General features: G+C 47.3%; 8 protein-coding genes across 14 annotated transcripts; 2 read left to right on the forward strand and 6 right to left on the reverse strand.

Moving 5' to 3' along the window:
• Positions 1-16797: 16797 nt before the first annotated feature.
• Positions 16798-28112, reverse strand: LSG1 (large 60S subunit nuclear export GTPase 1). The gene is made up of 14 exons (XM_058031339.1): positions 28027-28112; positions 27826-27943; positions 27468-27588; positions 26813-26899; positions 25862-25948; positions 23760-23820; positions 22886-23062; positions 22296-22721; positions 21897-21998; positions 20946-21089; positions 20525-20648; positions 19841-19920; positions 19032-19205; positions 16798-17737 (listed from the first exon to the last, which is right to left on the reverse strand). Exons 1-14 carry the CDS (start codon positions 28105-28107, stop codon positions 17558-17560), a joined length of 1962 nt encoding a protein of 653 aa, XP_057887322.1. The 5' UTR covers positions 28108-28112; the 3' UTR covers positions 16798-17557.
• An 8326-nt stretch (positions 28113-36438) lies between these two features.
• Positions 36439-38523, forward strand: FAM43A (family with sequence similarity 43 member A). The gene has a single exon (XM_058031338.1). The coding sequence runs from the start codon at positions 36478-36480 to the stop codon at positions 37564-37566; it is 1089 nt and encodes a 362-aa protein (XP_057887321.1). The 5' UTR covers positions 36439-36477; the 3' UTR covers positions 37567-38523.
• A 49915-nt stretch (positions 38524-88438) lies between these two features.
• Positions 88439-128750, reverse strand: XXYLT1 (xyloside xylosyltransferase 1). 4 transcript variants are annotated; one of them, XM_058031462.1, is made up of 4 exons: positions 128709-128750; positions 114811-114958; positions 101791-101923; positions 88439-89587 (listed from the first exon to the last, which is right to left on the reverse strand). In XM_058031462.1, the coding sequence occupies exons 1-4, from the start codon at positions 128748-128750 to the stop codon at positions 89191-89193; spliced, it is 720 nt and encodes a 239-aa protein (XP_057887445.1). In that variant the 3' UTR covers positions 88439-89190. The 4 variants fall into 4 exon arrangements, with proteins under 4 accessions (XP_057887445.1, XP_057887442.1, XP_057887444.1 ...); XM_058031459.1 differs by lacking the exon at positions 128709-128750 and adding an exon at positions 120486-120881; XM_058031461.1 differs by lacking the exon at positions 128709-128750 and adding an exon at positions 117725-118000.
• Positions 120977-184249, reverse strand: ACAP2 (ArfGAP with coiled-coil, ankyrin repeat and PH domains 2). 2 transcript variants are annotated; one of them, XM_058031457.1, is made up of 24 exons: positions 184132-184249; positions 167291-167348; positions 164714-164833; positions 164012-164065; positions 160447-160505; positions 159758-159941; positions 157516-157560; positions 156356-156451; positions 151960-152034; positions 145276-145388; positions 138667-138718; positions 137325-137425; positions 136010-136115; positions 135356-135564; positions 135070-135139; positions 133733-133827; positions 132258-132442; positions 131818-131922; positions 131342-131434; positions 129938-130125; positions 129501-129610; positions 129013-129123; positions 128709-128770; positions 120977-124788 (listed from the first exon to the last, which is right to left on the reverse strand). In XM_058031457.1, the coding sequence occupies exons 1-24, from the start codon at positions 184182-184184 to the stop codon at positions 124685-124687; spliced, it is 2448 nt and encodes an 815-aa protein (XP_057887440.1). In that variant the 5' UTR covers positions 184185-184249; the 3' UTR covers positions 120977-124684. The 2 variants fall into 2 exon arrangements, with proteins under 2 accessions (XP_057887440.1, XP_057887441.1); XM_058031458.1 differs by lacking the exon at positions 131818-131922.
• Positions 184250-188300: 4051 nt separating this feature from the next.
• Positions 188301-201135, reverse strand: PPP1R2 (protein phosphatase 1 regulatory inhibitor subunit 2). 2 transcript variants are annotated; one of them, XM_058031064.1, is made up of 7 exons: positions 200955-201135; positions 196212-196319; positions 195710-195787; positions 195288-195391; positions 193929-194108; positions 191001-191051; positions 189660-189748 (listed from the first exon to the last, which is right to left on the reverse strand). In XM_058031064.1, the coding sequence occupies exons 1-6, from the start codon at positions 201098-201100 to the stop codon at positions 191047-191049; spliced, it is 621 nt and encodes a 206-aa protein (XP_057887047.1). In that variant the 5' UTR covers positions 201101-201135; the 3' UTR covers positions 189660-189748; positions 191001-191046. The 2 variants fall into 2 exon arrangements, with proteins under 2 accessions (XP_057887046.1, XP_057887047.1); XM_058031063.1 differs by lacking the exon at positions 191001-191051 and having other exon boundaries at positions 188301-189748.
• A 1863-nt stretch (positions 201136-202998) lies between these two features.
• On the reverse strand, positions 202999-208672 carry APOD (apolipoprotein D). Its single transcript, XM_058031257.1, has 5 exons — positions 208556-208672; positions 207507-207660; positions 207145-207266; positions 205350-205438; positions 202999-204170 (listed from the first exon to the last, which is right to left on the reverse strand). Exons 2-5 carry the CDS (start codon positions 207627-207629, stop codon positions 203935-203937), a joined length of 570 nt encoding a protein of 189 aa, XP_057887240.1. The 5' UTR covers positions 207630-207660; positions 208556-208672; the 3' UTR covers positions 202999-203934.
• An 8660-nt stretch (positions 208673-217332) lies between these two features.
• On the reverse strand, positions 217333-234486 carry LOC131087304 (D-beta-hydroxybutyrate dehydrogenase, mitochondrial-like). 2 transcript variants are annotated; one of them, XM_058030822.1, is made up of 5 exons: positions 234368-234486; positions 230344-230454; positions 224804-224945; positions 220993-221145; positions 217333-219480 (listed from the first exon to the last, which is right to left on the reverse strand). In XM_058030822.1, exons 1-5 carry the CDS (start codon positions 234464-234466, stop codon positions 218999-219001), a joined length of 987 nt encoding a protein of 328 aa, XP_057886805.1. In that variant the 5' UTR covers positions 234467-234486; the 3' UTR covers positions 217333-218998. The 2 variants fall into 2 exon arrangements, with proteins under 2 accessions (XP_057886805.1, XP_057886806.1); XM_058030823.1 differs by lacking the exon at positions 220993-221145.
• Positions 234487-234497: 11 nt separating this feature from the next.
• On the forward strand, positions 234498-248089 carry BDH1 (3-hydroxybutyrate dehydrogenase 1). Its single transcript, XM_058030821.1, has 7 exons — positions 234498-234591; positions 235767-235898; positions 238930-239002; positions 240468-240578; positions 242828-242969; positions 244472-244624; positions 246259-248089. The coding sequence occupies exons 2-7, from the start codon at positions 235816-235818 to the stop codon at positions 246726-246728; spliced, it is 1032 nt and encodes a 343-aa protein (XP_057886804.1). The 5' UTR covers positions 234498-234591; positions 235767-235815; the 3' UTR covers positions 246729-248089.
• Positions 248090-256245: the final 8156 nt, after the last annotated feature.

Consider the following 256245-nt stretch of genomic DNA (forward strand, 5'->3'; position numbering starts at 1 on the left):
TGTCCCTGCTCACCCAGGACACACCAGCTACTGGGTTTGTGTAATGACTCAGCAGTTACTTCCCCTGGTTCTCTGGAAATTCAGTGACACAATATTTACTGAGAAATCAGTACTAAGAGTTTCTGATCTTCTCAGGCAGAGAAGACGGGTATGAACCAGTGGTTTTCATTAACTCTGGTTACATGTGAAAGACCATGTGAAATACCTTCAATATGGTGATACTAATCTGCCAATTTTTTAAACAAAGAACAGAAAACTTATTGTGTAATTTCGGGATTTTTTTATTGAATTGCAATTTTTGTTGTCCAACGTCCAACCTAAATCACTGCTCGAATTTTATTTGTGCCTCAAGAAAATGCCACTGGTGATCAATTGTATTGGCCAACTGACTTACCCTAACTAGTTACCCCTTTTGCAAACTGCTAAACTACTCATTGCTATCAGCTGGCAAAATTTCCATCAATATATGTCTTTATTGTTGCCTAGTCTTCCCTTTTGAGCAAGATGTTTTGTTTTAAAACCAGAAAAGCCTAGTTTGGTGCCACTGAAATGTGCATATTTGAGTTACCTAACAACACATTGATGAAGGACTCCCCCAAGTTCCATTTGGATCACACTGAGGTATTTCCTCAGGCTCACTTTTTCTCATAACCTCTTTTAGCCTTGCAAACTTGCTAGCAGAGTCATAGGACTGTGGGGAGATTGAAGCGGGTGCCCTTCTGCCTGGGTGTTGGAAGAACAGAGGTAAAACACATTAGTACAAATAACTTTCTAGGTCATACAGACCTAGAAACTGCCATGATGAGGAGAAGCCAAGGAGATTTTGTTTTTGGATCAAGTACTGACTGGTAAAAAGAGCCTATCATATGACTCAGAGGAAAAATATTATGAAATTATTAGTGCTATTAAACAGAAGCTCTTACTCTATCATTCCCTATTAGTAAAAGGAGTTAAAAGGTTTGCTTTGATATATACATTTCTATGTTCTTCATAAAAATTCCTTTAGTAATTTTCAATTAAAGATTAATTCCTCATCACGTTTTTCAACCCATTGTATAGTCTAATGTATTATCTTTATCCCCATTAGAAGGCTTCCTTTAACACCTAATTGCTTTTCTTTTTCAGTCACTGGCAAATTTGAACTCGTTTATTGCTTCACAAACCTCAAACCATGCAGGCTTTTATTAACTCAGAAATTAATTTTGTGGTTGGCACACTCCCTGCTTTCCAGCTCTCTTGGCATCACTCTGGTTTGTACTGCTGCAAGTGCCTGGCAGCCTCAGCTCTCCTGCAGCATTCCTGGCTGCAGCTTCCCTAGGGAAGAGAGGGCTCACAGGGCATCACAAGTTATTTCTAGGCAGAAATCACAGCATTCAGTGCTTTTAAAACATCAGGTGTTTAACCTGGTAGAAAACATAAAGTAAATTACAAGAGAAATTACAAGAAAAACAATTTTTCTCCATTCTGTTCACCTTGGAGGGATTGGTTAGCAGGAGGAAATGAGCCAGAGAATACAATCCAGCATTGTCAGTGCTTCTGGAAATGTTATGGCCATTCACAGACAGTGTAATTCCTCCAGACTTTGCTCAGTGGGAGGAGGGAAGCAGCTTGGGGCTGGAGGACAGGAGTGGTAACCCCTGCAGCCTTTCTTACCGGGCTGCCCATGACGATTTTGATTGCATTGTTACACATATTCCACCTGAAACCTTAACTGGGTACAATACCCACTTTTAATAATAAAACTTACAAGTCCTTTACAACTTTCTGTGACCAGAACATTTCTCACACATGCATTTCTCAATTGCTCCCTCCCATCACCTTTCCCCCAGTGTCGAGGGCGTTTGCTGTTTTCCGTGGCTGGCTTTGCCCCACTGAGCTCTGCACTCTCTCCCAGGTGAGGCACAAATGAGCTGAACAATCCTTATTAAGTGTACAGCATTTAGTGAGTCTCAGACTGACTAATCACATTTTATGTGCTTTCCCAGTCTGACTGCACCCACTGTTATCGGTAGCTGTGAATCCTCCAGGGCAGAGATCAGCACTGCTACCTGCTGTATATTACCTCGCTGAAAGGGGCCAAGGATTTTATGTGCTTTGGCAATAAACAGAATAAATATCATTATGCCTTAAGAACATTTGTGAAGTTTTTCTCCTTTGCACATGGTTTCTAAATCAGGCAGGACAAAAACCTATCTGGGGATCACATTTGTGTATGAAATCTATCTTGTGCCAAAACTAAGATATCCAAGTAGCAGAGAAAATAAATCAGAACCTACTGTTTATTTATTCAGTCTCTTTACTGTGTATATATTAGCATGTTCCACCCTGCCTTTTCTGGTAGGGCTGTATAAATATGTGCCTTAGCTCAGAGGAGGTTATGGGACCCACCTCTGCAGTGTAGCAGCAGCCAGCTGGCCACATCTGGTCCCAGATGCTGCAAGCACACCTCTGCTAGCCCTGCACCAACAAGCCCTCCCTGAGAACAGCTGTGGGGCCTCCTGTGGGACATATTTGGCCCTGTTTGTTTGATTTTCCTGGCAAGGGTGTTACACAGGGGATAAAATCCCCATAGCCCACTCTCTCTAATCCCCATACATCCTTAGGCAAACAACAAGAGGCTCATAAGAAAAGGGGCTGAGAAAGGACACAGCTCTGTGCCTTGGCTGTGTGTGTGGACATGACACTCCTCTACTACCTTTATGTGTTTTCTCTGACCTCAGCTGCTTGCAGGCTCTGCCAGCTTAGATTTCCAAGTTCAGTAGGTTGGCAACAGCAGTGACATCCCTCTGGGCTCTTGGACATGGGCATGGGATCTGCATGGGAACATGACTCTTGAACTGAGTGCCAGAGCTCATGAACACAGTCAGGTACATGGTAACTCATTAAATGGAGGCTAGCAATTATAGTTTCACTCTTCAAAATTATTCACATGCAGTTGAAAGCCACAAGTCCTTAAAAGCTTCCTTTGAAAGCTCTTAAACTACTCTGGCAAGCCTGAGTTGTTGAACAATTTATCACTTCTCTGCCAGATGAGCTTGTGAAACCACTTTAAGAGGAAATTGTACAAAGTGCCCAAGACTGTCAGAGATGAAGTTTCTTTTCTCTTGTGCCACCCAATCCATTTTCCCCCATTTCCCAGACATCCAGTTCTTCATGGTTTAAAATAGCCTGGCTGGTTATTTCCACTACAATAGCAGCCTATCTAATAAGTTGCATGTCTTCAACAGCAGTCAGAGGCAAAGGAGAATTCATTGCTCCATTTACTTGAAAAAGATCTTAAAACGTCACTTTCTATAGTAGATGAAAAAAATAATACAGTGCTTTCCTATTCCTCTTGCTAGCCCCATGACTGCCTGGGAAGCAGTAAAAGAGGTCACTCCTGTCTCCAGATTACTTCTCAGGTCCTTTGAGGACTATTCCCTCCACAGAATTTACCTTCTCCTCTCCTCTCCTGGTTCCCTGCTGCCACAAAGCTGTAACAGAATCACTGTGGAGCTACTTGGCACATCCTTTTTGTTGGTACTTGTCCCTTTCCCTCTCCCTTCTATTTTTAAAATAAGGCAGAAGTCTTTCAGTCAGTGGGACTGCCAGCCTTTGCCTAGCTCACATCATACCCAAGGAAGTGGGATCTGAGTGCTGTTAGCTGCTTTCACACCTCCACCACAGCATTTCAGAAAGCTGCCCTGCAGCACATGCACAGAAGCTCCCTGAGGGATTGTCCCCACCAAAGACACCACTTTCCTGATGGCTTGCACAGGGTTTGTCCCATCCAGCCTGGGCTGAAATCCTGGGGCACCACATCAGCACTGGGGCTGGTAACAGCAGGGCAAAGGCTGCCACACTGTGACAGAGGCTGAGTTTGGTAGCAGCTGTCCCAGCCACAGGGAAAAGTTGCCAAGGGGACCCAGGAGGTACCTGCAACGCTGCTGACTTCACTGGGAAGTATCCCAGTAAATGGAGGGGAGTTCCACCCTGACCAATGGACAGCATAAACCCCATAGCAGGTAACCTATTTACAGCTAAATTACCCCAGGACTGCTAAGAAAAATAAAGCAACTAGCTAAACAGAGCTAAAAGACCCTACATACAAACCTTGAACATGAGACTCTTGAGAAACCATCACTTCTACCCAGCAAAATACAACAGGCAAAGGAAAGAGTCTGTGCTTTTATTATTTAGCCGCAAGTATTTTACTGTGAAATGAATCTGCTGATCACTGCCCATCCAGCACAGAGGACAGATTCAAGCTCTCTGGCAACTCTCCTAGCTGAAGAAGGTGATACCCTCTCCAGCTGAAGAATGCACACACACTACTAATGGATCTCATCATCTCAATGTTTTGATTTCACATTAGAATTGCTTGAAAATAGGACCTTTAATACCTCTATTGTTATACATTTCTCTCTCAAAGTATGTTCAAAGGTCTTAATCAGACTCGTTTCCTTAATTTCAAGCATATCTCTGAAAACTTATTATCCCAGGCTGATGGCATCAAAGAGTGAATTAGGAAGATAGCCAAGTGAATAAAACCAAAGATATTTCCTTTCAGTTACTGTGCAGCCTTCACAGGCTGCAGAGCATTAGAGCTGCTGAAATACCACTGTCACATTCTTCAGGATCTGTGAATTGGTGCCATGCTCTTACAACCTGGCATGAAGAGGGGACACAATTCCTGTTACACTTTGCCCAACAAAGCTGTGCTGGGATGAGCAGCTTAAATGTGTGGCACTGGAAAAATGTCTTTGAACTATTGCTGTTTGGGTTCCCACTTTTTGAGATATATTTATCACAGCAAAGTTACCCTACTAAACAAAACAAAACAAAACAAAAAAAAAGCAAACCAAACCCTGGACTTGATTTTATAGCCTATGAAACCCTTGATTTCACCTTCTGTGGCTTTTTCTTTGCCTCTCCAAAATAGTGTTTGGGCCAAATGGCAAAACTGGAATTGCTGCTGGCTCTTGGATATATGGCCAAAATTAAGAAGTTACTGGCCAATAATGTTAACCATAATGCTCACACAGTGCTTTTGTGATTGCTATGTTCTTCATCATCACTTGCAGAGAAGCAGCAGATCTTGCAGCTGTTCTGGGCCAGGCTGGAGCTCCACACAGGCCCCTGTCCCAGCCATCTCTGATGGCAGTAAGGAGCTGAAGTGCTCTGAACTCCAGGTGAGAAGACACCTTGCACACCCTGCCACCAGGCAGCCAAACACAAATCTCTCTGTTACAGCCATGCCACCAGGGACTGCAACAGGGGCAGGAACAGGGGCATTTCACATCCACTTCTCCAGGACTTCACCACAGATCCCAAACCAAGATGCCCCCATGCTGCCAGGTTAAGGGACAACTCATAACCCTTGCTGTACTTTGAAATGGACACAATTTTACATGGTCCAGGGCAGATCAAGCAGTTATTGCTGAACTGACTTCTGCATCCTTGTTCTCACAGCAGCTCCTGGGAAAGTGCTTGGCAGACTGGCAGTCGGCGCTGTTACAACAAAGCAGAGGGCTGGGAAGCCTTTCTTCTGCTTTGTGCTCTCCAAAGCTCTGCTTTGAGAGAGGACAGGAACCAAAGCCTGTGTGCAGCTCCTCTCCCTGGCATGGCGCCTCAGAGAATGAAGCAGGTTACGCTGTCTGGGCATTTGACCCACCATCAGTCATCCTCAATAACTTTTTCATCTCTGTTATTTCAACTAAATGGGCAAAGTCCCTGAGTTTATGATGATCTGAGACACTGTGCTCCTGCAATGCCCTCTGATGCCCTGGTGTCTCCCCAGACTGGCAGCATTGCTGCCATCAGGACTGGCATTCCCTGCCCACATGGCCCGGCACCAGCTGGAACAGAGCAGGAGCTAAATGTGCTGGTGGACAAAGAACATCTTATGCAAGGGCTGCAGAAGGTCAGCTCACCTTCAAGACACTGGAAAGCAAAGCAGGGGAGCATTCACAGTGTGGGAGCCCAGTTTCCCTGCACGGGGGAGGCTGATGGGCAGTGCCAGGCAGGGTGAGCAGCAGGCAGAACTGCACAGCCAGGGAGCCCCCAGGCTACAGCCAGCCCCATGCACAAACCAGCTTTGCAAAGCACGAGGCCAGAACATCATTTACACCACATTAGAACATCATTTTGCTTTTCTGAAACTACTGACTTTAGAAGTTACCTGTGTTTCCCTTGCCCTCTGCCCTCCAAACCACACTGCTCAGGCTCCCTCCATCTCTCCAGTCCTGCCTTGGCAAGAGCCAGGCCTGGAGCAGTGCTCTGAAGAAGCTGGGAAGGACAGTCAGCTGCTGGCAGGAGCCAGGCTTTGCATGCACAGCCATGGCAGTACCTGACAGACCTTGCAGTGCTGCAGTCTGATAGAGATGGGCAGTTCTGGGATTCTCCATCCCCTGCTCTTGCCAGAAGATGTTTTACCAATGCGCTCTCTTCAGCTCTGCAGCGTGGCAGCTCCAAAGCCACGACTTTGAAGTAGCAGCTAATGCTGAAAGAGAACTGCTGGATCCTTTCCACCTTTCCTTGCCCTCTGGGGTCCTTCTCTATCCATGAGGTTTTAGAGAAGAAAGGTCTAATTATTTTTGCAGCTCGTAATTACTTTTGCAGCTCCACCCTAACAAGCAAGCTCTTCTGCTTCCCCAGGCCAGGTCATGCTCTGACAAACACCTGGCTGCTTTAATTGCTCCAAACAGTGCTTGGGGCTCTGCAGACAGCCCGGGCTGAGCTGAGCGTGCTGTGGGTGCTCCTGGTGCCTGGGAAACCCAGAGGGAGGATGGTTCAAGGAAGATGAGTGCAGGTCCCCTTTGGCACACAGCTGTGCACAGGAACTCACCGTGTGCACTGCAGCTTCTTGCAGCCCTCCCTAGAAGCAGCATGGCACCTCCCAGGGCACTGTGTCCCTAGAAAAGGTTCTTGAGGCCCTTGATGGCTTCATCCAAGACTGCCTGACTCCCAGGAATTGGCTGGATCCTCCTTCCCTACTCCCCACAGCTACAAAGCTACAAAACTGGCAGAGATGATCACCAACAGAGGTGTGTCTCCTCACAGTCTACAGCAGCTGAACTCCAGTCACCCCACAGAGCAGAGGATACCCAGCAAACACTGAAACCACCAGACATGCCCAAACCTGACCTGGTGCCAGCCTGTCCCTGGCCAGGCTGGTGACCTTGGCTGAGCACATCACCCCCAACACACCTCTTGGAGAGGGGGGCCCTGAGCAGGCAGATGCATCTGCAGCCCCTCAGGAAAAGCCTCCTCTAAAGCTGCACCCGCTCAGAGCATTCCCACCCTGGCCATTGTTTGGGAACGACTGGAAAATGTCAGCAGGGCACTGGGTGCGGGTGGGGGGTCAGGAAAAAGGAAAAAGAGATGATTAGATTTTTTTTTCAAATCAGCCAATAAATTATATTAACTTTTCCATTGACCTTTTGTGGGGTCACATTATCAGACTGGTGAATGTGGTTCATGAAGATAGGATTATGCTCGGATTTCAAACTGTGCAGAAAGTGCATCCCAAGCAACATGCCAAAATGGAAACGTCAGCTCTGCCAGATGGGTGTGCTTCTATTATCCTCCTGAGGAAAGCCAGATCCACCACCTACAAATACTGTACATGTTATTAAAAGGGTCTGGTTCCCAGGGAGGCTGGAACTGTGCAAGGTCTGCCTTTGCCAATGGTGCCTTTTACTCCTTTCCCCTGACACTGTGGTGGCACTGGAGCAGCCTGTGGAGGGACTGGCTTGCCACAGGCAGCCAAGATCACTTTCCCCCCCTGCTCGGCCAGCTTGCCTTGGATCAGAGAGATGGGAGAGGGCAGCTTGCCTTGGCCAGGGCATGAACACCGGCCTGGCATCCTGCTGCCACCTTTGGGGTGGGATAATGTTCAAAGCATGGGGCCAGGGGAAGAGGGTGTGAGTGTGCAGCTACATGTGCTGGGTGCCTGCAAGGGAGGCACTGCTGCCCAGTCTCTGACAGGGCTTAGCAGGTGATGGCAGAGCTGCAGCACTGGGCCACATCTTATCAGCACCTATCATGGAGGCAGCAGCAACAGCTCCTTCTGCAGCTATAGCATCTTCCAGGAGTGTCCCAGGAGCAGGGAGTGTGCCAGCCCACAGGGGCAGTGACCCTGCTGCTGTCCTAGTCCCTGGGGCTTAGGGAGTTGCCCTGTCCCTTGGCTGCAGCCCCATACAGAAGCCTCCTCCCGGCTCCTGCCAGCCCAGCATGGCCAAAATTAGCTTCCCCTGCGTGTGTGCCGGGTAGAAGAGCCACAATTGTATCTCAGAAAAGCATTATTGTATTCCTCAAGCCCTATCTTATCAGGGAAAGGAAAACGGGACTTTGACAAATTGCCTCTGCAGCGGCCGGGTGAGCACATGGTTTTCAGTAATCGCCCCCCCTGTGGTCGCCAGTGGCCACTATTGTTCCCAGCCCTGGCTGAGCCCTGTGGAGCCTGGGCAGCCATGACCCTCCCAAAGGAAAAGAGCAGTGGGCCTGGCCACCCTCACCTTGGCTGCACCCAGAACATTGTGTTTGCAGGTGGGCATGCAGCTGAAGTCAGATTGATCCCTTTATCAGGAGCCTTCAAGTGCTGATAAGGTGACATTGCCTGCCTGGAGCAGGGACTTGAACTCTTTTGCAAGGGGAGATGGTTATCAGCAGTCTCTGGCAGGGCTGTGCTGGCTCTGGAGCCTCACAGCTGGAAGCAGAGCTGAGCTCTGAGCCTGGGACAGATAGGAAGGGTTTGTTTTGCTTTGCACAATGGCTGCTCAGATCGTGTCCAACAGTGGAGCAGAGAGCACAGCAGGGCACTTCAAAGGCACTCAGCCCAGTGCTGTCACCGCATGGGGACCCAGCGTGGCCAGTGGCCATCCTGCCCCTGGGACACTCAGCCTGACCCCAGGGACAGCCTGGCCCCTGCAATACCTGTTGCAACAGGAGACACATTGTTCCCAGTCCCAGGGCAAAGAGGATCATCACCTGGAGAGCTTATGCCATCTCAGCAGGAAGTCTAAGAGCCACCCACGAACCCATCCCTGCCTGCAAAGCATCCATGCAGGGAGGAGAGCAGGGCACTCTGTGACCTCTGTGCTCCTTGCTGCTGCAAGGCCACCTGGGGCCCCTCCCCAGCAGGGTCATGAGGCCCAAAAGCCTCTTCAGTGGCTCCACAAACCACATTCCCTGGCAGAGCAGGGAGCAGCAGGTGCTTGGCTCACATCTGCTGCAAGCCCAGGGCAAGAGAAGACCACAGGGTGACTGATGGCCATGGGACAGCCAGCATGACCCTGCAGTGATGTCCCACAGGGGACCCCTGCCCAACCCACTGAGCTCACCTGGGAGGGGAACAGCACTGGGACCACGATGGAAGCTGCAGCCAACCTCACTGTGGTGCAATGCACTGGGCAGCTCTTCATGCCCCTAAGCACAGCTGTGGCTGCTGCTGGGGTGATCTCCATCAGAGGTGCTGGTGCCAGTGGTATCTCCCCAAATACCCCAGCAGAAGCAGCCAGTGACAGCTACTGGGAGCAGGCAGAAGTTACAGCAAACCATGTTGCACAGCTATACAACACCTACCTGGTGTTTTGGTGCTTTGTGCCCTTTTTTGCTTTGCTGCTGGCTCCTGCTTCCCAGGGCTGGATGAAGGGAGACACTGACAGTGCTGCAAGTGTCACAGCCATCCCAGCAAAGCTGCTGCTGTCTCCTGCATGCCCCCCTATGCCAACAGCTCAGCTCTCTGCTGACTCCAGGTGAACTGAATACAAGATCTGAAAGTGCCGAGGCCACTGATCTCCACTTGCTGCACCTCAGGGCAGAGGACAAGTGCAGCTACTGGAAAATTGCAAACCACACGAGGGTGTGATGTGCTCCAGCACCTCCTGCACAGCTCCTCCCTTCACCAGATCCCTGAAATGTCCCTTGCCTCAGCCTGACTATACGCCAGTGTGCACTTTCATGGCTCCCACCCTGGGACCCCCACAAGAAGGAACCAGGCACTGCTTGCTGGGCACAGCACCCATGCCACTGCTTTCTGAGGAGCAGCTGTCCATGATGGAACACCAAGGCAGCCCTTGGGACCCACCTCTGGGGCCAGCACAGAGCAGGGCAGCACAGGGTGACCTCCTGCAGCCACCCTGCCACTCCCAGTGCCACAGCCTGGGCCCTTCCTGAGCCCAAGGGCCAGCCCTGGCCTGCCTCCCTGAACTCCTCTCATCACTCATCCCAGTCCTGCTGCCCAAAATAGCCTGCAATGATTTCCGCAGTTAATCTGGCCCTGCTCTGAGCCTGCAGGCTGTAATCTGAATTTGGCTCTAGCCAGCTCCATTTCAGACTTCTCTGTCCCCTTACTCTGAGACACAGCAGAGGCACTCCTCCTTTCCTTTTCTCTGCTGTCCCAAGGGTACCCATCCCATCACATCCCCTCTTTGGGACAGGACAGTGCTGCAGAGGCTCACCTCTATCCTTACTGAGATGCCACCTGTGCCCCTTGCACCTCTTCTCGTGGCCTGTTTAGCTGTAGGCACTGGGGAAGACATTAGATTGTCATCCAGCCCTTTCCCAACCCGCTCCCACTCAGCACTGCTCCCATGACAGCCTCCTCTTTGGCAGCCCCTAATCCTGCTCCCACTCCTGCCCACATGGAGACCACTCTGTCCCTGTCCCCCCATTCTGAAAAATAACCTATAACACATAGAACATGTCACTCTGTCCCTCAGCCACTCAGCAATGCTTGCAACAGCTGCCAGCAGCTTTGGGATGTTCACATACCCAAGAGAAATGTATCACTAGCAAATGTTGTGGCCTCATTTTTCTCAGCTCTTCCAAAGTGTTTAAAGTAAGATTTAAAGCGAGACACCAAGCTGTGTGATGCAACTGACACCCTTGAAGGATGGGATGCCATCCAGAGGGACCTGCACAAGCCCTAGAACTGGGTCCATGGGAACTTCATGAGGTTGAACAAAGGCAAATGCAAGGTCCTGCACCTGGGTTGAGGCAAGCCCTGATATCAATACAGAACAGACTGAGAGCAGCCCTGCCAAGGACTTGGGGGTGCTGGTGGATGGGGGGCAGGATATGGGCCAGCAATGTGCACTGGCAGCTCAGAAAGCCAAATGTGTCCTGGGCTGCATCTAAAGCACCATGGGCAACAAGTGAGGGAGGGGATTCTGCCCCTCTGCTGTGGTGAGACCCCACCTGCAGCACTGCACCCAGCCATGAGGTCCTCAGCATAAGAAGGACATGGAGCAGGGCCAGAGGAGGCCACAGAGATTATCAGAGTGCTGGAGCACTTCTCCTATGAGGAAAGGCTGAGAAAGTTGTGGCTGCTCAGCCTGGAGAGTAGAAGGCTTGGGGCTGACCTTAGATTTGCCTTTCAGTACTTGAAAGGGACCTACCAGAAAGATGAGGAAAAACATTTTAGTAAGGCCTGTTGTGATATGGCAAGGGGTAATGGATTTAAGATGAAGGAGGATTCATTTAGATTTAATATAGAAATTCTTTACAATGAGGGGAAACACTGGAACAGGTTACCCAGAGAGGTGGTTGTTGCCTCATCCCAAGAAACATTCAAAGCAGGGTTACATGGAGCACTGAACAACCTGATCTAATTGAAGACGCTCCTTGCAGGGGTGATGGACTAGATGGTCATTGAAGGTCCCCTTCAACCCAAACTATCCTACAACTTCCCTTGTAGGAGTGTAAATGAAGGACACAGATGCTCCCGTGGGATGGAGCAGGAGCAGGCCAGGCCAAGGCTCACTGAAGCACTGGGAGCACCCTGTGCCCACTGCACAGCCAGTGACAGCCAGAGCCAGTGGCTGGGAGATCCCAGCTCACACAGACATCCTCCTGAGCTTCAGAGAGCAGTCGAGGTGCCACCCCAGCGTCTGCAGCAGGGACTTTTGTTTCACTTGAGGTTATCTTATCGCCATAGGAAAGGCAATACAGCAGAAGAATTTCCTTTCCTTTATGTTTCCAGCCTTTCCATTGTCTGGCGTCTGGGTTTCTGAGCCTTGCCACTCACCAATGTGCTCAGGCCTTTGGAAATATGAATGCAGGCCCTTCTTATCAGCAAGAGCTCTGCTGAGCTCTTTTTGCTGCTGCAGGCAAACCAGGCAGGGTCTGGTGGCCCCAGGCCCCATCCTCACCCCATTCATGAGCTGTGCATTTTCCACTGCCCAAGGCAGGTGCCAGCTCAGCAGTTCATTCAGAGGGATGGCAGTGCCAGGCAGCAGAGCTCGATGAGAATTGACCAAGGCATTGAAACACTACAGTTTTTCATTTCTTTCTTCCTTACATGCAGACAATGAATCATGGGTCAGCCCCCCACACTCAGCCTGCTGGAGGGGTTCCCATCTCACTGGTCCATGGTTTTGGTGCTAAAGTTAGGAGCCAGGGATCACCAGGAAATGTGAGCCACAGTGAGGACTGTCCCTTTCTCCTGCCTTGCTGAGTGCATCAGCTGCCTTCAATTCCATTGGGCTGGCTTGTAAGCTTAAATGCAGGGGGAAACAACAGCACAATCACAAGAGGAGACTGATGGGTTTGAATCCAGCTGTGAGGCTGCACCTCTCCCAAAGCCCCAGATCCAGAGAAGGAAGCCATCAGTGGTGAGAAAGGGGGACCCCATGCCACATCTCAGCAGGACAAGCATGAAAGATGCTGGGAACTGTCCCTGCTCCACCAGGCAGTGCTTCAGGCACAACATGGCATGGCAGCCTGTGGTGGCACCCCAGAGCTTCTCACCTTCCCCCAGAGAGCCCCAAAGAAATACCTTCTGCTGCTTACTGCTCATTTGGCTGAGGAGCTTGGATGTCCTGGAGGGGCTGCAGCTTGTCTGAAGGTGCCTGGGCACAGCACAGAGCAAGGCCAAACAGCAGGGCTGGGCTGGCTCCATTGCACCATCACATCCTCAAAGTCCCACTGTGAAGAGAAAGGGGCAGGCAGGGCCCCAGATGGGTGCTGGGGAGCCCCAGGCACCTCCCTGGACCTGCACTGCCTCCTTCCAGAAAGGGGAACTGGCTGCATTTGAAACTATAAAGTTTTTGGTTCTCCCTTTCTCCATGGCAAAGCAGAATAGTGCTGGTTTCCATTTTTCTCACACATTTCACTTTCTATCCAGTGTGAGGAGAGGGCTCAGGAGCACACAGAGTGGCCAAGCAAGATGTGGTGTCAAGAGTAAGGGACTCCCTTTGCCCTGAGACCACACAGCAGTGATTCCTGAGCATCCCCCTGCACTGCCCTGAGCACAGCCAGTTCTGAGAAGCTCCAAGCAGAGACACTCTTGCTGAAAACCCTATGAAATCCCAGACGAGCCTGCACTGGTCTATCAGTGCTGACCAAAACAAAGGGGCTCTGTAGATGCTTCCTTTGCTCTGGGCAGGCAGAGAAAGCCTGGCTGGACTGCAGACCTTCCCTCATGGATGATGTTTCTGGTTCTTTGCCTCAGCTCCCAAGTGATGAAGGGCTGGTGACATTTCCAGAAGGGCAAACCCAAGTGTGCTCCACCCAGCACATGCAGTCCTCCTGCCCTGACACCACCCATGGGACAGACCCTTTCCCACAGCCACAGCAAGAAAGAACACTGGGCCAGAGTTCCTCTGACTCAGTAGCGGTTTCTTTTCCTCTTGTCCTCACCATGACCTCTCTTTGGGTCTCAAGATGTCCTGGGCACCTCAGGCCTTTAGCTTGGAGAGATTATTTTCTGGAGAGCTGCTCCCTACTCCTCTCCCAGCTGCCCCAGGATATTTTTCCTCAATATATTTTTTTTTTTCCTTCTGCAGCAAAAAAATGAAAAAAACTCAGTAAAAAAGCTGGACTAGAGCCATGACACAGGGAAGGGGGACAGCACAATACTGCTCCTCACACAAATGGGGTAAAAGATCCTGCAGGGGCCAGGCAATGGCCTGAAGCTCCTCACAGGAGGTAGGAGCTGTGACCAGAGAGGAAAAAAAGAAAGGTTGCTTCTTACTTTAAAGCAACAGTGTCTCAGGAGAATTAGAAAAGAGTTGCTTCACTTTTATAGGAACAGCTTGAAAGGCCCTGGACTCAGCTGCTGCCTTGCCATGGCCAGAGCCACACTCCCCATTGGGGTCCCCCTGGCCACCACCCTGCCCAGGGGGCTGGGAAGGGCAGCTCTGAGCCGCTCTGCAGGGCTGGGTGGGGTGGGAGCCCCCGGGAGCCACAGCTCTGCTGGGATCCTGAACTGGAGCAGGACCCAGCACTGCTGCTGGGGCACCAGGGCTGCTCCTCTGCCTGGGAAAGGCCGGCCCCTAACGGCAGCACAGGGCGAGTTCAGCCTCCTCCAGACACAACCAGGAGCTCTGGGCCACGTGGAGACTGCAGACAGCCAGCGAGATGCCACATGGCCATCCCTTGCAGCAGGGTCCCTGGTGCAAAAAGCCATCATCCCTTTGATCCTTGGCCTGAGACCTTGGGAAGAGATCAGACACCTGACCCTGACAGCCCCACAGTCTGCATGGGGTGACAGGCAGAGGAAATGTTTGTGTAGTGCTGGCTCTGCCAAGCTGAGGGGAAGAAGCTCCTACATCACTTGCCACCAACTGCAGTTAGAAGAGCCACAGCACCCACAGCAGAGTGGCTTAGGGATTTACATCCTGGCATCCCTACCCCTCAACTGCTCACCCATGATGCTTCAGGTTTCAGGAAGACAGTAAAACTACTCTTCCTCAAAACAAGACTGCAAAACACTTTTTTTTGTAGTAGCTAGGTGGCCTTGATGGCAGCTCAGTCACACAATGACAAGTCCTGTGTGTGAAGCAGAGCCCCAGTTCTCTGGACATCCAAGGCAGAGCTGGTGATTCCACCCCAGGCTGCCAGTGCTGCCCCACAGGTGTGGCACCCAGCACAGACCCACCCATGATCTCTGGGGACACCATGTGCTGTGGGACAGACTGCAGGCTCGAGTGAGACCCCCTGAACCTGGCAGCAGAGACCTGCAGGGAGAGCTGTAGGTCTCAAGGCAAGTGCAACATACCATCAAAGGCCAGTTCAGCTCCAAAACTTATTCCCAAACCAGTTCTGCATTTCTGCTGCAGGTATCAGTGCAGGAGGGAACAGCATCAGCCAGGAAAACAAACTGCTTGCATTATAAAGCAAAGCTGCCTGAAAGGGGAGACAGAGCACTGGGTGCTGGGGATCCCAGAGAAGAGACTGGAACCAGTTGCAGCCTGCACACTCCCTCTACACACACAAGGCACTTGAAGAAAACAGCACTCCAAAATGGAAAATGGCCTTCTCCAGCCAGCAGTGGAGCAGCAGAAGCTCATTCACAGGTGGCCAGGGCAGAGCACACTGTGTCCTTTGTGCTGGCTCTGACAAGTGAGCAGTGCCCACATGGCCTCATGCCTGCCAGCTGCTGCCATGTGCTGTACTGAGCTGTCAGCAAGGCCCAGCTGGCACTGCCCAGTGAGGGATGTGGTTCAGCCACACATCAAACCACCACAGGAAAGCATTAATTTGCCTCTTACCTTTTCTGCCCACTGCTCAGTAACAGCATGAAATATTATCAGGTCTTTACATCCTTCTTCTGTTGAGGCAGGAGTCCTTTAGCACAGCAAGGAGCAGTTTGCTTTTAACACCTGAGCACACACTACTTGCTTGGTCATATTTACATTATCCTCCATTCACTCAGGCAAACACTGCAAGTTGCTTGGCAGGTCTCATGGCAAAAGCTTTATGCAAGCAACAAGCAGTCACCCCCAGTCTCAGGCCCTGGGGACTTCTGTCACTCACCAGATTTGGGAGGGTCTACATCAGGACACAGCCTGTCCAGCAAGGTGGCAAGGTCATGGAGACCCAGCCAACAGGAAAGGGCAGACAACGCAATAGAAGAGAACTTGGGTACATGCAACATGGGCTAACAATTCAAAATGTTTCTAAAGCAGAAAAACAGAATAGAAAAAAATGTTTTACATCTTCAATAAAAGATACTCAGTTTGACAGGTAGTAGCTTCACACAAAACAGGACAAAAACTAAGGAGTGTTTCTGAGCAATCAAGTTCCTAAAGCACTGTAGGGGACAAAAGCAGGTATCTTTCCTGCAAGGAGGGTGGAGAAGGCAGATCTGAGTGACTTGGCTAAGGCACAACCTTTTCAGGAAACAAAGGCAAAGATCACCTTCTCCAGGAGAACTACATTAAACACTCTCTCCTGAGAATCTACTTTCCACTACAGAACACTGATTTAAAACACCATTGACCATATTAACTCAGGGTAATTACACTTCACCTTTACACATGGCAGGGAACTGTCTTCCCTCCAGTGATGTAATCAGGAACTTGAGAGCAGGCACTCCAGGGGAAGCAGGAGCTGAGGTGAGAGCTCTGCTGTCACTGAACCCTCTGCAAACTACCTGTACAGGACACACACAGAGGGTCACAAAGCCAAAACTGCCTTGGTTTGCTGTGGCTTTGCTCAGCAGTTGCTTTCATCTCTCCCTCCACATTTAAAGCCTGGAAAGTTCAGAATTACAAGACAGCAATCCCTTTTTATAGCATCAAGAGACCAGCATCATGTGTTATTCCTTCCACCACCTAAAACCAAAGCATGACTCGTCTTCGTGAGCCTTTCCAGTCCTATCATTACTCCCTGTGCTGAACAAGGAACGAAGAGCTCTGACCAAGGGCACAAACATTTTCTCAGTAGGGCAGCTGAGAAGTAAATCTCACTTTAATCTGACCCCAGGTAAGTAAAGTCTTTTTAGCATCAAATACTCAGGTACTCAATTAAAATCCGCTAACAGACAATTCTCTGACTTAGGGCAATGAGACAGATCATGACACACATACAGGTAGTAAAATCTCAAGTATATTTAAGGACAAATTAGCACCAAATTCTTAGGCAGTCATATAGAGCCAATTTTTTAAAATACCAGTGGGAAGTCACACGAAAACAACTGATACCAGCTCAGTGTAAAGGATATAAAAGCAACATTTTCCTTGCATGGTGTGCTGTGCTCTGCTCAAGCTGGGAAATAGGGAGTGGTTACAGATTCTACAGAATAGGACTGAGAATAGCAGAGAAGGAAGAGGGCAATAAAGATCATTCTACCTCATTTGTCAACACACTAAAGCATTTTGTCAAATCAACAAACAAGCCTTAAAGAGCAGGAGAAGAAAAAAAAAAAAAAAGAAAAAGAGCAATAGTGTCTCAAAATGTAACAAACATCACTCATTGAAATCCAACTGTTTAAAGATTTTACTCAGTTTTACCAGGGCTTGCTTTGATTGCAACAGCTATAAAATACATCCTTTATGGAAGGAAAAAACATTCCTGCACAGCTCCATCTGCTCCCATTGAAAGGATGTTTCAGCAGCAGTCAAATGTCTGGGCTGGATTCCAGATAACACCAACAGCCAGGTCTCTTTTGTTCACAGAAGGGATGAACTCCAGCCACCAGAGCCCACTCTCATCCCCTGCCAAGCCAATCCACTGCAGAGAGCTCCCAGGTGAGCTAGCGTTGCCCACTTATCTGTTTTTTTCCCCCTCAATCAAGGCCTGTGAGACAGTGCAGTCCCTGCCCTGAAAAGGCAAGATACTGGTGCCACAGCTAAGCCTCCAGGTGCTTGGTGATCCTGCGGATTTTCTCCTTCTTGTTCCTGTTCCCGTGTTTTTTCCAGGGCTTTCCCACCGCGTTGGCAGGGCTGGGTGCAGCCGCAGGCACGAGGCCGCTCCCCGGCCGGTAGCCCATGGCAGCCCGGACCCCTTTCATCAGGGCACGAACGTTCTCCTGGAAAAGGAGACACAACCCCAGTGACCAAGGAGCAGCTCCTCAACCACTGCAGCATGTCAGTGAAACCAGACACAGGCAAGCTCGAACGCAGCAGCCCCTGCTCCAGAGCTGCAGGGAGGTCAGGGCAGGCAGCCAAAGCTGCCAAGCTGTGCCGGGTCCCCAGCGTCTGCCGCTGACGTGACACCGTGTCCCAGCCAGCATCAGCTCCAGCACCAGGATGGATCCTCACAGCCTCTGCTCTCTGCACAATAAATTGTCTTCACAAATAAATCTGGCGCCCAGGAAAGCCACAGACCAAAATAAGTTGCTCAAGTCTGGAGCGTGGGCAGTGCTGACGGGGCTCACAGCTTGTGCCAGCACTTTGGGCAGACAGAGCAACAGTCTGGTAATCCCAAAAATGCTTTTCAGGTCACAGTTTTCTAAAATAGCTCACAGTTTTCTAAAATAGCTCACTTTTTTTTTTTTTTTTTTTGAAAAGAGCCTGAGTTCTTGTTTTCAAAATGCATGATTATCTTAGCTGTGCTAAATAAATGGTGTTCACATCCAGCTAACCACACAGATGGAACGTGCCATCTATGACCCATCCTGTCCACAGCCAAAAACCTCTTCTAATCCCTGTCAGGTACGCAGATCTGGTCAGTTATGGATTTCATATTTCACTGTAAGTCACTAATACACTTTTTCAGTAGTGGAGGCAAAACAGATGCCTGTTGGATCTGACAAGAATCATACAGGTTAAGAAAAATTCCCATTTTCTACCGAATTTTGAGATTTCTTGACTGGATTTTAAATCACTTTGTATGCTTTTCATCTGATTTCAGGTTCTGAGTCAAAACCTCAGTGTAATACTAAATTATCTTAAAAAAGCTTATCACAGCCTCTAAATACATCAGCTCAGGAAAGGAAAGTCACTTTGAAGGACCTGTTAGTTCAAAACCATGTTCTGGGTCAGTTGTCAAGTCATTCCTCCTTGTCTTTCTTCCCAGTCACCCTCCTGTTTGCTCAAGATTGATGTCTGATTCCTAACAACCAGGGTCACCCTGCTGACCTCTGAAAAATCATCTGTGCACACCTCATTAGCAATCTTTCTGTCACTGAGGACATCCTCAGTGATTTAGGAGATAATAAAAAGAACAGAGAGCTCTTGGGTAGAAATTGCATGCAGATCCCACAGCACTAAACACCATTAACACAACCCAGCACACCTCCATCCTCAAAGGTGGTTTTCCCCCTGTAACTACAGATGAGTGCTGCAGCAAAAATTTCTAGAATAATGTTTTCCAGAATTTACCTGATGGAAAAAAGTTTTGTCCACCACATTTTCAATTTGTTTTGCTTTGGTATTTTTCTCAGGCTTCACCTGTCCAGTTGCCTGCACAGTTGTACTGTCAGGGCATCTTTGATGTTGGTGCTGAAAATCATTTGGATCAATACCAGGAGGTGGGTGGCAATATAACAGCTTCCCCTGTGAAAGCAAGGGGACTCAATTGTTACAAAAGAAACTCAGAGAGGAAAGAAAACAACTCCAAACCTAAGAAGGGCCTGAAGTTTAGGGGCTCACACTAGCAGACTATCAGTACACTTTATTTCTTCTCCCAGACAATAACTGGCTTGACTCCTAAGATAAAGCACTGTTCCACCTCTACATCAAAGCACCATTTGCAGCTGCAGTGCCCAGCTGCAAACAACACAGAGCAAAACTCTCAGGAGCACCAGAGGATCCTATTAACAAATTATCAACAATAAGTTGCTGAGAGGTGCTAAAGAGGCATGCAGTATTACAACACTCACAGCAACAGTCCTTCGTGCCAAATATTGGTCCAGCTGTACATTATGGGTTCATTTCTTGAGTATCTGCTAGCTACTTTGGAGATATGATTATTTAGCTGGCACCATATTTTTAAGCAATCACCTTTCTAAGATTAGGCAGCTTGAGAAATTTAATTTATTCTTTTAAAACACAAAAGCAGCCCAATTTCAAGAGTCTTTTGATACATGGTGATTTTATCCAGAGAAACAGAATTGACTTTATTGTACTCCAGTGCAAACTTTAAATCACCTCTAAGAAGAGAAGAAAACCCAGATGTAGGAAGCACTTACATTAACATAATCTTTTAACACATATCGAGCTGATCTCGGCTGGTCTGGCTGTCCATGAGATGTCATAAAGCCCCTCATATCTAGAAGAGAAATCCAAAGTATATTCTTTGTAAGTACAAGAGAATGTTAATGTGTTCTCCTCTGCTGCCTAGCCACCCATTTGTATTCTTCCTCAAAAATACTCCCTTAGAAAGAGGCTTCTCTTGGGGAAAGCAGGGGAAAAAAAGGGAAGAACTTTGGTGACTAAAAGTACTGCAGAAGCATCTTGACCTGAAAGAAATTGTAAGAGCTGACATCTTCCTACTAGCAGAAAACTGCTAGGGTTTTATTTTTGTTTTGAAGAGAATGAGAATTCACTGCATTCTTCAAAGTCTAATTCAGACACAGATGCTAGGAGGTATCTGAAAGGGTAAGAGCACCACACTACAGACTGGCAGGGCATTTCACCAATATCTTCCACACTATCACTACATCTGTCAGATGAGACTGGCAAAGCACCACTCCAGCTCCCACAGGACATGAGGCATTAACAAAGACCATTCCTGAGAGGAGGGCAAGTCCTATCAAAGAGGTCCAATGCACAACAAACCCAAGCTGGGCCTAACTTTACCATGTTCTCCTAAGGCCATGTTCAGGACCATGCACACAGTGGAGGTGACAGGTTTTAAAAGGATCATCACTCACATCCATATGCTGTTAGCAGCTCTTCAGCTGTTGGCTTTCGATCTGGGTCCTCATCTTCCCTTGGCCTTATGATATTTATTCCATAGGTTGCTTCCAAAATGTTGCGTGGGATATGCTGGCAAACATAAGCTAGTGAAGGAAACTACTTGTGTAGCTGTAAATCACAAAGTGATCTTGCCCATGTCACTCTAAGAGCACACACAAAAGAATGACTTTTGGATTTTGTTGCAAACCAGAAAAATAACACAAGTCTGACAACACTAAGTTGAAATGAGATAGGGAAAGACCAACACAGCAGGGCTGTGTTATCCAGTATGTCCCACCTCCCTCAAAGCATGAGCACATGTGCTGCTGGCTGGAACATGGCATACTCCAGACCCAACCCCTACATGCACTCTTACAAACCCCATGCAAAGGATATTAGAGAAACAGGTGGAACATGGTCCCTCATCTGATCTATAGGCAGAATTCCAGAACAAATCATTTCTGCCTTGGTAGAGACGAAAGATGGCATCACCAGACCAGGGCAATCACAAAGGCACAGGCCAGGCTCCACATACAGGGTCTACATGACAAATAACCCATTAGTTCACTATGGCAACTCAGTGTCCAGGGAGGGGAAAAAAAAATAAATCAAATGCACAGATGAAACATGGATGCAAATGACAATAAGCACAAATTCTACTAACACAGACATCTGCCCTGCTGGTCCCAGCTAATGAATTAAACAGATCAGATGTAGAAGACAGCAACATTTTTCAAAGTTGCTAAATAAGGTGTCCAGATGGGGGCAGCAAGATCTTCAGTTCTCCAGTCTGATGGCAGAGGAGAAAGCACTCCAGAAACCTTTAAGTGTATTGGACCTTCTGAAAGAGCTAGGAGTTTGAAAAGCACAAATTCCACAATGGTCCCACTACAGCATTGGAGCTGCTACCTCAAAATCAAAGTTTGACCAATATGAAAATATCAGCAAAACTACATTTATTCACAGCAATGATGTTGACAAGGATAGTTTGAAGCCTTGGCCTTAAGCTACTTGGAGGAACACTCATGTAAAAAGGTTCTCACCTCATAACTGGTACTGGAAAAAAAGGGACAAGGTAACTAAATAAAATCAGGAGATGGAAAACATGCCCCATTGCACTGCAGCTCTCATGAGTGACTCAAAATCGAGCACAAGTTTAGAAGCAAGAACTAAAGTTTCAAAATTACACACATCAAGACCACCCCTCTCCAACCTACTCTGCTGGCCACAGTTCAGGCTGGCAGAGTTCTCAGTGAGTGCATGCAGCTGTAACTAGGTCATAATGAAGCTCTCTTCCACTGGTGAAAAAGAAATGCTAAAAAGACTGATGTTATTTGTTAGCAGTACCTGGAAGTGCTTTGTACGGCCTGGTGTAGCAGACACTGACACCTTCTTATTTCCAAGGATTGTGTTGATGGTTGAACTTTTGCCAACATTAGGGTAACCCACCTAGATGACAAAGAAGTGAAATGTTATTAGGCAGGGTGATACCAAAAGACTGACAGAGCTCTGACACAAAAGCTCTTTAATAAAATGTTCTAAAAAAAAAAAAACTAGGGCAAGCAGGGGGGCACGCTGAGCTCTAGGAGCTTCAGTATTAATCTTTGCACAAAACCCACAGTGGTTTGTGCTTGCCAGTTTTTATACCCTTATAGGAAGCCAGACTACAGGATGAATTTTTACCATGGAGGGAACATGGAATTAGAATTTAGATTAAGTTCCATTTAAGCACAAAGTCCAACTTACCAGCCCAACATTTACTTCCCCATCCTTCACCCTTGGTCCATTGTGCATAGTTTTGAATATCTCCAGCAGCTCATCTCTCTGTACCAGATGGCTGAAGTTCCTGACATTCCTGTTCTGCTCCTGCACTCTGTGCTGCACTGCAGCATCATCAGTCCTGCTTTCCATCCTCTGTGGACCAACAGCATTTATGCTGTCACCAGCTTCATCTTCAGAACAGGTTTGCCAGTCCTCCTCTTCATCATCTTCACAGTCTTCATATTCATCACTGCTGTTATCATCACTCCCCAGGGCCTGGGTTGCACTCTGCCAAGTGCTGCCTGTGGATGCTCTTTCTGCACTTCCTTGTGCTGTGCTGTCATCTTCCTGACTGGAGGCTCCATCCTCAGAACCGCTGGGGTGCTCCACTCCCCCCTCAGAGCCCAGGTCCTGTGGGAACAGCACTTCAGAGGTGAAATGCAAAGACAACCCCAAGCCTTGCTGCTGGCTCAGGGAGCTGTCATCAGCCACATCCCAAGAGCTGACAACCCAGTGCTTATCTATTCCCAGCTGCAGCCAGCACAGACCCAGTGTGAACTGGTCGCCTGCAGTACCTTTGATTCTCCACACAAGCGCTCACACTCTGCCAGAGCTGACCAGAACACCACCTTGACACCCTCCTTCTCAAAGAACTGTGCCCAAGCAGCACGCTGCTCCTCACTCAGCAAATCTGCTTTGTTGATCAGGATCATGTTCTCCTTGTCATTACTGACTTCCTTAACATAACTTTCCTAAAGAAAACAAGAGAAGGATCAGTTTGCACTCTGGTTTCGACTCCTTCCACCCCAAGAAAACACAAGATCACCAACACAAATTACTCCATGCAGCTCCACACGAGTGTAGCCAAGCTTACCATCCCTAGGTTGGTGGAAGTGCTGTTCAGCAGACAGCCACAAGAACAAATTGGAGCATGCAACTACCAAAATACAGCTTGCTGCTGGCCATGTGTGCAAACACCTCGTCTGCTTAGAGCTGTGACAAGATATTAATCAGCACCCTGCAGCAGAGCTCCTAAGATAACTATTTGAGCAATTTCATGTCTCCCTGATGCAGTGTTCTATAGCCTATCATTACAAACTTGTCACTTGAATAATTTTTGATCCTTTGGAATCCTCACCCACTTTTATTCCACTATGCTTTTACATAAGACAATTCCTTTAGGTGAGGACACTTCTAATGGGTAATGAGGAATAAAATAGGATCTGCAATGTAACATCTGCAGAAGAGCCTCTAAATCCACCACATTCTGTGTGAAATACCAAAAGAAAAAAAAATTCATGCCAGAATACTTTTATCAATTAATAAGATATCCACTCAAGCACAACAGCAAAACAGCTTCAAGGTGGCTGAATGCATTGAGCAAAAAATGTATCACACAAACCTTAAGACATAAAATGAAGACAACATTCAAGAAAGTGGTTTGCTTACCAGATCCTGACATCTAAACAGAAGGGGGTTTCTGGCATCTACTATCTGGACTACAATATCACTGCAAAAGTAAAGGAAAGCCCCATGAAGTACTCATTCTTACACTGCCCCAAAGAAAGCAGTAAGACACTGCAAATTATTGATTTTTAGGTTTTCCTTGGGATTTTAATAGTTTCAACTGTATTATCCTACTAAATCTCTTTACTGAACAACAGAGCATCTCAGCAGCCCACCTGCCCAACAGAGCCATGCTTGTGCTACAAGCCAGCACTGCCATACAGTGCTTCCTCCTCACTTGGCTCATTCTCCTGCACAATTGTACAGCCAGCAAGGGAGAAGAAAACATCTCAGTTTTGCCAACCCATCTACCCTTCAGAAATGCTCAGCAGGCAAGAACCACAGTAGTGGTACTCTATCTTTGAGAATGGTACTAAAAACTGTGGTAACACAACTTTGTTTCTGTCTATTCACATCCTCAACTGTGGCAGGGTGGTTACAGAGAGAAAGAAGAGGTGGTTTTCCTACACAGTGAGATATTTTGAAACATTGTTGTCCTCCTTGCATAGAACAAGATGTACAAAGCCTCCCACAAACGACATACAGATTTTAAGTGTTTGCTATTGGATATTTTCAAAAGTTCCTCTGTGCTCTTTTTGTCACAAAAAGCATAAAACAATGAAAAAATACCCTTAGACTTCAGTAAAATATGCTGTTCCCCCATGCAAGCAAGGCCTTGCAAGATGCTTCTAGGAAACACCTTCCAAGCCCAGAGACCAGGTTGCCACCACATACATGAGCAGGACTCATTAGTTCCACACACTAATTAAACGCAATGGCTTCAGGTCCCAAAGGCATTCATGCTTCTTTTGTCAAAAGGAGGGGAAAATTTAACTACAGCCTCTTCCACTACAACTTCTCCAGGCAAGTAATTTAAAATACTGCCAGGTATTATCACATGCTAATTCCATTTGTTTGACAGGGATTTCTGTCAAATCAGGACAACTTCAGAACACCACAGATCAAATGGAAGAATTTCAAGCTTCATTAGGCAGTTTGTTATGTGTTTAAAAAATAAAAACGGTAATCCCCCCAAGGGAATAATTTAATAAGCCCATGGGTACAAAGAGGACTGCACAGTTACAGACATTCAAAGATCAATATGAGGGAGAGCTGACACCACCATATTGGGATGGGATACAGAGAAGTTACTGAACCACACTGCTGGGAACTAGTTGGAAGCAAATACATGGAAAAAACTGATAACAGATCAAATTATCTGGAAAGGTTAAAGGACTGAGTGACTTTTCCATTCACTTCTGAGACAGCATCCTCACTCTACATGAAATAAAAAGCTGGGAGCAGAAAGGCATTAATGACATATTCCAGTCACCCCAAAACACCCTGTGCACTCACAGTGTACATCATGATACCCTAGAGTGGATGCTCCTGACCAGCACTCTCCCAGCCAAGGGCCCAGCAGCACTCAGTACAAAGGCCCTTCTGTGAAGGGACCAGCTCACCATGACCTCACTGGTGAAGTATTTTTCAATTTTAGGAAAGTGAAATGAGATGATCTTAAACCTAATTACTAGTGAAATTAAATGCCCCAGTCAGATTAATGTAGCAGATACCAGTCTTATTGTATTACAGCTCAGCAGAGCAAACAAAGCTATTCCTGTGGTATGACAGCCTGTTGTCTTCTGTGCACTGCTGCAACTTCTCTGTGTGGCAAAGACACAAGGACCAAGAGGCTCCTTCTTTCCCAACATTACTTAGTCCTTGTCTCCTGCTCCTGAACATCAGCTGCTGTAGTTTGGTTGGGAAGGAAGGGGTTAATCTTGGCAAGAGATCTCAAAGGCATTTTGTGACACAGACCTCCAACACAGAGGAAGGCCAAGAGACTCACAGTGAACCACTGCACATCACACTGTTGAGAGCTAGCAGACATCACAAAAACAAAATCACTGCAGTACTGATAATAAAACATTACTAACTTAATAATTTTTCCTGTGCTGAGACACTTGAAGCTTGTCTCAAAAGCAGCAATTCATGAAAATACATTCAGCATCCCTTTTTAAAAAGTGGATAGTAAAATACTTTACCTTCTTTCAATGACTCTCCAAAGCTGACGCCAAAATTCCAAGTTTCTTTCAAATGGGGTCAGAATTAACTTTTTCTCTTCCTCAAGGCTAAGGCAAAACAGAAAAAATAATGTCACATTTGGCCCGTGGCAGGCTGTAAGCTCACACCCAGTCCCTCCCTAGATCCAGAAGGCTTTAGTTTTGCACAGGGTAATCAAACCAAACCCATACAGAGGTACTATTTCTGATGTTTTTTCAAACAGATCAAGCCTTCAGGTACACTGCTGTCAGTGGCACTGGTTTAGTGGTGACACAATGGCTTCTGATCTTGTCAATGCAAAAGTGGTGAAAGATGGAAAGAACAAGAACTCATCAAGAGTCTGCCTGTGAAATTAGAGAGCCATGATAACAAGTGACAGAAGTTATCCCAAGTGCCAGCAGTTTTTTCTTAATTGAGTACCCCTTGGAAAAAAACCTGAAATTTGGGGATGGTACCTGAAATACCTCTATACAACCTTTAGCCTGGTGTTACCACCACCTGAACAACTTTACTCAGGGTAAGCATGGGCTTGCAGGGTGTGAACAGATACCAGCCAAGTCTCCAAGCCAGCAGATGCAGTGCCAGACCAGCACAGGCTGCTGGATGCAGCAGGCTGGCAGCGTGGCCTTCTATTCAGAGCAGCACTATTGCTCCAAAAAGACACATCCAGTAACCCTCTACTTCACAGGTGAATTAAGAACATCAAATGCCATCCTGAATTCATTTAAAAGAACATGCACACACAAGACAGCTTTGCAGAGCTGAGCACAAAGACATGGTGGACTGTGGCTGGGATGTCAGCCTTCCAGGACAAGTACAGAGAGCTGAGTAGATGTTACTTTTGTTGGTCCAACAAGGATAAGTACAACTCACTGTTTCCCGTGTCACTAAATGCCACCAGCTACTTACCCAGCCACAAGCAGCATACTCACTGGGCAAGCTGTCGCCTCCACTCAAGAAAGCTCTCTCTCTCTGCTTGCTTCAAGTCCTCAGCACTGGTTGTCCTATCCCAGTGTGGCCTATAACAAGCACATTTTGGAGTGAGTGGTCAGAAATAGCAGTCAGTGCAGCTACATTACTTTAGTAAACAGAACATAAAAACCACACATTTGGTTATGTTGAAGTAATGCTTCAGATGTGCACGCATCTGTTTTCAGCAGCTTTAAGTACACCTTCTTTCCTTGTTCCTTCCAAACTCCATTAGCAGAGAGCATGTACACCAGATACCATAAAGCTGTTTTCTTGAGCTAAGTTTTGTAGGGTTGTTAGGATGGGGCTCAATCTCTCTGTTCACCATTCACAAAGCTCTGAAAGAGCTTACCAGGCAGCCTGGATGCACCTGCCTCAGCAGTGCCAAGCTCTGGGAAGGAAACCCACACCATCAGGCAGAGTGGCTGGCACTGGCAGCACTCACATGGCAGACTGGCACTGTACTGTAGGTTACAACCTGCTCATGTGTTAGTTAGTGGCTTCTCCAAAAGCAGGGTATTGCCAACCTGAGGGCCGTCGTCAGACTTGCAGCCCAGAGGGATCAGCCCCGGAGCCCCAGTGAGGCAAGGGGCGCCCAGGCAGCCCTGCAGGACTCACCTCCGTGGGATGCGCAGGAACTCCTGGTTCTCCTGCTGCAGCTGCCGAACGCGCTGGGCCTCCTGCGCTGAGAGCAGGCCCGTGCAGCTCTGGGCAGACACGATCTGGGCATTCAGACGCTCTAAAGGACAGACAGTCATCCAAAGCCACCTGTCCCCAGTGCTGCTAGCCCTGCCACCCATCCTGTCCCTGCTGACCCCAGCCCTGGCTCACGGCCTCACAAACTACCCCAGTTCCCCGGGCCAGACCCACTGCCAGCTCCCACTGGCACCCACTCAGCCCAGAACCTGGGTGCCGCCCTGCCCCGGGGTCCCCTCCTCGGCCCCAGATCTGCCCCAGGCCCGTCCCAGCTGCTCACCGGCCACGAAGCGGGTGCCGGCCAGCTCGGCCGTGGCCAGGAACTCCTCCAGCGGGCTCTGCTCGGGCGCCGACCGCAGCTCCGGGCCGCGCTCGGCCACCACCTCGCTGGCGTGGAGCTGCGGGGACAGGACACCGCCGTCAGCCCGGGCCGCCCCGGCCACCCCGACCTCTCTCCCGCCGCCCCGGCCCCCCGGCGTACCCATGAGGAGGCGCCGCGCCGCTCCAGCCCGCGCTGCCGCTGCAGGGAGCGCCCGAGCCCATCGCTCCGCTTCTTGCCCATGTGCCGCCGCCGCCGCCCCGCCGACGGAAGGGGCGGGGGGACCGCCGCGTTCTACCGCCCCTTCCGCCCCCTTCCACCGCCCCTTCCGCCGCCCCTTCCGCCGCCCGGAGCCTCCGCCGCGTGCCCGGCGTCCGCCACCAGGCGGTGCCACCGCACCGGCACCGGCCCTCGCCGCCCCGCCAGGGCCGTAGGACACAGCCTGAACCTGCCCTAGGGGAGGTTTAGGTTGGACATTAGGAAGAATTTCTTAACTGAAAGGGTGATTAGGCGTTGGAGTGGACTGCGCAGTGTGTTGGTAGAGTCACCGTCCCTGGAGTGGCTTAAGAATGTGGCACTTAGTGCCATGGTCTAGTTGATATGGTGTTGGACTCGATATCAGAGGTCTTTTTCCAACCCAATTGGTTCTATGATCATCCATCCATCCATCCATCCATCCATCCATCCATCCATCCATCCATCCATCCATCCATCCATCCATCCATCTTTCTATCCCTCGCATCCTATAGTGCTCAGTATGGACACACATCTCTCTGGGTCTCCCCTGCTCAGGCTCAGCTGTAACCCCCTCCCTCCCATAGCAGCCACCAGCCCCACCAGTAATGAGCCTGGGGGCACGGTTCACTCGCACCCCAAGGTCGGTGCTGCAGCTGGAGGCCCTGGCACTGGGGTGGCACGCAGGGCTGCCAGCCCCAGCCGAGCCTGTGGCAGTGCCACCAGCAGTGGGGCCAGTTTCTCTTGCTGGTTCGGCCTGGTGCAGATGTTATCAAACCACATCGTGCAAAACCCTGCCCAGCAGCCAGCCATGGGGCAGGGGTTTGTGTCTGCCTCTGGGGAAAGCCACGAGCTCCTGTGGCTGAAGCTGACCCTGCGCCCTGTAACACAGCCAGGCCAGTGCAGGTTTCCCTTCCCTAGTGTCCACCATCCAAATACAGCAAACACTGCATGTGAGGAATGATGATGGCAAAGTGGGATCCTGGATGCAGATGTGAGAAGTACACTATGAGGTTCCTGGCAAAATCTAGACAGAGTCTGGGCATCTTTGCCAGATCGAGGAAATTGCATGGCCAGCCAGGGAATCACTGAATGGATTTTGGCAGCAGCCATTGTGACTGGTCTGGGTCAAGATGGGAGAGCAGGTTAAATTAATAAACAACTTGACCTGTACTTGCTCACTGAACTGAATTATGAAGCATTTCTCCTTTATGGTTGTTGGGTTAAGGCCAGACAATTTTCACTACAATTCTGTAATATGTATCAGTTGTAACTGGAGAATAACCTGTCTAATTCCTGGAAATCAGAAGCAGAAAAAGCTTAACTTCAGGAGTTTGTCACCAATAGCATGGCAGTATGCACAACCCCCAGGCAGGAGCAGTCTTTTCTCTCTTCTCTATTCTCTTTTCTTTATTTTTTTCTTTTCTCTTTCTCCATGATAAACGCCCATTAGGAAGACACAACTTTTATTTTCTTCTTTTCAAAGCCAGTAACTGCATGGCATAAATTTCCCAAGGACGTCTGATCCTTTGCCATGCTCATCCCAGGCTCTGCCGCCACCACCAGCCTGGTCTGGCCCCTCCTTTGCTTCCTAAAGGCAAATAAGAGAGATGAAAGGGGACTCAGCAGTCGCCTTTTCATTTAGGTGAGGTGCTTCAATGGAAGGCTGGTGGGCTGCAGACAGCAGGCAGACATTTAGTAAAATAATTTCTAATTGAGTAATCTTTAATAAAACCATCTCAAGTCTTTATGTGGGCACTGAAGCAGTAATATAAGTGCTCATTATTGTCTTTCTTTTGTACTTCAGTTAAAAGTTACCTTCCCTCTACAATGCATAATCACCAGCCAGAGCAGCCAGCCAGCCTGGCTGATCCCCACGCCTCAGGTCTGGCAGCACTTCTAACCCCACAGCTGAGGCACGTGCAGTGCCATTCCCAGGCTGCCTAACCACAGGCAAAATGCTCTAATAATCCCATTGGCACGGCCCTGGCAGCACAGCCCCAGCACCACCAGGGTCTGGAGACTGTCAGTACAGAGTGCAGAGGTCAGTGGATCTCCATGGGACACTTGCACCTCTGTTCAGTGGCATGAACTGGAAACAAGGACAGGCAGAAGTGCTGGTGCAGTGGGAAAAGGAGGCCTGCTCCACCACCTGCAACCCATCCTGGGGCAGGGAGGTTTGAGGATAACCTGAAGAACAAAGACCTCTGCATTTAGATTGGGATGTTTTTCCCCAACATTGCCCTTTTCCCCCCACCTTTCCCCATTTCTAGACTGAAATGCTTCAGGGAACAGTTAATTGCAGGTATTTTCTACTACCTTTGTGGGACCTACTTAAGCAATGCCCAAATTGCCCTCATTGTTGCAACAGATACATTTCTGGGCACTTCATAAGCACCAAGGAATTATTTCTGTCTGGTGATGCCAGCAGCACTGCAAAGACTGCTTTGAGCAGAGCAGTGCTGAAGGAGAAATAGACTGGGTCATCCAAGTGACAAAAGCATCAGAGCTGGAGTAGTAATTGCCTATTTCTAATTGCCATGTTTCTCATCCCTCTCCCAGTGCTCTGCTGTGCCTATCTGAGCAAGACAGGCTGCTGCTGGTCTCACCTGAACCCGACAGCCTGCTGCTCCTAGAAGACATTTATGCTTGCATTTCACACAGTGAAAAGGGAAACTGAGGTACAGATGCAGTCACAAGAGCTGCACAGAGGCAGCTTGGCACCAGACTGTACGTGCCAAGAGCACAGCCAGGCAAGGAGAGCTTGGAGGAGAGGGGCACGCTGCTGTCAAGTGTGATAAAACTGTTGATTTGCAGCCCATTCCCATATGATGGAGTAGCTACCACTGCATGCAAAATGAACACAATTTTTGCTGTGGAGCTTTGTTTGTACAACTCATCTCTTTGACAGAGATGGGATGGACTGAGGTGTTGTCCTGGGAGAGAAAGCACCTCTGTGCATCACAAAACTTCTCACCACTCCTTTGAAAAGCACTGAGTGCCCAGCACTGTTGGCTCTTTGGAAAGTGGCCTCAGCTTTGGGAATTCTCACAAAACCATTGCATAGACAAAGTAAAATCTGCTGTCCTTCTGGCACATTGTAATCATTGTCTTGGGCTTCTCTCCCAACTTCTTCTGCCTTGGAGCCAAACCACTGCTCCAGTTTTTGATGCATATCCTGAAAATTATTTAGCAGCAGCAGCTCTTTTTCAAAAGCTTGTGATAACAGTGCGTTTTTGCCTAAAGGAAACATCGTTCTTTCTGGATGCAATTTTTCCTCCATGTTCCTTTAAGGCAGCACTGGGAGATCTCAGGACTGTGTCCCTAAAATATTCATGTGATGGCTATTCATTATTCATGTAGGTTCACAATGCTCAATTCAGCAGCGCTGCCAGCCTCAGCCTGACAAGCAGACCCATTAAGAAACCCTCCCCACAGCAGCCCTGAAAGAACACCAAGACAATTTTGCTCTGTGCACAACTGCAGCTGCTTGAGCCCTCTTCTTTCCAGCTGTACTCAGAAATGGACAGGTACTGTAGAAGAGTGGGAGCTTGTTCCACAAGATTCCTATCTCTTGGTGAAGGTCTTGCTCCTCTTTAGAAAGAGCAGCATGCTGAGGAAACTCTGAAGCAGGGCTGCCTGGCCAATGTTGAGCCCTGAAAAGGCACCAACCCCACTGAGGCCCTCGTGTGAGATTTTAGACTCCGTTTCTTCCACCAGCCCTATGAAGATAAAATCACCTCCTTGCCTGGCAGGGTGGGGGCAAGTTAATTAGAGAGAACTGTCTGCCTCTTTGAAGGCACAAAGCACCAGATGGGAAACCCATGGGATTTCTCCAGCTCCCATTGTGTCAGGTCTCACCACACTGCCCACTGCTGCCCCTCACCATGGTGGCAGCCCCCAGGAAGGAGCACTGAGCGGAGGTTGCTGCCCAGCACCACCTCTGTGCCCCAGCCTGGCACCACGGTATGAGGACGGATGTCCAGCACCAGCCCAGCCAGCAAGCTGCCCCTGAGGGTGCCTGACACCCAAGGGAGGGCTCTGCTCCGTTGGACACCGGCTGCCCTGCTAATTATAGCAGGCAGTGCAGGAAGCGCCGGGGCGGCCTGTGCAGGAAGCGGGGTGTGCCGCTCTCGGCGGCTGAAAAACAACCGCAGCAGAGGTGTGCCTGCACCACCATGGCCCGCCGAGCAGCACAGCCCCTGATCCAGGGTACTGCCGCTCTTTGGCACCCTGAGCAGCGCTGGCATCACCCGTGGTGCCCCAAGGGGATCCAGGCCTGCCTATGCATAGATCTCCCAGTTTTCATGTGGCCCCTGCATCACCTGTGCTCCCAGCCCCGAGCCCCCAAGCCCTGCCAGGGCACATCCGCTCCAAGATGGGATGCTGCCCGCTTTCAGAGAGGCTGGAGGGCAGCAGAGGTGGCATGTGGCACCCATTAAAGGCTGTTAAGGGTCCTTCCCCCTGAGCAGGTCATGCTGTCCCCTGCCCTGCTAACTTGTCCCCGCTGTCCCCACTCCTGGTGACAGGCAGCCATCCGCAGGCAGCCATCTGCACAGTTATCCTGCTGCTGGCCAGACCTGGCTGATGCTGGTAGGTCTGGGGACCATGGCGCCCTGTCTGTCACCACTGATGGCCTTTGAGGCTCAGGAGCCGCTCAGTCTTTCCACTTCATGGAAAAACCTGACAGTTCAGCATTTCCTTTGTCCCCGTTTGGAACAAAGAGTCAAAACTTTGACATGTTGCATAGTTATAGAGACACTGAAATACTTTGTTTTGGAACATACTGAGATGCCAGTTTGCAGTGTTTCACTTTGACTGTGTCACTTCAGCTGCTGCGACACAAGAAGTTCTATTGCTACCCGGGGGGAGAAAACCTGACACATTTTCATACACTGACAAAATCAGTACATTCCCATGAATTATTTTGATCTTGTCATAACAACTTTCCCCAGCACCTTTTCCCACCATTCTCCCCAACCAGAGATCCACATCAGCTCCAATTCGCGCTGCTGGGCACAAAAGCCATCCCTGAAGTGGGGTTGCTCCCTGCAGGGTTTCTCAAGGGTCAGACAGACCCTTGCATCTCTCCACACTGCACAGGGCAGCCAGCATGGGCAGCCTGGCAGCTCTCTCCAGCAGAGGTATTGGACAGCTGCCTGCCTGGCTGTGCCTCAGGGACACCGTGCACCCCAGAACCTGCAGGCCCATGGTGGCGTGTGACCACGGGCTCCAGTGCAGACTGCAGTGCCAGGGCAGGAGAGGGACGGAGTGTGGCAGGGAGTGGGGTCTGCGTGGGCCAAGTGCAGCACTCACTGTGCTGCCGGCTCTGCGCCCCAGGGCAGAGATGGTATCTTACAGATTTTCCCACGCCTTGCTCTGCATTTCCATGCGTGCACGAAGGCAGGTGATGCTCGGTAGCTGTTGGAGTATTGCATAAACAGCAGGCTGCTGCACTCCCCTGGGGCTACAGCGCCGTGCAGATAAGCCCCCAGCATGCAAGCCCTACACATCACGGTGCTTGCAGGCCAGCAGGGAGCCTCGTGCTCCTTGGCAAGCAGGCAGCACGCCCTGGCCACACAGGGCAGGCTCCCCTCTCACTGTGCCTCAGCTTCTCCTCCCGGCAATGAAATACAGACATCCAACACCACAGGAACAGCCTCCAGCATGGAGCAGGTGTCCCGGACTTAACTGGTCTGCTCCCTGCTGCCAGACTTCACCCAAAGGCACAGCTCCTCAGGCCAGCACAGAACTCAGAGCATTTTATGTTGGAATGGCTGTCACAGACCACCATGATTTGTAACTTGCTCTATCAGCTGCTGAAGCATGTGGCAATCATCCGTGCCCAGAAGTGAAGCAGCTGCCACATAGCAGGAAGGAGTTGGTCCTCAATTGACTGGGCCCATTAACGAAGCACAGAAAGCTACAATGGTCTGGCACACAGACTGGCAAGCAAGCATGGTGAGGAACTGAGCTGAGACAGATTCCATTCTCGAGGACTGTGACCTTAAGACACCTTACTTGCTGCTACACTTCAAATGGTACAGAGGCAGGTATTCTGGGGTCCTGCTGCTTCCCAGCCACCACCTGGAGACCCTAGAGGGTGTCTGAGATGTGATAAATAAATCTCTAGAACCTGAGAATGCAATGCAGAAATGGCAATGCTGCTGCCTTGGGACTGGGGAGGCCATGAGGAGGGCAAAGGGCTCAGATCTCCTCCTCACCTTACACACCACTGGGGTTTGCAGACAAATATGCCCAAGGGCTGCTGGAGAGCCATGGGGCTCAGAAGCCTGCATGAGCCATGCTGTGAAAATGTGAAGTCTCTGTTCCTGAACACAGATCACTTTAATCAGGACGGCAGAGCCCAGCATGACTCTGCAAACAGCTCTGTGGGCATCATTATCAGAAGTGTCTGCGTACCAGCACCAGCCCCCCCAGCTCTAACATCCCTCCAGAAGCAGCACTGCAGGATTGTATGTGGGTGTCCTTGATTGCTCCATCCCACCTGGAGCAAACACCTGCCTGCTGAGCCACCAGCCAAAGGCTCAGAACAGGTTCCTCTGCCCAGAGCTGGAGGCAGGCAGGTTTTGGCAAAGCAACTCCCTCGTATGGAGAGACTGGCATGCCCACACACCTCTGAGGAGCAGACAGGGCTGCTCTCTCTTGGCCCTGCAGCTCACAGGCACTGCTTGGAGTGAGGACAGGGCAGGCGTTGGTCTGAGGAGCTGTGGCTCAGCAGGACACCTTGAGGGAGGAGGCAGATCTTCGGGAGTGCCACACCATGCGTGGGTGTCAGATGTCAACCCAAGCCATTGGATTTATTTTATGTGCACAGCAGCATCTTCTGTTTTCACCTTGCAAGACAAAGAAGACAAAAGTACATTGAATGCTACTTGGAGATGAATCAGCTGAACAAATCAGTCTTTCTCTCTGTGCCATGCAGTGGGATGGTCCTGCAGGCTGGCAGGAGCTGTCTGCCACATGCTGCAGCACAGCCCACAGCCCCTCCTGCCCCCCAACACCTACAGCACCATGGGGGCTCCCCAAGAGTGGTTGACACCCAGCCTGAATCAGGACTCAGAGCAGAAACCCGCAGCTGCTGCTGGGCACTGCAGTCAGGGCAGACCTCAGCCCCTCACCTGCCCTCCTGTGAGGGGCATTTTGGAAAGATAAGCGAATGGGCTTAATAGTTTGATGCTGGTCACTGTGGTTACTTGCAATTCCCAAATAATCTGCTAGATGGCATTATGTAATAATAGTAATAATAATAGTAATAACATACTGGTTTAATTGATTCAAACTCTAGAAATTACTCGTGTAATAATTTATGCAGGTGCTTACATATTTTACTCCAGGAGTAGGTACTGCCCTCCTTTTGTCGAGCATTTATCCAAACCCCGATGAAGTGCCATTATCTGCAATGCTGGAATTTCTATTCTTTTTGGCAAGGATCTGACACATGACACAAGAAGCTATAGTAACAACACAGAGACCAACTTTCTCATTATGTCTGTGAGTGTACCCAGCAACCCCAACAAGAAATTACAAGACAGCTTCTTGTTCTTCAGCTGCTGCACACAAATAAAGAGCAAAGGATTACTCATACATAATAACTAGTATTTGCTGCAGGCCCTTCAGGTCTCAGAGCCGGACTAACCAAACCGAAGGAAAGATCATGTTGCAAGAGCGGGATTTGTCCATGGCACACCCTGGTCGTGCAGGCAGCTGAGGTTGGGGCCGTAAGATCTCCCGGAGCCTGGGGTCCGGCAGCGGTCCAGGGATTTTTACCAGTTTAAGGGGATTTGGGGCAGACGATCCCCCGCGGTGCCCTCTCCATTCTCCCGTGCTGACGGAAGCTGCCGGAGAGCGCTGTGGCGCCCACCCTCCGTACGTGGCCGTAGCGAGCGCGGCGGGGCGGCACGGGGCCCACGGGGGTCCCGCTCTCCCGGTCCCGCGGCGGCACCGGCGGCCGTCCCCCGCTGGAGGCCGCGCTCCGCTGCGAGCGGGGAGGGGACAGGGGCCGTCCGGCCGGGCTGGCACCGCCCCGTGCCCGCCCCGCGGCGCGGCGGGGCCGGGGCTGGGGCTGGGGCCGGGGCCGGGGCGCCGCGGCGGGCGGCGCAGAGCGGCGGCGGCGGGCGGGCGGCGAGCAGCGAGCCGCCGGCTCGGCGGGCCCGGGCAGCGGGCGCTCCGCCCTCGGTGCGCGGGGCCTCCCCTCTCCGCGCCCGCGGAGCGCGGCGCCCGCCTATATCTACGGCCGCGGCGGCCCGGCGCCCGCAAGGATGTGAGGCGGGCGGGCAGCCCAGCCGCCGCCGCCGTGGCATGCCCCCCCGCGCCCGGAGCCGTCGGCGCGGCGCCTAGCCGCGGCTCCGCGGGGCCATGCTGCCCTGGAAGCGGAGCAAGGTGGAGCTGGCGGCGGGCGAGGCGCGGCGGCAGAGCAAGCCCAAGGGGTACGCGGTGAGCGTGCACTACTCGGCCCTCACCTCGCTGGCCCGCGCCTGCCCCGAGAGCGCCCTGCACCGCGTGGGCAGCATGTTCCGCTCCAAGCGGCGGAAATTTCGCGTTACCAGCGAAGACCCCACGTACACTGTGCTCTACCTGGGCAACGCCACCACCATCCAGTCCAAAGGTGAGGGCTGCACCGACCTGGCCGTCTGCAAGATTTGGAGCAAGAGCGAGGCGGGCCGGCAGGGCACCAAGATGAAGCTGACCATCAGCGCGCAGGGCATCCGCATGGCCCACGCCGAGGACAAGGGGCTGCGCCGGCCCGGCCACCTCTACCTGCTGCACCGGGTCACCTACTGCGTGGCCGACCCGCGCCTGCCCCGTGTTTTCGCCTGGATCTACCGCCACGAGCTGAAACACAAGGCGGTGATGCTGCGCTGCCACGCCGTGCTGGTCTCCAAGCCCGAGAAGGCGAAGGCCATGGCCCTGTTGCTGTACCAGACTTCGGCCACGGCACTGGCCGAGTTCCGCCGGCTGAAGAAGCGGGACGACGCGCGGCACCAGCAGCAGCAGCTGGTGGGCGAGCAGAGCATCCCGCTGGTGCCGCTGCGCAAGCTGCTCAATGGGCAGTGCTGCTACAAGCCGCCGGTAGAGCGGAGCCGCAGCGCGCCCAAGCTGGGCTCCATCACGGAGGACCTACTGGGCGAGGAGCAGGAAGAGCGGGCCATGCACTGCGATTGCGAAGACATCCTGGAGGCGCTGGGCGAGCCCGAGGGCGAGCTGCTGCGCCCCAGCACCGGCCGCGGCGAGAGCCCAGAGCTGGGCCAGCTCCTCCGCGACCTGGGCGAGCTCAGCCTGGGCAACGATCTGCGCTCGCTGCGCGCCGACCTGCGCGTCCGCCGCCTGCTTTCTGGGGAAAGCACGGGCAGCGAGTCCTCCCTGGAGAGCGGCGGCACGGACGGGGCCGCCCCGCCCGGCAGCGACGCCGAGCAGCCGCCCCCCGGCGACCCCGAGACCGGCTGAGCACTCGAGCCCGTACGGGCGTGCGCGGTGCCGCCGGGGCGCACCGGGTTCCCTCCGGGAATGCACGGTCCCGCAGGGGCGCACCGAGTTCCTTCTGACCCCTCCGGGAGTTCCCGGTCCCTGCCGGGAGTGCACGGCCCCAGCGGGGCGCACCGGGTTCCCTCCGGGAGTGCACGGTCCCTTCCGGGCGTGAGCGGCGCCGCAGGGGCGCACCGGGTTCCCTCCGGGAATGAGCGGCCCCGCCGGGGCGCACCGGGTTCCTTCCGGCCTCTCCTGGAATGCACGGTCCCTTCCGGGCGTGCACGGCCCCAGCGGGGCGCACCGGAACCCTCCGGCCCCGCCGAAGCCCCTCGGGGAGTTCGCGGTCCCCCCGGTTCCCCGCGGTGCCCCCGCGTCCCGCAGAGCATCCCGGGGAGCGGCCGCCCCTCCCGTGCCGGTGGCCGCGGGAGCCGGACCCCAACTCGCTGCGGCCCGAGGAGGGGAGGCGGCCGCGGGCTGTTTACCTCCGGCTCAGCCCTTGAAGATCTGCCAAATTCCTGGAATAGCTTTCCCCGGGGAGGGCGGCGGGAGGGAGGTGTTGCGCCTTGTTTACAGTCAGAAATCTCATATCCGAGAGGCCCCCCCCCGCCGTTTTCTCCATTAAAGTCACTCCATCGTGCTGTCGTGTCTAAGAGGTTTGCACTGTTGTGAAGTTGGGGTTTTTTTTTTTTTGTTTTTTTTTTTTTTTTTTTTTTTATTGTTTTTAAGTTAGACTTTTTTTTTTTGGGCCCCGGTCCTGTCCCCGGTCTCAATGCTCTAGATCTTTTGCTGTGCAAAAGAAGACTACTTGTGGCTGTTCACCTGTACATAGGGAAATGTATGCAAATACATTTTGTTATTTTTAAGAACACCACCATTGCGATCTCCTCTGTTTGCACATATGTGAAGAAAATAAAGATGATGGTAACTTAAATGGGGTCACTGTGGCAATTTGGCCTCTGTGTGTGGATTCCTGTAAGGAGCTGGGTGGGGGAGGGATCCCTTGGGAAGTGTTGTAGGTGCAGGAGAGCGCTGCACAAAAAAAAGTTGTTACAAGCATAAAACGTGATTCCCAAGCTCGCTGGAAATGTTACACTGCAGGGAAACACACTGGGTACTTAAGGACTCTTAAAAGACACAGGGATGAGGTTTCCTCTCATTAGCCTCTAACGATGGGCAGGAAAGTGCGACAAACCTCTCGAGAAACATCTGTCAGGGCGCTCCGGCTGGATTCTAGTCTGGAGAAACACAACTGCGGGGCCCTGGCACTGCCCTGAGGGAAGGTGCCCCTTGCCTGGGCACTGGGGATGCTGCACAGCGCTAATGCCAACGGCATCCAGGTGCTGCAGCTGGTCCCTCGCTGCTCACAGTGCCAGAGACAATTTTTAACCTCATGCAGGGTAAGCAGTGAAGTTGATTAGCCACAGGACTGCCGTAGTATTTTTAGCTGTAAATCTGTTTGTAAGTGGCAGGCTCCCAGGGCAGGAGAGATGTTCCGGTTTCATTTGTCCCCAAGTGGAGGTATCAATTAAGAGATAATTAATCTGGCATTTCTGATGTCTAAATGTTTTCCACTGTGCCTGTGCTGCAATCGCTGGAGTCGCAGGAATGTCAATGAAAAGCCCAACCAGCTGCCAGGGCCAGGCCACACTCCTTGTGTAAGGAGCCCGCCTCAGAACTTGTAAATACCTCATTAAAATCCATTGCAAAATCTGTCACCACACCAGCGAGACCATTGTCTCAGTATGAGTTAGTCAGAGGAGGAAGGCACAGTGGTGTGGCTTTCATGGGAGGGGATAATGGGGAGAGGGGGGAATCCTCTCAGAGTGGGCACCTTCTTGCCCAGGCACCTTCTTGCCTTGTGATGGGCAGAGATGCAGCAGGCGGGCACTGCTGGGTTTGAGCACGCTCAGGCTGGCTCTGCAATGACACACCTTGCTAAAGAAATATTGGGTCTTGCTGCTTTTTCTCAGATAAAGCTCCCTTCGCCTTTCCTAGGGAGGGAAGGGGCATGAAGAGGAAATGAAACACCACGGAGAGCTTATTCCAAAGTGTTGATTCCAAGATGGGGCTTGCCAGAAGTGCCCTGGGCTGAGGCGAGTGCCCCAGGTCTATGCCCAGAGCTCTCTGTCACTGCCTGCTCTGCTCTGTCCCCGGGCAGAGGGAGCAGGCAGTGCTTGGAGCAGGGAGCAGAACGGCACCTGGGGAGCAGAGAGGGCAGAGAGGGAGTCACGGGGGTTAGTTAACTCACCCTGGGTATTGAATGACCGGTGGTGTTTGCTTTACATCCTCAGTGTGTGCTTAAAGGTGCTTAATGGCCTAGCTTAGTCAATGACTTTCCTCTCTCCAGAAGAGCCATCATGTCTGCAGCAGTGAGAAAAGGTTTTTATCGCATGCCAGAGCTAAAAGCACAATTCCCTGAGCAGCAGTAGCAGCAGCCAGGGCCTGAAGCATTTCCCCTTGAAGCCGTTAGCAGGGCTACTGTGCAGTTTCCTTAGAGGCCTGCATAGATCGTTAGCTGTGGAGTCCAAATCCTTTTGTGCCTGGGATATTTTGGTACTAGAACCGTAGAAAAAAAAGTCATACGTATGTCTGCAGTGCTGGTGTGAGGTTATTCATGTGTGCTTGGCTGCCCTGCCCTCCCCATAGCAGCATGTCTGGGCTTGCAAATGAAAGCAAGTGCATGAGAGGAGAAAAAGGTCATTTTATTTTCTGCAGAGCAAATTTGAAGGAACATCTTCCTAGAAAACGGAGAGGAGGAGAGAGCTAGACCTTCTCTCCAACAGATGTGAGGAAAAGGCTGAGCTGCTGCTGTTTTTTCCTTTTAAACAAGTGGCTGCTTGCAAAACTGAAAAGCCTACTGCTGGCTGATGGGCTGGTGTGGGGAGGTGCAGCAGGGCTTTGGGAAAGGCCTACTCCCATACATAGAGGAAAAATTGTTCTATGGTCTCTGCTGTGTGTCAGGGCTGATGCCAGCCTCTGTGCCAGGGCTGCTGCCCACTGACAGTGTCCCAGAGCTCGGGCTGTCAGCAGAGACACGTTCCCTGTCGATGGACTGCATCCCTCAGGTCAGCCTTGCAGCTGGGCATGGTGAATCAGCCCCTGACGCAGCGGGGGCGGGAGGGCTGTGCAAGGAGCAGCACAGACTGAAACTGCTCCCCAAGAGCCAGCAGCTCCATGCCACTACTGCTTTCCCAAGGACAGGCAGGCAAAGGGAGAGCAAAGGCAGCCTGATAGCTCTGCCACTAGGTTTGAACTGTGGGGGAAGAAATAAAATGTGGAAACAAGAGTTTGCAGAATGACATGCATTGCTATCTGCCCCTGGTGCAAATCACTGCCCAGGCCAAGTGGGCCAGCCAAGAGGTTTCCAGCACAGCAAGGTTGAACGCTGAGCTTCACACATCTCTGACCTAGCAGGCAGCGTGTGATGAACTGGCCAGAAAATACCTATAACAAACAGCACTAGGAAAGGCAATGATCCTGCTCTGAGCCTGACACGTGGAGCTGATGCTTTGGCAAGTCAGCTTAGGTGCTGCACCAGGTGCCTGAGGTTCTCCAAGTGTGTTATGGCTAAATAGAGCTTGTTATTATTCCAGGCAACAATGATTGTCCCCAGAATATGCAGAGATTAAGGGGAAAAGAGCCCTTTTTGATAATACTATTTATTGATTCTGTGTTTGCTGGTCTCCTACAGATTTTCTCCTGAAAATAAGGCTGAGGAGGAACCATACAAATGTGTTGGCAGGATCCCATGTACAACTTCTTGTTTTTCTCTGCCCTTAGCATGCCCTTCTCCCATCTTTAGGTCTTCCTCATCCACAACAGGAAAAAATATCATGTGCAACCAGAAAAATTAGCCAGTGGTCAAGTGGTATGAGCCAAGTCATAAAATGACTTTTAGCCCAGAGTGTAGTACTGATTTAGATCCAGAATTATTTGCAGTTTAGTTTGGAGATGTGCCTTGCATGGGGCACATCCAGTTTTCCTGAACAGGGGGGACGATGTGGGAACTGTTGTCTTTGGACTCCTGGATGTGAAATCTTATTGAATAGCACCAGGTCAGTGGTGAAAAACTCTTCCTTTTGGGGGCTACAGGCAGTACTCAGTATCAAATACAACCCTGGGACAGTTCCAAGTCACCTTCAGCACACACACTGTGACTCTCAGAGAAGCAGGAAGGCGTCAGGATTTCCTCCTTGGCGGTGTGTTGGAGAAGAGCATCTGACCTGTCCTACTGCTGTTAGTCATTCCCAAGGCATCACAACTGTCCCATTGCCCAATTATTGGCCATCACACCAAACCCTCTATTATTCAGTGGGGAAAGGCTCCCCAGTTTCAGCCTGCATGGAAGGCACAGGGCAGACAACCTACTGTCAAACTGTCCTAGGGGTTGTAGGTGACAGCACTGCACAGCCACAGCTTTCTTGGGTGAGGGTGGGCAGGATCCCACTGATGATGAAAAAACCTGGTGTGCTGCTAGAAGGGTGCAGTGCCAGCCAGCTATGCCTCACCTCCTGCTTCTCGTGGAGCTGGGAAGAAAAAAACCCTTAATTTCCAAGGTCAGCAGCAGCCCCAGCTCCCGCAGAGCTCATGTGCTGTGAAGGCGTCTCCCCCTCCTCACCCCAGCCGCTGGTAGCAGCAGGGGCTGTTTTCCTCAGCAGCTGGAAGGAGATGATGTGCAAGGACAGGAATGTGAGGGCAGGCAGCCAGGGCAGTGCAGGGACAGCGTGGGGTCCCAGAGGCCAGGCCAGGTCGGTTCATCCGCGGGGCTCAAAGAGCCCCATGGAGGAACTGAGCTGACCCGGCCTCTGAGGTTCTGCTTCTCTCCACATCCCCATCACCCACCCCAGACAAGGTGACACCTCCAGCTTGCTGCCTGGTGCCTTGTAGGGGCCTGAATCTTGGTTAATGCCTGGCAAGGTGCATGAGCTGGAGGAGGGGGGAGCAGAACTGTCCTCTGCTACAGCCCAGCAGGAAATCAAAGCCATGCATTCAGAAAACCATGACATTCCCCCTTGCCAGTGGGGGCTCTGCCTGGTGGGAGGGCTGAGCGCTATGAAAACACTCAGAGAAACAGTTATATAATGAAGGACAAGGTCCCAATCCAGCTCTTGGCTTGACAAGGTGGCTCTGCAAGCAGCTGAGCTCCAGGCTGTATCTGCCCAGCACCCTCCAAGATCCAGCCCTGGTCACTGCAGTCTGTGCTGCTGTTGAGGGATGGAGGTGGGAGAAAGGCTGCAGAATGCATTTTCCCAAGTTGGGAAATGTTCTGCATGCTCAGACTTGGTAAGCCAGAGCACGGCTCCCATCTGTGGGCTTAAATCAAGCCCCTTTGATGGTAGGAACTGGGCAAGGTCAGGGAGAAGACAGCCCAGGACTGATGAAGGTCAGGGTCTGCTAGCTGCAGGCATCTCGGCTTTCATGCCACTGCCCAGATTTCTTGGACCCAGTGGTGGCACACTGTGGTATACATCATCTGCCCCTATGCCCCAAAATAGGGGCATATGTCCTCAAACACATGTTCTCTGCTCTGTGGGAAGGACCCTGGAGAACTGGTCCCAGTAAAGAGCTTTGCCTCCTCCCTTACTCTCCTGCTTCTCAATGGAGGGCAGCTGGGCAGCCTGCCTCCTGCAGCTGGTCCTGCTGCCACCCCACAAAGAGGAGTGACATGCTCGGTGTCACATGCTGCTGTGGCCCAGGCGAGCAGGGGGGACACAAGGCAGAGGCTCCGGGATGGGATTCATCCCTCCTCCCACGGCACTGCGAGGCTGCACGAGGTCTGCTCGGATGCATGAACAAGCTGGACTGTGACATTAATTAGAGCTGACAGTGTTCCTGGAGGGAGTGGCAGAGCAGCAGCACCAAAGCTGCTGCTGCTGGCTCTGTGTGCAGAGCCAGGCTCTGCACCAGGCTGGCCTGGCCGAGCCATGGCCTTTGAATCTTGCCACACTGGGGTCTGTGCTCACTTCAGCTCCAAAGATCACGGTGGGAGGTGCACCCTCAGCCCCAAGGGACAGGAGAGGCAGTGCCTGAATCCATCTGCCCAGCATTGCTCTGCTCCTTCCAGCCAGCCCTAACTGCAGCTGCGCACTGCCTTTCCCAGTCCTGCACACTTCCCTCTGGCTCTCCCCTCCTATTGTGGCTCTTTGCCCCCAAAGTGCTCTGCCCTCAGCACCACTGTTTCTCACAAGCTCTTTTCCCATCCCAATTTCCTGATGAGTAACAGCTGCCACTTGCTGCTGTTTCACAAATGCCATTGAGGATTGCCTGCGCTGGAACACAGGGCAGGCAACCCACAGTAGTAAAGGTTCTTCCTCCACTGGGCAGGGAATGGTTAAAGGAATTAGGATGAAAAGTTGATATAAATAATTTGGTAGCTCCTGTAGGAAGATTGCAATTTAGCTTAATTATCATAATTACATTTTCAATCTCCCTGCTAATACTTATGAAACAATAGAGTCAAGTGTGAATGCAGCTGCCTGCATTTCCTACCAGTAACTTCTCATTCTGCTGCTTAAAACAATTCCATGGGGACACTGAACCAGGGGGCAGGGAGGACAGGTAGGAATATGGTATTTCCCCAGCACCTTGGTTTTGGCCTCATTCCCCTGTGCCTGCCACAGGGATTCTTCAGCTCCAGGATCAGCAATATGATTGTCTGAAACTAGCCCACTTTGGTGTGAAAACATCATCTCTTCTGCTGGAAGTGAAGGAAAATAGTATGGAGATATTTCTTTCTGAGCAGGGAGACCTGCACTTGCTCTGCCCAATCTGTGGTTGATGACTCCCAGGGGCAGCTCCATCCATGCTTGTGGTGGCCCAGGAGATGAGACCAGTGCAAGCAGAGAGCCAGGCCTGGGCAGCTACTGGCAGGAATGTTCATTTACAGCAGCTCATCAATGCTGAGTGTTAGTGATGACTTCTGAACATGGCCAACACCATGTTTGCCCTGCAGCCTGCTCCTGCCTTTTCTCACCTGGGAAGAAATGGATGCCTATCTCAGCAGCAGAGGCAGGTGCACCTGAGGAGCACCCAGGGCCACGGGAAATGCTTCCCCATCCCAGCATCTGCCTTCATTTGAGATGTAGCACACAATACACAGAGCACTGCCCTTGGCTCAGCAGCAGCAACTCCACCCCATGTCCCAGGGTCCCCCCAGGCATCCCCAGTACCTTCACACATCCAGCTCTGATCAGAGCAGGACCAGGGCAGCTGTATGAGTTCAGGCTCCCTCAGGGCAATCTGCCACTATCCCTGTCATCCTTTGGTGACACTGCGTCCTGTCCTGCCACAGTGCTCCGGCAAGTTATGGCTTGGGAACTGAGCTGCTTATCTTTAGTGCTGCTCTGATCTAATTTTACTTTCTTAAGCAACGTCCAGGCTTTAGAGAGTGTTTTGTAATGCCAAGGCTCTGCATGGCAAGGAGGGGAGTCCCTGCACTAATACAGCAGCTATCCCACATGTACTGGTGCAGCAGTTACCCCCGCACACCAGTACAGGTTATCCCCCACACCAGTACAGCAGTTACCCCACACCAGTACAGGTTATCCCCGCACACCAGTACAGGTTATCCCCCATACCAGTACAGGTTATCCCCCACACCAGTACAGCAGTTACCCCACACCAGTACAGCAGTTATCCCACACCAGTACAGCAGTTATCTCACACCAGTACAGCAGTTACCCCCACACCAGTACAGCAGTTATTGCACACCAGTACAGCAGTTATCCCACACCAGTACAGCAGTTATCCCCACACCAGTACAGCAGTTACCCCCACACCAGTACAGCAGTTATCTCACACCAGTACAGTAGTTATCTCACACCAGTACAGCAGTTACCCCCACACCAGTACAGCAGTTATCCCACACCAGTACAGCAGTTATCCCACACCAGTACAGCAGTTACCCCAGTTACCCCCACACCAGTACAGCAGTTACCCCCACACCAGTACAGGTTATCCCCCACACCAGTACAGCAGTTATCCCACACCAGTACAGCAGTTACCCCCACACCAGTACAGCAGTTATCCCACACCAGTACAGCAGTTACCCCCACACCAGTACAGCAGTTACCCTACACACCAGTACAGCAGTTATCCCCCACACCAGTACAGCAGTTACCCCCACACCAGTACAGCAGTTATCCCCGCACACCAGTACAGCAGTTATCCCACACCAGTACAGCAGTTACCCCAGTTACCCCCACACCAGTACAGCAGTTACCCCCACACCAGTACAGCAGTTATCCCACACCAGTACAGCAGTTACCCCCACACCAGTACTGCAGTTATTCCCCGTGCATGACTTTGTTGCTAAAACCCCCTGACTGCAGTGCTGGCTCAGCAATTTTCCAGCAGAGCATACAGCATGGTAGAGCTGTGCAGGAGACCTCATGTCCACCAGGATCTACTGGAGCTGGAAGTCACTGTGAGATCTGCCTTCTCTCTGGATTCCCAGTGCAATCCCATAAAGACCTTTTGGTTACTGCTGCTTTGAAGTAAGCTGAACCCCTGCCTCTGCTGTTATCAAAGAGAGAACCAGCAAGGAAATCAGACCCTCCAGGCTGCCACCAGAGAGGCAGAGGAGCAAGGACCACTACAGGCAAAGGGTATTGCAAGGGCTGGTGTGCAGCAATAGTAAGACCCACAGCCCTTATTGCACCTCTAGGCTAACCTAGGGGTGAGGTTCATCAGCTAGGACATTGATTTTCATTACTTCTGCTGCCCAGTCTGGGCTTCCAGGACCTGGGATGTGACCTGAGCTCAGGTGCACTCCATGGCTGTGCAGCCTCCCTGTGAAAGCAGTTTCCTGTACACTTGCACTCACGCTGCCCCGTGGCACCTCTGAAAGTAAAGCTCTGCAGAAGGCTATTTCAGGACCCAGCATGACTCTCCCTGATGTCAGGACCAATTAGTTATATCCTGCAAAGGAAAAAAAGTCTACTAAAGCCAGCTCTGGTGGACAATGACATTAAGAACTTCCAGGTGCTCATCTGGGTTCCCCAAGCAAACCAGGAGCTAAACATAGCCCTGGGAAAGTGACAGGAGGAGGTGACTGCTGCCCTCTGCACTGAGGTCTCCTAGGGCAGCCATCTCCTGCGTGGGCCATCTCTCCTCTTTAGTGCCCTGACCTTCCCCTGCTCTGGCCCTGTGCAGAGCATGGCTCCTGCACCAGGGCCATGGCTGAGATCAGTCTGAGCTCATCTTGGTGGGCTTGGTTCATGCTTTATCCCACTCAACCAGACCATTAAATCACTTTAAATTTCCAAGGAGGAAATTTTTTCCTCCTCATTTGGAGGAAAAAGAGGAAAAATAATTAGTCAAAATAGTGAGAGACAGAGAATTTTAGGCATTTCATGTTCTCATTGTCCTCCCCCACAATGGTATTATCCTTCTCTAAATAGATGCTGAGCTGAAGACATAACAACACCCTACTTCCCCCAAATAGCTCGAGTGAAACAAATGCAGGAAGTTGGAAGGGGTTGGAGCTGTGGCCAGGCAGGAGCCTGGGCACCCCCATGGGTTCCTTGGGGCCACAGGGGCTTCACAGGACTGGCAGCTGAGCTGCAGTGAGCCAAGACCCAGAGTCTTGCCCTCATGAAAGAGGGGCTGCTGCCCTTGCACTGCAAAAGAGCTGATATGGGAGGTCCTGGCCCTCAGTCCCCATGTCTGGTCCTGGTGCTGTCCCACTCCCTAGGAAAACACCAGCAGGGCAGCCCTGAAGCATGGCTCCACAGCAGCCTCCACAGCCCATCACAGCTGGCTCCTGAAAGCTGCTGCTGGTGGGCTGGCCTGTCTGCCCCTGGCACAGCACAGCCCTGGGAGCACCTGCCAGCCAGAGCAGCCCCGGTGCCAGCACCTGCCATGGTGTGATGGGAAGGAACTTGGTGTCCCTGGCTGGGTGCACCGGTGCCTGCTGCAGTGTGGGGAGCCCTGCTGCTCCCACGGTGCCATGCATGGGCTGATGGGGACACTACAGTCCTGAGCAGCTGCCACAGTAAGGTGCTTCCTATGGGGGCTTGAGGTGACCCTGTCACAGCTTTGTGCTGTGGGGACAGCACTCCCTGCCCTCTTCCCAAAGCCGAGGTGACATTCTCTCCCCCAGGCAAGTGCCAAGCCTCACCAAGTACCTGGGGCTGTGTTGGGACCCCAGCAGGAGCTGTTTTATCAGGACCAGGGGTATCACAGGCGAGGGCAAAGCCCCTGGCAAGAGTCACACTGGTTTGTCCCTGGGGAAGAGGCAGCCCCTCCGGACAGCACCTGCCTGCAGTCCCTCTGAGCCTTGAGCAGGTTCAGCTCTAGAGCAAGGCACAGTCGCTGCTGCGACTGAAGATGTTCGACTGAAGTCACAGTACTTCAGCAACTTTCCACAATTGTCTTTAATGGCAGAACCATCAGTAAGGCACTCGAGGTGCAGTTAGACCTTCCCTCCCTGAGGAATGCTGTTAACTGAAACAAAAGCACAGAGGCAAGGAAATTGCTCGATGAAGTAGTTTGGTAATTGTGAAAAAGAAGAACTTGTTTTCTTTGTCTTGCAACAGCAAATTGCACAACATGACCTGCAGTGGCTTTCAGGAGGTTTTCAGGAGGAGGTTGTGGGGTGATTTAAAATCCACACTGTGAGGAGGGGAATGATTCTGAGCCTGCTCTGGACTGTATGGTGTCCATAGGGAACGCGGCAGTGGCTGATTGAGGTGGCAGTGATTGTGTTTGGTTTCCAATTCAGGTGCCCTGCCTGGGCATGGATGAGCTCTCCTCTCCTCTCCTGTTTGGGGTCCAGCTCAGAGAGGACCTGGCTCAGCCTCAGGGCTTGCCTGTGTTCCCAGGGTAAAGTGAGCTAAGGCTCACTGATGCATTAGGCAAGAGGAGCTTTTATGAGCTCATTTTGCTCTGTTGTTCTAAGAACCATTATGGTGATGATGACTTTTAGCCCTGTAACATAAAAATACTCTTTGTCAAGGTGAAGAGATGCTCTGCAAGTCAGCCCAAGATGGAAGGAGAAGAAAAGTCACTAGGAGAGGTCAGTTAGGATTAATTACTTGTCCTGCTGTTATCCCTATGTACCCCAGGCCCAGACATGAGCTGGATGTGCCAAGTGCAGGACAAAAAAATAGAGGACAAAAATAGGTAGTGCTGAGAGGAACCAGCAGCAGATACCAGAAATAGCCCAGGCCAGGAGAGTAAGCCAAATCTGAGGTCCCTCTCCTCCTTCTCTTCTGATTCTTTCCCTCCTCAGGTGCTGCTGCCTCATCCTGGCTTTGTCATTCAGATGCAAACAGGAATGCTCCGGCATGAGGCAGAGGCCGCTGACACCTTACATTTAATTCAATTCACAGAAGTCTACCGGGGGCTAGGAGGAAAACAAAAAAATAATCCCACAAAAATCTTCCATCTCTGTTTTGTCCCAGTTCTAAATGGTACAATCTGTGCTTTGTTCTCAGCTATTGTTGCAAAATTGAACCACTTTCAGCCTCTCACCTTACTGAACTGCAGGCTGCCTCCACGCAGAGCTGCTGAGTGCAGCACGGAATGAAAGCCCTCGCTTGGCCTAGAAACCTGGAATGTGTGAACATCGTTAAAATGCACACAAGGAGCTGGGCTTTGAAGTGGAGTGAAGCCAAAAGCCAGCGAGCCCCCAGAGGATGCTGTGTGGCTGTTCCCAAGGCAGGAGCACACCTCCAGCTGGGAGACACGCTGTACCTGACAGTCCCGTAATGCCTCCCGGTAACAGCCCTGGCCTAGAAATAGCTCAGTGCTGGATGATGCTCTCAAGAGACTGATGAATGTTGCTGGCTCTCTGCAGCATCCCAGCAGCTGCCTCCTGCCTTCCCTTGGCTCACCAGCACCAGGCCCTTCCTTGAGGACCTGCAGCACCCTTGTCTGATGAGCACTGAGTTTTGCTCAGCTGGGATGGAGTTAAAACATCTTTGGTTCTGCAGACATTGCAGGCACATTAGCCTCCCCTGGGGCTCTGCCTGCCTGAGCAAATCCAGCATGCAGAGCTGCCAGGATAGTGTTTCCCTTTCTTTTTGGAGACGTGACCCTGGGAAGAGAATGAGCTCTGTCACCTCCTCCAGCTGGGAGAATGCCAGTGCTCAGCAGTGCCAGCTGGTCACTCCCTGGTATCACCATGTCCTGCTCAGCCATGGGCTGCACACTCCCCTGGATTCTGTGGGGCCAGGGATGCTGCAACAATGAGACCTGAGGCCACTCCAGCCTCTACATACCCTGGGACTGTGGCCACTCTGAGCTGGCTGGAGGATGCTGTCCCCCAAGTCATCCCAGATCCTCCTACATCCAGTGGCAGCTGGCTCCTGGAGAAGCCCTGGCCCCAGCCAGGAGGATATGGGACAGCAAAGGTAACTGCAATCTGCCCAGTTCTTCCTGCCATGCAGCCAGATCCACGCTCTTGCCTGCTGTGCAGGATCTCTGTGCAAAGCTGAACAGCTGCTGCACTTCATTTCCCAAGTGGCCACTGAACAAAGTGAGCCCTTGCCCATGTGAGCAGTGCTCACCAGCAGTTCTGCACAGCACAGTGACCTGCAGCGCTGGAGGGTCAAAGGTGAGAAAGCCATTCTCCCATCCATCCATCCATCCATCCATCCATCCATCCATCCATCCATCCATCCATCCATCCATCCATCCTCTCTCTCTGCAGAGAAGGCAGGGATGCTCCTCCTCTCACCAGGTAATGTAGGGAGGATAATTCACTTATGAAGTAATTTAGTGTAATTCTTAGTTATTAATACTGTGCTTTATATTTTTTTAGGTTCTGTGTGATTGCTCCCCTGCTCTGACTCATGCTGTTCCAGGCAGTAACAGCTGTGCACTGTATTAGCACTGCCTGCAAGATGCATGAGCTCCTCAGCTCCTGCCTAGCCTGGCTGAGGGGATCCCCTCCCCTTCTTTCCACACCAGCCCCTGACCTGCCCCTGCAGTGCAGCAGGGACAGCCTGATCTCTGTAACCTGCTCCAGCTCATGGCCCTGGGCTCCTACAGCAGCACTGATTTCTCTGCAGTCACTCTAAAGGGGAAAAAAAAGCTCCCTGGTATGTTTTATCTGTGTCCATCTTAAGCACTGAAGAAAGGTGTTATTGCAGCCCAGCAGAAGGGTTATTTTTTTCTTTTTACATTATTGAAATGACAGTTATATGTGCAAAGCCATAAGCTGTATCTGATGCCCATCTGCTCTTGTTCCCCCACAGAACCTTTCAAACAGTGTCCCAGAGCAGCATCCTGGGGCCTGATTTGCACCCAGGGATCTCCAGAGGCCCCAAGCCTCCTCCCTCCTTGGTTTGCTGTCCACAAGGCCCAGTGCACTGCTCCCAGAGGCTGGGCAGACAAAGGCTGTGTGTGAGCAGCCTGGGTTCTGACCCAGACTCCAGCTCCATGACAGGGCTCCCAGCCTCAGCCCCCCATGCCAAGAGTGCATTGAGTGGCCTCAATCCAACCCCTCCCTCAAGGACAGGGCATTTGCTCAGTCACAGCTCTCATATCCTCCTACAGGTGAAGTATCCCATCCTGTGGGGCCTGGGAGTGTGTTAGTTACACAGCAGCTCTCATCATCTGACATCTGCAGTGAGATGACAACATTTCCAGAGTCCAGCACGGCACGTTTGCCTCACTGCTAGGGCTGCCTCAGTTTCCCTTCTAGGTGGCTAAGCCAAGAGCTGGCAGCCACATTGCTCTGTGCTCCCTCCAGGGGAGTGCAGCAATGACCCTGCCCTTCATTCACGTTCCCTTTGGCTCCTGGATTCCATTGCCCTGCCTGTGGGTTGGGGAACCTGACCCTGTGCAGAGCCAGCAGCACGTGCAGGGCTGTGTGGCAGGCATCTGACAGTGAGGCCAGTGCCACCCTGCACTGGCACCCTCTGCCAGCCCTCCCCTTGGCAGGGCCTGGAGGCAGGGGATGCTCTGCCTGGGGCTGGCATGTCTGGCAGTTCTAGGTAGCTGTCCAGAGGGTCTGCTGGGCAGCCAGGTTCCATCAGTTATTTATAAGCTCTGGGAGGGAAGCAGTGATAAATAATACATTGGCACTCTCACATTCTGCGTGCATGCGTCTACAGATAAATATTTCATTCTCGAGGAATACACACAGATGCCTGTTGATAAATAAAAATTGGAAAACGTTCTATTGGATGGTGTTAAATATGACTCTCCCCTTGCATCTGAAGAACATGGTGTACCTGGAGTACAGCACGAAGATGCTAATTTCCCTCAGCAGAGGCTGCCTGAAATGTATCACTGCAGCACACTGGGCACGGTGCCTAGTGTAGCACACACACCCCAGAAACACACAGCCTTGGCTTTTCCTTCCACACCATTATTTTAACATCACTTTTATAACAACACTATTCAAACAGCTTTTCCAATTATCCCTTGCACCGACTGGGCTCAGGACACAGCAGTCAGCCTTCTAAATATTAGCAGAGAGACCCAGAAGGCAGCACTTCCCTCTTGTAAGTGTCATTGGAATTTGCAGTGTGCTCAGGCATGACTGGCGATACCAAGCTTGTTACTGCTGTTTAATTAGGCAGGTGGCTTCTCCCATTGGAAAAACGTGAGATTCTGAGTGGCATGTGAGAAAACCCATGGGTCCCACTGGCCCTGCCAGCAGCCTGGAGCTGCCTTGTGCTGCTTCCTACAGCTCTTGGGGTCCCAAGGCGCTGCTGGGCTTGAAGGCAGCTGGAGGGAGATGCAGCCCTCTCTCCAGAGCACCTGCCCTCAGTGCTTGCTGCTTGGAAAGACCACAGCCCACAGCCCAGGGCCAGCACTCACATGCAGCTTTGGCCTCTGCCAGCCCAGCACCAAGGGCAGGTGAAGGAGTTGTTTTTCCCTAAATATGTTTTCTAGAGCAGGTCACTCTTGGCTGTGTCTCTGAATGCAGTGCTGAAGTGGATTTAGCAGGGTCATTGTTCAACTTGGCTTTCACAGAGGTCGTGGGGCTGCAGATGCACGGGCAGAAGTCTCTGGCACAGCCTGGGCAAGCAGCACACACCATGCCTGGCTGGTTCACCAGGAACGCCTATGCAACATACTGACATATTTGGAATTTTTCCAATGGCTGGAGTTGGCTGCACTGACTTGTGTTTTTTTATGAGTAACCCTGTTTTGTGCCCTGTTATCACAGCTGGGTGCTGTGCCATGCTGGCTCTGATCCCAGCAGTGTGCAGGAAGCTCCCAGCATCCATTATACCATGCTTTGTGCCACCACCCAGAGCAACAAGGAGGGATTTCCCACCTGGAAATCCCAGGGACTGGGCCAGGCTGCAGCAGCAGAGCTTGGCGGGGAGACTTTGATCATCAGCCAGGGCTTGTCCCCACAGCGGCCCAAGCAGGGATGCAACACATCAAAGGGCAAGGAGGAATAGCTCCTGCTGAGCACAGCAAGGCTCTGTGCCACCAGAGACTGCCCCAGGCCCCTGGGAAAGGGCCAGGGAACTGCTGCCCCAGGGAGGGGAGGCTCCAGGAGCTGCCAGGCAGATCCAGGCTCATGGAGAAAAAATAGGGAAGAGGGCCCAAGGAAGGAAACAGAGCAAGGAGGCAGTGGTGGTAATGCCAGTCAGGGGCAGGGGGTGTGCCTCCAAGAGTATGACTTGTGCTTTCTGGAGCCATGAGGCACCAAGTCACCAGGGTTTGTCTTTAGCAACCCTTCTCATCCTCATCCTCATCCTCATCCTCAGCTGAGCTCCATCACTAACAAAGGTGTCCATCCAGCTGACAATGAAATTGTAGCCATGTTCCTTCTCAGCATTCCCTGATGGGCATTTTATGCCAAGCTCCCCCAGGAAACTGCTCTGCCAGCCAGAGGAGTTGGAGCACATGAAGCTCCATAGGGAGCAGGGAAGCCCTGCAGGGTGCAGGACTATTCCAAGAGGTGCTGCAACTCAGGTTTTGGAAACTGGACTGCCAAGAGGACACACCTGACAGTGCACTGGGGGATGCAGAAGGCACCCCAAACCTGCCAAGAACCTGTGGATGTGGTGGTGCAGGATTGCACCTTGCAAAACATGACTTGGCAGGCAGTGGGGAGAAGTGCTTTGATGTCGTGTCAGCCAGGTGGAATTTCAGCCCCATCCACTCTTCCTTAGGGAGATCTGCATCCCTGGGTGGAGGCTTTCAGACAGGAGGGCACCAATTGATACTAACAGGGGCTGCACTGCCTGTTCCCTCAGAGCATGGACTGCCATCCCTGCTCATGCTGTATCTTTATCTCCCGACACCTTCTCCCACTTGCCAGGTGGCATCACTGCCAACTGCCAGGAGAGGTTCATTTTGCCCATCCTCCTCTTTGGCAAAGATTTTTTGTGTGGTAGCACCTTTTGCTTTTCCCCCACCTGGTACTTGCATGAATCATGCAGAGAGATCATTGTGTTAAGCCTAGGCAATCTGAAGCCACAGTACACGTAACTAATGGAGGAAGTGTGGGAATTTTATTTCTAGTCTGATCTAATCCCTATGCTGCAGGTCCCCACTTCTTCCAGCTCCATTAGGAAATTCCCATGCTGAGTAATATGGCAATGAATCGACTCAGAAGGAAGATACATTGCACCCAAGCCTCATCTCATCCTACTTTACTATTGGTTTATCACACTGAATAAGCTGGAGTAATTGTGCAGAAAATGGCTCCATCCACATCATGCCCATCACACATGAGGATTTTCTGCTCTGAGTAACTTGCTGTCTGTCACCAGTGGCCAGCCCCACTTCTGGCAGCAGTTTCCTGGGGACACCAGGCAGTGTAAGGCTGCTGTGGGGCCAGGGGCTTCACCCCCCTCACAGTGGGACAGAGCAGGACACAGGGGCAGTTCCATTGCTGGGCTGCCCCAAGGCTGAGGTCAAGGTGGGAAGTGCACCTGCAGATCTGGACCAGAGGTGCCCATGGCCGGCCAGGCCATGTTGGTGCTCTCCTCTTTACTGCTGGTTTGGGGAGTGATGCCTTCACAGTGGTGGGGCAGGGGCAAACCCAGCATCTCCCCAGCAATATGTGCCTCCCCTGGGTGCTGGCTGCAGGCAGGGCAGGCTCTGAGCAGTGCCCAAGCCTGGGGCTTTGTTTCCCACAGACACTGACCCCACATCCCCTGCTGGTCCTGGCAGGGGAATGCTGGGATGGCAGGGACAGGCACAAGCAGGTCACAAGGACGAGTGACTGAAATGCCCTACATAACAGCATGTGGGAGAAAATCCTCCACCCCAAGGACTCTTGAACTGCCTGTGACAACCAGAAAGGGAATAAAAATAGTGCCTATTGTTGTGTGCAGGCAGCAGGCTGCAGCAGGGTTGTGTAATGGTACCAGCCAGCACGGGCTGCCTCTCCCAGACATAGCAGGGCTATGTGGGTCAGCTGGGCACAGCTCAAAATGGGGCCAGGTGGCAGTGGTCCTGGTGGACAGGAGGGATGACCCAGCCTCTGTCCTAATGCCCAGCTGCACTTCCAAAGCTCCACTCTGGGGCTGCTGCCAGCAGCTGGCACAATTCTCTGCTGTGTTCCCCCAGCCTGCCCTTTCCTGGAGCAGACCAGGTCCTGCAGCTCTCCTCTAGCCCTACCCAGCATGCCAGCTCTCCTCTGGGTGCTATCCACTTCCCCAGCCTCCTCCTGAGTTAAATATCCCAAAGCCAGCCAGGAGCAGCCTCACCCCTGCCCAGTGAAGGAGACACCCCCACTGTGTCCTGCCCACACAAGGGATACATTTCCCCCTAATCCTGGTCTGCAAAACTGTGACATTAACAAGGGGAAGAGCTTCCCAGCAGCCAGCATGGCATCAGCAGGGGCCAGGCCAGCTGGACCTGCAGCCATGCTCCTGTCCTCACCCTGTGCACAGTCAGGTTCTGCAGCTGCTGTGCTTTGCCAATTGGCTCACAAATTGCTTTCCAACACCATGGTCCTGTCAAGTGTTTTAGCAAAGTCAAGATTTTGCTTTTTTATGGATTAAACACAGGTTGGTTGACAGCAGCAGGAGCTGGTCTCTGGCCAGAGGTGTGGCTGCAGGGTAAGTGGGGCAGGGAAGTGCCTTTCACAGACACCAGCTGGAGCTCGGGGCTGCCTGCCCATTAGAGATCGTGTCCAGCACTCCAAAATCACTTGCAGACATGGCTCAGCACTGCCAAGTGCTACCTGCTAAGCTGTTAGTGGGTTCTGATGTACCACTTGTCTTAACCTGATCAGAACCCCCTGGCTGTCAGTGGGCTTGGCTGGGAGTCTGACAGGGTCCAGGACAGGGAGCAGAGCAGGTCAGTGTGACTGTCTGATCCACCCAGCACCAGCCTGACCTGCACTGGGGACTCAGGGGGATGAGCACACACATCTGCAAGGCAAGGGCAGGTGGTCTCCCCCAGTCCCTGCAACCTGAGACCCCATCTGAGCCCTCTGCTCTCCTCAGTGGCAGCAGAAAGCAAAAAGGACAGGTGATAAAGGCAGAGACACCAGACATTCAGCCCAGCAGTAACCCCCACCTCATTGTTTCATGACAAAACTTTTCATTCTGCCCCAGGCACAACTTTTCTTTTGAAGTGCCCGAGCAAGGTGTTCTCATCTTGCTGTAAATCTTCCCTGTACTCACGAGCACTTGAAGTTTGTCCCTACTAAATCCCTGTGTGGCTCTCTCCTTCCATCTGGGGAACATGCAAATACCTTTAGAGTTGATAAGTCCTTTCTATGCCAACTTTCAGGTTTATTTATACAGCAAAATATGGGTTCATTATAATGTAAATGAGGAATCCTTGGGAAGCAGTCAAAGCAAGCAGGGAGGTTTGTTTGCACCATTTCATGTCAGGGATGAAAGGATCAGCTGGCAGGAGCCTACAAATGCCACCTACAAGTGCCACCTTCTTTTGCCACTTTCATATGGAAAAAGAGCTGGAGCTAAATGGGGCTCCTGTCCATGCTGGCTCTGGTAGATAACCTTCCTTCCCATGGCTCCTGGCCATTGTCTGATCTGCCAGTGCCACCAGAACAGATTCCCATGAGGTGCAGCACTGCCCACAGCAGACACCAGCATACTGTCTGGCCAGCTCAGCAGCTGCTGGGCTCTGTTCAGCCCTGCACCCAGCAGCCACCCAGCCCATTGCCCAACACCTAATGCTGCTCAAGCCCCACACTCAGGTCTGTCTTCTCATGCTGCTCCTGTGGCTCTATGGCCACTAAAGCAGCAAAGCCTTCTGAGCAGGTCACTGGTGGCCAGGATGGCAAGGGGCTGAGGGTTGTTGGTGCCCTGCCTGTGCATGCAGCAAGAGGAGAAGGACGGCAGGTGCAGCAGTGCCAGTGTAAGACCTCGCATAGATCATGGTCCATGCCAAGCAGTCAGCACAAACAGCAGAACACTGCCTGTCCCCGGGGAAGAGATGGGGACCATGACCACCATTCCCCAGTGTGCAAGTGCCCAAGTCCCCTCTGGGCACTCCAAGAGTGTGTGGGGCATGGGGACAACATCCCCTCCCCAAAGGCACTGCAGCCACAGGGACGTGCTGCAGGGGTGGCAGCTGGTGTTGGTAAAGCAGGTTGGCCAGTAAAGCAGGTTGCTGGCTCCAGCTGGGAAAGCAGGATGCTGTCCTGGGCAGGGAGGCAGGGCTGTGCCTGCAGCCCCAGGCACCCATGGAACACTGAGGAAACGGGACCTTTGCCCACCCTCTTTGTGAGCAGAAAGATGGGGCAGGATCCATGGAGATTCACCAGCTGCAGGCCTTGTGTGCTGTAGAGGGCTGGATATCTGCAGCTCAAGAGGAAAGCCTCTGGCACAGCTTAATCCGGCTGAAACAACTGTGTTTAGGTAGAGTGGCTAGGTGCAAATAGCACCTAACACAGAATATCTAAACACAGTTTGGATTATGAGGGGGTTTAGTTGGATGAATATTTCTAGATCAATTGCAGATTCGCTTGATAACACTGGCAGCCTAAATGGGTTTGAACTATCATTTGTATGGGGAGCAGAGAGCTCAGTGCCTGGTGACAGTGCTCCTGGCCCAGCTCTCAGGGGATGCCCTGTTCACATCCCCAGACAAAATGGGCTGATTTTCCCAGGGATCCAACTGTCCCTGCTAGGGTGCCCACATAAGAAGGCTCCTACCCAGGCAGCACCAAATATTTAGCTGAAAAGGTTCTTGGGACACATGTGTTCCCCTTCCCTAAAGGGGTTCATTCCCTGCAAATCCCTGGCACGAGCTTGACCTACTCTAAGTGCCTCCCTATAGGAAGATGCCGACATTGCAGAAATAGTCAACCTATTTTTAAAGGTTAGGAATGCTCCTAGCAAATCCTCCCCTGAGTTTCCTTCCCCCCAGCTTTTTCTCACCCTCTGCCTCTCCCCTGAGATAGCAATCAATGATACCGCAGGTTTAATTAATGTTTTTGACTTTCAGCACAGGGATGTGATTCCTCCTCTGTGCTTTTGCCAGGAGTGGTCTTATCCTGCCAAACAGGCAGGTAATCTGGGCAGGCAAGACTGGCTTCATACCTGCAGCTCTAACAGGGTTCTGCCTTTGGGATTTGTGGTAGTGCTGGCAAGGCAGCACCAGGCAGTGCTGGCAAGTGCTTGCACCAGGCATCTAGCTGTTGCTAGAAAAGCTGTGAGCTGAGGCAGAGTAATGCCAGGCTCTACACAGGGAGAGGAGGAAGAGAAGGCACAAGGGCAACCAGGCTGAGTTTCTGCCCAAAAGGATGCCCTGATGCAGGGAGGACAGCAGACAGGAAGCTGGCATGGTCACAGTCACAGAACCAGTGCATTTAACTAAATAAACCTTGCTTTAAAGAAAAAGCAGCATCAGCACTGGCCTTGCAAACCTCAAGCCCTGGCAGCGACTTCTCCCCACAGCAAGGAGGGACAAGCTGTTCCACAGGAGCCCAGCCCATCACTGCTGCAGCCCCTCAGCCCCCACTGCCAGTCTGTGCCATGATGCAGCACTGGTGTCAGCATGGGGACACCCAGAGAGTGCTGAGAGCAGCTGGCACATTGCTGCTGTCCAGAGCTGCTCTGGGGCCCTTCTAGTTTTGTCTGAGATACTCAGACTATATAAAATTAGATTTAGCCTTAGTGCTAAAAAAGAAGTGCTAATACCATTCAGCTGAGGGCTAAAGATGGGGCCACACCTATTTATAACCCTGTCATTTCACTCTGGAGTGGCATTTCAAGCCAGCCTGCTCCAGCACAGCTGAAGACTCTGTTACTCGAGAGCCACCTTTAGCCGTGACTGTTTCATGCAGGGTGGCAAGAACACTCCCTGCAGGTGCTCACTTCTCATTACAGGGATGCCTTTTCTCCCAGGGTGTTTAGTCAGTGCTGTGCAGCACAGAAATGCCATTAGAGCTGAGGCAATCCCTGCTGGTCAGCATGGTCTGGAAGATGGTCAGGCAGCCCTGGGAGCAAGGCAGCAGTGAAGGCAGGAGGGAGCTCAGGGCATGGGCTGCACTCAGCAGGCACAGGTTGGTCCAGCACTAACAGAGGCTTTCAGTCCCCAGGGATGTCAGTGTCAAGCTGGGAAGGCAATCTGTGCCAGCAACAGCAGGGAAAGGGAAGGAGGCCTGGACAATTCCAGTGTCATGGGTCTCCTGTTCTCATGCAATGCATGTTGCAGGTGGGGAAGGGAAAGTTCACTGCCACTGCTCCCCTCCCAGTGGCACCCACCCCTCTCAGGTGGAACAGGGAGACAGGGGATAAGAGGAGGTGATGATCCTGTTTTTCCTGGTCCTGCCTGCATTCTCATGTCATTGTACTTCTGAGAGTCCCAGAAAAAAAAAAAACAAAAAACAAACTCCTATGGTTCATGTGAGGATTAAGTCTATTAATCAGCTATTAAAGTAAAGTTTTGAGTTAAAAGCTTGCCAGAAAGGTGCCAACTGCATACAAAGCAGGAGTTACCCAGTTCACATTTGGCTGAGCAGGAGTACAAAACATACCCCTTGCAGTGAAACAAAAAAGCCACAAGTGGATAACATACCCTGAGAGCAGAGCTTTGCCTCTTCCCAGGCATAAATCTTCCATGAGTGGGCTGTGATGTTCTCTGCTGTGCCTGTTATCTGCTGTGTGAAGCTCCCTGCAAACATTCCAGCTCTGCAGGCAGCTTGAGTGCTGCCTCTGGGATGAGCAGGCAGCACCCTGACTTGCCTCTTTTACTGTCAGCATGCCCAGGGTCCCTGGGCTAGCACAGCCTCATGAAGCAGGACATCAGCTGTCCACCAGGCTGCCTCCCTGCTGAGCCAAGGACGATTTTGCTTATTCTGCCTCAAAGCATGTCCCATGAACACGACAAACACCTTATGCCTCTACAGCAGCTACACCTCTGCCCCAGACACCCTCCACTGCTGCAATGCCCACAAAACTCCCAATGGATTGCTCTCAGCTGCTTCCTGCCCCCCAAACCTGCTGGGTGGGGGGCTGCTGGTGCCCTGGGCAGTCTGTGCATGGTGAGTGAGTGCTGGGCACCTGCTGCAGCCCTGCCAGGTACAGAGACCCCCACAGTGCCTGCTCCTGCTGCTCCTGGGGCCCCAAAAAGAGCCATGCCAGCAGCTGTGCCTGGAAGGGGAGGAGATGACCAGCCAGGCACCCATGGTTGCACAGCCCCCAGTTTCCTTAGGAAACCAGCACAACCCCAGCCCTACTTCTGCCTGAACAGGTGAAAGCAGGGATGGGGCTTGCTGGAGGAGACAAAGAGCAGTGCCAGAGAAATTCACTTGGTCCCCTAAGGAGAGGACAGTCCTGCTGTGGCAGCAAAGCCAAGCTCTGCAGGCTTGCAGTGGCATTGTGGATGCACCCAAAGAATGGCTGTCCTGCACTGCAACCCCTGCCTGCAAGGAAGGGGCTGGCTGCTCTTCCCAAAAGCAGCCATAAATGTTGGGTTGTGCCAAGAGCTCTGCTGCTCATTTACCCATCCCTGGTGCTGCTGGTGGCTGCACTGGAGCACTGAGCACAATGTGTGCTGTCCACCAGCCAGCCTCACACTTCTGATGAGCAAAGAGCAGGAGGGATGGCAGCTTTCCCCATGTCCCCTGTGTAGAGGTGCTGGGAACCATCAGCCTGACTGGGAGACTGCAGGAGGGGCTGCAGGGTGGCTGGGAGAATTTGTTAATTGGTGGTTGTCAGATGCTGCAGTTTGTGTGAAACTTGGGACAGAGACATGCTCATTTTCAGGCACCCCTGCCTGGGCCATCGATGCACACCAATCTCAGCCTTGCTGCTGCTTGAGAGGCTGCTTGAGCAGGGAGCCCAGCCTGGCTCTGCCTGTTTCCTGTTGCCCACTGAAGCATTTCCCTGGCAGCAGTGATGCTGCCCTGGCAGGGGCACGGCCAGAGCAGTTGACAGCAGACAAGAGTCAGAGATGCTGGGGGCTCTTCAGTCTCCAGGCTGGGTCCCTGCATGCATCAGGCCAATGCAAACCTTCAAGGGTATCCCTGACCCTTGCTTCTGGTGCTCCCTGCTCTTCCTGAGGACCTTCACGTACCCCAAAGGCAAGCTGATGGACAGCTCCATCCACCCCCTTGCTCTCCAGCCATCACAGAGTGGCTCTGGCTAGCTCCAGCCTCCCCATTCAGTCTGGCAGGGGGGCAGCAGAGCCGTGCCACCGAGCACAAATCCCATTAAACGCTCCACAGCGCTGAGCTGCAGCTCCAAGCTCTGAGCCTCCCAAAGGACATAAGGCTGCTTAGGACACCCTAAGCTCTTCATGCAGATGAGTACTTGAGGCCATCAAAGAAGTCTTAAAAGCTTAAGGCAGGTAAATGTTTAAACTGCTGTAAGCCCTCAGTGTCACAGCCGGGCCAGAGGGAAGTCCCCAGCTAAAAGCCATCTCTGCATAGTCACCCTCTGCCACAGCACAGCAGCACTCAAGGGCCACCAAGCCCTCCCTTCCTCAGCTGCATTGCCCCCCCAAGTCCATCCTTCTGTCCCTGCCATCCTCCCCCAGCCACATCCTCACAGCAAAGGCTCAGGCTGCCATGTCTCTCCCACCATATTTATTTCTGTCTAGACAGTGGTAGTTTTGATATGCAGCCCTCCAAATCCCAGCTGTGCATTCTGCTACCTCTCATCAGGAGAGTAATGAAATGAATGCTTTTTCGTGGGCAGTTGCATACTTAATTCAAGCTTCTACCCCTGAAAAGCCTGAATGAAATTGCATGGAGTATAGCTGGTGCCCCAGGAGTGTTTTCATAAATAAATCTGGAGGTTTCAGTGGGATCTTTAATACACACTAAACAGGAGTCTGTCACAAACTTGTCCTCTTGCAGAGACACAGCAGAATATCTTTTATCCACAACAGCAGATCAATGCACACAGATTTTCCTCAAGTGGTTGGTTTCTTGGTGTCACTAATGACTTGTTCCTTCTGGTTGCAAAGAACTGTAGTTGCACTAATGGGATACCACAAATTACTTCACTTGCTTCCAAGATGCTGAAGCTGCCCTTAAGCTTAATACTGCAAGTTATTGCAGGTATCTGTGCTTCTTTCCTCTGAGTACCATGAGAAAAGCCTTGCTGCTCCTCTCCTTCCCAGCTCTTGTGTTCCTACATGTTTATTCTCAGTGTGGGAACAAACTCAGCTTTTCAATTTGAACTGTGCATTTGCCCCGGAGAACCCTGGATGTGGAATGCTCACCAGCTGAGCTTCCATCCTGCACCTGCAGCCATTTCCCTCCCCAGGCTCTGTTAACTCAGGAAGTGCCACCAATGTAGCATTTCCAAGCATACTCCCACACAGCAGGAACACTGTGCCCCTGCTCAGAGCTGCCTGCCTTGGAGCAGGACTTACTTTCAAACTACTTCTTCATGTTTAGGAATATTTATTGTGCTTTGTTAATCACCAGACTTGATGGTCCTAGAGGTCTTGTCCATCCTAAATTATTTTATTCCTACATCATCAACCTTCAGTTTGCTGTTTAACTGTGCTGGGATACACACCACCTGCAGCACAATGCATTGCAAAATCAAAGCAAATCAATGTTTTCTTTTAACACAAGAAACATCACATCCAGCCAAGAGGTTTGACACCTGCACACATCCTTTTCAGCATCCTCCCCAGCCCAAGCCACTTTCCCACCTTCCCACCTTCTTCCCATCTAGTGCACAGCACTGCTGCTCCTCCTGTGGCCAGTCTGGTCCCAGTCTAAAATGACCCCATAAAGGACATCTTGTGACCTTCCCAGCTTTTGCAAGGAGATGACACAAGGATCAGTTGTGACCAGTGCTACAACCAGCACCATTCCCTCTGCAGTTCAGTCGTGTCCCCAGCGCTGCGCTCTGAGAGGGAGGGATGGATGGATGGATGGATGGATGGATGGATGGATGGATGGATGGATGGATGGATGGATGGATCATCACTTTTAGCCCTGTGACAGGTATGGGAATCTATTGTTGGGTCTTTCATAGGTTTTATCTCAATGCAGAGCCATAAAGAAAGTGGAAAATGCAGCCAAGCACTTTGATGTGGATCAACACAGAGAGTTCCCAGTGTTCAGGCAGTCACCTCAGACTCCACAGGTCACCAGAGGATGTTTTCTTCTCCCAGCTAAGGGCAGAGACCTCTGAGAAAACCCTGCTCCAGCCCCAGGAACCTGACATGCATGAAAATATATTTGGAGGGAGGGGAGAATTTCCATATGAAAGAAGGGATTGACTTGAGAAGAAGCAGGGAGACTGCAGCATGACACTAACATGAAAAGCACATTCATGAATATGGGCTGGGTAAGAGAGCCCAGAAACACTCATTTCCACATTTGCAAATGCAGATTTATTTTGCATGCAGAACAAATGCTGAAGGGGCTCCAGGTCCTCCCAGCAGAAACCTGCAGCAGCATGCTTGGGATGCTCCTGGGCTGCTGCACCAAGCTCAGACCCTGTGGACAAGGATACACATGCAGGTCTCATCCTAAAAGGCACTGCATATCACAAATCCCACTGCTGGGATAGGAATGAGGAATCTTCAACACACTACTTGCAACACCACCTATTCCTCTTCTTCCCCTGTGTAAAACTCTGCTCCCTAACTCACAGTCAGAGTCTAGGAGACCCCAGACCCCCAGCACAGCAAATACTGGGATATTTATTTCATTAAGGCTGGGGTTCCCTTTCTGTTGAAGGATTCTCACATGTACTTCTCAGTTTCTTTAAAAAAATCCAAGCCCAGTCCAGCAAATTGAATCTTTTACCATGGTGCTAATTTTCATACAATTTCTAAACTTAAAAAAGCAAGATATTAAGATGCTATAACTATACCATTACATCATGAGACAGGAAAACAGTGAGAGAACTTATTTAAAAAAAAAAAAAAGCTCAGGCTTACTCAGCTCTTAATGTAGCCCAAGTGATCACTCTGGCATCCTTGGAATGAGAATTTTGAATTAAGGGTGATGATAGCCTTAAATAATAACCTCCATACTGTCTACAAGGCTTTTATTCTATTAACTCCAGCATCTCAAGCAGGATGATAAATTCACTCACTAATGTTCAAATAGCACTTTTTCTTATAGCTTGTATTTTATTTCTTTTTGGCAGATACCATCTCTGCAATCCAGCCTGTGCTAGTGCTGACAGTACTTGCAAGAAGCCTTTCTATTCAACTGACTTTTAATGACTGAGCAGCTTTGCTGCTGGGCAAGTTTTGGTCCCTGGGATAAAAATAAATGGGACATGCCTTTATTTCTAACTACTCTGTGCTTTGCCAGTTCTTTTTTTGCACAGAAATATCACCTGAGTCCCCAGGACATGAAGGAGCACATTCACAACCCCAGCCCTCTGGTCTCTGCTGCCTGGTTCAGCTTCATTTCTCTTCTCTAGGCTCACACACCTTCATAAATTTTAGAAGTTCAAGATTCCCTGAACTATCATTTATATCCCACACCTGGTCTGTCACTGAGTTTGTGTCAGGATTGCTGCAAGTGTGACAAGGACCCTGCCACTGCTGTGGGAATGCAGTGATTCAAACAAAGCCTTGCCTAAATATCATGTCTATGGACAAGGCAGGCAGCAGCAAATAACTTTTTTGATTTATACTCGGGACACAGGTACAATAAAAAATTCAGTAAATAACATGAAATGCCAGCTGAGTATGGCTGAGGCTCTCAGGGAATTTTCCTCTTCAGAAAAGCTGACTATTCAACAATCTGACATTTAAAGTATCCTAAATTTCTTAAACTGGACTCATAACTGGAAAATGCAATGGTGGCTGTCACATCTGTAGTGACAAAGGGGAAAATCCAAGTTCTGACTCCCCTGGACCCTTCCCCTGCCTGGTATTTTTCCATGGCCTGGTTACCCTTTGGACACATCCCAAGTTCCTTCCTGTGGTGGTCTCTGAAATTCATTTAAATCAGGAAATTACTCTGCCTGTTTTTCTCCACAGACTACATGTGTCCAGGCTGACAAAGCACAGCAGGATGGATGTCAACCATGATTTAACCCTTCATATCCATGGCCAGGCCCTTCTGAAGGCTGCCTTTCCTCACTTTCACAGTGGAAAGTGTGCCACAGCTTCTGGAAAGGATCATTTCATTTACCCTTGACTGGATCATCCTTGAGTCCAATTCCTCATGCTCAGGAGTGCTCAGAGCCCCTGGGATTCAGGTGTTTGATGTAAGAACCAGCTTGGCTGCACAGTGCTGGCACTTGGCTGCCATTGGCACTGCAGGTGTGCAGGCACTGTCAGGACCCATGGCAGTGAGGCCAGCACCCCTGGTGCCACAGGCTGGGCATGAGGGAAGGAGCCACAGGGCTGTGCAGAGGCTCAAAGAGATCAGAGGTTTGCAGGTGTTGCTACAGGATGGGACGTGCCAGGGGCTGTTCTGCAGCCAAGTTTGGGGCAGCTGAGCAGGTCCCATCTCCCCCAGAGACGCGTGAGCCACAAGTGCCTTCAGTGATTAAATCAGCTCCTGACAGCTCCATCAGCCTTTCTGGAGCATCAGCTCCATGGGGAGGACCAGGGACTTTCCAAGTCTGGAGCACTCCTGGCACAAATGCCTCTGCAATGACCTGGCAGAGATGCCACCTGAGCTCTTGCAGTGAGCACTGGCAGGTGAGGAGGCCAGGCCTGCTTAAGAAGGTCCCTTCTGCTTTTTTAAAGGACTTTCCCAATCCCCATGTGGGAAGAGATCACACCCACAGTGGGGCATGGCAGCTGTGGCAGATAGCCAGGCACAGATTTGAGATTGACTGTAGCCTTTAAATTCATATTGGGAATGATTTGGAGACCCCAGGTCCTCGTGCAGTGATGATTCATCTGGCAAGGTCATGTAGGAAACCTCCTAACCTGGAAGCTTTATTCCAAGCAGGCAAAGAGATGGTGCCCAGTCTGACCAGCAGCAAACTGCCCAGGCTGCTGCATCCTGCCTGGCACAGCTTTCTGCAGAGGACCAGGGTCAGGAGGAGGGAACTTAGAGAGATGGGCTACACCAGGGATAAACCAGGCAAGGTTCCTGTATCCTCCAGCTCCAACAGCCAAGCAGAGCCTGCTGCTAGAAGACAAGAAGTTGGAAAAGATGATTAATAGAGGCTTGGGAACAAAGTTGACTTGATTTCTTTTGAAATGGAGAGCAGTTCCCAGACAGCAGCTGGCATGAGCCTGCACAGCTTCCAGTGGGAAGGGAGATAAACGCCTGCCTGGACACAGTCCAACCCAGTGTGAAAGGACACATTAAGGAAGCAAACAAACCTGTTGCTCTCAGTCCCAAGGTGCTGAGATGGGCTTGTAAAACAGCTGGGGCAGGGGCCACCCCAGAGCATGCTGCCCTGGGCCATTACACCAGGAGGCAGTGCCAGGCAATGTGGCAGGGTCACAGCCACTTACACACCCACCCCTGTGTGAGCAGAGCAGGGGCCAGCAGGAGATAAACCCTGCCATCAAAGGCAGCTGGACCAGGAGATGTGGGGAGCTGGTTTACAGCCCCTGGAAAAAGTTCCAGAAGTTGGCCAGAATGGATATCAGAGCTGCTGGTTGTTTCAAAGCCTACATTGCACTCACCCTGTAAATCAAACAGGAAGATGCAGCAAACTCATCAGAGTGAGATTAAATTGATTTCTTACTGGTGTTCTGCCAATGCCATGGAGCTTTGCTTCATCTCACTCATTTCCAGGAGTTTTAATTAAAAGCTTTTTGCCTGCACTGTTTGTGATGTGGGTAAACAAAGCACCAACTCCTGGCCAGAGTGACAGGGAAAGCAAGACTGAGCATCTGTGCTGCACAGCACCTTCTGCTAAATGGGGATAGATTGGGATAAGTACTGCAAACCCATGTGAGGGTGGGGCTCCAGTCCCCCTCACCCAGGAGGATTAAAAAAGACCTGCTGGTCTCCACTGAACTGCTCCAGCTTGCAGCTGTGGCAGGTAGTCCAGCCACAAACCACATAAGGGAAGGGAATTTTATTCTTTTAATTAGAAACAAGACCCAGCTCTTGAGTAGTCTGCAACACCTAAAGGGCTTTCTGCAAAGAAAATGTTTTATTTCCAGGGAGATGGCTCACTTATGATGGCTGTAAAACCCATTAATGAGAGGATAAGGGTTTGAGAGCTGTTATAAAATCCACTGGCTCATTTCTTGCTGTATTGTTGCTTACGATTCAATTTTCACACAGGATCATTTGTTTAGCAGATGTTAATGCAGCAAAGGTGAGTTAACTGCACCCAGCACTCACTCACTCCCAAGGCACAGTCACATGCTCCCAAAAAGCTGTCTGCAGGACTCCTCTGCCAGGATGGGGCCAGCACACAGCCTGTCCCCACCACAAGCACTGGTGCACTGGTCCCAGTGCTGCTTGCTGGTCCCTTAGCAGTTCCTGGGTCACAGCAGGCAGCTGTCCCTCTCCAGCCCACCTCCAGCCAGGGGTGCTCAGATGCCTGCCTGTTCTGGGCAGTTCTGCAGAGTCCCAGCATCATTTTCTGGGCTTTGCTCCGCATCTTCACAGTGCTCAGAGTACCCTGCAAAAGCCAGCCCATGAGGACAGGTCCCTTCTTGGCAGCTACTTTCTGATACAGGGCAGCCTGGCCTATTTTATCACAGCAAATGGGAATGGGAAGAATGGGGCACTTACCCAACCTAATGCTAATCCCTCTTTCATAGGGACAATAAAAAAAATACATCCATTCCCATAGGAACACCACTCAGCTTTGCAACATTGAACAGAGAGTCTCTTAAGGCAGACAGCTTCTCCTGAAGCTGGTTCTGTATAGTTTAATTAAACTCTACAGATTCACCCCCCAGCTTTAACAGGAAGGCAGAAAAACCCCACAGCAGAAGCTCCAGAAAAGTCACACCAGGGCAGAGACATGGCCCCCAGTGGGTAGGAGATGTCTGGAGCAGAGGGGCTGCTGGCAAGGCCAGTCCTGTGCACTTTCTGTCACCAATGCCCTCACAATGCTGAGCTGTGAGAGCAGCCTGTGCTGGCTGCTGCCTGCACTGAATTGCACTGCACTGTCTCCATTTATTTGATTTGTATCGCCTGAAGGAAAATGCTTTTGCTGTCTTCATGCACTCTAAGCATTTGGCTTCAAAATAAAAGCTCTGGGGACCTGTCATCACATGCTTTCCTTCCCAGAAAGAAAAGGCAAGTTCCAGTCTTTTTGAGCTGAATTGCAGAAAAGTGCTCAAGCCCACCACTGCTGCTCTGCCTTGCTCAGGGATGACCTTGTAAAGGTTATTTTTGAAAGCTGCTGCCTCCTCCTGCTGCAGTCTGACATTGGAACTGTCACATCCTGCCTTCCTGCTGTACCTGTGGGACTTCAACAGCCTTTGGAGGAGTCAGAAAAGTAGCAGCATGGCTCAGGTTCTTCCCCCTGAGCAAATGCTCTCAGGACGTGATCCTACATACCCACAGGCACGAGTGCCCCTGCTCTTCCACTGGCATCACAGGGATGCCCATGTGCATGGCACAGCCCTGGGCCTCGGTGGGATGGGAACAGGTCATGTCTGCTGGGTCTTTCCCCTCTGCATCCGGCGAGCTCTGGCAGGATTTCCTCCTCTCCAGACATGCAGAGGCCATGGGGGAGGCATGTGATGGTGTGTGTACTGTGTGCTGCGCTCAGTGCTGCTCCTCCTGCCCCATACACACATGCATGGCCCAGACCTCAGCTCCCAGGGACACTGGCATGGGTGTTAATGGCCTGGGTGAGTCCAAAATGAAAGCCCAGATCAGAGTTGCTGGGAAAGAATTTCTCTGCTCTTGGGAATAAGGAGAGGAAATTAGTATCTCCCAGTGCAGATACTCATTCCTTTCTCACCTCAGACACTTTTGTGCAGTACACCTTCTGTGGTCCATTACACAGACACACACATCATGGGGGATGTCACTGCTGGCAGGGACACCAGACAGCTGCAGTGTGCTCTGGGCTCTGCTTTCTTCCAGACACCTTCACACAGCTTCCTGGCACCTCTAGTGCTACCCAGGCACCCACCCACAGGAGCACAGCTTCCCTGCCAGCCCACCACCAGCCAGGCAGCTCATTCCTTGCTCTAAGAGGAACAAAAAGAAATATTTAAATTATTTAATTTGCAATTGACTCCAGTCCCTCAGATCAAAACATTCAGTATAGAGTGGCCAAAAAATCTGAACCACTGTTTTGCTCTAAAATATTTTGCTTGCTCCAACAACAGTGGTACTGCAGCAGCACTCACTCCTCCTGTCTCTCACTTTATCTTTGCCTCTCCTCCCTCCCCCTCCTGTTTTTCCCATCTGTGTTTGGAGCAGAGGAAGCGGAGATGAAACACAGGCTGCTGACTCTTCCTGCAGCTCTGGATTGCCCAAACCAATCGACTTTGTTCAGTCTCTGCCTTTCCCTGCCCACTTCTGACAAGCCCTGCAAAGATCACAATGTATTTACTCTTCTCCCAGCACAGTGAGGAAGATGAAGCACGAGTGCTCAGTGTACTGGTACAGAAATTACAAACAAAGGCTCTGCAAATGCAGTGGTCAGAGGATTCAGAAAGCTCTGACCTGACCCAGCACAGAGCCTTGGTTAAACGATTTGCTGAGAGCTGCCAAGAGGCTGTGCAAGCATCAAGCAATGTGCTGCTGGCTGCACAAACTACCTGCTTATTCCCTTTGTTAGGGTTTACACACACACACACCATGCCTCTGAAGGAATAAAAAATGGGTCTTGAAAGCTCCTACCGATTCTGCAGTGAACTGTGGCATTAAGGATGTGGAGGGAGGTGACCCCACCAGCTCACGGTTCATTCAGCAGCAGCTCGTGGGTGTTGCTCACCAGAGAGTGGAGCCATCTCTGGCAGCTCCCTGCCCTACTTCTCTTTCAGAAATACATAATTGTGACATTGTGTTACATAATTTATCATGTTACATCGAGATTGGGGCTGTCCTTGTGCAGTTTATTCTTGTGGGTATTTGAGCTGCCAGGAAGGAGAGACAAGAAGTGCAACCCCACAAACAGCCTCTACTTTAGAGAAAGCTTTTAGAGTTTGGAACAGTCTGAGACACCCCCTATCCTTGAGCACACAGTCAAAAGGAGTTACACAAGCAGAGCTTGGTCTGACCTGTGAGATGGCTTCTCCCTGGCACACTGCTCTAACTTCAGGGCGTTGGAAAGGACCCCAGTACATCAGCAGAGCTCTCCCCAGACAGCCTACTCTTTTTCCAGCACTTCCTTCCATGCTGACCAAAGGCCCAAGGAAAAGGCAGCTGTGAGTGGGTGAAATCCTCCCCACCACTGGCAACCTCAGTGGCAGCACCTGCAAGGTGGGCTGTAGAGCCAAGCCAGCCAGTGTTTGCTGGACAAGCACCCTCCCAGAGCAGGGTTGCACACTCACAGCCACAGGCAGGCTAAACTGGCCAGAAAACATCTGTGCAGAGCAGCAGGAACTGTGGTACAAGGGCTCATCTCCCTGAAGGTGCTAATGCAAGCAGAGGCTCCAGGTGCCAGCACCCCCATGGTGGCTCCACGCCTCCCACAGGACAAGCTTCTTGTGTGCTGTGTTTCCTCCTCCTCCCCTCACAGGAGGATGAGGTTCAGCCTGTCCTGGGACAGGCACTGCCTGGAGCCCTGTCTTTGCACTCCCAGTGCAGCCTGAGCTGCAGCTCCCTGTCCTTGACATGAGGGATTTCACTGGTGTCCAACACTCCACCCTGGCAGCTGCCTCTCTCATCCCACCAGGGGCAGGATGGGCAGCTCCAGCCTCCATCCTCCCCCATTCCAGAGTGGGAGGAGGGTGTCACCTGCTCAGGTGATGAGTTTTGTGGGCACAGCAGCAATTCCTGCACCAACCCAGCCAGCTCTTTAACCTGGAAATGAGTCTATGGAATTATGTCCAGGAATTATGACACTGCCCCATCCCTGGGGCCTCCAGCCTTCACCCAGCTACAGCACCATCAGGAAGAGGATACTGACCATGCCTGGCCAGAGCAGAGGTGCTGTGGACAGTCACTGCTCATGATACTTCTCCCAGTGCCACAGTGGTGGCCTGTGTGGCCCTCCTCCCAAGAGCCCAACAGCCAAGGCACAGTTAAGCACCTCATTGTCCAGAGAGAGGTTTGGAAAACAGAGCTGTTGTCCTTCTTTTCTGGAGGAGACCACAGCTTGTCCTGCCTGACAGGCTGGGTTGATGCCTTGCAATCCACTTTCCTCAAGGGTTTTTAATGCCATCTGACATGAGTTAAAAACACTGCATACAAACAGATGCTCTGACCAAGTCTGAAGGGCAACAGAGAATTAGAGATGCCATTTGGCTATTACAAGCAGCTCCAAGGGGATCAGCTCTTGGTGTTGCATAATTGAATACTTTAACCAATTAACTAAATAACTAGAAAAGTCTTTCCTGGTAAGACAAGCAGATGACACAAGCTGGTGGTGCCAGAAACAGCAAGGAGCACATGCTGCTAGTGCCAGTGATCTGAGTCACCCACGGAACAGCCCCAAATACACCTTGAAACTGTGAGCACAAGGGCAGGCAGGGACCTGAGGGCACAAGTGCTGTGAAGGATGAAACTCTGTACAGGGAAGCAATGGCTGAGGACGTGACCTAGGGACCACAGCTGATGGAACAAACCAGGCTGCCCTGCAGTGATGAGGCCATTGACAAATCACTGTTCTGTGCTAGACACAGCACCCAGAGAAAAATAAAATAAAGGTTAGAAAAGGTCTCTGGAGGTCTCTGGTCCAGCCTTCTGGTCCCATCAAGACTGTTGCAAACACTGCATCAAGACATTTGAGTTTTGGAGGTCTCCAAGAACAGAGACATTACCCAGCACCTCTCCTCCAGTGACCCCTCCAGTAATCTGGCCCAAGCCCACGAGGCTTCAGAGTGAAGGGGATGAAGGATCAGATGTTCCAGGTGTAGTTGGTGTACACAGACAGGTCAGAGGAAGAAATGCATGTTCCATCACTGCTTGAAGAGACCAAACAGCACCTCATGGCTAAAATGTAACACCTAACAAAAGTCACTTGAACAGCATTAGCAGTTTTTCTACAGTGAGATAGAGCAGACACTGACAATCTTACTGCAAACTGGAGGAACAAACTGTTGCTGCAGATCTCAAGCATAAGCAAAAGCCCCATCTCCAGCATGAGCAGAGGGGTATTTGTACCTCCCTGCATCAGCCTAAACACCTGCAACCACCTAAACAGCCTCACCACAAGCATCTGGGTGCATGAAGTCATTGGATAGCCAGTAACAAAAGCCAGTTCAGGTGTGCTTGCCAAAGGACTGGGCTGGGTGCCAGGAGAGTTGTCAACCTTATGCAGCTGTCCTTCCAGGGTGGCAGCTGATATGCACCTGTGAGGAGCCCCTGTACCAGCTGAATCAGCCTTCCATACCTCTGTTAAGCCTTTTTGTGCTGCTCATACCTACAGTCACCTGTCATTGCATCTTCCCAGGGTGTGGGTGCAGGGCAGGGGGTGGGGAGCAGCTCCCTGTGCTCTGGGATGTTTTCCTTCCTGTGGCCATCTTCCTGTTTCCTTCCCCCTTCTTGTGACTGAGTCAGCCCCAGTGCAATCCCAGAGTGATGACAGCAAACCAGGCACACGAGCTCTCACACAGGGCCCACATCCCTGAGGAAATGTCCCAGGGCTGGGATGGCTGGGGACACCTTTTGGGGTGTGGGGCAGCAAGCTGGGAGACAAGTGATGCTGGACACACAGCTCGGGGGCTCCCACACAAATTGGTCCCCACTCTGTGGATGTGCAGCCCTTGGGTTGCAGCAAGCTCTGCTTCTGCATGTGGCTCTGCTCAGGAAGTGGAAAGAGGCATTAGGGATGTAGAGCAACCCATGCATTTGTTGGGGTGAGGGGGGTCAGGCAGGGCAGGTGTGAGGGGCTGCAGCAGGGTCACGGCCCAGGGGTGCTTACATTTAGCCCAGCTGGAGACCTCATCATTCCCAGACACCTAAAATAGCTGCCACTCAGCTCTTGGGTGATCCACAGGCAGAACTACGTCCCAGCCATGCAGTGACCTCCTTCAAAGAGTGTACAATTAAAAAGCAAGTTTGTAATTTGATAATTTGTAGACAGGAAATTAATTGCTAGCTGTATCTTGCCTGCCTGCTGTGATGACTGGGGCACCTGCTGGCTCGGGAGCCCTTGGGAAGGGTAATTACTGGGGAGGGATCCTCAGGACTGCAGCACAGGAATGGGAGATGCTGCTCACCTGACAGCCTCAGCCTTGGCCATGCACACCTGTGCATCCAGCAGTGTTACAGATATTCGGGGTACAGCATCCATTCCCTGCAGCAGGGCAGGACCCTTCCTCCATACCAAATGTGGGAGAGTCCCCTGCTCTGCCACATCCCCTGTGGGCAATCACCAACCTGCTCCAGCTGTGCTTCTTTTGGGGAAAGAGGGAGCTGTACACATCTTCAAAAGCAGGTTTTTTTGTATTTTCTTATTACTGTTGGAACCAAACATGTTTTCTTGTAAGAGCCATCAGCAGAGCCAATGTGCTCTAGGGAGAGGTGCATGGAGGGACTCCATCCCTGCAGAGCACAGCAGTGAGGAGCCACTCACCTCATGGGGCTGCTCCTTTGGAGCATCCTCTTGCAGGGTGCTCACGTTTCCACTCCAGGAAAGCCCCCTCCCTGTGCTTTGGGTGTTGGCTCCTGTACTGTAAATCATGCGTGGGGGTAGCACAAAAGGCTTATCTGCCCCTCCTGTGATGAAAGGCAGCCACTGCACCCACCCTGCAGGGACCTGCCCAGCCACCCACCTCCACCTCCACCTCCACCTCTGCTCTGCCTTGGTGCAATGGCTGGAGAGCCCAAGGGGAGCAGCACCTGCTGATCCATGCTCACACAGAGCAGGACAGCACCACAGCCCACTGCAGCAGCCAGAGGGGTGGAAATCTGGAAATCATTGCCCAGAACAGTGTGTGCAAATAGACACCCCAGAGCAGAGGCCAAGAACTGCCCCAGCACATGTCAGCCTATCCCCCAAAACTGTGGCCAGAACAAGATACAGCTCTGCACATCTCAGGGTAAAGGCAATTGCAAAAATAAAGATCAGAATAAAAGGCATAAGTGTGACAAGCTGCATGAGCATCACGGGACTGTTGAAGGAAGCAGTGAGCACAAGGAGAAATCTCTGCCCAGACCAGAAAGGCAGAGGGTGACAAATCATGTAGGCAGCAACCCAGAAAAGGAGAGGTATTTGATAAATATTTCTGTTCAGCGTTTGGGAGGCAAAAGCCAAACAATACAGCATGCTATAAAATGAAATATAATCACAATAAAACACTTTCCATCCTACGAGGGCTTCAGGAAGATGTTAAACAATAGCTACCGGGGTTAGATATTTAAATCGGCAGGGCTGACACATCGCTGAGCGCATAAAGGAGCTGGGAAAGGAGCACCTAATTAGCTCCTGCGGGTCCCTGGGACTTCCCCCGGGGTCCCAGCGCTGGCACACTGCCCGTACCTCCATGGAGTAAACAGGATGTCCCAAACCGCTCCAGCTGACATCAGTCCTGTGCCGAGGGCCGGAATGGCCCTGACCGGATCTGGTTGATAAAGGTTTGAAACGGGGAATTATCATTAGTGTCAATTAGCACCATTTTATGAAAAAGAGATCTTGGCATATCTCTGTTCTTGCGATTGTCCCTATCAGTCAGGCTGGTGACGGCGCTGATGTAAGGCTTGCGTAAGGCTTTTGGCAGCACCGGCTGCCGGGAGCGAACGCGGAGTTTCTGCGCTGGGGCTCGGCGGAGCGCCCCAGCCCTGCCGCAAGCACCGCCCCGCCCTCGGGCAGGTGTTTCCGGGGGCCTCCGGTGGGGATTCATTCTCCGCCCTCCAGCATGTAACACCTCCTCGGTTTTCCAGCCAAGGCAGGAGCTGCCCAGGCTCTGGTGAAGCCATCCTGCCACAGGTACCAGGAGCAGGGTGCACTGACAGCACCAGGGCAAGGGCGCTGGGCCCTGGGTGGCTGGGGGACAATCCCCCCTATAAAAAGGTGCCTCTGGTAGGGAAGGGACTGGTCAGAGCTGTCCAGGAGGGATCTGCAGCCTTCCTGGGAGCCAAGCCCAGTGTGGGGGCAGCATCTCAGGGGACAGGGAAACTGGAAAAAGCCCAAAGAGGAAGCCAAGGACCAGTGAAGGGATCAACAGACTTTTAATGGAGTGAGATTCCTGGGACACCATCAATGCGGGCCAGAAAAAGAGGTTAAAGGGCTAACTTGATCCCAGCTTATTAAAGCTCTTTTTGATGTGATTAAATGTTTGGCAGTGCCTCTGTTTGGCAGACAAGAATGAGAGAAGGCTGTGGTTAGAAATAAGGCAGGGATTCAGTGTGTGAGCACCTTCTGAAACACCCTGACAAAGCCTGGGTGAGTTCCCCATCCCTGGCAATGCTGTGACCAAGGTGTGGGTAGGCTCAGTGTGACACAGCCCTGCAGCTGTGGACAAAATCTGGACAAACAGAGCAGCCCCCTGCCATGGGCCTTGTCCTTGTGCCAGCCCTGCTTGGTGGGATGCACCAGGGCAGGCAGAGGGAGAAGCTGTTGATGGGCTTTCATAACTATTGACATAACAACAGTGTCAGGGAGGGATCTGGATTTACAGCTGGCCTCTCCCTGCCTGGCTAAGCCCTGTCCTTCATCATTTACCTGGAACAACAAATCATGCTCTCCGTGGGCTTGTCACTTACTGGCTTTTGATAGACACCTCTCCTAGGCAATTCCAGTGAAGGTGACTGGTTCCTCCATTTTAGAAGACAGTTTGCTGCTGACAAGAAGCAGTGAAGAAAGCTTGGCTGATTAATATACTGTCTTTTTTGACATGCATGCTAGAAATAGAGGAGTGGATAAAAAGGTGATGATAAGCAGTGTGATAACAGACCCATGAGGGAAATGAACATATACTTCAAACTGGAGGCAGCAGAGCACAGCCCAAGTGATAATTAAAGATGGACTCTGCAATCTGTCCTTGTGTGGAGGCCACTGGCTTCCCTGTAATTTGGAGTGTAATTGGAGTAATTACTCAGAGCTCACCCTAAGGAGCATGGTGGAACATCATTTTGGGTTGTTTCTCTCGCTGGTGATGTGACAGCTCCTTGTAAATCACTCTGAAGTACCTGGGTGTGATGCTGAAGGAACTGGAATAGGCTGTGCTGGGCCCTGTGTCCAGCTTGTGAGAGCAGAGCAAGAGTCCTTCAGCAGCAGAGGCAGTGCTCAGAAATTAATTGCTGGGCAATTATTTAATTCATACTCCTCCTCAGTTCTCCCAATAAGCACTGCTTGGCAGGCTGGGCTGCCTGTAATCCCTTCTCCACATTCAGAGCTGCATCTAATCCCTTCCAGCAGGCAGCTGCCTTTCCTGTTTTCCCCCATCCCAGCCTCAGCACAGCCCTCTGCCAGTGGCTGCCTCTGCCCTGGTGGTTCAGTGCAGCTGCAAACCATCCCTCAGTGGTGCAGCAATGGTCACTCACTTCAGTGAAGGTGTCACAAGCATGCCATGGTTTGGTTATCATGGCAATCCCAGACACTGATCCATGGGCTGCTGCTGGCACTGACCAGTCCCAGACAAGCTCCATGGCTGCAGTGAGTCTGCAGCATCCCCTGCATCCCTGTCCCACAAAGACAGGGCACTGGAGCTGGCAAACCTCCCCAGCATCCCCCCAGTGAGCCAGCTGGGGCTGAGGCACCTCCCAGCTGTGAGCCACAGGCTGACAGGCAAAGCAAAGAGGGGGAAGCCAACACCCACCAGGGAACACAGGACTTTTCTTTGCCACCTTGGGAATATCAGCTGAGCAATGGGTTTTGCAGAGGACACTGAGCAGTGTGTGGCTACAAGGTGCCAACAACATGAAGCCATTGGGACAGCAAAGCAGGGCCAGATGGAGCTGTCCTGTCTCAGCATGTCCATCTCCAGCAAAGCCTAGAGCAGCACTGACAGGCATGGTGTGGGGGAGCAGGAGGGTGCTTTGAGTATTTTGAAAGTCAAAGGGCAGACGGCTTTGTGCTTCATGAGCAACAGGGAATAGACTGGCCCCCAGCCCAGTTTCTGTGGCTCTTTTTTCCACTGGAGGAGCTCTGGAAATCAGACTGTGGCATTAGGCTAGACTGGCCATGGCTGTTTATTGCTTCTCAGAAGCCATGTAGCAATCCTGCTCCCCAGAGTGTGAGCTGTGAGAAGCAGGTGTGCTGCAGACCATGGGGCCTCCTTCCCTAGGGCCACTGCTCTCAGGGAGCTCAGGAATCACACCCAGCAGGGAGGGAGCCCACTCTGCAAGGTGCCCCTTGGCTGGAGCTCCTGGTGCTTCCCAGCACCGGATCAAGAGCACAGTCATTTTTCCTGGCTGTGGCAGGGCTCTGCCAGGAGGTGTTGATTAGCTTGGCAGGTTGCTAATTGCCAGGAAGGGCCCAGCACAGAGGTCAGGGTGGCTGCTCTCTGGGAAGAGGGAGGTCAGGACACCTTGGTTAAGTGCGTGGATGCTTGGGGAGAAGGGGTTGCACCAGTGCCAGGGCTGGAAAAGCCCTGCTGCTGAAGCATGGCTCTTTTAAACTCCACTGGCTTTGAAAAAACACAGCCAAATGTCCATCTGTGTCTCACTTTGAACCAGCACCTCACATGCTGGAGGAAAACAAAGTCCACAATATCCTAAAAAGCTCCTCCAAGGTGCACTAAGACAGCTGAGCAACAACTGTGTGGTAAGCTTCTCCTTGCCCTGTGCTTAGTAACGACCAGCACCTCCCTCCTCAGTTTTAATGTCTTTCTTTTTAGTTATTTTTTCCCCAAATCACCTGCAGCTCTATTCTGAGGCTCCTGCCTCAGCTTATCCCAGCAAAACATGGAGCAAACATCCATGCTCCTGGTCTGCAGCACAGCCCCCTGTGCCTGTGCACCAGGAAAAGCACCTTGTCACTCTCCAGTGGGACACAGGATTCAGAGGCTGGAGAGGGTGGCATGAAGAACCTCACATACCCACACACCCATGTACAAACCCACACTCACATGCACTTGCCCTCCCTCAGATACTGGTTCCCCTCAGCCAAATGTTCCATCACCCAGACAAAAGGGACACCTGACATTTCTGGCCAGGTATTGAATGAAGCCAGTCTGTGAGATGGTGAGGGTGTTCAAAGGCTTTTGTTTATGATGTCTGCCAAAGATAAGCTTCCATGAAAGATGAAAGATGCCCTTTGGAAGCAAGAGTAAGGCAGGTAGGAGTGCCAGACTTAAATTACTGTGAAAGCTGACACTACCTTTTAACATTCAATGTGCAAAAAGCCTGTGTCCCACCATATCTTGAAAGAGGCCTCTTGGATTATGAGCATGACCAATAATGACTGGAGGTAATTCCTGCCTCCTCCTGGCAAGTGCATAAGCTGACAGCAGAAATTGTCTTCCACACTATTGCTTTTCCCTTGGAGGCAGAGGTTCACAAGGTGTGAATACAAATCCATGCAGAAAGCCCAACTGCTGTTCTCCTAATGTGGAATAAGCAGTGGAGAAGAGGAGCCCTGGCTACAGCAGGGTCTGGGAGCAAGGAATGGCCAAAGTTTAGGGCTTTCACCTGGGCAGGCAGAACAAAGTATCACTTCTTGATCTATTTTACATTTTGATTTATACTCACAGACTCTCGATGCAAAGCCTTCTGTGCAGCACACATGGGAAATGTTTCTTCAGGGATGAAATGTTTACTGGATTTATTACAATCAGCAGCAGGTTTTGTTTCCTCTCAGGCTCTCAAGGCTTTAAATACAACACTGTTGGTAGGTATTTCACCTGGCATCAATCTGAAAGAAGAAAAATATCTGAGACCTGCAAGATTAACTGTCCTTTCTGTGAGAAACATTTATCACTGTTCATTCTGCTCTCCTCTATCTTTATTTCTATCAAATGCCTGTGACCAAAGATCTTTGCCCTATCTGAAAGCATTTCTTCCCCATCAAACACTGATCATGCAATGCTCTCCCACACATACAAATTTCATGTGGCTAGAAAATTACAGTTTCCAGATCAGCCAGGGAAGCACTTTTGCTGTCCCACTGTACTCTGTGGAACATGATGTGCTGTTGGCCTAGAGGGGAGGATGTGGGGCCTTTAATAAGGGGTGATGCTTCCCTCCATCCTCATCCACAGAGCCCTGAGAAGCCCAGCTCCAGGAGAAGGAGTCTCCAGTCCTGAGGACCTCCCCAGCATGTTCTCATCCTGGTTTGCAGCATTCCCCAGGCCAGGAGGGCATCATGGACCTTCCCAGGTGATGTTCCTGGGAACCAGGGCCCACCCACTCCCTTTGCTAACAGCTCAGAGAGGTCCCACAGGCTTGGCACTGGCACCAGAGGGCTGGGAATGAGTTAAGAGTCCTGAGATCAAATTTTCTCCTAAACCAGTAAAACACCCTCTGGTTGTTTGCAAGGGCTATGGGACAGCTGTGACCCACAACTCTGTCTGGCAGGGGGATATTGCAGAGGGACAGGAAGCAATCCCACAGCCTTCCCCACTCTATTCCAGCCACATGCAAAAGAATGAAAATGTGGGGACCCCTCTGCTGTAATTTGCTTTGTTTGACCAAGGACAAAACTGGTGCAAGCAGAGGAACTGCAGGAGAGCCATCCCAAACAGCACCAGGGACCTTGCACTGTGTGAGGAGCTGGGCTGGGAAGCCCAAACCTTGCACACAAGCCCAGCACAAACACTGCAGGCAGTTTTCCTGCTACACTGAACAGGGAAATGTAATGGCAAAGATCCATGTTTATCCAGAACTATGGAAAAAATATTTATCTGTCTCCACCAAATCCCCCTCTGCCATCCCTCCCCCTAAATTGTCACAGAGGTTTATCCAGGGGCTGGAAGGTAACAGGAAGCCTGCTTTTGTATCAGTGCTGGGTATGGCTGTCAGCTCCCTGAAGGTTGTAGGAGACACCAGAGATGAGCAGCAGACAGAAGTTATGTGCATTGGATACAACACCTTGGATCTTCTTTCATCCAGAAAATAAACTATTAAAGATTTGCTTGAAAGGGGCATTTTCCCTGCCATTGATACTTCCAGCTATAGAAAGAACAACATATTTCCAATGCTTGCGTCTTACAGCAGTTTGCAAGGAGAAAAAAACATTGCCTGATTATTTCCAAGGCAGCAATGAAACTGAATTAACAATATTTGATAATATAAAAAGTAAAATACAAGTAAATAGTTTGAAGTTCAGCAATATTTGCAGCTGATAATGATAATGTTGAACTGGTGAGATGCTATCCTAATGACACAGTCACAGGAAATGAGGAGGAATATTTGCTTCCAGCTGATTGCTGAGCCCATATACTGTGTAACACCACAAAGCACGTTCTGAATAAATCATCATTTGATCTTGAAGGTTATGCAACAAAACTTTTCAATTGCCTTTTCTCATTATCAAAAGAATTTTGGGGAGAATTCGTTTTTTCAGCTCTGGGAGCAGGGAGAAGCAGAGGTGTGCCTGACAAGGCAGGTATCTGTGTGCTTTGCCACCTGCAACAACCTGGGCACAATTCCCTGCTCAGACATTTCCTCCTGTGGAAGGGCGGGGAGGGTGGGACTGGGCAGAGAAGCTGCCAATGCTGGGATCCCACTGGTGCTGCTGCCCAGCCCCTGCTGGGCACACTCCAGAGGCTGGGCAGGGGGAAGCAGAGCAGCCTTTGGCATCACCCCTAGCCAGACACCCATTCACCCACAGAGCTCCACAGAGCTCCAAAGCCAGCGGGGCAGGTGCAGCTCCTGTGCCCCTGCCCCAGGGGGGCTCACGGGGCTGTGGGGCAGCAGCTCCTCCCTTCAGTGCCCACTGCAGCCCCCCAGCCCTGTGTGTGCCACCTTGGCACTGGGTCACTCCTGTGCACATGAGCTCCTCATCATCTGCCCATTTATCTTTTCCAGCACAATCCACAATTTCAGCATAAATCAGCTCTTTCTCCTGGCTTTGCAGCTCTGTTTGTACCATACAAAGCAGGTGTCCAGGGCAAAGGCTCCCCTCTCCTGGGCCAGCACCTGCATCCTCCCCTGCCAAGCTGAGCCTCTTGGCTCTGTACATGACTCAGCTTTCCCCACAATGCACCATAGGCAATTTTTTACAAGGATGGTTAAAAATACCACAGTTTGATCTTCTTTATGCAAAAGACTGTGACATCTAAGGGAGAAATTAGAAAAAAGCAGGCAAATTTGGCTCTTAACTAAAACTGGACAGCAGCAGAGCACAGCACTCTGCTAGGGGCCTCCTTCACAGCATTGTGCTGCTCCCAGGGAGCTTCTGCGTGTGAAATGAATGGGCTCAGCTGCTCTCCCCACTTCTGGAATTTGGAGAAATTAGTATGCACCTTACTGTGTTATACAGTCTGAGCCCAGATGGTGTGTAGAAGGAGCCCTGAGAGCTCGGTGCATGCCCATGTGATGGGCAGTGTGCTCTGGGCAGCCTGGTGGCAGTGCTGGGACCCCAGGGTGTCACTGACATCCCAGTGGCCTCCCACAGCTGACAGCTGCAGGGGGTGTCTGCAGTGTGGGCCCCATGGGACAAATGCCTTCCCTGGGCCTGTGTGGGTCAGCCACAAGCCCTGCTGCTGGCCACAGCACTGATTTAGCTCTGGTCAGGTCCACCCTGCTCTGGCAGCACCAGAAGTTGCTATTCTACAAGCAACTATAAAGGGCTCGAGCACTAGGACAGTATCAATTGTGGTTTTCTGACAATGGTTCCACAAAAAGCAAAGTTATTTTCAGAAGGGTAAAAGCAGCCCAGACCATTATATTTAATTCATGTCCGCCCACAGCCCTCTGCTCTGCTGAGCACAGTGGCACTTCAGACTCCATGTCCTGCCCTAGATGTGACTTTGGGGACAGGGTGACTTCACTTTCTAGTGTTGCTGCTCCTCCAGGAGGAACTCTGGCTGCAGGAGGTCTCCCCCACCATGCCCTGCCACCCTCCCATGCCACTCTGGGCACCCATGTGCACCCTGCCTGGTGCAGCCACAGGCATGTCCCCAGCATCCTGCCCCACATCCTGCCCAGTGAGCCTGCACAGGATGCTCTGGGCTCCTGCTGAGCTGCCCACACCAGCAGAGCAGGGTGGGCATCGCTCCCTGTGAGGGATATGGAAGTGAAACTGGGAAAAAGACACTCATCACCTCTGGACACCTGGCTCCAGGTCAGCCTCCCACACCCTCTTGTCTGTGTCTTTGGGATTGGGAGCTGAAAGGATAGCCAGAAAATCTTGAAATACTTCTAGGCCCCATGTTGGACAGTGGTTTCTGAGCCTTTGCTTCTTTTTCACTCCTAGAATCAGGCAGTGTGGTCCCTTTGCAGAGAGGCTTGGCTGAGCACAGGCTGCAGAAACTCCTGGGCAGGAGGAGCTGCAGAACTGCAGACACCAGTAACTTCATATTGGAGACCAGAGAGTCATTTTTCAGGATTTGTACATGATGCTACCAGCCCAAATCCACCTGACACATTTATTCATTAAGAACCCGGTACTGTGTTTTTATGACAAATGTATGACTGCCTTGGCACTCACTATTCAGCCCAGCATTATATAAAATCTTCCCTTATTATGATTATTTGATAATCCAGCCTATTACACACAGCTCTTCAGGGAAGGAGAGGATGAAACACTGTGAATTTTATATCCTCTTTGTTATTTGCTGGTAAAACTTCACCAGAGCAATGACTGGTGAAAGAAATTTAGTGGCATCTGCTGAAAAATATTTGAGGTTTAAAAGTAAATGACTCATGATAGGGTATTTCATTACATTTGCTTTAATAATGCTGACTTCTTCTATTTCCTATTTTTGCAACATTGGCTGCTTTGAAAATGTGAAACACTGAGGTGTGTCAGCACAGGCAGGTTTGCTGGCCTCCAGTTTCTCTTCCACCACGTGGAATTTTCTTCTAGATCTGTTCCTGCATCTTTTCCAGGTGAAATCTTTTTGACCTGGAAAATTTATTATCTGGTGAATCTTATGCCAGTTTTCCTATCCTTTTGCCTAACTTGGGAATCAAGCTGCTAACTTGGGGTTGCCAGCCTTCTTATTTGACACTGGCACAGTGTTGGCATCCTCCCTCCCTTCTGCACAGGTGTTCCAGTGAATTCCCATTATGTAACTGGAACACACTCCAGCCCTGCTGCACTCCAGGCACTGCTCTTTCCCTTATGCAGAGTGCAGTGGTTTACAATGCCATGACATCTTTATGTCTATTCCAATTACTGAACAAAAATTGTTACTGGACACCTTTGCTTTTCTGTAGCACCAAGAGTTGCCCAAACTGCTGAGCACAGATGCTGCAGAGTTGCAAGATTTCCTTTGTTCCCAGGAGAGGGTGTGAACGTGGCTGATCCTCCTCAGCTGCACCACCCTGGTCCATAACCTGAAGCTGCTTTAATCCCTGGTGATTCCCCAGGGCTGATGCCCAGCATCTGCCCCAGCTGCAGGGGGCTGATGGAGCACAGGCCAAGGGTGGTTCAAGGCCAGAGCTGTGGCTCAGGGGTGCAGCCTGGCTCTGCAGGATGCAGTCAGGCAGAGCACAGCCTGGCATTGGGCCATGCAGCCCACCTGCCTGCTCTGCACCAGTGCTTCCCCTGCCTGTGCCCACAGAGCAGCTGCTGAAGTGGGTGCTCCTGGTGAGCCCACTGAGGGCTTGGCATGAGCAGCAAGCAGGGAGATCCCAGCCTGCTCTCCCTCCCAGCATGGTGCTTGGCTTCAGCAAGGAGGGGAACTGGGGGACGTGCTGCATCCCAGATCACCTTCCTGCTCACCTCAGCTCTTCTCTGTCCCCTTGGGTTATGCCCTTCTAAATGTGCACTACCCAGCATCTACCAGTGATGATTTTTCTTCCCATTTTATTACCTACTGCTCCATATCAGCCACATTTTCTTCACACAGGCTCCACATTTCCCTCTCCTGAACAGCTCAGCATCAGTGGCAGGTTCTGCCATGTCACCATTATACCCTATTTTCCAGATAATGGTTTCTATTGCAGGACCATAGGACCTGTCAGGTCAGCTGAGCATCCTTTACCTGGCCAGCTCCCCATTCCACAGCTGAGGGGCCCAATCTCACATGCCATTCCTTTTTTTCCCTACTGCTGCTGGTGTTTTTAAGAATTCTGTATAAAAATCCCTTCTCCCTTGAGCTCAGCTGATTATGTTGGAAGGAGATGTCTTTGCTGTGTTCCCAAGGTAGCCAGAGAAGTCCTCCAGCACAGAAAAGAAATGAGTTTGAAAGGAAAAAGCATGTAGGGAAAAAAATGCACCTATTTTTCCCTGACACATTGCCTAGAGCCCCATGTGCCACAGGGCATCCAGAAGTGATTTATTCCCTAAACTGATCCTGTCCTTAGGACCTGAAGGTATCTGTTTATCCTGACCAGCTCCAAGGAGGGGATGTGTTGTGACAAAGGCCACAAACATTTCATCAGCTGCAAAATGCACTAAGAGCAAGAGGTCTGTAGGTGGTAAATGGAGACAGTTCATGCAGTGCCTTCTGAGAACAGGGCTCTGCTGGCAGCCTGTGGCTTGCACAGCTTCAGGATTGTCCCCAGCAGGGTCACAAATTGCTGCTAAACGATGGCTGACCAGGAGCAGGAGGAGAAGCTGGCACTGGAGCTGTGCTGGAGAAGACTGACACCAGGACAAGCACCCTGCCAGGGCTGCATGGTGCCAAATCCATCAGGAATGAGCCAGGAGAAAGAGCTCAAAGGTGCCCATCTGTTCTGAGGGGAGTTGGAACCCCAGGGCATCGTTTTCTACCTGCCACAACAGCAAAATCTGCCCCACAAAAAACCACATCTGGCTCTCAGGAACACCCCACAAATGGCTGAGCAATGGTGGGCAATGCCAAAGCTTCCTGCACGTCCAGACCTGTGGCTCAGGCTCTGCTTTGTTACAGCTTTTTCTTCAGGTAGGCAAACTGTCTAAATTAACACTGAGACTTTTGGTACAATGCAGCTAATGCCTATGAAATACCTCAGGAAGGTAATTTGCTCCGAGTGCTTCCCTGGTTAGCAGCTGATTAGTGAATAAATAATTTCCAGAGGAGAACTGGACAAAGCAAACCCTGCTGGCAATGAAAAGGCTACAGGACCGGGCAGCAATTTCTTTGCAATTAGCAATGAAATCTGCAGAGGCTTGTGATGGTCAGAAATAGAGCTACTGAAAACCTGGCTGAAATATCTACAGGTGCTGGGGAATGTGTCCCTCAAGGCTCTGCAAAGCTTTTGAGGAAACGCTCCCAAAACATTGCAGCACGCTAATAAAATCTGCATTAAAAGGAAATGCAGGCAGTTGCTGACCCGTGTCCCAGGCTTACTGCTCTTTTCTTTTTTGCCTTTTTCTGTGTCCCTCAGGACAGATTTCACGCTGCCCATGGCTCTGTTGAAGGCAGAGGGGTGGTTCTGGCGCCTGCCTGCTCTGCTGCTGCCAGGCATTTCTCAGCAAAGGCAAAATAATAGGTTGGCTTTTTATTTTTTTGGTTTGTAAAGTCAGGAACTCCATCTTAGCGCTGCAGCCCGTTGTTAGGCTTTGTGTTATTCTTGGCACGCTGACCGAAGTGCGCTCAGTTTGAATAGCAGAGCTGAAAAGTAAATACTGTATCCTCTGGGATCCGTGGAGAGGGAGGGCGGGGATATTCCTTAATGGAGCACCCCAGCGCCTGTTTGGGTTAGGCTCACACTAATTGCTCCCTAGGTGAGTTTATACTAACAATTGATTATTTCAAATGGGAAAGAAGTACAAATGAGTAAGAGAATAAACACTGATGGTGTTACGAAACACAGGAGAGGAGAGCAAAAATCTCATGCAGCTCCAGGACAGGGCTGGAAGCAAAGCTGGGCAGAAAATCATAAATACTGTTTTCTGTACACGTAACTTCTCATGAATGCTGAGTGACATAGAAATTGAATTTCCCCCTAAAGCTTAAGCTAAAGAGATATTTTCCAAAGCCCAGTCTTCTACAAAGGAGACCCCCTTGCTCTCCCATCTCCTTTTCCACCCTGGAAAAACATGGGGATCTTGACATGAGCAGCACTTAGCTGTGAGCCAGCAGGTGAGAAGACAAGGAGCAGGAATCTGTCATGGAGGAGCTCTGGGCTGAGTAACCTGAGGATAAAGCCCACCATATCCTTGCAGAGACCCTGCCGGGCCCACTGCAGCCCTCCCATGGGCTCCAACACTTTGTGCCCCATCCCTTGCCACCAGCCAGTGCAGGTGGGACTGCTCTCCCGCTCCCCACAGCTGTGTCCCCCCACTGCTGTGTGTCACAGCAGTGTGCCCACACTTGCCACTCACCAAGGGCTGCCTTTAGCCTGCTGCATGTCCAGAAGCGCTCCAGCCAGACCATGAGCAGGCTCTGGAGTCTGCAGATGTCCTTTGCTAGGCAGGGGAACAGTGATGGCCCAAGGACACGGTGCCAGCCCTCTGGAGGTGAGGAGCTGCCTGTCAGTCCTGTGCTGCTGCTGCTGCAGGGTCACCACAGCAAATCCCCAGTGCCCAGGGGCAAACTGGTGCTGTTTGATGGTTTTGGGGCATATTTCACCATGATTGTACTGGCAGCTGCTAAGTGCTGGCTGTCCTGGCCTTGGGGCAGCATCACAGAGGATGCTCAGGTCAGAATGTGTGGGCCTGGAGCAACACCTGTCTGAGGATGGGCTGCAGCAGGAGAGTGCAAGAGGGCCAAGAAGGGTTGGGAAGGAGAGTCCCCATTCTTCAGGAACTGAGGGAAATGCAGCTGACTGGGCACGTAGTGCGGGAATCTGTGCCTGTGGGGATGAGGGCTCCTGGGCAGGCGGTGCCCTAAGGGACACACAGCAAGCTCTGCTCCTGCCCTACAGCACAGCCGGGGGCAGCACCCTCCCAAAGGCTGCACGAGTCAGCCCAGGCTGCCACGGCCTCTCTGAGCTGAGCTCATTAGCGCCTGCAATCAGCAGGGCATGAAGGGGAGATAATTACACAGCGAGCACGGCTAGGCTACGTGCGGGCTCTATAAATAGCACGGTGCGGCCCTCGCTGCCCGCCGCGCTCCCTCAGGGCCCGGGGCCGGCGGCGCTGTGAGGGGAGCTGGGCCTCGGGGCTCTCTCTGCTGCCTGGGAAAAAACCAATAAAGCTCAATTAAACGTTTCATTTAACTACGCTTTTCCTAGCTGAAAAAAACCCGCAGTGAGTTCCCCAGTGGACTCTGATTTTGAACCAAAAAAAAAAAAAAAAGGAATTGATTTTTGGAAAAACTCCTAAGCAAAAGGTTTCAGCCTGGGGCGATAGTGGCCACATGCAGGTGTTCCCCCACAAACACTCTGGGACTCCACAGTGAGGGAGAAGCGCTCCTAACCCTACAGAGAGCATCCCCTGGCTGCAGGTAGAGAGCACAATGCCTGGCCCAGCTGCAGGGATGGCAGTGGGGCAGGGAGGGCACCTGGCCCCACACAGCCCTGTCTCCCAAGGTGTCACCCTGCAGCACCCATCATGGTCCTTTGGGCCAGCCCTGACACCCACAGCCACCCCCGAGCTGCTCAGTACCCAGTAAAAGCCATGTTTGCTCATCACCCCACCCCTCCCCAGTGCTGGTGACACAAGCAGCCTGGCCTGTATTTCCAGCATGGCCCTTTCCAAACTGATGGCAAGGTCCTGCCCTGGCATGTGAAACCCCATGTCACTGGTGCCCCTAGTGTGCCCTGACCAGTAAACACCAGTAATGCTCCTCATCCTTCAGGGTGCATGACTTGGCTGCAAAACAAGGTGATCCAACCTCACCACGCAAGGCAAGGCAGCATGGTTTAATCACCTCTTTGCTGTTCCTTCCCTGGGGATGAGAAAATACTTGAAGACAAGGTTTTGTGCTATTTGGAAATGGATTGATTCAACACATCAGAGAGGGCAGGGCTCAGGATGCAGCCCATACCACAGCCTGTTGTCTCTGCATATCAGTTTGAGGGAGGAGAGCCTTTTCCCCAGTGAGTTCATTCATGGGCACGGGGGAAGGAGCCCAGGACACTCCTGCCACATATATGGTGTGTTCTGTTATCAGGCTAAGACACAATCACCTCCCCACGCCTCTCTTGCACATGCACATTACACAGATGCACACACAGAGTGTGAAACAAGCTGGGCTGGGCTGGAGGTGGTTAATGTTAATGAGCCATGGGCTGGAGATGGTTAGTGAGCTGTGCACGTCCCTGACACAGACCTGTGCAGCCAGCCAGGCTCACTGAGGCAGCATTTATTCAAGGAACAGCATGCTCAGCCTGAAGCTCACTCATTCATAGCACAGGCAGCTCCCAGCTCCCTCCAAACCAACCCTGGCTATGGTGGTGATGATCTTTAAAAATCCAGCTTGTTTATTTGCATTACTCACATGGGACAGATGTGGGATAAGCTATGTGGGCCACCACACTCAACTGCCCAGCAGATACACATCAGCTACTTTTTACACATGATAAGTGCAGGAAACCTCCTGTTGCACAGGACTTCAGTTGTGCCGCAGAAAAACAGCCAAGCGTATCTGATATCTGCAGCTTTATTCTTGTATAAAAGGTTAAAGGCAAAACTAGAAAAATGAAACTATTGCTACACAGTCACTGAACACTTCTAGGACAACATAGGGCAGTAAAGCTTTTATTGCTCAGAAGAACCGACAGAAGGCTTTAAAGCTTATCTAGCAGTCAATTTTTGTTTGTAAGTAACCCAATTTAAAGCAGCTTTTCAGTCTTTAAAGCCCTCTCACCTTTCTGGAATGCTTCAAAAGGAAGATGACCTGAGGACAGTGTCTGCTCTCCAGAGGGACCAGACCAACTCTCTGCATGAGGTGCAGAAATGGGCCACCAAGGAATGACAAATGAAACCCAGCTGCCCACTGGGCACCCCTGCTGACCATCAGACAAGGCAAAGCTGCACAGCACCCAGGGAGCTGGGCCCTGCCCAGTGCAAAAGCAGCGGTCTCTGATGGTCCCTAGGCAGTTCCCATGCCCCAGCAGTTGAGGCACAGATGGGCACCAGATGGGCACCATGGACTTGGCCAAGCAGAGTCAGGAGCCGAGCCCTGGATACAGTGGCTGTGGAGGTCCTGTTCCAACAACTGAACTGCCCTTCCTCTTGGAGGGTGAGGCTACAGGCAGTGGGATATTGAATGCTCTTGGGATCCCTAGATTCCCCTGGGTTATGCTGGATCAGAGCTGGTCACCCTTCCTGAGGGACTGTTAGTGCAGCCACTATGGCCCTGCTGCAGTCAGAGCTGCCCCTGGGGACAGTGGGTGCCTCAGTCTTCAGGGATGGGGGTGTTGCAGTTGCCATGGTAAATTCTGACCTGCCCCTCACACCGGAAGTACTGGTCAAACACATCACTGTATCCATGGTCCCTCCACCACGTGCACAGCTGCCGGTTCCACGTGCAGTCAAGCACATGGAAAAGCTCTGGATGCTCCATCCCCACCATAGTGAAGAAATCCTGGTCCCCAAGGTGGCCCTTGAAGTGGTACTTCTCTGTCAGCTTCTGCACCATGGTGGGCTCCAGCAGCTGGTTGTAGAGCTTGGATTGCCTCATGGCTTCCAGGTTCAGGAGCAGGACACCACTGTTGAAGCCTGGCAGCCCATCAGGAGGGGGCTCCCCCACTTTGGTTTGGGGGTTCTCACGGCGATACTGCCAGAAGGTGTGCCTGGAAAGAGAGGAAGAACAGGCACAGGGATGTCAGGGAGGGCAGCCTGAAGAGCAGCCACCTCAAGTCTGGGCAGGTCTGGATCACAGCAAGGATCTACCACCCACCCAAGGGATCTCACCATGCTTGTCTTCTGTCTGGAGACACCCAGCCTCTCAGAACAGCCAGTGCTTCACAGGCCTCCTTTCTCTCCATCCCCCTGCACAGGATATTGACCAGACTTCAAACCACACTGCTTTACCATCTCCCAAAGCCTCCTTTGTTTGTACCAGCATCATTCTAGTGAATCAAGTGGACACAGGATCGTGTGACTGCTCACACGGCTGTGCAGAGAGACAAAACCACATCCCCAGTGCCTTGGGTGAACCACCACAAGTGTCCTAATTTCAATTACTAAGCAAGCAGCCCAGAAATTTCTTTGGCTCCTTCCTCAGTCCTGTGTCAGAGAACATACCTCACCATCCTGGCTACTTGCAGGAATTGAATTAATCCCATGCTATTCCCCAAGCAGCTGGATCTGCCCTCCAAAACTGCTCCCATTCAGTCTGAAAGTCTTCTTCCCTCAAACAGCATCCTCTGCTGCAAAGCTGAGCACCTGACAGCAGTCTGAGCCTGTTGTGTCAGAGGAGGGCAGCAGGAACCCATGACCCCACCACTGTCTCACAGCCCAGGACTGCCAGCACTGTCCTCTCCTTCCAGCCCTCACACTTAACATGAAGTTACAGAAGGAACTTTTACACCTTGCTGTGAAAATGTCAAGGAGAAACACTGTTAGAAAGAATAAGGCAAGCCTGCCACTGGATCCTCTTCAAACCTGTCAGACACCACCCAAGTCTCCATGCAGCTCAAGGCAACAAGAACTGGGTAGATTTAACACCCAAATGTTTAAAGTGGTCCCATGCTTGGAAGCTGAAGCTGAACTCCCTCAGATGTAAGAACGTGCAGGGACATTTGCCCCTGGGACAGCTCCAGAGGCAATGCTCTCCACTGTAAACATTTAAATTTAAATTTTTCTTCTAAGAAGCCATGTTGAGCTCCCACAGGCTCTTGCTCAGGCATCAGACTATCAAATCCATCCTTCTGGCCTGTGATCTGGGTCGCAGCACAGTGAGACTGGCCAAGGTGACAGTCAGGATAACACCATTACCAGCAGAATTATTCCAGCAGAAATGGTATCTATTTTTTTTTCCTATTTTTTTTTTCTCAGCAGAAATGTGGATCTGTTAATGATGTCAACTGTGAATATCTTTTTTACTTCCTGATCTGGAGAACCACAAGCATCAAGCAGCATCACTTCCTTAAAACTTTCCATTAAAGCACAGATATTTCCCACTTCATTAAAGGTCTTTACACCACTCTATTCCACCTGATTCAGAACAGAAAGGGTTTTTCCCAGTGCCACTTTTCCATGGAAGGAGGGCTCAGTCTTGAAGCAGTCCTAGGGAAGGGGAGTGGAGGACAGGCTGCCTCATCAGAGCTCATGGGCAGCAGTGCTCATTGGATCTATAGGGTGGGGAAAGGATAAAGGGCTCTGCCTCTGCAAAGAGCAGCTGTGTCTTGAGGACAGGCAAAGACAACTCATGGATGGGTTGCTCCTTAGAAAAGGGAGGCAAAACACTCTCCATGCAGCATCACAGGGAAGCTCACCCTGCGAAGCCCAGCCATGCACCAATCAGCCTTCTGAAGTGTTCAGATCCAGGGAGTGGCTCAAGCCCACCTCTGCATCCTCTGCTCTCTGCTTCTCCCAGGCAGTGCCAAGAAAGCCATCCCCCTGCCCAGACCATTATGTTGGAAGCTGACAGGAGGGAGAGTGTGAGCAGTGCCACAGAGGGGAGCACATTTCCAGCTCCACAGCAGTGAAGCTGATTCCTTTCACATTCTTACCTCCAAACACATGCTGCTCAAGCTAAGGGACAAGATTACAGCCACTGCAAGCAGCCAGGACAAAAAAATTGCACCCAGGCCCTTGGCATTGCCAGGCCATGGTGGGGCTAAAGCAAATCTGTATAACATCACTCAGTTTTTCAGCAGTGCTGCTCCCCAGATGACTTGTGGATGGCTGATAATGTGCCCTTTTCTACAGGAAGAGGAGATAGCCTGACAAGCAGCAATTGTTCAGCCCTTCCTCCCAGCACTGGCTGTGACAGGGCTGTCCTCCCCCATCCATGTGCGGGGTGTGGGGCTGGCAGAGAGGGCAGGGCCATCCGCAGGCAGCGATGCTGAGGTGACATCCAGGATGTGATGAGCTGCAGGTGGCTCTGCAGTGCCCATGGTTTGGGATCCTGCTCACAGCTGAGCACAACAGCCTTGCCACTGCTGAGTTCAGGCCAACCAAGGGAAAGGTATCCTGGCAGGGCCACTGGCAGCAGCTGTTTAGACAGGATTTTTCTTGGCTTTTGTCTTTCAAGCAGGTTTTGGTCTCTGTCCTGCCAGGACAGAGAAGAGCATGGCTGAAAGGCACCTCCACCCAGTTAGAAGTGGAAGGAGTGACGATTATAAGAGCATTGTTTTCTTCAGAGGAGATGGGGCTGGAAAAGAACAACAACCAGCCAAACACCTGACACAGCCTGTACCCACTCCACTCTGTCCTGCCTCACATCCCCCCTTGGCACTCACCTCAAATTTTGGCAAAACATAGAGGCAAAACTCCAGGGGCTGGAAGAGCTTGCTGCCAGGATGTGCCCTCGAGATAATCATCAAGGAACTGAACCCCAGCTGGAGGCAATGGAAATGTCTCCCTGACCCAAGCCCCTGGAGTGGCTGGGACCTCCCTGGGAACAGGCAGCTCAGGCAGGGCAGTGTGCCCTCCTCTCTGTGCCCCCAGCAGCAAAAGCCTGGGCAGGAAGGCAGCCCCACCAGGATGCAATGGAGCAGGAAGCTGTTAGCCAGGAGAAAGGGAGGAGAAAGGAAGAGGAGGCATTTGGGGCTTTTGTTAACTGCTCTAACCCATCTAGATGGGAGGGGACAGAGGTGACCTGTGGCCCCAGACCCCGTGCCATGGTGCAGGGGAGCCGTGCGGGGCCTGCCGCTAGCGCCCGCCTGCAGCCCCAGCAGGCTTTGCTTTGAGGAGCTGTTTATAAACAGAGGCAGTGTGTGCTAGGAAACATCTGGAGAAGAGCATTTCCAAGCATTCAAACGGCAGGCCCAGGCAGCCCAGATAAAAAATGCTGCTTCCAGCAGGACTTCCCTTGCTGGCCCAGCACAGGGCGCCGCGGCCGCGCCTCCCCTGCCTCGCAGCCCGGCGGTCACGAGCCCCAGCTCACAAAGCTGCCATCACACCCTTCCAAACACCTTCACTGGGGACAGCTGCCAGGCCAGGAGGGACCACTCCAACACCAGCTGTACTCTGCAGGGCCTTCTCCACAGCAAGGGACAAACAAGCGGAGGAAAAACTTTGTTCAAATCTGTGAACTTCCACTCATTTACTTCAGCTCTGGGTTATGAGACAACTTAATGGGATAAGATGGAAACCTCTGGTAAAGCAGCTGGGTGCCTGAGCTGGCAGGAAAGGCAAGATGCAGGGGTTACTGCCAGCTGGGAGACCAGCAGCAAGCTCAAAGCACTTGCCCCACAAGCAGTAGACTGGGCTTGTGTGCCTGTCCCCATCTGATGTTCAAGAGGCTACAACCCTGCCACACCAGCTGTGCAGCTGCCACTTGGCTTGCTGCTGAGGATGTGCACCTTCCCCATGAATCCACATCTCCAGGAATGCCTCCTCCCACAGGCATATGGGGAATCAAGGAACCAAGTCAAAATGACATGAAGTGAAATGAGATGCCAGGCCAAACCCAGGGTGCCTGTGGTTAGAAGATGCTCCTGGAAGGTTGCAGGGTGCAGTCAGTGTGCACTGCATGAGCCTATGCAGCTGCATGACCTCTCCCTCACCAAAGGGAAAACAAACCAACAGTCATGGAACAAAGCCACAAAAATAGGGAATTTGCAAGAGTCTGGATGTAATAAGCATCCCAGAAAGAGTCAGCTCCTTGTGGAGCTCACTGATTTGCTCCTACCTCTCGCCAAGCGCTGCCAGAGTTTGGGCAGCTGTCGGGGAGAGCAGGATGGGCAGCAGCAGCAGGCCAGCACCTTGAGGATGCCCTTTGTCAGCAAGCCTCTCTCACAGGGGTCAGGGGACCTTGAGCCCCATTCTTGAGCCAGGCATGAGGCTCCTGGAGCAGAAGGGAAGCACGTGCTGCCAGCCATCCCTCTCTGAGCCACTCCGACAGCAGCCCTGCCAGCCCAAACGCCAACTAAAACAAGCGCACGCTCTCGTACCTCCAAATATGCTGTTCAGTTCCTGAGCCAGAACACGGATGGCTGCCGGCGTTATCCCCAGCTGCAGGCACTTACCCAGCTGGCAAACACTACTGCTGCTGTGCAATGAGCAGTGAGGCACAAGTGCACCTTGCTCCCTGCTCTGTGTGCTGCCAGGACTCCCCCAGGGTGGCAGGAGGACACAGCACCTGGCTGTGGTCCCACCAAGCAATCCCTGGCTGAGCTGCCCACCTGGTGGTGCCTGGGACCTGCGGGGCCCCACAGGGCTGCTCAAAGAGGCAGATGGGAAGGGAACCCCCATGTGAAGTATGCAGCGTCCTGATGGGGACAGGGGATGTGCTTGAAATGGGAGAGAGCAAAGGGGAGAACCCTGATAGCAGCTTCGTTCCTGCCTGGAGGGGAGGGTGTGGGCAGTGGGGAGGGGAGAGTGATGGGAATGATGGCCTGGTCCATTCAGGGGGTGATGGTGGCTTTCCCACTTCATCCTTAGCACAAAGTAAGAGCACAGCCAAGAAACCTCCCTGCACCCTTCTCCTCTTGGCTAATCCTCACTGGGGCAAGCAGCTGTCAGATCCTTACCATCACTGTGTTCAGCTGAGATTACCCTGCAGGAAAAGGCCAGCTCCCCTTCCTCCCTCTCCTCCCACCTCCAGAAGACATTGCAGCAATGAAGCAATGGAGGTGAGCCCTTCCAAGTTTTTGCCACACAAAGGGAGGCAACCACCCGGGGCAGCATCCAACCCAGCTCCCTCCTCCTGCCCTGGCAGCTGGACCTCGGCCTGGTGAGCTCAGCGGCTTCACAACAAAGCAGCCCTTGTTGCTAATTGCTTATTTTCCATGTGCAATTGCTAAACCCCTTAAAGAGCCAGGGCAGCAGGTTCAGTACCAGCCCATGCCACAGCACCTGAGCTGAGGCTGAACAGCTTGTGCAATCCAGGAAATCCCAGCTCCACGCTTCTCAGGAGCATCATGTACCCAGTGATGTGCAGTGGCATCACCAACACAGCAATACCCCTTGCCCTGCAGGGGAAAATGTCAACCTGGGGCAAAACAATGCCAATTTCCATCCTGGGGCAAAACAATGCCAATTTCCATCCTGGGACAAAGGGCAGGATGTGCTGGTGTGCACAGCAGGACCACCTTACCCTTCTCTGATGGGTTCAGGGTAAAGGTCCAGCTCAGGCAAGACCTCCAGCCACCCCATGGAAAATACTGATGAAGCAACAGACTGAGCTCTTCAATGAGGACATCAGTAATTCCTTAATAAAAGTCTCACGTAATGCACAAATTATGTCTGTACAGTGCTGGTCCCTACCACAGCCCAGCCAACATGCCAAACTTTTAAAAGGCCTGTATTTAGAGCAGCAAATTGATTCTCACTGATGACATTTCTGTATGGACTTAGTCCAAAAGTGGGAACTCTTAAATGGATGACAAATGACAACTTGTGAACACAACTTGTGAACAAAACCTTTCTTTGGGACAGATTTTCAAGGGTGGCCCTTCCTCGCCATCAAACATTTGTACACCCCATGCCAGTGCTAAAATCATCCTCCAAATACAGGTGGGACCATAAATCCCTGTCTGGGTCACAGCAGTTTCCTTCCATCTATAGAGCAAACAGCACTGGTGGCAGTGCAGAGCAATGACCTGTGCGTGTCAGACCATCTTCTATCAGTACCAGTACAGGAAGGGGGGCAACCCATCCACAGGGACACTGTAGAGCACTGTGGCCCTAATTATTGCTAAAAGAGCAGATTTCTATTAACAACTGTGAATAAATTCTGCTCTGGCAGTGTTCTCTTGCGTGCCTTGGAAGCACAGGCTGCCTTCTCTGGGACACCCTTGCCTGCCAATGGAACTCTTGGGAACAGGGGAGATGCTTCACAGAAGCTCTCCCTTCACAGAAGCTCACCTGCTGCTTAATATAATTACTATTTGTGCTAATCAATGCACAGTTGTGTTTGTCAGATTTCATCCAATTTATACATTGTTTTTAAATGGCATTTCAAGTTTGAATCATAGTGGGAATAAATTGGACAGATCTCACATATTAATGATATTCACAGCTGTAAACAACACAACCCTTTACCTTGTTGGATAATTTTTTAAATCAGAGGTAAAACTGAATTCTTCAAATTAATTCTTCTTCCAGTTCCTTGCAGGTTCTGTTTGTTCTGTAATTTTGGCTGCTTCTTGTCAGCCACTGCCAAACCAATTCCTAGAACCGTTTTCCCCATGCATCGAACAGCAGCACTTGTTACAAATCAAGTCAAAGTCTTGAAATGGTTTAAAATCCAAAGTGCACAGGGTTTGGGGCTTGCAGGACTGTGGGCAGGCAGCATTGACATCACAATGGCACAAATGGCAGGCATAAATTCTCCTGCCTTTACTCCTGAGGGGCCTGGGGAACAGAACCTTTTGTGGAAGCCAGCTCCCTGCTTCCTCAGGGCAAAAGCCCTTGGGAAAAAGTGAAGTCTCCAAGTCAGGGCCACCTGCCTGCATGAAAAGTCCACAAAACCAGGAAAACTCAGACAGGAGGACCTGCCTGCTGGAGATGGTTATCTCCAGTTCTGGAAAGCTCCATTGCAGGCAGCAGCCCACCTGCAGTGTTACATCTTACAACCACCACTGCTGCCTCCGCCAGGGAAAATCCAGCTGCTCCTTGCTCGCAGCTGTCAGCCGTACTTTGGGGTTTTTTTAGATCCCAAGAGAAGGTACAGAATGTACCGTCTCAGCCCAGACTCTCTGACAGCCTGGTCTGGTTATGGATTTAGCATTAGCCTGCTTCCAGCCCAGGATAACTCCTTTCCTCTTCCAACATCTGACAAAGTGACTTAGCGCCAGTGCCGCTGAGCTCCCACAAACACCCAGCACTGCAAGCGCCGCGGCCGGAGCTGCAGCCCTGCTTCCACCCACTAATGGGCTTCTCTGGCTTATTTCAGCAGCTCTCAAACAAACAAAACACATGTCACTGAGCACACAGCACACTTACAGCAGCTCCCACATGATCACAAGCAGAAACAAAGCCTTTCCTTTCTACAAAATAATGTCCTGTTTGAGTTCTTCCCAGGTTTTAGGCAGAGGCAAAGGCGAATGGCCTTGCAGCCACACAGGGACCCAAGTGTCAGCCCTTTGTAGTCTGTAGCTGCCCCTTTGATGTAGATATCCTTTCCTACTGGACAAACATCATTTCCAACACTGTGGATTCCCAAGATGCCTCAAGCTTTAATTAGCTTCTTGACACAGGGCACAGTAGTAAAGATCTCACCAAATAGCAGAAGTGGAAGCCGCAGCCACCCTTCCAGCCCCAGCTGTGTGCATTCCTGGACCTGTGAAGCTCTGGGATTTCTCCTGAGGCCCACCTTCACAGCAGGTATCTTCCTTCTACCTGGAAGGGGTAAAAGCACTCATCTGAGGATCTGTGGGTTAAGTCCTCCCTGTTGCCAGCAGACCATTCCTCCCAAGGAGACCTCCAAAGGGAGCATGATGGGGGCAGTTCTGAGGGCCCCAGGTGGTGCTGGCACACTGTGGGCACCCAGAGGCCACTGCCACTGGCAGTGCCAGCAGCAGCAGTGCTTAGGCAGAGAAGAGGCTGGGATGGGAATGGGAGCAGGGAGCACGGCCTGGCACACGGGGTCAGGCTGAGGCTGCTGAGGGCAGCTGTGCAATCAGTACCACTGCTCTGCTTCCTCTCACGTGCCACCAGTGTGACCCGACCGGTCTAGAACCAGGAAACACAGGAAGAATGGGGCTTAAGCTCTGCCTTCGGTAATCTGAGAGCTTTCAGGACATTTTGGGGAGTGCCACAGTATTTCCTCACCCTGATCCTCTCAACCACAGGGCTGTTTTGAAATGAGGAATCCTATCCCTTTGGCACCTGGCAGCACTGAGTTCATGCGTCTGGGAACAGGTGCTGAGCCAAGCCAGGCTGGCAGGGAGGAACAGGTAGGTCTGGGCTGCACTGGTGTGAGGATGCCATTGTCATGCCCTGATGGAGACCCTGCTATGCCCCAGGTGCAGCCCCAGTGCTCACACCTGCCAGCAGGCTAAGGGGCAGCAGGCCATGCTTCCATCACCAGCCATGGCACAGCTGCACTGCTGAGAGCACGGCTGAGCTGCTCTGCAGGGTCAGGCATGTACCCACACACCCCCAAGGACAGTGCCCTGCTGCCCATCTGGTCGCTCCCATGCAGGCTGCATCTGCAAAGTTTCTCTGCAGGTTTCTTAGCAGGGCTCAAGAGCACCAGAGAGCCTGGACGTCTCAATTTGACCAAGATGTGGCACGGAAGGCTCAGTGCAACATAAATACTTATACAGACCATTATCACTCACTCTATGTAGCCTGGTGAGCAGGATTGGCCAGCACAAATGAGCAGCTGAAATGCTGCAGGGGACAACAGGACTTTTAATTAAGGTTATGACTCTGAAGAAGCACCTCCTTGCATGGAAAACCTTTTGGATGATGCAAACTTTAGATGCAGAGTCTAATCTTTACATCAAAATCACTTCTACTGAAGCCACAGCTCCTGATCTTAGCCACAATGTGAACCCTCTGCAGGCAGACACGTGAGCAGGCATAAGCCAGCCTGGGAAGAGGCTCTTCTGCAGGCCAATATTCAAACAGCAGCCTGGCAGGACAAATCCAGTGCTGCCATAGAAAGCTCAGAGGCATCTAGGAGCCTACTGCACAGTACCAGTGTCCTCAACAACCTCACCACAGTGGCACCTTCTTGTGGGATGAAGTTCTGCCTGTAGCCCCGTCCACAGAGGTGTTGACTGTAGCCCATGTCCCACACTGGATCCAACAGCCACAGGAAGGACAACATGCCTGACCCACGGACAGGGTGCCTCTTTTCCCTGCTGCGGCTGGAGAGACGGAAACCTGATGTGATGCTGGTGGCCTCGGACCTCAGATCACTTCCTGCACATGACATGGGCTCCTGCCACCTCCCCCTCTGCATCCAGGACTCCCTGCCAGACACTGCAGAGCAATCCATGTCCAGCTTCAGCAGGAGCTACTGCTCTCCACAGGCCACTCCAGTTCACCCTGAGTGGCCCCAAAGGACACCAGACACAGACTGGAACAGTTAAATCCCAGCACTGGCCTAGCAGGAGGGCCGGGAGATCCTGTTGCTCAGAGAAATGTGTTTGTCCAAGACAAACAGTGGCCGGGCATTGTTTCAGCATGAGTCAAGCGAGTGGAAACACTCCCGTGCCATCCTGTTTTGCTGTCTGGAGGTTTCCCCTACCTTCAGGATATGCAGACAGGCTCCGGGATGTTTCCGATTCGCTGTTCTCTTACTCCTCCATTTCCTGGAATGTCTGTCTGTGCCCAGCACTGCTCATTGCACCAGTGCAGCAGCCTGAGCCTTCTGCAGCCCCAACCTGTGCCTACAAAGTGCAGCCCATAGCCAGGCAGCCAATGGGCAGCTGATAGAGATGGTGGATTGATCTCCATCCATCTTTCCCATTGCTACACAGCAGGAAAGGTGGCACCCAGACCCTTTCTGGCCACTGCCTTACCCTGCCCCAGGGAACCGAGTCCACAGCTCCACGAGCAAGCTCAGGACAGCTCTGCTAATTCACCCCAAGTCCTCTGATGCTTTGGGGCAATGCTAGTGCTGCAGAGAGCTGTGTGAAATGGTGAAGAAAACATAAGTGGCAACACAGAGACCCCACAATCACCCTGTAATCCTCCTCCCTCCCCACAACCCTTTCCCCAGCTGAGGCTTCCAGCCTGCACACATGGCAAACAATGCGGCTGGAGCTGACACCTGTTGTTTCACACCTACAATATGTTTTTTATCTTTCTGAAAGTACAAAAATAGTAAAGAATTTTTATTTTACAAAGACATCCATGCTTTGTCAGCTCATGTTTGAGTCTGGAAACCCTTTTAGCAGTGAGGTGTGAGCCCCACAGGGTGCAGGGCTTGGCAGGAGGGCAGGCTGGAGTTTGCACAGCTCGCCCCACAACGGGTGATCTGGCGACAAGAAGGATCAAGAACTTGTTTTCACATGAAGATCAAAACAACACAAGAAGAAAAGCACAACATAGCCCAAAGTGACCCAGAATGTCAAAACTGCAACAACAGAAAGTTCAGCCCAAAAATGCAGCCTGTGAGGGCTATTATTGCTTGGCATGTTTGTCCCCACCACGGGCGGCAGGAGGGGGAGAACACAGCTATGGCTTGGGTCAGGTATTCAGTGCTCAGCCCATGATCCCCTGCCATGCTGAAAGGCTCTCCAGTGGAGCCCCTCAAACCTTAATTCAGTCCTTTCCAGGCACACCCAGTCCCACAAACCACATCCAGGCAGCAGATCACCATCCCCACTCCCTAGTTATGCACTGAAATAATGAAAAACCCTGCAGAGACAAAAACAAAGTGATTCCACCCTTCACTAATTGCAGACAAACAAGTTCTTGATTTACCCTGTTCCAGCACCACTAACGACAGGGATCAGCCCTGCTGGGCCCACCGAGGCCACAGCCTCACAGCCTGCAGCCACTCTTGGCTGGGGCTCTTCCCTCCATCCCCTTTTAAGCTCTAACAATTGCATATGATTAACTGGGGCTGGATTTACCATTCTGGGCACCAAAATCCTGTCAGGACACCCAAAGCAGATACAGGAGCCCTCTACTCTCCAAGCATGGTGTCACCCTGTGGAGACAAGACCTCAGCATCGGTGTTCCTCTAGTGCCAGCTCTTCCTGCCAAGAGTATACAAATCAGGAGAGAGGCAACACCTATGCCACAGACAGAGAGATGTCTTTTTCCAGCTCAGAAATAGTGGTGACTTCTGTAGTTCGAGCAATCACACTCTGTCATATGGTTTAGGCTTCCAGGAAGCAATTGGTAGTGACTTACAACCATCAATCCCCTGTTGATGAACTTCTGTCTCTACCCTCTTCTCATCTGGATGCACAAGCAGCAAGAAAGGCTGGTCCAGATCTTTGCAGCTCAGCCTGTGCCCAAGAGTGCTGCTGGTCATGTTCTAAGAGGCTCAGCAGGGAAGTAGGATTCCAGCAGGGAAGGAAAAGACATACAGACCTCTTAGGGTTTTTTATCTTTCTCCAAGAACTTTTCCATTAGGATTAGCAAATCTAGCCAAGCCATCTCAGATGCTCAAACTCAGCTCGACTGAGATTCAATAGGGCATCTTGGGATAATTACCTGATCTACCCTGGATTAAAAGAAAACCTGAGGTCCATCCTTAGAACAACAGCTAAACAAAACCAATTTCTCTAAGCACATGGAAACATCCCTGTGTCCCTGAATCCCACCAGTGGAGTGATTTGCATTATTTCCTATGAGTGGGAAGGACTGAGCCACCTCTTTGTGAGTGGTTTCCAGCACAGTTGGCAGTGGCTGTGGACCAAGGGTCTGAAGAGCAAGGGACCATGAGGCCACCTTCATGCTTGCAAGCCCAGGTGAGCAAGAGCTGCCCATTCAGCCTTCCCTGGGGGAAGCAGCAAGTGCACTCCAGGGACCCAGAACCTCACTGCTGCCCAAACTCAATCCCTACTCTCTGCAATACTCTCAGCCAAAACTTCAGCGCGCCAACACGCAAACAACTACAGCACCTCAGCAGGCATGGCTGGGCAAACATGATGTACATGGTGTACTCTAGATGTACTGGAGTCCAGGCATGGATTTGGCACTGATGATCAAGAATTTGCCTCTGAAAGTCTTGTGATGGTGTGTGAGAACAAGCAAACAAACCACAGCAACACTGTATGGTTTGCTCATATCAATTTACAAGTTTCAGATTAAGGCCCCCTGCAGGGATGGTGGACTGGTCTCCACCATCTCCATCCATCTCCACAAACCACTGCTCTCTGGGTTTTTTTCCAAAGAGCAACCTGAGTTGAAGAGAAGCCACCAGCCACCTGCTGCCCACTCCCTGCTCCCCCCAGGGAGGGGGCTGTACCTGTACACTGGCTGCATTTCTCTGGCAATCCCAATGACTGCTCCCTCTGGGAAGTTGTCAAACTCATCAAACAGCTCTCGGATGTTGGTCTTGTACTTCAGGTCCAAGTCTACCTGGATGATCCGTGTTATTTCTGAAACCACAAAGAGGAAAAGTCAGCAATGTAAGACAAAAGTGTAACCTGTGATTACCACCAGCTACTGGAGGAGCTGAACCCAATGAGGATTTGGTGCAGTCTACTCCATGGGCAACTCACATCTAACACAATCCAGCTGCAACCTCTGCATGAAGCAAACAAACTTCAACCATCACGAATCATTTACCACTGTGTGTTTACTTCAGAAATCATTTCTGGTGACCCCCTGCCTCTATCCACTCCCTCCTTCCTTCCAGAAGACTGGTTTTCCATATAACTGATAAAAGTAAGAGGTAGCTTCAACCTAGCCTTTCTCCATTTCTGGAAGTGCTTCTGTAGTGCCAGCCCTGCAAAATTCCATGTTTACTTTCAGCTACCAACTCCATGAATGTTTCCCACCTCCATCCCAGACAGCATCCATCCTGGCCCAACATATCAAAGCAATTCCCATCATGGACAGCATCAGTTCACCACATGACACTTCCAGTGTCACCTGCACCAACCCATTAGCTCCCAGCAGCTTGCCATGGGCTTCCCTGAGGAAGAGGCCACAGAGGTGACAGCCCTGTGCCTGCACAGAACTGCTGGTGATCTGCAGCAGCCTGGAACACTGTTACTGCTGGTGGTACCCTCTCAGAGGCAAGGGGGGGTTCTAAAGACATGGAAACATCTTCCACTTGCAGTGAAACATCAAGAGCAAGGAAAGGCTGGAGGACATCATTCTCCAGGCTGGGCCTGAAGTACTTAACAGGGTCAGGCCCCTGCTCAAATTTGTCCCAGTCTCCTCTGCAGCACGAGAAAGACTGAAAGATGGAGATGCTGCTTGTGCAGGAGATGTGCCTTGACAAGACTGCTCATTCCAGGTGGATCTGGGGATGCTGCATGGATTGCAGCAGGCCAAGTGCAACGCAGCAAGTGCAGACACTACAAGAGATCAAGCCATTAGATGGGATCATCCAGCAACAAGCAAAGCCATGGTCATCTTCTGGCCAGGCCAGCTCAGCTCAGCCCTTCTCAGGGACTGTGAGTGGAGCCATCCCCAGGGTATTATGTAATGCCCCCTCTACTTATATGTGTTATAAAAGCCAGCCAATTGGCCAGGTTGCTTAGCACTCAGCAGTAATTGGATTGTAAGGCTGTGTCAGTCTTTTGGTCCCACTCATCATGCACAGGTGCCCTTACAGCTCCCTGCAGGCTAGACCTGCCTGTCACCACCACTTCCAGAGCAATTAGCAAAGCAAGCCTTCATCCTTCCTCCTGCCCAGTACCTGCAAGCAGGAGGACAAGCCCTGCCTGCCCTCACCTTCTGCTGTGCCTATGGGCAGGGCTTCCCATCAGCCTGGTGTTGCTGGGGCAGTGCACCCATGGTTCCTGATACCTTCACCTTGTTGTGCTTGGGACAGGCTGCTGGCTACTCCTGGCTGCTGAGAGCAGGAGGCAATGGCTCTGTTTTCAGCCCCCAAAGCCACCAAGGGACTAGAGACCCAGAGGCACTGAGAGCAGCCAGGCACCAGCAATTATCCCCCAGCACAGGAGTGCAGCTTTGCATTTTCCAAAGTGTTCATTTCTTGGTGTTTGTGTTTCAAGCAGATGCTGGGCTGTACAGCAGCTCTGAATTTTTTGCAGATCTTGCACTAATCTAGGACTCTTGGCAATTGGTCATACCTACCACATTGTCCTCGTTTGAGAGCAAAAAGGCCCTGTGAGGTTAAGCAAGAAATATACTGCTTACACTGCAAAGCACCCAAGCAGAAACATAAATCAAGGAGAAACAGTATCTGAGCTACAACTCGGGCTGTATCTCAATTTATTTTTTTAACATCCATCATGCTCTATCTGCTAAAGCGAAAGGCCATGCTCCCTTCAGCTGTCAGTATGGCAATCCTCAGGCCTACCTAGTGTTTACCATCACCATAATCCTCTGTTTGCAGAGATTTAAACCCCAGGCACAGTAAATCACCACAGGCTAAAGCAGGTCTTGACCTGAAAGCAATTTCCCCCAGCCTTCCGAACTGCCTCAAAAATGGCCAATGCAACTGAAGCATATGAATCAGCAGAGCAGAGGATTTCTGCAGTGAGGAACAAGACAAGTATCCCACATGCACCCAACCTCCCCAGGGGCTCAAACCTCAGTGGGGCAAACCCCCAAATCCAAAACATTACCACACTTGAGAATACCCAGACTGGTCACAAAACTCCAGGACAAGAAGACCTTGGACTTACAGCACAATCTCAGCTCCAGAGAAATGTGGGGAGCCTGAGCCCTACAAGAGACTGGGAAGAGGGGATAGGATTCCCAAGGGCATCCCAGCACCACTCCCCCTGGTGCACAGCAGCCTCATCAGGTTTCAATTAAATCAACTGTGAGCCACGTCATCCGATTGTTCTGTAAAATTACAGCTGAACACAACTGCAGTTTATCACAGTGGAGAACGAAAGCTGAGCTTGGAGGAAGCTCCAATCCCAACCCTGCCTGCCCCAGCACCTCAGTGGGTGAAAGCTCTGGAGGGTCCCTGTAGCCCAGCCAGCTGTCCCCAGAAGCCCCAGCTGAGCACAGCTGCAGTGCCAGGCAGGGATGGCAGTGCCACAGGAGGCCAGCATGGAGACACACAGTTTATTTACACACACCCTGGCTTCTCCATCCTGCCCTTCCTTAGAGGCTTCCCATGTTTGGCTCACCCCAGCACACTGGTCCATGCTGTGCACTGTGCTTCCCACAGAGAATACTCACCAAGAAATTAGACCCAGAAAGCACCAAGTACTTTTTTTCCTTTGATTTTTTTAAATTTTAAATTTTTTTTGTTAAAGCAAGCATGAACTGCAACACTGAGATGTAAGTGAGCATGGGTGACACGAAGCATCACTTTGCCAGATGCAGCTTGCATGCACAGATTAATGGCTGAGATGATTTCTCTGCCTGGGCCTGGCAAGGGGCCAGGCACTAACATTTCTGATGTGTCATGCTCTCTTACCCTTCCACCGAGCCTTTGTCCTGGCTGCCATGTGGGGGCGGAGGGATCGCGTGCTCTCTTAGGCACAAGCTGCTCACAGGGATCCAGCTGGAAATGTGGGAAAAGGCTGAGTGTTCTGCCCAGCAGGGAGTTTTCTAACTTTGCCACACTGTGTAGAACCCTCCTCTCTGTTCAGCTCCAGCTCCTCCAGCCACGGCATGGAGAGGGGAGCTGTGCAATTCAGAGATGGTCTCCATTAGCCGTGACAGCTTTATAGGACAGGGTGGCCCCATTTAAAGCTTGTAATCTTTTACTGCTGCCTTGTATCAGCAGCTACAGCAGGGCTGTGCTCCAGGCTCGGCTCAAAACCTCCCCAGCCCCGCCCAGAGGTTCACATGCCTCATCCCACCACAGCCTCATCCAGTGAGGGGGCAGAGGCAGGCAGAGGTCATGTCCCTGTGCCCTGCTGCCCCACATTCTCTGCCAGCACCCAGCACACAGATAGGCACCCCTTTGGTGTACTGAGGGGCACAGCAGCTTGTCTAGATGCTCTGAAAGGCACCCAGGAGCCCCTGTGGTAGCAGGCAGCTTCTGCAGCAAGTCTAACAGCCCTTCCCAGGAAGAATGGACCCCAAAAACTGCCCCAGGGCACAGCAGGGATAGAGCAGGTATGCAGTGGGCCAGGCCACCCCACCACTGGAATGACACTTAGGAGCAAACTTGGTCTAGATGAGCAATCTGATTTACCAAGTGACACACCTGTCCATGGCAGGGGGGCTGGACACAGATGAACTTCAGAGTCCCTTCCAACCCAAACCATTGTCAGACTCTATGAAATTGCTCTTCCCAGAAATGTCAGGCAGGATCATGAATGGCAGCAGGGGGCACAGGGAGGAGGTGAGCTGCTTTGGTGGACCTAGCCAGAGCTCTGGTGATGTCATGCAGCTTCATGCCAACGAGGAGAGACTCCTCCAACACAGAATCATGAAATTATTTAGACTGGAAAAGACCTTTAAGATCATCGAGGCCAACGGTTAACCTGGCACATATCAGGTGGGAGCACCTTGACCTCCCCTGCATCACAGCAGTGACTTTTGGGACCAGAGGTGCTTCAAGAGGTCAGATCAACAGGGGCATTGCTGGGATTGCTGCCCCAGCTGTGACCCAGGCACACCACTTTGCCTTTTCCCACAGAGCCAGCACCTCCCAGTCCTGCAAACTCCATCCTTCAGGAGGCAGTGCAGGGTGGTGGCCTGGACAGGGCTGGGACAGGGGGCTGCTGGAGGCAGAGCAGCTCAGTGAATCTTCTGCAGGGCCAGCAGCAGCTGCAGCCAGCACGGGTGACACAGTGCAGCCAAGTGACAGGAGTGTCCCCTGCTGGCTGCAGCTCTGGGTGTTGCAGAGCTGCAGTGGGCTGTGGCAAAGGGCCAGGGGGTGGCTGTTCGTTTTACCACTTGACTGGACCACCAGAAGGAAGAGAGCCAAGCAACCAAAGCTCTCTGAGTTGGAGTCAGAAGGGCTGGGGATCACTGGTCTACAAATGCTGGGCACACCTGGACAGCTGCCCCTCCACCTCTCTGAATCACTTTGAGCAATGTTTTTTTAGTCAGGTTTTTTAGCTGTGCCCATCATGGCAGGAGAAGATCCCAAGGGAAGAAGGAGTTGTGAAGGACCAGCAGTGACTTTTAGATGGCTGCCTTGGGCCACAAACGTCCTGGAGCAGGGCAGCAGCCGGCAGCTGCAGCGGGCAGCGTGCCTGAGGAGCAACACGTGGATCCACAAAGCTGCCTGTGCTGGCTGTGAAACCACAACCCTCCGCCCTCACTGCTCTGAGAGATGTGTGGCCAAGAAAAACTCCACTCCCCCAGCCAGCACCATGGCCAAGCATGGATGCAGAGTGGGTGACAGGCTCCAGAGGTCCTCGTGCAACCCAGAGGGTACTGCCCAGCAGCAGCAGCCAGCTGTCCCCAAAAGCCTCAGCTGCAGCAGGGCACGAGAACAGCTGCAGTGCCAGGCAGGGATGCCAGCACCTCAACAAGCCCAGTATGGAGGCACACAGTTTATTTACACAAACATGCTGGGTTCTCCATCCTGCCCTTCATTAGAGGCTCCCTGGGTTTGGCTCACCCCTGCACTGGCAGCTGCCCCTGGCTGCTCTCCCTGCTGCTGTCAGCAGCTTCCTCTCTGGCTGTGTGCTCCCCTGGCCAGGCCTTGTTTTCTCCACACACAGCCTCCCCTCTGTGCCCAGCATTAATCACTGCTGCCTGCCCAGCTGACCTCGGCAGCACCAGAGAGCCTCGCCCAGAGGAAGCAGCCAAGGCAGGGGCAAACAGGCACGTGTGCAAGCACAACACACTCCTCAGAGCCTGCTGCCACCGAGCTGGCAGCTGGGGGGCTGCAGTCCCCCTTCCCAGGACATGGTGCTGCTCCAGAGCCCACCCTCCCCAGAGAAGATGATGCTACAAAGCCCTGCACCAGCACAGCTTGCCAAGGTGCAGAGCAGCTTACCTTCCAGCTGTGTGCCTCAACACAGGTCCTGCTGTCTGCCATGCAGCCAAGGGTCCCCTCCATGCCTTGGGACAGCCCAGCAGCCTCCTCCCCATCAAACAGCCTCCTCCCTGCACACAGAGCTCCAGGGAAGTGCAGGGGTGATGTGCCCCAGCAGCCTGGCTGCTAACCAGCTTTCTGCAGCACTGATTAGGCACCAGCAGCGCAGAGCAGTGGCTGAAGCACAGCAGCTAATAAGCCTATCAGCTAATTAAAAAATTAGGCTGTCTGCCAGAGATAGATGACAAATCATTGCTACCACCCACGCAGGGCAGGCACCTGGGTGAGCTCAGGGGTCTGCAGCAGCAGCAATGTTCCCAGGTACCGACAGCAGCATCACTTGGATTGCCTTGCTCCACACCCCACAGCCATCTCCTGAGGGAAGGGGACGACTCTGCAGGAGATGGATGTGTTCTGTTCCAGGAAATTAATTGTCCTGTGCATCCAAGTGTCCCCTTGTAATCCATCAAGGTCTGAGGGACTCATATTTAGCAGTACTCAACACCTTGGCTCTTACCTGGACTCAAAGGCAGCAACATGGCTAAGCATGCAATAGGTTTCAGGATGGAGGTGGAGATGCTGTTTGCCTTGTATTAATACATGCTACTGCTGGGGGAGGAGTGTGAAAACACTTTTTGGAGCTGGAGGAAGAGCAGCAGGAAATCTTTTAATCAGACAAAATAAGGTTTGATTCCAGGTTGCTATAAATTACAAAAGAGTGGATGGAAAGCTGTAAAGTAATGAGCAGGTGAGATGGAAAGGGAAACCAAAAAGAGACACAGGAAAATAAATTTTCTGGGCTCAGATCCCAGTGAACTGCACACACTGGGGGAAAGGGCTGCAGGCAGATTTTGTCCTTGTTTCTTCCTGCTAAACTCTAATGAGCTATGGCAGAGCAGAGAGAGGCTGTGGGGGAAAGCAGCCCTGGCATCAACACAGGGTGACCCCCAGCAGCTTCCAGTCCTTTGGGAATGGGGCAGCTGCTCTGGATGGGGACACAGGAGGGCAGCACCCACCACAGCACTGGGTGATGAGACCCTGCGCTCCGTGGGAGCGGGGGGAGCAGCCAGCCCTGGCCTGACAGATCTAGGACATCCAAAAATAATCGATGGTGACACTGCAGCAAGGGGCAGGCAGTGGAAATGATGAGAAGTGACACTGCCCCGGGGGCTGCAGGCCACGTCAGCCCCAGAGGCAGCAGTGCCACAGGGAAGGGGTCTGTGCTGTGATGTAGCACTCAGGAGACTTCCAGGCACTTGCTGAGCAGCAGCCACGTCCCCCTCATCACAGCAGCCCTTCCTGGTGCCTCCTGCACACCAGGGCTGGAGCCAAGGAGCTCTCCTGCCAGGACAGGCATGTCCCACAGGCATAATCCCACAGATGGGACTAGCAGCTCCTCTCAGCAGATGTGGACTCCTCTACAAGGCCACAGCCTCCAGTGTTTACCTGGGGTGGGCTTACTCAGAGGTCTGCTCTTGCCTGCTCCTGAAAAGCATCATGAAAACAGCTCTCTCAGCACAACAGGCTCACCCCAGCAAGGAACAATGGCTGGCACAGCCATCCCTATTGCTCGCAAAATGATCACTCCAGCGTCTTCCCTTCCCATCACAGGACCTGACATAAGTGCTTGCAGCTCAGAGACAGGCTGGGAAGGGAGTCTGGCTGTTTTTCACGTCCTTGTGGCACAAAGCAGGGAGGGAGGTTATGAGAGCACATCAGAAACTATTAACGCTCCCTCCATCCCTGTAAAGATGGAAACATTTTTGCCAGAAACCAAATCCTTCAGCTACTGCAGCATCCCTTGGGAGCTGTGGGGCCAACTCCCATGACTCTGCCACAGACCCCAATTTTCTGTGCCTTTTCCCAACATCTCCCCGTTGGTAGCACACAATCAAGCCTGAAGCATGTGGGATGTGGGCACTCTCCTCCCAGCCCTCTCCCTCCCAAGAGCTGCATCTCTGCACTCCCTGATGTGGGGGGGCTCAGCAGTGGTGGCAGTGCTCAGCCAGCGGGAAAGGATCAGCAGTGACGCACTTTCAAATGCTCACTTATTACAATTATTACAGAGATTTGCTGAGTTCTGTGGGCAGCTGCCCTCTGCACCAGGAATTGCTCTGCAGCTGACAGGAGGAAGAAGGGGGAGTGATGCCTCCCCACCTCCCTCCACCTCAGAGACCTCTGATGCCCTGTGTGACACAGGATGTGTGCAGTGCAGCTCTGCACGTGGGTGCTGTTGAGGGGACACACCACACGTGGCACCCCACAGGCAAACAGAGTCCAACCTGGGCAATCCCATGCTGTGGATTGAAACAGTGCAGAGGCAACGTTGAATCCTCATGCACACATCCCTACAAAAGCAATCAACAATGTGTTCAGGATGCTGCCTGTGGGATAGCATTCCTTTCCAGAAGGCCACTAGCAGAAGACAGTTACTGGTTGAGGCATTATTCCAGTACCCAGAGTGCTTTCCTGGTACCTCTGTGCTTAACCCTTCCCCCAGCTGCCAGGCTCTCCACCTCCACAGCCAGAGCAGGAGTGCTCCAGGTGCCCGGCCTCGGCACAGGCAAAGTGCCCTGAGAAAGCACAGCTCAGTGCCTGCTCCAACACGTCTCCTGGCTGGCCTTTGCCTTCCCTCCAGCTCTGCTTGGTGGGAAAAGCATAAGCTGATGTTCACAGAGGCCTCTGTCTCCAGGCTGGTAATCCCAGAGCAGACAAAGGCTGATATCAGTTTCGTGGGAGACCAAGCCACAGCCAGCAGCTGGATCCTGCTGCAGGCAGCACCAAACCCCAAGCGACTGGGGCTTGGTCATTGTCAGGCTGCTTGGACAAACATCATGATAATCTGGTCTGTGCTTAACAATCAGTACAGCTGTTGATAATGAGCTGGAGAAATTGCCCTGTTCAGAGTCTGAAGCCAGGGAGACCACTGGACTTCCCATGGATCCTGATGTGTCACAGGTGCTGTCTGGACACTGGCTATGCAGCCAAAGACACAGCTCCCTGCTGGCAGTCCCTTCCCCAGACACAGAGCTGCTTATTCACCCCCAGGAGCCACCCCTGCTTCCCCCAGCACCCACATCTGTGTCCTCCTGACATGCTCCAGGACACACTGGGCTTGCTGTCCAACACACAGCAGCTGGCTGTGATTCCCTCATCCAGGAGGCAGCCCAGCACCTACAGCATCCTGCAGAAAGGAGCTCTACAGATCACCACACTCTGTTTTGAACATGCTTTTCACCAATTTTGATGTCTCCCATTGCCTATAAAAACTTCTGCCTTGTATGGTTCATGGTTTCATGGACCACACCATAACCCCCCTGGCCAGCCCCCTCCCAGACTGGAGGGTCCCAGTCAGCCAGGCTTGTCCCACACAGAAGCCAAGGCCCTCTTTAAATCTCTTTCATTTTTTACCAAATGTTGATATGCCATAAATTTTGGCAATACATAACAATTAGTTCCACTCTGTTCTCCTTCCTCATAGCTCCACACCTTTATTTAGTCCCACAGAGACTTACCCTCTTCTCCCACTGCTGCCTAGTCTCCCTCCAAGCCCCCTGGGAACAGCCTCACCACCAGCAGAACAAGCTCCTGAGTTTTCAGGCAGCAAGTACCCAGGTGCATCCTCAGCACCTGGAAGATGCAGAATGCTGCATGAGGGTTAAACTCACACCCTGCAGAGCCCAGGGGGCTTGTGCTCATGTTCCCACCCTTTATCACAGCTTCTGCCTTCAGGCTGGGCTGGACAGTAAGAGAGAAACCCTGAGAATGCCCCCACATGCTGCCAAGGGGAAGAGATCACTACACCCAGAGATGCTGCTACTCCCCAAGGAGACAGCCAGCTTCAGCAGCCAGGAAACTCTGCTACCTCCAATTTGTCAAATACCATCTCCAGTCAAGTTCTGCTAAACACCCTCACTCCATGGGAGTGAAGCACAGTACTGTCAGCCAGGATTCTGAGCCTCCCCTGAACTGATGGGACTCCACTCCTCTAAGTTGGCAGAGATAAGCCACAAAGCTGCTTCTGTGTCATGTCTCATTTTCCCTCTGCTTCTTATTCTCCCACAGGGTCATCCTGCTGCAGCACCATCAGCAACACCAATGGAATTGAACACCAAATGGTGTTTTCAAAGCTCTACCCAGCTGCTGGGTGCTGCTGGCTCTCCCTTGGCCCACCAGCTCCTTAGGAAGAACACTTGTTAAATAAATTTTTCTTGGAAACAACCTTGGGCCAAGAATGGGCACCAAGAATTCCCTGGGGAGCTCCCAGCTTTCCCAGGCTGCCCTTCTCTCACATCAACTCCTCCTCCCCTCCCTTGTGGCAGGTACCAGGAGTCTGTCCCCAGACCTGGCCTGCCAGACAGACCTGCCCAGACATTACTTCATGTACCCACAGAAGGGTGATAAAAAGCTTGCTGGGCTGCCTCATTTACACAACAAAAATGACAAGTGATAGAGGGATCAAAGCCAGTCAGGAAGGAAGTGGTCCCCTCTGGACGGGCCCACTGAAAAGGAAAGTGAAAAGATCTGGGTCCTTGTTCTCCCTCCTCCTCTTTGCATTGCTCTGTGAGTCTCAAGGCCATTTCATGCTGACATTGTCCTCATCCTGGCAGCTCCTTCTAAGCTTGAACCTGCTTGTCCTCTCTGTGCAACTTTCCCCTCACTTCCCCCTTCCATCAGAACCATTCTGATGGACCAAGCACTGCTCCAGCTCCCTGGGCCTGGCCACACCACATTAAATGGGGATTTATGAGCCTCGAGCACAGACAAGAGTTATGCAGTCTGCACTTCTGCGTGCTGCATACCAACTCCCCAGCTGGTTTAAATCAGATTAACTCCACTGATGTAAGACATTTAAGGCAAGAGTGTTCCATGATTTACACCAGCTAAGAAGCTGTTATATTATAACTTGGCAGCTGCAGGCTTTAGATGTGAAGTTTTTTCGGCCAAGATCCCAAGCAACAGTAAACGACAGAGCAGCTGAGTGGCAAACCCCATTTAACCTCAGTGCAATGTGCATGCAGCCAGCACATGGCCCACAAAAGTCCCTAAAAAAAAATAAAATAACCTGGTATTCAGTTTTTAGTGCCACCAGTCTGCAAAGTCAATGCCCCATCATAATCCATAGAATCCAAACAAATCACTAAATCATGACACTGTGGAAATGCCTCTCTTCAAAAAATGATATATTTGGTAAACTAAAGCCAGGCAATTTTAGTACAAAGGTCGCTTGCTACTGAAAAAATCCCTATAGACTGATTGATGCAAATGCAAATGAACACACCAGAGAGTTTAGCATTCAGATCAGGGCCTTCATTTCTGCTAGAGGATGCTCAAGCTTCCAATCAAATCTGGATTCCACAAAAAGTGGCGCTAATGCTGTGGAGCCAGATGTGCTTGGAGAGGTGTACAAAAAGACACAGAACGCAGGGCAGAACACAACATTCAAGGCAGAAGAAATGGCAAAGAAATACACCAGGAAAAATGGTAATTTTGCCTGAAAAATGGTAATACTGCCTGAAAAAGAGGGCTTGGTCCTTTCTTCTCCGACTTAGCAAAGTGGCTTGTTCAGCCCAGTAGATACTGCTTGTCAGAGTCAGGAGGGCAGCAAGAGCCATTCCCACATCACCTGCAAGCCTGGGAGTGGCAGCAGAGCTGCAGCCTTTCCTGTGCCTCTCCTTCAGTGCTGGCTGCACAGGGAGGAGGCTGCTGAGCCCCACCAGCCCCATAAATCACCAGGCACCCAGCACAGCAAACCTGACCTCCCTTGCAAGGGAAATATAAATCAGCTTTACTAGCAGCTTCTGAAACAAAAACTAAATTCACGAAACTGTAAAAATGCCTCTTTAAACATCCTGTGCCCCAACAGACCATTGAAAGCCCTGTCAGGCCAGGGAGAGCAAACAAGCTTTCCAAGAGATGAGGGCTGATGAACTGAGAAGAGGCATTTCAGACTGAGCAGCTTCTTGCTGGCAGGCAGCACAACAGGGATATCTTTAGCACACAGCACAGACAGAGTAGGGAATCAGGAGGAGTGAATTAGCCAGCATTAATACCATCATTTGTATGCAGTGTACTTCAAAGCATTCACAGTGCAGACAGCACCAGACACACACAAAATTACCCAAGTCTGGGGGAGAGCCATGTAGAGCACATTTGCTGGAGCTCACAGAGTAATGATCAGTGAGCTGGGATGGGACCCTCAGGGCCACCACTGGCCCACTGTTTAATGAGCTAGTGTGGGAAGGCCATGCCACAGGGGCAAGTCCACAAAGGACAGAGGAAGTCTCACGAAGCACAGTAGAGGCAGGAGCTCCTAAGTAGAGCCAAAGTGGGACAGGACTCAGCAGGGCCACAGGGGAGGTGTACCTGCTCACATCTCAGCAACAGTGCACCTGAGATCCATGGTAGGAAGTCTGCAGGGAGAATTGGAGCTGGGCAGAGGCTCCAGATGCCAAGGAGGCTGCTGGTGCCAGCAGTGCTAGCCCTGGGAACACGCACACGTGTGGGAACAGGCCACCATTGCAGGACATCCACAAGCAGCTTTGAGAGGCTGGTCACTTCCTCCTGGGGCAGGTGTATGGCCAGGCAGGGTCCTGGGGCTCCTTGCCACCACTGCCACCTGCAGCCTGCCATGCCCAGGACATGTGACCAGCCCAGCAAGGGATGCTGCCATCACTGCTGCATCAGGTCAGCCAGGCAGCTGGCAGGGAGAGCCCAGGGACAAGCAGGGCTGCAGGAGCTCCAGGGCAGGGGTTTGGAGCCCAAGGACACAAAACCCTACTTGTGCAACCAAAGACCAGAGAGCATGCTGGCTCCATGAGAGGCAGCTGCACACAGCCAGGGGAGGAAAACGGCATCAGCTGAGCTGAGCCCCTTCTGCCTTATTTTCCTGCAGAGTTCTTGTTGTTTCTGCACTTGATAACAGCAGAGGCACAATAAGGAAACTTAAGTGATCAGTGGCTGCTAATCAGCAAAGCTTTCCAAAAGCTCCCTAAAGCCAAGAGGAAAGACTCAACAACTACTCCCTGCTGATACTCAAGAGTGCACAGCTACACCACAGACACATGGCACCTATTTCTGCTGGCACCACAAGGGGAAGGGGGCTGTACACACACACAGAGAACAAGCCTGCTTGCTCCTGTCTCACCTCTCCTATCATCTCAGGGCATAAAGGCAGGGCCAGCTGCCATGTGACAAGGAGAACCTCCTGTCACTCATGCCAGTGGAGACCTGGATGAGGTCTTGGACTGGTAAGTCCATCACTCTGCAGAAAGGAGGAGAATCCTAGGAGTCCATCCCAAAAGTTTATTAGCTTTGTATTTCAAATACCACTGGATAACATCTCTGTGCAGAGGAGAAAGAGAGCCTGTGCTGCTGGAGGCCTACCTTTGGGCATGATGCGATGCATTGCAACTGACAGGAAGAAGATGGAGTCGCTGTAGTAGGTCCCTGATCCAGCACTGAAGTGTTTCTGCATGGCCTCAACGATGGGAAACAGCTTTTCTGTCAGCTCATTCACATCATGGACGATTACCTGGCAGAGACAACAGAAACACCACTCAGCCACTGCTCCTAGGGACAGGCCCAGCTCCAGCAGCCTCTGCCCAGCCCCCAGCAGCACGGGGCAAGGGGGAGGTTGGTAAAGCACAAACAGTGCTGCTGGCACTGCAGCTGCACAAAGGGGCCTGCCTGCCCTGGCCCCTGCACACCCTCTTGATGCAAGAACTGGCTAAGTGCAGGGAAAGGAGGACTTTCACAGCCATTTTGTAACTGTAAGGTGGGCAGAGACTTGAATCCCCTCACACAAACAAGTGTGTTCCATGCTTTGGGCTGTTTCTCTGGTCTGTTCCCACTGCCTGATACAAGCACATATCTGGTCTCCCATATGGAGTCCATCAGAAGAGGCAACAGCTCACTCCAGGCTCTGGTGTGCTGCGGTTTAGAGCCAAGCCAGACCACATTACTTACCCTGAGGACCAAGGCTTGCTCCCTCCTACAGAAGCAGGCTGTGACAGGGCCAGGGACACAGCCCAGATTTGCTGCTCCTCAGCCTGGCATGGAGGCAAGCTCTGCAGCACGTCCCGGCGGGGCTGCAGGGGAAAGGGAGGACAGGCCGCAGCACGCTGACCAAAATCCAAACACCAGGAGCTACAGCACAGCACAGCAACTTCTGTAGATGGATCTCAGCCTGTCTGTGCTGGAGTTCTGCTGGTGCTCAGCCAGCCCTGCTCTGCATCCCTCAGCTCTGTGGGAGCCCATGCACCAGCACGGGCCCTGGCACGCCTGCGCCATGGTTATGTCCCAGAAACAGGAGCAACCCCAAATGCACCTTGCCAGCTACTGACATTTTACAAGCTTATAATTTATTCTGGTCAAAGTCCAATGGACAGGAGCTTTCATGCAGCTCATTATACCCACAGAAGGATACAGGTCACTGAATCACACAAGATAATGAGAGGGATTTTCAGGATAATTAAGAGAGATGAGGGACATGACCCTGGTGCAGATAAGGGGGAGTGCAGGAACTTGAGTGTGGAGACTTGGGGTCGTGCTGCCTTCTTCAGGTCAGGGAAAGCACGAAAAGCCCTGATGAAACCTAAGTCCAGCGAGACATGACATTGCAGCAGTACTTGAATTTTGTACAGGGGAACCTATTGCCCTTGGTTGAGGGATACCAAGACACTTCCATAAGCCGGCCCCTTCAGCAGGGAACACAAACCACAATCTTTGTAGCTTGCTTTCAAACGAAACTATTTCAATGGGTCTAGTTTCACTTCTTTTCCCTACTAAAACTTCATCTGCTTAAAAACAAGGGGCCTGCACTATATACTTAAAATGTGCAAAAGAGCACTTGCTTTATTTTTTTTTTAATTAAAAGAAAACCTAAATCAAGCCAAATGCTTCAGAGGAGGTGGCTCTGGAGCCTGTGCTGGTGCAATGACCATCCTCTCCGTGGGGTGCACAAGGGGCTGCACTGATGCTCAGCTGGTGCAGAGACTGAGGCAGTGGGCAGTCTGGAGCTTCTCCTTCCACAGCTTTTTGCAGAACACATTGCCCAGACCAATGCACTCTCACGGCAGAGTGGAGCTTGCTGGATGCAGGAGCTTGCTGGAGCTTGCTCGTGGCTCCCATGATATACTGAACACACTGAGGTGATTGGGCTGTGCTGGCACTGGCCAGGATGGCTGAGCCAAGGCAGGGCAGTGCTGGGGGACAGGCACAGCTGAGGCCCCGTCCTGGGGAGGGCACTCTCCACACCCACGCTGGGCCCTGGCCATCACTGGGGTCCGTGCAGAGGCTCCATGGCCAGCACATCCTTCAGCAGGGCGGCCCCGCTGCTGTCCCGGCTGCTGGGCTCGGAGCCAAGGCCTGCAGCAGAACAGCAGGAAAAACACAGAACAAAACGTTCCAGGAAAGTGCATTGGGGAGCTCATCAGCAGCCACACCTGCCTTTGGGCAGCACAGCACAGTCCCCAGGATACTGCAGGGGAGGAAACTCTGTTACCATTCGGCAGCACCTCACCCCAGCTTTGTGGTGCCATCGCGGTGACAGCAGCTGTGCTGAGCAGCACACAGGCAAAGGTGTCCAAACAAGCAAACCACCACTACTCTCTCAGTGCAAAGGCACTGACAGCCTGTTCATGAAACTGAGCACCACCAGCATGGGCATGTGTGATGGTCTGCTCCCAGCCCAGCTGGGCACGGGCACCTTTGGGGTCTGGCTGGGCTGGAGAAGCATGGAAGAGAAATACAGCACCTGTAACCACCCTTCTGCATCCAGCAAAGGCAGCCTGAGGTGTGTACAGCACATAAAAAAAGGGGAGAAAATGCCAAACCAATTCCAGTCACCTCTTAAGTGAGCACACTGCCAAGCACCAGTGGACAAAATTTATAGGAGAAATACTCCTGAAACTCGAGACACAGCATCATCTGCCTTTCCACTCCTGCCAAAGAAAACAGGAAAAACATGTCTTTTGCCCAATCGTTTGTACTTCTGCAAAGCAAACTCCTGAGCAGCTGAATTTTGCTCCTGCAGCCACAGGCCAGGCAGCCTCTCTGGGACTGTGAAGGCTTCTTTCCTCCTCATTGCTGATTTTAGCACAGCTTGTTAATCTGCTGCTAATTTTGTACTTCGTTATTTATTTGTGTAACAGCTCTTAGTAAATCCCTGTAGCTAAATCCAACCACGTTTGCTGAGGACATTAAGAAAAGTTCTGGGAGTTTCCTGTGCAAGCAGTTTTATAAACACACATCACACTGAGGAAAGATCCTTTCTAGTGATTCACTAAGAAAAAACAACCTGCATTTCTTTTTCCTTTAACTTTCCCTCCTTCCCACGTCGATCATCCTCACAGGTCTCTGTAAGCATGATGTGATGGCAGCCCAGTTACATCCACTCCAGCAGCGTCCTTCGTGGGGCTCATCTGAACAGGAAACCAGGATGAGCAGAGAGCCGAAGGCGTAGTTCGTGTTGTTATGGCAGGGAAATGGAATCAGTAAGAGACAGGAATCGCAGCACACAGCCTGGAGCGGCAGGAAACGGGGTGAGCTGCTGCTCTGTGTAAGCACGGTGTGGGCCGAGGCTGGCCCAGGCTCGCTGCCGGGCACCTCCCGCGGGCCGGGGGTCGGGAGAGGCCGCAGAGATCCCCCTGCCAGCCGTGTGCGGGACTCGCTCTCTGTCACTGCCATCAGCAGGCCCCGGTGAGAGCCCACCGAGGCCCCGCTCGGCAGCACGGCCGCGGGCCGGGTCCGCCCGCCGCCTCCCGGCCGCACACGCGGAGCACGAGCTCCCTCTGCCGCCGCCGCCCGGCTGCGCTCCCGCTGCACAGCTGGGGCACAGCTGGGCCACATCTGCACGGCCACGGAGCGGTGACGCCACGCAGCCACTGCCCCCGCCCGGACAGCCCTGCCCTGCCGGGAGCGTCCAGCGCCCAAGCTGCTCCCACACACCCACCGCCTGCACCCCACAGCCCCTCTGCCCTCACTCTGCACACTGAGCCCGGGCTGCAGCCGGCTGCTTCCATCTCCAGGAGACTTTGAAAGTGCTGACTCTGCCTAGGGAGAGAGAAAAGCTGCCCACAACCTCCCCCAAAGGTTATGATCCATGTCTGACTCTGGGCTTCACTCTAACAGAGAAGCCAAGTAATCCCAGCTTTGCTAGGATGGGAGGGCAAGGGCAGCTCCAAAAGCTGGGCCTGAATCACTTCCTCATGAACAAAAGGTAAAGCTCAGAGTGTTTTATCAGTCTGGCCTTGGTGGCTCCAGCTGCCCCCTGAGCACTTTATCAAGCCTTATATCTGGGCCTGTGCTAGAAAAGGAGCATAAGAACCAGGAGAGTGTTCTGCACACACCAGGAGGAGCAGGAAAAGAGAGGTCCAAGAATAGAGATGGGTTACTGCTGGAGCCAGCTGAGCATCAGGATCAATCATCTTCAACATTTTAGCAAGAGCACCAGAAGTCCAAGATAGGCATAAGCTTCCCACTGGTAAAGAAGAGGAATGGGATAGGCTACAACAAGCATAAAGAGGTGCTGTCACCTGCTGGCGTTCCAGAAACTGGCACAGGATTAGGACAAGGCTGCATGCCTGAGAAGCAGAACAGCCTCTGCTCTGTACCTAAAAGCAGAAAATGGACTGGTCCAAAACACACTGGCAATCATAGGCCAGCCAGTGAAACCAGGGTACATCAGGCTCTGCCAGGAAAGAGAGAAGCAGCTGTCCCACTGAGATCTCAGTGAGACCTCAAACTGAGGCCTCCAGATCATGCTGCCTGCCCACAGCCAGGAGAGCAGTTCTGGTGCCAGACATGAGCCAGGTTTCACTGTGACTCCACAGGCACCTACAGACAGGGGCCAAATCACAACAGACAAATCATTTCATGCCTCCAACTCCAGTTGCTTTGCATAAATGAGGCTGGCCAGGGTGCCTGCTGAAAAGTCTCAGAGGAACAGATGGCAGTAAGGCAGTACCCACACAAAGGGGTCACTGAAAGCGATGTGCACACTGAGTGCCCGGGGGTCCTCTCACTCCAGGAGACAAAATACCACAAACATGACCTGGGCACCATATCAGCACTGCATCATCATGGGGCAGTCAGTCCATCCTGCTGTGGAGTGCAAGAATTCTCCTGAGGGAGCTGTGCATGCCTTCCAGACAACTGCATAGTGTGGGTCTCCTATCATGGGTGCATGACCTGACTGAGGGCCGGCATTAGGAAAGGACTTGTTTAAAGAAAACAAGTGGTAGAATTATTGATCAGGAAAGTGTCTGTATGAAAAATGTTAAGGCTGCACTTCTAGTTTCATCTTGGCAGAATTCAGTTAATATGGAATACAGGATTTATGAGCAATAAAAGTTACAGCAGGACTAGAGGACACTTCCAAGCAATGCTCTGCAGCAGCACCTCAGGACAGGAGCATCAGGTTACCTGGAATCTCTGAACTTAATATCCCTCCAGTTTTCAGACACCCGTTTAATGCAAAGGAAAGCCTGACCTTGCATAAACTACACATTAGCTGTGGATTTGGGAGGCAGAACCATTTCTCTGAAGAAGGAACACTGCACGTGGATGCACTCCAGCCCCTGCAGGCTCTCCACTCCTGCTCTCAAGAGCCACTAGCAGCAGGCCAACCTTCTCTCCTGATCAGGAACCCATCGAGATACAAGCACATGTGGTCCTTGCGCCGAGATGCTGAACAGCAGGACCAACAGGGCCTGCAGGAGAGCGGCACTGCTCAGAACAACCGCTCCTCTCCAGCACAGGTGGCGTGCGGAGGTGCTCCCAAGCCACGAGCTGAGAACCACCGGGCAGCACCGGGACACCTCCCCGCAGGCAGCGGCGGTGGGGACACAGAGCGAGCCCCTCAAGACTCCCGAGACCGGGGAGCATCGGGAGCTCCTCCAGCAGAGTGGGAGCGAACCGCTGTGCTGGGAGCCGCACATGGGCCGCTAGCTGAGGGAGCTCCTTCCCGCCGCTCCCAGAGCGCTGCGGGAAGGCCCCGCAGGACCCCCACAGGACCCCGCTCGCTGCCCGGGCCCGGCCCGCCCCTCGGCCCCGCGCACCTGGTGGCGGAAGGCGGCGCCGCGCAGCAGGTCCCGCAGCAGCCCGAGGCCGATGTCGCGGCTGGCGCCCTCGGTGACGAGGTGGAGGTGCAGCACCTCGGCGGCGCCCAGGCGGCCGTGCCGCAGCAGCGAGCGCAGCGCCGCCTGCGCCTTGTCGCGGAGCGCGGGGTTGCGCTCCGCCTTGGTGAACATGAAGAGGAGGTGCAGCCCGCGGGGCCCCGGGCCGGCCGGGGCGGGCGGCGTGGCGCGCAGGCGGCGGGTGGCGCTGGAGAAGGTCTCGCCGCCGCCGCCCAGGTAGTAGAAGGCGCAGACGGCCACGGCCGCGGCCGCCGCCAGGGCCGCGGGCTGCGGGCAGCGCAGGCAGCCCCGGCGCGCCGAGCCCCGCAGCGCCGCCATGGCGGGGCGGCACCGCCCCCGGGCCCGGGCCCGCCCCGGCGGCTGGGCGGGGACACCGGGCCGGCCCGGACAATGACACACCACACACGCCTCGGTCAAGATTTAGATACAAACTCTACAGCCGTACATAACGCGAAGGAGGGCGGAGTATACAGTCTGTACAATTACAGCTTAAGGGGGACAAGGGGTTTTTTACATTTTACTGCTGGAATGCTTAAAAAACACCGAGTACAGAGGAACGCGCAGAGGGAAAACAAAAAAGTTCATTACTTCGGAGAAAGTAACGTCTCTGCTTGAGGAAACGATGTTTCATGGCGATTTCTGTCAAGACATGGAAAACTTAGGCTTCTAACAGAAAAGTGAGTGGAATTTTTCCTCCTCTGTCATCTCCTTCCATGGGAAGAGAAACAAGAAAATACTGTATGCAGAAAGATAAAGCAAGCATATGAAAGGGTATATACCAAAGTGGTACACTCATCCTTTTCCCCAGTAGTGCCTCTCCAGAGTTGCCCGTTTTAAAACTGTGCCTTTGTGTAAGCACAGGAGCAAGGCATGTTGGCTGTCAGAATGCACAAGCCATAACTTGGGAAAAAGTCTCCATAATGAATGGGGCAGAGATTGTAGCCTGAAAAATTGATTCTCAAAATACTTTGTGTGTTGAAGAATCAGAATAATCAGCTAAGTCCTTTTGACACTGTAAAAACATCATGTCCTTTGTACTTACATATTATTATTTTCAGTTTCATCAAAGGGTTGTTTCATAGTCACTGTGTTATATTTGAGATTCTCAAGGTGAAGCAGGAGAGGTAACATCCACAATTTAAAACAGATGGCTGCAGAGAAGCACCAAAGTCCTGGAAACATGACATCAACCCTCCACTTGTTCTACTTCTCACCTTTTTAGTTTAGTGCTACAAAGTTTATGCTCTATCCAGGAGACCTAGTAATTTGGACAACACGTGTACTGATGTCATAATGCAAAACAGGAGAAACTTCCTCTTGTACAGGGAGTTGCTGACAGCAGTTGGAAGGTCTGGTTGCATTTTCTAAAACTATTTCAGTTCAGTATACAAATAGGTAAAATATAAAATCCCACAGAGTGAAAAATGCAGTATTAATACAGGATCCTTTAGCAGTGTAACATTAAAAGCCACAAATGGTACAATCCAAAATCTCCAAAATCAGTGGAAAGACTGCCACTGATATCAGTGACTTCCTGGATCAGGTCCTAATGGGCAGAGAGGCTGAAGTCCACAATGTACTAATGAGCACCTGGAACACACATCCATCTGATTGCAATGTGGGCTGTTTGTGAAAGCAAAGAAATACCTCTACAATCCAAATTCACCTTCACCCAAATCCATGTGAACAAATTCCAACTGTCTAACACAGGTAGTGGCATAATTCAATATGATCATTCAGAAATTTAAGTTTATATGAACCTGAAAAGGGCTTTAACAGAGTGCAGTTTATCCTGGACATCCTATCATTCCCAAAAGGCCAGGGGAACAAGGCTGAGGATCACAGGTGACACACCTACTCCCTAATCCATTGAAACTCCAGAGCTCCTGACAAGTCACATCACCTGTCAGTCAGGTGGGGTTCATCCTTTAGCACAGACAGACTGACACTGCTTCCCAGACAGATGAGAGTCAGGAACACAACACATGGATGTGCAGAGCTACAGGGAAACAACTTCTTAGTCAAGAGAAATCATCCTGCAGAATTTGTCACAGAGATTTTGTGGCCAGGGAGGAAATCACCAGTGAAGATTTAAAATGAATCTCTCAGACCTGTTCTCCAGCAGCCTGGACTGAGACAGCAATTATGCCACTAAGATTCAGGCAGCTTTACACTCCAGCCAATCCCACTACACACTGCCTGCCAGCCAGGCTGGGAAAGAAACATCTAGAAAAACCTGTGTCTAAGGTGTATATTATGCAGCCATATCTTACATTGTCCCATCTGTACACCAGGAACCTTACTTTCTCTAAGATCTACTAAAACACCCATTTGCTGGTAAATACTGGTGATTAGGAAGTACATTATCATTTCATAGGCAGCTATTTAAAAACCAACTTACTAGAAATTACTGCTTACAGGTGATATCCTGAAGTTTCTTATTATTCAGACTAAATGTGCACTTTAAATGGGCAGAATCTGCTTTTCCTATCATAATTAGACCATATACAAAACAAGAACTGTCTTGTAAGATTATTCTGCTTGGAAATAAAATCCACTGGACAATTCTACAACACTACTAATTTTGTAGCAATAATAATATGCAGACTATTACACATTGGATGCAGAATTATAAATGTTTGAAATACTTTCTTACATGCCAGAAAGTTTAACTTTACCATAGTTTACAGATTTCAATTTGTTTTATCCCAGTTTTGCTTATATTTCCATGGAGAAAAGCCAATTCATTTCTTAAATACACGTAAACAGCAGGTTAACAATGCCACAGCTATTAGCATTACTGAAAACTCACATTGATACTATGTTACCTAAAAACTCTCCTTAAGGTCTCTCCATAGGGCAGACAAACAGGATAAAGAATTGCATCTGCTGGTTTGAGGTTTAGGAGGATTATTATCTAGTCATAAATATCCTGATATATAAGCATATATCTTGAGACAGCATTTATACATGCACAAGGGCAGAGTGGGGCTCACTACTGCATTAAGCAAATTGTCTTGCTGCCCTCACAACCCAGTTGCAGACTGTGTTCATTCATTACTTTACAGAAGTATCCACTGAAATCCTAGTTTTTCCTGTGCTCACCTTAGTTTAGACAACACATAAACATACACATCATTGCAAATCATACAGGGGCTGCTGCTTCCTGATAGAAGGGATTGATTGTCCTAAACTTCAAGTGGCTGCAAGACATGAGACTTTTATACTGAGCTTAGGGCCTGTAGTGAGAACAGCAAAAAGGAGAAACAGCCTTTGTACAACTATTCTACACAAGCTTTGTTGGCTCAGTATTTACGTTCATGTCTCAAATTTCATGTCTTCATGTCAAAATACTACAAACAAACCCCACATCATGGCCAAAAGGAGTAAGTTTATTTTTCATGAAAGGTTCCACATGCTCATTTAGAAGGATACTTGCTGCACTGAAAGTTTAATTTAAGAGGAAAAGAAAAAAAAGGAAAATGGACTGCTCTTAGGAATTTGGTCCCCAGGATATATCCCTTTGTGACTGACCTGCAGTCACCAGCATAAAGGCCAGCCTGGTGCTAGAGCTTCCACTGGGAAAGAGCTTGCAGAAGAGCAGGAGCTGTCACATCTGTGAAGAACAGCCCACCTCTAACCAGAGTCACCGCAGGAACAAGAGAATCTGTTGAGCTGCAGTCCCACAAATGGAAGGGCAACTCAGTAAATCATTGCCCAAATTCCCTTCCAAACAGTCCCAGAAAATGCAACCCAGACCTTCTGTCAGAGGCACATTGTTTATGGCGACAGGGGTTCAGATGCCAGCGATGGCCCTGGGCAGCAGAGCTGCTGTGAGCTCCCTGCAGCTCTGCCACCCCCGAGCTGCCAGCACTGGCCATGGACAGGGGCTGCTTTACACTCAGCCAGCAGGGACTCAGGGGCTTGAAACATCTTCAGCTGCTGAGGTATATGTACTGGAGAACATAAACCAACTCATACACTTCCCCAGCTACCACAATCTAAAGCTACATTGGAGTGGTCATTTTATCCAAACTATCTAACAAAATGCATACAATTCATTCTGTTAAAGTAAAAAAAGACTTGCACTATAAGCTTCAGGTTCTTTTCCTTCTTGACACTTAAGACTTCTGGGAATCTGACTGCTGGAAGCGGTTTAACTTCTCTGGATTATTTGATGCCATTTGAGAAAAATCACGAAAAATGTCCTGATAAATTTCGTCTCCTAGGTGGAAAAGAAAAGAGAAACACTTTTAAACATTTGAAATAGTCAACAACACCCACCATTGCACAAATGCCCTACTGTGCTATCAATTACTGTGTAACATTTAATTCATGTATGAATACTGCTTCTAGATGGAGTGATGCTGATGTGAACTCTGAGGGACTGGTTACTTGCATGCATGTTCTGTAGAAGCAAATTAAACAAAGCCAAACTATACCTGAAATTGTACCTCACAGGCAGCCACACAGAGGAAAGTTCAGAGTTAGAAAGGAAAAGTTAAAGAACTTTAAAGCAACTTAAAAAGAAAAAAAATATTTATTAGCCGTTAAAGAATAAAATCCTTGTTTTTGCAAGGAACTGCTAACCAAGATTCTTTACAGAAAAAAAGAATTATGGCATAAATAAAGATTTACTTGGAAACAGAGATCAGAATTCTTACAGCCAAACAGAATTCTCCATGAAAGAAACAATCAGCAAACAATAGTATATATATTAAAAAAGCAATCTTAAGTAGATAAATTATTGTTCATAAATTACTTTTGTCTATTACTTCAGCAAAAATAAAATTTCTACATTCAGTTCATCTACATCTTTCATTACATTTTTCAGTTTGACCTAGAAGAACAATTGATACTTCCCCTAAAAATCTTTTTTTTTTTAAATTGTCACCCTTTGTGCTTAAACACAACCCTACTACTACAATATATTCCAAAATGTGTTTCTCCCCCTCCCTGTCTACACAGGAAACACATTCAGGAGTGATTACTTCTTGAGTCATTGCCAAGTCATTCTTTTGCCACTTTAAAATGGCCATTTTTTCATTCATTTTCACATTCTTTCATCTATTGGAGCATTTTGGGCCTTGAGCTCAATTTCTGGTTTAAAACACTAACCATACCCTTTCGTCTTCAAAAGGAATTTAATGCATCAAACATTGGGTTGGGTCAGGAGCTATGCAGCCATCCAAATTTTAGAGTCTTCCCAACATAGATGGCCACATAGGACACAAGATCCCAGCACTACTGTTTCTTGCTGACAGCTTGATTTATAGCATGACAAAGAATCAACCCAAAATCTCTCTCATCGTGTACGTCAAATATGAACTTTTTTTTTCCTAACATGATTGTGGAAGAAAAGAATGTTTTTGTGCTTAAAAGTTTGCACTACTGGGAAAAGTTAGATTGTTTTTTTTTTTCCAATTTTTTAATACACATTTGCAATGTTAAAGCTATAATTCTTTTGGAGATGAGACTCCATTCTTTTAAAAACACTTTCACAAATCATAGCTGACCTTCCAGAAATATTTAACAGGCCAGTAACACAATTCTTCCCAGACTTTAAAAGATGGATACATTCAATACTGCTGTACTAGAAAAGTCAGTTCTAGAGAAATTCCCTTTTGGTTTTCAGATTTAATTTCAAGTATAGTGTCCCTGCCCATGGCAGGGGGGTTGGAACTAGATGATCTTTAAGGTCCCTTCCAACCCAAACCGTTCAGTGATTCTGTGTTCTAGAGATGAAGCAGGCACAGGACAGGTTTTATTGTAACAGCTTGTGAGAACTTCTTGCTCTGGGAGACCAGCACAGAATGGAGCTGTAACATTCACCAAAAGAATAGCTATGAAGGGCAAAAGCAGAATTAGGCTTCTGTGATAAAAGCACTTATGCTTTCAATACAGAAGTGGGTTCCACTGGTGAAGAGAACTGCAGTTCAAGTTGCCACACTTGGTTCTTTCAAATTAACTTGAAAGAAGGAAAAGCTATTTTTGAAAGATACATTGTGGCTCTGGCTTTGTCTCTATTACTTAACAAAAATATTAGATACAAAAATAGACTAAAATAAAGTGCCCCTTTAGTTTGTATGTTGCATTAATATGCTTAAAACTGTAAACCTTATCATTATTTTAAATTTCTACTTTAAAACTGAATTCTGGAAGTTCCCTTTCCAAGCAATGTTTTCCCTAAAGTGCAGATTATATGTACAAAAATACTGTAACACTGCTTTACCATTTCACACCAGAGTAACTCAAAAGGCACACATCATACATTCAAGAAAAGGTAGGAAGAAAAAGTAGCAATGCTAATATCAAAGAGTTAGCAAGACATACTGTAGCACCAGGAGATGAGCACTCAAGTATTATACAGAAACAGCACTACTGTGCATATGGCTTCTACCACCAGAAATAACTTCTTAAAGCTGGTTGCAGCTAGTTCCCATTCCAGGAATGCTTTGGAAGACCAACTGTACCTTGCAAAGCAATATATTCATTCTCTCATTAGCTCAAACCAGCCATATATATTTAATTATAAATTTTGATGCCATTAGCTACATGAGCAATTGTTTATCAGCTGCATTGCTAGAGCTGAGAAGTAGGCAGTTGGCTTCACTCTGGTGACAGCAAACTCATACAATGATATTTACCCTCACACAGCTACCAGCAAATATATAATTGTCTTGAAAATCCCTATTTTCTTCTAGAATCCTAATTTTGGAACACTGGAGTTCTAAAGTAAGGGCAGTGCAGATAATTTAACATGTATAAGGAGTGAAAAAGACCTGCATCCCTTAAAACCACAGAAAGCTGTGACACCTTTTGACAGCAGACAGGTTCTGTGCTTACACTGACACAACCCTTCTACAGCAGACAAAAACATTCAAAACACTCAAATACTGAATCCAACTTTTAAAAGAAACTGCACCAAGTACCAGAGTGAAGGGGGCAGAGCTGTGCTATCCAAAGACACAGTAAGTTCTCTGGCTGGGACTCTGCTCCTGCTTGTGGCATTAATTTCAGAAGTTATTCTAATGAAAGCCTCCCCTTGATTTTGGGCAAGCTCTGCCTGTTGGGGCAAACCTACTCTTCACTGTCAATCTCACCTTAGCAGCTGTAAAGTGTCTGGATCAGATTGCATCAGCTGCAGTCTCTCTCTACTGCTCCAATCTGGTAACATCCCCCCTGCCCAATTCCTCAGTGGAAAGCACATAAGGGCTTTATGGGACTCAACTGAGAGTACTCAGCACTCAACCTGAAAAATAAGGTTCACCTCTCACTTCTGCCAGGAACAGCAGGGTGTTTTTAGCTAACTTAATAATCAAGTGTGCCTTCATTACTGGTACTTGCATGATATTAAATTACCTTCCTATGGAAGCAAATATCAGAACATGGTGTAAATTAGGTCTGAGTGCCTGAGAATAAAGTTGCACATATGCATTAAATATAATTTGTTACTTTCCTGCTGGAGTTGGCTCAAGTATCTGGCAGCTTCTACTTGTTTTTTAACCAAACAGAAAGAAACTGTGCATACAAAAATACATACTTAAGAATGACTGCTTTGTTTCTTTTTAGTATCTTAACAAATAAAAATATTTAAAAATAAAATTTAAGGAAATAATACTTTCCTATTTTTGTCTGGAGGCAGTTTGAAATATTTGATGTACATTTTGTACACTGGTGTGCAAGGGTTTTTTTCTTAAAAAAAGAAAAAGTGGACCATTCCACAGGAAGGAGAACAGTGTCCTGGAATAAGATGAACTCTTCAACAGTCTCTAAGCAAGCTGAGTCAAAAAGCTGCTACTAAATAATGTCAGGTAAATCCTAACATGACACAAATGTCAATGGAACAGCAATAGGAGAAAACTGTGGACAACTACCAGCAAAATAGGGTGGTCATGGCTGTAGTATATACACTGCTATAATGATGCTCTTTAAACAGTCTCCTTTTAGGTTCCCTAAGCACTCTGACAACATCACACCACTGAATTTCAATGAAGCTTTAGAATGTGTTCGTTTATAAAAAACACTATTGTATGAAGCAATCTTAAATTTCCCTCAGACATTAAGAATCTAATTGTAAACTGATAAACTCCTGTATACACTTCTTATACTGCATTTCAGTGTGGTTATTAGAGGAGTATTGACCTGGCTGCCCATAGAGTCCTTCTGATTCACGCATTTCTTCATTCATCCTTGCTAAACGCAACCTGCCGTGCAGAAAACAAAAGGAACAATGTCACCTTTAAAGCACAAAAAACTATAATGCAAGACCTACAATGCTCTCCTGAATCTCACATCAAAGAGGTCATCTATAGATAGAGTATTTTGATTTTTCTTTTGTTCCCTCCTGTTTTTATGTACAGGAATTTTGACATTTATTTTATTTTTAACTTGAAACAGAATAGCAAAATTTAAGTTATCTAGTCAGAAAACAGAATGTACAACTTACAGTGTTACAATATCTGCATTTGCAGCTTCCACTGCTATACTCAATGGATCTTTCCCATCTTCATCAGTGGCATGCTGGTTTGCTCCTCGTTTTAGGAATAAGCATACTTGTCTGGTTAGAAACAAAATATAGAAGAATACTTTTGACAATATTGGAAAAAGCTAATAAAGTGAGGCTAGATACAATGTATTTAGCTTAAATCATCAAAAGTCTCATATATATCAAAATAGTGCAGTTCATCTAGAACATGTTAACAGACTAGTAAGCAAACGATTTATTTAATCCACATTAGAAAACACGTGTGTTTTGCTAGTGCATGAGACTGCTAAATCAAAATACTATTTTCTCTCTCACAACCAGAGCTTAAGAAAAACTCTTATCATCTGAAATAGTATTAAAATATCAGAATATGTGGGGCAATGAAGAAGCTTCCCATGAACAACTAGAGTAAAGGATGGCCATGTACAAAGAGTGGGGCAGTGAGTTACCCAGTGTGTCCTAGAACTGTGGCATGGTGCAGGGGCCCCCTTCCTTTCATGTCTCGGATGTTCACGTTGGCCCCATTCTGCAGCAAAAACTCACAAGTAACCAATGAACCCTACAGAATGAAAACAAAGAAACAACTCAGCACCAGATCTCTAGAATCAAACCAAACCTCTTCTGCCTTCCCACCACTGAGCCACCCAGCAAAGCAAACTAAAGGGAGTTGCTTTCAACTTTAAACACTACTAGACATAGAATTCCAAACAAAACATTAACAGGAAAAAATATTTCAGAAACAACTCTAAAAGAACACTGTAAGCATAACTTCAACATCATATTATCATTCACTGAGGAAGCAAGCAGCTCAAAAGGAACAGTGACACAGAAATATCATTATTTCCCTTGCTCTCCTCCCCCATCAGCAGGGCTGTATATCACATACCCCTCTCACTGCCTGAATGAGTGGTGTTGCTTTGTTTTCTTCCACGTTGACCCAGTTTACTTCAGCTCCATGAGCCAATGCTTCTGCCATGTGAGGAAGATTTTTCTCAAAGGCAGCTTGATACAATTGCAATCCTGGACTAGGCTGCTTGGAGTCACAGAACACTGGAGACTCTTGCTTGTCTCCTTCTGAAAAGAAAAAAAAATTGCTTACCCAATTCCTGTTTTAACAAGGTACCTCTTGGAATTCTGATCAAAACATCATTTCTCTGGCAATAGGTAGCTCAGCTTTTGCACAATGCTATGTACTGTTGCCCCATTCTGCCAGGGGAATTCACAGATGCCTTTAGCTCCAATATTCAGGCACAGTCTCTTCACAGAACTCTTACTGCACAGAAAACATTCTCTCCACACTACTGGCACATGTGTATATACTTCAATCTACATATTCCATGTAATTTCTAAAAAATTGTTTAAGGTCTGGAATGTGTTTTACTGTAAACCGCAAGATATTAATAAAACTCATTTTCTCTATAGATGTAGTCATACAAATATATCTTTATCTCAAACACCTGAGTGTGAGGCTAATGCTGTTCTGACCTAAGTTTTATTAGCAGACATCACTGTCATTTACCAATTACTTGCTGTGGCTATAATCTTTTGCACTAAAGCACAGTCTCTTTTTCTTAATCTCAGTAATGATTATATGGAGTGAAGTCAGGGAGATAAAGATGTTGCTACATAGAAACTTTTGTGAGTTACAGCATCATAAATATTTCTACAACATAATCAAAAAAGATCCAAGCTCCATGCTGCCTGTCTGCAATAACACCTGTGAACTACTGGATTTAAAACATACCTTAAAAGAGCGCTTTCATATAGAAGAATAGGTCTGCTTTATAAAGAAATGTTTTGGAAAGTTTGAGAAGCCATACTCAATATATCTGTCAGAACAGCATGCTAAAATTAGCAAATAATTTCATTCACCAACTTACAGAACTTCTGAGTTGAAGGAACGATGTTTTAAGACTTGGTCAATTCCACAAAAATAAGAAACAGAAAAATTAAGCAAGAATGCACAAATAGCACATAAAAGCCTACTATCTATTACTCAAGAGGAATTCTATCTCGGTGGATTGATTTATTTATAAAAGGATCATGCATTTGGGATCAGCCTCATCTGTCTGGAAAAAACCATAGTTCTTTGAACCCATTTAGAAGGACTGAATGTCATTTTTGGTAGCAAGCCCAAAAGAAAGATGGCTCAGGCAAATTTTATCCTTGCCAAAAGCATTTCAACCAGGATAGCAGACATAAATTGTATCACCAACACTGATCATTTTTAGAAAAAGAAACTGCTGCCAAATGATTAAATTTTCATCTTACAAGGCAAAGCCTAACACACCTGGTTCATACAAACTGTTGGCTGATATAGTAGAGGCAAGGTGTTCTCTGCTGTCATCAGTGCTCGGCTGGATCCCACTGTCACTGCTTCGCACTGTTTTGGGGAGAAACTGCAATTACTATGCACAGCTGAAGCTACCTGCTCCTCACAGATACCATGATAATAAAGCAAGCTCTTGTACTTGGTCCTGAACATAATTTAAAAAAAATGACTTGTTCTTGTTCAATATTCTTAATGCATCCACAGAAAAAGATGAAGTCACATTTTGTAACCATAACATTTACAATAATAATAAAAAATGTCAAAGACAACTAGAAATGAAAAAAAATCAGGATAAGTAAAAAAGCTTAAATTATTTCATGAAAATACCAAGCAATGCAGCAGCCTGGAGACAACAGACTGAAGCAGGGAGATGGCCACAACACACAATGGACCACTAGTGCAAACAGTGAACACGCCACAGCTGTAGTACTTACTACTACGGAGTTTTGAAGAGGTATCAAAGTAGGAGAAGAGTGAATCAAGCTCATCAGGACAGAACAGAGACTCCCGCCTCGCCTCGTCGCTACTTACAGCCACCGCTGGGACATGCAGGTTAGCAAAGCACAAAGCAGGCAGTGAGGAAGGGACAGGGCAGGAGAGAACATTATTGCAAAAACCAAGAGGATGAAAATACCGAGGAGAGAAGGTGGTTAATATGACTCTGAGTTCTAAGCATCCCCATTCCAATCCTTCCCCGTGTAAAATAGCACATCTCTGAAGAAGTAGTTTCTTCCCTACACTCTACACTAGGCTACAACCCATTTAAAAAACAGATTCCATAGTCTCTGCACGAGGCAGAAGTCAATTAATATAAAAATGTGTTACCTTAAAAAGAATATGGGTAATAGAGCTAAGGAGAGAAGTGTGTAAATACCTTTGTGGGATGCTGCACCTTGTTCCCCTGCCAAAAGGGATTTTTCAGGGCCACTGTGCCTTTTCTCTTCCTGACTTGGAGGCAAAACTTTTGTTCCAGGCTCAGGCAGAGGTACTGATGAAGCTTGCTTCTCTACAAACTTTCTTTCCACATATTTTGCTCTGATGTATGCCTCCTTCTCCTGCCTGTCATATACAAAATTCCTGGAGTTAGTAAGCTAAAATTTTAGTATTTTCATGTATTAAAAGAATGTCTACTTTGTACTAAAGTCAGTAACCAAAACTGTAGCTTGGCATTGCACATAAGACACACCCACAGCACATTGTCAGAAAGATGCAAAGCACACCTGTCACTTTCTGGATTCATGATTAAATTTTGCATAAGGCTCAAAAGAAAGTAATTTTGTTAAGTTCACAAACATGTATTTACTTTCAGACAGAGACTTTGGAAAGTGGTATGTGGAAGAAATAAGCATTAGTTACTCTATGTTACCTGTATTAAAACTTTATACAAGTTTACATTGTTAATAACCTACTAATAAACATTTATTTAGTTTCTTACATAAATACAAATTGCAGCATCTGTTACAGGAACATTAAGATTACACAAGAAAACAATAACAAACCCTAGGTAGGCACAGCCATCAGTTCCATATCACATGCTGAAGTATTTTTCCTTGTAACCTGAGGTTATCAGCTTAAAACACAACAGCAGTTGTGCCAAACTGATAAAATGAGCTGTAATTATTGCATTGGAACTGCTGAAAAGCAGTTACCACTAGAAGGAATATCTAGGAAATCTCCTCCTTTGTTTATATTATCATCACTGTCTCCAAGTGGCCAACACTTCACAAAATGCAGTTTTCTATACTATAAAACTACTGGGCAGCAAGCAGCACAGAACTGGAAAGGCAGTAAAAAAGCAAATTTTAAGAGCCTATACAGCAGCACAAAGCATTGGGAATCTACCTTCAAACACGGATTAGCATCAGAGAAATAGAAGACAGCAGTAAAATGATTTGAAGGCTGCTGTAAAGCAGCAGAGCTCATGTACAATGCAGGTAGGAAGATGAGAACATTCTGAGGAACAGGGAACAAAAGTCAAATGGAAGAACAAAGTCACTGTAAACAAAAGGAACAGCCACAGGCTCCTTCCAGGAGCACTCACACACCAAGGACAGCTGGCTGAGCTGGTACCCAGCAGAGAGGAAACAAAATCCACATGTCCACAGTGATGCTCTAGAGCTGTCATGAAAGGAGGGAGCGAGATCACAAAAAGAACAAATGAACAGCAGAAGCAGAAGGGACCAACAGAAGGAATGCCCAATGAACAGAGAGAGTGAGAAAAGGGAAAGATACAGGGAAATGAGTACTTTAAAGGACTGTAACACAGTTAAGTGCTAGCAGCTTTTACAGGGGAAGGCTAAGGGAAGCAACAATAAAAGGAAGCAACAAGTACTGCTGGTAAAATACTACCTTTGACTTCCAGATTGTGGCTTCTTTACTCCCATTTTTTCCAACTTCGCTTCATATATTCTATTTATAACATCATTTCCCAATTCACACATAAGCTATAAAGCAAAATGAAAAAAACTCAAATATAGTTGCAAAAAGCTTTATCTACCTATTCAGCTGTTTTTAACCTCACTCAGCCTATATTTACAACTCAGTGTTTTCACTGCTAAAATACACTAGCAGAAATAAGCGTGGGTTTATATGATAATAAAGAAACAATCAGTGAATAGATTGTTTCTATTCCAAATTCTGAGTAAGATAAGAAAAAAATCTAGTCACTATTAAAGTGCCTGAAAAAACAACCACCAGAATGACACCTGCAGGCCTCATTAACAAATGTTCTTTTCTACCAGCTTTGACAGGAGCTGTTCTTTGCCCATCAGCAAGAGACAATTCAATCAACTGTATTCCACCTTACCCAATGGACACAATCTGATACAACTACAGAAAAGGAACAAAGACAAAAGCCTACACAGGAGAATTAAACCCTATTGATTGCAATGAACAGATTTCTTGTTTCTAATACCAGGTAGAATACTTAGTTCTGATATTTACATGAATAATACAAGAGGTACAGCTTTTTTTTTTTTTTTTTTTTTTTTTGAGTGGGCGTGGGGGTTGGTTGGTTGTTTTCTCATGAACATGTTGATAAAAAAATTATTTAACCACAAAGCACATTGTCTTTTGATTGTTCAGAATAGAGAAGCAATTCCTAAGTGCCAGAACATCACAGCTAGAAACAAATGTTTGCATGAGTTATCCACTTGCACACATGCATTCATGCATGAGTTCCTATTTCAGTATTTCATTGTCATATGACTTTTATAACCATGGTTCAAGCTAGAAATTTGGCACACAAAAGCAGCTGCATGAGTATTCTCCTATAGGCCAGAAGCATCTCACTGTTAAGAGCTGACATTCAAATTTTTGAGTATGATCATGCTTTAGGCTGATATATCACTTCCAAAATTTTCAGCCCACTGAAAGAATTATTGGTTTGTAAACAGATTTGCCTTTTTACATGTTGAAAGTATCAGATGAGACTTGCTACTCAGAGTGCACTTGGGAGCCTGAAGGTGTTGTAAGCTGTTCTGAATTGCAAGTTTGTAGCACAAATTACTATGGAGTATAAGAAAGTATGAATTAAAATAAACCAACACACAAGTATAAACATTTTCTGCTTAAAACTGGAAGACACACTGGGTACAAATGTGTTTCCTGCATTGGACTTTCTGATGCAGAGGCTTTAGAACAGCAATCTAAGTACCAAATAGAAACCTGTTTCAAAAATGCTGTACCTTTAGGAGTTCAGGTTCCCATGAATCCAACGTTAAAGATCTTACTTTTGAAAAGTGGACTCCCAAGCTCCTAAACAACATGGGAAAAACATTAACCTGTAACTACATGTTTTATCTCACCTCAGACAGATTTATCATTAATTTATGCAAATAAAGCAGTTACATTAATTCGATTTACAAACAAGGGTTTCTAATTTTCTTTCAATGTGCCTTTGAAGAGGCAAACACCACCCTTGCTAATTAAGGCAATGCACAAATGAAATGCAGCTGTGAGGAGCTCCCCAACCTGTGTATCCCAGAGCACTCGATGCACAGTGTGATTCCCAGGTTGATACTGGCCCAGCGAGGATCTGCCAAACCACAGTCACAGCAGGCAGCATTGCCAGCAATGCACTGCACTCTCTGCAGAGCACTCTCTCCTTTCAGCAGCTTCTCTTTGGTCTCACTCCCAGATTCTAGGCTCCCAGTAGAAGGGGATGATTTCTTTTCCTGTTTCTGAAAGAGAAAAGACACAAACAAACCAATTAAGAGACATGCTAAACTAAAGAAATTAAAGTTCCACAGATACTGACTGTACACTAAAATCCAAGCAAAGTCTCTCCTGCCAAGGCCAAGGAAAGCCACAGAATAAAAAAAAAAAGTTTAGGTTTTTAGAAGACATATAAAACTGAATATAAGAATATCCCATGATTTTTAATCACACTACAGTGAAATCTCAAAAAAAACATACAGACCTTAGTAATATTAACAAGTAATATTAACATGATGAAGTGAAAGACAGAGCAGATATAATTCACAGCCTTCAGAATTTCATTGCCTTTCCACTGGAAGGCAAACAATGGATTGTTTCTTTTCTTCTCTCTCATTAAAAGAGGCTTTATGCATTTAAAATTTTCAGGATCCAAAGGGAGGTAGTTGTTTGGTGGATTGTTTAACTCACCTCAGATTCATCCCCTTTTTCTCTGTATGCTGTGGCAATACTGGTCTGAACAGCCTTAATCCACGCCTGCCGCAGCTTTTCCGAGTCAGCCTGCAGCATGCAGCTCCTGTGACAAATCACAAAGTGCTCAGAGACAGTGGCCAAGCAGCTGACATCCAACAGCACATTGCTCAGGGCTCTTTTTTTATGGAGCAAGTTTCTTGCTATCACAAGTTTAGTAGGCATCATCTAATAAACACATTTATTTTAAGATAACAAAGCAGCTGACCCTTTGTGAGCTGCAAACTCCTGATTTCAAAATTATTTGCAGGTAATACTAATATAGATAGAGAAATTACTCTTCCAAAATCACTGACAATGGCTTAGCTTCCTATTCCTTTTCTTATTCCAAATTTTTCTTTTTTATATCCTCAGATGCATTTTACACCTGTGACACAAGTCACAGGTATCAGTCCTTGAAAACACACTTTCATTCACTGACATCAAGAGTGTAACTTTAAAGCTCTATGACAGAATGAACTACTTTGCTTATCAGCAGTAAAAGAAACAGGTCATGAAGTATAAAACTGTTCCAACACTTATGGGTTGAAAAAGCACAGGCAAACAAGAGCAAAATGCATGTTATAGTGAACTACAACTGGGGATGCAAACATCAGGATGGGCAGCAATCTACTCAAAAGAGAAATCTAAGGAGGAGTGGAAAGTGTAGATAACCTCCAGACCTGCAAGCAAGTTGACCTCGTATCAAAAACTTAAATATGGTCACATCTCACAATCACTAACAAGGAATCCATGTCCTGCCCTTGCTGTGGCAGGATGCCAAAATTCCCTAAGTACAGCCAATGCACTGCTGGAGCTTAAAAATAATTTTATTTTTCATTTAGCAGTTTCATTTTTAGTAGTTTCATCTAGTGCATTCTAAAGTATAATTCAACATGACTGAGACAACAGCTTATTTAAGTGCTTCTCTCTCATTGCACCAATCAGAAATATGGAGAAACTGAGACCTATTTTCTACATTACTAAGCAGTTGATAGTATCAGCTACTACTAAGCCCCAGCAGAGCCCTGCACCACAAGCCATTTATGCAAAAAGCACAAGAATGCATGTTTATTTTAATGCCAAAAGTAAACTAAATACCAGGGACACTTCTCACAGCATCACTTACTCTCAGCCAAAATTTCAGAGAACAGAATTTTTCAGATACTTTTCCTGTTTTGATCTATCCCAAGAGAAACATTAATCTTACATTTTAAAACAACTACATGTAATTATTTTTATTTTTAAATAAACATACTGCACTGATTCTCCTTACTTTGTTGGAGAAACCACCTCAAAACAGAATCGTCTCTCTATGTCTTCACAGTGTTTAACTGTGCAGAGCCGCAAGTCCTCAACAACCACCGTGGGATTATCCTATGAGCCAAAAGTCAACAAGAGAGTCACAGAGAAAAAATAATATAGTTGATAATAAGAGAATAATTCAATCCTGAATTATTAATCATTGAATTCTATTTGCCTGGTTACACTAATTTTTTCCTTCAAAAATAAAATTCGAACTCAGTGGAATTTGGAGATCTACAATCCAATCTACTGAATAATCAGCACCTTAAATTTAAACAACAGTATTTAAACCATAAAGATACTCTAAGAAATACAATTAACTCAGTATTAAGTCAGAAAAGTTATACTTAAATCAGCAGTACTTTAAGTGACACATAAAAAAACCCAGAAGCTGAATTTGACTAAATTCATAAGAATTCCATTCTCAGCTATCACCATTTTAAAGGTGCAGTTAAAAAAAAGAGCAATTCACAAACACAGAACGCCCAACCAAACATGCTCAAACAAACTCAACTGTGTGTTTTCTTTCCAACCACAGAAATGAAGCTGCTTGATTTGACAGCATCAGATATCAAGGAACAGCCTCTGAGCCCACTCTGTTTGCAGTGAAGAAGAATTAATTGCCATAAGCTCCTTCTTTTTTCCCCCACCATCTCCATACAGTCTCTGTTTGTTCCCAACCTGAAGAACAGCTACAGCTCCTTGGTGCAAAAGCAGATTCTAGAACAGCAAACAAAGGAGCAGGGGCCCAAAACCTGACTGAAAACTTTCTATGGCTTGGGGCACAGCTGGACTTGCTGATTTAACATAAAACAGCTGCACTTCCCACCAGCAACAAGGCAGATACTGACTGCTGAACCACTGTGCATTTTCAACACTAAATACATGTATTTAGCAGCCCTGACTGCTTTCTAACAGGCTTTCATGCTTTTTTCCCCATTTGCTGAATTGGGTGTGTGAACCAGTAAGTAACTGGAGGAGCAAGTCCTGAAAGAGTTAAACACAACTGCTCAGAGAGCAGCATGGAATATTTGACTGCCAGCAAGTGAGCACAAGCCTTCTGGGACCAACAACTTTTAAAGCTCTAACTAGGTTACAAAACCCACAGCAAATAAAGTATGTGCTTACAATCAGTGCACAGGAATCTCAGAATCTGTCAGTGTAGCTATTAGTCTCATTTTACAAAGGGAAAAACTAATTTAGAAGAAAGCAGTAGGTTGTTGAAAATCACACAGGATCTTCATATTCCCCAATCAATCATGAAAATCATCACCCAAACCCCAAACTATCCCAAGCCAGTTTTCAACTCCTACCTTAAATTTCTTCTGGTACACAAGTTGGTTATTTTGTATTGAGAACCAGCGCCTATTCAAATGAAGAGACATCCAGAGAAAACATAACTGATTTTACAGTGCTTATGTGACTGACATGTGCTAACATACAGTCTACAAAGAGACTGCATGAAAGAATTCAGCAAAGTAATACTGCAGTCAATTTTGGCAAATATTTCATGACAATAATGAAAAAAGGGAAAGCAGAGACAAAACAGAAAAGAAAGCAAGGTTCAAATAATTTGAGTCATAAACAAACACATTCATGTTATGACAACATTAGTTAAGCTATTACACAAAACACTTTCATTTTAAAGAACATTTCCTTCTGCATTTTAGCAGCAAGTTATGATTTTAAGTAGTTGTTTGATAACACAAATTCAGATAGTTTCAATAACATAAATACTTAAACCCATGTAAACTAATCCTGAAATATTTCTGGGAGTAGAACTAACTTACTAAAGCACAGAAAATGCTTTGGTGTTGCTATCTCATGCAGGTTTAATATCTATCTACATTGGGCATGTCTGGAATAAAAACAGTGCATATAAAAACTAAAAAAAAAATCCAATGAAAACCTTTTAAGTAGGATCCTAAATTAAGCCTCAGCTTTGAAGAAAAATAAAATAAATCAAATAAATGCTTTAATGAAGGTATCCTGTAAAATCCAAAAGATAATATAATGCTTAAAAACTCCTCTGAACTGTATCCTTCCTTATCAAACTCACTGTTCACACAGGATACATCTCAGAGAATGGAAAAATCACTCACACTTTGGGGAAAAAACCCCCTCAGATCTCGAACAATGTTTTATCAGACCACTGAATGAAAAAAAAAAAAACCCAGTAGACATAACCATGCCTTTTTAGCTCTTCTGGGATGCACAAAATAAAAGCAAACCAATAACCACAGTTTCAGTTTCACTGACAAAAATGAAGGGAATGTACAAGACAATTCAGTGAAATTTACACTATACTTTGTTAAGGCTTATAATGCAAACCTGTGTTTACCACAGCATCATTCCTCAATCATCTCCAATACCCAACCTTTACCACACATCACTTTTTCCTGCACTACCAGGTAGTTGGAATGGTAACAGTACACAAAATATTGTGTTGGAACAGATCTTGTTATTCTCCACAGGCTGTTGAGCATCAAGCTACAGTTTACTACAATTAGTAACAAGAGGGCCCCATGTATTTATTCAACACCACAAGCCATTCCTGGAAAGAATTGCACAAAGATGGTTAAGAAAAATTAATATATACAAAAAATGTTAGATCCCAAACAGAAAATCTAGTATTTGTTAGAAAGGTTAGTGTTTCATAGACAGATGAGATTCTACCTTTTAACAATCTTTTCAAATGTTGTGCAGATATATTTAATTTAAAAAGCAACAACAGGATCTCTTGTCATTCTTGATTTTTTAAATTTATTAACAGCAGTAGTTTTAGTCACTGCAATTGAAAAGGGATCATCTTTACTATCTATTTACAGATGCAGTAAGTGTGCCCCAAATATAAGGCAGGTTATTGCTAATATTCATATAGGAAACTTAACAAAAAAGCAGACTTGAAAAGGAAATAAACTCATGTCATTTTTCATGTGCTTTTTGTGAACATAACACAAAAGAGAACAACATGAAAAGCAGTGCCTAAGTGATAAAGGGAGTGGTAAAGGGGGAAAAAAGCAGCCTTACCCCAAGACAACGAGCAATGGAGCAAATCCCTAGTAAGAGCCTTAGGAAGTGCAATTAACTTCATTAATGCAATGCTTCATTTGTTCTACAGCTAAATATTTCATGAGTTACTCTAGTAAACAAGCTCTGATCTCATCAGTTGGATATAAGTGAACACACAAATTGTAACACAAATTTGTGCCATCTTTAAAACCTAGTCTAGAAATTTTGAAAGTTCCTTTTTTTTTTTTTCCCTAGTAGAGAAATTAAATCTGTTAAAAAAATTCAGTCCAGCCACAAAGAGTGCAGGTTTTGGTGCTTTTCTAAAATAAATTTTTACTGAATGAGATCAACAATTTACAATTTTGGATAACTTGTAAGTAGATGTCAGAGTTAATACATTTAAATTTTTTTCTAACAAGATGAAAGTGTCAATACTGCCCTCCAAGGTGTCAGCACCACAGCAGTTTTATTCAGGCCAAGAACTTGGAGTTATTCCTCATTAACCAAATACCATCAACAAACTCTTCACTTTACTGTAGCAAACAGACTGCTGGGGGTCTACAGCAGCATCAGCCAGGAACTTCTGAGGTACAATCTCTGTGCTGAAGGTGCTGCTAAAGGGTAACCCACATCTATCAGGCTCTAAGAATAATTTAAAATCTTCAGGCATCATGTGTGCAATAAGTACTGATTATTACCAAAGTTTCCTTAAATGTGTTATTCTGTCAAAAGCAAGAGAGAAGCATGGTGAAGGAGAGAACATTCTTTGGAATATTAAAGTAGTTTACACTGTCTCATTCTGTAGTGGTTAAATACAGTTGTTCCTGTTTAAAAAGTGAATGTTTTCCATCATGTACACCTACACAATTCAAAACTGTATTTATTAAATAGGAAACAATGGAAAATCTTTAGAAAAAATCCTAATTTCTGAGAACTGAGAGTAATACTCAAAAAAAAATCAAATTTGAGTTTTACATAAAACAACGAATTGCGATTTACAATTCTCAGAAACAGTTTTCTCCTCTAGTTGCTAGCAGCACACAATTAAAACAGTAATTAATAATGCACAACATTTAAAAGTACATGTCTATTCCCAATGCAGCTGATAAGAAAAAAAAGTCTCATCAACTTCAATTGGAAAAAGGCAAGACATTGATCTTGTATGCTCAGAAGTTTGAGTGCAGAAACTTGGCTTTAATTCCTTTTTTAGCTAAAATCCAACTCAATCTTTCTGAATCTTTTAAAGGAATTGAGCAGCAGGTATACTGGCATCCCAGGCAGAATCCTTCTGTTATTTTCTTAGACTGAGTCACTTATACATCCATTGCAAGTAATCAAATTAAATGCAGGGTTAATGAAGAGCTTTTTGCGTGCCAAGGAAACATTGGGAAGGTATAAAAGAAGCTGGTTGGTACCTGATGTGATCTGGCTTTTTCCTGTCATGTGAAAAAATGGGGTAGGATTAAAACATAAGGGAAAGGAGGAAAAGGGATGAAAAATGCAAAATGAGCAAAATAAGAAAAGAATTAGCATGATCTGAAAATACAGCAGAATTAAAAAGGAAAACATCTATTGAACCTAAAACCTATTTGGAACATACTAGTGGTCTGACAAATGCTTTTCTCCCTACACACATTTATTCTTTCTTTATGATATGAACTTATATTTAATTTGAATTTCTGGGAACTAAAAGAGTTTTTCAGCTACTGCTCCATAATAAATGCACCTGACTCTTGCTCCTGATGCCTTAAGAAAACTGGTGTACAGTGAGGTGTATCATTTACCAACAGACAGACACACATTCTAAACACAGATGTCCATACCTGTTATTCTAAGACTCTGCAGTACAAGGATATAATTTTGATACCACTGAACTGCATTATCTGAAATACTTGTGTGCATTATGTTCTTTTAGTCACAAGAAAAAGAGATTACAAAAGCTCCATCTCTTTCAAAACACAGTGACACTGAATTGCAAATATCTTGGGGTTTACTTTGCAGCCTGCTCAAACACTTATTTGTTTCTAAAGCCAGTGTCACACAGAACTGTCCCAAGAACAGGAAACTTGATGCAAAAGCCCAAATAATTAAAGTCTTGAGATGATGAAACACGAGCTGCCAGGTGCTGCAGGAAGAAACTTCATTATGCTAGCAAGACATTAGTTTGGACAGGAAACAAATTTTCATTCACCACAACAGATTTGCCCCCCTTCAAAGGCTGTATTATAGAGTCTTCTTTTTTTTTCTCCCCCAGCAACCAGACTTTTCCCAGGGTAATACCACTGGGATTCACTGACCAAGACATGCACAGAGAAACATCACATTTCTCTCACTTGTCAGCTGGAATCATTCTGCTGTGTCAAACCCACAACCTATCATACCCTCATCTCTTATGCGTTTAATGTTGGCAAGTATCTGCTAATAGTGGCCATTAGGAAGGGTTTTGGTGCCTTTAATTCACTCTTGATGGAGTTCCTAAAAAGGTCTAGAACCAACAGAAGAGCAACTGAGACCAAGGAGGGTAAAAGAGAAGCCTCCAATTTTAATCCATATTAATACTGAGAGTGCATTTAGCAGTCAGCAAGGAAGAGCAGTGCTGTCACCTTTGGCTCAGAACAGCAGGAAATTCCAGTATTTCTAGGCAAATTCTTCTAGTTTTGTTTCAGCTGGTTGATTTTCCACCCACCTTCCCTAAAGACGAGGATATAATAAAGGAGCAAACTGCTAATCTGTAAGAACACTAAAAGTATCTTGTCTGTCTTGACTTCAGCTTAGAATTCCCTAAAATAAAACACATAATGCTCTAAATGTTTCCTCCCTTGATATTTTGTAAAATTTTATGCACAAAACAGTTTAATGCAATGAAAAAATCCTTTCTTGTACTTTAACTAGTGACTGGAAAAACCCTATAATCTCTAGTATATGATAAACTTCAATCAGTACAATTCCCCACAGCTGAAACTGTAACACTGTACAAGTAAAACTTTCCATCACAGGAAACAGACCGTGACCACTTCTGTGCCTACAGTATAGCAAGCAATTACAAATGTATTCAGAAATCACAAAAATACTTCTTTATTTTTATTAAAACATAGCAAAAATGGGGGACTAGATTCAGAAATTAAAAACTGTCTTCATTAAGGTCTTAAATGTATATTTTATGTATGATAGAAGTAGTTTAATAGCAATTAGCAATGGTTTGTGAACATGTGGAATACAAAATTTAAATGATTGATTAAATTTCAGAACTTTTTATAGATAGCATATCCAATCCTATTTTTTTGCCTAAAAGCATCCAACTAGTCTATCTCAGTGAGATAAATTATCAAGAATCTAATACTAAAAAGGTTAAAGGTTTTGCTTTATTCAATGCTCCTGTGATAAACAGAAGGAAAAACAATAAGCAAATATCAATTATGTAATAAAAGTAGGCAGCTCTGACTCATTAACAAGCTGTTTATCTTTGCCCTCTTAAATTATTACTTGGAAATGCTTTTTATTACACTTGTTCAAATCTGTAACTTAATCTGAAGGAATGTCATTGTATATCTTGATTTAATTACAATTTCTCCTTATTTACTTTGTGTCCATTTAAATTACCATCATACAGAAGTTAGTTTTAATTGAACCCTGCTCTCTAACCACCTGAAGGTAAGAGGCATGTACAGCATTCCTAGGAATGACAGCATGTGGAAGCAGACACTCCTGCCCTGCTCCCTCCTGTCAGCTCCCTTGCAGAGCAAGGCCTTCCTGCTGTTCAGAAGAGGAACCCAGAGACAGTTTCACCATCAGCAATGGCAAAAAGGACCTTTCAGCCCCTTGGGAATCCAACAAAGGACAATCCCTGCCCTATTACTGAGATTTTCTCAGTATGCTAACACTGACATTTTACCTCACACCAGGAAGGTGCTTTTGATGCACATCTCCTGGTGCTCTGCCTTCACCCTCCTCTGATGCTTCACAGATTTGTCCTGGAGAACTCTGAATTCTGCTTGCATGAAACTGATCCAGAAAGTACATTACAATTACAGGTGAATAATTAGACCAAAGGACTAGACCAGAATCAGTCCAAAGCAAAACCCTTTGTACTAGTTACCCATGACTTGCTAATATAGACACGGCCTTATTGACACCAGTGGCCCTTGCATCATTCTATGGATTTAATTGAAGCGATCCCAATTTCTTACAAGCCTGTGGTGTGCTGAGATGCTCAAGGAAGTACAGAATAATATTGGAAGGGACCACCCACTCAAATGCTCATTCTGTCTTTTGAAACTCAGCAAATAGTTTAACAGAGGCACCACTGAAAAAATAGCAGAACATGGACAATAGAGAGCTCTTTATCACTACAAATTACATCTAAAATTCAAGAACTGTATCCAGCTGTGCTGTAAATGCTCCAGCACATATATTGCCTCAAAAAAAAGCACATACCCTTGGAAATGCAAAAGAAATCCTGTTCAGGAAGAAAAATATTTAAAGAGTAGTAAAATACACATTGTTAAAGATATATGACTAACAATATATTTTGAATTCCCAAAAGGGCCATCAAAACTACTAAGCAAAAGTCACTGCACAGGAGAGGAATTTTAAAGGATAATAACTACATTGCTTATCTTTCAGGAAAAATAACTTGAGTCCATGACTGTGCTTCTCTGCTTCCAGTGGCTATACAACATCTGTTTTACTCTGTCTTCTAACACTTTCCTAGCATATGATCTCACAAGGGAAAGGTTTGCAAAACACCAGGAAAAATGGCTGTGAAGTGTTATCTCTAAGTTAATTAACAGAGTCACCCCAAGGTTCTGTCAAAACTATGGACTCAAGTTACAGAGATTATGAATCAGATGAGAATTCAGGTTAAAAAGCAGTATTTTTATTAGCAGCAAATAGAGGTTCTGAATAATTACCTGTTCCAAGTCTTGAAGGCATTGCTGGCTCTCTTGAATAAATAACCTTCCATAACAATGCCATTGGCTGCATCTACATTGTATTCTAGTTTAGTATCATCACTGGAATAATCCTAGTACAAAGGAACAAGAAAAACACACTGCAGTTCAAATGAAACTTCAAATATGAGCAGTACTGTTGTCAAAGAGTAAATACCTAGGAATAAGGTTTTGCTTGCAACACTTATTAGTCAAACCATGACTCTCAGCCCCTGATGGCTTTTTTAAAAAAAGCAATTTTAAGGAATGAGATGCTAAAGATTTTTACTTTACCTGCAACAAGGGGAATTTCTTGTTCAGGTATTGGTGACCTCTACAGCCAAATAGAGGGCAAACATTGCTGACAGAGCATCTGATGCTTCAACTGTCTGCTCAAATGGTCTCTCATATATTCCCAAGAAAGGGGATAGAAAAGCAGAGGAAAGAAGCCATGAAAGTTAAGAGTCAAAACTGAGAAACAGTTGCAGCCTGTTGCAGATATTTACAAACTCAGTTGTGCTTTAGCATTTTCTTCAGCTCTGTCATGTTGACAGCTGAGCTGCATAGGAACTTTGAAGACAAGTAATCAAATAAAGATGATGCTATCAGTTAACTCTAGAGTAAAGCAATCATGGTGCTGGCACTGATGACAAATCTTAGCAGTAATTTTTTCTTTATGATCTTGGATAAGATTACAAAATTACAAGTAGGACAAGGGAATATGCATTTCCATCAACCTAATAACAAGTAAACCCAGCTAATAACAATTAATAGCAGCTTTCTGGGCTTTAGAAAAGCTGACTACTTATCTTATTATCTCATCTTTAGCAAAGGTAGGTTAGACTAAGTAATAACACACATGATGATCATTTGCTTTCACATCCCATTGAGAACAGCATGGGCTCTTCCCAGGGAGGTACAGCTCAGATATTCAGAGTGGGAGGCTAACATCTACTAAGGGTGCATGAAAAAGCACACATGGAATGACATCATTTTTCACAACTCTGTCCAGCAATGAAAATAATATACCTGCTGTAATTTTATTTCACTGTTATTAAAATATATATCTTTAAAGTAGACTAGCAACATACGGCTTCTTCCCCTTAACATGGGTGTAAGAGACACATTACTGAAAATTAAATTTCAGAAGAAAAAAACCAAACAAGTTAAATACTGAAAAGACAGAACATTTTGTATTATGACTTTCTGAATACTTTTTGTAAATTGCAAACATCAGCTTTGTGTAATAAGTATATGTGAAAGTCTCTGCTTTGTACTTTGCTTCTTAGGAATTTGTCTATACATAAAGGAAAAGAGGCAAGAAATATATATATAAAAAAAGTAGCTTCAACACCAACATGGTCATTATCCCCAGGGAATAGCCCAGGATGCAAACAACTTTCGTGCTACACATGATGTTTACTCTTGTACATGCAGATGGTTTGGTCCAATCCAGGGTTAATTACACATGATAGTGAAATGGTTACAGATATTAAAATGGGCCCTTCTAAGCTCCCCACTCAGAACAGCACAAATTCCTTAAAATTATTCACTGTTTTAATCTATTACTATTTCATCTATTACTAATCTGGACAGATTACCTAATGTTGAAATGTTAAATCTGATTTTTATGATTGAATTGACAGATGATCAATGTAAGAGTTCTGAAAGAAAACAGAACTATCACATCACTACCATAGACTGATCTGAATAAACATACTAGTTACAAAAGAACTCTTCACCAAAACAAAATCAAATTTTTAAATTTATTATTCACCAACTAATAACTTTGATTTTCTGCCTGTTTTCTAGATCAGAACATGCTGAACATAAAAGACTTCATGTAAACTCTCAAAATAAAAAGATAAAACCACTATGCACAAACTTAGACATGCTGATGTCACATTCCCTACATTCCCCAAAAACTGATAAATTACTCTAACTTACCAGCTCCCAAACATAATGAAATCTGCTAAAGATTTGCATCTTCCTGCCTCAGTGATGCCTGCAGCTCCTTGTCTAGTTGAAGACAACATACATTTCCCCAGTCTTTTTTGTCCAACCTACTATGTAATCACATTTTCCTTTGGGTCTGGAGAACTGCTGCAGAAAATGCAGCTGTCTTTTCCAATGACTCCAGATCTGTGCTTTGAAGGTGTATATGGATCATTTACCATGCCACACTCTAACTCAGAATTATCTAAAACACTGAGCCTTCTCATGAAATGCATTTAGTGTCATTTTTAATTACTTCCCTGATTGAATTCCACTTTTACAGAGCAGAAAAAGACATTAAGAGTACAGAGGCAAATGTCAAATATCTCCTTAACTGAACATGGCAGACTATCAGCTGGAAGGGGGAGGGAATAAGGCTTCCATGTGCTTTATCCATAAAACTTCATTGATAAAGTTGTGATTAGGAAAAACAATCAAAAAAAAAAATGCCCCATTTCAATTCCATGGATAAAAGTTGAAAAAAAACCAAAATCAGCTGTGTTCTGATCTTAGTCTCTGCTATTCTACAATTAAAAAAATAGGAGCAAAGCAGTCACATTATAGTTTATTTTTATCCTGGTGCATGGAAAAGTTTAATGAATCATGAAAAATAATCTGGGGTGGAGAAAAATCCACCCATATCTTTCCAGTGTCCTGCATAAGAGAATCACATGTTAACAAACTCAGTCACTGTATGTGATTCAGAATTGTGTATTCTGCCAGCAGGCACACAACTGATAAAGCCTTCATTTTAAACATAATTAAACTAATTAGGTGTCAGGACTAAAGTAGATTTCACCTAACCAGAACTAAGAAAATTTAGCCAGAATTATGTAATTTTCACTCAAGTGCTACATCACACATTTCATTCAGTTTTGAAAGAATAAACATCTATGGCTTCTATTCTGACACTGATTTTTCACGGTTGGCTGCTACTGGAAGAGAAACATGTAGAAGTGGGTTATATAAGTGAAGCACACAGCATGCTTTCATGCCTTTTTTCCACCCTTTTTCTTTAAATGTCCATGGGGTACAGCAAACCAGCTGGCAATGGAAAAACAACTTTCATCTCCAGAAATAATACTAATCTGGTGTGTCACAGAGCACTTAATATTCTTGACAGTGTTTCAGTGAATGCATTTTCGTATGAGCGTATCAATTCATCACACATCCTTGATTCATTTCAGAGCATGTTTTCTGTTTCTCTGTGTATGATCTTCTTGTTCCCAAAACAAAACCCTCCATTACTTTTCTGTAGCAGAGCTTTTGATTTACTTTCAAAATTGCTATCAGGCCATGAAAGCTAATCAAACCATTCTACCAGTAAATCTTAGGAACTATATTTTAACATTTAATGTGTAACCCAAATTATTTTTTACTTTAGAGAATCAACATTTTTAAAGTTTTTTAAGAAGGCAGTAATTGGGAGAGCATAAGTACTAAAGAAAACTCTAACCTGAAAAATTAGGCCAGCATATACTAAGCAGGAGACACTAATTGTGCAAAACCCCCATTTAGAAGGCTGCTCCCATCCCCTTTGCATTGCAAGAGACGTTTGTTACACTTAAGCTGAAAAGTCCCTCGAGGAAGGGTTTAAAACAACAGACACTACAAGTAACAAGGTTTGCAGCCCAAGACAGAGTGAGAGAATGTGAGAGTGCCATTGAGCAAACAAGTCACTTGAAATACAAGCACATCTCTGGTTTTGAAGACAGGAGTTAGTCTGCACAACTTCTCAACAGCAGCTCTGGCTTATGCCTGCTTTGTTATTGTAGTAGCAGCTGGTTTCCTATCACCTTGTTTACTCAATATGTTAATTTTCAAATCATTCTCACTCCAGCTGTTTCCTGAGCACTTCTTTGGAAGCAGATTTTCACTTTAATGGAAAAGGGATTTGAATACAAAAAAACCTATTTGAAGTTCAATGCAAATACTTTTCCTGTATCATATTCATTTTACAACAAAATATTAGGTCTGACACAACACCAAAAAGCCATGAAGCTGTTTGCAGGTGCAACTGATTTTTAAAATATTTCTTAATTAAATGTGCTGCTACAGCAATGGGCTGCAAACTGCTCAGAAAACAACAGTCATGTCTAATGTATTGACATTGTGACACCATTCTTTTAATATTAATCTTTACTTATAATAATATTTTACAAAAATTTCCCAGAATGATCATGAAATTTCTAGATTAATTCACAGCATGTGTTGCTCCAGTTTAATACAGAAAAAATATTTTCTTACACTGAAAACAATAAAGTTAAGAAAAATGTTTCCTGCATATTTGCTGAGTAAATAGACCACAAAACTTATAAGCAATTTAAGAAAGTAAATCAGATTACCAGCTCTGCTAAAAAAGAAATCACACTGTAGTGGTGACCAAGCCCTTCCATGACACTTTTAATAGCCTCTCCATCAACAGCCTAATTAAGGACAATGATTATACAGAAAAGTGAGATGGGTTATTTAATTAGTGCAATTGTTCTGCATGCATATGCACATATATGCAAACACAGGTAGTAGGTGGGTAGGTGTGTGCACGTATGCACTTACCTATACATTTCAGAAAAGGAACTGCTCTTTATCCACACAATGAAGGAAAGGCATCATTCTGAAGCATTAGATTAGAACTTCAGTATATTAAATACATATATACCTCATGGAATATTCAACACAATAAGCTTCAGAAGTTTCAGTTGTTAAAAAACATGGAAGGATTTGGCACTGGAAGATTTGGGAACATAGTGGAAAACAACATGACAAGACATGAGGAGAGAATGGGGAATAAAATTGCCATCTGGGACAGGGTGACCAGATGACAAGTAGTGATAAAAAGATCCAGAGTCTAAGGCAGTTCTGAAATCCTGATGAGCTGGAAGCTAACTTAGTGTGAAGGTTGGGAAAAGCAAGTAGGATGAGACAAAAACAGACAACGTGATTTGAATAAGGAAATAAGAAAATGATTGGACAAGCTGTAAGAGGAATCTCCAATAAAGCACAGTCTAAGCATTATCAGCACAAAATGTGACAGTGACTTCACTGATAAGGACAGGAGACAACACAACTTAAAACACAGAACTTAAGAGGACAACATACAGTACATTCTAACTGCCCTGATTATATTTTAGAGCCAGCATTAAACTGTCAAGTAAAGTAAGCAACAATAAAAGTAACATTATTGTGCTTGTCACTCCTACTAGAAATCAAGAATATTTATATTACACACAGATATGGCTTATCAAGTTTCATGAAGCTTAAAAGTTTCAGCAATAATTGAAACTAGTAGAAATAGTTTACCTGTAAAGCAGCCTTAAGCAGCATTTGAAGAAAAAACAAAGACTGTAAACACCATTGGCAACAGCAGTGACCATAACTATGGTAACTAGTTATTATTTCTAACTATGGCTAATTAAAAGATAACTGCCCATAACTTACATCTTCAGCAAGCACCACTGTTCTCTTAACACAGAACCTCTCAATTACTGTTCATTCCTGAAACTGAGCCTTTAAGCCCAAAAAACTTAAAATTTGACCTTCAACATTAATTCTCCAGTTCCATCCTTCCCATTTTCCCCCTTTCTTCCCCCTCCTTGCCTGCAGTTCTCTCCTGACTCCAAGCACAGCATGTCAGCTCTGCCCTCATCATCACATCTGCTCAATTTCACAGCAATCCTAATGCTTCCCACCAGCTCCTAAAGGGATGACAGGATGCACCAATAAAAATGTTTACAGCAACCAAAGATATTATCTTCTCCCATGAGTATTAATTTTGGCTCCTACTAAGGCTACCCAACTTATAATCTCAGAATGTTTTCATTCCTGAATTTATTTAGTTATCAGATTTCATTTCTATTGAGTGGGATTTTTTAAAATTTATGCCACCTGAACAGATTCAGAACATATTTAAATGAGAGTAAGAAGTGTAGCATTACCTTTAAACTGGTATCTAACACCTTTCAAAAGTGCCTGTAGCTCACTACCAGAGAGTTCAATGGAAATATTTTTAACTTCTAGCATTATACCTGCAAAACCAATACTGATCTAGAGCTTCTGAAACATCCAACCAACAGAAGTCATTCCCCCAACATGAATTACCTAAATTTTTCTCAAGAAGTAAAAAGAATTATTGCACAAATCTCTCTCAAAACACCAATTAAAAGTTCGCAATTTCATATCTGTGTACAGTTGAACCAGTACATTAGACACTCTTTACAAAAGTTTACTTTTGTTCTTCATATGCAACAGCAGCTGCCACACAAGCTCCAAGTGCTGCACTTGGATTTGGCACAGTCCAAAGTGAAACTTATTGCTGTAGGGCTGTGCAGCACATACACCTCTTGTACACACAGCATGGAAACACAAAAACCTGTACAACTTATTAAATTCAAGAGGTAATAGAAATTAGGAGTTCTACTGAAATGCTAGAATCCCAGCATTCAAATAAATTCTACTGTTCTATTTATGTTTCAGTAAAAACTAAGCATAATATTTTGTTCAGTAACAGAACATTAGTATCTGCAATCCAACCTTACACTTAATGACATGTCAGTCTGTCTCTCTGCACTAAAAATACCATCCCTTGCAGTTCTGATGCAGAGATGCTGGGGAGAGATGCTACAGATAAAAAAAAAAGTGTGTGCAGCCTGCCTTTTACATTCTGTCAAGTACCTTTTGTTGAATAGTGGAGTGCTTTTGCTCCATATCTCTCTTCTCCTTCGCGGCATCTACAGCCAACTGATCCAGCTGTAAAGAGAAACACAAAATTGGATCTTTCAATTATCATAAGAAATTTGGCTCAGTAGATTTCACAATGCTGACAAAAAAAAAAAAAAAAAAAAAAACAAACTACCACATTATGTCTAGACATTGCAAGACTTTTGTTTTATTTGCATAGCATAATTACTTCTTTGTCACAAATTGTTTACCTTGAATAACCACTGAAGCCTCGTTTAAAGCACTGCTCTGCCACCCTGAATTAACCTCTACCAAGGTGTACATTTCTTGTGAGCATTAGAAGAACTGTCTCAAAGAACAGCATGGTGCCAAGCATATGCGCCTCTGTACCGCATTGGTGCTCAGTCTCCCAGGAGGATGACTCATGCTTTAGCTGCTCTTGCTGGCCTATGCAGCAGCACTGGCAGGAGCAGCAAAAACTAGAAGGAGCAAATGCTATGGATTTTTCCCTCCACAAAGTGAGAGAACTGTCTCAACCAGGATTTTGTGTCAATAGTTTTGATCAGCTGACCAGCAGTACTCGAGAAAGACTGCTTGAGATCTTAGGTAGAGACAAATTAATTTTGAAAATAAAAATATGGTTTTGAACATAACAGAGAATATTTAAGTTAGTATCCTTACAAAGTCTCTGATGATAAAAAGGACACTAGCCAAAAAATTTCCTTTTACAACCACAAAAAAAGAAAAAGGAGGAAATTTAAGATACCCTGTAAGAGCAAGTTTGATTGGGGTTTTCTTCTGTGGTGAGTTGCTTGTTTTGGCTGTTTTTGTTTTACAGTTTTGATTCTCTTGGTTTTGTTGTTTGTTTGTTTTATCCAGGCCTTCATGTTTAAGTTAGAAATGCAGTGGAGAAGCAGATGTTGCCTGAAAGCCCAGCGGGTTTGGTACTTACAGCCTGTAACACAAGGCTGCCATTACCCGGCCGCAGTGCGCCGTGCCCGGCGGGGCAGACACAGCTGTGCCCAGCGGGGCAGACACAGCCCAGCCATGCCCAGTGGTGCAGACACAGCCGTGCCCGGCGGTGCAGACACAGCCGTGCCCAGCGGTGCAGACACAGCCATGCCCGGTGGTGCAGACACAGCACCGTGTGCAGGGCTCAGCCCGTGGCTCTCCCTGCCTGTGGGACAGGGCTGCCTCTGCTGCAGGCCCATAGCCAGAACAGCAGGAGCAGCAGCTCCCAGCTGGGGCTCTCACTGGCACAGGGCACACTGACTGACAGACTCTCTGATCCACCCACAGACAGCATCCCCTCCACCTGCTCTCAGAACCACAAGTGGCAAGCCCTGCCAACTCTGGCTGGCTCCCCAGTCTTTTACCTGCCCTGCTTGACATGATATAAATAACAGAAAAGGGACAATAACAGGCCCTTACACCCTTGTGCTAGACATTCTCCAACAATTATGGAGCCATCAGAAAGCTGAAACATCTGGATCCAATTCTGTTCTCTTTTACTTTCTTTAACTCTTCTCTCCCTGTCTTCTCCTCTGGCTCAAAAGGCCATATCAGCACTTGCACACCTTTATAGATATTTGCGAACAGGAACACATTGAAGGCTGAAGTGTCCAAATGCCAGATCTATGTAACTGTAGCACTTAAAAATAACACGAGCCTCTAAAACAGACTGGGCTCAAAGATTGTTTTGCATCAACAACCCTTGACAAACCCTTTCTCCTGTGATAAAGATGAGAACTGGCTCAAGTGTTGTTCAAAATTTTATAGGAATCCAGAATTTTAGTTTCTTGCTAAAACTTCAGATTCAGGAATCTGCACATGGCCCTCAAGAAATTCTTCCTTCTACCCCATTAGATGAAACAGAAGGCAGTCACTCAGGGTAGGGCAATTAGCTCTAATTTACCCTGAATACAAGCGTTTGAGGGTACATTTACCACAGCCAAAACAGAACTCTTAACAGCAGCTCATTCCACCAGTTACTTTTTTTGCTATGAAGACAGCATTGCACCATTCCTGTTTTCAAGCTCAAACCAGAGTTTCTTCCTTTTCACTCAGGTGAGCAGCACATCAATTGTCTTAGAAGAAACCAATAGCATATAACTATCAAAAGCTGTAGCAAATCACAACTAAACTATCAAAATCCCCGTCATTATAGTATTACTGAATAATTTTCAGAAAATTAGGTTTTTCAAACTACTGCATTTATGGTAAATATATTTTTACAAAAATAATGCTCTAACTGGCATTCTGAGGAGAATTAAGTCAGACTAAAATACTTAGCTTTTTGAGTAGTCATTTCAATGAAAATTCAAATGTTTTCTTTTTAAGCTAATACCACATTTCTTATGAAAAGAACCAAAAACCATAGTTTCCATGCAAAAGCTCCTATTATGCTTGCACATTATTAAAGATTACCATAAAATGATCTGATTCCCAAGGCATCCTACCCTGACCTGAATTAACCAGAAAGCAAAATTGCTTAATCCTATTCCATCACAATGAAACAGTTATTTTGAAAATACACACAAAAATAATTCAAAACGATAACTATACTATTTAAGATCAATTTTATTACTTCAGATGCTGTTAACCCTTGTAATTAAGATCATACACAAAATTCACCTAGGAATGAAAGCTCACTCACCAACAGAAGGAATCTAACAGCATTTTCACAAATTCCAGCAAATCCCCGTTATGTCACAACATACTTTGTTAAAGGCAGAAGCTTCAACCAGTAAAAGCTGCAAAGCCATCAATTGTTAAAACTTTCAACAGTTATTTACAAATCTGCTTCTGTCATGAAAAATATCCCTTACATAAATGCCAAGGTATGCTACAAAAGAACAATTGCGTGAGTTGTACAACTTTAGGGTCTTCAGTCCATCTTGCTCCAACTGCAATATATTTAAAACATTCTTAGCGATGGATTTTCTAAATTTAACTCCTTCAGTTGCTATGATACCAGCACCAAAATGAATGTTACACAGTGCTCCTTACCAGATCAAGCAAAAGCATGACCAGACATTCAAAAATAACCTTGTGTTTTCTTGCTCCAATCACATCAATGAAATGGAAACATTGAAGCCTGGCTGATGGTTTAACCCACTATTAACTCCACAGTTTGTGTCTCCTTTCCCTATCTCCTCTTCCACAGCAGTACAGGACATGAGTTACACAGCCAGACACTACAGTTCAACACTTACAGCCCAACTAGAAGGATGTTGAAGAATAAAGGGCAAACTATGGAAGAGTAACATCTACCTGAACTGTTCAGGTGCCCCTATTACACCAAGACCTGACATGTCTCTACACATAATTAAGACCCAACTGGGGCCTAGTCTAGCAGAAAAATAACTATTCAGCCATTGGGTTGTTGGAGTTATTTTCTACAGCTCCCAATCTGCTCCACTGCACAGCTCAGAACAATTTAATCTCTTATTCATTCAGTGGCACTCAATGAATGACATTCAGTGACGCATCTACTCAAGATGAATGTAAAAGTTTGCTTTTTATTTGCTTTTTTACCTGGACAGACACTTAAAAATTTGGTTAGCTCCTTTGTAGATCTGTTTGGGAAGTGGCAATAGAGGGGTTTGTATCAGAGCACTTGTTGCAAGTCCTCGGGTAGAGGCAAATAAAAAGTGCTCATATAACTTGCACTGAAAAGCAAGTCAAGACACTGCTGAGTCTTCTTCCTGCATCACAGACAAATCTACAGTTCAACAGTGTATGTTCCAATCTATTTGCAAAACTATTTTTCATGTCTCCTGTGTGCAGCTGGCAGTGGTCCATCTAAGCTTTTCATGAGTCCCTGACTGAAAACCCAGAAGTGTCAATGTCTGTCCTTAAACAACAAAACTGGGTAAGAAGGATTCCATGCAGGAACTAAATTTTGCACTACTTATTAAAATCATACTTCCATTTTATGGTCTAAGTTGCTAACATCAAATTTATATTTACACACATAAAAATTTAATTATACAGACTGCATAACTTATACAGTAAATAAAGTATATGAGTAGAAGGAAAATCAGCCTAATCTACTTTTTATTATTAGATATATTTATAAACATAGGTCATATACAAAAATTTTGAAATGCAAATAATCCAGTATCCTGAATATCACAATGTACCTCACAGAGCAGTACATGGCTATGCTTAGTATGTAAATCCTAAAGGTAGTATTAATTTTAGTAAACAGACAACTTTTGTAACTATTTTCATTCCTTTCATTACAGCATATTTTTAATGTTTTGCCTGTGTCATACTACAACTCCCTTTTTGTTGAATAAATATATGAAGTACCTGATATGCAGGCATATATCAAGATTTCTTTCATTTCAGCATATAGTTATGCATTTTTAAAATAATTTGTTACCTCTCCACCAAGCTCTTTCATGTAGGGCTCAAGTTCACTAAACAGATCATAGCCTTGATGGAAAAAAGCCAGATGTGCATACATAAACGATAACATCTAGAAGGAACAAAGTAAATATTTATTCTCTTAAAAATGGTATCACATATCACATAAATATGTCACTTAATTCACATAACCTACAGTTTCAGGTTTAATTTCTCCTCTTGTGTCCTGATAGTTTTACATCAATAAGTCATAGAGCTTCCAACATTGTAAAATAAAGATGCAAAGTAAAGCATGAACAGAACCAAGCAAAAAATTTCAGAAATCAGTTGATAGCATTAGCTCCATAAGCAAAACAAAAGAAATCTACTTAATGGCAGAAAACTACTTCTAATTCATGTCACCTGAAATTTTTGTTATCTCTCTTTAACTGGGACATGTAAGGTACAGAGGGGCTATAGAATATTTTACTAATGATTCAAACCCATAAGCTTTATAACATAGCTGAAAAGACTGTCTGGCCTTAAAATAGCAAACAAGTTGGGAATGTGCAGAGCAGAATAGCAGGCAGTTATAAACCAACCCAAGTTAAGTTTCTGCTTTTCAAGGAATTGAAAAAATTATGGGAGAGCAACTTCAGACATTTGAAAGAACAGTACTGTTTAATTTGTCACTCTCCATCTCAATAGACTTTTAACAGAGTTAATGTGAAGTAGAAAAGGGAATTCAATGTGAAGCAAACTGGCATGCAGGTATAGCTTTATATTAATTTAGCAGATACCATACTATTCATACTAAAATTTGCCCTGTTCTTAGAAATAACAGAATTCATCTTAGAATAGATTATAAGTAGCACTTACTGTTTACAAAGTAATAAATCAGACCTAAACAGCAGAATTCTCAGCAAAGTGATTTTAACCATGGAACATACACCAAAGGATCAAGAGTAGTGAAAACCGACAAGTGTTCAAATCTGAACCAGAAGGATTATCAAAAATAGGTAAACATGTATGCCCAGCTACAATAAAGGCCAAATTGACAGTCATCAAACTGCCAAATGTATTGATAACATTTTGATCAATAAAAGGACTAAATTTTTAACATACTGCTTTGTGGTCATATTTTTAATTTCAGATGGATTAAAATATTTGATATACAGAGGATAAAGTATATCTTACCGATTTTAAAATTTCTGCTCTCCTTTTAGATTGAAGAACATTGATCTAGGAGAAAAGAACAAACAAGCAATTCCTTTTATTCTAAACTTATTTTATTTTCAATTTTCCCCAAATAATCACATCCAATCTTAAAACATTGGAAGAAGACAGCTCAATATCAGACTTCCCAAAATACTTTTAAAAGAAGATGCACTCTAGTTCTGTCATGACATCAGTGATGCAATCAGAGAACACTTGCAAAGCTTGAGCTTCACAGTGATAGTTACAATTTTCTTTTATCAGTAAGTAAAGTACAGGACACCACTTGCTTGCTAGAAGTAATATAACACAACTTTCAAGGAAAATTGGTTTTCATTTTCAAGAGATTGAATTCAAGATGTTTCAAGCAGATGAGCCAAGCCAGCCCACCAACTCCTTGCAGAAGTTGCACTGCTGCCAGGGCAGAGTGAAGGATGCAAGCAGGGTTCCTTTTCCTCTCAGACTCACAGTATTTAAGTATCCCAAAAATAGTCCCAGGCAAGCAAGAATGTAATAGTTTCAATAAGTAACTTTCTGTGTATACCTGGGCTTTTAAGCTAGCTGAAGTCACTGATTAAAGGTGTTGCCCTAGAACTTAGGGAATTCCACATTATATAGAAAAAAATGACAAATTTTCCACATTCACCTAGTTCCCCTATCTTCTTTATCTAATCTTAAAAGGTTGCCATCCAAACTACAGATTTTACTTTAAAAGACCCACTTAGCAGAAACAGACATGATTTTGTAGTTTAACACATCTATGTCAGTTTAGAATTTCAGCAAAATAAACAAACTTGCTGCAGCTATAATCAAAACCAGATTCTACTTCTATACTTAAGTGCTCATTATTTTGGAAAACTTTCTGCAGCAAAAATAATTGAGATTTGTTTGTATAGAATAAACCCTCAGCCTGTGAGGCAAAGAAAAATAAAAGGAAAGCAAAGGTTTTGAATTACAGTTTAGAGCAAATCTAGCTACAAAGAAACCATAGTTGTGAAGCCATTTTCCCAGAAGAATCACTCAAGCAGACACAATTCCTAAAGCTGAATTGATTTTTGTCCACGTTGAGAGATGCTGAAACTGTTCCCAGTTACTCTAAATGCATCTGCATCCCAGGAACTGCTCATACTTTGAACATACAAATTCCAGGAGGCAAACAGCCTGCAGTTCAAAGCACACCCAAGGAACTGGCCCACTACAGTAGTGGCTGCCAGCTGCCCCCACCATTTAGTGCTAGTACAAATAATCCTGTGGGGAATAATTCACACCACTTTTTAAACATCAAAATGACCTTAGTGTTTAAAAAGCTGGAGTTCAGAATTGACCACTGACCACCATGTTTGTGAACATGCCCAGGCTGATAGGCTCCACTTCATTTTACAACTCATAATGCAATTTATAGAGAAGTTAATTAAGCTTTAAATAACTGACTGGACTGTCACAAATCAAGATGATAATGTCTAATATAAAACCAGCTTAATTGTAAACAGCTGTTCTGTTTTTGATCATAGGAGAAGCTCAGACTCATTTGGGAGCCTCCCAGCCTTCACACCATCTGAGTTGCAATAATCCTGTTTTGCTGTAGTTGTGGATAAGTATGAAGCAGATGAATTTTAAGTATCAAAAGAAAATTTACTACTGTATTTCAGAATTCAAAGCAGTATGACAAAGAACACCTCTCAACACCATATGGGAGATTTTCACTAAAAAGATAAAGAATAATTAAGTTCTTGACTCCACTTACAGCACAATCCCAAGCTCTGAGGCATCTAGACAAGCTGAATACTACCCAAAGCATACAGATAAAATTGCAGAAATACCCAACTGTATCAGAATTATTCAGGTAATTTGTATTTCCTAGGCCAGATTACAGATTTTACTTTATCTATATAAGAAACTGCAGTATATCTAACTCATGAAACATTTAGCTAAGTATCAGGCAAATACTAGGGTTTGTTCATAATTAATGTTCAACTTGAAAATTAAACTGTGTCACTGCAGCAAGGGCACTGAATACCAGAGCATTAAAGCAATAGGAATGCATCAATTAATTTTCCTCAGATTTTATTAAAAAAGAAATTATTTGCAGATAAAGTTCTTCCTTTTTCCCCTGAATCTCCACAGCTTCCAAGAAGTTTACACAGAGAACTTCTAACATTGTAAAGGACATGTCTCTAACCATATGTAACAAATGGTTTTGGAAAGCTCTCATTGCTGTCCTTACCTGAAGAACATAATCCAGAGCTATGTGTCGAAAACATTTCCGAGTTGCAGTCAAAATATTGGTGGCTTCCTCTACCTCATGTTGCTTATTCCTTTGAACTTGGGCATTTTTCACCAGAGCATTCTCCTTTTCTTCACTCACTTTTTCAAATTGTTTCTTTGCATCTTTAAATTTCCTAATATCTCTATGGAAAAAGGAAATATGGATGACAAATTAATTCCAAAGCATGAAAAAGAGTTTTTCACCAGACAGATTTTTTTCACCAGACAGACCAAGCTTGGGACTGCTATAGTTGGTGTCTATTTCAAATTTTATATTTTTCAACACATGCTTGGGTCAAATGGAAATCCACAAATTATGACAGAAGCTTCTTGTCTTTCTTTTCCAGGGAAAGGACAAAATTGAAATGTAACTGAACACATCTAATGTCTACTGGGGAAAAGCTTTGTCCCCCAAGCTTAGACAATCACAATATGTAATTAGATCAGTAATTCATCCTATTGCAACATTTCTGCAGCTGCATCTAATGCCTCAGTGACTCAGGGTGATTTTTGACAAAGCCTTAATACACACTTCTCAATTTATGGGTGGCAACCTACAAGAAGGATGTTTCACTTACCCACTCAAATCAGATTTTTAAAATTCCATTTTATATATAATTTTCCCATTACAAGTGCAAATTAACTTACTCTTTAACGAAAGTCTGAAGCTGTGTTTTAATTGATCTTTGGATCTGGTCAAACAGAATCTGAAAGAAAACATTATTATGTAGGTCAGTAACTTGGAGGTATTCATACCTTCTGATTTCAGAAATACCAATGTTAATTATGCAGGATTACATGAGAATGTAATTATTAAACCACTGTGTCTCTAATACCAAAATATAAATCCCTTCACAGCAGTTTTGAAATAAATAAAAGATGAGGAAGAAAATAAGGAAAATAACTCAAACTAAGCATCTTTTGCTGCTCTTTTCTTAAAGACTGTGGTTATAAGGAGACATAAGAGCTTCTGGCATCTTATTCTCTCATCCTGACATGCCTAGTTTCATATAAGTTTATTTATGTTAATTGTACAGTTATTTTCCTGAAGAAACAACTTTGAATGTTAAGGAGCCATTTTTTTTTCTTAGACTTTCACAATTTATCAACAACTAAAAGCCAAATGAAACCATAGAAAGAACATGCTCTTAACTTCTGGCAAAAACCCCAAAACCATGGATTGAAATTAATGCTGAAAATGCAGCATACATGAGTATTCAGCACTATCTCCTTTACATGAAATGTTTGTAAAAAAACACCCACTGCTGGACTACTAAAACGAATGGCTGATTCTTTTTAAGAATAAGTGATCTAAGCAATGGTTCCAAAATATCTTGTGATTTGGGAAGGCTGAAGGCACAAAATATAATAAATTCATTTGAATTGTAAAGTCTAAGATATTTTTTAAGTTTTTAAGGCCAAAGCATACCTGGATGTGAGATAGTTTGAATGTGCTCTTATGACCCAAAAAAATTCTAACTGGAAAATGAAAACACACATTCCTTCAGCTTCACATCTGCCCTCTGAGTTTTAGGATGAAATGGAACAGGTCAATGACTACTGGATAAATCCTTTTGTCACTTATTGTGCAGACAAAAAATGTTGCCTCAATTTTCAACCCTTTTACACCTCCAATTCTGCATAACAGAAATACACAAGGCAGCATCACAAAAATAAAGCTGGCCCAGTTTAACAGAATCTCTCATAAAAGGTAAAAATTTTGAAATATTAAAGAATTCTCTTGAAAAGGCAAGCCAAAACCTCAAAGTTTAAGGTCAAAAAATGTCTTCTTTAAATGTTCTCAGAACTTTATTAAGATTTGGAAATGGGAAGCTACGTAATGCCAAATACTGACAGCAAAACCTTTACCAGCTCATCTCTCTTTTCTAGAAACACTGAAGGGAAACATGACTGAGTTAAAGCCACTCATTAGCAGTGGTACTGTACCTTGCATCCAGTCTCCATGCTAGGAGCTTTTCAGGACCAAAGCAACCTGCTCCAACCTCATATCTGACCCTGATTTAGGCAGGCAGTCAAACCATCCACACCTCCTGAGGACCCTTCCAACCAGAATTGTACCTACCAGTAGCACGTGGAAAAACCTGTTTGTATTCCCACTTTGGGAAACCAGAAAAGCAGACAACTAGAATAAAGAACTTCTTGACAAACTGGAAGTCAGGCTGGGACTACTCCCACTGCTGACATTTAAGCTTGCCAGTGCCTGGGGAGTGCACCAATCAAGATCAATACCAAAAGATAAAACCAGATGGGAACTCAAATGTTTAGAGGACTCCCAGAAATATGAGCCTTGCATTCTGCTTACAGTAATGAAGAGAAAAAATGTGCTGGGCAGAAAAACACATAGACATCATTTCCCCTAAAAAAAAACTAGAAAGAAGTACCCAGACCATGATGTAAATCTGATTAGATTTACAGCCTTGTCAACATACTACCTTTCATATACTGCAAGTCCAAGAAAGCTGCTATTTGCCATAAGCTGTCAGAGCTACTCCCCCACTGCTGAATCAGTGAAGATGCTGCATTAGGCTGGTCCCTGGCCTTATCTGTAGCAAAGCCTCACATGAAAAAACTGACAGTCATCCAGAACTCAGTGGGAGCATCTCCTGCCCCTTCCATCCTTCCTTTCCTCTTTCTTCCTCTAGCTTCTCCCTCCTGCTGGCTCTGACACCTTGGTCAGCAACAGACCTGTCACTCTGAGCCAGGAAGCCCTGTTGAACTCAGCAGATTCACAAAAAAGCAATGCAGGACCTCAACATGTCTGGCAAAGCAATTGTGCCTCACTCCTGATGTTTGTGCCTTTGGTAAAAGCCACTTTGTTTTCACTATGCCTGAGCACAGCAAGGGCATGGAGGGGAAAAAAGCAGGGCAGAAGCCAGATGGGTCCTACTTAGATCTGAAAAGAAATCTTCTTCAATATGGTTTGTTCTCTGCTTTCTGCCTTCAAACTGCCCAAAAGGAACAGCTGTCCTATGCCAGATTTTACCAAAGCAGTGCAAGCCACCATCATGTAGGAATAACAGCAGCAATAACACAGGACCTATGTCAGAGGTGTCCAAAAGAGCAAACCACAGGTAAAAGACATGGCTAAGAGGGATTCCAGCAGCAAGATGTGTGATGAAGAGGGACACCCTGGGCTCATCTGCTCCATCTACTCTGCAGAAATCACTGACATGAAAGTAACATTGCTCCAGTACTGCTGCTTTGAACCTTGGCCCTCCCTTCTCTCTTCTCACTGTTCACTTACTCCCTTCTTTACAGTTTTCATTAGATTAAGTGCAGATATGTACACTCTGTATAATGGAAAGAAAATAAAACACATTGCTATTAACCTGCTTTGCTTTTCTTTCCATCCATTCTAAAAGCATGCATTTAAAATAAAAAAATGCCTAATCAGACACTTTTAGAAAGCTAAGTTGAAGCTAGCAAACTTCCTTTCCATTCTGTCTTGTCAATTTTTAAACTCCCAGGGGTATGAAAAACCCACATTTTAAGTGTCCTGCATATTTTCATCACTTTGGAGACACTTCAGTTTGTTTCCAGCAATTTGCTGGGAAATTAACAAAGAGCAGTTGGGCCAATGAAAGAGGAAAAAACCAGAAGAAAAAACTTCTGAATACAAGAACAAACTCTTTAAAGGAAAAATAACAAATTAGTTTTAAACCTAGGGAAAGCTGAAGTTTCTGATTAACTCTGACTAAAATGCTAAAAATTACAATCAGTCTTAAATCCTAGCATTTTCTCCTTTCTCCACACTTACTTAAATCTGCTATCCCTCCAAAAAGAAAACTATAGGCAAATCATAGGTGCTTCATTTTGTGCATTATAAAGGAAAGGGGAGAAAATAGCAACTATGGAAAATATGATCATTAGTTCAGACCAGCAAAAGTATAAACTCATAGAATGTAACTGTTACCATCAGTTTGATTCAAAAAGATGAAACTATCCAGTATTTACTGTCTTAGAGCACCAAAGATTACAAATTCCAAATGAAAAATAAACCAAGATGTAAATCTGCAGAAAAGGGGATATTTATAAATACCTTGTAAACAAAACATTATTAAAATAGTTATTCAACACCACTTAAACCATTACTTTGCAAACACTATCAACAAGAAAGGCATTAACATTAATCTATTATCAAAAATAACTGAAGATGTGCTATCAGTGCCATGTTGCAGCTAGAAATACTCACATTATGATAATTGATCATTTCCTGTAAGGTGTCAGAGAACTTCATCAAATTGGCCTGTAAAGAGAAAATAAAAGTGGTTTAAGTTAAGCCCTATTAAAAACACAGCACAAAAGCAACAGTTCAGAAGTTTACAGCTTTTCAGTTTTTACAACTTGGAAATTCATTTTCCTTACAGCACTATTATGAGACTAAAACCATTAGGCTAGAAGGAGAGTACAGCTGTAATGGCAAATAAATCTATTTAAAGATACAATCATGAAAAATGTTACTTCTATCTACCTGTATATAAAGCACCAAACTGAAGAAAAGCAGGAAAAATTCAAATTGACTAAAGATATGGGAAGCTCACATAATCTAAAACATTAATTTACAGTATTTAATATGACACTAACTAATATTTTTCACATTTAATACTCTGACTCAAAAAAAAAAACAGGTTAACGTGTTGCCATCACCAGTGCACACACTCATCTAACACATGTTCTGAAATCTGGCAGAGCCATGTCACTACTGAAACTAAACAGCACAGACACCTGCAGTGCACCACAGCTGGGAAACCCCCACTCTAAAAGAGATAGCAAAGAAAAAGGAGCAAAAAGGCAAATAATTCCATAAACTTCAACTACTTCTCTTGCAAACTGCTATGTTGTACCTTTTTAAAGTCATGTTTCTTTCCCTCCCCTTTCACCTCAAAGAACTTACCTCAACCAATTTATCTTTACAGGAATATTGTGCAAGGTCTCGAATTCCATTCATGAACTGCTTGTTGGCTGTACAAAATGCTTTCCCAGTGTCAATCATTGCAATACAAAGTTTCACCAGCTAAAATGAGTATATAAATAGAGAGAAAGCAGAAGGCTTATTTTGATTTGGTTTTTACACCATCATATAAACATGAAAACGCTGAGCTTTGCTAAGGCTACAAAATAAAAATTTCCAAAGTTACATTCTCACCCTCTGATTCTATGAAAAGCTTTCTACTACTGTGTAGTAACAGCTATAAAAATACTACTCTAGGTCATTAGATATGCTATTGGGAAAGCTACCACTCTATAAACTTTTAAAATTAGTTTTTACTTGCTTTACTGTTAACTGACATGTTGCACATATTTCAAGGGAGTTTTACACAGGCAATAAGTACAGCAGCTAAAACATAACCCAGGCAAATGATGAGGTTATTGTGGTTTCTGAGGAAAAACACCACAAAACAAACAAAAACTAAACCCACACCAGTTCTTTCATCCTGAGACACTGAGAATACAGGAAGAGGAAAGCAAAAGGCTCTGTGCACAAAGCACAGCTGGAGAGCCATGGTTACATCTCAGGAGGTGAAAGCAATCGTGTTTCCACTCACAGACTAATCTCTGATGGCTTTGCACCCCTACCACTCATGCTTCAGTCAGCACCTCAGGCCCCATGGAACTGCAGTCTGATAAGAAGGTCCTCAGTATCTTGTGATGATGTTTTCCCACTTCTTGAACCAGTTATGCACTGGGCCATTAATGTAAGAAACAGGGGTTACTGCAATTGCCAGGATGCTCTCCTGAGATGGGTGCATTATGACTGAACTTCTCCACCCTAAGCCAAGCTGAGAATAAATCCAGAAGACTGAACTTTCATCTCTGAAAGATCTTTCAAGGATGGTAAATAAATTATCATGAAAAGCAACACAGAAGCACTTGGTCCTATGTTGGGGCAAAGAAACCATCCAAGCATCCTTCCTGCCTTAGTTACCCAGTAATTTTTATGTTGACTCAGATCCTCAGGGAAAATGTAAAGCTAAGCATGATCTTCCTCATTCTGATGAATGTCCAAGTTGCTTGAACAATGGACAGGAAAAAAAACCCACTATCAACATTAACCTTTTTCCTTTACCTTTGCTGATAAGTTCACAAGCCTGAACTGGGCTTGCTTTCTTCCAGAGAGCACAAAACTGCACACAATACAGCCCAAAGTCAAAATTGTGAGACAGTAAAACCAAGTTTAGTATGAACAACTGATCAGAAAAAGTTACCAACCAAGCCTAGACAAATTATTACTCTCAGGCCATACTTGCTTCAGCTCACCCAAGAAGCTTGGCTTTCAACTTTAGTATTGTACTATAAGGCCCTGAATAATGAATAATTCCATTTAAGGAATATGAGAATTCTTTTTCCCAAAAACTTTCAGACTGGTGGAAAAGCCAAACTTGTAAGTTTGATTTTTCAGATCTTCTAAATACTTACACTGGTTGATCTACCAAAAAAGATTCCACACCCCTACAGTAAAAATGTGTGTTATACCCAAAAGTTTCACCAAGATTCACACCAAATCAAAATTAAGGATGCTGAATTTATTTTGCAAGAGCAAGTAGCAAGATTATTAGCTACTAAAAACTAGAAATACTATTACAAGTAGTAAAGAACAAGTCTTCAGGCTTGACACCATATTTATTTGTCTCCAGCTTTCTGCAGCCTGCTCAACAGCTGCAGGAAAAAAAGGTTGTATTCAAAAAGCAGTTAAGGAGGTAAACAAATGACATCTGCCTGCCATGTGAAAACACAGATAAAAATAATTTAAACCATTTAGCACAAACGCAAAGGAAAGAAGACTTTATACAGATGAAAACCAAAAATAAGATACTCTCAAAACACTAGCAAAGAAATAAAGTTTCCAAAGGTGAAGAAACCAATAAACAGATATTAAGAAGTTGAAAAGATGCTGCATATAATTTTTTATATACATGCACAAAGTATGACAAAATGCAGGATGAATTTTACAGCAGTCAAGTCCTCCACACAACAGCGAAGGATATACATGCATACAATATACATATATACATATATACATATATACACACACCTGGCTGCTGTGCCTGAGATTACCCGTGACAAACAGCACGGATTTCAAACCTCCAAACCAGAGGGTACCCAGATGTCCCAGTGCACGCCGCTGTGCTCAGCAGGCTCTGGGTGCAGCAGTGGCCAAGCCCCGGCCTTTGTCTCCCTGGGAGCTGCAGGAGCTGGCAGCAGCTCCCGGCTGAGTCCCAGGGGCTCAGTGAGCGCCGCTCGGGAGGGAATTGCTCAGGCGAGGCCCCCGCCCAGGGAGGAGCGAGTTCAGCTGCCCGGGGCTGCTGTGCTCCAGCCTGGCCGCCAGCTGGGAGCTGCAGCTGGATCCCTTCCCTCTGCAGAGCAGGGTGCTTGGTCAGCCACTGACACTTGCCAGCTGTGAACTCTAAAACAAAACCAAAACACACTCTCTGATGTTTCTGAGACAAACAGTGTTGAGTTAAAAGCTTACCTTGTCAAGTTTCAGTTCCAGCTCCGTCACATCTCCTTCTACCTCTTCTAAAGTTGCCCTGTGTGTATAAAAGAGGTTTTCCTTTAAAATTTTACACAAAAATACTCCGAGTCTGGGGAGAAGGGGCACACACACATTCATTTAACTCATTTATTGCCATCACAGTTTTACTTAAATTTCAGCTATAAAACAGCATAGATTTTAAAGAACCACAAGAATTGCAGGAAATCTGACGGTACAAAGAAGAAAACTACATCACTGCTAAAATGTGGTCTATTGATAAAGATTTGAGATCAAATTTTATCTATCCTGACATCTGTCACACCAAAATAGGCTTCTTCTGTTCTTCTATAGACAATAGTCTATATGTTTGAAGCTAACAACACAGGAAAGAAACTGAAAGGTTGAGGGAATTTTCTTAACTCTTTTAGTGACCTCCTGGCTCAAACCTGCCAAATAGGGCAGCTATTTCATGAATAACCTTGCTATGAGATTAGGACAAAATACAGCACTAGCCATGTGTCAATTACCCTGCAGGGAGTTCAGATGGCACACTTGATTAGATCATTCACCTCTGGTCTACACTGGTCAAATGTTCCAGGCCAGTCAAATTTAACTTGTCACTAAAAGCTGCTTTCATGGAGCATAACACAGCTTTTTTTTTTTTTCTTTTGCCTTTTTTTTTTTTTTCTTCTAAGCTCAGGTTTCTTTGGACACCTCCTTCCTTACTGCTACCTGAAAAAAGCAGGAGACTGTGGATAGATGACTTTTTGACTCTGTTCAGAGTCCATGAACATTGCTGCTTCATCAGGCCATTGCCTGGAGAGCCAAATGGGCTCATTTCTGGTGCCAGCACAGGGTGCCCATTCTTTCAGTCATTCCAGCATAAGTGGTCATGGAACCACACTGTTTACCAGTAGTAGCCTGCCTCGGGGAAAAAAAAAAGTAATAGGAAGTTTTCTGAAATGCTTTTTTGGAAAATTGGATCAGACATTTCACATTTCAGTCCTACAGAAAAACCCAGCTCTTCCTGGAAAATGTTATATAGGCAGGGAAGAATGATTTGGAGCAGGAATTTCTTAAGCCAACTTTATACCACTGAGGAGAGACTACACACAACCACAGCTTTACTGTCTCTTGCTAATTCCATTCTAGTTCACATGAGTACAAGCCAAGAACACAAAAAAAAAAAAAAAAGGCTGGATCAGGCTCCAGGTTCAGGAAAAGCAGTTTTTTTACAAGAACAGTTCTGAAAAATGCTGCCAATTGCTTGCAGATCTCAAACACTGAGCATGACATTCCCAGCTTTTGCAGATTTCACTACACATAGTTGCATTCCAATTCTTGTACCTCAATGCATTCCCACACTTTATGTCCTAGATTTTATATCCAAGCAATCCCTGTACCTACATTTTGGCTTCTCCCTCTTTGCTAGCTTCAGACCATGAAGGATTTCAGGCAACATTAATTTCTCTTTTACTTTCTTTGTTTTCTTTCACAACTGATTCATTCCCATTTAAGTCTCTAGTTAATCTTGTTTCGGAAAGCATTAAAGAGAATTAAAAAACACCAAAACCCAAAGGAAGGAAAATCATCTCAATATTTAGATTTCAATTTTGTATTCGTTTGTTTATAATCACAGTACAACAAAATTTTATTTGTTTCTTTGGCATTAACATAAAAGCATGATTAAGAAGTTGTTTACAGAACTGCAGCAAGATCTGATAAGACTATTATTTTTTGTGTCTTTAACTGAGTTCTAGCTCCACAGGACTCAATGAGCTAAAAGTCTAAGATTCAAAATGAACAGAGATAAAGGCAGTTAGAGCAGGCAGAATGAAGACAACACATCTGTTCAGTAATTAAACCTCTATGAAAAGAGGCAAATTTTAAGACAGAATAAACTCAAATGTTAGAAGTACCAGCAGAACATTTAAAAACTGAAACAATGAAGGGTAGATGAAGCAAAAAGAAGTATAAAGCAAAGCAGATAGAGGTCTGAAATGTCACAGGCCCCCGAGGCACCAGGCTGGTATTTCCCACCACTGCCATATGATGGAGGGATGGCATATCTGGGCCCTGCAGCTGGATATGGATTGAACAGCTGTAGGGTTCCAGCCAAATCCCACTTTAATTCTGTTTCTTTGCATAAAAATGACTACTTTACTGTTTCCACCAAACAGTAAAATCTAGTAGAAGTTATTATCATGCAAACATATTTACAGGTATTAGTCCAAAACTGGATTACAGTCACAAAAAACAATGGAGAGGACACCCTCAGACTATCAGAATACAGATATATACATCCAATTATGTACCCCCTAGCTACAAAAACTGTCTTCATGTTTTCATCCTGGGCTAGCAATACAAGAAGAACAGCTGATCTGATCTATGTTAATGCTACCCTTGTTTTTCTTAATTTAATACTTTTTGAAGCCACAGAATGCAAAGTTGCATTTCTCTCTAAAACATCTGTGTCAGGCATAAAGTTCACAGAAAACTGCCATAATTCTGGGTAAATGTCATGTCCACAGCCAAGCCCCACTGTCCAGCTATAAACACAGGAAGTGGTGGTGAAACAGCTGAGGATCAAGTGCCAGACCTGTCATGTAACAAAACTGGTGCTCCTCAGTGAAGTGGGAGCTGGGAGCAAGATCTGAGTCACAGTGATCTCAGCCAGAAGGCTCCAGCAATAGGAATAAGGATCAAATCAGGTCCAGTGCATGAGTCAAACATCTGTGGCTTCCCAAGATATTCAAATACTGCATGGCAATACACAAAACCAGAACAGCTGCTTAAGGGTGGAGGACAACTTTTATAAATGAGCAGTCTCCCATACTCTTCATGCTCTGTAATGAGGACTCTCAGGAATGTGTTTCTTTCCTCTGCTGTGACTTCTCTCCTCCACCACCCCCCACAACACAGCTCAGTTTGCTAGATACAGCTTCCTGCACAGCTGCAGTGCAGGAGGAATGCAGGAGATAATGGAAGAAAACTCAAGACCAAAGTTTGCAGCCTTTTAAAATGAGGATAATGTCACCAGTTACCCAGCCTAGTGTATGTGAAGGACAGCTGAACTCTGACATCAATCACAGAATTCCCTCTAGGTGACCAGTGAAAGACTTTCTTCCTGGTTAAGGTACTACAAAATCCCAGGAACCAAGGAGAATGATGATGGATAAACTCTCCTCTAAAAAAAAATGGGTCACTACACATTGCTGACCAGAACACCACACATACCATGGCCATGGACAGGGGTCTGCAGGGCCTGTTTGCTCCCACAGAAGAGTGGTGATCACCAGTGCTTTTAAATGTAGCTCCTCTTCAAACAAAGTCTAATTGCCATTGAAGCCACACCCTGCCTTTAGTCTTTTGCTCATTCATTCATCATATTCTATCTTGCATTTTCAGGTTGTGTCCCTGAAAATGTGGAGGCTGGAATCAGTGGTCACTCTAAATCAGATGCTGAAAAACAACAAACTGGAGAGGTGAAAGGTGCTATGGGCAACTAACTAATAATTATTAATTCTGGAAATAATACATCACTATAAAAATATTCAGAATGATAAAAGCCCAACAATAAAATATTTTTCCAATAGTGTGTGTTTTTTTTTTTTTTCTTTTAGTTGAGAAAAGTTTTGATTCATTTATTGAATATACTTTCAAAAGAACAGGAACATGTCACAAAATCAATTGCTATTCATTCTGGGGCTTTTGAATGCATTAATATCTTTGGACTCATGAAATGGAAATGGATTTTTACCACTGCAGTTTCAATGGAATTACTGCTAAAGTCTTGTCCTCAAATCTTAGAAAGACACAGCTCTCTTACTTGCACATATTTTATGCAGAACAGCTCCTTAATGCACAACTTACACTTCACTAGAGATGATCCTTTCAGCCAACATCCACTACACCTTCAAGACAGATTGAAAAAGAAAAGGTACTACTGAGTGTGAAAACCTGGAAATGAGATGCATAATTGCAAGATAAGAATATGAACCTGATGCTTTACATGAATGTCTCCTCCTCTATGCCAGAGCCTATCAGGTGACAGGTAGCAAAAAGGACAGCAGGCATTAATCAGAGGATATACTGTGACCTGTAGTGTGATGGAAAGGCAATTAAAATGCAGGTGTACCACAGAAAATATTACACTTGCTCAGCAGCTTGGTCTGGTTTGTCTCTGCCTCCCTTTTCTCCCACAGCAGCTGCAACTTGGGCTCACCCTTCAGATGCAGAGTAACTGCTCACAGGAGAGTTCAGAAACAGCCCCAGCCAGCTGAGGGCAGCCTCAGGCCAGGGGAGCACACCCAGCCCTGTGACTGATGGCACTGGACAGTGTCACTTGTCACTGCTCACCAAGGGCTGTCCCCAGGCTGAAAGGTCCCTGTCCACCAGCACAGCTGCACATGGCTGGTACCTTTGAGAGCAAGCCTTCCCATTTGTCTGGGTTACACTTAAGGAGCTTTCTCTCTGTGCTCTCCCCTACCTGCTGAGGTCCTGCTGGGTGGCAGACCTACCCTCCAGCTTCTCAGGGTTCCCTCCAATCACTGTCTACTCCATTTCATTTCCTTCAATATTACAAAGGTGTCCAGAGGCCTGTTAACCAGCTTGCCAAGAAGGAATACAGTTGGTACATGTGTCATGGCATCAGACACCAGAGACTAAAAAAGAAACATGACATTATTGAGGAACAAAGAAGGCATACATGGAACAATAAGGCCTAATAACTTTGGATAGCAGCATGGACAGATGTAAGTAGAGTTTTACAACTTATGAGATGTGTCATAACCATAAATATGATCTGAAGAAAGAACACTGTTGCAGCCTGTCACAGAGCCCATTGAAGTCCTGGTTTGGCACTGCAGTGTTTTTTCCCCACTGGCACAGAGCCCCTCCATACTGAGGAAGAGATGATGAACTCTCCTGACACACTAAGATAAAATTCTTCATTCATGCTAGTAATCCCTTCATTATTAATTCTTTAGTCATTACCACACAACATTTTATCAATAGCTTGGAAAAACTTCTGTGTGCCCTACATGAACAGTAGGGCTTTTAATCAGAAAGTTGAACCCCCACCTTGAAATCCTAGAAATTTTCTATGAGCCTGGGGGACTGAAATATGGAAATACATTTCCTGAACAGAAGATTATGATGTTGATGAATAAGCCAAGTTTTCAGGTACATAGCAAACACTGTCTGCATTTCAAATTTCCCCAGAGACACAGGAATCAAGTCCTCAATATTAACAGGATCATTCCTCTACTTCTCTCAAGTAAGACTTAGAAAATAATCAAATGAAATAAAGCAAGGGTATTTATTGAATTCATAAAATTGTTAAAGCAAAGGTCTGCTTGTAGGTAGCACTGCACCTACAAGGTTTAGTTCCTCCTCAATAATTCATATGGTCTAATATAACAAGTAGGACAAATCCTTTAAAGATGTACATTTCACTTAATTTGTTCTTTACTGCTAGACTACACACAGCTCAAAGATAATGAACATTATAAACAAATCAGCCTTCAAAAAGGAACAAGCTCTACTGCCCTTAACATGCACCTCTGGAAGCCAAACTCATTACCACTAAGCTTGCACTAGCATTTAACAGTCTGTATGACCCAGTCTATCACACAGACTAAAAGGACTTCTGTGCTACCTGCTTAAATTTTTGAACTTTTCCTCTCAATACTCTTTTGGAGTAAATTGCCAGAAATGCCTAACAGTGCTATTTTCCCAATGGTTTCCCCTAATATTTCTCTCCTAAGCTTTTTCTATCCCAGGAGAGCCTGACAGTAAGCCTAAGCAGGAAACCAGCAACCTGTTTGCTCCACAAAGAGTCTGAAAAGCAGGATTTTATTATCTTTCAACTTCAGTGTTGTGTTCATCAGAAGACAGCTGTTAACAAGATGAGGACACAATGGTGACCATGAAATGTTCATGGAAAAGAAGTAGATTATACTGCAAGTTGGGAAGAGTGCAACATATCACAATATATGTTCAGCACAGCTCTTGACTAGTGATTCCAACATCCAAGATTGGGCCAAAAACTTTTCAGGAGGACCTACTACCAGACAAGGAAGTAGGACTACAGTATCAAGATCTTGCAACAAAAAAAAAAAGAAAAAAAAAAAAAAAAGGGCAGCAGAAAGGAGCTCAAGGAACTGATGGTGGACAGAAGCCTTGCTGCTGAAAAGTTGCCAACATCACAGAGCTGCTTTAATCTTTTAAATCTCAGGAACCACCCAGGATCTTGAACACAGAAGCAGCAGATGGAATGAAGGATTTCAACATTTGAAAACTCAAGTATGTAGTAAGGTCAGGAAGTGGAAGCATAAATATAACCATCAAGCAACCAACTGCAAAAGATACAAGATAGGACATCTAACAAACACACCCTGTTAGCCTCAAGATCTGGAGTTACCAGTCAGATGCTAAGGAGTCCTGTCAACTTTGCTTAAAAAAGCTGTAAGTAGTAACAGTCTGAAGAGCAGTGAAGATACTGATTTGGAAAGATATCCCTTATGTACCTCACCTGCAGCCAATGCAGAATGAGCAAACACCAGTACACAGCCCCAGCACAGCACTGCCAGGATCAATACACTCAGAACTGATCCAGCAGCACCCAACCACCAACACAGGAAACCCCAAGCAAAGTACAGGCAGCTGAGGGTCTGAGTGCTGTGCAATTAAACAAAAAGACACCACATGATCTCAACATGAATCTTAGGTTTTCTTCCATTTCAGAAAAATTAGGTAACATCTGTCCCTTTCTTTTTGTAGCTCCCTTAGTTGCTGATTTAAACCTTACACCCTAATTAGAGGAGCTCTGCTGGGTACAAAGCAGCATAAGCTGGCAAAGTCTGTGTAACCAGAGCTCACCGCGTTTCACAAGAGCTGAGCACCATTAGCTGTCTGCAATTCCACTTTTATCAGGTGGATCTTCTTTACTGAAACCTGAGGGAAGGTTCAGATTTGCTATAAGGACTGAGTCTTCAGCAGGTATTTACCCTTTTTGTCCATTTCAGAAGTTGAATATTTCAGTACAAATGCTCTATTTGACAGTCAGAGAGAAGGCTGCAGCTTTGTTGTGATACACAAATTCTGAACCTGACTTCTTATTTAGCTATTAGGTGAATATATATATATATATGGATCTCCCACTCAGTAACCTAAAGTGCATTTTACATGTAAAATAAGAGTTTTATTGTGCAGTTTTATTGTTCCTACATACTGCAAAAAGCAGTTTGTTTGCCCTTTATGCCTTCACATGGAAGTAGCCAGTCAAATTAATCCAATCTCAAACAAAGAGAATGGATAAGCACTACAGCAGGACAATAGAGAAATACAGTTTTTCCTCAAATTTACTGCTCTCAAGTTTGGAAAGGCCAGTTGCCTTTCCTCCTCATCTCTTTCAAATGATGATAAACTATTAAAAAAAAAGGCATTTGGAACTTTATAATATAAAAACTACAAAATGCATGCAGCACACCCACAGCCCTGGAACTTCTCTGGGTACATTTAGTATCTTTTCTCCCACTACTTTTAGTCATCAAGAGATTTTAAAGACCCTGGGATTTCATTCATCTATCAAAGCTAACTGCAGGTAAGCTGTTTTTCAACCAAACAGAAGCTTACCTATCCTTTAATTATTACATGTTAAAGGTTTTTCATTTCAAATCAACTGCAAATATTTTCAAACAAAATCTTTCAAGACTGATATTTACAATTCAGTGGATATTTTGTAATAGTAGGCGCATTCAATGCTTCCCCTTGACATTTTTCATCATTCTTTTTGGGATAAATCAAGTAGGATAGAATAAATAGGCAGATACATTCTTCACAATCAGACACTAGACAAAAGAAATTAAGTTAAATGAGTACTTTTAAAAATCATTCTCCACAAACTGGAGATTCTTCTGAAGAATAATCCTGTAGATTCTTTTGAGGAATAATCCCACAGAGTAGGTGTGTAGATGCGTGTAGTCTTTTTAAACAGAGTCCAACTTAGTAACACACAAATTCAGCCAGAAGCTGCATCCTCAATGAAACATCAGATTCCTCAGTGGTCTTGAACAGTTTTTATCCTTAACAGCAGCCCTGTCTGGCCAAGGCAAAGCAATTGTTCTATAATTGTGTGTGCCTTACCTGATCAAACACTGGTATCTATGCACAGATACCCAAATTAGTCAGCTAAAGCACCTTGGGAATGACAGAGCAGAAACATGTGATGTCCAGGGCACAGGTCACCTTATCCTGACACATATGGCTAAAACAAATCAAGAGCTGCTTGGGATCAAATCTTAATGAAGATCAATAGTTGTAAGGAGCCTAAGCCTAAGATCTGGCTTAAGAGGAGGGATGGTACACAGCAGATGAGATGCATTCTCCTTTTCCTGTTTAAGGAAGGGGCCCGGGTCATTATTTACTAAACACTTTCTATAGATAGGAACTCCAACTTACATGGTACATGAAGTCTAGGAAAGATATAAGCTACATTTCCAGATGGCCTGTGAGGCCTCACAGTGCCTTTTGCTAGTGCCACTGAAGAACACAAGGCCCAACACTGCTGCATGACATTTCTTCTTCACCCATGAGTTCTTATTTGGGTTATCTCAACCCAAAAGTATAATAACAACATCATGTTTTATAGAACCAATGGCATTGTTATAACACCACATGTTCTTTACATTAAAATTTATCACAAGAATCCAGTCAAATGCTGAGTCTGATTACTTACACAAAGTACTCAAACAAAAAAAAAAAAAAACCAAACCCCACACAAACGACACCTTTTTATGCCAAAAATTATCAACATTCAGAGCCCCACTAGTGCCCACTGACCAGTGGCTTGGGCAGCAAGGGAGTCAGTGGAGACCTGGAATCTAAGAAGGCATCAGAGGGTGGGACAGGACTTGCAGCACAGACTGACACCAGCCACCCCCTCTGTGCCAAGGACAGGATCCCTGTGCGACCACAGGACAGGCACAGAGGAGGCTCAGTGCCTCCCTGGGCAGAGCCCACAGGAGCAGAAACACAAACCCCATCTCCCAGGTCATATTCCACACCTCTTTTTTGACAGACAGAAGGGATAACATTCCTGGTCAGAACTCTGAACACAAGACACTTTCCCTTTGTTCCAAAGGATTGAATTCAAGTTTCCATCTACAATGTAATTCTGAATACCAGGACACTAAAATCTGTTAAGTGATCTCTGGCATTACATAAGTTACACCTATTTTTAATAATAACTACAAGATCACTAAAAATGGAAGACTAGAATATTTCAAATGCACAGAAATGTGTGTTTGATATGCATGTGTTCCTACTTAACAATTGGCACACAGAAAGATGGAAATCTGCAATTGTCTTGCATAGAATATGGTTTTTTAAATTTCAGCAGACTGAAGACATTTCACTACATGTGACTACTTCAATTCTTTTGTATTATATCCAACTTAGAAACTTCAAAATCACACCATGCAAATTCCCACTAGCTCTGCTTTATGTTTATCAAGACAACACCATAGGCAGGGGTCTTCCTTCAACACTGTTGCTGAAGGTAGATCACAAACTCACTAAATGAAAAGATAATTTGTGCACATGCACCTACTGTCAGATTCTTGTCCAAAAGCACAATACAACTATTTCAATGTCCATTAATATTGAAATGTGAACTACAAAAATTATCCAAGGGTATTGTGCCTGAATACTGCAGTCTTAAAATATCAAACAGATAACTTAAACCATCAAAAAGGAATCCTGATTTCCAGAAAGACTCATGCCACTTGTATGCCACTTAATAAGTTTACCAGAGATTTTCTCTGTTCAAAATCTCCTCTCATTCATAAAAGGAACTTGAAGGAGATATTTTGCAACAAATTATTTTCTTAGTCTATCACTGTGTCTTGTCAATTTGAAAATGTATACCTGAGATCACTCCATAAATTAGATTTCTCCTCACACAGTCAGTGCATCACAACAACAACTGATTTACTCTAGGTCTGAGGCCTGGCTGCTTCTAATATTCATAAAGCAAACATTAACCATAAAATCCTTATTCTGCCACATACACAAGGAATCCTCTTGAAAAGATTATCAGGAAGGCAAAACAATGTTTGAGTCTACTGGACTGCTTAAGCTGTCCAGTTTATGGTCATAATGATAATATCTACTATTTCTCATGTTCATAATCTGATCTTTTAGTCATGTGAAAGAGTGACAACAAAATCAGGATTTACAATGCCTCACACAGAAATATGGAAAACTCCTGCATGTACTAAAATAACATTACAGTTACTTATCCACACATTAATCTGCATGTCCTCCCCATGGTCCTCCATTGCAGATGGCAACTTCAGCCCTTACTTTTGTCACAAATCTGCCACTAGCAAAAGGCAAAGCACCTAAATCACTACCTAAACTCACAGGAATATTTAAATGTAAAACCAGCAGTATCTGCTCTCAGAGATCACATATGCATTTACACATTTTAAAATTTCTACACATATTCTTAAAATGAATTCTGCAAGTACAACTGAAAGGCAAAAAAAAAAAACAAAAAACAACCAAACCCTGAATTACTCAGAATTTATTCTTCTATTTCCTGCCTATGTAAACATGACACTTCTGCATTTGCATCACCATGAGATACTAAACTGATTCAGGCAGTAAGGCCTGCATCAAGATTAAGGCAAAGGGTTCTGGTCTGTAAACAGTAATTTCTGTAGCCAATGGAAATCAGACGTTTTTCTTTCCTATTTTCTCCAAAACCAGGTTATAAGAACAGAGTTTGCTTTGGGAAATTTTCAGAATTATTTACTCTAGTAAAAAGTTAGCAATAATTGAAGCCATATTGTTCACTGCACGAAGTAAGAATGGGGAAAATGCTGACTAAATAATGTGGTTCTGAGTGCAAGGTTGTCAAGAAGCTGAGGCTGAAAAGAGATCACAGGACGCTGCAAACATTGCTGAAATCAGCACATTTGCTATTCAGAGGCCAACAGTTTCACAGATATGTACAGTGAAAAAACAGAGCCACCAAAAAGTCCACCTAGCCCAAGACACAGTTTTCTATTTTATAGTTGCTACCTTCCCAATGAATATTCTATTTACTGACCTTCTTTTACAGGGATTTTAACATTACTATTCCTCCCCTCCCAAAAAATATAAAACTGCCATCTCCGTAACTTCGGTTCTTAATGTAATTACATGAGATGTGCTTAGCCAACATAAAGGAGACACTCCAGGCTAAAGAACAAACCTCTTCAAATCTATATTTAAAACCTGAAAGGCCATAAGGACTTGTATAATTACAGCTCCATTGCACACACACATAAATAAGCTGTCCTCTAATTCTGCAAGTACTCATTAGGGATCAGTTGTACAGGCTTAATTACCATCAGTTCTTCAGCAAGCATCCTGCTGCTGTGCTAGAGCAATGTTATGATAATGTGCAGATTTTGTCTCTACTTTCACTATAACCTCTCTTCTCACTGTGGGGTTTTTTAAAATATTTCCAGATAAAAATGTAAAATGACCAAAACTGAGGAAGTTAACATTTTAAGTTCCTATTAGCAATTTGAGATAGAGCTAAGATTTTTTAGTTTGCTCTTGTTAATATAAATCACAATCAAACAATAAAGAAAAAGAATCACCCTTAATAACCCAATCCTTTGTTATTCATAACTGTGCCAGCCAACTTTTTGTTATTTTTAAAATGTAGATGCACTAACCAAATGAAGACATCCTGATTTCAGGACATTTCTCTAATCTCCATTAGGAAGGATTGTTAACAATTTACTACTAAATTTTCTCAGATATTTTCAGATATTTCAGTGTGAGAGATTTTCCAGAGATATATTTGAGAGTGATCTTCAATGAACCTTCTTTATTCTTGAACAATTTCGCTCAAAAAAATGCTCTGACATTGCACACTGTGCTCAAATACATCCCCCTTTTCTTTAGGCCAATCATTTCCTTAAGGTACATTTGAAAGGCATAGTTACAAACTTAAAAATAAATCCATTGACTAGAGCCTGAGCAGAACAGGACAGTCACTGCAATCCCCACAGAAGTGCAGAATTAGAACCCTAGAATCAGTTGAACTAAGTTTAACTCCAGCAGAGCCCCAGCAGCATGGACAGGGATGTTGTACACATGTAAGTTATTGACACCCCTCCTAGACTGTCCTGCACGTCACTGCAGCTACAAAAAGTGCACTTCTGCAGTCCCATACAGGAAATTATCAACGCTAACAACCACGTAAGTATGAAATATGCTAAATGCAAACTCCAAAGGAAATGCTTGGCAGCTTTTTCTTTTGACTTATTGTATCTTTTTTCCTATTCTTCTGCAATAGTTTCCATCCTCCCTTGCCAAGCACGTTACAAACTTGCTTTTCAGTCCCAAACACCAAGGGCAGAAAGCCCAGACCAAACATTTCTTTGGAAATTCGTTCTGAAACAGCTAGGTAAGTCTGAGCAAACCAGATTTTGTACGCAGAGTTCTTGGTCTCATTGCATTTCACACTTGCCATGTGGCTCAGCTCACCCCCAGGAGCAGCCCAGAGGTTTCAGTGGAGCCACATCCACGCTGAGCCCCAAGCCCAGGCTGAACACCAGGGTTTGGGGCCCCTCACAGCAGGTCAGGAAGCAGCTGCCCCCAGCACCCTTCCCACTGCAGCTGAAGGGACTGCTCTCCTGATGGTCCTATCTTTACATTTTCTCCAGAAGGTAAGGAGCAGACCAAAGCATATTTTTAGGCATCTTTGGGTTAGGCATTTTTGATAATTTCTCTGAGTGCTGAACACAACATACTCCAAATAGGTTAAATAAGTTACTTATATTACTCATAGTTTAAGTGACAAAATGTTTACCACTATTTGGGAAACAGATGCTTAGTGACAAACCATTGGTTACACAGTGCAAAAGAAGTGAGAAAATATACATCATAAATCTAGAAAGCCAGAAATGGCACAAGTGACCTCTTCAAGCTGTATCTCCTGGATAAGCATGAGGTGCAGCTCAGCTGGCCCCACACAGACAGAGCAGGGCCAAAGAAGGAGAAGAAAAGCAGCACATAGCAGGGAACCCCAGTGACCAGCCAGGCTCACACACAGGCCTGCCCCCAGAGCAGGGCTTCGGCTCAGGCAACATGGAACACTCCCCAGATGAGTCCCTCTGAAGGGAATACACTATAACCACAGTTAGACCCAGAAACTACCCAAAAATACTTTTACTAAGAATGGTAATTGACAACAGTCTCATTTATATTTTGATCTACCTCATTCACCCATCATCTGTTCTGCAGCTGGGGTCTCAGGAAATGAATAGAAATTTAAATGCAAAAAAAATTTAAACTTTGGCAACAGTGACAGATAAGGACAAAGAAATTATCTCAAAAACACAGAGCTTTTTATTAAAGCCTGGATCAGCTGGAATGTTTTTGAAGAGAGTTCTACAATTGCACAGATTACAAGCAATTGAATTTTGCTTTTTCTATTATTTGCTGTTTATCAAAATTGTTAACTGCTACTTAGAGCAGCTGTATTTCCACATCACTTAAAATTGCTTCTCCTTTCTAGTAATTTAGTTCCAGTGATTCATGTGGTTGCTACAGTGACACCTCATTGAGAAAAAACATTCTATAGGTAGAAGAAGAAAAAATGAAAATGAAACAGCAAAGTAGAATCCTGTTCCATTAAACTCTGAAACTTAAACTCTCATTGTTTAAAGGAGAAAGAATTACTTCACAATGCTATTTGCATATTTAAAAACTACTGCAGGAATGCATGATTATGTGCACAGAACTTGCCAGCACAGCTCAGTTCTTATTGTTCAAGGGCTGCTCCAAAGCCCCTCCTCAGCCAACTTCTTCATTTGATGGGAAGCCATTGCCACGAACTGCAAACGCATTTCCTCAGCAGCTCTTTGGTGTGCCCGTGTTTTGGGAGAGGGGATCATGACAGAAAAGCATGTGATTTCAGCAAGACAATTTTCAAAGCAAGTTTAGAAAAAAACATGACTACACATTGGCATAAGTGTGCCTGAACTCATAGCCTTTCCCACTACCTCAAAAATCAGTTTTTAAACATCAAGTCTTCAACTACAAACTGATTTGGCATATTCTAAGTTTACAAATCTAGCAATACAATAGGCCATTATTGCTTCAGGTTTTGTAATTCAGAGATTTCTTTATCATCTACTGGAGAGTGAAAAAAAAACTGGTATGCCTTGCTATGAAATAACTCATCATACTTCTGATGTGAGTCTTTATAGCCATTATTATCTCATCACATATCAGCACCTCAACAGCTACAAACCACCATCCCTCCACAAGTACTTTAAGCAAGGAAACAGACCTTAGGTGTTGTGATTTGGGGCCCAATTAAATCTCAAAGCCAAGAAATATCAATATGAACTTCACAAGAAATAGATAAGCAAGGAAAGCCATGTGGCTGAAGCTGCCTGTGGTAGCATGTTTTGAAAGATTTAAATAGTTCCCCATGAAAACAGGGATTCAGTGACTCAGGAACTCTGATTCACCCGTGCCCTCCCAGTTATCACCACAACCATAAGAAAGTAACCTGTGACATTTCTATTCATTACATACCTCCCCACAGTTTTATTCAACAGCTCTGACAGGGATACTGACAGGAAGGACAGAGCTACACCCTCCTGCTCAGCAAGGTCAGGAGAGAGCTGCAGCTCAGCTTTGCTACAAGAACACAGAGAAAGAAGCTGCTTTATGTCCACACCACCCCCTGCAAGAACACAGGACTCTGTCATGACCTTGCTCTACATTAGTGTCTCAATCAGCCCTCAATAAAACCACTGCAGTAACCTTCATTCAGAAGGTTTCTACACTTTGGGTTGGGTAATTTATATGAATATTAAGAATAACCAAAATTATAACAGCAAATATTGATGACTAATAATGAAAGATATGGAACTTTTTGAGAAATACTACAGGAATTCTGCCTAGCAATTTTAACCATTTCCTATCAGTTAAAGGCTGGAAGGATGTTTTGATGGCATACACCATAAGGTTTTCTGCAATTTATTCAAAGGTAGTAGTATCAGACTGGGAAAAAGACCATGAGGTGCTAGAAGACCCTAACAAGGGATTTTTTCCAGATTCTTTTCCTTGAAGGAAAGGAATCAAGAGGGGCAAAAGGAAAATGCTACAAAGTGAATTCAAATGAACTAGTATGACTTACCTTGAAGAAACAGCAGCACACTTCTACTCACAAATTTTAGTCACAACTTCTTGTTTGCTCAAGTGTATTTAGTACTTTAGCAGGTAAGAGTAACTAAAATAATGCAACTACTGGTATAGTTCTGTGGTTAAATTATGCCAATCTACAACTGCATTGCCACCAAATGGGATGGACCAACACTACATACAGTTGTATTTATATACACTAGCAAGCATGTCCAGCTCAGGACAAAGGTTTGTGAAACAGCTAAGCCAACATAAAAGTTGCCTGCTGCCCTAAGAGAGGTCTCACTCCCCACTGCCTTCCTCTAGCCTTGCTCCTGGCAGTGAAGTTTCCTCTCTCTACTCCCCATAAGCTTTAGTAGGTTTCACACCCACTGAGAGGCTGACACAACTCACTAACCTGGCAGAGAACCATCCAGCCTCCTCTGCCAGGGCACCCGGCTCACTGAAGGATCCAACAACACACGTCACAGCCACCAAAAACTCGTGGGAGAAGCAGCCAGCGACAAACTGGCAGCAGAGGCAGGAGCAAAGGAGGGAAGAACAGGAACTCCAACTTCTGCCAAGGGTAAGCCATTCAACCAACCTTCCTTCTCCAACTTCCTCTACATCCCAGATACCACAGGATTGCTAAAGCTGATACAAAGAGGAGGCGTGAACATCCAGGCAGAGAGCAGAGGAAGAGCAGCACTATTTCCCTCAACATCCAGAGCTCACCACAGAGCCACAGGCGCTTGAGATATGAGCTCGGTGTGGGACAGGACGGGCACAGCAGTGACACATCACGTCATGGAGCTGTTTGTGTCTCCAGCATCTAGCAGGGTAATACCAGGCACAGAAACTGGGTGAATGTAGGCACACACCAGCCACACATCCCAAAGAGAGGCACAATTGTGTTGATTAGATACAACGGTGTAAAATACATATACAGAATGGGTAAAAACATAAGGGAAGACTGAGGGAAATGTTGCCTGACATAAGCAGAAATAACTCTACAGCAATGATAGACAACTGGTCACTCGACTGGGGAAAAACAAAGGAGTGTGTGCCTTGCTCTGACAACAGGAAGTGAGACGATACCGAGCTTGTTTGCTACTGGCACCCCAACAGCGGCCACACCGAACCCGGACCACGGAACAGAGGCAGGCAGGAGACGCTGGGAACTGAAGTGTGAGCACAACTCTGAAGAACCGAGGAGAGACCACCACAGAGTTCACCCTCCTGAGCCCGAGTCTCAGCTGACATTGCTCGGCTGAGCAGCATTGCCTGCACCGCCACCATTCACCCCCATCTCGTCCAAGGCGTGACCCCAGCAGTGCTCAGTGCTCACGGCGCTGCCTCCGCAGGAGCCCAGCCTCGCACATTTCCCACCCAGCCCCGCACACGCTGCCCCTCTTCCCTGCACTTCCCACACCGCCCTCCCCTTCCTCCTCAGAGCCCCCACACCACGGCAGCACGCACACAGCTCCTGCCCGCCCCTCCACTGAGGGCCGGCTGCCAGCAGCTCGTCACACCTGTCACCCCCAGCGCCCGCACAGCCCGGCCCACCCCGCACACACCCGGCCCCGCTTCCTGTCCCCCGGCACGACCCCGGCCCGGCCCTTTCTCGGCGGCACCTGAAGCGCGGCGAGTCCTTCAGGCACTCCTCGAAGTCCACGGTCACCTTCATGGTGGCGGGGCGCGCCGCTGCCTCCGCTGCTGCGGCTGCTGGCGGTGGTGGCGCGGCGAACCCGGGGCGAGGCGAGACCGGGCCAGGGCCGGCGGGCGGGGCGGGACGGGGCGGAGCGGGGGCGGTGCTCGGGGCGGGGGCGGCGGCCGGAGCGCCCTGCGCCCGCCCCGCCCGGGCGCGACTGACGGCCCGGGCAGCCAGCAGCGACCGCCCGCGAGAGCGGGGGGCGCGCCGGCCAATCACGACGCGAGAGGGGAGGGCTCAGTAGGCAGAGGGTCCAATAAGCGCGGCCGCTCAAACGGCGCAGCCAACCGCCGGCACCGCAGCGATTGCTCCCGCCCCAGCAAGCTCAGAGTGACAGCCGGGGCCGCCAATGGGCAGGCGGTCGCTCCAATCGGCAGCTCCATCGCCGCAGCTGCCCGGATCGCTGCGGCCGCAGCCCGGCCCGGCGTTCGCCGCCGTGACGCTGCATGGGGCGGGGCGGGCCCCGGGCCCCGCTCAGCCCGGTACCTGCTTGGCGGTTTTAAATTACAGCTCCTCATTAAACGGGGGATGTCCCCCTCGGGGCTGAGACACGCGCGGGAAGGCCCGGGCGGGCCCCGAGCAGTTGTACCGGGTGGAGAGCGGCCGCTTCCGTCAGGCGGCTCCGCCCTGAGCCCGGGCCCAGCGAGCCCGCGCCGTGCAGGGGCGGCGGGACGGGCGCGGGTCCTGCTGAGGGTGCCACCAGCGGGGAGAGACAGCCAGCCCCGGTACTCTCCGTGTGATTCACTTCTAGATAGAGGAAATAACTCGGGGGAGACTCAAAGGAGTCTTTGAAGGAGAAACGCAAACCGCAGGTTTTCCTGTCAACGACTTTGAAGCGTGCATGCTTGGATTTCTTACCAAACCTTTGTCTGAGAATACTTTTTGAACTAGAGCAGATCATATTTTGAAGTAGAGTGAGCAGGACCGTGTTGCAGTCTCCAGTTTGCAGTGAAGGACAGGAGAACATTGTAGATTTCTGTTCGTTTAAGAGATTACAGAAAAATATCTTTAACTATTTAGGTGCTGCTTAATGTTCCCAGATGTAAAACTGACAGGAGCACCAGCCAGCCCCACTTCTCCTCAAAAGAAGCAACAGAGCAGTAGAAGTTGCTGTCAAAGGTGAAGCAGTCCCAGGTCACAGGCTCCATCCCGCAGTCACAGGGACTCTGCTGAGAAGCTGACAGAAGTGGAGGATGTTCACTCTTGCCTCCTCCCGGAGCTTGAGGAGCTGCCATACCTGCTTCCAGCGAGTCCCCTACCCCCTGCAGCTTTCACACCCCAGCATCTGCACTACGTTTCACCTCTTGTTTTATCTCTTGTTTTTTCATATTCTTCCCATTCTCTCTCCCCCACTTTCAGTGCTACAATGAAAAACAGTCAACATGGAAGGAGGGAAACAACTTCTTTAAGGTGTCCTTTCACAGAAGCAGAGGGACAGTTGGTTCAGTCAGCTGTGATTTAGAATGTCAGGCGGGGTTTTTTTCCTAAGACTGTCAGAAATGTCAGAACCAAACTACAAGTTACAGAGATGTACAACTGTATATTTTTGTGAGCTGTCCCTCACCAAAACTAGCCAAGCTACCACTATTTTGATTAGGCATTCAAGTCACACCCACTCAGGAAAAGCAGCATGTTAATATTTACATCACTGAGGCTGCATTTATGTTGTGAAATTTACTTTTCAACTGAAGTATGCAATTGAAAAGAGCCCAGCTCTGGTTTGAGGAAGAGTTTTACTTCCTAAGTAGCTGCTATTAGTCATTTTCCATTACTCCCTGCTAGTGAGTGATGACTCAGTGTTGACCATGAAGAGACAGATCAGTTGTGCTTAAATACTAAAACACACAAAGAAAAACACCTTGAAAAATGCAACCTTTTCTGTGTTACTGTCTCAAGTTCATTACTTAGGTTACCAGATCTACCCTCAGGTCTAGGCAAGCCAGCAAATCTGAACTGTGTGAACAAACCAATATATATCAAAGTTACAATAAATTACAGTCATGAGGAAATTACAATATTGGTTTAAGAATTTCTCTGTGAACACACCTGCAAATTTTAGTTGCCAGTTTCTTCTGAAGAGCTCCAAGAAGCCAAACATTAGATTAGTATTAGTGTGATAAGGTAGTAATGAAAACAATGGTTTTATTTATGTTATGACACTTAACACTGGTTTCAAACAAAATAATTACATTAGTGAGGTGGCATCATAATACCACAAAAAAGCATGTTACAGAAACAAAGAGTTCTGGTAAGATGTACAAGTTTCACATGAGACAGTGAGCTGTGGAAAAAGTATCTGCAGTTTCCATGAATTGTACAAGTTGGTAGGAAAGAAACTATGGACAGAAAACATAAAATCTACACACATGAGTTAAGGCTCTTATTTGTAAGTGATCTTCCTAATGGAAGCATATTGAAAATGCTTTCTCTAAACAGGATACAGCTTGAGGACTTAAACCTGTGCAAGAAGATTCACAATGATGGTGCAGTGGAGCTCACTGTCCACATAAGTAAGTGCTGTGTTTGTTTCCTCTTTACACCACTCTGTATTATACACATGAGCATTTACCATGTGCACCTGAAGATGTGCAGGCAAGCTAAGTCCTCATCAAATGCAAAAAGAGAAAACACATTTCTTCTCTTGTCCCCATTCAGCAGGGAACTCTAGCTGGTATTTCTCAAGCAGAGGGAAATCAGACATCCCTTTGTAAAAAACGCTACATGGAGTTTCTGGAGCTACTGCAAAGTAAAACTTACCCGATTTAGCTTTTAAAATGCATCAAAGTGTAAGCACAGAAAATTAAGTAAACCAGCCTTTCAGTTAGAAGCAGTGTCAAGGACATTGGGTTGCACTTCTGCTGAGGAAGATAAAGAAGCACCGTGAACAGAATTTCTGTGAGCACTGAGGAAAATGCAGAGAATAAAGCCTTTAAAAAACCCCAAACTAAATCAAGTTTCAAAATAGCATCAGACTTGGAATTTAGGTGCTTAGTGGCACAGAAAAAGGGAGATCACCCAAGCAGCTCAAAATCACCTGATTGATGAAGGGACTATACATTATGTGGTTCATTTAAAACCATCTTCATGCATTTTTGTACTTCCCTGAAAACTACATACTAATTTCATTTAGGATTTTGGAAGCCATTACAGGAAAGGTCTTTATTGGAAGTAAGCAAAGTGTTTGTTAAACAAAATGCTTTCTAGACCTTGTAAGGTACAAAGAAGCCCTGGTGAGCACCAAATGGCCTTGGACACAACAAAGTGGGGGCTTAAGGAGGGCAGGGCATTAGCTTGGGTAAGAGCTACCTTAACTGCAGGTGTGAAGTACCCGTGGGTACTCAGCACAAAGCACAAGTGATCTGCTCCACAGCTCCCAGAGCACACTGCTGTCCCCAGAGCACGCTGCTGTCACCAGAGCACGCTGCTGTCCCCAGAGCACGCTGCTCACCGTGTCCGTGCTCAGTCTGACAGCCCCCCGGCTTTGCTGAGCACTGCGGCGCTCTCAGCAGGATTTCAGTGCCCAGCTGGGGCAGGCCAGGCCAGCAGCTGCTCAGCCTGAAACACAGCTCAGTGCACACACATCAACACTCTGAACACTGCAAGCTGGTTTATAAAAGGTACAAACCTAAAGTTTTGAAATCCTATTCTTAGGAGCCAAATTGAAAGCTTCAGTAAGTGACTTGACGAGTCAGAAGTATCTAAATCCTTACCCTTTGCCCCTGTTTACTCTATACAAGTGACCACATTTGATACAAGAAGAAATAGCACTCTGCATGTTGAAAAAGCAGCATCACCACACTGGCCAGAATCAAGAGTTCAACTCTTTCTTGTGAAAAGACCTATTAATCTCAATTCAAGAAGTTAAAAGATTAACTAACCCAAATCTGACTACCCTGTCACCTACTAAGGAGAGGAGATTGTTGGGAAAGGCACACTACAAAACACAGTTAGCACAATTCACAGGTATCTTTGGCAGTGAATCCAGTCTAATGAATCATTCCTGTAAAAATCTTTCAAAGGACAGCATCCTATTGCCTTATTAACTCTCAATTTCTCTGGGACTGCAGGAAATCTCACACTTGAGAATGCATGTAACTGTAAAATAACTTTCATTCCTTTATTCAAACTTCACATATACAGTGGAGAAAAAGACATTTTAAAATAGATCCATATAATTATATGGATTTTTGCAACATATCAAATTCAGATCAAAATTAAGATATACACTGTATTTCATAACCAAGCTAAAGCTTAAGTGTGTACTTTGTTTGTGTAATAAAACCCAGGAACTACTCTGAATACTGGAACATTCACCAGTCAAATTCCACCCAGTGGGAAGTTTTTACAGCAATTTGGAGGCGCAGTATCCCTCTTTACAGCTATACAACCACACTGTAAACAAGTATTTGAATTAGGCAGTTTCCCTTCTAGCTTCCAAAAAGCCTTCATTTTACAAAAGCAGTTGCTGTAAGTTGCAGTGGACACAGGAAGATTTAGACGAGTGGTTTTCAGTATGGAAGTTGCCAACCCCAAAAGAGTAGATCAACAGCAGTTATCTTTAATAAAGAACAGCCAGAGCCTAAGCTCAGCACATCTTCAGTCCTGATGTGTATTTCCTCGTGGCTGGGTGTTTTTCCTCAGGTGCTAACAGCACAAACACTGTTCATGCAACTGGAAAGAACCAAACGTTTGAAACAAGAGCCAGAAGAGTAACAGTGGATGTGATTTTAAGAGAAAAGCTGGAGGGAACTTGCACGTTCTCACAATAAGCCAGAGAGAGCTCCACAAAACAACCAGTCCTGATGGAAGAGGTTATGACAGTTAAATGCAAAGTTCAAGTTAGCCATTTCCAGTGTACAAACACTCCCTCCACTAGATGTTAGTACTGCTTTAGTCAGAAACTAACGACCGATGGCAAACACCGCTCTTAAGAAATAACACAGCTCTTGTTCTAAAGACTGGGAAAGCGCAGGCAAAAAACGTACTGAAATCTAGATTAACAGGTCAACACTTTACCAAAAAAAAGTTGTAGGACTTGAATAATCCCTTTTTAAACTGCTTAACATATCTGATAAATAGCTTACATGTCAATCTGATATACGCTGTACCGTTTGGCTCTTGAATCCCAAAACTTTCCATATGAGACACCGCATCTAGAACACTCTCAAATAAATAGTGTAAAACCAAAGATAGTGAGTGTTTCAAAGCAAGAGTAACAGTACATCACGCGAGATAATCAGCGCTATACATACAGGGAATGCCACTCTGGTTGAACAAATTATGAAGCAGTATTCTCCATGAAATACTAGGCACAAGAATAAATCAATTAGACAGTGTTTTCTGCCTAATGGACAAGTCTAAAATTAACATTCTTGGCAATACAACATTGTAACTGATATGCTTCTTAACATTTAAGAGCCTTAATTGCAAAAATCATGAAGCGATGTTTATATTTGTGTTTTTGACAAGCAGTTACAGTTCTGGACAGATTTCTTCTATGCTGTGTGCTCCACTTTCCAGCTGGTCACGAGTAACATGTGCTGCATAAGAAAGATTACAAAAAATAGATAATTCTTCACACCCATTGAATGTTTTCACAACACACACAAATATCCTCCTGAAATCATCTTTATCTTTGCAGAAGTAATGTTTGCCAACCCATCTTAGCAATGTATAAGCTTTTGGTTGGAGCAGTTTTCTGACGCTCACGCCCTAAAAAGAGGGCCAACACCACTGCTGAGCACACCAAGCACCGAGTGCTCATCCCCCTGGAACTGGGAGGATTTAACTCAGGTGTTTAGAACTAACACATGAGGTTCCTGAAATACCAGCAAACATAGTACTTCCCAGGTCAAATTCAGCTCCAGATGAGGCACTTGAAATAAAAAACCCCCAAGTTTATACAGTTGGGTGCTTTCAGGAAGTTAACTCATGCTTTTGAGCAAAAGCACTGCAATAAATCAGAAGAAACTTCTCCTCAGTGCTGATCAAAGAAGACCTCATCAAAATGATAATATTCTTTTTAAAAAGCCATTTAGGCTTGGGCATGAGTTAGATTTGGTAACATGCTGTTTAACAAGCAAACAGCACAGTTAAGCAGCAGAGCTGCTTGCTGTGTGCTCCCAGCCTTCTCACTCAATTCATCTTTAGGGTGACACTTGTCCTGGTTAAGAAAACACAACATATTCTGTATCTACCAAAGGCCAAAGGGCACACCCAGTCAGTGACAGCTCAGCTGCTGGGTGCCATCTGAGCAGGGTTAGCAGAGCAATGCAGCTAAATGAACCAGAGAAAGAGAACAATAGTCTTAATGCTTGTCAATTGAACTGCTATAGACAACACCCTCTGCTTGATACTTTTGTGTAGCAGAAGACAGGTATGCACTGAAATCATCATCCTTACATTTACCTACATCAGGAATATTTCATTCAGTGATTTCCAAGAGAATTTCTAAAGGGAATTTTATGGAGAGAAACAAAGGCCACTTCTGCTGGCAAGGTCTATTTATGTTACTCATAGAGTCATAAATAGCAAGTAGCCAGATAAGGTGAAATGCTGAAGCAAGCAAATGCAGAATCATAGACTGGTCTGGGTTAGAAGGAGCCTTATGGGACATCCAATCTCCCTGCCATATGCAGTCTATTACAACTTATACTTTGTTTCCCACAAAGGAGCTTGGCTGCTGGAATCCATACACAGGGCAACTTGAGGCAAGAAATGAATGATCCATCCATTAAAAACACTTGGTAGCCACAACGGAGACAGGAGCAAAAATATACAAAGAGTTCTCACCATCACTGACTGGACTGGCCATCTTCATTTCAATCAGCAAGAAATCTCAGTCTGTAACCAAGAAGTGCAACTTTTATTAGTGGACCTGGTGGTATCTGACAGGAGCCTCCTTACACCTGTCCTAAGTCTTTAGCCCATTCTTTGAAAGCAGAGCGTAGAGACTGGAAGTGTACTGTTAGTTTTACTCAAATACAAACCAGACAGAATTAGAGGGTAGAAGGAAACATCAGATAAGAGAAGCACAGAATCTGTAAGGGATCTTCATGGATAGAAAAAATTCCAAGTGAGAAGAGATTCTCAAATTGGCTGAAAAAAAACCCAGGAGCCAGTGGAACCCCAGAGTCACAACAGACCACTAAGAAATGCCTCTTATGTCACATCTTTACCTGCAACAATCAGTACTACAGAAGTCATGTTACTCCATGGGAATAAAAGGACACTGCATGGCAGCTCTCACTCACATAGACTGACTGGCATAACAGCTGAGTGGCAGCCACATCATCTCACAATCTCCACAACTTCCCAAGAACTCAAGTCAAATGGAAGAATTTATAAAAATATAGCTAAAATATAACATGCAGAAAACCCAGGACATTTCAGTGCTTTTAGTCAGTTTAACAGAAGGATGCCAAAATGAGCCATTGCAAAAATCAACTCCTGTATCATCCAGTACAAGAGTAAGGAAACCCTCCCTTTTCTGCTCTAGACAAAGGCACTTTAAAATACAATCTCAAGTAAAAGAGCTCTTTGAAAGTTATCCAGGTGAATAATCTTTCCATATACTGTTCTCAGGAACATGAATAGTAATAAGATTTTGATTTCCTTCTGCAAAGGAAACAGTCTAATTTTTAAATACTCAAGTGCTTAATGTAGCCAAAAGCACAGCATGATCAAAAGTACAGTGACCAAGAACCCCAAGCAGCAAGTGTTAAATCCAACTATTTGAGAAACCTTCTGTAGATCCAATTAACATTTATTAATAAGGAGATTCTTCTGTGCCCTCAGAATACAGATGAGAGCAATAAATAACGTAATCTCAAAAAAGTTGTTTTAGTAAAACTTTGACATTAACACGGCTGTGTGCTGAACATTTCTCATGTCAATGTAGGAATTTCTTAAAATGTGGGCAGTGACAGAAGACTGGTTTATTAACATTTTTGTTCATATCCCATCATCCTTTGCCCAACTCTGTCTCATAATCCATCTGAGGGCATTCAATTCACCACCTGCTACAAAAGTAAGATCAGTACTTAACCTCAGAAGAACTGATCAAGTTCAGGGATTAAAGGCTGTGATAGCTGATATAGAGATTAGGAGATAACAAAACATGAAGGTTTAAGCAGAATGATAGAAAAGTGAAGAACTGAGAACTACATCAGCTTAATGGAAAGCATTTCTACATGCTATGGTGTGGAGGTGAACCAGTTAGTTAAGAGGTTGCTACACTGGCAGACAGTTACATTTATGGAATCTCTTAGCCATGAGCAGTCTAAAAATTGATAATTACCAGTTGTGGCTCTGAAGCTGGTTATGAGGAAGGTGGAATGGACTTCAACAATAGAGATGGAAAAATGCTGCAAAGGTGTGCCTTCTTTCCAGCGGCGAATGCAGCTGGGGAGCGGAGTTGCCTCTGTTTTACAGCAGAGTGCAGAGTGATGGCAGCTTCAGGCCATGCAGAAGGCTCATACGGGTGGCTGCTGCAGCCCTCCTTTCCCCTGGAGAGTGAAGTTCTAGTAAATAGCCATTATAAGGCCTGTGTTCTTTTACTGGATAGTCAGTCCAGTAATGGGTCTGAGACACATAGCTACTGACCCTTTCAGAGCAATTGGGAAGGAATTAGTCCTCCTGTAGTAAATAACAGGATGAAAAGGTGCAATCCACAGAACTTAAACACGCAACTTTGCAAATCTCCTTTTTATTGCGTGCGATTTGAATGAATTTTAGATGAGTTCCTAGTTCACATGGTTGTGAAAAGCAGAGGTGAACCAAGTTAAACCCATGCAGCATCTTCCCAAGTCTGCAGACAGGCTAATATCTCACAGCTTTGCCAACCACAGATGAACAAGGCTTACAGACTTCACTGCCACCAGTCTCATGAGCAACAGATGTGTGGTTTGTTTATGCCAAAAATTTATTCAAAGTGCCATTACATAATAAAGAGGTGGGGAGTGACCTGTAATTATTCACCAGAATATCACCACAAAAGTCTAAGACTTTTCACCCTGAGAGAAGTTTAAAGATGAAAGAGAAGGTGTCAGTCTCTACAGCTTTATGAGTTTCCTATGAAGAGACATGAAACAGGTTTCAGCAACAGTTCCCACTTAAACATCCCAGACCTTCTTCCAGTAGCTGCACTAAAAGCAAAGTTGAGAGTGTTATCCCATACTAGAGCAATGAGCATTTCTGCTCAAGGACAAGTCTGGATTGAAAACCTAACAGCAGTTTTACATTACAGTGTTTTTCCTCAGGAAGATAAATACAGTCCTCTCAACAGGGAGGAAACACTGATGGTAATCTCCCATTGCTGGCCACAGGATGGACTGGGAGAAGAACAGGAAATGACCCACAACAAAAAGCCAGGCTCTACCATGTGGTCATTACAGTGTTCAGTACAAGACAGCTCCTCATTTAAAAAGGATGCTGGCAACTTCACTACCCAAAGTCAGCTGCATTGGGAAAATGGTAAGAAGCAGAAATGTTTGTTTCCTCTTATGCCACAACAAACAAAAGCCTACCTGTTGCTTATCAACACTGAGTTTTTGTTCCATGCTACAAATCTCCCTATCACAACAGAGTGCAACCTTACTCATGGAGGGTTACATACACACTGTACTCCTTCCAGTCATCTCACACCTGAGTATATTCATTTCCAACAGCTCAAAGGGCCACCAGGACTTACAGGTGCTTTTTAACTAACCAGTGCCTCACCATGTTCAGTAGCTTCTGTGTTCATTGTTTCTACATCTGCAGCATCACGCATCTCTTCATCCTCATCATCTTCCTCTTCTTCACCATGTAGTTCTTTTGCAATGAGCTGCCTTGCCAGTTTGATGTTTCTTCCTTCATTGTAGTGCATTTTTCTCTTCATTTCAAACTGTTTCTTTTTCTCTGTGGGCAAACAAATGGAAATAGTTGTTCCTTCTCTTTAAAAAAAATTAACATATCTTCTTCAAAGATGAATTTACTGAATAAAAATTGTCTTCAAGCAGTGGAGTGTTCTTTTAAAATGAGTCTGACTTACAAAAAGGATAGTAACTGGAATCTCAGAAGCACTTTTCTAAGAACCTGTTTGCAACTAAGAGCAAGTCTGAACCACGAGAAGCATCTGATAGAAGTACACAAAACTCTAAAGTTTCACAAGCCTTGTTTCTAAGTAAACTCAAAACTCTAAAGTTTCACAAGCCTTGTTTCTAAGTAAACTCAAGGACAAATTGAGACATGCTGCTGGGATAGAAGATGAACTTTTGCAGATGTGTGGCTTGACTCCTGGCTAGCCACCAAAGGTCAGTCATGAGAGATATATTTACCACATGTAGAAGAAAATATTTTCCACTTTCCCCATGGCTTGAAGCCAGCTCGGCTCCATATATTAAACATCAGCATATCTAGCAGTAATGCATTATAATTCAAGTAAATTTTGCTTACTGCCAGCCCCAACGCTTTGCTCTTTTCCTTCCTTTAGTATAGCAAGGTTTCACACTCAAAGTTAAGGCCAGGAAATTTGAGAAGCACCAGCTAGATAATACAAGCCTGAAATCTTAGAAGTATTGTTGTTTCACGGTTCCCTGAAAATATTGTAGGTCCAAGTTAGCATGAAACAATACCTCTGTTAAAGATGCTATTTGCTTTGGAATAACTGTAGACTTCCTATTGCATCCAGCTGCTTTGAACACAACAGAAATATCATCTGTACATTTGCAAGCAATTAGCAACATTTTATTTGTAGTCGTACTCATTGAATTACATCTACCTGAAATATGTTCAATTTAGGAACTATTCCTTCAGCCCCAAACCAGAATTTCTTACTTGAGGTGTCTTAGCAGGAATTCCCATACCTTAAGCTGGTATACAGGGAGGCAACCAACAACAGCAAATTCCTGTTTATATGTAGATCCCAAACCAAACATTCCAACTAGAGACAAGAAGCTATTTGTTCAAAAACTATTGTGATCAAATCACAACATTTTTCTGATAGTACTTCTTCTTTGCAAATATTTCTTACAGAAAACCTGAAACTATTTGTAGGAAAAGAGTCTAAACAAAAGAAAGAAAACAGCTTATGCCTACCCCGTTCTTCAGGTGTTAATTCTTCATCCTCATCCTCCTCCTCACTGCTTTCTTCTTGCCTTGCTATAATCTTGGGTCCTCTACCTTCAGCTGCAGCTGCCAGTCTACATAAATCATGCAATACAAAATGCTGAAACAGCAAGTTTTTCACTATTTAAAATACATGACATTTCAGAATATTCATACAAACAGCTTTATTCATTATTTTTGCCATATTTTTATGTAGTAACAATGTGCAAGAGGTTTGAGTTACCAGTAGCACTATCACTGAAATCACTGAAACACTGAAAACCACTTAATTTGACAATAGCAAAAATGCAGCTTCTAGAAAAATGAGCAACAGCTTTCCATAAAGAAAATCTACCCCAGGAAAGAGCACATTATCTTCACATCCAGTCAGTTTTTATTATTACAATACTTACTTTTTACTCAACACATCTGCTCTTAAGGGCTCACATTCTGAATCACTCACTGGATCCTCATCATCTTCTCCTGTCATGCTTGGAGGGCAAACAAAAGCAGCCTCTTTTAGTAATTTGCTCAACTTTCTAGCTTGCTCAAGAAAACAGTCAAAACCTTACAACACTTAATTAAAAGACTCCTTTAATGCTTTAAAAGCTTTCCAAATCAACTTTAAATACTGATATGATATTATATTCTAGTACTGAAAAAAAAAATCAATAGAAGTCAGACTTATTTATTCCATTCAAAGGCTAAAGCCTGCTAGAACAAACCTTCTAAACTTTGTCCTTCATACTTTGTCCTTTCAGACTGTTCTCCTTATTTAGAAGCTTTGTAGATCAGAGTATGTTGCAAACACCCAGCTGGCCTGCACAGTAATACTGCATCTCCCATAAAGCAGATTTTGCTCTAAACCCACAGTTCCAGCTGGCAGCACACAGACCCACACTTTAACCAGCATACCTGTGGTAAGGAGTACTTGGCTCATCAATCTTCATCAAGCCATAATCTTTGCCTGCAGGGTGGTACGTAGCTATGATGTTCATTTCATCCCACTTCTGGGATTTTTTACTGAAATAAGAAAAGAAAATTGAATTTTCATATATTCTAAGACAATTAGTTCTGCTTTACCAGAGAAGGAATTTTTAAAACGCTGTCTGATCTCTACTACATACTAAGCACAAAAAATATTGTTATGACACACAGACATGTTCAAAGTGTGACTATTAAATAGTGCTCTGTACATACTTAAGTCAAACAAATTATCAGTGCAACTTAATTTCCCTAACAAGTCACAATAGCTAAACAAACTCAATTATCTATAAACATATTCTTATTCATATAATTCAGAGACTCCTGGTCTTGTTTAATGACCATCTTGTGAACTGTTTGATTTTACAGTAACTTGTAAAAACAGAATTCTTCTCCCTATTACAACCCACAAGACTTCAGCAGAACCCAATACCTTTCAGTTCACCTCTGCTGAAGAAACTGGAATGATTATTAGCAAAACTGTTACATAAACAAAAGCAACAAATCCCCTCCTGCAGTGAAATAAGTAGCATAGAACAGGCTGGTTATTAATACTGCTTTTGTCATCCTAAATTGGAATAATAAGTCAAGTGATTCACTGCTATAATTATGCCGAGGGAGTTTCACATTTTATACAGACAGGCACCAGTGATGTTACATTATCTAGAATTTTCTTAGTCAACCAGAAAATTTACCATTTTATGTATATTTGAAGAAACTAAATCTCACCCACACTGACTGCTCACTGACAAAATATATAAGCCACAAGAAAAGCAATTGCCTTGTGGCCAGAGAAAGAGCCATCTCTCCACTGACATAAAGCCACAAAAAATGTTTAATCAACACAAACCACCATGTTCCACATTTTCTCTAAAAAGGTTATTGCAAACTTCATATAAGGTGGTCTTTCCCTTAGATTAAGCCAATTTCTGAAATTTCATTTCAGAATAATACAAAAATTTGACTAATTAATATATTCTTGTTGTGAATTATTAGTTAAGGAAACATTACAGGACTTTGTGGGTTTTGTGGGTGTTTTTGTTTGGTTTGGGGTGGTTGTTGTTTGGGTTTTTGCTGGGGTGAGAGGGGGCAGTTGGCTGGAAGACTTCCACTTTAGTGCTCTTGTTCAAACACAGACCACTCCAATAACAGATCTGAAAGATATATTCAGTCTCAATAACACAAGTGCTCTTAGGCAGAATAATACCTGTAAAACAAACTTGACAAAGCAAGATTCCAAGCACAAACTACATTCTCCATTTACAGTGTTATCACTGCATAATACAATGTGGAGGGAAAAACTAAAGAGAAAAAAAACAGATGTGGGGGTTGATGCTGAATCCTACACGCCACAGGCTTACACTCCAGAAATTAATACAAACTGAATGATCTTAATCCCCGCAGCACACAGCAGCCAGTGCCAAGGTCTCATGTTTGAGGCTTCAGGACCATTGAATGGTTTTGTGCAAACACAAGGACTGCAGCATAAGCGGCCAACACGTGAGTCAGCCGCGGCTCTGGCGGGGCGGGGAGTCATGAGCTTGGTGATGACAAAGCAGGAGCGCCGCTCCCGGAACGCCACTCATCCAAAACTCTCTGGTTAGGAGTCGAAAAATCCCCAGCTTACCCAGTTTAACACAGCCTAAAGCTCCTCCATGACCCACACAAGATGCTCCCTGTGGTGCACAGTGAGGAATTTTACCAGCCAGAGCACTGAGACAATGGCACATGGGTACACAGCGGCTGTAAAGAGACAGAGCTGAGCTGACAAGGAAACTCAACAGATGGAGACATTCCCTTCTCATGCCTTGGGTTCACTTGCCCAGAGCACATCAAGGATTATAGCCCAGGCTCCCAACTCCACCTAATAATAATACTGGCAACCTTGGAACAATCCCTTTGGCATGCACTGTGCTGGAAATCAGACAGCCCACACTGAGCAAGTCAGTGAGTCATAAATAAAAGACTGAACAAGTTTTTAGTGGCTTAGTTTTTCACACTTATTTTTTTAAACTCAGATCCCAACACTAAAAGCCTTGGCTGTGCAACACCTCCCAAAGCACAACCTGAAGTTCACCTTGGGGGGAAAAAAAGCCATTAGTGGCAAAGAGACAAACATATCATTTCACCCCTACTTGTAAAAAGCCCTCACAGGAGAAACACTAAGTGCTCTGAAAACCCACACCTCCCTTGTTTGTTTCCAATTTTGCATGCTTAGGCATGTCTGCACAGCACAACACTAATGACATGGCTTAGGACCATCACAGCAAAATGCACCCTGACACCCCTTCAGACACAGAAATAGGAAATCTAATCTTCCTTAGGAAAATGAGATTTGAAAAATCTCATAAGTGCTCATTTGTATGTTCTCACATCTTTAAAAATATACAATAACTTCATCTGACATCACACCGGGACAGGCAAGAGGTTGCAGCAGCAGTAACAGCCAAGGAACACCTCTCCCAGCTCCCTTGTTCCTGCCATAGCAGCCTCACCTCTTCCAACACAGCTGCTTGTGCACACATACACTTCCCTAATTCCTTTGTAAAATATCACATCTGCTTGCCCACAGGCTCCTACAGGGTCTGAAGGCAGAAAATACTGTAAAATCCTGTACCCCAGTGTCTATGGCAAGAGCACATCTGCCATTAAACCATGATCTCAGCTCTTGGGATGCAGTTCCAGTGATGTCCCACTTTCTCAAGCTTCATTCTTGCGTCACACTTTCATTAGGGAAATTTTCCAAACAATGTTACCATCACTAACAGCAGCACAAGGTCAGTAATGATGCAAGTACATGAGAGCTCTGAACATCGTGCTGTAAAAGATGATAGCTGACACAATGAGCTCTTTCATCTACAGATATTTTTAAAGCTCTTCAGACCTCAATTTCAATATTAGAAATAAGCAGAAGAATTAAGAAAACAGATACCCGAATTTATTAACTAATCTTCAATCTCAAAGGAAAATCACAACTGTACTACTTATCATTCTTCTAAAATCAAAATTATTTAGCTGAAATCAGAAACAACACTGATATATTGAGACATTGCCAACCAAAAATAATACCTGCACAGAAACCAGCTTTATAAACCCTGTGCTGATCTTTCCAGGAAATTTTCTAATGCAGCCTGCCAGGTTTAGCCAATATCTTTCAACTTGCAAGGCAATTTCAGAATTAATCTGACTTTACTGGCTCATGTTGGTAAACAGGAAATAGAAGCTGTACTCTAGCCCAATGCTTCCCAAGAAATTACTGTGTGCAATAACCAATACACCATACACTCATCAGTTCATACTCATTTCTACTCATTTTTCAGGACAGTACAAAAGAAACTGCAGAAAATTAAACACAGGCTACCAACAGCCAATTGTAATTTATGTCTGGTGTGGTGCTACACACATCAAGCTACAGATCAGAACTAAAGAAAAGGAAAAGAAAAAATCACATTTGTGTAACATATTGCTACTTACCTGTTTCAACAACATAATCTCATTCATTCAGTTGAAATTTTTCTCTGGAAAGCAGGAGCAGCTAACACAAGCAACACTGCACCTTCTGCAGCTAACACAAGCAACACTGGAACCCAAAAGCTCTTCTTACTTACCTTGCCGACTTTGGACTACGTTCATGACTTAACTAGGCAAAGATGAAAGGAGTACTACCATAATAATAATAAACTGACCAGCATGACCATTTTATTTTATAATTACTTCTTTCCTTGCTATACTGAATAAGGTGCCGAAAAATGAAAACTGTTCAAAGCAAATTTGTAAACACTGAGTTCAGGTCAAACCTTGCTCGTCTTAACTTGATGGGGAATCAGAGCAACGGCAGGTAGCACATGCTGGGTGCATCAGGAAAAGTGCAGGATTCTTAACCAGCAAGGACAGCTGAAGACCACTTCTGGCATACCTGGACTAACTAGGCATGTTACAATTAAAGCAAGCTTTCATGTCATTCAAATAACAAACCACAAGGCTGTGCACATTCTCAAGTGTAAGATTTTTACGGATGGCTCCTGCCCAGCCGAGAATACATCTTGATGATGTTTCAGCCCAGGAGAGGTCCCCTCTCCAGAGACATGCTTTTGATTACAAGAAATGAGCTGCCTATGAGAAGGCTGCGAATAAATCAAGCGTATTTCCCAAACTGTGAACTATCCTCGCAGCATCGGTAAAACCCTTTGTGAGCGGCCACACTCAGCAGGTGACATCCGCTCCTCGGCAGGAGCCACGGCGACAAGCGAGCAGGGCTCCCCGCCTCCGCTCAGGTGCGCACCCGGCACCCCGGGCTCCCAGCGGAGCTCCGGCCCGGGGGAGCTGCCGCTGCCGGATCGAGGCATCCCCGGGCTCCCAGCGGAGCTCCGGCCCGGGGGAGCTGCCGCTGCCGGATCGAGGCATCCCCGGGCTCCCAGCGGAGCTCCGGCCCGAGGGAGCTGCCGCCGCCGGACCCGCACCGCGGAGCGGAGCCGAGCTCCGGGCCCGCCGCCGCTCGGGGGGCACGGCACGGACCCCCGCCCCGCCCGCGCAGCATCCCCCGGGCAGGGGCGCAGCGGCAGCCCCGGCTGGAGACGCCGCCCGGCTGTTCCCGCTCCGCGGGCCCCCCGGAGTAGCGGGACGGCCGGAGGAGGCCCTGCGGGGACCCGCCGCCCACCACCACCGGGGCCTCACCCTTGCTCGTCCTCCTCGCAGGCCTGACTAGGCTGTCGCGCCCCCACGGCCGCTCCCGACGTAGCCTTGCTGCCGCTCTTCTTCAGGATGCCCTTGATGGGCCCCCGCCGCGTCGCCGAGGCGTCCGGTACCGACGGCTCCTCCATGGCCGCGCCGCCCGCCCGGTTCCGCCGCCGCCGCCGCCACCGCCCCGGCCGGGCCCGCCCCGCGCCAGCGCCTCAGCCCGCGCGCCTGCGCCCCCTGGCGGCCGGCGGACCGACAGCGCCCCCTGCTGCCGTGAGGCGGCGCGACCGCGAGGGGGCGCTCTGCGTGCGCGGGGAGCGCGGGCATGGACGCGGGGATAGAGGGACACACGGACACAGGGACAGACGGACACGGAGATCGAGGGACACACGGACAGAGGGACACACGGACACGGGGATAGAGGGACACACGGACACGGACAGAGGGACACACGGACACGGACAGAGGGAGACACGGACACTGGGATAGAGGGACGCACGGACACGGAGACACAGGCACAGAGATACAGGGACACACAGACACAGAATCACGGAATTGGTCAGGTCAGAAGGGGTCACATTGCACAGGATTGTGCCCAGATTGCTCTTAAATACGTCCAGTGACAGAGACCTCACAGCCTCTCTGGGCAATCTGTCCTAGTGCTCCATTACCTGCACAGTAAAAAAGTTCTTCCTCATATTCAGGTGAAATTTCCTGTGCATCACTTGCTGCCTATTGCCTCTCATCCTAGTGGCTGGTACTACTGAGAAGAGCCTGGCTCCATCTTCTTGGCATCTCCCGTTCAGATCCACACCCCCTTTGATGAGGACACACGGACACAGAGGTCTGGCGTGCGCACAGTCCGGTGTGTGCTGCCCTGGAGGTGTCGGCAATCCATGGAGATCTTGGGGCTGGTGCCTGCTTGGCACTCCCACCCACACCCGAGGGTCTGGCACGCACAGGGTGTCCCACGTGTGCTGTTGTGCTGGGGACACGAGCTGGCAGTGGCAGGGCAGGCTGCAGCTGGGCTGTGGTGTCCCCGAGCTCTCTGTGCTGCCATGCAGAGGTGCCCCCAGCACACTGTGTTTGCCAGGGCAGCCCAGGTTTGTCACGGTGTCTGTGGCACAGCAAAGGAGCCAGTGTGGTCTCCAGAGGGCCCAGGCATGGCAGGGGTTTGTCTGTGAGTGAAACATTCCCATTTCTCAGCCACACTGGAGATCCCAGTTCCCAGCCAGATCCAGTGCTGGGCAATGCTTGCCCTGCCCATGGGGCTGCAGGTTCCCTCCCCAGGGCTCACAGCCACTGTGCCATGGGCTTGCATCACACACAACGGGGCTACAGCAGCACCATCCATGTGAGAAGGAAAATAGGAACCTGACGAAGCAGTGATGAAATTATTCCACCCAGAATCTGACATACTTGGGAACAATGGGGCAGTTGTTTGTATCCTGGCACGTCCATCATCCTTATAGCCTGAAAAATTGGGTGGAGTGTTTAATTCTGTGTCACAGGAACTGTGGCATTAGGATTTGGAAGTTTAAAGCAATAATGACTTCAACATGGCAGTTGTTTCTGGTCCCTCCCATCCTGGCCTCCTCTGACTGGTAAAGATTAGTGACATACTGGCTTCCTGCTCAGCTCCTGTAGCTCCCCCAGGGCAAGAAAGTGCTCTGCAGCACACCTACACCACCAGGGTCCCACCAAAATAAGTGTAGAATGCTTCCTGCAGATTTACAGCATTCTACATCCATGTCATAATTTCTTCATGTCAGTAAAAGCAGCAGGAGATGGAGGTCACTGTCAGCCAAAGGCACAACACAATTTTGCTGACAGGACTCAGGCAATGAGGAGTGCCCATACATCCAACCCCAGAGAGCTGGAGAACAAACCATTTCCTTTCAGCACTGGCTGTCTTGCTCACTGCAGCCCTGCTGTGGTGATGCTGCAGCCCCACAGGAGGAGGAGGCCCCACACACTGAGCCCCCCAGCCTGCTGGCAAACGCTGAGCGGCTGGGAGGGTACAAAAGGCCTGAAGCAGGTATTTTTATTTCATTTTTAATGAGTTGCATGAGTGCTATCCAAGCAGAGCTGTCGTGGTGCCTGCTGAGCACCTGCCAGGGCAGATGCAGCACCAGTAGGCACTGGCACGTGCAGCAGCAGTGCAGGATGGCAGCACAGCCTGCTGTCTCCTGCTGTTCAGGGAAAAGCCTCTGGAAGACAGAACAAGGGAGCAGCCCCATCTCTTTATGCCTGCTTACAAGTACAGTCAGAGCCAGCCCCTTGGGAGGGCAGGACCAGCCTCATTAGAGGCAAGAGGAGGACACATAGACATTGGGGATGGAGTGATGCTGAATCTCTAGACATTTTTAGATTTAAAATACAAAGGGCAAGATCTGATTTCTGGCAAGGAGGTCTGCTGACTTAGCAGCAATGCATGCCTACTGCCCTGCATTGGAAAACTTTCAAGACCCCCAGCCTCGGTTCCCAGGCTGCAGGACTGACCCACCATGTCTGGATGTTGCTATGCTACAGCAGTGCCCACAGTGTAGCTCAGACACTGTAGATTCATGGCAGGCCCAGAAGCATCAAGACAAAATTTGGAAATGAACATGGGGCTGTGTGATGAAGGATTTTTCCCCAGACTAATACTTGCACATCACAGCTCACACCCTTTCCCATCCCCGTACTGGAGGACTCACAGCAGCAGCAGAGTTTCAGGTCTGCACTGCAGGGTTTCTTTCTTCCACCCATTAGCACTGACTCAGTTATGCTACAAAAGTCAGAGAAAGACAAAAAGAGGGGGAAGAGCAATACAGGGAATGGCAGCAAGGAGTACATCTGGGCTGGCACACTACTGTTAGCAAAGAGGAAACTAATGTTATTAAAATTCTCAGGTACACAGAGAAATTCTAATGGATAATAAAGCCAGCAACAAAGTTTATCTCTGGTCTGGTGCTGTGTCACTGCATGCCAGGAGTTACATCTCAGCAGGGCAGTTGGCCTGGTCAGTGGGGATCATTTTATCGGTGTCGATCTTGTAGGACTGGAGAACTCCCTTCAGGTTCTCCACGGTTTCTGGGTGCATGTCAGGAGCTCTTGACAGAATCCAGGCGTAGTCCATGTGGAAGAGCCAGAGGATGTTGGTGCAGGAGTAAACCAGGGAGTAATTTTCATAGTCAGTGGAGATGACCCAGTAAGGGGCAGCAGGCATGACTAGGAGAGAGGAGGGCACCGTGATTGCCGTGTGTAACCAGCTCTGGGCAGCTCTGCTGCACCCCAGCCACAGCTCCTGGGACTGCTCCCGCTTTGGCTGCTGCACACTTGTGGTCAGTACAGGCAGCTATAATTTATAAAAGCCTACCAGGACTCCTTGTTCTGCCCAGAGGAACTTGGGAAAGACACAAAGCCCTGACTGTGAAGGTCTTTCTGGAAAGCTAACACTATGACCTGAACAGCTCTCCTGGGCTGAAGAAAGCCAGCCCAGCCTCACCAGTGTGGGGGTGCTGGCTGCCAGGAAGGAGCTGTAGTGCTGGGAGCTGACACTGGTGACAGGAGGAGCACAGACCACCACCCACTGCCATGGGGAGCCCTGCCTTGGGAGCCAGCAGAGCCCAGAGCTGCTCTCTGGGGCTCACACCCAGTGAAGGTGGCTGGGGCTGCACCTGCTGCAGGTGAAAGGGCTGTGGTGGTGCTGTAGCCAGGCAGAATCCAGTCTGGCTGTGCTCATGGAACAATGACTGCCTTTGCAACTACCCTCCTCCACCCATCTCTCCAAATAACCCCTCTGCAAAAGGGAGCTATGAAACTGCCAAAGAAAAGGTGTCAGGGAGCAGAATAAAACGGGATCCAAGGGGACACTGTAGCTCACTTTCCAGCGTTGCTGCAGACAGAGGAAAGCGCTGGGCAATGTGGCACAGCACCTCAGCAGGCCCCTGTGGAGCGTTAGAGTGACAAGGGAAGGAACAAGCTAACAAAACCATATTATTAATGGTTATTAAAAGCCACTTGTACGTAGAGGCAGCGTGGGCAAGTAGCTGTACCATAGTGTGCAGAGAAACACTATTCTTGGCTCCTGCAGCACTGTGGGGCTGCCTCCCCCACCTCCCTGTCCCCATCTGTGGAATGACCTGGAGGGACAGCAAGGCTGCTGATCTCTCTTGCTCTGAGACCTGGTGAAGAGTTCTCCACCAGGGAGGGGGCTGTTGCTGTAAATGGCATATCAGTGCCACCAAACCACTGTCTGCTGGCCACAAAGTCTATTTTAGCCCTTTGCTGCTGTGCTGAAGCCACACGGGGAGCTCCACCCCTCCCTGGTGCCACAGGACAATGGCCAGGGCACAGCCGTGCCCTGGTCACCACCGGGAGCCCTCCCAGCACACCAGTTTCACTTACACCAGTTAAAGCGCACGCCCAGCTTGGCCGGCTGCTTCACATCCATGTGCATGAGCTCTCCTTCAGCTTCATTGATTCTGCCATTGGCACTGAGGGGACAAATAAAGTCAGGAAAATGGGAGATCCCTTTTTTTTCACTTCCACTAAATCATCCCTCCTGACACAACTGCCTGCCAAGAGGAGGCTGAAATAGGTACTGGTAAACCCCAGCAGCCCTGAGGATGTTTTCAGCAGCACTCAGGGCACAGCAGGTCCTGGGTCAGGCACAGCTGGGTAGATGATCACTCAGATTAAACCACCCCAGCATCCCTGGCAGCTGGATATCCTTTAGTTCCAGGGTGAAAATGACAGAGGGGAAGGAGAGCAAGACTGCTCTGCACTGGGTGGGAGGAATGCAGCATGGGAGGATCCCATCCATGATCTTGGACGAGCCAGGGAGCAGCTTAGCTCCCTGTAGTTGTGGAAAGCACGTGTTCACTTCTGTTTAATCACCTGTGCTTTTTTTCCAGGTCACTGCACATTCCTCCTCAGGCAAATTACCTGTACCTGCATGGTGAGCCAGGGTTTCGTTGGCTGCTCATTCAGAGCACTGCCCTGCTGGCAGCAAGCCCTAAGACTGGAGCTGCCCATCTCATAACAGCATTTTTGCACCGATGCCTCAAGACCTGCATGCTGCCTATCAGGCAGGAAAGTTTCACACTTCTCTGTAAAACAGGAACAGCCAAGGAGGCAGAAGTGAATGCTGCCAGCAGCAGAGGTCAAGGGGCTAATGCTGGAGCCATGCATATCCAAAATATCCCTGATATTTCAGAGTCCTGAGCTGCTGCAGCAGTGGCAGCAATGACTGGATGGATTTCACACAGATTAATGCAGGCACAAATGAATGTCCAGCTGTTTGCCAGGCACAGCCCGAGCAGTGGAGCTGCCGAGACACTGCTGGGCACTCTGTGAACAGCTCTGCCCCGGACACAAGGGATGTGTTCCTGTGCTGCTGCTATTGTGAGTCAGAACAAAGTGCCCATGCCATGCCAGGAGCACAGGGGACAGCGCTGCACTTGCTTCCTCCCATCCATTCAGCCCCTCACAGCACCAGCCCACAACAGCACAGGCTGGTGATGGGAACAGATTCATTAACACCTGCATCTGTCCGTATAAAAATCCAGGAGGACTCAAGATAATTGCAAACTATCCTAATTCCCTAAAAAAAGGGGAAAAAATTCACTTCACCACTGATTTAAACTGACAATGATTTCCAATCCCCTTGCACAGCAGTTACTACTTGTGCAAGGTAAATACTCCAGAAACAAATATTTAAGTAAAAACCACTCATGTTCTTCACGTTCCCTGCCCCTTTTCCTTTACTTTTTACTCTGGAGCAGAGAGGAGCACAAGGCACAGGCACTTCTGATCATGCAGGGCCACAAGGTGGTAGCTGCCATCCCATAACCAGCCCCATAATTCCCCCAGAGCAGGACCCAGGGCATCCAGCTTCTCAGCCATCTCTGGGGCTGACAAGCTTGTCAGAGGGGAGATCCAGGCTATTTTATGCTGAGGTCACCATGTACATTTGATCTATTTTTTTGTCACTCACCTTGACAATGAGACAGAGACCTGATGATCCTCAGGTCACCAGCAGGAATCAGAGCCCCATATCTCTCAGAAGACCTACTGCAACCACAGGCTGCCTCCCCCAGAACCTTCAGCCCCAGCCACAGGCAAATTAGAGAAAAATGAACACCGAGGACAGCAAGTGCCACTGCCACAGTGAGGACATGGCCCAAACACAAACACTTACAGCATCTCCTTGTTGATCACCTTGAACTTCCCGTTCTCCTTCAATGAGTAATTTGCCTGGATGCAGCTTCCTTTCTCAAAAGTTGAGGGCAGCTTCTCTATCTCGTACCATTTCCCCAGATACTGACAGGAGAAAGTTTAAAGAGATGTTTTTAACATGAGTGAGCTGAAGCAGAGCAGCCTGTTTTTGTCAGCACAGTTTTTCCCCTCAGTGACTGGGGGTGAGCAGAGCTGCAGACCCACACTGGCACAAGGTGTGACCGGAGCTGCCACCACCCCTGCACCCAGGCAGCTGCTGTCAGCCCCATGCCCACTTAGCTTAACTAGCTACACCCAGTGAGATTTTTAGAAAACTTTTCACACCTTGTTGATATCGAAGTCTTCTTGAACAGATGGATCTGGGCACGGTCCCATGTGAAACATCTGGCCTTTGCCAACGCTGAAGAGGCTGAGCAGGACCGAGAGCCGCACTGCCGTGCCCAGCATGGCTGCACTGGGATGCAGGTGGGAAATGCACCTGGACAGAGGGAAAACAGCTGAGCTGGGGCCTCCCTGGAGCAGAGCTTTGTATGAAATGCAGCACAAAGGATAGGACATGCAGCAGGGCCCCTCAGGGATGCAGCAAGGAGGAAGGAATCATTAGAAGAGTGCCAAAGAAACCCCAAGCCCAAAACAGCCTTAAGCCCTGCCTGTGCTCAGGCTGTGCCCAGCAGCTCCAGGAAAAGCCAGGCAATGACTGGTGAGAACACACCTACTTATCACCCACATCTGAGACCTAGCAAGGTGCAGGGGTAATAAACATCAAAGAACCCACAGGAGCATCATTGTTTGTCCAAAACTGAGGCAAGGGGAAATGCAGTATGTTTGCTTTAAAATGGTGGAGCACAAGGGACATACTCCAGAGCCAGCAGAGAGCTGGGGCTCTGGGACATGGATATGAGCACTGTACACCTGCATGGCAGGAGGGACATCACCCGGTAAGCCATGGCTGCCTGACACTGCAACAGGGTGGGAGAGCTGCCTCTGGAGGAGTCTTTGTATGCCAGGATATACACAGCACTGCAAGGTGGGGAAGTTGGTACAGATTCAAATCGGCACCAAATACAACAGGAACAGACCCCCAAAAGCACGGGGTGAGGAGGGAAAGGACAGGTTTTCCTGCAGAGCAGAAGCTGTGCTGCTTGTACCCAAACAATTGCTGGAGCCAGGATGCTGCCCAAATGCTTTGGGCTCTGCCTGGAGCAGGATGGCATGCACAGACCCTGCAGCACTCGGCTGCTCTGCTTCCCTGGCTGGAAACTCCTGCACAGGAGCAGCAGCAACATTTTCCCCAGGTTCAGAAGAAAAGCCCAGTCTGTCTCCAGCTGCAGACACAGACCGTTCCCAATTTGAATCTCCCAATTCAGACATACCTTGGTGGGCGAGGCGCAGTGATGCTCCGCAGAGGACCAGGGCAGCAAGGAACAGCTCTGTGGTGAGCTCCCTGCTTCTCTTTATAAGTGTGCTGGGATCATCATTATTCAGCTCTGGCACAAGCCACTCCCTGGTCCTCGACGTGTTTAGGTTTTTGGCAGGCCAGTCAGCTGCCTGGGATCTGCAGCTGGTACGAAGCTGGAGATGGGCTGCAACTTGGCTGCTCACCCAGGCAAACAAAGGCACCCCACGTGTCTGGGTACTGCCTGCAGCTGCAGAGCTCTCTGCCTTGCAGCCACTCACTAAAGCTCAGGCCTAGGTGCAAGTGGCAGGGGAAGGAGAGAAATGCCACAGCCTTTGAGAGGGGCTGGGGACAGCAGCAGCTCCCAGCCAGTGCCCTCTGGTCCAGCAGCAGCCATGGCCACGCTCCAAGGGGGGACATGCAGCCTCCTCTGCCTCCTACTTGAGCCCCGGAGATCCTCCAAGCCACTGCAACGTCCTTGTCCCCATCACAGTCCCTTGCTCTGAGTACATGAGGAGCATGAAGCAGTAGGATGCATCACAGGTTTGTCTGAGGAGCTGTAAGACCTTTCAGCAGTTTTCTTCTAGACTTTTAATCTTATTACAAGGAAAGATGCTGGTGCAATTAATTCCTTGCTGACCTGGCACTTTTTCCAACAGGTGCCCAGCAAATGCCTTTGACAGCAGAGCAGCCATCTGTGAAGGCAGCCAGTCCCAAGAGTTATACAAGAGTTGAGTAATTGACAGGAAGCTCCTTGTGTTTGATTACATTTTTATCTAATCTCTGCTGAGACTCTCTCTCCAGATGTGTTTTTACATGCTGCCCTGCATGCCTTACACACACACACACACGAGCTCCTGACTGCCCAATTGCCACTCCAGGAGCCACAGACAGCTCAGTCCTATCCCCTTCTGGGGCTGTGCAGCCGAGATGTGCCCTGAAACAGCACAGCCAAGGTGTATCTTAGGACCTCAACAACCACCAGAGCTGTGCCTGGCCCAGGGGAGCACAGGGTCTGCCACAGCACCTGGCCATAACTGGGCTGGCACTGCCATTTTGGCTCCTGGCACTATGCAGCCAAAGTCACACCAGAGCATCAAGGTGCTCACCCAGCCACGCTCCACAGTGTTGTCATCTTATTCCTGGGGTTCCATGCTGCTGTCTCCTTATCACAAAGGTTTCATACCTCCTTGGTGTTTCTCGTGGGCAGCTCCTCAGAGCACTGACTCTTCTTCACAAAGCAGCCACCTGATTCCAGTTCCCTGTTCACCCAGCCACCCCACTCTTTTACAGCACTCTTCTTCTCATTGGTTACAGCTGTGGCCTGTTAAAGTCAGGCCTGTTCCTAATCTTTGATAATTGGCCCAGCTGCAACTCCTTAGGGGTAAGATTACTTTCTACACTATCTTTATTTTCTTATATTCTATCCCCCTACACCATGGAACTCCTTTTGCAGGAGTGTGCAGGAGTTGGCCATGGTGAGGATGCTGACAAGTCAGGAGCCAGCAGGAGCTGACACTCCTCGTGCCCAGAGCCTGCTCCATGTCCCACCTACCATTAACCCACAGCAGAGCCTGCTCTGAGCCACTCCAGAGCAAGGGCTCAGGGAAAAGCATAACCTTAAAATTGCACCTAATTGTGGGGTGGGATCTCAGTCGTCCCCACCTGGTAAGCACTTTGTGCCCTGGAGCAGAGGAGGGGCCACACATCAAAGGGCAGGAAGCTGGAGCAGGGGAGGGAGGACAGGAAGGAGGAAAGCTGTGGAGAAACCAGGGCAAGGAGGGGGGCACCAGACACGCGTGGAATGTTCATGCAAGAATGAAACCTCCCCACATTTCTGGGCAATGAGGCAGCTGCAGGGCAGGCTGCAGGGCTGGGGCACAGCGGGGTCCCACGGGGCTGCAGGAGGATGGGGCAGCAGGGCAGGGGGCTGCGAGGGGCTGGGCAGCAGTGGGTGCAGAGCACACACGGGCTGAGGTGGCATGAGCCACACGGCAGGTCCAGGGGTGACAGCATTTACAGACAGACTGCATTGGCTGGGATATTCTCATGCTACCAATTGTCCCTTTCAGAAACAAAGCTCATCTGGCTCCAGTGAGAGGATGCAACAGCACTGAGTGCTGCCAGCAAAGAAAACCTCCTTGTTAGAATAAACTAGAAGTGCAGAGAAAGTTCAGCCAGCAGAGGGCTAGGACAGGGCAGTGCCACCCCACCTGTGACACTCTACCTGCAGCAGACCTGGCTTAGTGCAGGAGTGAGATTGTCCTGCTGCACCCCCCAGGTATCAACCCTTGGCACCCGTGAAACAGAGCAGCTTCAGCCAGCCAGGCCTGGTGGGGACCTGGCTCCAGGGAGAGGCTGTCCTGCCACACTGGGTCTCCAGCTGGGATTCCAGCAGCTTGAGAACCAGGATAACCTGGGAGTGCTGAGGGTCCCACCATGGAGACAACATTGTTTGCGTGGACAGCTCTTCCTTTTTGCCGCTACCTTTCATGGTGCCTTCCATTTTGTTTTTATTCCTCTTCTCCAGGAAATGGGGCTTTGTGCTGGCCAACAAGTTGCAACACGTATATAGAAAAAAAAATCAACAAGTAGGAGACAAGACAGAGTAAAGAAAAGCAGGTGGGAATTTTCCTCTGTTTTTAGGAGTGGCAAAAGGTGCTTTGAAATCTGTTTATGCAGAATGGTGTAAAATCTTTAATTACACTTACGACAGCAAAGGAAGTAAACAGACTCTGGATGCATGAACTGGCCTCTGGGATATGGGAACTTGATCCCATGCAAGTGCACAAAAGATGTTGTGATTAATTTATATACAATTAGTGAGTAGCTCTCCACCTTGGAAGTTATCCAATTATGTATTCAAACACAAGAAACCAAAGAGAGAGAATTTAGGCACTTAGAAAACAAAAAAGGGTGTTATTATTTAAGGGACAGCCCCTATCATGCAGGACCAGCAGTGTTTCTGGCTGTGCTGAGGAAGGCTCCTCAGCCTGACTGGCATGGCTGCCAAGGTCTGAATCCCTGCAGAGAGAGAAGCCAGAGGGATATTTACTCTTCAGAAAGTGGAAAAAACAAAACAGAGAAGGAAAACAAGGTCTCTGTATGCAGAAATACGTTGCAGATCTGGAGCAGTGACAAAGCTTTGGCCCAGTGCCATCTCACCCCTGTGGATGTGCACACCATAAAAACTAGAGTTTAAGCAGTGGCCATAATCCAGGGGTTTTGCTACATTCCAGTGTCCCACATGAAGGGCTGCCTGATGCTGCTAAATAAGGTTTAAAAAGTTTTGTTGCTGCATTTACTGCTGTGTTCTCACAGCAGACCCTGGGTACAGGCAGAGCAGGCATTCAGCCAGGTTTGTCCTCACAGAGGGGAGGGAGGAGTGCACAGCCTAAGGGGGCAGAGGACATCTCCAAAGGATGTAGGAGCAGATCCATGGGCATTTACCAGACTCCTGTGGGCCCTGTCTGGGAATGCCCACTCAGATTTGAGCACTGTGGGCACTGCAGGGCCCTGGCTGTGTGACTCAGCTCATCCTCTGTGCCCCACTGAGCCCAGCCCAGAGAGCACCCAGCTGCCCTGCCCCGCATCCCCTTCTCAGAGGAGACCTCCCACAGTCCCCAGTGGATTCATTATGCTCTTTTCTCAACCAGAAACATACTGTAAATGATCTAAAAAATGTCATTAAGCATGTTTAGAGAGCTTTTTCTGCAAATGAACTTTCTATTCTCATGGAGGAAGCACAGTGATTGGTTCACAGCATCACCAGCTCTGTCCAAGAGATGCCCAAGTAAGGCTATTTAAAGCCCACAGCTCTATTTTCTGAGGCTAAGCCACATTTCAGCCCTTAGCCCAGGCATGCTTTAATGCAGTTACACAATTATATTTTCTATGACCTATATAGAACCTACATCTTCCTCACGACACAGATTTATAGCGAGTGGGTAATCGCAGCTCTGCTCACGGAAAGAGAGAACAGCCCCTATTATGTTAAGGAATGCAATTAAGAAATCTTCCTGCAGATTATGCTGTCCTGCAGCCAAGCAGGAAGCCCTTTGGCAGGGTTTGGGCTCTCCTGCTGCCAGAGCACTTGGGAGCCTGCTGCAAGTCAGCAACTTGCATTCCTGGGCACCAGGAGCCCAGGAATCACACAGGGAGTTCAGGAGTGGCCTCAGACTCTCAGATATCCCTCACTCTTAGGCCTTAAGGCTGTTTTATATGTGTTTTATATGTGCACCAGGAAGATCCAAGGGCAGCATTTTGCCCTTGAAGGACTTCTTAACCAGCCAGCCCAGCATTTCCATCCCATATCTCTGAGTCCCCCCAGTCTCACACCACAGGTCAGAGGAGAATTTTAAGAATATCCTTTCTGAAAGAGCAAGTCTCATCCCTCCACACAGGCTGAGAGCACAAAGACACTGGCATATGTGTTTGGCTTTGCCTGTGAATAGCTGCATTGAGGCCATCGAGCCCAAGCACACACAGCCTGCATTGAAACACAGGCCTAAGTGTTTGCTAGACTGGAACTTACATTGTACAGAAAATAAATAACATAAATTCAGTGGTCAGTGCTCTGACTTGTGTGCAATGCATGGTTACAGTATGAAATGGCACAGAGATGCCATTCATGGTGAGTTTCATTCAAACCAGTTGGGAGATCTTAGGAATGATTACTTTAGACAATATTTAAAATGCTTCTATCTGCGCTGCAGCCCAGGAATATTAGTCAGATGTGTATTTCAGTGAAAAGAGACCTGGCTTGAGGACATGCATTCATTTTCCACATGCCACACCTTGCATTCCCTGATATAATTATTCTTGAGAAAAGGTTGTTACCCATGGACTAGAACAAAAGCTTCTTGTACCAGGACAGATGTACAGAAGTGTAGGAACTTCCTTGGGGGGCAACAGATCAACATGGGACTGATTTTGATTCTGTAAGTGCCCATGCACAGACAGAGCTGGAAGCCAGTTCCTGGCTTGTGCCTGCAGGAGGGACAGCTGCCTGAAGCAGGAGCTGGGGGCTTCCTGCTCCTCCCAGTGCCTGTTAGTGCTGCAGGAAGGGAGCAGCCACCCCCTGCAGGTGTCCCCAGGGCCTGGGGAACCAGGCAAGCCATGTGTGCTTCAGAGCTGTGAAAGTGGCAGTGGTGCAAAAAGAAGGTCCAGATATGCTCTTGGGCTACAGAGTCTTAGGGACTTGCTTGTTGATAAAGGTACAGCAAAAGAACATGTGCAGGGAGGGGAGGAGGTTGTGACTTAGTGTGTGGGCTGAGTGTATATGGGAAAGATGGGGAGAGAAGCATTTCCTGTGTGTGCACATGGTGTGGCAGCAGCTCCCAGTAAAAGCACTGGCTCCATCCCCACACCAGTGCTGGCCCTGAGAAAACTCAGTGCTGGAGTCCCTTGTTGGGATGGACAGACCACTGCACCCACTGGCTGACTGTGTCCTGCAGCTCTTCAAAGCCACCTTGTGCCAACAGCCAAGCCACCACACATTTCACCCTCTTTAAAGATGGCCACTGCTACCTTGAAGCCTTTTCTGAGTCCCCAGGCAGATTTTCTGCAGGCACTTCCTCATTATCAAAGTGCACCTCAGCTGTATTGGAGTACTTGACCCACATATCTTCTCTGGAGGGCTGCCAGGCCAAGTACCTGCACCAGCTTTCCCCAGGGAGGGGAGCTGTGCAGCCATACTCCAGACACCCACTGGATGTCTCCAGAGGGACACAGGGACTGACACATCCCTCCCTGCAGTGAGGGATGGAGCCATGGGGCCTTTCCAGGGTGCATTCCCTCTCCCAACAGCTCCCTCCTTAGTCATGCTTCCTGGAGCAATGGTTCTCTCTCATTAGAGCTGGAAAGGGAAGGTGCTTTGCTGTGCTCTGTATGCTTCAACACCTCTGAGCAAGCAGAAACCAGGAAGGAGACACAAGGACAGCCTGCTGACTGACTGTCATAGTAACCCTGGTTAAAGTCTGACCAGGAAAATGACTTCTCTTGCAGCACTTGACCCCAAAAGGTGATAGGTACCACCCACAGCCCTGGTGTGCAGTAATAGACTGTGCAGAGTTTTCCCCAAGCTGCTGTTCAAGGTCCCTGGGCAAGGTGCCTGTGGGGTGATGGTTAACTTTGGTGCCTGTTTAAGAGCAGCTCAGTGGTGTTAATGCCTGCCCTCACCCCTGGCACCTTCCTCCCTGCAGATCCAACAATTCAGAGGACTTTAAAAGCCACTTGTAGCAGCCTTCATGCAGAAGACTGGAGTCACCACGTGTATTATTCTACCACAAAAAGTAATTCAGCCTGTGGGAAGGGGGATAATACCTATTCTGGCATCAGTTATAACAATAACTCCAGCATGGGCAGGGTGGTGGCAGAGGCAGCTGGGAAAGTAAGGGAGCTTGGTGCAGGTAGAGTGATTTATTCAGGGCATTTAGCGAACCTGTAGCAGTGTCAGGGCCAGAAGTGCTTCATCTCAGTCCCCACTAAACCATTAACACAGACCAGCTCTTACCTAGTTCCTCTGCTGAACACTGTATTTACAACCAAACCAAGAATTCTTTCATTTTTCCCATTTTGACTTTTACTGATGTCTTGTCAAACACAGTGAAGGAAGATCTCAGGCGACCACATCTGTTCCATCTGTGTGCTGGAGCTGGAAACACCACTGCCCTCCTCAACATCATCTGCTAGGTCCTGCACAAGAAAGAGTTTTCATACCAGGGGCCATGCTCAGGGGGAGGGACAACCTTGTGCCATGCTGGCTGGGGAATGCCCCCCGGCCATACATATGGGGACAAAACACAGTCAGCTTCTCTGTAAGGGCAGAGGAAAGCAATACTGCACAAGGGGGTGGGCAGAGACCCCCTCTGTCACTGCTGTGTTGGCAAAAAGTGCAGTGAGACAAAGCACCCTCAGGGAACCAAATTAAGCTGCCCTGCAGGCAGTGGATTAAGGCATGTTCAGTGCAGCATGCTGTGATAAGTGCACTGAATCCTGGCTCAGCCAGGCACTGTGCCCAGAGCTGCCTTCGGCACCGGCAGGATGATGCTGCCAACCATCCTGCCAAGGGCTCTGGAGAGCTCTTCCCTTCAAGACACCACAGGAGAAGGCACTGGATGCTGCAGGAGACCTGCACACACAGCTACTTTGTGCCTTCTGATAAGCTGCTGTCAGCGCTGAGGTATTATTTATCAGTATTTTGAGGTGAAAACACAGGTCTGCTCTTGCCTCAAAGAGCACCAGGGGAGAGGATGATAGGGCTGTATCAGTAACATCCCTGTGGCCCTTCCAACACTGCTGAGAATGAATTAACTGTATCTGGCTCCAGGCCAGGCCCTGGAGGTGGAGCTGGCTCTCTTACAAATTCTCTATTTGTAGCATCTCTCCAATACCCAGAGCTCAAGCTGCTGGCTGAGAAACCTGCTGGTATTGGTTTGGACATTTTTCAGCATTGTGGTTACACAAGAAGCTGTAAACTTGTGTTTCAAAACCCCAGCCAGAAGCACAGGTGCTGCTGTTGCTATTTACACCAGCATGTTTAAGGAGGATCTTTAAGCTAGGAAGATAAACCCGTCCTGAGTTTCTGAGGTCTTCAAGTTTCCAAAAGGCTGAGCAAGCCTCCCGTGTGCAGGTGCACTGGGGGGCACTGTTGCAGAGCTGGGCGCTGCAGAGCAGAGCTCCCTGCAGAAACCCCAAAGGTCCCACACCCAGGCACTGCCCTGGCCACTGGCAGAGGGCTGAGCAGCACCTCCCTGAGCAAGGCAGGACCTCATGCAGAGGACTGGCCACCTCTTGGCTCCCAGTGCCATCACAGAGAAGCTGTGGATCTGAAGGGAAAACCAGGATCACTTCACAAAGGCTAAGGGGTGCACTAAGGAGCTGGACCATCCAAAGCACTGTGAGAAACATGCAGAAAAAGGTGGGACAGTGCCACGGCCTCAGCAGCTGGTGCTTGAAAAAAAAAAGCCCTGGCAAGCTTTGGCAACGTAATTTCTTGTAGGATATTACCGCAGCAATGAGCATGGGCTTCCATGGGATTTCACTGGACTTCTCTCTTTTGTCCTCAGGCTTTGAAGGTCACTGTCAACTGGAATTGAGTTTTCTTCCCTCTGTTACTCACCAGCAGAACAAAAATCTGCCCTCAATGCCAGATTAGTGCACCTCTATGGCGTGAGACACGTACTCTTCTCTCTCCCAGACAGCCAGAGCTCCCCTCCCTGGCAGAAACCAGATCAGGCACTAACAGCCCTCCTGAGCACTTCTCAGGGGGCACAGGAGGGGACTGGGGCTCACATGCTGTGAAATCCTAACCCTGGCTCAACCACGAGGTCCTTGCATGGCCTGGGACACTTCTTGGCTCTCCAGTCTCCGTTCTGTCTGTGAGAGGAGCTAATCCTTATTACCAGGCAGCTGTAGCCCTTGGATGAGTTACATGAAGAGTGCTGAGGCAATGAATAATGCACAGCACTGCTCTAAACCATCTCCTTCGAGGGAAACCACACAAAATACAAACACTGACAGTGTTTACAGAGAGGCCTCTCTAACTGCCTGCAGCTGAGGAAATGGGCCATGCTGCCCATTCTGCTCCAGGCAGTTCTCACTGAGCCTCCACAAACCCACTACCTGCTGAAACATCATTAATTGTTATTATTAAACCACCTCCTTAATTACTGAACCTAATTAAATCCCAACCTCAGATTCAAAGGAGGTGGGAAAACAAATGTAGAAATGAGCACTGGAGCCAGAGACATATGCTTTAAAAATGTTACCATTTATTTTTCTCTCTGTGCAAATCAGAGCTACTTAACATTAATCACATTTCACAGGGCAGGGGGCAGAAGTGATTACTGTTTAATCTGCAGTTCAGTGGGATCTTTCTGGGTCCTGAATCCCAGGAAATCTTCACATGCAGATGATCTGGAAAAGACACAAACTGCACAGCAGTATTTCTAGCAGTTGTTACTTGTAAGACAAGCTGCCTTGACAGCATCTCCAAGGGAAAGCTGCTTTCCTCCTGAAGGCATCACAGCATTCATGGCTGCATGCAGACTCCAAGAATTTGCAGACAGTGGTATACAAAAACTTTAAGGCACAGTTTCCAAGTCAGAGGCAGATGAAGAAAGAGCAATCAACAAGCTCTTTTCACAGCCACTTAATCTCACATAAGGCAAAAGAGTGGAAGGAAAAGCTGGTCCCTAAGAGTGAGTGAGAGGCTCAGGTCCCAGCCTGGCCAGCAGTGCCTGCAGCTCACTGGCTGCTCCACCAGTGGTCACCACTGGAACACAGGGAATGGGGCATGGCAGGCAGCCATGCACTTGGAAAATTATTGAAATCCTGCATGTGGCCAACAGAAGAGACCCTTTGGGATACTGGGTGAGATATTACATATCAGTTATCAAGAGGTAGATTGAGAAGATGATTGTGTGACATGGAGATTTCATTGTGCAATATTAAAAATAGGAAATGTGTCCCTTAAAGCATCCTTCCAGAGCTCATAGTCAGGCCATACTAGCTGCACAGTGCCCCATACTGTTCAAATGCAGAGGATAAATGAAAAAACTGATTTGGAAAAGCCAACAGCATCTCCCTCACCAGCCAGAGGGGAATGGGGATGGATGGGCAATGTCTGTATCACAGTTGAGTAGTTCAGGCATGTAAGGTAGTAGTCCAAGAAACCAAATTTGTTTGCTGCATCAGCTTAAACTCTGTCCCACAAAGCTCAGCAGCAGCAGGTGGAGAGGGGCTGCTGAAAGATGGCTCAGACCTCATTATTAGTAGGGTTTTTCACTGCCCATCATGTGCCCAGTTGTTGGCTCTGGCATCTCCTGGCCACAGTGCTGGGAGGGAAGAACCCTTCTTTGCAGCTAGGTAATGAGGCTGTTTAGAGGCAGTGTTGCAGTTTCCCTGGAAAGAGCAGATAGTCACAGCACAGCAGAGTTTCTTGGCAGTATCAGGAAAACAATGGAAGGCTGTGACTGACCCATTTTCAACCAAATGGAAAACTCTGCTTTTGTTTCCCATTTTAGTTTCTCCCTTCAAGCCATCTCATAGCAACAGCTTTGCTCTGCTATTAGCAGTTTGCCCTTGTAAGGAAAAGCAAGAGCCCATTAATAAGCCAAATTTATCTGCTGACCTAATTACACTGGCCACATATTTGACACGTTATATTTACTTTCCTCTGCTTCCTCCATAGTTAAGAGGAAAACACCTTTCGACTTTAATCAGCACAGCAAGAAATGCAAACAACAAGAACGAGGGGGGGAAAAAAAACCACAAAACCATGCAGTTCTAGCATTCCACAACACAGGACTTGAAAGTGGAAGCACATGCATCTCCAGGGGAGACACAGCAGCAAGGAGTGCAGAGGTGAGGCCTAGCCTGTGTGTGAGCCCTGGAGGGATGCCTGAGGGATGCCTGCTTACAGTGTGGCTCCGGGGATGTAAAGCCAGTCGGCAATGGCTGTGGGCAGGTGGGTCATGACCTGCAGCCTCACCCACCAGTACATCTCCATGGGGTTGTAGCGGTTCCTGGGGCGCGGGGACGTGAGCGCTTCGGTGATGGCGTTCAAGACCAGAGACACGTCCTTCAGGCCGCTGCTCACGAAGGACTTCATGGTGGCCACGTGGCGGGCGAAGTGCTCGCTGCCGTAGTCCTGCCGCACGGCGAGGGCGGCCCCGCTCCACAGAGCCTGGGCCTGCCTGTCGATGCCGGCCGCCGTCAGGATGCCCGTGGCTGCCACGAAGTTGCTGGGCTCGATGAGGACGACGCGCACGCCCCAGCGGTACATCTCCTGCCGCAGGCAGTCCGAGAACGCCGCCACCCCAAACTTGGACACGCAGTAGCACGAGCGAGACGGGCTGGCCATGCGGCCCAGCATGCTCGTGATGTTCACCACACGGCCTAGAGAGAAACCAGCAGGGACGGGGATGAGCTGCACAAGCAGCAGCCAGAACATCCCAGTGAAAGGTACTCAGTGGGATGATGCTGATTTGTAAAATCTGAATCTCGAACACACACACCCTGTCATGGAGATTTCTCTCCTGCCTCAAGCGAGGCTAACCCCTGTTCTCCAGGGGATGGTGCATATGCCTACCTCTGCATCAAAGAAATCACCAAGCATACCAGACATTTCCCTCCTCATTTCCAAGCAGGGAAGTACCATGATCTTCGAGACTGTTAGCTGTGTGTTCTCTGGAGTGTGCCTCACCCACGTGTCTATCTACAAAAGGGCTCAAGCTCCCAGCCTAGAGTGTCATGAGCTGCAAAGCTCACAACTCTGTGTGATTTCATCCAAGTGTTCTAGTTCTTTCTGCAAGCTTGACAGCTCATCTGCCTAACACATGTGTGTACTTTTAGACCTGAGCTGGATGGCAGAGAATGAGTAGAGATTTCTCTGCACCTGCAGCATGAGCAGCACAACCCACTCAACCAGCTGGTCAGCCACAAGTTTCTACAGTGGCCATTCCTGGGACAAACAAGGGGAGACTTGATGTGCTGCTGTTCACAGGCAGTGAAGAGCATTTGTCCTAATTTCGGTCAACAGCCCATGACAAGCCCTCGGGGCACTGCCTTAGGGCAGTGACAGCAGTGGTCACTCCTCTGTGTGTCTCAGCACTCTGTGCACTATGGTTTCAGATACACTTGCAAACAAGCCCTTGAAATTCCACCAGCTATTTTTACAGAGAGCATTTTCACAGCCAGGGAGCACAATACTCTTCTGCAGCTCGAAATTTCAGCTGAGAAACAAGTGGACAGCTCTACTGTCCCATTCCAGACCTAAGTGTAACTTAGAGGGATTGTGAGATCCACCTGCTGAACTGAAGGGTAAGATACTTTTTGTAGTGAGATAGAGCTCGTTTAGTGGTTAATTGCTGTCTGGGAATGGCATCTGAGCAATCTTCTTAATATACCCCCTTTTGTCCTCCCAGAACACACACCTATACCATCATTCCCACACATGCTAAATAAAGAAGCTCTTCAGAGTTCTGCTCATACATATCTTTTCTCAATATAAAACAAAGAGTTTTGACAATACCATTGTCCTGTAAGACATCTGAAATGACTGTCATTTAATCTCATTTATTCTGTCACTACCTGAAGTCATCTGTGAATGGAATAACATGAAGGGAGAAGATGCAGTTATCCAAACATGACCACTCTGTGGACTCTGGATTATCTTGTCTGTGTGATATCTGCCAACACTGCACAAAAGTCTCTGATATCTTGGATGTTTGCTGTGTAGGTGCCTGGCCTGTCCCAAGAATAGTCTGTACTACCAAATGCTTACATGGCATCCTCAGAAACCCTCCTTGGCCTGCACAGGCATTCCCCCAAGTACAGCCTGCATTTCTACCTACATCTCTTTGCTGTGCTTCAAAAGCTCTGAGCCTTACCCCACTGCCCAGCATATACCTTTAGCTCTGCGAATGAGGGGCAGGAAAGCTTTTGTCACCCTCACAGTTCCCCATAGGTTGACCTCTGCCACTTCCTTGTAGTTGTCTAAACTTGCAAATTCCACCTCTCCGAAGGTTGAGATGCCAGCGTTGTTCACTAGGCCCCACAGACCTGCCAACAAACACATGGTTAAAGAGTGAGACAAGGAAGAGTGTCACAGAGAAAACACTTTCCTTGTTGTTCACAGTAACCCAAAACCTTAACAAAAAACTGGGTACTTTCATAGAAATAAGGTGTAGAAAAAAATCCAGCAAGGAGATGAAATATGTTCTTCCTCCACCAGGGGCTTGTTTGGAACATCAAGTGGAAAGTGATGGGGCCACACAAGTATTGTCTCTTGACCATCTCCTGTACAGTCAAGTGCTCTTCTAGGGCTTTATAAGGCTGCATCTGGCTCTCTTTTAAGCCTCCTCTTGATCCGAGGTTTGTCTCCACTCAGTGACTTTATAATGAATTTTGCAATTTGGAAGGGGCTGGACTTTCTCCAACAATTAGGAGGGAAAGGGGGAAAAAAAGGAAATAAAACAGGTATTTTCGATATCTTAATCCCCTTCACAACTCTGGCTTGCTGTTTGGAGGGTACATGGTATTGATCTGTACATTCATGGCCTGGTTAACAGCTGCTGTGTTTTAGTCCAAGTATTTGGTTTCCCTCAACCCTAACTTTATCAGGAGCTAGCAAACTTACAACCAACCCTTACAACTAGTGGAATTTAAAAATTAATGTCTTTTGCACATGCAGTCCTGTCAAAATTAAATTGACTGCACTTCCCAAGAGCTTCTGTGATGAACCCTTTACATGTCAGGACTTAACGGGTCAGCAAGGACTTGACTCTTCAAAGCGATTGCTGCAGGACTCCCAGTGGCAAAGGTCTGTAGGGCTGAATCCATACTGTCCATCCTGTCTGTAGAGCTGAAACCATACTGTCTGTAGGGCTGAGCTGAATCCATACTGTCCATACTGTCTGTAGAGCTGAAACCATACTGTCCATACTGTCTGTGGGGCTGGGCTGAATCCATACTGTCCACACTGTCTGTAGGGCTGAGTCCATACTCCACGGATTTATTGAAGCATGGGACTATGCAGCCATAAATTGCACGAGGAACAAACAGAGGAGTTGCAACAAGACAACAAAGTTGCTCCTCATTAGATGTCCTCCTTTACACCATGGTTATTTTTCACTGTGCTGGAGTCAGGGCTGACCTGTTGGGGCTGCATTAGACTCAGTTGAAGTTGGGGTCCCTTTCCACTCCAGGACCTTCCTCTTACCAAGAACTAATAGGGCTAAGAAGGAGTCTTTATGTCCATGGAGCTCCAACATTGCTATCAAAAGCACCAATGTCATGCCGCCCTGTTGATAAATGTTATCAAGCTCTCTCTCAGAAATTTTTGGGCTATTTGCCCTGCCTCTGCTCCATGGCTTCCCTCTTCTGATGCATGAAAGTCTTTTAGCTTTCACCCTGTATTGATTCAGTCAGATAGTAACCATGTATTTTACCAAACATAGTCTTATAAGCAAATTGCAATACTCTGCCAATGTGCAATGGCATTAACCTCCTGTTGCACTTAAAAACATCAACATGCCCTTGGCATACTGACTGTGCCCTCACATGGGCCCAGTAACCCTGCCCTGTTCCCAGCTAAGGTTGTTCTCCCTGAAGGCTGTTTCCAGCTGTGTACAGCTGCGTACTGAAGCTCCCAGTTGTAGTGAGGCAAGATGACTGAAATTCACACTGATCTGCATCCAGCACAGCATCTCACCCTGAATGGGATCCTTTTGTAATTTCAGAGTAATTTCACCACGAACAAAAAAACATTCTAAGAAAATTTGGCAGGAATTTACCAAAGACAAACTGTTGGTCACAAACTGACCTCTGTGTAGCATTCCTTACCAAATTCCTGTAAATTTCTGTGCAATTTCCCATTTCCTGGGTTGTGATGTTAGTTCTCATGAACGTCCCTGAATCATTATTTACCATCATTTGTTGTTGGAATTCCATTGCTCACAGATCAGAGCACGTTACAAACAGAACAAAGTGCTGAGGGGAGCCCAGTCACAGGACTGTTTGCTGGACAGCAGTGTGTTTATTGAGCACAGCCTTATCACTATTACGTTTCTAGAGTCAACAAATACAGTGGGAACTGCATGAGACCAAAAACAAATGGGCACTCCTATTCAAAGAGTTCAGCCTTATGTGCACAGCACAGGGAGAAGAGGTATAAAGAAATGCAGAGCCCAAAAACTGTTCTGCAGCAGCTCCTCTGGGGCCCCATTCAGTGTGCAACCACACCTCTGTGCAAGGCACCTCAGTCTCAGTAGTCTTTATGTTCCAGTACCTATTTATTGAGCACTATTTATTGGGAAGCCTCAAACCTCAGTCACACCTATGGGCCTAAAAAGAAGCCTTTGTTTCTTTGTACACAGTGCTGAGGCAAACAGCTACAGGAGGAACCAGTCCAACTTGCTGATCAGGGATGCAAGACTTCTCTGTCCCTGCTACACACACAGTTTTGCAAACACTGCTGCATTTATAGAAGCAATAGAGCTGCTCCCTTCCAAGCTTTCACTCAGTGGAAAAAGGCTTTCTGCTACCACTGCTGTTGCTGGGCTCTTCAGGAAAAGCTCAAGAAGCTGCGAAAAGCAGGACGAGGGCTCGGTGATTGTGTAGGAAGAAAAATCATGCAGAGAGAACATGTGTGGGATCAGAGCTGGTACATTACTCAGTTACATTTCATATGCTTGTTTTAGGAAAGGTGTGCTCACGTAATCTGCATGAAGATTAGAGCTGCTGTTATTTACTAGCTTCACACTTGCTGTGAACAAAACCAGGGCCATGGCAGACTCATCTAAGCTTCAAGATGAGCAACCACCTTCAAGTCACAACCCTGAAGTCCTGAAGCCACGGATGTCAGACTTCAGTTCACCCTCAGCCTGTGTCTACAGCTGCTGGCCAGCTTGCTGCTGGCACAGAGGCTGCAGAAAAGCCTATGCAGGGCAAGAAGTCTCACCTCATCACATGGGAAGAAGTCAGGTGGTGTCACATCAGGCTCTGACTGTAAACTCACATCCCACTGCCAAAGCACTTCAAAGAAGGAAAGAACCCGTATCTCCCTTGATATGCCTTTGGGATCCATGAGTTGGACTCATGCTTAAGTTGACATGTGGATTAAGGTCACCTCTGCCAAGCCTACCCTGGATTCCACTATACATCACCTCTGGGATGTTGCATGGCAAACTAAAAACATGGATTGATCTGACTGAAGATTAATCCAGGATTGGGGGCAGTTCAAATCTGTGCTCCAGCTCAGCACTCAGTTGTACCCACACAGCAGAGGGGACAGCAGCAGTAAGCAGCCAGAGCCCATCACCTCTTCATTAGCAGGGTCACTTGCAAGGTCTGCATGGAGCACATGTGGCAGGAGTGCAAGGAAGGGATCAGGCTCTGGCTGTTCTGTGCCCTTCACAGACATTCAAGGACAAAGACACAGATACTTGTGGGCTAGCTGCCACTCATGGCTTTTTATGGGATGTGCAGTTAAAGCCTAATCCTCCAACCAGTCTTGGTCTCTTTCCATGTGGCTGCCACATCAATAACAAGACAATTGTCCTCACTGACCTGAGAACAGCACAGCCTGACTGCCAGCCACATACTGTCACAGGCCTTCAGGCTTGTTAACCTTCTTTTGGTGGTGCACAGAGAGAAAGACCTGGTAAATGCATGGTCTGCTCTGCAGAAAGGATTCTGTGAGCAAAAGATCCCTACATACCTTCCTCTGGCTCCTTCAGGGTCCTCTTCACAAAATCCACAGCCCGAGCCACCTCCTGGTCACTGCACACATCCATCTGTAGCACTTTCATCCGCTCAGACTTCATGTTCCTCAGCTCCCTGGCTCCATCTCCATTCTCATCCTGTCCAACAGAACATTAGGGTGTCCCACTAAGATGGACCAAGAACAGCAATGCAGCTTGGGGCCAGGTATATTCACATGGACAGGAAACAGAAGCTACTGAAACTGCACACACAGGTGTAAATTTGGTGCACAACTATGCACAAACCAGTGTGCCACCCTCCTGTTCCCTCCAGCACCACTTCCAGAACTGCATCAGTGACCCAGTGCCCTGAAGCATCACAGAGCCCACCCTGCTCTTGGCTCCTCATGATGGGTTTCACATCCCTAACATGCTGAAATATTGTGCCAGCAGGGGAGAACCATGGGTGCCTCTCCACAGCCTCAGTCTCTGTGCTCTACGGGTAACATAACTTGTACAGAAACTGGAGTCACATGTTCAGGAATACCTGTTCAGTGAAGATCTGCTACACAGCAGCACAATTACAGACATGAGGCATGAAAGGAGATTCTGGCTCAGGAAGAAAGAACTTTTTTTCTTTACCACTCAATAGGCAATAAGAACTTCATGGCTCTACTTTCCTTTTCACCCTTTTCCTTTCTTTCCTCCCCATCCCACTGTTATCATTAGAGATTCTGTTACTACTGTGGGGTTTTTTTGTTTGTTTTTTTGCTGTTTTTTTTTGTTTGTTTGTTTAGTGAAATGTAAACACAGTTAAAATTCCAAATTTTACCTGCTCACTTTCAGGGAAGATTGCTGCTTAAGCCTTAGAGCCTTGCTCAGGTAGTAAATAACAAATAAAAGTGAAAAGAGCACAGATTAGCAACACAGTTCCACAGCAGGCTTGAGATTTATTCACAAAACTATTCCCTGAATCACAAGCTCTGCCTCATTAGGGAGGAGGAAATTATGAATTGGTGAGTCACCATGCCTGGCTGCCACTCTTCCTTTATCACTTGATACCACCTCCCACAGCACAAGGGCAAACAAGGCGAGCAACCCACCCACAGTCACCTGCTCAGCAGCCTCTGCAGCCAGGCAGATATAAAAAACATGTCACTGCTTCGTTTTTATAAATATCTCAGGCTATTTAATTCATAGAGTATACAACATCTCATCTCCACCTTCAGTCCAGTGAACAATGACACATAATGAAGGAAAAGAGCTGAAATGTCCATCACAAACATGAGCAAAACAGGGCAGTTCTCTTAAAAATCAATATATAGTTACACTGGCATTATGACAATAGTAGGAATGAGTTCTTGGCCCCATGGCTGCATGTCATTTCACAACTGACTTCTTTCCCAGTACAACAAGAACAGCAAACAAAGTTGGAAGCTTTTCTAATGCACATCAAACGGGCTATGTGTGACGGGCTGTGTTGGCCCTCTTATCTAGCCACAAAAACGATCTCCACGTGGTGTTACAAACAGTCAACAGCACGGTCACCAAAATGTTACATTCCCTTTGAAACAGATGAGGGTTGTATGATGCCTCAATGTATTTCTGGAAGATGCTCCTGCATCTCACCAGTTTTATAAAGCAAATTTTCACTACTTAATAGTGTGTAAAGTGGAGCAAATTCAGCTTCTAAATAGAGAGATTTATTGTACCTATATAAAAAGCCATAACTGTACCTGCATGCAAGTGCCAGTTGTCATTTGAGGACTGAAAAGACCTTTCCCTGCATTTTTTTCTAATCTTGCATAATACTTATAAAACAAAGAAGAAATCTTTCCACTGCTTTTTAAGAAACAAAGTCATAGGCTGGCAACTTAAAAATCCAGTAAAAATTGTTTGTATTATTAATATGGAAATTAATTTTCCTCTATCATCAGTGCAACTCTATCTGCAACCTTCCCAGCTACAATTTACTCATTATTGACAAAACATATTGATTTTGGAAGACTGACTTCAACATGCAATATCAATTGGGACCACTTTTCATAGTTGCACACACCACCTTAGCCACTATTTAACTGTAAAACAAAGTGCTCAATTTGTTTGTCCAGAACACCACAAATGGAGCAGCTACAGATTTTTATGGAAGCAACTGAACATAATCCTATGTTCTGTGGTCTTCAGGGGCTTTAAGTACATTCCTTTTTAGGTTCTATGTGATACTTCTTCCTTGTTTTTAAAATGGTAGATTTGTTGGCCGGGATAACACCTAGAGCAGTTCCCATGGGAGAAGCCAGACTGTTCTCCCAGGGATGATCTTCGTGATCTTCCCCAGCAGGAGCCACACAGCAGCACAAATCAAGTGAGGTGCTGGCAGCAATGGCCCAACTATGGCTCCTGCAAAGCCTCCCTTCACTTCCCTTTGCTGTCTGATTTTTGTCCTCAAAAAATCTCCCAGCTTCCCCTTCCCAGCTCCATAAGAGTTTAAAGCCATCGTGTTCCAGCCCAGCCTGCTGCCCAGGCTCTCTCCATGGGCCTTCAATGGGACTGTGTGGTTTCCTCCCAGCTATCTCCTATCCCCTGGTTATCCTGCCTTGGCAGCCCTGCAGGCTCTGTGCCTAGCAGGGGCTGCTCCTGGCTGAGAAGCCCAGCAGCTCCACAAACCCCCTCTACCCAGCTGAGGCAACTTGCTCCAGCTTTTGGCTGTCTCCCCTTCCCTTCTTTGCTCCTTTCCCCTGTTCTGGTTTGGAGGATCCCAGTGCAGTGGTGCGGAGGAGAGGCAGACCACACAGATGTTCATCAGGGAAGAGCCCCCCTGTTAGAGACACAGCCATGGCTTTTTCCCAGGGAAGCTCCTGGGATTCAGGATCACATTCAGCTCAGTGGGATGTCGGGGGGAAGCAGGAAGCCATGAACAATGCTGAGCTCCATGGATGCAGGCACCCTGCCCCGTGTGCGCCAGTTCCTTCCCAGCCTGCTGCCAAGGCAGGCGCTGCCTTCCTGCGCTTCCTGAGCAGAACGCCTCGTGCTTGTCCTTGCTGCATTCCAAACCATGGAACTGCCTTCAGACTCCATCTGACCTGCCAGGATCATTTTCAACCCTGTTCCCCAAAAGGCCTATCATCTTCTCTGCATGCTTCTGTGCATATTTTTTTCTGAGTGCAAACTCTTCTGGGCTATGGTCTTCCAAGGATATGGTCCTGGGACTAAACAGCAGTCACTTAGAGGATGAGTTTGCTCATGAGACTATCATGAGGGACTGTAACAAACTGTGACAAAGCACTTACTGGGATACATTGATTCCTTCCCCTTCAGCCACTCTGCTGCTTAGCCAAAATGAGATTAGATTGACCCAGCACAGTTTGTTCCCAGTAAACTTATACAGGCAGGGTGCATCACACTATGATGCAGTCATCTGTAAAACTGACAGGGCAGTGTGTGGCAATTGCATCGAGTGCACTGAAGGTGAGCTGCCTGGCTGGCAATTCCAGAGGTCTAGCTCCCTTGGGAAGGGAAGTATGATATCTGTCCTCTTCCAGACTTCTGGAAATCCCCTGGCCTCCAGGTGCTCTTGAAAATATCACCCATGGGGCAGAAATCACAATGGCTCATTCTCTAAATGCCCTTAAGTATATTTCACCAGGCCTGGTGAACTTGAGCACATTAATTTATATATAAACATCCCTTGTTCTTTACCTTTTCTTGCCTACAGTCCTCATGATAACATCTGGCAGTAGGGACACAAAAAAATTATTATTTTTTTCAATAAGGTCAAGGAAAATAAAACAATTATTATTTCAACTTTTCCTGTAATTTCTACTTTTAAGGTTATTTAATAATCTATTTCTGTGTGGTTTTTCCATCTTAATCCTTATATATTAACAGAAATCTTCTCAGTAGACTTACTTGCCCTTGCTTAATGTAATCTCTTTTCCATTTGATCCTTTCCAGTTCTATCCCAGCCTGCATGCAATATTCTTTTTATTCCTGTAACTTTATATTTGACTGTCTGAGCATTAAGAAGCTCCTGATCATTAAGAAGCTCCTGATGCACCTTACAGTCTGTTATGATGTATTTAATAAAAGAGCTGTCTGTGGGGGTATAGTACATCAGGGACCCTGTAATTCTCTGTATAAAAACATGTAAGTGGTGATGGACTAACTAGGTGTGAACTATGAGCCTGGCATCTGCTTCATGACAACTCTCCCCACACCTGCTCTGGCCCTGCTGGGAACCTACAGCAGCTCACAAGAATGAAGCAAGCAAGCAAACAGGCCTCACTTCAGGAGCATTTCATCTCTTTATGGAGCTTCCAATGGAGCCTGTCCCTCTCTGCTCCACACTAGCATGTGCCTTCCAAACAGCCCCCTCAGCCACCCTATTTTCCCTTTCCTTTCCATTCCCTACATCTGCTGCTCTGCAGAGTGCCTGACTTGCCATCAGCACTGAGACAGGCATCCCAAAGCAGCAAATGACATGATTACTGAAGGAATTACAGAGGCTCCTTATGGAAATTTCCAAACAGTGGCAGTAATCCAACAGGACTCTCTTGCTCTCAAGTTACACAATACGTCAGCTGATAATAACTTTCCCTTCTGGTGTGGTGGAAGAACGTAATGTCTGCCACAATCACACAGGCAGAGAAGGCCACCCTTGTTTGTTCTCACCTTCCACAGTACTCTAAAATCTGTAGTCATCATGCCCTGAGCACCTGTGCTGATGTCGTCATCTTCAAATGGAGAAATGAGTGACTGTTAAATGATTTTGAACAATTCAGGTCAGAAATCACAGTTTTGACTAGCAATACAGCAAAAATGCATACTAAAGGTAAAATCCCAGCTGACATGGCAGTGGAGCCAGCCCAGTTTTTAAAAAGGGTTTCACAACACTAAGTTGTAAGTCCTTTGCATGAGCAGGAATTGGAATGAGGAGTCTGCAACCACTTCAGATTTAGTGTGTCTAAACTTATCTCTTACAAGTGATGCCACCTGCTAAACACGTGACAGGAAGTCAGACCTAAAGATGTCAGAAATGTATGGTAAATTTGTTTATTCAGCTATCCATAAACTGAACAGCTTGTACAGAAGCTGCAGAAGCACAGTTGCATGACATTTTGGAAACAGAGCCTTAATAATGCAGAAGAGGCAGCTTGGAGATGAGTTTAGGGAGGGTGTCCACAAAAAATGACATTGTGAAAGACAGCAACAGGGACACCATGGAAGAAAAAAGCCACAGTGCCACTGCAATCTTGGCCTATCAGGTTGATGGTGTTGTGGTATTTCTGAGAGGCTTGCAGCAGTGAACAGGGCCACACTGTACAAGCTACTGTACAGACATGCAGTTGACAGATGAGCCCTACCCTAAAGAGCTCACAATTACAGGAATGAGGTACAAGATACAACAGGCAGATGAAGCAATCAAAAATGTAACAATCCCTGCCCACTGCACCTCTCTCAGGTCTTGAACCAGGATAAATAGAGACTGCAAATGAAGATGCTTTCTTTTGAGAAGTGTTTTTCTCTAATCAGAAAAATTTTTATTAATTTCTCCACTCACCATGAGCAAGCATCCAGCAAAAACAGTAAATCCCTTTGCATGAAGGCATTTTGCCAAAGCATGTCCAAAACCTTTGTCACAGCCTGTTATTAGCACCGCCTTCCCTTCAGCCTGTGTGAGGAAAAACAGTCACAGGATATCATCAGATATTACAATGCAGGCACCACCACCACCCTGCCCCACAGCACAGGAGCCACTTGCAGTCCTGCAGCCAGGGCAGGTACAATTCTTGCTGCAAGTGACAGTGGCACCTGTGTACACAAACACAACCACCTCCCAACTACTGTGAAATCAAATTTATGCAGTTGTTGTCTGTAGCAATTTGTGTTGCCTTGATACCTGAGCTGGAGCAGTAACTATTCCTTTCAAGTACTGGTAGCCAAAGCAGAACAGAACCATTTCAAAAGAAGTTAATGGTGTACCAGTTCATAGTAAGAAAAAGCAGCACAGAGAACATCCAAATGGCAGGATGTCACTGGCTTGAACTGTACAGCAGCTCTTTTAGCTGCTGAGTGACTGCTGCCTGTTCCCCACCTACTCCCACTCTATGCACCACTTTCCATGCTGTATTTTAGCACACAGGAATGTGACTACAGGTTAGAGCTTCCTCCTGAAACTCTGCAGTTTTAAGAAGAACAGCTTATCAAATCCTACAGTTCTCTCCTACATTATCATTTGACTGACAGGTAAATTGAGAAAGAAGATTTGATATTCCATTTGATATGACACAACACAGGGTTGAGATAGATATGAAAGCAGAATCTCAAATCCTGAAGATAAGCTACAGCAAAACACTGCCCATTCAAGTTCTGTCTTTGCTGGAAAGCCATCTCCTCCCCACAGGTGTGAAGCAATGTGAGCTAACACAATCCAGCTAGAAGGCTGCCAGCTGCTGTGCTGCACAATGCTCCAAACTGAAACTATATCCATGAGGCAATAACATGATACAGCAATAAAAATGCAGAGGATGCAATAAGGAAGTGAGGTCAGTTAGATCTCCCTGGAGATATCAGCAGCTAATATTGCCTGTTAGTGTATTCACAATGGCTGGAATATGAACACATTTATGTATGAATTGCACTGGCTGGTCAGACACATTTTCAGAGAGAAATGGGTCAATCACCACTGCTCCCTCATCTCTTGCTTTGCTGACATGTGGTGCAGTAAAGCAGCAAAAAGGAACGATTGCAGGGTGATAGTGATCAGGGCATTACTGCACAAACTCAGGGTGAGCCTCAGCAGAGAACAATAAGCAAATAAAGCTACACCCTGTCCTATAACTCATGTTGAAGCAACTGCTCTCAAAGGGGAGTTAAGAGCTGCAGCTGAAACAAGAACTGATCAAAAGTCTGTCCTGCATTTATAATACAAACACCCACAGTAACATTATACTATAACCTATACTCAGACAAAGAGCACCTAGGTACAGACTAGCTCTATTAAAGCTCTAAAGATAGCTACAGCTAAAGGACAAAATATGAGTGAGAATTAAATATACAGTGCTCAGTCTGAATTTAATTTAGACTGACACAACTCTAAGAGAGATGAAAATCAAACATTAACCAGATCACAGAAATTGTCAAGGTCACCTCTGGCAATAACTCAGCAAGCTGGCCTGTGGAAAAAAAAACGGATTTGACTTTTTTTTTCTCTTTCTCTCATTTCCCTAGAGCCTTTGCCTCTAAATCTTGAAGGCAGGGGACTTCCCAAAAGAGCAGGAAGTGTGCAGGAAATAGGCAGCTGTAATCACTTCCAGAACACAGGTCAGGCAAGCAAAGAAGATATCCAATCCTCAACCATCATTAGGTCAAAAAAAAAAAAAAATCAACCAACCAAAATGCAGACAGAAATGAGTTCAAAAATCCTCTTATCTGCCTTTAATAGTAAGGAAGGTGAGTGACAACTTACAGTTTGAAAAGGATCTTGTGATTGTTATTTGCTATAACCCTAACAGCTGGCAATAAAACACATGACTCCAGCACCATGGCTCATAACAGACAGGGGCCCCAGCAGCACCAAGGAGCATGCAAAACCCCAAGGGATGTACTGGATCTCACATCTGTGCCTGTCTGTGCCATGCCTGATGGACACAGAGCTCCAGGGATGACAGCAGGGATCAACCCCATCCCCAGCCAAAGGGACCCTATGCCAGAAAAACTTCTGAATGCAGAAATGCCCAATCACCCTTATCTTTTGCAAGTCTTAAGATAAGGCTTAATGGGCCTGTTCCTGAAGTTTGATAAGGCCAATCTGCAGCTTAATTTGACTCAATGCTGGGACAGGCAGAGAGGATAAGTTATCAGCACAGTGACCTTAATGAGCATTCTGAGGAACTTAGGTGCCTCCCTCACTCGGGGTCACACAGGGCTGCCTGGAAACACTGCAGGGCAGACAGCACTCCAGAGCTGCCAGGGTGCCTGGCACAGCATGCCTGGGGGCTGCTAGAGCACTTCTTGTACCAGAGGTGCTGCTGTGGCATGTGAGCACAGTAACACTATGCTTGCTGTGTGATCCACAACACTATTACTCACAGTTCAGGCAGCCCTAGTAGAGCAGCCTCATTTTAACCTGCAGTCAGCTCAGATGTACACAGCATTTCCTACTGGCACGTGGCCAGTTTATTAAATAGTATAATTTATTTTATTAATGCAGGTGATCTATCAGAATTATACATTTACTGCAGAACAGACTGAAGAAATTGAAGCTACTTTTTCAGCCTCTCTAGACAATGTGGGAATATGGCATGCTTACCTAGACTTAATCTTTTTCTAATGTGCCATTTGTTTGTTGTTTTGTTTTTTTTTTTTTTTATCCTGTTCCCATTTGTGGCTCCCCTGACCACTCCCTGATGTTATCAAACAGATTGATTTTAGGATAAGTGCAGTTCCAAAGTAAACTTGGCTTGTTCCTTTTTCCAGGGTTGGGAAAGTTGAGGTTTTCAATCCCAGGAAAAATAACTGAAAATATTCACTAAAGGGAAGGTATTTTCTCAAGTGGAACAGGGATGGACAAAGTAAGAGAAGCAGAGTGGGTGAAGGAGTGAAGTGGGAGGCTACAGCTGTTATCTGGCCATTCCAGGGGGAAGGACTGAGCTGGAGGTCCTGAAGCAAAAACATTGGCTCAGAGAGCAAGTCATATCCTGGGCATCCAAAGCAGCACGGACAGCAGGTCAGAGCAGGTGATTCTCTCTCTACTTTGGTGAGACCCCACCTGCAATGCTGCATCCAGCTCCAATCTCCCAGCACAGGAAGGACATGAACCTGTTGGAGTGCATCCAGAGGAGGCCACCAAGATGGTCAGAGGGATGGAGCACCTCTCCTATGAGAAAAGGCTGAGAGAATTTAGATTGTTCAGCCTGGAAAAGAAAAGGATTTGGGATGACCTAATTGTGGCCTTCTACTTCTGAAGGGAGGCCATTTACAGGAGCATGTAGTGACAGAACAAGGGGGAAAGGGTTTAAAGAGTAGGTTTAGATAACACATTAGGGAATAAAATCTTAACTGTGAGGGTGCTGAGGCCCTGGTACAAGTTGCCCAGAGAAGCTGTGGATGCCCCATCCCTGGAAGTGTTCGAGGCCAAAGCAGATAGGGCTCTGAGGAACCGGGTATAGTGGAAGGTGTCCCTGCACATGGGATGGGGTTGGACCTGGATGATCTTTAAGGTCCCTTCCAACCGAAGCCATTCTATGATTATACGAACATGTTCCCCCTCCCAGTGAAGCACTGCTGGGGGGGAGCAGCCGCCGCACCGCGGGGTCCGAGGGCAGCGCCCGCCGCACCGCGGCCGGGCCGAGCCTCGCGGCAGGGGCCACATCGCCCCGGGCCGTGCCCAGCTCGGCGCTTCGCCCCCCTCACAGCGTCTGTCGGCTCCACCAGCCCAGCCCGGCCCGGCGCAGGCAGCGCGGCTCCGGCCTCGACACCTGCAGCGCCTCTGCCCGGCCCGGCCCGGCGCCATTTTGGGCCTCGGGGGCGCCTCCGGCGGGCTCTGCCCCGGGCGAGCCCCGGCCCCTCGCCGCGGTACTCACGGGCAGGGCGCGGCGGGCCCGCCGCAGGAGGAGGAGGAGGTGGAGGAGCAGCACCCCCGCGGCGCCCAGCGCCGGCAGCAGCCCCGCGCCGCTCCGCATGGCCGCAGCCTATCGCCGCCGCCGCTCCGGCCCTGCCCCCGGCCCGCCTCCCGCCGCGCCCGGCACCGCGGCCCCGGCCCAGCCTCATTCAAACGGCAGCAGCGCCCGGCTCCCGCCGGCTCCAGGTAACGCGCGGGTGGCGCGGGGCGGGCCGGGGTGGGTCGCGGCGGCCCCGCGGAGCTCTGGCAGCCGGCTCGCACGGTGACCTTGCCCGCGGGGGGCGCGGGCATCTCTGCGCGGCCTCTCCCGCCGCCGCCACGAGCGCGGGCGGCCGCGCCCCCCGGTGCCTCGGCCGGGCCGTGAGCGCGCTTGGGGCCGCGGCAGCCGCGTCCCGGAGAGGGGCCGGGCCGGGCCGGGCCGGCGGGACCTGCAGCGGAGCTCCGGCCTCGCCCTCTCCCTGCAAACCTCACCAGAACCCGCGGGGACACCGCCGTGCTCCCGAATTGGATCAAAGCACCGGGATTTCTGAGGATTAGCCGGGCCAGCGAGCCTCCTGAGCCCTGTCCGCTCCCTCCCTCCCCATCTCGGTGCCCACCACTGCTCTTTCTGCGGTAATTTCACCGGTTTCCAGCCCGGGCCTGGTTCCCAGCAGGCCCCGAAGCTGCCGCGGTGGCGGCCCAGCCTTCGGCAGAGATGCAAACCACCCCTAACAACTAGATACCGTCTCTCAGCTTCAATAAAAGGGACTGGGAGACGTTTTTTGTGCCTTGGGTTACTTTTATCCAAGATAAATATGATTTAAGTTGATTTTCCTTACCAAAGTCTCGTTCTTGAGATGTTTTCACTCGGTATTGAGTTTATTGGTTCCCTCTGCTTAGTCCAGCATCACCAGCTACCTAATTACCAAAAAATGTATTTTTAACTGTGTGGCTGTACTAGCTATAAAGCAAAGGATTGTTTTGGAAACACGTCACATAACATGTGACAGTCATAACATCACCTGTCACGTGAAGTTATATTTTTGTTCAAAGTTATTTCATATAGCTCATTTGAAATAATATATTCCATATGAGTACCTTAATTTTTACCTGTTTCAGAGAAAGCAGTTAAAGATGCATTAAAGAAGAGAAATTGACATTTTCTTTAAATGTCTCCTTGCTTGGTAGTTTACTTAGAATGCTTTTTCTTATTTAAAAGCATCTTGGGTGGCTGAAGGTTGAGCTGTTTATCTCTGTGTGAGGGACTGCAAGGGGAGAAGATGAGTTCCTTTGGACTGTATTTTCCTGTTGAAATACATGGAGTCAGCAATTCTTACAAAATAGTTGAGCAACTAAAACAGAGGTGCTATCTTGTGTTGCAGAGCTAAGGAAGAATAGTTTTGCTTTTGGTAAAGTGTGCTAGTTGAAAACATGTTGGCCACCAAGCTGTCCCGCCCTCTCTTGAACTTCTCTGTGAAAGCCCTGAATTTCAAGGACCCAGGGAATGGCTTCAGGTAAGTAACTTGGTGGAAAAGAAGAAAGAGTGACATCTTGAGTAAAGTATATGTCAAAGACTCACTTGATTTCAGTGGGACAGTTTATTTACAGAGTCACAAGGTGGTTGAGGTTGGAAGGGACTTCTGAAGGTCATGTGGTCCAGCCGCCCTGCTGAAACAGGGCCTCTCTGAGCTGCTTGCCCAGAGCTGTGTCCAGGTGGCTTTTGGGTATCTCCATGAATGAGTACTCCAGAACCTGCCTGGACAACCTGTGCCAGGGCTCAGTCACTGAGCTGAGCTCAGCAGAGATGGACTCTATGCAAGGAGGGGTTGACAACATGTTGGTTTGGTTTTTTTTCTACATTGCAGTTAAAAAGAACATTAATTCAGTATCCATCAAGAGTTTTTTTTTTGGAATATCAGCAACTAGGCCTTGCTTCAGTGCAAGAAACTGTCATATATTCCTGTGATTAAAGAGGCGGCGAATGCCATGAAATAAGAAAGTTGAGAGGGAGGGTTTTACTGAGAAATGGAGGTGGGCTGAGTAATTAAGCTGGTTCTTTTCTGCAAATGAACAGAAAATTGCCTATCTAATTCTAATTTCTAGCTCTGATAAAACCCCAACATTTATTTTGCTGTATGATTGGAACCTATTAGTCAAAATTCAGAGCAAGTTGAGTGCTTTCCCTGGCTTTGTTTTAGAGCAGGGCTCCCAAACAGCAGTGTGGTACTTCTAACTGTACATAAGCCATTTAGAAGGGGCTCATGGCCTGTTAAAAAAAGAGCTGCCACCTCCAGTGTTGCTCTACTGCTGCTGATAGAGGTGTCCAGCAGCATCACGGTCAAGGGTGGCTCTGCTAACTGGGTGTTGGAGATAGCTAGGCTGTTAAGAGATTTCCTGTGCAAACAGACATAGGTCTTTTATCTCCTGTTTGCTCCACATATACCACAGTTCACCTGCAGGAATCTGCTGTGGCCTTAAAAATACAAATTAATGTTTTATTAACTTGAGGAAAGAATTTTCAGCATATTCTTGTTTTTTTTTCTTCCGTCTTCTGTTTTGCTTACTGTGTATTTGTGCTTTGTGTGTCTTGTACTCGGGGCCAGCCTGTGTTGCATTTGCAAGTCCCCACAAGTTGCTAAACCTGCAATGGAAATCCAGCTGTTCATTGAAAGGCAGTGCTGCCACTCTACCAGGGTCTTAATGCACCGAAGCAGCATTTTTGTACTTGACTCTTCAAGCTGATGACTCCTTTTTTTGGTGGAACTGAACAAAAGGCAGTTTATGATTACAAGCACAAATTCAATTTGAGGACCATCTGTGCATTCTAAAGTCTCTGTTGTGGTCTCTAGAATTCAGTGATGCAGAGTGACAAAAATGGCTTATGGTACATTAGTGTACCATGTGGGGGCTCACATCACTTCCTGGCTGTTCCTGCTGATGACTTTCCTGCTCAGCAGCAGCCAGCATCTCTTCTTTTTTTGCCATTGCCTTCAGGTCCAGATAGGCAGAATGTCTAGTAGGTATTCTCTACAGATTATTGTCAATTGAGTGCAGCAAGTCAGTGCTCTGCAGTGAAATAACAGGGTCAAACAGGGCACTGAAAAATAAAACCCAAGTTCATTCAACTGTAAGAAATGTTATGAACATTTCTGGGCACTTTTAGACACAGCAAGAATCTTACTGTTGAGGTAAAAGTTTCAATCCAGGATTGCAGGTCAGTGATGTTAACACACTGCCTGGGGACTGACCTTTGCAGCAATTAAGTTTGCTATAGCTATTTCAAGAGCTGATTTGGCTTGTGACACTCTTAAGTTAGAAAACAGCTTAACTGTTTCAGGAGGGTGTGAGTGAACACTATTGCCTAAATGTGTCATCTTCTTTCCCATCTGGTTCAAAGCTTCTGCCTTCACAGATCCCTTGATTTCCTGAGATACAGCTCAGAGTCCAGAGCGTCTGCAAGCTGCTGTGCAGTGTAGCACAGGTCACCCTGCAAGAGCCTGTGATGTCTGAGCTGGAGATAATTGTGAATGATTATGCAAATTTACTTAGAAACTGAAAAGCAGCCTGGAAGATAAGCTCTGGGAAGGAGAGATGCTGTTGAAGGAGCCAGAGGGTAGATGAGACACAGCAAGTCCAAGGGAAGGCCAAAAGCTCCTGGAGGGCAATGTCAGTGCCCAAAACAAACATGAAAAAGCTGATAAAGTCCAGAGAGGTGACTGACAAGGACAGAGCTTGGGGTCACTTTGATTTGTTGTTCAGGCCCAGTTTTGATGAACGATGGCAAGACTTTAGACAGAGTGATGCTACTGGGTAACATAGCTTTTCTAAATGGAATCTCATTCCCTGGAAGGCATTGTTGCTTTGCTCTGGTTTGTCTTTGTGAATATGTTTTGTCTTTTGGGAGTCACAGATACTATGAGGAGGAGCTTCAGATCTGCATGGCAGGTATTGCTCAAAGACAGCGTTTCTTAGCTTAAAAAGGGGATGTAAAATCTAAGTGTATTTAATGGGTAGACACTGCAGGGGAAGAAGTGTCATCCAGAGTGAAATAATGATGGAGTTGTGTGTAAAAGGAGTGAGAGACAAATCCAAGCAAATTCAGCCTCAGGCTGGGTGTCAGAGACAAAGCCACAGCAGAATACCTTCATCAGACAAATGAATAACTTCCCATACCTCAGCTTTGTGCACATCTTAAGTGAGGATGTTGTTGCTTTTGAAAATGCAAACACTGCACTGCCTGTTTTGTGGGTGAAAGCAGCTCTGTGCCTCCAGACCAGGAGCTATTTTAGAATACTTTGTAATACCCAGACAGCTTCTGCAGCTGGAAATAGCATCAAGGTCTTTGGAGAAACAAATGTGTCATACTGTAGGAAACACAGAGGCTCACAGTAAGGAGAAGTATAGACTAGATTCTGTCTTTCCAAATGACAATCTACATCATGCATGTAGGCATCACTGCATTCCTTTTCATGTGTGTGTTACTGCAGCAGGGTATGGATAAGATATTCCACATCTGACTGTTCTGTTGGTTTGGGTTTTTAACAGGCCCATGCAGAGATTTTCCCTCCCTCTGTTGTCTCCATGTGGCAGCCGCTCTTATGCAAATGAAGTCGATCAGGTGAGTGTGACTGTGCCTTCCAGGAACTAGTTCTGCTGAGCAGGGGGTTTAAAATCCCTGAAGCCTGGTGACCAAACTCATCTTTCCAGTTTGCCAGAGAGACTGCAGGCTGGACCTCTTGAGCATGCTCCACATTCTTTCCTAGCACCGAGCTTCCATTGACGTAGCACGGTATGTGCTGCTAAGCATGGAAATAAACAATCATACAAGTGGGTTTTTTCTATTTTTGGAACTCAGCAGATTTAATGTTCCACCTTACAGTGGAGGGAATATGCATGACAAATTCTTAATAAAGCACTCTTTCTGGAGAGTAGTTGTTTAAAGACATGCCAATAAATCAGTGTGTCCTCACCACTTCATCAAGAGAGTGGCCCTTTTTAGCAGCCCTCTCCTTGAAGATACTGACTTGCCAGGAGCAGTGCCAGGCAAAAGGGATGATGTTTTGTCATCTTGTCTGTCTTGTGGCACAGAACTCAGCACTGAAGCAGTGCTAGAGCATGCACAACTTGGTCTATAACTCTGGAACAGAGTTTCAGAGGAGCTCAGATGTGATCCTTGCATCACTGCTGGGCTGCCAGTGTGAGAAGCCTTTGCTGCTTCCACCCTGATCAGTCCTTGGGTATGCTGGGAAAAGCCAAATTTATAGCTTGTTAAAAGAGATGAGTCGGAGTGAATTGCAGGCAATTATTATGTAATCACACCCACAGCAGCACCTTGGATGTGCAATTGTTGCTGTTGGGCTGTCTGATGCACCATTTCAGCTTGTTATTTAACTGCTTGTTATTTAACTGCTGCCTGTCTTTGGGTTAGAACAAGGAATTTGGAGAGGGAAGGAGGTATACTTCCATTTAAATGGTAAGTTGGAAAAATAAGGAGACTGAAAAAGCCCAACCAGACAAAAAGAGTGATGACCTACTGGTCCTAATTTCATATATTAACCCCACTTGAATCTTCCTAGCTCTTAGAACCCAGCTCTAGAAGGCTTAGATGCTAGAGAGAGAAAGGTAAGTGAGCAGTCAGAAAGATTAAACTATATCCTTTCTTCAGTCAAACTCTCTTCTCTATGCCCTATGGGCTATATGCACACAAGAGTGCACTCCTGCCTGCTTTGAACGTATAGGAGCAGTTCCTGATAAAGGGAGAATGTCTTGGGAACTGTCTGGTGTATTTTCAGATTTCAAGATGGATGTGAACTGCCAGAGCATGGTGGTTTGCTTGGTCTGTTTGCCTTGGAAGCCTGTTTGCCAGAGGTGCTGAACTCCTCCATGTTGGGAGGGCAGTGATCCTGCCTCACTGGAGTGAACTCAGTATGAAAATGTCATTCCTGTGTTCAGGAGGCAGAGAGTTTAGAGAGCATCCCTGGAACACACTGCTCCTGGCCAAGGATGTGACTTATTCTGTGTGCTGCAAATCACTGATATCAAATACTCAATTGCAGTGCATTTTGTTCTGGTTTGTTTTGCAGATTGGCAGCAGAGCTGTGCTTATAACAGGCTGTGACTCAGGATTTGGATTTGACTTGGCCAAGCACCTGCATGGCAAAGGTTTCATTATTTATGCTGGCTGCCTGCAAAAGGTAGGGAAAACAAAAACTCTTCTTCACCTGTGGCATGTGCAGTGACACATAGCAGCTCCAGTCTTCCCTCTCCACTCTGCACAGGTTTCTGCCAAGGAGAGGTAGGGTGGTTGGTACAGGGAAAGACACAGGTGTTTGAATTTCACAGAGCAGAACCAGGACTGAATGGTATCTAGGGAGGTTCTTATTTATGTCACAACATTGTGGCCTGTTCTATGTCTGAAAAGCTGGAATCCCAAATCTAATTTTATAGGCTTAACCATAAGCAAAGTTTGGTGTCAGGCTGTGGTCTGGACTTTGGCCCTGCTCTCACTGTATATATTTATGCAGGGCTTATTTTGATTAATTTTGAAATACACCAAACCACCAGTGATTTTGTAGCATGTGTTCTGAGCAAATTTTTCTATGTTCATGAGCACAGCCATGCCATGATGTGTATTGGGGCTCCCCTGAAATGGTTGGGTGTGTGATGGAGTCCCAGTAGTGCAAATGACAGAAGAATCAGGCCACAAACAGCTCAGTGACACAGCCTTGATATGCTCTGAAGGAGATCCTGGTGTGGCAAAGCATTGATGGTCATGGAGAACAGGAAAGACTTTTAGTCTCTCTCTCCATGTGAAGCACTGCACTTTTTTTGGCTGCACGGCCATTTCCTAACAGAAACAAACTTACCCCTCAGGATATCCTGGGGTGGGTCAGCTAGTTTGATCTAATCTTTTAGCTCACTCATCACTATAAACATATCTTGAATAGTGTTACTGTTTAAAGAGAATTTGCCAGGTATTCTTTAATGTTTTTCGACTTTCTACTATTACTTTTTTACATTATTACTAAGTTTTGCTTAAATTAGTAGTTTGTTTCTGCTGCATATTTCAAAATAGGTGTCTGTCTCGATAGCTGTCTAGTGTCCCAGTGTTGAATCAAAGATTTATTTGTTAACCCGGGCTCCCTCTACAGGCGTCACAGCAGAACAGGGCACTTGGTACAAACTGCTGCCTTTTGAAAAGGCTCCAGACAGAGGGTACCTAAGTACTTTTTTGATAGATGTTTCGACTCGGTTTTTGTAACTGAAGATCAACATTAGAGAATATAAAAACACTGCAAACTTAGAAAACACTGTTTAGAGTAATAGCCTGCCTCTATGTTGACTGAAGTCGAAAACTTCAGAATTGCAAAGTTACTTATGTGTTTCATTTCTTCTGTCTGAGCTGCTAAAAAGCCACAATTTCCAGTGGACATACATAACAGTTACTGAAACCTCCCTTCTATTTTTTTGTCTTCAGTACTTTTTCTACTGAATGCGTGTTCATGGAAAATCTTGGCCTCTGACAATTTGACATTCAGCAGCATGCCAGAAATCTTTTAGACTTTGATCAATATTTACTTCCTCACAGAAAAATCAGCAGAAAGCTTTGCAGTATCACTCTGTAATTAAATATTGCTTCTTTAGCTGAACTAACACTCCGTGTTCCAAAATCTGTGTGGCCATGCCAAGAATGGTAACAGCAGTTGTCATCAAAAAACACTGGAAAGCTCTTTAGTTAGCTGAGTGGCCTCCCATGTGTCTTCAGGCCATTATACTTTTTGTAGAACAAAAACAACTCCAACTGATTTTTCACTGTGCTACAGGCTTCTCTAGCAAAACCATAAGCAGAATTCTGATCAGAGTATAATTATTGCCAGTGCTGATTTTAGCAGCAGAAAAAGCTTGATGTTTTTAGATGCTAGATAAAAGTGGAGGTAGAAATAAGGAATATAATCTTTGGCTTGGCTATATTGGACCTAGCCCTGACATAGAGGAAATGACTCTGAAATTTTAGTGTCACTTCCATGGGTTTGTTTTCACAGCACACCTGCACATCAGGAGCAGACTGCTGCTTGGGGAGCCACTGTGTCCTCAGGGCATGCACAGTTCTTAGGAATTCCATGTCCTTACTGCAGAATAAAAGTGCAGGAGCTTGTACTGAGCAGGGGGTGCTTGCTGGGTGCCTTGCTGCACCTCTGGCTGCTTTCTTGGAAGTTAAAGCAGTTTGTACCAGCTGACTTGGTACAGGACTCATGGTCAGATGGAGGTGCTTGAGGAATGGTGTTCTGCAGTCCTGTCTGCTCCCCTTCTTCCTAGGGCTGCAGGACTGTCCTGAATATTCTGTGACTGCCCTGTGCAGTCTTTTGCTTGGTTTGATGGTTGGCATTTGATATTCTGCACAGCTCTTTGGCCAGATTGAAACCAGCACTTTCTTCCCCTCTAGGACAAGGGAGAGGGTGGCTCCAAGGAGCTGGATGCCATGAACAGTGATCGAATGAGAACTGTGCAGCTCAACGTCTGTGACAGCAAAGAAATGGACCGGGCAGTGGAGCATGTGCAGGGCAGCCTCGAGGACCCAGAGAAAGGTGGGTGTGTGCAATGGGCTCTGGGGCTGCAGAGGGACAGGAGCTTCCTTGCCTGGGCTCTGAGAGCATTGTCAGGGTGTATTTCAAAAGCTGAGCATGTGATTGAAGGACACAAATCTTTGAGGAGAAGCAGGACAAAGCAAATGGCCTGTTTGAATATTGTACCACGTCAGAAAGGAGCTTCCCACTTCACACAGCATCTACAAAGAAAACTGCTTTGTTCTCCACTAGCTCCTGTAGGGACACTGGCAGAAACCAGAGTGGTGTTCAAGGCTCTGGGATTAGTACTTTGTTCCTGTGAACTGAAGTTCATTGTGCCTCCCTTTCTGTTGTAAAACCTGCCCCGTGCCCAGAGATTGGGAATTACAAATGGAAATGGGTCCCCCACTCTTTCAAAAGGCAAAGGAATTTGAGAGGTTTTCCAAAGAATTTCCCATTAAGCCAGCTGGGTATCATTAATGCCATTGTAGATACTACCATTTAGAGTTCAGGGGGTAGCTGTACTGATTTTCTGATTTTCTTAGCCTGCCTACTTCATTCTACTGAGGTGAGCAGCAAATTCTGCTCCAGTACTGTGAAAATTGCCTTTGCTCATACATTTCTGAAACCTTTCCACCCTTTAAAGTACATTTTCCTCCTGAAGGATATCCACATTCAACAGAAGGTTGTTTTAAGCAGATCAACCAGTAATGTTTTGGTTTGGGATTTCTTTTTATTTTCTTTGTATTTAATTTTTACATATGAATCTTCTATATAAATTAAGTTTTCTAGCTCTGTACTCTCAAGCACAGGCCAGGATGAAGTTGCCTTTCCTGGGTTTATTTTGATAACACAGATCTGAACACAGTCAGTCAACAGATAAAAGTGAGTTTTTCTAAATGATGGACAGAAGCCTTTCTCAGACCTTTCTCAGCATGTTTCCTATACAATTAGAGTATTATATGAAATGAGTTAATTTTATTTAAAATTCCTTTCAAATCGTTCATTTTATTGCCAAATGAGTAGGTAGCTTCAGTTGTTGCCTTTTTGGTTGTAGCAGAATAAAAGGGAGAGGCCATGGTATGCATGCTCACCCATGCCTCCTTCCCAGCACTGCAGACACTCTAGTTCTTGTGGTGACAGAGGGGTTTTTTTACTTTGAAAGAATTAGTCTTTTGTTTCTTACAAGGTCATTCCTATTCTTATTATTTGCATTATATATTTTGCTTCTTTTAAAAATTTGTGGTGGATAAAAAAAGAGTGGCAAGGAGAACAGCTAAGACAAGGCTGAAGTTCTCTGCTGGCTCAGAACTTCCTGGGAAGCCTCATTGACAGTACTTTGTGGCTGCAGTGTGGGTGGTACAGGCAGATCTCCACGGTGGTTCTGTTTTCCCAGGAGACTGAAGTTCACTCTGGACTCTCTTCTGTCTGGTCTTCACCATCACAAGTCATAATGAAAAGCTCTGTTGTGTGGTTCAATAACCTATTAGCACAACTAATGGTGCTTGATTTTTGTCTTGTAGGGCTCTGGGGGCTGGTCAACAATGCTGGGATCTCCACATTTGGGGAAGTTGAGTTCACCAGCATGGACACCTACATGGAGGTGGCTGAAGTGAACCTGTGGGGCACCGTGCGAACCACCAAGGCTTTCCTCCCGCTCATCCGGCGGTCTAAGGGTGAGTGGCAGAGCTCCTGACTGGCTCTCCCTGTTGCAGGCCCCACATCCTGCCACATGTTGCTGTGTTAGAGGCCAGAAGGTCTGTGGCACTTCTCTCTGCACCATTGTCACCTTCCTGCCCTCAGAGGTACAGTGTGGTCCCCAGCAGACACACAGATTGCCTCACCTCTCCGAGTTACACAGCAAGGCAGCAGGCCTGAAAACCTGTTCTTTCTCTTTCCCATATGTGCTGCCTTCTCCTGCAACATCCCACACAAGATCTAATCCATTAGATCTTCTTTTACCTGTTCAGAAACTGCAGCTCACAATCAATTGCAGTGCCAGGAGCATTTCTCCCTGCTATATAAAAATCAGCTGTGGCAGGGTGGGCAGCAGCAGTGCAAAACGCTTCTTGCAGGGAAGTTGTTATTTTGCACTGTTACTCTAGGAGCCTGTGATGTAGGGAAAGAGGGGGTTGTACAGCAATGACATGCAGACCTGGAGCTTGCACGGGTCTCAGCGTAAAGGGGCAAAAGCTTTCCTGTGCTAGGGCCTACTGCCTGACTAAATGAGAGTATTTTTCACTCTTGAGGCATCCACAGGCATTTACAATATTGCCCTGTGCTGCAGACCTGGGCTGGATGTGGCCTGGGCAGCCCTTCTTCCACCATGGAAGGTTATCCATTTCTGAGGTCAAAGTTTCTCTTTCTAACACAACTTAGCAATGAGCTCTGATAGAAAGTGCAGAGAACTCCACCCTCTACCTAGACTACAGCACCCATAGCCTCTTACCAGCATTTTCCCTGGCCAAAGTGGATGGCTTCTGGCGGGGAGAAAGGCCTCTGTTCCTGGAGTCATAACCCAGTTGTCACATGGAAGAGTGCAGTGGACTTAAGCTGCTCTGCCCATTGGTGGTACAGGAACAATCTATTCCATTTTGAGAAGCAGACACTCTGAGCCACCACTGCCCTTTGATTTGCAAACAAACAAGCTCAGCTTTGGTGCCAGAGCCTTTCCTTGTTCCTGCTTTTATTTGTCAGGGCTCAGTTCAAATTGCTGCTGTGTGACGGTGTTCACAGGGGTCTCAGGTTGAGGGAAGAGACAAGGATTTGACTCCATGTTTCAGAAGGCTTGATTTATTATTTTATTATATATATTACATTAAAATTATACTAAAAGAATAGAAGAAAGGATTTCATCGGAAGGCTAGCTAAGAATAGAAAAGAATGATAACAAAGGCTCTGTCTTGGACTCTCTGTCTGAGCCAGCTGGGCTGTGATTGGCCATTAATTAGAAACATCCAACATGGGCCAATCAAAGATCCACCTGTTGCATTCCACAGCAGCAGATAATCAATGTTTACATTTTGTTCCTGAGGCCTCTCGGCTTCTCAGCATGAAAAGTCCTAAGGAAAGGATTTTTCATAAAAGATGTCTGCGACACTGCTGAGCAATCCTGTTTCCCCCTGCGCTGGCTCTGTCAGGAGCACAAACCTGAAGGCCGTTGCCTAGGGCAGCACTGCCGAGGCAGAGCCATGAGCGGGTCTGCCAGGCAGCGGGCAGGTGGGTGGGTGCATGTTCAGGAATGTGTTGGGTGGTGTGTGCCAGGTACCCGCTCCAGGCCAGGTACCACAGCTCGGCGTGCTCTGCCCAGGTCGCGTGGTGAACATCAGCAGCATGATGGGGCGGATGGGCAGCCCCGCCCGCTCTCCCTACTGCATCACCAAGTTCGGCGTGGAGGCCTTCTCCGACTGCCTGCGCTACGAGATGCAGCCGCAGGGCGTCATGGTGAGCATCGTGGAGCCCGGCAACTTCATCGCGGGCACCAACCTGTACAGCCCCGAGCGCATCAAGGCCATCGCCGACAAGATGTGGGACGAGCTGCCCGAGATCGTGCGCAAGGACTACGGCCGCAAGTACTTCGACGAGCAGGTCAGCAAGATGGAGTCGTACTGCAACAGCGGCTCCAGGGACACGTCGCCCGTCATCGAGAGCGTGGCGCACGCGCTCACCTCCACCACCCCCTACACCCGCTACCACCCCATGGATTACTACTGGTGGCTGCGCATGCAGATCATGACCCACATGCCCGCCGCCATCTCAGACCGGCTCTACGTCTACTGAGGCCTCGCGCTCATAAGCTATCCAGGTGGGAAATCTGTTTGAAAGAGAGCTTTGTACACACTTCCCATTAGTCCTTTTTAAATTTTTCTAACCTCATTTCAGAGTACTGTATTTTAGCTCTAAAGGGTTCATTTAAATATCTGACATAACCTAAAAGGCAGTAATTTGCAAGGGATGTTTCATAGGCAGGAATATGTTATGTTTGTGCAGGGACGATGATTTTTTTGCTATTTATTTCATGTAATCCTTTCTTTTTTCACCTCAAATATGAAGCTGTAATCATTATTTAAACTGCAATTGCTCTGAAGCTTTTTCAGAATAATTTCTGCTGATGGCCAAACACAATCTTCACAGTTCCTGCCTAGGATGCAGCCTCCACACCATAAAACAGAATCCCTCCATGCTCTAATGGCAAACCACTGCTTCCTCATGACAAAGAATGTCCAACTGACTTTTCCAGGCCTGGTCACAGTAGCCCAAGGCAGAGCAGAGACTTCTTTAACTTGGGGATCAGAACTCAAAATGCTCGAGGTGCTGAAACTGAGCAACTGACCCCATCCCTTTCTTTCTTAGAATTACACTGATGAAACCCTAGAGAAAAGGAACCAGTCTGCTTTTCTTGCATGCTTTTTTGCAAAGGAGTTCAACAACCCAGGGACTCAACCTTGCAGACTTTCACCAGAGGAGTTCCTTACTCATATGAGCATTCCCATAACTGTGAGCAGCTTTACGCACAGGACTGCAGGTGTCAGGATTGGCCTGCAGTGACATTTCCCTTCTCTTCACAGTATCTGAACATGAACTCCAGAGTTAGCTTGGAGAGGAGCTTCCCTTGAGCTCAGTTGTGGAGCAGATGGAGCAGAGAGGGTTACAGTCACATCACAGTGAGTGCCCTTCTCTTCAGGGACCTCAGTTACAGCCAAGTATTTGTACAGCAGCTTGCACAGAAGGGCCTTAACCCTGACCAGGCCTCCAGTACTGCAGCACAGGTGATAATAACAATCATAACTTCCACTGAAGGAGTCACTGAGCTGAAATACTTGCCACATGACATAGATCTATCACAACATCCATAACAATAATGTTGACTTTAGGAGCAGTCTCATTTCCATGATGGTTGTTTACATATCTGAGAAACATTTGTTTTGTACTTTTAGAAAAGAAAAGGAAAAAAAAAAAGAGCCTTTCATGAGGAATTCAGAAAGAGGAAATTTTTTTAAGCTTGAAAGGCAAAAATAGAAAGTAATTAATGAGCATTGTTAGTGAAGTTGCAAAGAAGAGATTTCATGTGCTCTAGTAACATACTGTGACATGATCAAACTCCTTTGGCTTAATAAATGTATACATGAATGGTAACAAAATTCAGAGGCTCCCTCTCTTTATTTTTGAAATATATAAGGTGAAGGCTCATATTCTGTAGTGGTGAGGCTCATGCCTGTTACACACACACCTCTTTCAGGGGCTCATTTGCAGTCTTGAGCCCTTCATGTCTGTACTGGGGATTGCAAGGAGTACCAGCTGTGTCCTGCATCTCGTGACAGAGACTGGACTCAGTGTATTCACAGCTCTTAAACCTGCATTTGGAGTGGACTCTTGCAGATTACAAAGGATTATTATGGATTATTCCTAAGGGATCAGGAAAGGAAACTGAGCTCTGAAGAGGGGAGGGTAGTAGCGGTGATTCAGCAGGGTAGCACACAACAGGTCACTGACAGATCCCAAATCCAGGGAGAGACTGGCTGGTTTCCAGACCTTCCTGATTTTCTCCAGAATCCCAGCAGTGGTAGCTACATCTTGAGTGCAGGGCATATTGCCTTGTTTTCCAATACAAGGACTCTTCTCTGGGACAAAACATGAGTATGAACTACCCAGCAGGCCCAAGGACTGAATTGCAAAGCAGAGCAAAACACCTGGATATCACTGTCTGTTGCAGATGACACTGCAGAGAGAGAAAAGCCTTTACAAGGGAAGTTCTTGTAGTCTAAAATTGAGCTTTTAAGATGCTAAGTAGCATAAAAAATCATGTAATTCCACCTGGGATGGTAGCTCCTGATTTTACTGCTGGATTTTAATACAAATCAATGGAGTTAGATATGGAGGTGTCCTGGTTTAGGGCCAATTTGGGAGGAAACTTCCAAAGGGGTCCCCCTAGAAAGCAGATTCAAGTGGCCCCTCCTCTGATTGGTTCAGGGAAAGATTTCCTTGGTGAAAAGTGGAAAAAACCTGTGTATTTAACAAGCAAAGTATTCACAAACATTAAAAACGAAGAATATCAAATAATAAAACCTCTCACTGTTCTGAAGAGATGGCAAAATCAGGAAGTCCTTCTCGTGGTGTGTAGCTCAGCTTGCTCAGTCTCTGGTGCTGGAATGCAGTGTCCCAGCCCCGATGGGCCACAGGCGTGAGCTCCCTGTGTTTTTCTGGGCTTTCAGTCCAGAGCAGGGCCAGTCACTTCCAAAAAAAGAGAAAAGCCTCAGTCTGGGGAACTTCTCTGCCTCAACTAGCTGAAAAAAATCTAACTAAAAGCAAAGGAGAGCTCTCTCCCACTGTCTGTGCTGCAGACAACAGTCTGTGAAAAGGAATGCTGAACACTCTTATCTTTATGTTTTTGAATACAACCATCTCAGACATCGCACCACTTTTCCTTCTCCCCCTTTTCACTCTCAGATCTACTTTTAAAGGTACAAAACTTACTTCTGGGCTAAACAGACCAATTCAGCATCACAAAGTCAGCCCAGGACAGGAGGAAACTGAGTGCCCAGCCAGGTTATCTCAGTTTAGCTCTGAGACCCCAGGAGCAAATGTAGCAGGTGTTCAACAGCACGGTGTTCATTCCCAGCCAGAGGGATAAAGCTGAGCAGGGATAACTGCACTCACATGTACATGGCATTTCTCCTGGAGGCTCCTGAACTCTCCCATGAGGTGGCCTCAGGGAGCTCTGGAGCTGTGCCACTGCTCCAGGGCTGGAGGAGATGTGGCAGTGCAAGTCACAGAGAACTGTATGGTTTTGTGTTATGGGGAGGCAATGGCTGAGCTGCTCCTGTGCATCCACAGCTGTTCCAGCATTTCTGTGTGAGTTTTCCTGACTCTGGGAGAGGTTGGCAGCAGATTTGTGGTCAGGAGGGCAGCAAGCTGGCTGGGTTTCCTGCTGGGATCTTGGCAATCCCCTGATTTCAGGGTTTGCCCTGAGAAGCTCATTAAAAGCTAATCCCCTCTGGGTTTGCATGACTGTCCTTTTGACTCAGAGCCCTCGAGGTCTGCCTGCACAGTGCCACTGCAGCTCCGGCAATGGCTTCAGCCCAGGTTTATTTGGAAACTGAAAAGAACAAAAGGACTTGGCCAGGCACCTGGTCTTCTGTACTCTCAAGGCTGCCTCTGCTCCCTCAGGAGGAGCTGGGGAGCATGGAGGGGTCAGTTTGTAGGGGTGCACACACCTGAGCTCCAGTCTGGTCCCAGCTGGCTGAAGGAAGGGCTCTCTCTTCCCAGATTTCTTGCCAAGTGAGGACCCTTGGTGATGATGCAACAGATCTCACTGTGCAGTATCCCTTAGGCAACCTGGAGTTAAAAATAACTTTGCCTTGTGTGGTGGGAAGTAGCAGAGATGGAGTAATTTCAACTACAGCTGTTACATCTTGTTCTGAGCCTTAATGTGGAAATCATGAAGTCCTACCCACTTTTTGCTCCTGGTGATGAGGTAGTGAGTACCAGCATTTAGTGACTCCTTACTGCCACCTTATCAGGACAGAGTCTCAGTTAAACAGGAGATCATTTCACAGCCAGAAATTCACACACCTTCAGGAGAGCTGCTCCCAGGCCCATGCCTCAGCTCCCACATCCTCGCAGAGTCTGACCCAGGCTCCCTCCTGGGTCTCAGCCCTGTGGGTGTGGCTGAGACTTACCCTGGAGTGGCAGTTTGGAAACAGGACAGCTCTGGAAACAGAAAAGAGGAAAGGATCACTCAGGTTCAGGCATTGCTAAACACCAGAGCACAGGATGTCTTTCCCAACTGAATTAAATATAACAATTATATAGGTCCTCAACAAAACATTAAAGTGGCTCAGTTGCTGAGCACAAAGTGAAATCCCTGTTTGTTCTGAGGTTGGACTGAAGCCAAGGGGGTCTTGCTTCAAGGTTTATGTGCAGCTGCTGGGACTTCAAGAACTGTGGCTCTGAAAAGAAAGTATCTCTTCAGAAAGCAAGAAGGGAATCATAAGCATAGCTCACACATCTGGTGTCCCTTCCCTGGGAAGGTACCACTCAGGATCACTGCACTGCTTTCTCTCTCCTCTTTCCCAACAGTGATGTAGGGCTTGCTGTGCAGCCTTGGGGTGCTGTGGAATTAAACTGGCACTTCCCTGTATGAGAGGAAGGGCTGGCCTGGTTCCACCAAAGCAGTAAGCAAGGAGCTCTTCCTCACTGAGCAGGAGTGCAAGAAACAGGAGATGCCAAGGCCAGGAGCAGCCTGTGCACCTGTCACAGGGATGGCCACCCTTTGCTTATCACCAGCCATCACCTGAGCAGCACAACCCTCTCTGGGAGTGGGTGAAAGGGGTGCTGTGAGTATGGCCCAATGCTGGCAGTCAGAGGGGGCAGCACATCTCCTCTCTGTGAGCTGCAGGGACAGACTGCCCAGAGCAGGCTCAGACTGCCCCTGCCTGCTGGCAGGGAGGGATGGCAAACACGGGATGCCAGCTTGGCCTGTGGGGACCTCCACCCCCACCATGCAGAGAGGGACATGCAGTGGCACAGATGCCATCCTGCAGCTCTCCTGCAACAGTGAGGGACAGTGGAGGTGGTTGCCTATCATTTCCTACCTTCCAAAGGGTCTCAGGACCTCAGGGCTGCCTGAAAACCACCACAAATCAGGCTGTTCTGCTTCCACAGCCAGCAGGCAGCTCCCTGTGGGCTGTGGGGAGCACAGGGGTGAGGAGTCTGGATAAGGTGTAGGTTGTTATCTTAAAAGAATTTTTGCTAACATAGTGTTTTGTTTGTGGTTATTTGAAGATGCCTTTTTGTCAGCATCTATCCCTGATCGCGTATGAGTGTTTCTGACTTTCTGGAGCTCTGCCATCACAATGAACTGGAAGAGGGAGTGGACCTGGCTACAGCCTCCTCCAGTCATTCTCTCCCTCCCTTCCCTAGCACAAGGTTGTGCAATTATTTGTGTGATGTGGGACACCTTCAGCAGAAAAGCTTGGGAGACCTGTGTCACCACCCACACGAGTCCTGGGGAAACAGAGCTCTCCCAAAGCCTTGCAGCAAGTGGGTCAGCCCACCCACAGACCACTCTGTGGTGCTAAGGAGCTGTGTCCTGGGAGTTGCAGCCTCCTGCAGCCAGCCCAGAGAGGTGCAGGCCTTGCCAGGGACTTTGGCCATCCTCCCTTTGCTGTCTGACAGGCCTCAGTGTGCTGATCCCTGGGGTGTTTGCTCCCCTCACTGCTTACCTCTCCATCAGCAAATGGGGCACTAAGAGAGGGCCTGTCTTTCCCAATAATCTAGTCTATGACTTTAGTCTTTATGTACAAGGAGGACATAGAAAACTAAAATCCCCCTCCTGATCTTGTGCAGGCATCCATCCTTGAGCTTTATTTTCCAGCCAGAGTAGCAAGTTGGGAAGCAGCCGGAGCCTGCTCGCCTCCTCTCTGAGTACCCACACACCAAAACCCCCAGAGAGCTCCTTGCTGGAGCTGGGGGTGAAAGTGTAAATGTTCACATCCTCATTTCTTCCCTGCTGTGAATGTCAGAGCAGTAGCCTAAAAATGCAGTAATATCTGGAGCAATCACTGTGGTGGTATTTCTGACTTGCCTAGAGCAGGATGAACCATAAATCTTGTGAGATAACAAGTTAGCACAGAGACTTGCAGCCAGTTTTTCAGGCCTTAGGAGCCAGAGAATCCAAGCCAGCCCACCCAGAGCTGGGCATTACTAGCACAGAAAGCAGCAGCTTTCTGTCATATCCATGAAAGCAGGGTGAGCATTTGGTGCTTCCCCTATCTGAGATCTTGAAGGTATTGTGGGAAACTTGACCAGGATCCAATATACCACACAGTGGAACTGAAGTATTTGTTGTCATGAGACTGCAAGTGTGACTGGTCTGAAGGAGAGACCAGAAAAATTATAGATTGGTTAAGCAAAACTTTGGGTTATTCTTGATGTCTCACCTCTGAATCTGCACTGAGTTTAAAACCAAAGATCTCACTCCCTGATGGGTCATGGGGACCTTGCTGGTGCCAGCTGAGGGTCCCCACCCTGAGCATGGCTCAGGATCCCATTCCAGCTCTGCCTATGGCTGTGCACTCCATCTGCAGTGGGGATGGAGGATGCTGGTCAGCCACTGGGCTGGCTCATCCCTACAATGCCTGCCTGACCCCTGTCTCCAATGGACAGAGCCCCTGATCCTGCTCAGGGTGAGAGCAGCTCTCTGGGACAAGGGCTGACCTGCTCTGCTGGGGATGGCACAGCTCACCCCCAGCCTGCTGTGCCTGGCAATGCTCCTGCTGGCACCAGGAGGTCAGCACCTCCCTCTTTGTCCTGCCTCTGCCTCTTGACCCCCCTGCTGCCTCTCCCTGTGGAGAGGTCCCTGCTGTCCCCCTGCAGCCTGTGGCTGTGGTGGATGTGCTCTGGCTGGGTGCTGGCAGCCATCCAGAGGCTGCTGGATCAGCAGGAGCAGAGGGAGCTGCTTTCCTCTGGCTGGCAGTGCTTTCCCTGAAGCTCCTCTGGATGCCACCCTGCTCCTTGCCTCTCTGAGCCTGCTCTGTGGGGATCAGCTGCACTTGGCAGAAATCTTTGCAGAGGAGAGAATCACCTTCCACCCCATGGGGACAGGGATTTGCATTCCCTTTGCTGATATTTTGGGACAGCCCTACCTCTCTGTGTTGTTATCAGGAGTGTCCTGCAGCACTGAGTCCCTCAGCAGGGAGCTCACCTGCTTGGAGCAGCCCTTCCCACAAGGAACACACTGGAAACCTGGGTTCTGCTCAGGAGAGAGGGGGACAAACCCCAGCACAACCCAGCCCAGACCTGCTTGGATTGATACTGCCTGCACAGCATTCCTAGGGATGCAACCCTTCCTCCTCATCCTTTGAGTCCTTCTGAACTCTTTCCTTGTTTCTCAGCTCCTGGGAGATCCCTTGGGCTAATTCTCAGCAAGATCAATGCATTTCCAACTGTGTTGTAGGCACCAATGAGTGAGTGGCTGGGCAGGGTGAGTGGGGGTGGAAGGGCAGCAAGAGGGTCCCAAGCTTTCAGAAGGTTGGTAGATTTTATTTTCTGCTGTTATTTCTAAAAGCAGGTTCCCTGTGCAGACTTGGTGCTGTCAGATGTGGGTGGGTGTCCTGTGGGGCAGCAGGGGATGCTGCAGGATGAGATGGGCACACAGGGATGTGGCAGGGGTGCCAGTGGGGGACAATGTGGCATCTTGAGGAGGTTACAGGGATCCTGCCATAGGATGGGTGTGTGTCCTGCTCTGGCTGCCACTGGAGGGCCAGGGGATTGGTGTTGGGAGGACAGGCTGTCCCCAAGATGCTGGCCCTGACCTGAACCCCCTGGAGTCCTTCCAGCCTCCTGCCATTGGTGCTGTGGCCCAGCTGGGTGTCCTGAGTGCTGAGCAGAGGTGAACAGTCGTCCCCAGGCCCTGAAAATTCCCTTTCATTCCTGGCAGATGAGAACAAGGGGTGACACATCTGCAGAGAGGATTCAGAGCTGGCACAAAGCACACACAGAGCTGAGCTGTGTGCTGGTGCTGCTGCCAGGCACAGGCTGGTACCACAGCACAGGGCTGAGCCCCAGGCACACCCTGAAAGGCCCTTTGTGATCCTGGCTGCTGCACCCCAACCCTGGCCACCATCCCCATCCCAGCCTCATGGCTGCATCCTACACACAGATGCCTTTGGGACTTTGTGATTTTGTGACCCGCTGTGGTTTGCAACACAATGGAAACCCAGGCCAAAATCCATCAGAAATTCCTCTAAGTGGAGTGTGAAGCAGGAACAACATGAATTTTTAGGGGTTTCCTCAGATGTGGAGGCTTGGCCTCTCCCAAGCTGTGTAAGCAGAAGGGCTCATGTAGCAGTGTCTGGGCTGTGTGCCCTCCCAGGACATGCATCCCATCTGAATGCCACATGTCCCACATGGCACTGAGGGTCACCAGCTCTGTTCCCAGCAAAGGCCCATGCCAGAGCTTCTCACATGGCCCCAAGGTCTGTGCAGGAGCTGACCTGGCTCTGGGTGCCCCCTTACACACAGCTCTGCCCAGCAGCACTGGGGCTCTGTTTGCTACCCTGTCCCTCCCTGGAATGGGGAGTTTGCTGCTGATGCTGCTCCTTGGGAGCAAATGGGGCTGTAGGTGGCCTAGGCTGGGCTCAGGGGTGTGGCCTGGCATGGACACAGGGTCACACGAGGAAGGCAGGAGTGGACAAATGTCCTGGTGTCTGACAATAACATCAGGATTTTTTCTTTCCCATTCCAAGGAAATGTTGGGACCCTAGAGAACTCTATCTTCTGACTGCTGCTTCCCCTCTTGTGTAATTCTTTAGGAAAAACATCCAGGCATGCTAGCTCCATCCCAGAAATGGAAAAAAATGCACCAGAATTCCCAGCCCAGCTGGTAGCCAGACATCTGAGGAGGCAGGACACATGATACAGCCTGGCATCTGCAGGGGATGCCCACCAGGCTGAGCTCCTGCTCCTGGAAAGCACCACTCTGGCACTGCCTCCCTCCCAGCCATGCAGATGGGACTGCCAGGACTGCTGAGATCTTTTAAAAGTGCTTTTTGACAGGATTCACTGTGGTTTGACACAGCAGAGAGAAAGGGAATCCACCAGGAATTACCCAGTGCCCCGTGAATGTCTGTTAGACTGCAGTGAGTATGAAAGCGGATGAAATTTTTTTAGAGCTTGGCTGAAACATTCTTTAGGCTCCACTCTCAGCAGTGCTTTGAGCTGGGCTGGCAGCTTTGATCCCTGGAGCAGTCAGGAGCACATGGGAGCTCCTGAGGCCCTGCAGTGTGAGCAGAGGGCAGGCAGGGATTGTGCTCTGGCAGTGCTGCTGTTGGCTCAGTCACAACTGCTGTGAGGATTCCTGACAGCACCCAGGCAGAGCTGGCTTTTAGCCAGCTGGTAACTGGGGGGGAGAGATGTGTCTTCTGCTGTAACTGGACCAGCACACATTGCAGCCCCACAGCAGAATTTTTAAAACATCACATTCCTTAAAAGCATCATTTTGGAGAAGTGTGAGAGCCATGAGTGGCAGCACCTACTGAAGTGTCTGCAGCAGTCCCTGGGCATGCAGAGGGAAATGCAGGCGTGGCTGTTTGGGGATGCTCCCCCCAGCCTGGGGGTCTCTGCAGCTGTGGGTGCCCCAGCAGGGGCTGTGATCCCTCTGACAAGCAGATCTGTCACCCTCCTGGCCTTTTAGGATCAGCCCTTGTGCAGCCTGATCGCAGGCCTGGCTGGAAATGCAGACACATGGTTTTGGTGCGAGTCACAGAGGCTTTGGTGGCTTTTCCCTGCTCTCAGC

Source organism: Melospiza georgiana, chromosome 10 (genome assembly GCF_028018845.1).
Source record: "Melospiza georgiana isolate bMelGeo1 chromosome 10, bMelGeo1.pri, whole genome shotgun sequence".
In the NCBI taxonomy this organism is placed as follows: Eukaryota; Metazoa; Chordata; class Aves; order Passeriformes; family Passerellidae; genus Melospiza; species Melospiza georgiana.

Coding starts and splice junctions, on each gene's coding strand:
- LSG1 (XM_058031339.1), bottom strand. CDS start 28,107: ATGGGCAAGAAGCGGAGCGATGGGCTCGGGCGCTCCCTGCAGCGGCAG. Junction 21,999..22,295: donor GGGAAGTAAATGTTGGGCTG/GTAAGTTGGACT, acceptor TTTGTCATCTAG/GTGGGTTACCCTAATGTTGG. Junction 21,090..21,896: donor GCCGTACAAAGCACTTCCAG/GTACTGCTAACA, acceptor TTTGTCATGTAG/ACCCTGTATGTGGAGCCTGG.
- PPP1R2 (XM_058031063.1), bottom strand. CDS start 201,100: ATGGAGGAGCCGTCGGTACCGGACGCCTCGGCGACGCGGCGGGGGCCC. Junction 195,788..196,211: donor CCAAGTACTCCTTACCACAG/GTATGCTGGTTA, acceptor TTGCCCTCCAAG/CATGACAGGAGAAGATGATG. Junction 194,109..195,287: donor ATTAACACCTGAAGAACGGG/GTAGGCATAAGC, acceptor GTTTGCCCACAG/AGAAAAAGAAACAGTTTGAA.
- ACAP2 (XM_058031457.1), bottom strand. CDS start 184,184: ATGAAGGTGACCGTGGACTTCGAGGAGTGCCTGAAGGACTCGCCGCGC. Junction 156,452..157,515: donor GAGCAGAAATTTTAAAATCG/GTAAGATATACT, acceptor TGTTCCTTCTAG/ATGTTATCGTTTATGTATGC. Junction 132,443..133,732: donor CCACAATCTGGAAGTCAAAG/GTAGTATTTTAC, acceptor TGTATATGACAG/GCAGGAGAAGGAGGCATACA.
- FAM43A (XM_058031338.1), top strand. CDS start 36,478: ATGCTGCCCTGGAAGCGGAGCAAGGTGGAGCTGGCGGCGGGCGAGGCG.
- XXYLT1 (XM_058031459.1), bottom strand. CDS start 120,881: ATGGCGGCGCTGCGGGGCTCGGCGCGCCGGGGCTGCCTGCGCTGCCCG. Junction 114,959..120,485: donor GCGCCGCCTTCCGCCACCAG/GTGCGCGGGGCC, acceptor TGTCTCTGCCAG/GTAATCGTCCATGATGTGAA. Junction 101,924..114,810: donor GCATCGCATCATGCCCAAAG/GTAGGCCTCCAG, acceptor TTGTGGTTTCAG/AAATAACACGGATCATCCAG.
- APOD (XM_058031257.1), bottom strand. CDS start 207,629: ATGCTGGGCACGGCAGTGCGGCTCTCGGTCCTGCTCAGCCTCTTCAGC. Junction 207,267..207,506: donor AAGACTTCGATATCAACAAG/GTGTGAAAAGTT, acceptor TTCTCCTGTCAG/TATCTGGGGAAATGGTACGA. Junction 205,439..207,144: donor GTGATCAACAAGGAGATGCT/GTAAGTGTTTGT, acceptor TTGTCCCCTCAG/TGCCAATGGCAGAATCAATG.
- BDH1 (XM_058030821.1), top strand. CDS start 235,816: ATGTTGGCCACCAAGCTGTCCCGCCCTCTCTTGAACTTCTCTGTGAAA. Junction 235,899..238,929: donor GACCCAGGGAATGGCTTCAG/GTAAGTAACTTG, acceptor GGTTTTTAACAG/GCCCATGCAGAGATTTTCCC. Junction 244,625..246,258: donor GCTCATCCGGCGGTCTAAGG/GTGAGTGGCAGA, acceptor TGCTCTGCCCAG/GTCGCGTGGTGAACATCAGC.
- LOC131087304 (XM_058030822.1), bottom strand. CDS start 234,466: ATGCGGAGCGGCGCGGGGCTGCTGCCGGCGCTGGGCGCCGCGGGGGTG. Junction 221,146..224,803: donor CCTGAAGGAGCCAGAGGAAG/GTATGTAGGGAT, acceptor GTTTGTTGGCAG/GTCTGTGGGGCCTAGTGAAC. Junction 219,481..220,992: donor CCTCATTCGCAGAGCTAAAG/GTATATGCTGGG, acceptor GTTTCTCTCTAG/GCCGTGTGGTGAACATCACG.